At 38.5% G+C, this 288,358-nt stretch overlaps 3 protein-coding genes and 2 non-coding genes across 5 annotated transcripts; 4 read left to right on the top strand and 1 right to left on the bottom strand.

The window, feature by feature from the left end:
• Positions 1-7,534: 7,534 nt before the first annotated feature.
• TMEM252 (transmembrane protein 252) lies at positions 7,535-10,419 on the top strand. Its single transcript, XM_049770817.1, has 2 exons — positions 7,535-7,815; positions 10,206-10,419. Exons 1-2 carry the CDS (start codon positions 7,535-7,537, stop codon positions 10,417-10,419), a joined length of 495 nt encoding a protein of 164 aa, XP_049626774.1.
• A 7,627-nt stretch (positions 10,420-18,046) lies between these two features.
• PGM5 (phosphoglucomutase 5) lies at positions 18,047-241,480 on the bottom strand. The gene is made up of 11 exons (XM_049770951.1): positions 240,954-241,480; positions 220,017-220,179; positions 209,377-209,523; positions 205,299-205,424; positions 202,186-202,376; positions 200,376-200,530; positions 129,111-129,226; positions 93,928-94,063; positions 88,212-88,395; positions 63,699-63,833; positions 18,047-19,513 (listed from the first exon to the last, which is right to left on the bottom strand). Exons 1-11 carry the CDS (start codon positions 241,212-241,214, stop codon positions 19,424-19,426), a joined length of 1,704 nt encoding a protein of 567 aa, XP_049626908.1. The 5' UTR covers positions 241,215-241,480; the 3' UTR covers positions 18,047-19,423.
• LOC126005670 (U6 spliceosomal RNA) lies at positions 183,578-183,684 on the top strand. Its single transcript, XR_007494711.1, has one exon. It is a non-coding gene; the product is annotated as a U6 spliceosomal RNA (small nuclear RNA).
• LOC126005125 (small nucleolar RNA SNORA51) lies at positions 192,735-192,867 on the top strand. Its single transcript, XR_007494300.1, has one exon. It is a non-coding gene; the product is annotated as a small nucleolar RNA SNORA51 (small nucleolar RNA).
• Positions 241,481-263,295: 21,815 nt separating the features above from the next.
• LOC126004561 (teratocarcinoma-derived growth factor 1-like) lies at positions 263,296-263,800 on the top strand. Its single transcript, XM_049770993.1, is given in 2 exon segments — positions 263,296-263,526; positions 263,528-263,800. Coding segments are annotated over 2 exon segments (504 nt in total).
• The last annotated feature ends 24,558 nt before the right edge of the window (positions 263,801-288,358 follow it).

Here is a 288,358-nt window from a genome sequence, read left to right on the forward strand (position 1 = left end):
TTCAGAATGACATATGTTCTTAGAAAGATGTGACATGTTTTTTAATCGACCTTCTATTCAGTAGCTCATTTATATTTATTGTATTAAACACTTTACTTTGATAACCTTTTATTTTGTTCTAATTGACATGAGAATATATCCTTCTAAGAACTGTGACTATGTCAAGATAATAATTTAATTGAAATATTAAGTTCATTTGAGATAGCATCTCTGATATAGTTTTGTAGAAACTCCAGTATAAAGACACTTTCTTTCTGAGCTACTTAAATTTCCATGATCTCTGCCCAAGTGATGTTTCCAGTTCTGGTTTCTTTATTTGTCTCTCCTGCCACCTCTTCTATCCTGTCAGTGTGGACATCTTTACTCAATACAACAAACTTTAAGTATGTACTTTCCCTAGCTAGAATATTTTTCCTAAAATTTTTACTTTGTAATATTTTGAAGTCCTTTAAGTTTTTAAAGTTCATCATGTTTTGCTCTGCACTGGCTTTTAATAATCTTTATTTCCCCTGTGATTTGATCATTTCTACTATAGTGTTTCTACTATAGTTTCTACTATAGTGTGGAACTTACTCTCCTTTGCCTTATAGGAGAATGCTTGCATAGCTCACAGTAAGTCATCTAAGGTCAAAATATCTTTTCTGGTTCTTTGTTTTCTCTCCAAACTGCACACCTGGCAAAATAGAGGTAATACTAAATATTTCTAGCTATGAGACCCATCTGGGCCAACAGAAGTAAGGTCATGTTTAGGTTGCCCCCTAATGATACTGGAAGACATGTGACCAACTATCCCAATGAATTGTAAGCAGAGTAATGTCTGACATTTCTAGATGAAAGTTTTCTTGGTAGCACAAAACCCTTCATGACAATGCTCTCAGGTTGTTGTGATTTTTTGTTTGATTTTATTTGTTGGTGGTGGCAGTGGTGAGGTTGTTGTAATTTTAATGTGTACATTGTAGTTCTTCCCTCAACAAAGTTCAAAATGGTGGTAAAGTCAATTTACAGTAAAGCCAGGAGACCTATAATGATATGATATATAAAAAAAGAAATCAATATATGGTACTTAAATATCTGAAGCTGTTGTCATAGAGCAAAGCTTAATCACATACTGACAGCTATACACTTGAAAGTGGTAAGTGGTCAATAAATTTAGGGTTGGTCTGTAATAATAATGTTATCAACTTTAAATAAAGTAAAATTGCTGATCTTAAATAAAAGAGCAAGACAAAAAAACTGGAAATAGAACTTCCATATGATCCAGCTATACCATTCCTAGGGCTATACCCTAGGAACACAAAAACACAATACAAAAATACCTTCCTTACACCCATATTTATTGTAGTGCTATTTACAATAGCCAGACTCTGGAAACAACCCAGATGCCCTTTAACAGATGAATGGCTAAAGAAACTGTGGTACATATACACAATGGAATATTATGCAGCTGTCAGGAGAGGTGAAGTCATGAAATTTTCCTATACGTAGATGGACATAGAAACTATTATGCTGAGTGAAATAAGTCAGAGGGAGAGAGACACACAGAATAGTCTCACTTATCTATGGGTTTTAAGAAAAATAAAAGACATTTTTGTAAAAATGCCCAGAGATGAAGGCCAAAAGAACAACTCACGATATGAGGTTTACCACAAAGAGTGGTTAGTATAGTTAGAGAAATAACTACACGAATAACTACCATGATAATTTTTAACGAGTGAGAGAAGTAGATTGCCTGTCTTGAATACAGGATGGGAGTGGGGGGAGGAGGGAGATGGAAGGCATTAGTGGTGGGAATGTTGCACTGGTGAAGGGTGGTGTTCTTTTTATAACTGAAGCCGAACTCAATCATGTTTGCAATCACGGTTTATAAATAAAAGTATTATTAAAAAAATGAGAGAGCAAGAGAGCCTTTGTGATGTGGATGAGGAATAAGATACTGATGCAGTTAGGTGTGGGGTTGAGACTCACTCTGGATAACCTGACCAAAGAATCCTCCAGCTTCCAATGAACCTTATACTATTTACCTTGCAATATGGCTATGAAAATTAAAGATAGTAACTTCAGAGAACTTGTCATCTGGAGATCTACAATTATAATTATAGTTAGTTAGTTGCATTTCATCCCACAATGGTGGGATGTAAGCTGTAAGAAATGTGATAAACTATACATATGTAACTAAAATTATGGCATTCTTAGCTATTCTTTCTATATGTCCCCATCTTTCATGTTTCAAAAATAATTTGCAGCTTTGTTGCTCTTAAAAACTGTCATTGCAGTAAATGAGAAATTATTTATGTCTTGCTTTCTCATTCATAGAATGGAATATTTTTAATCAATTTTCCAATTTCCCTCTGTATTTAATTCTGGTGACTCATAAAAAGACTAAATACTGTAAAAATATGAATAAAATTTATTTATCTATTTTTAATATTTTAGATTTTGTAGACATACAGAATATTTTTGAGAATTATTTGCATTTTAGAATCTCAATAATATTTATAAAATATGAACAAATAATTTGAGTTTGGTGATAAATATTCTGTAAATTTCTGCCTTTTTGTTTTCATTTTCAACATTTGTTGAAGTATAGTAGATTATTCATCCTAAAATTTTTTTTTTTTTTTTTGGTTTTTGGATCACACCCGGCAGTGCTCAGGGGTTACTCCTGGCTCTGTGCTCAGGAATCTCTCCTGGCAGGCTCGGAGGACCATATGGGATGCTGGGATTTGACCCACTGACCTTCTGCATGAGAGGCAAATGCCTACCTCCATGCTATCTCTCCGGGCCCCATTCTAAGCTACTTAAAATAAAAATTTTCTAATAACTTGAATGTCATAAACCAAGGATAGGTTGCAGTTACTCTTGGCATTTCCATGACTTTATTATATTCCTAACTGTCCCTCAACACATCTAGAATCTTTCTTTTTTTTTTTTTTTTTTTTTGGTTTTTGGGCCACACCCTGTGAGGCTCAGGGGTTACTCCTGGCTATGCGCTCAGAAGTTGCTCCTGGCTTCTTGGGGGACCATATGGGACGCCGGGGGATCGAACCGCGGTCCGTCCTAGGCTAGCGCAGGCAAGGCAGGCACCTTACCTCCAGCGCCACCGCCCGGCCCAACATCTAGAATCTTTCACCCTTTATAGGCACTAAGTAGAACCGAGATAGTTCACATTATCTTTATACTTATAGATCTTCAGACACTGAAGATTTATCTATAAATCTATAAAGTGATCTATAAAGTTAAAAAATTATCTGTCCTCAAGAATCTTTTGTAGTGTTGAAGAAATTAAAAGATTCATGCTTATACTCCAGTATAATAAACTAAGTAGAAGGTTAAAAACAAAACATGATAGCATATAAATAATGGTTTCAAAAATATATGTCGTTGATAAAAAAAAAAAACCTCCCACAACATTGCATATAGTGTTATCCCAGGTTTGCAAATAAAATTCACTCATGTACTCATGTAATAAGAAAATATTTAAGATCAAAGTGGTAGGCTGAATACACCAACCTACTTTTCTTCTCTCCCTAAATTTGGCCTCTACCCCTGAGGATCCAAACAAAAAAAGTTACAAAGATGAGAAAATTGAAAGATTTACTAGAAAACAGAACAAAGAATTGGAAGGAAAGAAAAATAAAATCAAAAATAGAAGTGGGTGGGGTGGGGTGAAATATGTAAAAGATTTCTACTGCAAAGTTGTGAGCTATTTTACTCACTAAGAACCTGAGCAACTTCAAGCTCAGGGTTAACTATATACTGTGGGGAGGGGGCTTGTCTATTATTATTTTGTCAATTAAATAAAAACAATTGCTTTATGGACTGCTGAGTCTGCCATGATGCCCGCGTCTCACATGGTGATGTTTTGGCAGCAGTGGAATTTACTTTAATCATGAATTTATTTATTTTATTTTATTTTACTTTGGATTTTGGAGCCATACCTGGAAATGGCTAGGGTCTCTGTACTCAGAGACCACTCCTGGAGTGGTTTGCAGTACTATATAGGGTGCCAAGGATTGAACCTGAGCCAGTCTATGCAAGGCAAATGTCCTACACAATGTGCTATCACTCTGTTATTCAATCACTGCTTTAACCTATGCACTTGGGTAGGCTGTCAGAAGAGTGACTCTCTACATACAACCATAAAAGGTGAAAGAGGCGAAAAACATAAATAAATCATAAGATGCTTCTGATAGGAGAGATACTTTGATTACATATTATAAAGAGGAACCTCCTTTATGCCAGGATACAAGATAATCTATCTGCAAGAATTAATTCCACACATCATAGAAGATGGCTTTTGCAATCAGAACTTCTGCAATGGCTTCTACAATCATCAACTAGAATTATTACTGCAGCTATAAAGTAGAAAAACAGCAATGTAATAAAATTGAACTTTTGGGTTACTAGCATCACATTACTTAAAACCAAAGCTGATTGACAGATTTGAATGAAACACGCCTAAAATATATAATATTAATGAAGTAACATTATTATGTTTGTCATTAAAACTTAGAGCAAAAATTGAATAACCAATGGACACAAATGGAAATTGGGTCTAAGGACTCTTCTAAAAGATGGCGCAGAGATATTTCCCAAACCCACCTTCAACTGAAATTTGTAAAGGAGAGAACACAAGGAATAAATTGAAGATGCTTGAATGTGAAGGAGAGCTGAGGAGAAAGGCTCAAAAGCAAAGAAAATAAGGAGGCAGTGGCAGAGGAAATGGCCAGTGCTCAGTGAACCTGCATGTGTGAAAGGCTAATCTAGATATCACTCAGTAATCACCACCATAAAATCAGACATCACTGGCTCTGCTCATTTCCCACCTCCCACAAAGCCTCACTTCCTATAAACCAAAGTGACCTTCTAAAATCTGGCTCTTCTGCCTCAGCTCTTGGCCTCATGCCACCTATGCAACAGCTTCTACACATCATTAGCTTTCTTCCAAAGTCCCCTGTACTTATCCTGAGCCACATGCTTTTCCTGTTTTTAAGAGAAGAGTACTGGCCCATGTGTCCAGTAAACAAATTCTGGGGTTCAGAGGGCCATTACAACTCCAAGGTACTTGGAATTGCAGAGGAGTCTTTGAAAGAAGGTATAGGTTTCTTGCAGCTCACATGTGACTTGGAAGCAGAAGAACATTTGGAAGTCTACTTACTGCCTTTAGTGTTCAGAGCAGCAGTCACAAGTTTCTCATCCCAAATGGAATGAAGTGTAGAAAGTGTGATTTAAAATCACTTGAGTATCCACACGATGACCTATGTGAATATATGTGGACAACCAAATAATGCCTAATTAAGCTCTTTTGATGAACAGTGGGTATTTCATAATATATGAATAAATTGTTTTAAAAATAAGGTTTTATTTCCTAGATGTGGAAGGGTTGGGAGTTTGAATAGGAAAATTCTGATTGGGTTTCCTTTGGATCCCAGATTGCTTCTCTGTATAAAGTGGGTCTTTCTGTGCTCCTCTCAGAACACCTATATCCCATTAGTCCTGTGCTACTTATTTTACATAGCATTTTGTTTTGCTTTGGTTTGGGGCTGCTCAGGGATTGTTACTTCTGGGTCTGTACTCAGAAACTGCTTATGGTGGTGCTGGGGCCTATGGTATGCTAAGAATGGAATTTGAGTCAGCCTCATGCATGGCAAGCATCTTATCCACTGTACTATCTCTCAGGCCCTAATTTTACATGACACTTACATAAGGAGAAAATCCTAGGCTCAGAATATTTAAAGAGGTCATCTGAGGTGAGATGCTAAGAATCAGCATGAAATGGTGTGAGTAGTTGAGGAAGGGCAAAACAGCAATTGGAAAGAGGCAGTATTGCTGAGAATGTTTCTTCTTCACCATGATTGAAACAGAAGTTTCAGGCATCAAAAATGGTCCATTAAAACTAAGGATTGGTTGTTTCAGATAATTTGTCTTATTTGTGGTTGCACTATCATTTCTACTGTGGTAAGTCATCTTTTCTTAGGGTCACTAGCAGTGGATGTCATTTTAGAAAATTACAACACAAAAGGCAATGTGTGCTTGCTTCTACCACAAGGACTGAGCATAAAGCACACTGTTCTTCACAATTTTTGAAGGAACAAAAATTCAACCAGAAGAGCAATAGTAAAGACAGGAAAGAAAAACACAATAAAGCCTATGGATAAGGAAAGAGTCAAAGAATTAAGAAAAGAGCTGAATATAATAAAATCACCTGACATAGCGTGGTTGTGGCAGTCTCTACCCTGTCTCCTTGGTGTGCTTTCACTCTGAGGCCAGCCTGCCTGTCCCTGTTCACTTTAACCCTTAGCCAGCTCTGAGTATGAGAGTAAGAGACCAGTATTGACACCAAGTGAAGGTAGACAGACATACAGAAAGAGAGAGAGAGAAAGATTTGTTTTGAATGCAGGTACCTACACACTTGGGGTGCCCTTTTATCAAACACTTTTAGGAGAACCAGAAGGGTGGAATTTAGTTCAGCTATTTCTACTGTGACAAGAATGGGGAGTGGTTGAGCATAAATAATTTTTAAACAAACACTTATGTATCAAACAAAAGTGATTCTGAGATTTCAATGTTTAGGTCTCAGCAAGAATACAAAACAAGAATCAGAGCAGAAATCAGGAGATCTTGACATTAAAAACTCAAGACATCTTCCCAAATCTCCAAAGTTCAGCCTGCTAAAATCTTTCTTTTTAGAAATGTCCTTCTTTCTTACGAAGATCATCTTTCTTGGTCATAAGAGGTGGAATCAGGACATTCACCTTCAGCTTTTCTCGTGAATCTTATTTTTTTTTTAAATTTTATTTGGAGGGCAATAAAAGGGATTCATTGAAACAAGCAAGACAAAGATGTTAAGAATTTCAAAAAATTATCTTCATGGGGCCATAGTGAGTACTGTAGATAGTTCGTTTGCTTTGCATGTGGCCAAGCCAGGACCAAAACCCGGCATCCCATATGGTTCCTAAACACCCCCAAGAGTAATAAATGATGCAGTGAAAGATTTGTAATGCACTTTGGTCACAATAAAAATAAAAAAAGAGTAATTCCTGAGTACAGAGCCAAAAGTAAGCTCTGTGTGGCTCCCACGCAAAGAGTCAAACAGTTATCTTAGTTCAGAGAAAGAAAGAATAAAACTTTCTGTTATACCAGATATAAAAGTAGTTTATCCAGAATCATCATTTTTCTAGTAAAGTGAGGAAATACCCCATTAAGGGTATTAAGATATATTGTCTTTGAGATTTCTTCCCAAGTAACTGGAGTCAGCTGCATGTCTCATCCAGCTCAAAAGAACAAGACAGTCATGAAAAGTCACTGCATTCTGTAGCACGTAATGCTGTGTTTTTAGGCTAATCCTCCAAGGATGTTAGAGTTATATTCAATAGTTAATGAGTAGCTTCTAAGTACCTTCTTCATTTGGTTGTCCAAAGGCCAGTCAATCCCAGAATGTATAAAGCTGTGAGCTGGCTAATGAAAACATTCCCTCTAAGCAAGGGAAGCAAGGGAGAGCAGGGTCAGTGAGCTGGGTTCCAAAGGAGCAGGGATGTGGAACGCAACTGGTCAAGTTTTCTGTGCCCTGGCTACCCTGACAGGCTTTCTGATGATATGCTTGGGAGCCTACTCTATTTCCTCAGGTTCTATATTCAACTGTTGGGAAAACCTGGTTCTAATCTATTTATTTCTGCCTCTGGGATTTGTGATTCTTCTGAGTGGAATTTTCTGGAGCACCTATCGCCAGGTGAATGAGAGTAAAGGGATGTTCATCCAGGACCTCAGACAACACTTTCCTCAGAGGGCAGCCCTGCCTTTGGCCACAGTGGACAGGTATGTGTTAAGAAACCAGAGAACTGAAGATGGCTATGATGGGACTGAATTGTAGGAAAGTTGAATTACATCTAAATTTATTGTAGAAAGACTCATTTTCCTGGAACTGTATGTCTAGAAGATCCATGGGGAATTACTCTGGCATTAGCCATCAGAAAGAATAGTGCTATGAACCCAGTTTGTAATACTGGGGATTTACTATAGCCAAGAAGTGTAAATATTAGTAGACGAATAGATAAATAAAATATGGTATAAACACAGAGTTAAATATTATTTGGCCTTGAAAACGAAGAGAATTCTGAGACATACTATAACATGGACAAATTTAAGACAATATTTTAAGTGAAATAGACCAGACTGAATAAATTAAAATAACTAAATTATTACAATTATGTGGTATTACTAAAGTAGTCATTCAAAGAAAGTAAAACAGTATTTATTAGGAGCTAAGCAGAAGAGTGGTTGAGGAATACATGTTTAATAAGCACAGAGCTATAGTTTGGGATAATAGAAAACTTCTGGAAATGAATAATCATTGCAAGATGAATTGTTGTAAGATAAATGCCATTTAGCTATGCACTAAAAATGGCCAAAGTGACAAAATTTATATGTATCATTGTAATAAAAATGTAGGTAACCTCCTGGACAATATCATATAACCAGAAACCTCCTTTGATGAGCATAGAATTTAAGAATAAAATCACCAGGTACCATCCTACAAGACAAGATAAATTTGCTTGGTGTCTTCACCTACCTAAAATACTTTAGCTACTCCATGTATATTAAATAAAGTAATTTATCTATGATGATGATTTTGATAGTCTTATGCTAAATAATAAGGTACAAATTCACTTCCAGTGTTTATTATATTAAAACAACAAGGACTTTGGCCTTGATTAAAAATCACTCTAGTGAGTGTAGAAGACCCTTCTAGATGACGATCTGGGGGGACAAAAATATAAATATAACATAATTAGTTGCCCCTAAAGTATGAATTCATGATAGAGTAACTTATTACTTTTAGAATGTGACATAAATTGGCAAACATGAGTATAATATTCCATTGCACTGAAATATTTTAAAGTGGATTAAAGACAGCACGATCTCCCTATTTTGCTATCTCCTCCTACTACATTAACTAGAAATTTGGCTCACTCTTAGAGAGTGAGCTAAGCTTTCTCTTAAGAATAACTACCAAGTTAGCCAATGGTAACTTTCATTTATCACAAGTATTCATGTATCAAATGGGTGCTCAGGTTAAGGTCTGAAAGCAAATAAATCTGCAATGGTGGAATGTAGGGTAGTAGAAATATGAAATGGTTGGGGGTTTGGGTTGTGAAAGGCTATGGAACTGTGAGGCAGGTGACTATCATCCTGGAGTCATTCAAATCACACCAGAGAACAGCTCAACCTTCTAATCTGTGCCATGAAAGGCAACTTTGGCTATTCTGAGTGAAGGCTGAGATTAAATCTGTACAGTAGACAGACAGCTCCTCCAGTTATTTTGGCTTCAGGCCTGGTGACATTTAGAATAGGGCTGTGGTTACAAAAGGCAGTCCCGGCTCTGTTATGGTTACATACCACAAACAATCCCCGTAGGTCCTGGGAGAATTTGCTCTATAAATATATAACTGTACCAAGCTCACCCTCTCTCTTCCTCATTTCCACCCCACCCTCAATCCCATTCATGTTAGAGAAGCCAGGAAGATTTAGCAATTAGCAACACTGGGCAAGATTATCAGTGAGAACCTGGCTCTGGGGTGAAGCTTCTCTAGCTATTGGCCTGTTAGTATGTAATAGGCTGCATGTAAAATAGTTTAAGAAGCATGATTGCAGGTATGTTTCTTTGGAAACAGGTTGCTGAGACTTGAGAGTGGGAAACAAAGAGGCATCTGATGTCCTTCAGGAATCTACATGTAGCTCATTTCCATTTTTTATTGTGTTATTGTGTTGGCTTTAAGACTCAGAGCAGTAGTGAAATTGAGTCAATTATGTGTGTGAATGGGAATAAGGGTGAGAATGGACAGAATAACTGGGTGGAGAGAACTTCCAAAGCAGAGGCCCCCATGGCCCTGAGCCCTGATAAGAACTCCACACTAAAAGTTCCTATGAGTAAGAAAAGGCATGGCTTGGAATAACTCCCTGGGAACAATGGGGCTTAAAAAGGCATACTTTCCATGGCCCATAAAATAGATTCTGTTGGGGGAGCAGCACTCGAAAAACACAAAATGGAAAATAACTGAGGATGCCAAGGGAAGAAGTACATCTGTTTCAAAATCAATGTTTCTTAACAGCTTAGTTTCACACAGTGGCATCTGAGAGAGTCAGACATATGTCTCTTCAGCATTAACAGTTGAAATAACACATGTTTGTGGCATTTTGTCCCTCAGGCCAGACTTTTATCCTCCTGCTTATGAAGAGAACCTTGGTGCTGAAAAGCAGCCTTGCCAGGCATGGGGAGCAGCCACCGGAGTGCCACCACCTTTCTACACTGAAGTGGATCTTAAACATCCTGAAATCGCCCGTGTGGGCCCCAACAGCCCACCATCCTATGAAGAGTCTGTAGCAGACAGGATGGATGCCATCAGGTCCAGCCAGCAATGATGAGACAGGAAACTCCAGCACCTTCCTGGGAGGCCGCTGCTGAAAAACACAATTGAGGGACCATGGAGGAAATGCTGTGTCAGTGGCCCAGCACAAGAACTTAGGGTGGGCAGGGAGCTGTGTGACTTTGATTCGATGAATGTGCAATCTTGCAAGGGCCAGTGCAAGCTCTAAATGGCGGAGTTAACACGTGGCAAAGGATTCATTCTAATGCTAATCTAGGTGCAGCTTTGCATAGAGAGCATGGGGAGTGCTCTGTGCCCCCAGATGCTTTCTGCTCGCCCTCCTGGCACTTTCCAAGATTTGGTGGGTGTAAAAGGCTCTCAAGATATACTTTCATGCATTTTCAGACTTGGGACATTTATTTTAAAACCCGGCAGCTTCATCTCTATCATGTTTTCTTGTGTTTGTACAATGGAGGCTGTCAGGTGAGAATATGGTAGGAGGAGAAGTCTGGTACTCTTGAACTTGTGCAAGAGCCTTCAATTTTCTGGGACTCAATTTATGACTCTGTGAAGTGAAGGTTTTGCTTTGTTCTGTTTGGGGGACACACCCAGCAATGTTCAGGGGTTACTCCTGGCTCTGTACTCAGGAATTATTCCTGAAAGCACTCAGGGCTTCTTATGGAATGCCGGGGTTGAAACCTGTGTCGAATGCATGCAAGGCAAGAACCTTACCCACTGTACTATTTCTTTGGCCCCTGAAGTGAGGGGTTTGTGCTGCAATTAATCTCTAACCGCCAAATGTTCTTTATGTGCTTGAACTTGCTATGAACATTTTTTGGGGGGAGGGAGGCACATGCTAAAATGCTCAAGAATTAGTCCTGATTGCACACAGGAATCATTCCTGGCAGTCTACAAAGACTGTATGGGAACACCAGGGACCAAATGTGGGTTGGCCACATGCAAGAAAAGTAGCCTACTCACTGTACTATTTGCTCCAGCCGCATGTGCTATAAACTTTTTATACTTTGTGGGATTGTTTTGTTATTTATTTTGTGGAGAAAGGACCACACTTGATAGTGCTTAGGAGATACTCCCAAAAATATGCTCCTGCCCCTGGAATCGTATTTGCCAAACGTGCTCAGCTGGTTGAATTAACTCTTCAGATCTATGCTTCTTTTACCTTCATTCACTCCTGCAGAGTTAGGCCAGCCTCATTTTACAAATGCAGAAACAGTCTCAATAAGAAATGTTTCCAGTAACACACAGGGACGTAAAGAAAAGCCTGCACAGGGACATTGAGAGGAATATTTATTTTAACCTTTTGTACAAACCTTTCTTTTTTTATACCTACCAGAGGAAAGAATGAATTTCTCTGCCCCATCAGAAGTGGATCCTAATTGAAAGTGAAGTCCCAGTATGAAAACAATGTAGTGCCCTTGGAGAATTGCAGGCATTGCTTTAGGAGTGGGACTGTAGGTCAGTATATGAGCATGTGTCTTGCATGTGTGAGGCCTTGTTTATGCTCCCAGGTAATTGTACCCTATCTAGGCTTAATGGGCCTCTTTTATTTTATTTCAATTAATTAATTTTAGGGGGTTCACACCTGGTGAAATTCAGTGGTTACTTCTGACTCTACACTCAAGAATCACTTCTGGTGGTACTTGGACACCAACTGGGATGTCAAGGATTGAAACCAGGTTGGTTGTATGAGAGGAAAGCACCCTAACTGCTATACTATCTATTGGCTCCAATGAGCCTCTTTTTAAAAATGTAGATAAGTAAAACACATTTATACTTGGGAAATTAGTCTTGAACTCCACTATGAAGTTTCCTTTTTACCTTCTCATTACACATAGGTGAATGATGGTTCTTATTGGTAAAGGCTATGGCACAGAAGAGATTTTAGAGAAGGTTGGGAGGGTTAAAGGATTTTCTAGGAGGAAGCAATTTGTGGAGATAAGATGGAACCTCCATGGTCTTTTTTTTTGTCCATAATTGCTGAGTGTATAGATTGAGCACATCCCATAAATACTCAGGAAACTTCATAGAAGAAAACATTGTTCCCTCACCTAGAGCATGAACTTGGAAATCAGTGACTTGATTCCTTGACATAGGGGACATAAATGAATGTGAAGGCCACTCATGCTTGCCCAATAAGAAAATAATCATTTATTAGAAATGCAGTTTATTATTCCTTTCTTGTCATCATCTGTTGATTCCACTGAGACCATTATCTTGACCAGCCCCATGAAGTGCATTCATTGACCTAAATGAACAAGCGCCATCACTGGGATTTCATCCAAGTTTGCATTTGTAACATAACTTTCCAACTACTAGTGATTATGTAAAACAAAGGTTAATATTTGTTTACATAAGAAAATGGTTTTAATTACTTGAAATAAATTTTGTACTTAAGCTTTTCTTTAGTTTTCATCATTTTTTAAATGTTTAAAAGTCAGTGGAAAAACTTGGGTCCAAGCTATATTATCCATATGGGCCTATCAAAGCTATCCAGATGAATTTATCTTTTTGTGCAAATACAAATATTATTGAATACAAATTATTGATCAAGAAAACAAGTGAGTTGATTTTTGAAAGAAAAATATTAAAAGTAACCAAATATGTGAACTATGAAGCAATATTAAGAACACTGATATTGTCCTAAATAAATCCTACTTTTGACAGAACCAGCAAAACCACAAGGCAAGTCTTGTGTTAATAATCACTCATTAAAAAAAAAAAAAGCAGTAGATTCACTCAAGAGACATTGTATCCATGTTTCTCTTCAATTTATGATCAAATTAGTGGTGGTGGATTAAGAAACTTATGTCCCTAAATGGCAGGAAAGGTGTTCCAATTCTGAGAAAAAAGAAAAGAAAAAACCTCCACTGCATTCTTCCCCCCACCCTCAAATATAAAGGTTTCTGCTGGGGAAGAAACTTGTCTCCAGAGACCCTTTTATGTCTGTATGACTGATAAATAAATGGACACAAAGATATTAAAATGTTAACTACATGTGTACAAAGGTCCAAGCTAGGATAATGAAACCTCACATCTGGTGGTTCCTGTGAAGTTATATATTCTCTAAGAAAGTACCACTAAATTTAAAAAGGTAAAACCAGAACAGAGTATATTGCAATTTAAATAAAAGAAGCTTAGTAAAGTTTATTCTCCTAAATACAAAAAAAAAAAAAAAAAAGACCTTGCCAGTCCTAATTTGGCATGATAAGGCTATTTCTATCTCCTAGACTACACTAAAGATTAATTTTCTGATTTCACGGTAGCATATTTAAGTAAAACAAAACCCCAAACCATCGTTAAGTTCCCTGTCTCTTAATTGCTTTTCTTTTTCTAATGGTGTAGCATATCTGGCAGTACTCAGGGGTTAATCCTGGGTCTGCACTCAAAAATTACTTCTGTGGTCACAGGTAAACCATTGAGAGGCTGAGGATCAAACCTGGGTCAGCCGCATGCAGGGTAAACACCCTTCCTGCTGTACATCTCTTGGCCCTATCTCTTAACTTCTTTTGATTCAAAGTATTCAGTCTTTCACTTAGGTCTATCCTGAGGCAGCCTGACTTTAGTCGTAATTAGAGGCTTGTGAGTCAATAAGATGAGAAACCAAGACTCAAGGCTATGGCTCACCAGTACTTTAATCATATAGCATCTGAGTAGCGACCCTGAATACCTAACTTCATCCCCAGATGATGAATATGGTAAATTATAGACTAAAGTATTCTGTATATTTGTATATCTGAGGTGCAGTGTGTATTTTTGGCACCCCCTCTTACAGTCTCAAATGTCTGATGAACATTCTAGCCTTCAAGATCACAATTGAACATATGGTCTTAGGTGAGGGAACTCTCCAATTTACTTGTGTTACAGGGCACCTATTAGCTGGTAAAATGCACACGAAAACAGTAAAGACAACTCATGCAAGATTTCAATACTTCTATAACACTTCATGCCCACCTCGTGGATTCAGATATCAAGTGAGCTATTTTAGTGACAAGGACTACAACTAGTTGGAGTGAAGCAAATTCTTTGCTAAACTGTTGCTTCAAACAATCTCTTCTGCTTGTAACAGTTGAAGGGTAGCAGCTGATTTATTGGCAATGACATCATTTTCTCTCATTTAATGAAATCAAATTTAGTTTTGCATTGAAAATATATAGTTTCAGGGCCCGGAGAGATAGCACAGCAGCGTTTGCCTTGCAAGCAGCCGATCCAGGACCAAAGGTGGTTGGTTCGAATCCCGGTGTCCCATATGGTCCCCCGTGCCTGACAGGAGATATTTCTGAGCAGACATCCAGAAGTAACCCCTGAGCACAGCCAGGTGTGGCCCAAAAACAAAAACAAAACAAAACAAAACGAAAAAGAAAATATATAGTTTCAGATGCACATTATTGAAAACGGACAAGTGAAGATGATTGTGAAATGAAAATGGAATATGCTTTTCATTCAGCAGTGATGTCATTTCCAAAAGTGCATAATGTTTACCAGCTTTCTCCTCTCCTAAGTAAAAATTCTTAAAAGCAGGTGCATGAAACACTTATGTCCATGTTCAGAAAACTCAATGCCTGAGTCAACAATAGCTTTTTGTAACCACCTGTTCTTGCAGGTGATTTTCCAGTCCCCCCACACCTGCCTTGGCTGGTGAGTTGCACCCAAAGTAAATCTCATGCTTTATATTGGCCCACATCTGGCCCTTCAGAAGGCATCCACCGTCATATTTGCAATTTCCTGGGCAGTGATGGCTCAGCCTTTGGGTCCTATCCTGAGTCTGCACATAGCTCCCTACTCATTTTCAAGATCAGCAAATAAACTTCAGAATTTTCTAAATGAAGCAAAATAACATTGTGTTCCAGAACAGTAGCAGGATTCTGGCATCCTCGTTCCCCACCTGCTCAATACCTTAAACACACATACATTTCCAAATACCCCTGAGAGGAGGGTTTGGGTAAGTTGAATGAATGTATTATACTGAATGTGTTATACTGTCATTGCTCTGGAACTACCAGAACTAGTGATTGATTCCCTCAAGACCAGAAAATTCTAACACTTCTAACATTACCACCTTCTGTATATAAGATTGTTATCTCCTAGAGTCTCACTAAGTTTTTTAGAGCTCTTGAGTCATTTATTTTTTCTCTCTATTTCTGTGTGTGTGTGTGTGTGTGTGTGTGTGTGCGCGCGCGCATGCACGCGCGACAGAAGTGATTGTTTTTTGTTTGGGAAGGGACATCCAGAGATGTTCAGGGGTTACTACTGGCTCTGCTGTCAGGAATTAGTCCTGCTGAGCTCAGGAGTATGGGATGTTGGGGATCCAAGCCAGGTCAACTGCATGCAATACCCAACCACTGTACTATCACTTTGGCCCAGAGAGTCATTTACTCTTAAGAAATTACTCAGGGCACGAGCTTTACCTTTGGTATGGAAATAATATGCCATGTATTTGAGTAACTCCACATTTCATCTCTATTGCGATTGAGGAAGGAAGGATAGGAATGCACAGTTGGGCAAGAGAATCTCAAAGTTCACATAAGCAGAAGTAACACCTTACTAATAATTATTTCAGTTGTTTCCAGAGAGAGACTGTATTTTTTAGGGACACTGTAGGGGAAATCTCTGCAAAAATAGGTGTCTGTGCAACTCTTTCTTTCCAGAGCTTGTGACCAAGCATTTGATCTGCTTGATACATTACAAATATGTGTCTGCTTCAGCACTATTTATCCAATGGACTCCAAACAGGCTTCCTCTCCAACTATCCTAATCCTCAATTTCTTTTTTTTTTTGTTGTTTGTTTGCTTGTTTGTTTGGTTGTTTTGGTTCATACCCGGCAGTGCTCAGGGGTTATTGCTGGCTCTACATTCAGAAATCGCCCCTGGCAGGCACAGGGGACCATATGGGAAGCCGGGATTTGAACCACCATCCTTCTGCATGAAAGGCAAACGCCTTACCTCCTTGCTATCTCTCCGGCACCCTAATCCTTAATTTCTACTCCTTGCTTTTGAAACATTCACTCCTTATGGAATTAGATAAGCAGTGACAAGTTCCCATGACCTCTATTCTTTGGAGAAATGCTTTAAAATTCTAGAGCAGAGGTCCCCAAACTTATACTTGTTATTGTTTCTGATTTTTTGGGGGGGACCATAACTGGTAATGCTCAGGAGTTATATGCCTGGCTTTCCACTAAAGAATTACTCCTGGTGATGCTAAGAATCAAATATGGGTCAGCTGTGTGTAAGGCAAGTGCTATGCTATCCCTCCAGTCCCACTTTTTTTTTTCTTTTGCCTTTTTTCCAGGGGAAAAATAAATCACTGAGAGCTACTCTGGAAGTGTACTTTCATTAAATAAACTTAACACCCTCTCAGTGAACCCAGATTTTTACTTCCTTTCCCACTTTAAGGTCCTAGGACATCCCAAAGTGATAGCACACACTTTGGGGGATATTAGCCTATAGTCTCTTCTGAGTCAGCTCTGTGTGTTCCCACAGGACATTGTTTGTACTTCTGCTGTAACATTCATGTCCTCCTGATGCTTTGTGGATATTTGATATAACCCTTTGATCTCAAATAAGATCAAATACAAGGCAAGGAATAATGTTTTTGATACCTCCTTGCTGACCCCAATACTTGACTCTATTGAGGTTACTTGCTCAACCAGTATTCACTGGATGACTAAATGAATGAATATATATTTGGGTTCTCAGACACAGAAGACTCTATTAAAATAAAGAAACAGAATTTTTAGATGAAGATTAAATTACATTTGAATTTCAAAAATCAGACGTTATGCAAAGTTCAGTAACTTGAGAAAAACTTACATATTTCTTCACTACAACTCAGTCTAATACTCAACTGTGCTGAGTAACTCAGAAGTAAGTAGCCAATGGCTGGCTGGCCTCCTCTCTCTGAAAAGATGATGGCAAGCAAAGATAGGAGGAAAGCTTCATAACCAGTTGCTTAGAATGTCAGCTCAAAGGCACCCTCCTATTATTTTGAAAGGAAGATCCTTATGACAAAATCTAGATACTATTTTAGTTTCTGCTGACTCTCAAAGGCCATTTTGGCAATTTGTCTGGTTTCTGTCCCCTTTCTTAAATCAATTCCCTAAGTTCTACTAATGAAAACCTGCCATTTGGAGGGATATGAAAGATAAATTGATCAAGAATAGGTGAACATGCTTGGGATCTCTCAAACACCAAAACAAATAAAGAAGCCAAACCTCTGAAAGCCTCTGAAGGTCTCCGCCCATTTTCAAAGTATTTGACTTCTTTTTTTTAATTTATTTTTTATTTTTTCTTATTTTGTACCCCAATCTATTACTTTTCTTTCCTTCAAACAAAACCACATAACAAGATTTATCTAGCTCCACCTCTTAAATAGAGGGGGAAACAAGGGAGGGTACCAGGACCAAACAGATATATGATCACTAATAGTAAGCTAGATAAAGAGGGGACCACCTACTTTAGCAGCCCGGGGGGTGATGGTGGGGGATATGGGTTGCAGAAAGGGAACTGGGATGGGGGGGGGAGGACAAATTTGGTAATGGGTATTCCCCTGATTCAATGTTAATATGTACCTAAAATACTTCTGTGAAAGATATGTAAGCCATTATGATCACAATAAAAATTAAAAAAAAAAAAAAAAAGAAGCCAAACCTCATAAGCCTTCCAGGGTGAAAGAAGGAATACCTTTTTTATTTGCTACAAATGGTTCTAGCACATGTCTCGCAGAAGCATAAAGAAAACGGAAACAAATCTCCTACTTGACTGTTTTCCTGCTGACACTAAACTTGACTACAGCACCAAGGCATTGCCTAAGAGTCATAGTGCACCAAGTCATCTGCACAAAGCACATGTAAGTGAGAGTGCCGTTCCCAAGGAAGCAAAACATGCAAACAGGTCCCGTGCACTCTGTGTCCCAGAGGAGTCCACACTGAGGCTGCTAGAGCTGCAGTATTTTTTTCTAGGGCAACAAACACGTTATGAGACTCCACTTTTCAATAGGAATCTTCACCCTGCCCTCCCAGCTCAGGCCCCTTATCATTCCACCAGAAAGGGTTTCTCCTGGCTTCTACTTTATCCCCTATTTTTATTGTGGCAACCTCTTCCTTGACAGCCATTATAGGTAAGATCTGAACTGTGTTCAAACAAGTGCATTAACACAGGCCCTTAGTAGGAGGAAAGAGAGCAGAGGGAGACTGCCAGAAAAAGAACAGAAATAGTGACATTCTATTTCTGACTACCTATTGATATGTTAAGGAAGGACCCAGACCAGGTTGAGGAAGCATTTATTTGGGGTGCCCTGACTACCACCTGCTTTCCACCAGCACAATGAAGGGCTAAACCTAAAGGAATGCAGTTAGCTTAGCAGGGAACATAACCTTATTTACAGAAAAAGGGGGAAAAAAAACATCCTTTTATGTGTTTTGTTGAGTATTTGTGATTTGTAGAAAACTTTAGAAGATGTGAAGAAAGTGGCATTGGATTTGGGAAATGGGAAGGGGGATGGTGGGCTATCTGATGGTTGACAGGTCTGAAGTGGGTTTCTAGGCATTCTAGAAAGTTCCCTCATGGAAAGTTTTTACTTTTCTTCTTGGTCCCAGAAGGAAAATCTAAACCTTCCATGCTGAGGACTGCCCAGAATCATCTGTGGCTTAAGGAACACTGAATTCTGGCACTGCTTTCTCCTCAGAACTTCTTCTCACCTGGTACCAATAATTTACAGATGCCCAGCCTAGTGTCTTAGCCCATTTAATCCTTGTTATAGGGTGGGGGAGTGCTTTTGTGTGTGATATAATGGAGTCAATGAATGATAGTGCAGCTTTAACATACAACTGAAGACCCTACTGCATTGGGAGGAACTGACCAAAACCCCAGCCAAGCCAATTCTTTTTTTCTCCCCATTCCCACCCTCTGTTCCTCCACCAGTAAGTAATCTTTTATTTATGTTTTTCCCAGAGGCATGAGAGGCACAAACAGGTAGCAAGAAGGCGTGGGTGAAGTGTCTCCTGCAGATAGTTCTTTTCTCCCTGGAGATGAACTTCTCTTTGCTCAAGTGATGACTGTGGGACCCCTCCGGCCGGTTCTCTCGTGAATCTGGGATATTTTCAGCGCAATGGCTATGAGAGGGCTCAGCACAGCCTGGAAAAGGAGGGAAAAGCTGTGAACAGTGGTGTCAGCCCTGAAAGCCATTTGATGAATTTCTAAGGCAAGCATCTGGATTCCATTTCATTCTGAGACCTCCAAACAAAATCCTGGATGGTTCCTCCTCCACAAAGTACTAGAAAAGAGAATTTCCCATATCTTATTTTGTTCCATAAAGACAATGATCTAACACAAGAAGCTTGAGGTGCCAGGATTTACAATACTGTTAATCATGAGAACATGGGAGCATTTTGTGAAAAAAGCCTTGTGAATTATGGGCATACCCTGCTACTCTTCTCCACAGGCTCATTGCCTTGACCCTCCATTTGCACAATTCTCAATCTTCCCCACTGTCAGACTATCTCTGTAGCCCTGGGGCTCTAGTATGCGATGTGGAATCAGCTATGGCTGGCTCATTCGCTGCTTGGCTTTTATTTTGGGGAAAGTGTGGGGGGACATGGCGTTGCAGAGGATCCTCTCCCTTCCACGAGCTTTCAGAAAGTGGCTGAGACACAAGCAGTGGCCCCGGACACCCGGGTCCTCTCCCAGCTACTCACCACAGCTGGCATTGCAGAGTTGGACCTCGAATGGGCCCAACATGAGGTGACCAGGCCACCCTGGATCTCCCTGTTTCCTCCCACTTTCTAGGCCATGTACTCTGTACTCCGGGCCCTGTCCTCCCCATTGGACATGGGCATGGCCTCCACTCCCCACCTCTTGGGGCCCCTGCAAGAAGGGAAAGGAGAAAGCAGGGTGGTTCACTGCCCTCAAAACACAGTGCTGGCAGCTGGCATCCTTCTCAGTCCCCTCCATAACACTTGTCTAGTCATGTGGATATACTTACGGATGTTTTCTTTTTTTATTTCAAAGGTTCTGGTAACCTGTGCTCTTGTTTTTATTTATTTATTTTTTTTTGGTTTGTTTCCTATTTCCCTGTGGCTGTTATTATTTTTCTTCTTCCTTTTCTTTATCCATGTCTCTTCCCATTATTTACAGATAAACTTCACTTATTAACTCCTTAATCTGATCTGTGGAGAATCTACAGTTTAAACACATCAATAAAATACTTTAACTCCCCCTCTCCAAAAAAAAAATACCATGTGGACTTGAGGGGAAATTCTCCTCAGGTCTGAGGAACCAATAATCTTGCTGCTCTATAGAAAATGATCCATTGCCTGCAGTGTTAATTTCTATATTTTTCCCATCATAAGTTGACTGTCTTCCCATCAAGTGATTCAAGAGGCACCACTGTGTTCTCTTGAAAGACAGAGATGTGGTTAGAAATGTGAAAAACATTGTCTGATGAATGTAGAAATGTAAAAACACAAGCAAATGACATGATGTGGAAAAGAATCATGACCTGCTCTTTAGCCACTTCTCATTGCATAGAAGAAAGGCTTTGTTTTTATAAAATATGGAGTCAAAAATCCTCTAAGGGGATTTTAGATGATCCAGATGATAATTTAATTTAACTAAAATATTTTTGTTGAAACCCCGGATTTACAATACTGTTAATCATACTTTTCATGTATACAACATTCCAACACCACACCCATCTCAAGAGCCCACTTCTTTCATCAGTAACCCATCAGTTACTCCCCCCACACACACACATTCTTTATGTAAACTCAATTCTATAGGCAAAATCTTCAGTTCTGATAAATGGCATCATGCACTGCTCTCCCAGTCCTATGACATACAGTGATAACGGGACCACTTGCATGGCAGCTAGACAAATATACAAGCAGATGCCCAGCATAGAGAAGATACCAGAAGCTGAGTTTCTTCCACAATTTTTGAAAATTTTGCTTAATGAATTATTGTGTTTATGGTTAGAGTTTTTCTCCAAAAAACCAGTTAACTATTTCCTTTGAGTCTTGTGATATTCAAATCATCAACATCTCTCCTATTATTGTTAGTTAGGATAAGTTCAATTTGTTCAGGGTTTTGTTCATTACCTGATTTTATATAAACTTGGGTCACATGCAGCAACTACATAGAATAATAAGAAAGGAAAGAAAGTGAAAAGAGAAATTCTCTTTCTCTCCTTAATAGGCTTGAACAGGATAACACCTAATGCAAGAAGGGATGAGAGTGAGGTTAGCTCAGTGCAAAATTTAAGAGGGTGCCCCCCCCCAAGAAAAGCCAACAATTCAGTAATCAAGATTAATATGATTCAATTCCCTCTTTGAATTGGTGACAGTGAGACCAGGTCAACTTTTCCAATATGGAAGAACGACTGGAGCAGCTGTTTGAATGCCACGGAGTGGATACATTGCCAAGCTAAGCACTTCCTGTTTCTACTTTTGACTGTAAAATCATTGCATCAAAACCTATAAGAAGAACTGGAAAGTAGAAAGGGGCTGTATTCTTAATTGATTAAAGTCTTTGCTGAATGACAGAGCATCTAGGGTATTTTGGGAGTAACTGATGGTGTTAACCTGGACAATCTAGATGTATCAGGCATTTTAGGGGCTTGAGTTAGACAAATCCTCAAGGGAGGAATCTCTGACAAAGAGCTTCTGGTGCCTTCTCTACTCTGGGCATCTGCTTGTCTATTTGTCTAACTGACATGCATGTGGTCCTGCTATCACTTGCCTACTAGCAGATCGGTGGGAGGAAGTCAAGGGAGGTGTGGGAGAAGACTAATAAAGAGAAGTGGACATTGGTGATGTGATTGGTTTTGAAACATTGTATGCCAGAAAAACAATCATGAATAGCATTGTAACTTCATGGTGACTAAATAAAAAAAACAACAAAAACTGCTTTTAGTTCATGTGTCATCTGTAGAGTCTACCGTGAGATACTCAGATTTTCTTAGCTGGTCTGTTAAGATGTGAATTGTTGGTCCTTAAGAGTTCCTGATTCTGGGGCCCGGAGATAGCCCAGCGGCGTTTGCCTTGCAAGCAGCCGATCCAGGACCAAAGGTGGTTGGTTCGAATCCCGGTGTCCCATATGGTCCCCCGTGCCTGCCAGGAGCTATGCCCGGAGTAGTCCCTGAGCACCGCCGGGTGTGGCCCAAAAACCAAAAAAAAAAAAAAAAAAAAAAAAAAAGTTCCTGATTCTGAGGTCTGAGGCAATGGGCCTAAGGAATGTGCCTTTCTAAAAAAGTGGTTCTTATGTTGCTGGTTCAGGGATTTCACTTTGAGAACCATAGTTCTTAGGTATGCCTGTTATTATACTTGTCAAAAGGGGAGGAGGAAGGGAAGGAAAGGATAATGCCTACCATAGAAGCAGGCAGGGGAAAAATGAGGGCAGAGGGTGGGGATAGAGCAGGAGGGTAATATGGTACACCCAGGGCTGTAAATGTGCACTAGCGAAATATGCACTGGGTGTTGGACATTGTATGGCTGAAAATCATAAACAACTTTGTGACTGTCTATCTCAAGTTATTCTATTAAAATGTTTAGTTAAAATATTTCTTATTCTAGTGTGAGCTCCTTTTGATTCCACACTTGGAAGTTTCCTGAGATCCACGAGGTAGAGGGTAGAAAGTAGTCTGAGGCTAGTGCCCATTGGGCACAGTTGACAAGCAGTAGGGAGAGACCCATGCCCTCTAATTGTCTTGTGTCAAACATAACCAAACCAATCTACAGGAAGTTGCAACTTAAATTTTAGAGAGTTGTTCCCAGGGTCACTTCTTTTGTTCTTTTCTCCATTTCTTAACACACACACACACACACACACACACACACACACACACACACACACACATCTGAAAATAACTAAGCAGTTCAGATCACTACAATTTCTGCCTCTCTCCTCAAATGTTCCTGTATCTTCTTTTTTGGATGCATCCATAACAGTCATCAGCCATCAATGGTTTCCTTCATATAGAACAAACTTGTCCACTTTTTAGAAAAAAAACTGAATTTTCTTGCTCTTATTACCAAATTGCTAGCCAGACTGAAGGCTGAGGTGATTAAAATAAAAAACACCCAATAACATTGTTAGCATTACAGCAAAGATTCTCCTCCTAGCAGTTTACCTTCTACCTCTCCACTCTGTTCCTTGCCCACACATGAGTCATGGTCTGGGTTATCATCTGTCATCTTGAAATACTTGGATTGGGGGTTGTGGCCATACCTGGTGAGACTCAGGACTTACTCTGTGCTGAGACCACTCCTCGTGATGTTCCGGGGTTCAAACTTGGGTCAGCCTCGAGCAAAGCAAGTGTCTGACCCGACTGTACTACCTCCCCAGTGCCTGCCATTTTAAATGATGACATATTTTCTATGGCTAGAACAATTCTGTGTTTCATCTTGGCATTCTGATTATGACTCTTGGAAAACCAATCTTGCTCCTTAGATGTGAATTCAAAACATAAATAGAATCTCCCAAATTCACTCATCAAATCACTACCCAAGGATTAGATAAGAAGTCCCTGGATGCTGCTGTAAACTGGTCTTGAAGAAGCTGTACCAGGAAGTGTAGATGCCAAGCAGAGTGTGCTGCATCCACTACCTGCTGCGCTGCAACCTGCTGCCATGACCTAAGACGGGGAAACCTGTTCTGCAAGTTTCTGTGCTATTTACTCTAGAAGGAATAGTGTAAGTGATAGCTCCACATAGGGAATCTAAAGACAAAACTATTTTGGTTAAAACCTGGCTGCAAAGGCCACACATGGAGTGGAAGAAACTATTCAATATACCCATCTGATAAAGGGTTAATATAATACCTAAGATATCAAGGTACTGACAGGACTTTAACAAGGAAAAAAATCTAACCCCATCAAAAAATGGGAAAAAGAAATGAGCAGACATTTCCTTAAAGAACGGCAGCAGTGATTTCTAAGCACTGGAGCCAAGAGTTACCCCTGAGCTGTGCCGGGTGTGGCCCCTCAATACAAAAACAAAAACAAAAACAAACCAGTGGTGGAATAGGGGTAGTAATTGTACACCAAAAGAATTAACAATGAATTCTATTATGAAAGTGTGACCTCATTAAGAATAATATATCTTTACAAAATCCAAATCAAGGGGTTGGGAAAATTAATATGCTAAAGTATGTTCTTTGCATGTGAAAGCCTGGACTCCTAACACTGTATTTCTCCTTGAGCATTGAACAAATGTCTGAGCACTACCAGGTATGGTCCCAACCCTAAACAATATTAATATTAATAACTCATTAACTACGAAAATAATATTAAAATAAATAGGGGTTAAAGAAATAGTTCAGCAGGCTAAGTGCAGGGCCTGGAGACACTGTACAGTAGGTAGGGTTCTTGCCTTGCATGTACCCGACCTGGGTTCTATCCCCAGCATCCTATGTGGTCCTCTGATTATTAACAGGAGTAATTCCTGAGCACAATGCCAGGACTAAACCTTGAGCATGGTCATGTGTGACCCACAAACAAAAAAATAAAGTAGGCTGAGTACATGCTGTGCACGCAGGAGACCTGGGTTAAATTCTTGGTACTACATGGTTCCCCAAAAACCTCTACAAGTGATCCCCAGCATGAAGTGGACATAGTTTCTTAGCACCACTATGTGTTGCACAAAAACAAAAATTAAATAAAATAAAATTGGGATGCTAATAAATGTCCCCTTCTTACATGGTAGTTGTAAACATGAAATGAAAAAACACCAGAACAACACTTAGCCAGCCACATAGTAAACAACGCAAGGTAGATGTTAAAAGTATTATTAAGTCACCTATTTAATTTTAAATCATATGTTAAATGCTTGATTATTTATGAGCATCAAAGCAACCCTCAGAGAGAGAAAAAAAGTTGGTTGACTCTTTTCCCTACGGAATAGTAATTAGAACCTAAATCTGAAGCATATAGTGTCTGCACTGCTTCCATTATCACTAAGCCACATTTCAGAGTGGTTCTTGAAAATTAGGTCTAATGAGCAGAAGAAGGGATCTTTTTCACATCATCACATGGCAGGGGATCCTAGTTCTCAATGCATTCCGCAGCTGAAAACAATATTCAAAACAGGCTAGCACAGTTGTTACCAGGCAGACAGATGTAGAAACAGCACGGACCTCAGTAGTGTTTGCAGGCCTGCGTTAGTGGTCCTGTCACCAAACACTGCCAGGAGGCTTTACCCTCATAAACATGCAGCTTGCATATGTGAACATCAAATACATTCCCACTCTTGTCTAATTAGATTGGAAGCCAGGAAATTATGTTTTCTGGCTAGTTTTAAGTCACCAGCAACAAAATCATCTCTGAATGACTACATTGATGTATTGACTTGTTAAAGTCTTGAGAAAAGGAAACCCCCCTCTGTTTTTCTAAAATTTATGACTGTGATTCTACTTTCGAGATTTTTAACAGCTGACACCGAGTGCCCATTCTCTCTGATCACATTATTCTAACTAGATTTCTGTGTGATGTTACTCTTTAATAGTCTATGAGATATGTGTCTCCATTTTACAAATGAGAAAATTAAAGCTCACAAGCATCACAAACATTGCTCTAAGTCACACAGTGAGGTAGAACTGAACTTGGAACCCAATCAGTGCTGAGATTTTAAACTGCAAAGCTCTGCTGTATCATTTACTGAATCATTAACTGTATCATTTACTGCTGTACCATTTTCTTCCCTGATGAAGGAAGAAAACATTTTCTAAAAGCTCAAAATATTGTCCTCCTTGTTTTTCTGTAGAGGCTTTCTCAGCTCCAGATTCACATTTTGCAAATGATCTTTTAAAAAGTTATGAACTAGCATTCGCAGGGAAGGATGCACAAATTATATGTACTCAAAACATACATAAAACTGATGCATGTGTTCTCACAGACCTAGCCTATTTGAAATTTTAAACTGTGTCTTGTAATTATCAGAAATGAATTCCTCATGGGCCAGAGAAATAGCACAGCGGAGAGGGTGTTTGCCTTACAGTGGCCAACCTGGACTCGATTTCTAGCATCCCATATGGTCCCTCGAACTCACGAGTTTTGATTCTTTTGAGTACTGCTGGATGTGGGAGAGAAGGGAAGGAAAGGAAAGGGAAATGGAGAGGAGGGGAAGAGGGGGAAGGGAGGGGTGAAAGAAAAAGAGAGAAGGAAGGAAGAAAAGAAGAAAGCAAAAAGAAGGAAGGAAAGAAAGGAACAAAGGAAAGAAGGAAGAAAGAAATGAACGAAGAAAAGAACGAAGGAAGGGAGGGAGGAAGAGAGGGAGGGGAAGGAAGGAAGGGAGTAATCACATGTAGCTTATGTTTAAGACTTCTCTTTAGGGACCCAAGAGAGCACAGCAGTAGGGCATTTGCCTTGCACGCTGCTGACCAGACTGGACTCGGTTCTATTCCCAGCATCCCATATGATTTCCCGAGCCTGCCAGGAGCGATTTCTGACTGCAGAGCCAGGAGTAAACACTGAGCACTGCTGGGTATGGCCCACAAACAAACAAAAAAGTAAAAGTCCTCTTTAGCAATGCTCGATATAATACTGGAGGATTTCTTTGATTCCTATTTGCTGAATTTTTATCATATGTCAGTGAAGCATTTTTATCAAATGCTTTCTTATACCCCACTTTATAATTTCTTTTTCAATTTTTAGTGTGTTACCTTGATTCACAATATTTTTAGTGTTGGGGCTACACTCAGCAGCCCTCAGGGGTTACTCCTGGCTCTACGCTCAGAAATAGCTCCTGGCAGGCTCGGGGAACCATATGGGATGCCGGGATTCAAACCACCTTCCTTCTGCATGCGAGGCAATCGCACTACCTCCATGCTATCTTTCCGGCCCCAACAATTTTTTTTTTAATTATAGTTTTATGCAGCAATGTTTGACCACATCCTCCACTGGAGTTTCTGTTTTCACCAATGACCCATGAACCCCTATCATCTACCTCTACAACCACAACCCCCCTTGGTAGGATGTTAAATTGTAAATGTACCATGTCATGCAAGAATTTTTTATGTTGATGTTATTTGCTAGAACTAAATTTTAAAATCTACATGTTCCAATGATTACTATGAGGGATATTAACAGTATCACCGCCAATTTACCTATTTTTCTTGTACATTTTTATTTTGTTTTAGGGACCATTCTGAGTGGTCATGCAGTGTTGGGACTTAAACTTGGGTGCTCACACATCCACAGGTGCTTGGCATGTGTTTTGTGACTTGAGGCAAATCTCGAATTTTATTTTATAGTTTTGAAAACGTTTTGCTTTATAAACTTTAAATTGTTAGCTCTTTCTCAGTGAAGTAAGCCTTTGACTAGTCTGAAGAATTCCTCCAGTTTCACTCTTTGCATTTAGTTGACACACCTACAGCTAGGTTTGGGGTTACTATTTGTATATATTTTTCTAATTTTTAACTTTAATTTAAAAGTACTTTTATAAGTATCTTGTGTATACTTATGCATAAGTATTTTATAAGTAGCGTATGAGTTATATTTATTCTTTACAAATCTAGCATTTGTCTTTTTACTAGAACACTTACTTCATATACAATAAAAGTATTAATGACTGACTATATTTGTGCTTAAATCCTTTCTCTTTAATGCTTTGTCTTTGGTGATTTGTTTTTGAACTGCTCTGAGATTGATTTTTGAAGTTATTCTATGCTTTTCTCTCTAAGATGGGAAGCAATAACCCCGTCTTCTATTTTTGTTATGCTTCCTAGGAATTCTGACGCATATTTTTACTCATCAAAGTCTAACTATACCTTGACTTCTCTCTAAGTAATGCAAGAGTTAGAGCATATCTTGGTTTTGGCTAAATTTGGCTATTCTTATAGCCATAACCAAGTCATAACTTTGCTAATAATATTACAGTTTCATTGTTATTCTTTGTAACATTTATATCACACTATTTTTAGCATAACTTACATCATTATTAATATTTCATACCAATATTCATTTATCCTAGCTTCTATTTTTTTTTCTTTTTACTCTTTTAATTCCTTGTCTTACCTGAGTTTTCAGGGAGAATTATTTTTCTTTCTTCTAACTAATAAGTTATTAAAAAGGCAATAACTTGAGATTTACTTTTGTGTGGGTCTTCTGATAGATTAATTACGCAGTTCTCCTTGTATAGAAGTATCTTTATTTTATTTTCATTTTTAGGGAGTTTCTATATTGTTATTTTATTTAAGTCTTTTGGTTTTAATATTGCTATTGAAAACAAAGCTGTCAGTTAAATGATTTTTTTTCTTTGTCTTTATTTTTTTGAAGTTTCAGGCTGAGTTTATTTTTATTTGTCCTGCTTATGCTTTCTGGCTCATAGATTGGCTTTGCTCATTGGTTGGGAAATTCTCAGCCAATACCATTTAAAAATCTGACCTAAATATCAGTCTCTACTTTTGAGTTTCCAATCAAATTATTTTAGGATTGCTTTAGCTGCACATTTTTACTCTCTCTTTTTTGGGAGGCACACATTGACAGTGCTTAGGGCTTATTCCTTGCTTTACTTCAAGATCACTCCTCATGGTACTGAGGGGATCTTAGAGGGTATTAGAGCTCAAATTCAAGTAGGCCTACCTACTATCACTCTAGGTCTACCTTTTCTTGTTGTTGTTGATTACAGCACATATTTTTAAGTGTTTATTGCTTGATGGACATTTTGTTAAACAACTTTCTTGTATATATAACACAAAACGTAGATGGCTGAAAACTACTCTTTCCTTCTTTGACAAGGGAGCTAGTAATTGAAATTCATAGAATTGTAACAGTTTCCAGTCTATGCTCTATCTTGAGAAGATTACAATCTTGAGAAAGAGTTGTTGCAGAACCTCAGTTTTTGATGAGTTCTTTTTGTTTGTTTTGTTTTTATTTTGGTCATGCGAGGCTGTGCTCAGGAAGTATTCCTGGTAGTACTTGGGGACCATACAGGATGTCAGGAATCGAACCTAGTTCAGAAGCATACAGGGCAAGCACCCTACCCATCATACTATCTTTCTGGCTTCATATGGTGAATTGTAAAATGGAACCATTTTCCTTCAGATTCATGAACATGCCACAGACATGTGCTTCTTATCTGCTCCATAGGGTGTCCTGTGGAGGACAGAGAAACCTAAACTCTGTCAAGTTCACTCAAATTAAATGTTCTTAGCATTTGTCTTGAGTAGGTAAATCTTGCAGGACAGAAAAAGCTGGCACATTTCCCTAAGCTCCAAATTTCTATTCTTGTTACTATCTTTTTAGATCATTGATGTTTTAAAAATATTTCTTAGCTCTTTTCAGAGGTAGGGTGAAAAGAATAGCTTATCCTTAAAGAAATTATAAATCAGGTTTGAGGCCACCCCCCCTCCTCCGCCGGACTGGGAAAGGCACACACCTGCGACCATTAGGGCAGGTTTAAGACCTTCCCCCACCCCGCAGGATCAGGAAGCACTGCACCTGAAGTTTGAGGCCACTCCCCCCCTATGCCAGACGGGAAAGGCGTGCACCTGTGCCTGGGACCTTTTGGGTAGGTTTGAGAGCATTCCCCCCAGCCTGCCGCACCGGGAAGTGCTGAACCTGTGCCTGGGTCCTTTGAGGCAGGTTTGAGACCAGCCCCACCATCTGTACACACCAGATAGTCTAACTTACACCACATAGGTCCAGTCAGCTCAGACCTAACACTCAATTTCCTCAGATAATCCACAGCCCATAAAGCAGGGTAGCAAAACACTGAAGCAACTTGTAATATACCTATCATACTTAGACAAGCCACCTGGCTAAGGAAAAAAAACTCTAAATCAAATATACCTTCTAGCACCTTTAATACAACAGTACAGCAGACCATTATTATTAAATATTAAATATTATTATTAAATAACCAGAAAAATAAGCATTCAAAACCACCAGATGCAAAGAAATATGGGCAAACTAAGGAATACACTAGCAACTGGGGAAATGGAGAGAAATCTTATCAAGTTTCCAAGTCCACCCAAACACATGAGCCCAATAGATAAGAACCTAAAAGCATCAATGAATGCCCTAGCAATGGAAACCAAGGAATAACTAGCCTGCGAGATTAAGAAATCTATAGATAAACAGTTCAGCCAACTCAAAAAAGAACTTTTACAAAAGATGAAAGAATCCATACAATTGGAACTAAGGGAAATAAAAAAACATGTTAGCCAGCCATAATAGCAGAATTACACAGTTAGGAGAACGCATAGAGGAACTTGAGAAAAAACTACAAAAAAACAATGACAAAGAAGTTAATAAGAAAGCAAGAAACAAAACATTGGAAGAAAAAGTTAGATACCTAATGAACAAAGATAAAAGATATAACCTAAACTTTTTTGGAATACCAGAAGGGGAGGAAAAAGGGGAAGGAGAAGAACAAGTAGTGCAGGAATTAATAGCACAGAATTTTCCCACCCTCTGGAAAGGGACATCTTCGCAAATCCAGGAGGCAAAAATAGTTCCTAATAAAATAGATCCTAACATACCAACACCAAGACATATAGTAAGACAACTGGCAAAAAACCAGAAAGGTGAATTCTTTAAAGCAATAAGGGAGAGAAAAACCCTCAAATACAAAGAAAGGAACATAAGAATCAAACCAGACCTCCCTTTTGAAACAATCCAAGCAAGAAGACAGTGGAGTGACATATTTAAACTACTGAATGAAAGAAACTTCCAACCTAGAGTACACTACCCGGCAAAACTCTCATTCATATGAGAAAGAGAACTAAAAACATTCTTAGACAAAAAAGAACTCACACTATTCACGCTAACCAAACCATCTATAAATGAACTACTCAAAGATGTACTACACAATCCAAACCCCTGATTGTAACAACCACTTTACTCAATACAATAGCACAACAGCCCTCTCTGGTGGTAATCTCCTTAAATGTCAACAAGCTAAATTCCCCCACTAAAAGAACCAAAGTAGAGGGGTGAATCAGAAAACAAAAAACCAGATATATGCTGCCTCCAAGAAACACACCCAAGAGAACAGAATAGGCACAGGCTTAGAATTAAAGGATGGAAATCAATTATACAAGCTAATGGAAAACAAACAAACAAAAAGCCAAGACAGCCATTCTTATATCAGGCTAAATTGCATTCAATTTCAAGAAAGTGCTCAGAGACCAAGAGGGTCACTACTTACTGATCAGGGGAACATTAGACCAAGTACTAGCTCTGATCAATATCTATGCACCGACTATAGAGCCAGCAAAATATGTAAGGCATTTGCTCACAAATCTAAAGAAACATATGGAAAGAAATGTCATAGTAGTAGGATATTTCAATACTCCACTATCACCACTAGACAGATCCACCAAGCAGAAAACTAGCAAAGACATAAGAGCTCTAAATGAGAAATTAGAGGAAATAAAACTAACGGACCTATACAGGGCTCTCCACTCTAAGAGAACAGAATATACATTCTTCTTAAGTGCACATGGAACCTTCTCTAGAATAGACCATGCCTTAGGATACAAATCTAACTTGCACAAAGTCACAAACATAAGGATTATTAGAAGCACCCCATCATATCATTATGTAACAGACATCAAGATTGATTTAAAAGGAAACTGTGGAGAAAAATCCAACACCTGAAGATTAAACAATATGCTACTTAACAATCAAAGAGGATCAAAGAGGAAATTAAGGAAGAAATAAAAAGATTCCTTGAGATGAATGATAATGAAGAGACAACTTGTCAAAATCTGTGAGACACAACAAAAGCAGTAATTAGGGGGAAACTCATAGCAATACAAGCCTATGTCAGGCAAGAGGAAAATGGGAAAACAAACAGTTTACAAGGACATCTTAAGGAGCTGAAAAACATTGAGTCTCTTGAGATATTCTTGTGGGGGGTGGAGTCCAGGGCAATTTGTTCATCACACATTCGTGTCTTGTTGGGTTTGTGAAATTATTTGTAGCCATGAGGGAAGTGTCCTTGGGCTGGGGTCCTTCTGGGGCTGAATCGGTAGCATGCAACAGTCCATGATTAGGAGGGTAAGAAGGGCCATAAAGCATGAATCAGCAGGTGTGTTAGTTGTAATTTTTTGCTGAGGCATGTGATGTGGGGCTGGGAGGGTGTCCTTTTGGTTTGGGAGCTTTGTGGTGGTTTATTGGATCAGGAGATTGGTCTTGGTACCTATTGGGTTAATAACTGAGGGTAAAGAGGGTTAAATAAGGAAGGATAATGGATCAAGATTGGGGATGAGAGGATAGAAAGATTTTTGAAGGGAGGAGGAGGAATAATATATAAGAGGGGCTATATACATTTTATGCATGGCTTGTTTACATTTTGGGTTTGGCAATCAATGAGGAGTCCACTGTCTACAAATTCATACCAACATAAAGACAGATATTAGTGTTCTCTTCTTAGGTTGTTGTTGGAGGCCTGACCCTCAGAGGCTGGGTGAGCTCTTAAAGTATGATTGAGTTAAGAAAAGATAAATAATTGGTTATGCTATGGCTTAGGAGAGAAAGGAAGGAAAAGAGTAGGTAAGAGAGAAGAGAAAAAAATAAGTGAAAACAGTGAAAGTAAGTTAAAGAGGATTTGGCCATTGCATCGGTATTGGAGGGTTTTCCCCTTTTAAGGCTCTTCTTCACTGACAGGGGTGGTCTTTCCTAAATGACAGTTACAGGATTATATAGTGGCTGGAGCTTTTTAGGCCAAGCATGTATTTCGCATCTAGAGTACTAAACAATGTGGTGGTGAGGACTATAGGATGTGGTTACCCTATGTACTATCATGCTCTACATCTTAAGTATAGAGGTATCTTTCCTAAGGAGCACCTGACAGTGAGAGCTTTTTTTTTTAACATAGATTGAATTGATAAAGAAGAATAAAGGATGGGGGGAAGTAAAGGAAAGAATGAGAGAAAAATGAAAAAAAAAAAGAGTAGTAGAGATTTGCCACAACATGTTTGATGAGTGGGACTTGTAGCATAAGTCTGTGGTGCACCATTGACTGTTCGAGTGTTCTTAATGATCTATGCTTTGGGTCCTAATAGAAGACATAACAAAATGAAGTGAGTAAACTCGAGTATTTTATCAAGACATTGACATATGGGCACTGTATATGTTATCCAGTATTACTGAATGCCTAGGTTTAAAATTAGGGTGTCCACCCTTTGTTTCCGAGGTCCCCTGTGAATAAAGAAGCTGAAGGATTATTTTATATTTGATAAAATTAAGGCATTAAAGCATATTGTTAGTAATCACTGCAGTGGGAGTCCAGGTTTCTGCACCTGGTTCTGTGGATAAATACATTGGGACATTATTATAGACCTTTGTGGTTAGAGGTTGATTGCATACCTGTTCACTCAAAACTGCTGTTTCCATTGTTGCTAGTTCCTTTAGGTTATAATGGGTAATCACGTGTTTGTGTTGCCCTCAATCCACTTTATTTGAACATTTCTCCTCATTATACACTGACACCTATAGTGTTTGAAGTTTTTACCCTTTCTACTCTTATATTTGTTCATGGATTACGATATGTAGCTGTGGTATATAATCTAAATACCTCAAAGAAGTGCTATCATTCTGTATTTATCCTTCTTCTGGCTTACTTCATTTAACATGATATTTTCAAGATGCATACATGTTGCTTCAAAGTCCACAATTATATCATTTTTAACCGCTATGTAGTATTCCATTGTGTACAAATACCACATCTTTATGATCTATTCATCTGTTGTTGGGCATCGAGGTTGGTTCCAATTTTTGGCTATTGTGCTGAGTGCTGTGATAAATAGTGGATTGTATACATACTTTGGGATGAATATTCTTCCTGGAGGAATATCCTGGAGGCAGATACCCAGGAGTGCAGTTGCTGGATTATATGGCAGCTCAATTCTGAGTTTACTAAGCACCTTCTACACTGATTTCCATAGGGATCAGAGCAGGCAGCATTCCCACTAGTAGTGGATAAAAGTTCCTTTCTTACCAAATCCCCACCCACAGAGATTGGTCCCATTATTTTTGATGTGTGCCATCCTCACTGGTGTTAGGTGGTACCTCATTGTTGTCTTGATTTGGATTTCCCAGAGAAACTCCAAATGCTGTCCAGTTTTAACATGACATCCTGACATGAGGAAACGACAACTACTTGAGTTAAGAGAGAGCTGCCCTATCTCATCACCTAACAGTATGATATAACCAGAAGTTATGTCATCCTTTGCCCTAAGCAAAAACCAAAATTGCTCTCTACAGAATACTGACTTTGACAAACATGGTCTGAACAGAACCTATCGAGGGACCAATGAGGAAGTTCCTAGCCTATGCCTCGGCCTAGAATTTGTACTAAAACCAAGATCTCTAATTCCAGAGGTCTGACTTTGTCAACTGCAACTGAGCAGAAACTCTGGAACCATGCTGAAGAACTTTACCCTAGGCTCTGTACTAGGATCTGAACAAAAACCAAGACTACTAATTACAGAAGACTGATTACAACAACAGCAATGAAACAAGATTCCTAGAACCACAAAGAAAAACTCTCTCCTAGCCTTCACCCTATAACCTACGCAAACAACAAGATCTCCAGCTACAGAGACAGAATGCCATCACCCACATCTGAGTGGAAAGTTTCTCGGCAGGATAAAAAGACCTTGGGGTATGTAAATGAATGAGTATGGAGCCTCTAGTTGTCCCATGGCAGTATGCTTCAAGGGCGGAGAAACCCTGTATCTCTTAGGCCAAGGGAATTCCTATTCTAATTTCCCCAATATTTACTGTGCCTATGCAAAATAGTAAACAAAAAAAGCAAAAAATATAAAAAAGAAGAAGCACAACACTTTTTAAGAAATTGCTAGTCTGTTTCTTATTCTTTTTTTTTTTTAGCTGATGGTTTTGGTTTTTGGTTTATTCTTTTTTAAATTTTTTGTACTTTTGTTGTTACTCCCTTATTGTTTGTTTGTTTGTTTGTTTTTGACCTTTTTCTTCTTTTTACCCCTTCCTTCTTCTAAGTGGATATTTATAACACCTACAGACTTCTCCTAGTTTTTCTCTTTTTTGTTTGCCTTTCCCCCCATCCCCTCTGATGGCACCAAAACCAGACAGTCAGATGTTCATTTGGTGGAAATAAAAAATGATCAGACTTGAATACTAATCCAAAGTCAATGACAACAAAATCGATATCCAATCTACAACAATATGTACAAGTGGGGAACAGTTCCACTAGCATTATGGGGGGGGGTAAAGGACAGAGATGTGAGATGCATGCTGGGAACAGGGGTGAAGGGAATGCCCCTCCATTGGTGGTGGGAATGCCCCTCATTCATTGTCACTATGTGCCTTAAACTTTACTGTGAATGATTTGTAATTCACTTTTACCACAATAAAAATAAAAATGAAACTATAAATCATACATTCAAAGATTTTTGGTAATTATTTTCCTGTTAGTACTTAAATCAAATTTTATATAAAAATCCAGTAAGTTTACAAATTTGGGCTCCTATATGTCCAAAAACAATATCTGGGGAGAGCTGAATATTATGCTTTGCCATTTTTTTCTAAAACTTACTTCAATTTAGGATTTGTTGCTGGTCTTTATAGCATCTGAATTTGTCACCACTGAACAAACAATTATGAAAAGAAACAGTGTGATGATTGTCATATTAATAAGCCTACATTTTTCTTGATTGGTTATGCATGCATAAATCAATTAAATTTCATCTTTTTTTTCAATCAGAGATTCTTGCATGAGAAGCTTTAAGAGTTTCAAGAGATCTTGAAAGCCCACCTCACTCTCATCCCTAAGATTCTATTCTCAGAATGAAATCAGCTGGCCCAAGATAAGACAGAGAGCTATAATCCAGAAACTGTCTCCTCTTCACCTCCTAATTTATGGCTCCAGGAGTACAGGAGACCAATACTAAGGTGCTGAGAATCAGGCCCACAGTGGCATGATTGTTGGCTGTGTGGAGTCCTAAAAGCACAGCTATTTACTTTTTCCATACTGAGGAACTTGCAGGCCTGAACAGAAGATCTTTACTGAACAGGTGATAGAGGCCAAGACCCACCCATGAAGACAATTCTAGAGACAATCCTGTTTCTGTAGCTAGCAATTTCTCCACTTTTCACAGTTGCTATCACACAGTCTTCTTGATGAAACTGGTTCCAGGAAGTACTGTGGCATTCTCCTGCTTCTAGAGGTATAGTCCTTTAAGAAGAGACATATTAAGAAGCAGGAGGTGTGAGAGACTGGTCTTCCCACTCACTCTGGACTCTAAAGACCCAACTGTGAAGATTATTGTGGATAGTGGTTTGCTAGGCTTATGATGTTCCCTCTAGTTATTTTAATAACATTTTTATAGCTAGGTGGGCACCCTCACATGTTTTTATGGCACAAAGCAAATAAATTACATTAGTAAGAACCACAAAGACTCTAAGACCGGAGCCTAGATATTGGCACAAACTTATACTACTTAGACACTGCAGGTTATTAAGTTTTCACAAACCCGTTTCTCCAGCACAAAACAAGGATGGACAAGTAAATACCACCTTGGATATTAGTGAACTCTAGATCTAACATTAACATTTTAAAAACACATAGATCCTTCTATGTAGTGTCAGTACAGTCAGGCACAGGATACATGCCAGTGCATTTTTTTTTATTTTTTAAATAGTTTTTATAAAATGGAGATACTAGATTAATAACTACAGGCATCTTGTACAAAATTCAAGTAATTACAAATATAAGTTACATAATAAAATTCTTGGATACTATAATTTACCTGTGAGATACTTTTCAATATTTTAATGAACAGATCACACATTATGAAACTGTGGACATGAGGCTGGGAAATCTATGCCTGCCCAGTGGTTCCCAACTGTGAGAAACTGTGAGTGCTGCCTGTGTGTGTTTGTCTACTGTTCTGTCTCCTGAACCTCTTGGGAGTGGGCTGAAAATGGCCCAGAAAATTTGCTCTCCCAGAGGCTCATTCATGGGCCAGAACACCAAGGAACTGCTTCCAAACGTGAAAACTGGCTATAAGCAATACTTCGTAGAAGGCAAGTCCCTTGTTTGTAACTTCAGGCTGGGAAAATCTATGCCTGCCCAGTGGTTCCCGACAGAGAGAAACTGTGAGTGCTGCCTGTGTGTGTTTGTCTACTATCCTGTCTCCTGAACCTCTTGGGAGTGGCCCGAAAATGGTCCAGAAAATTTGCTCTCCCAGAGGCTCCAGAAGAGCACTTAGCTGTGCTTCGCTATGTGGCCGTGTGCTCTTTCTAATGAAAGAACGCCACTGCAACAAGGAAAAAAAAAAATCACACTAGGAACTGTGCTGGATCACTGAAGCCCATCATTTCTCTCTGGAGAAATGAGATGCGTGCTCAAGCCCAAGATTTGATCCTGTGTGAGGCTTCATCCATGGAGGGCTCCCCTTCCTTGAAGGCGAGTGACCCACCCAAAAGGGCGGAGCCAGAGGAGTGTGGCCGCACATCATTTAACCAATGAATACACCACAACATGTAGAAAAACCCACAATACAAGTGTGCCAATGGGGAAACAACACAGGCCAGTATCAAACATAGAGAATGAAGATGTCAATTCTGATGACCAGAAAACAGCCAACCAACTAATCAATCTCTCAGATAAGGAGTTTAGACAAGAAATATGGAAGATGCTCAAAGAAACCATGGATTGAGTTGAACATAACACTAAGAAGAACCAAAAAAATATGAAGACAAAAATCACAAAACTCCAAACTGAAATAACAGGCAAAATAACAGGCCTGAAAAACTCAGTAAACGAATTGAATGACAAAATGTATAAGCTCTCCAACAGGGTAACAGAAGCTGAGAATAGAATTGGTGCTGTGGAAGATGAGATAAATAACAACTCCATACAGCGGGAGAGATTGGAAAAAAAAAACTTAAAGCAAATGAACAGACAATGGAAAAATTATGTTCAATCTTTGGTGTCCCATATGCTTCCCCGAGCCAGGAGCTATTTCTTTTTTTAATATATTTTTTATTTAAGTAACATGATCATAATTGGGTTACAGTCACAAACAGAACACCCCCCTTCACCCGTGTAACATTCCCCCCTCACCCCTTCCCATCACCTGCCTGTATTTGAGACAGGCATTCTACTATAGTTATTTGTTTTTAAGTTCAATAAATTGTTTTTTTTTTTTTTTCCTTAAAGGATAAGAGTAAAGAAATATAGTAAAGGCATGATAGTGGCAATCGCTGTTATTGGCATAGGCCCAGAAAAATATGGGGAAAATGGAAAAAAATCCTTGGCCTGATTACAAGAAGGTCTCACCCCAGAAGTTTATTGGCATAAGACCAACTCTGGGTTCCAGGCATGACAGTCTGTCCAACCTGAGTCATTCTCCATGGTCCCAGTGAAACTTTTTCACACTTTAGCTATTGTTGGTATCAGATTCTTATATTTAAAGATTCTGGATTCTATGCATTTCTTTAATCAATGTCAGGCTGAGGTGGAGCATCCTGTAGTTTCAGCATACCATTAGATGCAGAGTGATCTGTCCTGCAAGCAGGCTGTTGCTGAGTCATCTGGTTGTTGAGAGCACTCTTTGGAGTAAGTCAATGCCAGAGCAGTGGTAGGTCTTCCCTGGTAGAGGTCTGGATCCTGGTAATGTTATAGACAATTGTGGTTGTTTCCATAGATGGTATCCATTGTTCAGGTGTGTATGGGGGATGCCCATTCTTCTGAGGCCTAAGCCAAATCATATGCCAATGTTCAGGGTATAAGGCCTAATTGCATTACCAAATTTGTGTTCCCATCTCTATTAGATAAGAACTTGTTTGCATATGTATTATTTTCCCATTTTAATGTGCCTATGCAAAAGAGAAACAATGCCACAGATATTGTTGGTGCATCTGGGGGCCACCAAATAAAGTCCAACATTTCTCGTAACTTGGTTCAAACATGAATTCTACACAGAGATACTTTTCTACCAGTATTTCTTATAAAACAGATCTCAAATGGGGAAAGCAAGCAATCAAATAACAAAACCAGTTGGCAAAATTGTCACTATATGAGGATATTCAAAAGGAGTTATAAATGTTAAGGGAATACATCTGAGATAGACAAAGGAGATACACGTGTCCCTTTTATGTTTTAGAAATAGTCAAGAGGGAGGGTGTTATTTCTGAGACACCACTTTGGTCTGTGAATTGGCCAAGCGAAGAGTGCATGGAACCATGCCATCCTCGTGTTGCCTGCTGAAGCTTCCAACTCCCCGAGGAGCCTTTGCTTCCTAATTGCTGGAAGCTGGAAGTTCACCAGTCCCCTCCCCTCCCCTCCCCGCCCTTGCAGGAACGAGGAAGGAGAGAGAAGGCTGTGGGGGGCAGTCAAGACTGTATCTTCCTACGCTTGGCCAAAGCCTACCGCATAGAGCCGTGTTGTCCCCGTGTTGCCTGCTGAAGCTTCCATCTCCCAGAGAGGTGTTTGCTTCCTAATTACTGGAAGCCAGAAGTTCACCAGTCCCCTCCCCACTCTGAAGGAATGGGGAAGACTGGAGTCTTCTGTAAACTGCACTTTGCTGAAACCCACTTATTGGGACCCTGAGCAGGCAGCCAGGGATAACCCTGTGGACCGAGAGGAAGGAGACAGAAGGCTGTGGGGTGCAACTGAGACTGCATCTTTCCCTAAGGTTGGCCAAAAAGCCAACCGCATGGACCCATGTTGTCCCTGTGTTGGCTGTTGAAGACTCAGACTCCCTCCAAAAATTACTGTGAAAGATATGCAATACATCTTGGCCAAAACAAAAATCATTAGTACAAAAAATGGTTAAATGTCGGGTAATAGGAGGTGGGAGTGAGGGGGTAAAGAAATAAAATGAGCTCCTGGACGCCTTCAGATTATGACAGAAAGATTAGACACAATGATATCCAAATATAGCACCCCCGAGCGGTTTAGTAAGGAATGAACAGGTTTAGTAAGGAAACTTGCCTGGAACTTCCTGAAGCCAGAACCTCTTGTGCTGCTATTCCCCATGCTGGCAGAAACTCCCGGCTCCCAGGAAGGAAAGAGATCCTTCAAGAGCTAGAAGGCCGGATGGTCAAACTCCCCACCTGAACCCTCCCTCCAGAGCCAGGTGGGAAATGGGGAAAGCCTAGGGTAACCTACAAGCTCCTCCAAGGGACCCACCTCGCTGACTTGCCCAGGCATGTGGCCCAGGGGAATCCCTGGAGTTCCAGAGGAAAGAGGTAGAGTGGTGCTGGGGTGACCCATGTCCTGCACCCCTAGTAGGCCTGGTTAGAAAGGCCTTTGGCGGGACCGGGTAGGTGGCCCTGGAGATAAGGTGTCTGCCTTGCAAGCGCTAGCCAAGGAAGGACCGCGGTTCGATCCCCCGGCATCCCATATGGTCCCCCCAAGCCAGGGGCGATTTCTGAGCACATAGCCAGGAGTAACCCCTGAGCGTCAAATGGGTGTGGCCCAAAAACCAAAAAAAAAAAAAAAAAAAAAAAAAAAGAAAGGCCTTTAGCATGTTTTTTTTAATTATTTAAAGAAAATGTATTACATTGTTGACATAACTGATCATAATACATTTATTCATGCTAGTGCATATTGAAGGAGTATTTGCTTGTTATGCTTGAATCAGGAAGCTGACTTGCCATAAGAGTTGAGTAGAAAAGAGGACCATTAGTCTAATTCTGTTTTTTTTGGGAGGGGGCACACCCAATAATGCTCAGGGGTTACTCCTGGCTATTCGCTCAGAAATTGACCCTGGCATGGGGGACAATATGATGCCGGGGGATCGAACCGCGGTCCATCCTAGGCTAGTGCTTGCAAGGCAGATGCCTTACCTCTAGTACCACTGCTCTGGCTCCCAGTAGTCTAATTCTAACAGCTTGACCTTTTATAGTGCAATATTCCATCTGCCTTCTGCTTTTTTGTATATAAAAAATGATCCCTTAATCTATTCCAATAGAAGGTCAGATTGAAAACTTAAAGACATCAAAAATGTTCTCCAATATTTGGAGAGACACCTAAAACTATGCCAATCAGAAGTGAGAGTTCTCTGCCTCAGTAAGATGTCCTTGGCCCCAGGAAAATGGGCAAATTACCTCTTGTTTTTTTTTTTTTTTTTTTTTTTTTTTATCCCTGTATAAGCAGTGGGTCTCATCGCTTCGCCAGAGGAGAGAACCAGCAATCATGATGCAGTTGGACAATACAATGCTTAAATGAGGGAACAAACGTCATAGTACTTGGAACACATTCCTTTGTGGGTGCATCAGTTTCTAAAGCAGTTAGCAGGAATGCCATGCTGAGGCAAAAGTAGAAACAAAGCCAAAAGAAAGAGAACTGTTAAATCTTATAGTTCCTCAGCAGAACAGCAGGTGAATCATTAATCCCTGGTACTAAAATAATAAAAATAAGTCCTCAAGAGAGCTCCTTCTCTGCAATATAGGCTGTGAGTAGAATTTATGGAAGGTTAATATACATTTTATGAGTTCAATGACATAGTTTTTCTTTTACACTCATCAAAAATGATATTTTTCATGAACTTTGACTTTAAAATGAAGCTGCCATATTATCCTTAAGTATTTCAAATAATCAGCCTTTTTGTAGTTATTGAAGTGGTGTTTAATGATCTACCTACTATTTTAGCAGGGACTTGTGTTTTGGTAAATTAAAATTAGAAATTTCTCTACATTCCCCACAGCTTATTTGGAATCTCTCTGTTCAACTTGTATGAAGAAAACGGTCTAACACTGAATAGTTAATAGTCAGGTGGGGTTTTATGGAGATGCAAAAGAAAACTGACTTTCTGGTCTCTTTTCTTGCTAACTTCATTCTGGGAACAGATACTAGTCTTCCAAGGACTTGAGCCAATTGCCTAAGTTATTTATTTTATGCATTTCTAATAGTTTTTGGAACCTGGGAGGTAATAGCCAAGATACCCAGATCAATCATTTTAAGTGGCTTGGCCTTGGAGAGATTTATCTGACCTGAGGGAAAACCAATTCTGTTTAGTGGTGTGGGAATAGGATCCTAAGGATCTTTTTGAGAAAATTTCTCAAAGTTGAATGCATACACAGATCAAATGGAGAGTGAAGATACCACAATAATTGAGTAGATGGGATAGGGCCTCAGATTTGTGATAATGCTAATACTGCTGACCCAAGGACTTCCCTTTGGGTAGCAAGAATTTAAAGTACTGTTATAGGCATTGCAGTTGCTACACCCAACCACAACTTCATTGCCTATGTTATGCAGCCTTGGTCAACCCACTATGTTCATTGCTGTAATTGTTTGTGGTGAGACTTTAGGATCAGCTCCTGTGTGGACAAAATTCCAAAAATGATAGTGATTCAATTAAAAAGTGAAAAAAAAAAGTCCAAAACCAGCAGAAAATAGTGCTCTAAGCTTTGGGGAGAAAGGATTTGTTATAAAGCTTCCTGATTTCATGGAATTATCCCAGGATTTATGTGATGGGTGGTGAGCTCACATGCCATAATGGCATCAGCAGCAAGTCCATCTATGGAGAAAAATCAGAGAATGAGAATTTCATCCTCAAGCATAGAAGTCCTGGAATCTTCTCTATGGCAAATGCTGGAACCAACGCAAATGTTTCCCACTTTTTCATCTGCACTGTCAAGACTGATTGGTTGGGTGGAAACATGTGGTTTTGGCAAAGTGAAAAATGACACAAATATTAAAGCCATAGACTAATTTAGTCTATGTATGGCAAGATCAGCAAGAAATTTACAATTCATGACTTGGACAAGTTAATAAATATTGCTTATATTTTAACCACCAAACCATCCTTTTGTAGCTCAAGAGAGGACCCTTTTACCCCTATGTACTTAAAATCTTCTATGAACCATGTGCTCTCCTTACAGCTCTTTGGATTCCATATTTTCCAATTCCTCATCCAAGTCTAGTTAGATTATCGAGTTATTTGTAATTATGAAAGAAAAAAGCAAATAGAAAAAAATGTTAAGATCAGTGACAGAAATGATCTACATAGATTACTTCAAAATTTGAGCAATATTTATATGAAACATATTATGCATATATAAGTTGGAGTCAGCAGCTTTATTCATCAACCTAAAAATGGCCACAGTGAGGAAGAGCATATAAAATGGATAGTCAGAAATTATAGTATATTGTGGGCCATAGTGATAGTACCACACTAGAGGGTTTGCCTTGCAAGTGGCTGACCCAGGCTCAATCCCTGGAATCCCATATGGTTTCATGAGCCTGCTAGGAGTGATTTCTGAGCACAGAGCCAGGAGTAGCCCCTAGGCATTTCCAGGTGTAACCCCCGCCCCCCCCAAAAGAAAAAGAAAATGATAGTATACCATCATATGGACCTATATTACATCCAACTTTCCTACCTGTAATTCCTAAGGATATAACTAAAAGCAAAGAACAAAAAGCACCAATACGTGTTGCTTCTTAATGGATATGAACTCTTTGGGGGACCTGGGTTACAGGATAACTGATAATGCATCTGAAATGCAATGGTACCTTGCTAGCAACTCTTCAGACACCACACTCAGATGCAAAGCCAAATGTCAAGGCACTTATGGCTTTGGGTCACCTTTACTTCCCTTACTTTCTAAGTACTCACTAGGATTCTCTCATACTTCTATTTTTGCATTCCATTTGTCTGAGTTCTTAAGATTATTCCATTTTCTTTAGGCAATAGTTATGTGTTGATCATCTGAAAATCATTTAAATATTAAAGCAATTGCTTTTAAATAGAAAAAAGAAGGAGCCTTCCTACAAGAAATAAAATATCTGAAAGGGGAAGTCCATTTTATCAGTGCAAACATACTCTAAGACATTTTCCTTTTATGTTGTGCTGAAATTAAAAATACAACAAAGACCAGAGAGTTCAGTTTTATAAGACAAATCTGAAGATTCCCAAAGGTATTTAACAATTTTCTGTCTAAAACTTTCACATTTATCCCTCTGTATAAATATAGATATTACCTTTCAAAGTTATCTTGTCTCATCAAACTTATTTTCATCCTTGCTTTTCTGAACATAGAAATTATTCATAATGTTAAGATATTTTAGGGACTAATATTGAAATGCCAGGAGTCCCATTAGAGTGAATTTATTTTTCAAACGGAGGGACATCTGTCATTTGTCCTTAGTATGACTTTTATAAGCCAGAAACAAACAGGCTCATTTTGTGTTATGGTGAGAGAACACTTTTACAGATGATTCTCATTGGACAGGTATCTCCTAAACTCTAAAGTTAATTATTTATTATGGGAAACTTCTTTTTTTTTGTTTTTGTTTTTTTGGGCCACACCTGGCGATGTTCAGGGGTTATTCCTGGCTGTCTGCTCAGAAATAGCTCCTGGCAGGCACAGGGGACCATATGGGACACCGGGATTCGAACCAACCACCATTGGTCCTGGATCGGCTGTTTGCAAGGCAAATGCTGCTGCGCTATCTCTCCGGGCCCTATGGGAGACTTCTAAACTGAATTTCTGACCCAGGTTTTAGGAAGATCAGAAGTTTGTATTTCTAGCAAGCTGCTAGTCTACTAACAACCCTGAAGAGAAGTTAGATAAACTGTGACAATCTAGTAGGAAGACCTTGAATTCTGGAAAATCATAGAAAAAGCACCACTTACATGTGAGGGTCATTGTCTGCTAGATCAGTAATATTTAACCACTGCTATATGGCTCAGAGATGGTTTAAAGATATAGAAATGTTGAAAACCCCAAGCCTTGCTTATAACTGTTGGTGTAAGAATTGGTTGTAGATTTATTTAATAATTTTATTTCAAAAACTTTAACATTTATCCCTCTATCTAAATACAGGTATAATTTCACCTTTCAAAAATTATCTTTCTTAGTCAAACTCTTTTTGATCCTTGCTTTGTTGGCCATATAAATTATGTAAAATGATAAAAAGCCTATAAGTTAAGTGTGAACAGACTATGTCCTTAGGCCAAATCTGGTTGGCCACCTGGTTATTCTAAAGCCTGTAAGTGGTCCTCAAACTATGGCCCGCGGGCCACATATTGTATTTGTATCTGTTTTGTTTCTTCATTGCAAAATAAGATATATGCAGTGTGCATAAGAATTCGTTCATAAGTTTTGTTTTTACTATAGTCAGACCCTCCAATGGTCTGAGGGACAGTGAACTGGCCCCCTGTTTAAAAAGTTTGAGGACCCCTGCGTGTAAACTAAGAACAGTTTTCAACTTTTTCTATAGCTGAGAAAAATATCAGCTGAATATTATACAACACGTGAAAGTGATATGAAGTGAACTTTTTTATAAATAAGTTTATTAATGTGTTCTGTGGCTGCTGCTTTTGTTACAGTTGTAATTGAAAAGTTACAATACAGGTAATATGACTAGGATTGTAGTCCTCAAAATTCCTTTCTGAAGTCCTAACTTCTAGAAGCCAACTGCAAGGTTATTTGCAAAGGGTTTTCACAAGAGATAACTAAAAGAGTTATAAAAACTGGGGCCGGAGAGATAGCATGGAGATAAGGCATTTGCCTTGCATGCAGAAGGACAGTGATTCGAATCCCGGCATACCATGTGGTCCCCCGAGCCTGCCAGAAGCGATTTCTGAGCATAGAGCCAGGAGTAACCTCTGAGCATTGCCGGGTGTGACCCCAAAAAACCAAAACCAAAAACAAACAAACAAAAAAGAGTTATAAAATCTAATGAGTTTTATTGGCCCATGTCCCACAGATTGAGTTGTCTATAGATAATTTGATGGGAAAAGATATTTAAGGTAATTTTAATTATTTATAATTATAATACATAAAATTTTCTAATTATTCCGGGAACATTGCTCCTCAAATGATCAAAAACCAGGTTCCCATGGTTATGAATAAAAATGATGACATCAGGGCCAGAGAGCCAGAAAAAAGGAACATCAAGCCAACAATACTGGCCAGTACTGCTAGCCGTGAATTCTGTGAACCACTGGGTGGGCCATGGGAATGAATGAATGACTGGTATAAGCAATATAATGTCTATTAACATTTATTGAGAACTTTATATACTGAGTATTGTCTAAAATGCTTTATATAAATTCTCTCTTAGTCATCATAAAAACATAACCAAAAGAGGGGATGGAGTGATGGCACAGCGGTAGGGCATTTGCCTTGCAAGTGGCTAACCTAGGACGAACCATGGTTCGACCCCCCAGCATCCTATATGGTCCCCCAAGCCAGGAACAATTTCTGAGCTCATAGCCAGGAGTAATTCCTGAGCATCACCAGGTGTGGCCTAATAATAATAATAATAATAATAATAATAATAATAATAATAATAAAGACCAAAGGAGTACATTTAACTTCATTTTACTATTAAAGTAACTGAAGAAGAAAATTAAATTACCAAGACCACAGAATTGTAAGATGACAAAAGTTGGGCTCAAGTCCAAGGATGCACAAAAACCTTACTTTTGATCAGTGGGTGATTCTGCTTTGACAGAATGTAAAAGGGCAAAATAATGATGTACCCCCTACTCAATTTTATTTACTGGAAAAGTAACAGTATATAATAAAAAAGTAACAGTATATAATATATGTAAATATATATAAAATATAACAGTTTTATATTTTTCTCTCTGTGGTAAAGATATTATTTTTATTTATGTTGTTGCAGTACTTTGAGATCCTAAAGTAAAAGGAATCATACCCAGATCTCATATATGCAAGCCATGTGCTTACCATGTAAGCCACATCTTTGGCTCTCAACTCTTGTTGACACTAGGAAGATGTCCCCTAGCATTTTCTAGAGTTAGCAAATATCTTGGAAGCAAAGCATTCAAATAAGACCAATGAATACACAGTCAGACCTACCTTATTAGGTTTTCACTGGAATTTTACTCTTGGGTTGGTATTTCTCTGCCCTAATACTGAAAAGCTAGGTTGCCAAGCCTTCTAAACCTAATTCCAATGAACCAATCCTATTGCCTTAACTGGCCTGTTCCTTCATACAGAAATCACAAAAGAGAGCTCCTGCTCACATTTCCTAGATCTTCTGCCTTCTCACCAACACTGACACTACCATCACTGGTCCTATATGGATTGATATGTTTCCTGACCTTGAAACCTCTTGAGTAGCAGCTATCTTTCTAACGAAAAGCATCTACTAACCAATCAACCTGCACATACTTAATAATGAGACCTTTGAAAACAAACAGCCTCACATCCACATTTATTATCATTAACTTTGGATCATTCAGGCTCAACCTACCAAACAATGCTTCACATACTCACAAATGCTCAGAAATCAAACACACATACTCCCACAAAACAACTGCTCTCCTCCATGGCCCTGTCTATTCTAGAACTGAAAGTCTATTCTCTTAGAGCTGTAACACCTTCCAGAACACTCCATGGACAGCAACACAAAGAGTGGATAACTTCTCAGTTGCATCTTGAACCACGAATTTCTCATTTTAAGATTTGGGTGAGAAACTTAAAGTTGTCCAAGAGCAGATAGGAGAGTTAAAGCAGTTACATTACTCCCTCCAGCTGCTAGGATCTTGTTTTCCTCACAACAAAGACAGTGGTAGAGAGCCAAGACAGGGCTGCCTCCTCATAATGCTATTGAGTGTGTGTGCTAGATAGAACCTTAGTCTGAAGGTCATGGCTTAATCTCCAGGTTGATCATCAGTTCTCAATTGCCAAGGTTCATTCTTATATATGAGCAAAGCAAATGATTTACCATCCACCAAAGAAAAGTACTTCTTCAAAAAAGGTCTGATTTGCTGCCAGTCCATGAGCCGTAGACAGCTTTCTGCTGAGACTTGTGGAAATTTGGTTGCTGTATATCTGAACTGGAACAAAGAGTATGCTGGGAAAATGAGCTTGTGTTGGCCACAACCTTTCAAATTCATTCAGTAAGACTGATCATTTAGTGAAAGAATTTAAGACCAGTGACCCTTTGTACTTGTTTGACCAATGCAAATTCATTCATGCTCAGGATTAGTAAGCAAGATCCATCCAGTAAGACTGTAATTTGTGAATATAAAAAACATCAAGTTAATCAATAGCTGGATAAGCATTTACTCTGAACAGGGCAAAGAAGAGGCAGGAACCAAAATGAATAGCATCATAAGGTAAAATATGTTTATTTTCATCTTACTTGTATAGCTATTTGGGGGTGGGTTCCACACCTGGTGATGCTCAGGAGTTACCACTGGCTATGTGCTCAGAAATCGCTTCTGGTTAGAGGGACCATATGGGATGCTAGAGACCAAATCAGCTCTGTCCTGGATCGGCCACGTGCAAGGCAAATGCCCTACCGCAGTGCTATCACTTCGGCCCCTGGATAGCTATTTTTATTTTTATAGCTCTTTTCTGGGATATGCTTGGTTTTGCTCAAGGATCACTCCTTGAAAGAATTAGAGGATCATATGTGATGCCAGGGATCAAACTCAGGTCAGTTGTGTACAAGGAAAACTATACTAGTGCTTTTGTTCCCTTTTCTTTTCTTTTCTTTTCTTTCTTTTCTTTTCTTTTCTTTTCTTTTCTTTTTTTCTTTTTTGTGGTTTTTGGGTCACACCCGGCAGCACTCAGGGGTTATTCCTGGCTCCAGGCTCAGAAATTGCTCCGGGCAGGCACAAGGGACCATATGGGACACCAGGATTTGAACCGATGACCTCCTGCATGAAAGGCAAACGCCTTACCTCCATGCTATCTCTTCGGCCCCCTTTTGTTTTCTTTTGAGGTACATTTTGGAGAAGTAGAGAGGGAAATAGTCCTTAAAATTTGTTTAGGGTTCAGGGCCTATAAACTTTAATCTAAAATTACTCAGCGCCGGGATCAAGGTATGGATTTTAGTGCTCCTGCTTTGTAAGGACTGTAATCACTGGGTTTATGGAATAAATAGACATATTTTTTATAAGATTTGTAACTGAGGTTTCTTTTTCTACATACCATAAAAAGGGGTGTCTAAGCAGGACTCTGTGAAAATGATACAAACTGTGTATGCTGCAACTTTTCAGGAAGATGCCCCAATATTTATACCTCCAGTGTCAGGGAGCAGGATGAGCTCTCCCAGACAGCACGCACTCATCCCTTGAAGGAAATTTTAATGCTACCGAGGCCAAAGGAAATATTCCTTGTCATCAAAACTCTCAACAGTAATGAACAGTTCAGGCTCCTGGGAGAACTATACCAAATTGCCAGCCAATGGAAGTGATTCACATATCCTTAGATTCCCATCTCACTGTTTCCAGTTCCAGGGAAAACAATAACAGTTATAAAAAACGAATACAGACATCAATACGTAAGTGAAGGAAAGAAGGGAATGTTTCCCCTGTTGTTTACTCCCTTAGGAGGTAATTCAATCAAATGAGTAGAAATAGAGAAAACCTATACATGACATTGCTTTTTTCTCAAGCTTACTTCAAGTCCCAGGGATTTATACATATGTAAATATAGCTATACTATTTTCCTTTCTATGCCACTAGAGGGAAATCTTATCCATCTGACCAGACTTGTTGCTTTGCCAACACACACACACACACACACACACACACACACACACACACACACACACACACACACACACTACAAAAATCTAAGAGATAAGTTTGAAACTTTATGGAGAAACTTGTCTCAGCCTTACGCCCCTACTCCTTAGAAATTATCTGATTATGTGTGGTCATAGAGACTCCTAGAGAAGCACAAACTAGTCACTAATTGGGCAGGAGACTTCACAATTGAGAAATTGTTCTAACAGCCAATCTGAAACCCTTCCAGTTCAGCTTGAGTTTATTTTCTCAAATTACGTATTCATTAGTTATGGAGAACAGCTGGTCAGCTGTCTCTGCATCATCCTATTCTTTAAATTTCAGAAAACCTCTGGGTCACGCCTCTCTTCCATGAAAAATGAAGCTGGTCTTTAACTTGGTCAGAAAGTTGACATTCTCTCCAATTTACCATGTGCTTCTCTCCTAAATTTTCTCTCCAACACCCCACCCTTCCCACAATTTCCAAATGACACCAATACTTAAATTAAACTCTAAGGAGAAAAATAAAATAAAGTATTTCCTCATGGTTTTCCTTGTATTATATTGCTTTTTTCTTGCATATAATTGTTATTAATATGCTCCATACACATTTTTAAATAAGAACATGTTTTCCATAAATACTTAGTAAGAGTCCAAAATCATGATGCACTTTATGTTTTATGTATTTATGTATATGGTATATACATGCATATATAAACACATCTATACATATATTCATAAATAAAACTTTTGTCACAAAAGTCAAATGCCATTTAAGCCCCACTTATGAATTTCATTACTCCCAACTCTTCTAAATTTCATATTTCTTCCCAGCTTTACTCTCCAACTTTGTAACTACTAAATTTAGATCCATATTGACTGCAATTTATAAAGAGAATAAAATTAAAATAAAACTTATTCACTGAAAATTTAAATATTGGGGTTCTCCTACACAATGCTTGGAGAATCCCTGAGGTTATTTTCATTGATACTCAGCTAATTAGACGTGATGATTCAATTCTGAGGGGCTTCTGGATAGTACATTGGGGATGAGATATGAGGTGCTAGGGATCAAACTCTGGGCATCATACAAGCACATGGTCTAGTCTTCATGGCCCTGATAATTAAGGAAGAGGGGCTAGAAAGATAATAAAGGAGTTAAGGCACATGCTTTGCATGTGTCCAACCTCAGTTTAATTCTCAGCACATCGTTCTTTGAACATGGTGGTACACAGCTCTGGAGACCCCCAAACACAGTCAGATGCTAGATAATCCCCTGTACCATAGGCCTGAGCAGCAAATTATTCCCAGGTCTTTGTTTCAAAGCTCCAGATTAGTTGATTAAGAATTGTTGAGTGGGGTCCTCAGGTCTCCTGAGTGTTGCTTGGGAACACTCCTAAATTAAGAGAGAGAAATCTGTTTCCAAAACACTCATTTTATCCACATTCACAAAAATGGTATAATAAAAAGCATATTTGATTTTTGTGTTTCATTTCTGGCATAAAGCTATCCAAATCCTTTGAACGTCCTGAGTGATAACTTCTTATTAATCAGAACAAGCTCCTTTCAATCTTTTTTGAATTCGTGTTAATTAGGTGAATACTAGAAGGTCCCTACATTACTTCAGGATAAGGTTGTACGCAGAGGAACCAAGAGGGTTGGAAGTCTTGTCTTCCCTGCCACACCTCAAAGAAAAAATAAAGAAAAGGAACTGAAGTTGAGTTTCATCACTTAATTGCTGAAGATTTGATCAACCATGTCTACACAAAAGCCTCACTGAAAATTAAGACTGACTGGAGAGACAATACAGGAGTAAGACTCTTGCTTTGCAAGACTAGCTGTGGCTCAATCTCCAGCACTGCATAGAGTCTGGATTATGAGAAGTGAATCCTGAACACAGAGCTGAAAGTAAACCTTGCATACAGTTGCATATAGTCCCAAAGTCAAAACAAAACGAGAAAAAGAAAAAAAGAAAAAAGAAGAAAGAAAGAAAAGAAAAAATGATACTGTCACATTTTAGATGTCTTAAAATTGCTAGCTGATATTTTTCAAACCCTCAGTGACAGCAGAAAATCTCAGGGTAATCAGGAAAGGCCCTACTGCTGCCCTGGTATCAACTTACTCCACAGTGGGTTCATATGACACCCTGACGACTTGGTAACAGCAACAACCTGCTTTCAGGGCAGGGTTCTCTTCATTGCCACCTAGCGGTGAGATGAAAACAGAAGATACTCCATGTTACTCTGACTTCGACATAGGATCTGTACAGAAACCAGGATCTTTAACCATAGATACATGGCAGTAACACCTGTGATTGTGAAGAGCTTTTACTAGGACTGCAGAGAAAGACTTTGGGGTAAGACAACTTAGTATGCCTGGAGTAGTTGTTCTTATGCCATGATACTTCAAGGGTAAGGTCTCCCATTTTTTTAGGCCACAGGTGTTTCCCATATTTTGCTGTGACTATGCAAACAACAACAACTGCCACACACATACTTTTTATTGTATTTTTAAATCTCTTATCTTAAAAAAAAAGAGCTTACTAAACCTGCTATTGTATTAATGACTGTTGTGTACGTAAAACATTTTAATGGGATTATTATGTTACTGACCCTATCCTGATCGGTGATTGTGCCCTACTCTAGGGTGTGACCTGGCATTCTGCTCCCACCATTGGGTGGTACCTGATTCCACCATTGGGGGTACCTGATTCTGGGGCATAAAAACAAGGGTCTGTGGAAGGCGAGGGGCTTTTTGTCCTGGACCTATTCTTAGGCCTTTTGGCTTTGGCCTCTTCACGGAATAAAGAGCTGTTTTCTTCGGAAGCCTGACTGCCTGTTGGCCTTCTTCCCACCGCATTCACCTCAGAACCACCGACTGAACAGGGTAACAGACGTGTGGTCCGAGCTGGAGGAGAAAGGCCTCATCCTCCATCCCTTTATCAGTCAGCCTCTTCAGGGGCTGATTTGCAACAAATGACTTTATTGGAGATACAATAATTTTCACAAATATACTTGTACTGAACTAGTTTTTTTCTTCTCTTTCATTTTTCTTTTAGTTTTTCTTTCTATTTTTCAATAATTTTGCTTTTCTTTTTCTTGAAACAAATGTATTATGATCATTTATGTCAACTATGTGATACATTTTCTTTAAATAAAAAATTTCCAAAAAATGCAATGTACATGAAAAAATTGCATTGTTTAACTTATGATATGTACTACAAACTTTCAATATATAGGGAAAGAATAAAGCACAAAAGTTTTGGTTCTATAAAATCAATGAATTGAGACAGAAGTTGCTTGGCTCATGTGGAAGCAGTGAGACAGTGTCAAATGAAGAAAATAATAATAAATAATAATAATAATGATAATAATAACAAACTGGCTGTTGAATATAGGACAATGGAACAGAGAAATATTCCAATGGGTAAGGGCTCCAGTGAGCAAGGAGCTTGCCTAACATGCAGCCAATCCAGTTCAATTCTCCACACTACATATGGTCCCCAAATACGAGGAATGATCCTTATAGAGCTAGGAAACACTGAGCACAGAGGTGTAACCCAAAAACCAGAAGATAAAAAAAATAAAGATGAACAATAAATCCCAGGTTCCTGTTGGAATCAATTGGGAAAAAAAAAAAAAACCACTATAGTACTATTTAGTGACATAAAGATGACACTGAGATGCAGTTTCCCGCTGCCTGAGACTGGATTTCATCAGCGTTCCTGCTGGTGACCCTGCCTGCTTCAGAGGTGGGTCGGAATGTACACACACTGATTCCTGTTGGTTTATGCTGGGTGTCAGAAGGGCACAGAAGCCATCTTGGGCCATCGTGTTTCCAGCCGCCTGAGACTGGATTTCATCAGGGTTCCTGCCTGCGATCCTCCCTGCTACAGAGAGTTCTTGACTGGCTCCACCCTCCTGCTATGCTTGGATGACCCTGAGGACTTGAAGAAAAATCTTTTCTTTGCTTGTCTGTCTTTCCTGAATACTTGAAGCTCTCCTTAGAGGCCTAGGAAGTGCGCCCCCCAAAAAACTGTCATCTAGAGGCCGCAGAAGAGCACGGCCACTCCGCTTCACTTCAAAACCACGTACTCTTTTTAACCAATGAACTCCACCACAACACGCAGAAAAAATCACACTACAAGTGTGACAATGGGGAAACCTCGCAGGCAAACACCTTGCACAGACAATGAAGACGATAGCTCGGACGACCCCAAAAATTCCAACCATCTGATTAACCTCTCAGATAAGGAGTTTAGAATAGAAATATGGAAGATGTTCATAGAACTCAAAAAAAGCATAGATCGATCTGAACAGAACACAAAGACAGAAATCAGAAACTCCAAACTGAAATAACAGATCTGAAAAACACCGTAGCTGAACTGAAAAACTCAGTGGATAACCTCGCCAGCAGGGTAACTGCAGCTGAGGACAGAATCAATGTGCTGGAAGATGAGATGCAAAAAAACTCAACACAACAGAAGAAATTGGAAAAGAACCTTAAGACAAACGATCAGGCAATGGAAAAAGTACTCAAGGAATGCGAACAGATGAAAACAGAAATCTTTGATAAACTCAACAGAAACAACATAAGAATCATTGAATTCCAGAGGCCCAGGTAGGAGATCCCCAGGAAGTATCAACTGTCAAAGGCATCATCAAAGAGATACTCCCAGAGTTAAAGACTACATGCAATCAAATCCTGCATGCCTGAAGGGTACCAGCTAAAAGAGACCCGAAGAAAAAGACCCCAAGACACATCCTCCTTACAATGACAAATCCCACAGATAGAGATAGAATACTGAAAGCAGCAAGATCAAAAAAGGAAATTACATTCAAAGGAGTATCCTTAAGACTTACAGCAGACATGTCACAAGAAACTCTCAAGGCCAGAAGACAGTGGTGGGTTATTGTGACAAGACTGAATGAAATGAATGCCTCACCAAGAATACTGCACCCAGCCCGACTCACGTTCAGGTTTGAAGGAAGGATACATAGTTTCATGGATAAACAACAGCTCAGAAACTTCACAGATGAAAAACCAGCCTTAAAGGAAAAACTGAAAGGTCTACTTTAAGACAAGAGAGGCCAACAAACAAAGATGACACTGAAAGAAACATACTTTGGTGGTGGGGAGATTGGCAGGAGTTTACTTTTGCATATGCCACTTGGGTGTATATATATATATATATATATATATATATATATATATATATATATATATATATGACATTTGTTAAAAATTAACAGCAACTGAACAGAGAAGTCAAGAGTAATGCTCTTGAACTTTTCTCTACCTGCTGATTGCCACCTATTCTGCAACTAGGCGTGGGACAGTAGTTATTATCAAGGTGGCAGGCCTGAGGTTTTCAACCTTTCTACACCTGCAGACCAGCACTTGAAGCCACGGGCAGTGGTTTAAGATCATTGATCTAGAGGACAGTGGGCCTTGCATGCAAAGGCACTAAAACAAGTGGAACTTTTCCCATGATTTTCAAGAAAGGTCTTTCTGTTAGAGTTTCACAATTTATCTAAATGCTCTTCAGGGTGGACCAACAGCATACTATCATCTGGGAGCTTGCTAGAAATGTGAACTACTGGGCTCTCCTGACACCTAAGTCAGAAATTTAATTTAAAAACCCTCCTGTAAATATTATAAACCTTAGAGTTTGATAGACACTTCTCTAATGAGAATCATCTGTGGGCATATTCTTCCAACATAGCATAAAATGAGCCTGACTGTATCTGGTTTATAAAATCATGCTATGGACAAACAGCAGATGTCCCTCAATTTTAAAGATAAGTTCACTGTATTAGGACTGCTGACATTTAGATATTAGTCCCTAATGTATTCTATGTATAGTTTATGAGCAATACATACATAAATTGTCCTAATTGGAATAATGGTTGGGGCCGCAGGACAATATAGTGAGCAGCTGCTGCATGGCCATTGGCTGTGGCTTTTGAGACCAGCCCCATTCAGAAGTGTCTGCGGAAGCTACATTATCAGAGGTGATCAGGTACCGACCAAGGAGGGTGAAGCCTGATTGCCACAGAAAACCAATGCAAGCGACTGCTGCCTGACAACTGGCTGAGGCTTTAGGGACCAATCCTGCCCAGAAGTATCTGTGTAAGCCACGTGATCAGAGGTGAGCTGGCACCACCAAAGAAGGGTAGAGTCAGAGGAGCCCAGCCACTCTATTTCACTCTGCAGATGCACACATTTCCTAGTCAATGAACTCTAGCACAACACACCTAAAATATCACACTATAGGTGTAATAGTTGGGAAACAATGCAGACAAAAACCCTTGCATAGAGAAAGAAGATGGCAGCTCTGATGACCCAAAGAATGCCAACCAACTATTTAGCCTCTCAGATAAGGAGTTTTGAGAAGAAATATGAAGGATGCTCATAGAACTCATAGAAAGCATAGATCGAGCTGAATAGACCACAAATAAGAATCAAAAAGATATAAAAATAGAAATCAGAAAACTCCAAACTGAAATAACAACTGAAAAACATGGTAAGTAAAATGTAAACATCACTGGAGAGCCCCTCCAACAGTGTTACAGCAGCTAAGGATCGAATCAGTGAGTTGGAAGATGAGGTGCATAAAAACTTCATACAACAAAATAGAATGGAAAAGAGCCTTAAAACAAATGATCAGACAATGGAAAAAATCCTCAAAGAATGTGAACATATGAAAATAGAAGTCTTTGATAAACTCAACAGAAACAACATAAAAATCATTGGATTCTCAGAGACACAGGAAGAAAATCCCCAGGAAAAAAATCAATAGTCAAGAACATCATTACAGAGAAACCCCATAGCTAAAAACTGCATGCAACCAAATCCTGCACAACTGAAAATTACCAGTTAAAAAAGACCGGAAGAAAAGCACCCCAAGACACTTCCTAGTCACAAAGACAAATTCCACAGATAGGGATAGAATACTGAAATCAGCAAGATAAAAAAGGAAAACTGCATTCAAAGGATCATCCGTAAGATTTACAGCAGACTTGTCACAAGAATCAGTCAAGACCAGAAGGCACTGGTGAGATATAGTGATAAAACTTAATGACATTAATGTTTTGCCATCATTCAGACTCACTTTCAAGTTTGAAAGAAGTATGCATAAATTCACAGATAAACAACAAATCAGAAACTGTACAGACAGAAAACCAGCCCTAAAAGAAAAACGGAGGACCGGAGAGAGAGCATGGAGGTAAAGCGTTTGCCTTGCATGCAGAAGGTCGGTGGTTCAAAAATGTCTTTTATTTTTCTTAAAACCCTTAGATGAATGAGACCCTTCTGTGTCTTTCTCTCTTCTTCTGACTTATTGAACTCAGCATAATAGTTTCCATGTTCATCCATCTATAGAAAAATTTCATGACTTCATTTTTCCTGATGGCTGAATAATATTCTATTGTATCCATGTACCACAGTTTATTTGGCCTCTTATCTGTAATCAGGCATCTGGGTTGTTTCCAGATTCCGGCTATTGTAAAAGCACTGCAATGAATATAGGTGTGCAGAAGGCTTTTTTTTTTTCAGAATGCATTTTTGTATTGTGTTTTTGTATCCCTAGGTTATATCCCTAGGAGTCATATGGCTGGATTATATAGATCAATTTCCAGGGTTTTTTTTTTGAGAAATTACCATATTATTTTTCATAAAGAATGGACTAGATGTCATTTCACCAGCAGTGAATGACACGGTTTCTTTCTCTCTGCATCCCCGCCAGCACTGATTGTTCTTACTCTTTGTGATGTGTGCCAGTCTCTGTGGTGTGACATAGTACCTCACTGTTGTTTTGATTTGCATCTCCCTCATGATTAATGATGTGGAGCATTTTTTTTCATATATCGTTTGGCCATTTGTATTTGAGGAATTGTCTGTTCATTTCTTCTGCCCATTATTTAATGGGGTTGACTGTTAAGTTCTGACAGTACATTGTATATCTTAGATATTAGCTACTTATCTGATTAATATTGAGTGAATATTTTCTACCATTCTGTGGGTGGCCTTTGTATCCTCATCACTATTTCCTTTGAGGTGCAGAAGCTTCTGAGCTTAATATATTAATATATTAATCAGTTTATCTCCACTTCCACTTGTTTGGAGAGTAATGTTTCCTTCTTGAAGATGCCTTAGTTTCAATGTTATGAAGTGTTTTACCTATGTATTCATCTATATACTTTATCCATTTGGAGATAAGAGATGAGGATTGGAAGGACCAGTCCACAATATGAAAATATAAAACTTAGCACAAAGAGTGGTGAGAAATAACTACAATGACAACTATCATGACAATGGTAGTGAGAAAAATAGAATGACTGTCTTGAATACAGACAGAGCCTGGGAGAGGAGGTTTAAAATGGGGGCACTGGTGGTGGGAAGAGGTGTCTCCTTTTTTTTCTTTTTTGTTTTTGTTTTTTGGGCCAGACCCGATGACGCTCAATGACGCTCAGGGGTTCTCCTGGCTCTGTACTCCGAAATCGCTTTTGGCGTGGGGAACCATCTGGGATGCTGGGGGATCCAAATACGGTCCGTCCTAGGTCAGCCGCGTGCAAGGCAAACAGCCAACCACTGCGCCACCGCTTTGGCCTTGGTGTCTCCTTTTTTTATAACTGAAACTCAACTACAAACATATTTGTAACCATGGTGCTTAAATAAAGATAGTAATTTTAAAAAATGTAATAATGGTTGGGAGAAATTGGCTTTTTGAGAGCTGGGGTGAAATGGGTTGTGGCTATATACTGCAATTAAAATACCAATGTTGATTAGCCATGAAATGATTATGCCTGTGATTATCACACCCTTAACAAAGCTTCTCCTTACTTTTTCATTTGATTCTTTTATTGTTCATCATCTACTCCACCCTCTGACTTAAAAACACACGAAAAGATTGGAATGAAAAACTCATTGGTAAGACTACTCATATATTTGGGGGAAAAATGGATACAGTGGAACTTGTTTTGTTTACATATAAAATTTTTAAATGGGATGTGGGTTCATCTCTTTTTCCAAATTCACTGTCTGAGTTTTGATTTCAGTGAATTAATTAATTTTACTAATTGTCAAAAAATGAGTGTGATTTTGTATTTAGAAAACTAGGTTATTTCCAGGAATAGGCTTGGAAATTTTCCTTCCTGAATTTACAAGGTCATGAAGTGAGAACACATCTGCTTCCTATCCTCATTGCCAAACTCTAGGTTCCTATGAATGTGCTTTTTTTTACATAGAGGGCTGGAGCAATAGTACACGGGGTAGGGTGCTTGCCTTGCATGTGGCTGCCCTGGCACCCTCACATCACATATGGTCCCTGAACTACTGCTAAAAGTAATCTCTTAATGCAGAGTTAGAAATAAGTCCTAGCACAGCCAGTTGTGACTATAAAACATAAAAAACTCTATGTATATAAAATATTTTTATGGAAGCCAGTGAGACAGCACAGCAGTTAAAGTGCTTGCATTACATGTGGTTGAACTAGGTTTCATTTCCAGAATTTTAGATGATTTTTTGAGTTCCACCATGAATGATCCCTGAGCACAGAGCCAAGAGTAAGCTCTGAGCACAGCTGTGTGTGGCCAAAAAAAAAATGTTTATGTAGATAAGAAGTTATATTACAGGCTGAAGAGACATACTAATGAGGTTGATTTAGGGGCTGGAGTGGTGGCGCTAGAGGTAAGGTGTCTGCTTTGTAAATGCTATCCTAGGATGGACCACGTTTCAATCCCCCAGCGTCCCGTATGGTCCCCCAAGCCAGGAACAATTTCTGAGCACATAGCCAGGAGTAACTCCTGAGTGTCAAACAGGTGTGGTCCCCAAAATAAAAAAAATAAAAAATGAGAGTAATTTCATTGCCTTTCATGTTGGCAACCTGTATTCAATCCCTAGTGCCCCATCTGGCCCCCTGAGCCTTACCAGTAATGATCTAGGAGCTCAGAACTAGGAGTAATCTCTTAGTATCAGTGAACTTATATGAAATAACTTTAAAGCAAATAGCATAATAACCCAAATAAATATATACATATATGTACCTATACAAAGGAAGAGAACTCAAATGGAAAAACTACAAGTAGAAGGAGAGACTCACGTTCATTGTGACCCTTACTGGCATCATTAGGCCAGTTACTAATACTTCCAGAGCAACTACAGTTCAAATATTTAAAATATGTCCTCTTCACAGGTGTTTAAAATATCTGAAAAAATGGGGCCAGAGAGATAGCATGGAAGTAAGGTGTTTGCCTTGCATGCAGAAGGTCGGTGGTTCAAATCCAGTCCCCCGAGCCTGCCAGGAGCGATTTCTGAGTATAGAGCCAGGAGTAACCCCTGAGCACTTCTGGGTATGACCCCCCAAAAAATTCTGAAAAAAATTATTCATGTGCATATGCACAGAATCCAGGATCTTTACAGAAACCTGACACCAACAACAGATTGTGTGAAAAAATGTTTACTGGGACCACAGAGAATGACTCTTGGGTTCGACAACCTAGTACGCCTGGAGCCCAAAGTTGGTCTTATGCCAGAAAACTTCAGGGGTAAGGTCTCCTTGTATTTAGGCCAAGGCTTTTTCCTTTCTATTTCCCCCTTATTTTGCTGGGCCTATGCAAACAGCAATTGCCACTCTAACACCATTTTTACTGTATCTCTTTAACTTTTATCCTTAAAAAAATAAAAGAAGAGCTTACTAAACCTTCTACTAGGGCTTTAATGAGTTCATTAATGATTTAATAATTTTCAAAAATATACTTGCTACTGAATTTTGTCTTCTTTCCTTTCTCTTCCATCTCTTTAGTTTTTCTTTCTATTTTTTTAAATAACTTTGCCTTTGTTCTTCCTGAAACAAATGTATTATGATCAGTTGTGTCAACTATGTGATGTATTTTCTTTAAATAAATTTAAAAAATTACAATAAGCAAGTAAAAACAATTATCCATGTACAAAGTAAAATAGCTAGATACTAAGACAGTTAAAGGGAACCTTTGTTCCTCTTACTAGATAATTTGAATATAGAAGGATATTGGATTAGTATAGATAAAACATTTAAACACCTGTTTGGCTAGAATAGGGTTCTCTTAGGAGTCTGCTGATTAGAGAGGTGCTCTTATGAGTATTGGAGTGAATGGGGGGAATGGAATATGTTCTCGTCTTCCTGTCTGCCTATCAGCAAATACAGCAGAAGATGTTCTCTTTGAGGAAGAAAAAGCAACAAAAGTTGGACCCTGGGTCAGTAGTGATAATTACATCTTGAAGAGAATGCCATATCATTGCTCTCTGTTATGTGTTAGCCAAAAGTCTTCATTCTAGACTGCTTAAGGGCAGAAGCAAGTAGTTTCAGAAAGTAAAGCCATGGGAAGGCCCTGGATAGTCAAAGTTAAATACTTAGGTGGGATCCAGCAATTTGGAACAGAGAAACCTACTGTTATGCCACTCAGGAGACTAGACATCTTTTAAAATCTTATTTAAAATTACATATTGACATACTGTTTGTGCAATAGGGCTTTAAGAGAGTGAGTCAATGATGGATGATATTTTAATATCCTCTTTCTTCATATAAAACATGTAGGTAAACCATCTGCAAAAGCTCTGAGGTTCACTTAACCAAGTCTGAGAAAACCCTGCCTTTCTTTAGAGAGAATGAATATTAGGCATTAGAAAAGTAGTATCAATATATCATTCCCTCACCATTCAAAATGGCAAAACATTTTTAAATCCACAGGATGGAAAATATATAGCATTGAGGACTAAAATAGCATTACTTATGTTTTTATTACCTACAGATTAGAGTATATACTTCACATATAACTCTCTAATAGCAGGACTCTGATGAACTTTAACTTCAAAAGAAACCTTAAACAAAAATGGCACTTGGCTTTGATGATTCACCTTGAGGGCATAAGATAGGATTGTTTATGTGTAGGTCAAAGGGCTGGACTTCTGCAGTGAGTGTGAAAGGCAAATACAAATAAGCTAATATCATAACTGCTTAACTCATGCAGACAGAAGGAAAACTTATGAAAAAATAACCTCAAATTGGTGAGTCAGATTTGGCAAAATCAGGAATATCATTCCTTTCCCTGAGTGTAGCTCTGAACTTTGACACTTTTGCTTTTATTTCACCTCTCAAATATGAGATGTTAAAGAATTTTCTGTACAGAGAGTAGGCTTTCTCTCTCTTCATGTCTCATCCATTCATGAAAGGCTCTGGTCCTGAGATAGTTGGGTCAATGACTTTATGCTCTGCCTCTTTTCAGACTTAGTAACTCTGAGAACAGTTCTTGGTCTTTTAGGCCTCTACTTCCCCATCTGGTATTGTTTTACTGAAAATAGATATATTGGTTCCAAAATCAGGTATAATAATTTAAAGTGTCATTTTTAGCAGATTCTTTTACTCTCCCAAGTAATATATTAGCAGGAGATAAACCATACTAAATTACTCATGACAGTATTTTATTCTTATATATGTATATATACACACAAATATGTGCACCTCTAGCAAATTATAACTAAAAATTCTGAAGGCAGTAAGTTTTGCTTACTGCCTTTGTTTCAGTGCCATATTGTTTCAATGCTCAAAATCATTATTATGTTAGAGATTAAACCCAGGGCCCTCCCCACACATATAAACCATGTCTCCAGTTGAATCAATCTCTCCAGGATTTTCTTTGCTTTTCTCCAAAAGTAGAAACATTTTAGGTGTAACCAATGTAGTCATCAAGAAAAATGCTTCAGAATTTCAATTAAAGTAAAGGTCAAAGGAAGGTCAACAGTGTATTTGGAAGTAGCCTACGTTAGAGTGAGTTCTAACTCTTATGGAGCCTTAACCAAATTGGGAGTGACAATGCTTATGCTTGTGTGATTTATTCATTTTCTGAGTGACACTGTATTTGTGGCATTTATTAATTTTCTGAATTACTAATCAGCTCAAATGTTGACAACAAGAAATAACTAGCTTTGCCAGTATTGTCCTCAACTTTAAATTCAGGATAGCCTGAATTTAGGATAATTCAGGAGAGTCCCTCTTCTCTAAAAGGACTTTTAGAGAGGATCTCAGAGAGGATGCAATGTTAATATTGCATCTTTTTTTTTAAGTTCCTAGGCCATACTTGGTGTGCTCAGGGTTTATTCCTAGCTTTGAACTCAGAGATCATTCTAGGTGAGCTTGAAGGACCATATGGGATACTTTCGATCAAACTTGACTAGGCTGCATCCAAGACAAAACCCCTACCCTTTGTACTATTCCTCTTATTCCTAATAATGCATCTTATGGTCATAGTTTAGCCCAGAGTTTCCCCATAATCCAAAGATACATAATTTACATGAAGATAGTCAAGGCTCTGGGGAATTTGATCAATTAAACTCAACTCAAAAATTCTTTATCTTGAGGCCTGAGCAGTGGCACTAGAGGTAAGGCATCTGCCTTGCAAGAGCTAGCCTAGGACAGACTTCGGTTTGATCCCCTGCCATCCCATATGGTCCCCCCAAGTGAGGAGCAATTTCTGAGCACATAGCCAGGAGTAACCCTTGAGCGTCAATGGGTGTGGCCCCCAAAACAAAAACAAAAACAAGACAAAAATTCTTTATCTAAAATAAGATGCCTCTTCTGGATGCATCTTATATCGAATAAAGAGATTATTATCAATTAAGAAAAACATTAGTCAGAAGAGGCAAATTGCTTGGAAAATTCTTAACAATATGTATCATAGAATTTCTTCTGCTTCAAATATTACACTGAATGAATTAAAAACATTTTGGACCCCTTCAGATTGAGGTATCAATATTAAGCTTATTTTTCAGGACTACGACCCCTACTCAAAGTTTGTAAGGGTCCCTTAAATTCTCCAGCAGATATAAAACACACAGCGCAAATCTTCTCCAATACCTGTGGCTCGTGGTCATGGCCGCTGGGATCCCTCTCGTAACTTTCTGCGTACAGTCTGATGGTGGCCCGAACACCACTGGAAGAGCTGAGCCGAAAGATGAGCCGAGATGCATCTGAGAAAATGATCCTCAGGCCCTAAGACCAAGAACATCCAAAATGAGTTCATGAATATAAATTTGTAATAAATAAAGTTGAAATGATTAATACCTATCTTGGAGATCAGCATATTTTTATAATAAAAGGACATCTGGGATCATGGTGTCTTATATTCAGGGTTTGATACTCTCTAAAGCTGTACACCAAGGTTAAGTTGAAGGTTATTTAAGGTTTCCATTTGTCTCTTGATTCTATTTCTACTGTATCATGGTCAAAGCTGAGAGTGGTTTAGGAGCAAAGCAATGAATACAAGTTCAAGTTCCTGAGGAGAATGTTTGTTCTTTATAAAGTTGTTGAGGGCTGGAGAGATAGCACAGTGGTAGGGCATTTGCCTTGAATGCAAGGTGGTTCAAATCTCAGTAACCCATATGGTACACCTACCCTGCCAGGAGCAATTTTTTTTTTTTTTTTTTTGGTTTTTGGGCCACACCCAGTAACGCTCAGGGGTTACTCCTGGCTATGTGCTCAGAAGTTGCTCCTGGCTTGGGGGACCATATGGGACGCTGGGGAGATCGAACCGTGGTCTGTCCAAGGCTAGCGCAGGCAAGGCAGGCACCTTACCTTTAGCGCCACCGCCCGGCCCTGCCAGGAGCAATTTCTGAGCGCAGAGCCATGAGTAACCTCTGAGCACCACCAAGTGTGAGCACCCCCTCCCCAAACAAAACAAAAAGAACAGTTGTTGAATTTACTAGGGATATGCATTTTTGTCTACTGCACCAAGATAAATTATTCATGCTAAGATTACTCCCTTAACCTCAAGAGGGAAGCTTTAAATTCATGTGTTTTGTTGTGCTGGTGGTAATGATAATGGTTCTGGCAGTAGTGATGGGAGGTAACATCGCTATTTGGGATTCACTTGGAGCCAGTGATCAAATCCAAGGCTTCACATATGTCAGCCATATGCTCTACCACTTGAGTCAAATCCCAACCCTAAGCTTTTTACTTTATCTTTCCATGTAAGATCTTAACTGCAGAGTGTAGTGGGAAAGAACTGTGCTGACAGTATTATTTTAGTCTGGCTCAGAACATCTTCACTCTCTCAATATTACTTTTCAATAATGGCCTGGGTACTTTTAAAATAACTATATATCAAATTGTGACTTTTGTGGAAAGAATGTTTTCCTAAGAAAACTGATAAAGTTACTGTTATCAAAAAGTAAATTTCCAGCAATCAGAGGAAATAGAAAGGAACAAAATAATATGTGTGGCTAACTGTTATTTTTTTAAAAGAAAGAGGTCTTTGAAAATTTTGATATCAGACATTATTTTCATCAAAAATGTACCATTGGCATGTCTCTAGTATTGAATACTTCTTATTAATAATAAACTGATATAAAAATGTATCCTATCTGTCATACAAACCTGATGGTCAATTCTTTATCCCTAACCCTAACTATTAATATTGGCTCAGAAGTGCTAAGATTTTAACAGTGATTTTTCTACTATGACATTTTATAGGTATATATTGTCCATATCATTAATCAAAAAGTCTCAGTCTCTCTTGTAGTGATTCAATATGTACCATAATTTCTGTGTAAAAAGAGGCTGTTTCCCTAACTGATAATCTGCCATGATATGATACTAGCTTTGCAAATAAGAAGTTATTATCCAAGATTCCCTTAGTGAACAAACATTTCAGAGACACCTTTCTAGGATCAGGCTTTGTATCAAACTCAGAGTATATGAAGATAATGGCATGGTATTTGCTTTTCATAAGCCTGGATGAGTTATTGTAATTATATTGTAGTAACTTAAAATACTTCTCTTAACCAGCTTCTAATGCTGGAGAAGTCAGTAGTTGTGAAACTCCAAATGAAGCAATTCCTTACCATCTAGAAAGTATCAAAAGCCAAATTCAAACTAGTAATTAAGCTTTAAATAATCCATAAATGCATTAAAAGGCATGTTTTGACAAATTCATTTGAGGTAGTAATTTTTAAGCCTACATTTTTACTGTCACTATGTATGAAAATAAGAAAAAGTAGTTTCATTATTTAGCATACTGGTTATTCATAAAGCCCTTATAGCAATTCCAAGGTTAGAAACTTAAACTACTTTTTATAGACTCCAAATCACTTTTCTGATAATCTCCCAGACTCACTCTTTTTAGATAGTTTCCATTCATTGTACACTCCCAGATTGTTTTTGTTGCCAATGGAAATTATTTAATAATCCAGGTCAAAACAACTAGCAAGATCTGTTATCTGCTCATAACTAAATCTTCTTTAATAAAACCATTTTGTATTTTTCCCTTGATGTTAGCTATTTATTTAGCTTTACTCATAGAATACTGATTAGAATCTACCTGTGATAGCCTAAAATAGATTATGTAGTTGAAAATATGGCAAAAGAATGAATAACAAACATCAATCTACTGCAAATAATTAAATATCTTCTCTCGCAAAAGAACCCAAGATATTTTAATAAAAAAATCCATGTGACTTTGTGAGACCACCATATAAGGAACAGCACTATTCTCTTTAACCACACAGAACAACACAATTTTTAGAGTCAGCTACTTTTTTGCTATAGAGACCCTAATTTCATGTCACTCTATGAATAGTTTTACTGGATTGCACTGTGGTACTGTGTATTCCTCCAATGAACTTGATGCTGTCTCAGCCTGAATATGAGACATGTTCTCTTGAGTGTTCATCATCACCTACTAGCAGTTAAAATACAAGGTCAAGATCACCTCTAGGAAAGACTTATGGAATGTATAAATGTTCCTTAATCCTAACAAAGAAAAAGATGTTACATTTTGCTTTCTACCTGCCTTTTGAAAATTAAGCCAACTGACAATATATATAGATTTTTGGCTAAATCTGACTTGCCACCTTATTTTCATAAATAAAGTTTTATTGGCATACACTCATGTCTATTCACTTCTGTATTCACATTCTTCTCTTGTACTACAACTGCATTGTTGAATTGCTATGGTATAGATTCACTCATAAGGTCTGAAAAAACTACAATCTGGTCCTCAATAGAAAATGCTTTTTGATCTCTAGTAGAAACCATCTTATGATCCCTAATTTAGAATATCTTCCTTTCAGCTCTATCTCAAAAAATTGAATATAGGAACATTTCTTTATAGAGATTCCCAAAGACAAACTATGCTTATGATGATTAAAATGATTAAATGGATGATTAAATCATCCATTTCTCAAGTATCCCAGGTCCTAGTTTTAAATTTACCTGAACACATCTTTGGCCAAAATAAATTTACTTCTAAATTAGTGAGAGAAGAATAATTACATTAAACTGCATTTTGGTTTATATGATCTTTTTTATTGCAGAATATAAATTTCTCTCATAAAATTTAATTTTGCAGTCATATAAAGATTTCACTGGAGACTGGATAAACTCTACATAAGGCATTTCCTATAGAGCCATGCATTAAGAAAGACTTTTTTTCTTTGAGGAACAGTTATTTTTCTTCATCCTGACAATAAGAATGGTATAACTAATATTATTTCCCCTTTTCAATGTGGCTGTGAGAACACTTAATGCCAAATTTGAAATTCAGCCCAAATGGATCCTTATGACTTGCATAACTATGTTTTTTTTCTTCTTCTGCTTTTGATTCTGTAGTCTTATTTATATTTCCCTAGTCTTGATTTCTGTTTCATATTTATACTCTAACAGCTTCATTGTGAGTATTTTTGCTGCCACAATCTGATTGAAGAAACAAGGCCCAATGCAAGTGAATAAAATACCTAACAGTCTAAACCAAAGAGTGCAAAAATAGTTGAATTCTTTTTTTAGACCTTTATTTGTCTGCCGGATAAGACCTTAAATTTCCTGTTCACCATTTATCCACATAGTATGGATGAACATTGAACAGATATTTATGAAAGTTAACAGAGTACCACTGTATACATAACAATCGGAGTAAATACAACTAGAAAACCTCCTCCTACATTTAGCAAGGAATCAGAACAAATAAAAATACACTCATATTTTCATTGGTGAACAAGGTATAACTTATCTTGAAAGAAGTAGTAAAGGATGAAATTATGTCTGTAAATCACTTGTACATCATAATAGCAGTCCCCTATAGTATTTATTCATCTTTTACTTTAAGAAAGTGTTAATCTTGACTTAAAATGATGGGTTTGATTCATGATAAGATCGTGTCTCAAGCTGGATGATCTTGGGATGAATTGTTTTTCATTAATTGCAAACTTTAGGGTCTGAAACGATAGCACAGTGGTAGGGCACTTGCCTTGCATGCAACCAACACAGGATGGACCCAGGTTTGATTCCCAGCATCCCATTGGTCCCGCAAGGCTGCCATGAGTGATTTCTGAGTGCAGAATCTGGAGTAACTACTGAGTGCCACCAGGTGTGACCCAAAAAGCAAAAAAGGCAAATGAATCATCTGAGATTAAAAAAAAGAGTAATACCTAGTTGTCGTCTAGTTCTTATATGTAGATGAGACTTGAATGAGATTTAAAAAAGAGTAATACCTAGTTGTTGTCTAGTTCTTATATGTAGATGAGACTTGAATGAACTTTAGAAAAATTCTAGGTGATTTCAATTTCTAGCTAAACATAGAAACAACAAGTAACCTTTTTCTCAGAATCACATGCCTCTTGTATCAAGTGACTGGATGTGCAGTCTTAAGAAAGACCCATTTATGACTTCGGTTTCATGAATGCACTACCATTGGACTGGAATCTTAGACAGAGCATGATAAAAGAAGCTAGGGAAGCATCATTTTGCTGCTGAGTCATACAAACTTTCCTTAAGAGCTTTGTACCTCCACTGAGCCATATAATATTAATTGGCAAAGGCACAGTCTCCCAAGAAATTCTGAAGCAATATTGAAGGACTCCTTGCTATCATCATAGTTGGAACAGTAGCACTAAAATCATCTAACTGATAAAGGATAGGATAGTCACCAACTCAAAAGGAAAAAATATTCCTTCCTTCCTAGAAGATAGTGTTCATTTTTGGGACAAAAGTATCAAAAGAGCAGATCGATTTCTACTCAGTGTTGCTTTCCTTTGTTGTTTTTTGTTTGTTTGTTTTGTTTTCTATTTTGAGGCCATACTCCAAATCACTCCTGGCTGGGCTCTGTTGATAAGAATCGCATATCTTAGTGATAAATTAGGGTTTGTTCCCATGAAGAAGGACAGTTAAAAGCTTATGTGTTAAAAGATGCCCAACAGATATATTTATACAAACACAAATTTCCAATCTGCTTTCAGTTATCACTTTAGCATTCATTTTTAACAGACTTTTTCTCTCTTTGGATTGTACTTTGTGAAGAGTCAGTTTGAAAATGATACTGAATAACAACTAAAGCCTTGCTTTAAGCCTATGGTCTTAAGTAAGTAATTTATACTCTCTAGCTTCAGTTTTTAAAAAGTAAATGGAAAATAATTTATCCTGGCTTATTAAATTGTTGTGAGCATCAAATAAGAAATTATATATGATAAGGTTTTGAAAATTACAAATTACATAATGAAATATTATTAATCTTTGTTAATGAAAGGTATGATGCCTCTTATTACTCAGACCTCAGATGTGGCAAGAGTGCTTTACAAAATTAAAAGCAGTGAGAGAGAAAGGAACTTAACATACAAATGAAAGTCCCCAAGATTCACAGCAAATCTATTTAGGGAGACTCTGAGCCAGAAGAAAATGAAGGGGTGAAGCATAAAAACTCAATAAAATGAACACATCACTAATAATAGGTCTACCTAGCTAGATTATCATTCAGATGTAAAAGAACAATACAGTTTCATGGATAGGTGACAGTTTAAGGAATTCATAGCCATGAAACTTTTATAAGAATCATTAAAGATGTTTCTGTACAAGTCAAGACAAATTTCTTAGTACTTTGCCACTGAATAAGGAATTCACTCCTGGTGCCTATGGTTATCCTCTAGATTAAGAAACGTTTTGGCCTATAAGGAATTTTATACATTTATTAATTAATTAACATTTCATTTATATTGAATGTTCTATGTTTAGGTAATTTTTATATCCAAAGATATTTTATTATAGTCTTTTATTATTAATGCAGATAGTTAAGCATTAACTATATTATACTTTATACCTTAGAGCCAATGCTCCCTTATTAGAATAAAATACACTTTGGTATTTTAAAGACTTATTAAGATTTTCCCTTTAATATTCTCACTATTATTAAATTAATTATTTGTAAGATTTATCTATTTCAAGTAATTTTAATGTATTAGCATAGCATTATTCATGCAATTAATTTTTAAATTATATATGCCTATAAAAAGATATATGACCTTTGAAAAAGAAAGTTCTTCTCAACTTATCATTGATTTACTATTTTGTGGAGTTTGGGATATAAAGAAATAGAGTTAGGTTCACAAAAAATGATAAAAGTTTTCAGAACTAGATATTTTGTCTACAGAACTGATCTCATATGAAAGATGGCATGAGAGGGCTTTTTGGGACATTGGCAAAGGAAAATAGGTACTTCAGTGTTGAAATAATGTGTGCATGAAAAGTATAATTAATAGCATTGTAAATTCTAGCATCTCAATAAAAATGGTAAAAAAAAATCATCCAAATGGCCATGATGATAGCTGCCATGGCATGTATTTTTAGTATATGTGCTACCGAAGTGAGCATTGCATGTATTTTTAAATACAAAAACTGAGATTAATTTTATTTTAAGAATTTTGCCATACCCTCTAAAAATCTTGGTAAACTCATTTATTTATTTCAGATTACCACAAAACTGGCTATTTTGGCAACGAAATATGTCTCCCAAGTTGGTCAATTTAGACAGTTGATGTCCTGAAGGAAATAATTTTAAATCATTCAGACCACTTCCTTTTTTTTTATGTAGATGAAAGGGGATCTGTGAAAATCTCAGTGGCAGAATGCTTGCCACCCAGGCATGGGTCCAGGAATTCAGACTGGAGCCTTGGTACATGCTGAGTGAGATCCTAGTAGCACTCTTTTTGTGACCCCTGGCACTACAACAAAGTGTAGCATTTCCAGAGTGAGGAAAACCAAGTGAATACAAGCACTGCCACTACAGTGTGCAATGCCCAGGGAACACCACAACCAAATATGCAATCCCTGGTACATGTAATAAAAAAAGAGAAAAATATATTATTATTATTATTATATTATTATTATTATTTCTTATTTGGCTTTTGATCTATACCTGATGGTATTCAGGGGTTACTCTTGGCTTTCTGCTCAGAAATTACTCCTGACAGGCTCTAGGTTACCGTATGGGATGCCAAGGATTGAACCCTGATCTTCTGTGTGCAAGGCAAATCCCTTATCTCCTGTACTATCACTCAGGCCCAGGAAAACATATTTTTAAGTAAATGAAAGATTGGATATCTAAAGCAATGACAATAACAAAACTTGACAAAGGTAATACAATGTGCTATATTAGAGGATCTAAGACTTCCATCTAGATCTCTGACTCCAGAATAAAAATTTTGGAGTCAACTCTTTAAAACTGATAGTCATAGATAGCTTCTCATGTAAAATTTCTAAGCAATATCTCATGTTATGTCTGATTCCAAAACTGGCATAAATCCTTCTATCGAGTAGGTATCTGACAAATGTTTGATAAATGAATGTAGGGATTTATTATTTTTTGTAAGTTCTTGTGTAAATCAATTCAGGGAAATCTCCAAGTTACTAAATGCATGCAGAGCTCCCAGATGTTAGTTTGGAGACCACAGGACATGTTGCAGCCAGGCGGGAAAGGAGGAACTTTACATTACCAACAGTTATTTGGCAACATCTGTCCTAGTCAAATATTACTTGGGATGAATTCCAGGGAAAAACAGCATATGGGTCTGAAATCTGGTAAAATGTCCCATGTACATTTGGCCACACCACACATGATCATCTTGGAGAGAGGCAAGCCTTGGAAGGGAGAGAATGTAGACCTAATTCAGATGTTATCTCTCACAGGAAATCCCAGTGATTTATCTGGAAAGCTTCAAGGTGAAAATATTGTGGTGTAACATCTGAACCATATTTTGTAAGAGAGCTTGTAGTTATAAAGCAGATTTGGACAGACATAGCTCTCCAAGAAAAAAAAAGATCGTCTAGAACTAGTCACTTTTCTTTGTTTAATTCAGAGTTGGCTGAAGTTATGTGTTCAAAGTGAGGGACAGGGCAGCCATCTCATTCATACCTTGCCCTGATATAAATTACAAACAGATGCCTGCAGGGACCAGCACAATATTATAGCAGATAGGACAATTGTCTTGCACACAGCACCCTATATGATACCATGAGCTTGCCAGGTGTGATCCCTGGACACAGACCCAGAGGTAAGCCCTGAGCACTGCTGAGTGTGGTCCCCAAACAAAAAGCAAAACAAACAGGTGAGTTCACCCTAGTTGGAATGCAAAGAAAGATACTGCTCTGACTGGCCTAGACTTCAGTCTCTTCTTTCAATCAGGAGGGCCCTCTATAGTGACTGCAGAGCTCTTCCCAGATGCCCACACCTAGAAGCAATTCTCACATTCTGAAGGATCAATAATTACAAAGACCTGTTTGAGTGAAAGCAATGTCTAATGGCCCCTGAAGAATCCTTTTCAAGCACCCATCTAATAAACACCACATGGATAAGAAGAGGGCTGCTTGGAGAAGGAAGAGTTAAAGTTATTTCTCATCCAGATTACAGCTACCAAATTTGGAACCAAGAAATGGGGTCACACACATATCATGTCATTGGCCCCATGTGATTAGCCAAAATGGCTGCTGATCTCTATTTTCCTTGATTCTGGGATAATTCTGATTCAGAAACACTTTACCCAGACAATAGGGGTATCTTCTTCCCTGAGTTCCTATAAAATTTCGCAACTTTTTCTTCAATATTTATGTTTCCTCCTAGCCATACAGAGATATTAATATTACAAGGAATAATTGTAATGTTCCAGAGGGCTAGTTCTTACCATATATCTTAGCAGAATTATACTACCAGCATTTCAAAATATACTCCTAAAACAATCAACTATATCAAAGTAATGTAATTCACTAACATAAATTAAGATTAATCAAGGGACCGGAGAGATAGCATGGAGGTAAGGTGTTTGCCTTTCATGCAGAAAGATGGTGGTTCGAATCCTGGCATCCCATACGGTCCCCAGTGCCTGCCAGGGGCGATTTCTGAGCATAGAGCCAGGAGTAACCCCTGAGCACTGCCGGGTGTGACCCAAAAACCAAAAAAAAAAAAAAAAGATTAATCAAATATAGGGAATAAGCACTTAATAACTAATTAGAAAGAGTATCTGCTCTACTTTTACTCAACAATAAAACACTATAAAATAATAAATATGTATTTCTCCTTAGAAGAAAAAAATAACCCAAAGTATAGCAAGTAAGTATTATAAGGGGGAAATGCTTAATTTTCCATGCATATACCAATAACCACAATTGTCACTAATCAATGCTACTGTGAAAACTGAACTTATGAACCATAACTGGGGCCTGAGTGGTGGCATTTGCCTTGCACATGCTAACCTAGGACTGACCGCGGTTTGATCCCCAGGCGTCCCATATGTTTCCCCAAGCCAGCAGCGATTTCTGAGCACATAGCAAGTAATAACCACTGAGCATCACCAGGTGTGGCCCGAAAAGAAAAAAAAAACAAACATAACCATAACTATTGTGACAGCCCACTGAAAATATATTGCATCTCACTGAGAAATTCTAGTTCTTTATTTGATAAAAGAAATATTTAATCTGATATGATGTTTTTTTCCTGAATCAGCTCCTAATTATTCTTCAGGGAGTGTTTAAATATTACCTTTTAGAAGGTCAATGTTCAGAAACTTAATGTAAGTTAAGATTACTCTGCAATGTCCCCAAATAAGTACATTTTCTCTAATACCATTCAATTAACTCTATAGTAATTGCAAGTTAATATAAGTTTGTATTTTTTGCTATTCTTTACTCTATGCTATTGAATCCTTAATGCCCAGAAAGCTCACTGAAAGAATGAGTATTGAGTAAATATCATTAAATAAATGACAATATGAACAAATCAAATTTTGATTTTCTTTATTATATTGTAATACTGTAAGAAATTATTATTATTATTATTATTATTATTATTATTATTGGTTTTGGGCCACACCCGTGGTGCTCAGGAGTTACTCCTCACTGTCTGCTCAGAAATAGCTCCTGGCAGGCACGGGGGACCATATGGGACACCGGGATTTGAACCAACCACCTTAGGTCCTAGATTGGCTGCTTGCAAGGCAAACGCCACTGTGCTATCTCTCCGGGCCCAGGAAATTATTTTTAACATAATCTGTAACAAAAAAGTATGTTAGACCCATTTTGAATTACATATATGTGTTGTTAAATCCCCATACCTAAACAACTCTGACAGGATATGGTTATTTGCAGATATTATAATATTTAAATTTAATAGATGGATTAATCAGTATGACTGAAGTTATTTCCTCAACTCTACTTTCAAGTGTATAAACCACATTGCAATAAGAGTCATGTTTCAGAGACAATACTATGTTGCTAACATGACTGTCTCTCTCAACTAGAAGATGATCAAAGTTATGTTGACGGTTGACCAGTTAACTGAACAAAGAATCTCTAATTCCTGATTTTTTTCTCCAAGTAATACTGTTGGGTTGCTCCCACAGAAAGATCATTAGAGCAAAGGTTTTAGTATATGCTGACTCTGGGTTGTTATCACTGTGATATAGGCTGAGCTAAAATAAATTTCAAGATTCCCAATACACCTTGTTAATTCTCAGTACTGAAAAGTGAAAATAATAGATATCATTCTGCATTTTAAAATAACAACTCTAAAGGAAAATTCACTTTAAAATTTGTCTTTAAAATATGTTTTATTCTCTGAACTAATTTCAAAGGGTTCTTATTTTTGCAGGTTTAAGACATTAAATGTTTCTGCATACCCTCAGACGCAATTTTCAGGGAGGGACTACAGAGCATGAAAACCGGCTAAGCTTTGCAAAAGCCGGCTCCCTGTGCGTGACACCAGGCGGGAAAATCCGCGAAAGTACACCAGCCCAGTGGGGCCCAACTGTGAAAAACTGTGAGTGTACCTGTCTATGTCTGTTTACTGTCCTCTTACGTGAAACTCTTGCGAGTGGGGCAAAAAGAGGCTCCAGAAACCTCGCTCGCCCAGACGCCATTTTCAGGGAGGGACTACAGAGCATGAAAACCGGCAAAGCTTTGCAAAAGCTGGCTCCCTGTGTGTGACACCAGGCGGGGAAAATCCGCGAAAGTACACCGGCCCAGTGGGGCCCAACTGTGAAAAACTGTGAGTGTGACCTGTCTATGTCTGTCTACTGTCCTCTTGCGTGAAACTCTTGCGAGTGGGGCAAAAAGAGACTCCAGAAACCTCGCTCGCCCAGACGCCATTTTCAGGGAGGGACTACAAAGCATGAAAACCAGCTAAGCTTTGCAAAAGCCGGCTCCCTGTGTGTGACACCAGGCGGGGAAAATCCGCAAAAGTACACCGGCCCAGTGGGGCCCAAATGTGAAAAACTGTGAGTGTGACCTGTCTATGCTCCGCTTCGCTACGCGGCCGTGCACTCTTTATATGGAAAGAACTCCATTGCAACAAGAAGGAAAAATCACACTAAGAACGGCGCTATATCACAGAAGCAAATATTTCTCTCCGGACTGTCATCTCTGTTGCATGCTCGGGCCTAAGATTTGACCCAGTGTGAGGCTTTATCCATGGAGGACTCCCCTCCCTTAGAGGCAAGTCAGCCCATCCAGAAAGGGAGGAGCCAGAGGAGTGTGCTGCCTGCATCATATAGACAATGAATACCACCACAACACGTAGAAAAACCCACAATACAAGTGTGACAATGGGGAAACAACGCAGGCCAGCATCAGACATAGAGAATAAAGATGACAATTCTGAGGACCAAATAATGACCAACCAACTAATCAACCTCTCAGATAAGGACTTTAGACTAGCAATATGGAAGATGCTCAACAATCTCCAAGAAACCATGGATCGAGTTGAACAGAACACTAATAAGAAAAAGAAAATATGAAGACAGAAATCACAAAACTCCAAACTGAAATAACATGTCAACTAACAGGACTGAAAAAGTCAGTAAACGAAGTGAATGACAAAATGGATAAGCTCTTGGATAGGGTATCAGAAGCTGAGAATAGACTTGGTGCTGTGAAAGATGAGATACATAACAATTCCATACAGCAGGAGAGATTGGAAAAAAAAAACTTAAAGCAAATGAGCAGACAATGGAAAAATTAGTCAAAGAATGGGAACAGATGAAAATAGAAGTCTATGATAAGATCAACAGAAACAACTTAAGAATCATTAGAGTCCCAGAGACCCAGGAAGAAAATTTCCAGGAAGAATCAACGGTCAAGAACATCATTAAAGAGAAATTTCCAGAGCTAAAGAATATATGTGATCAAATCCTGCATGCCCGAAGAGTACCAACCAAAAGAGACCCCAGAAAAACCACCCCAAGACACATCCTAGTCACAATGACAAATCCCACAGATAGAGACAGAATTCTGAAAACAGCAAGATCAAAAGGGGAAATCACGTTCAAGCAAGCTTCCCTGAGATTTACAGCAGACCTGTCACCAGAAACACTCAATGCCAGAAAGCAGTGGTGGGATATTGTGACAAGACTGAATGAAATGAATGCTTCACCCAGAATACTATACCCAGCAAAACTCACTTTCCGGTTTGACGGAAGAATACATGGCTTCACAGACAAAAAACAGCTCAGAAACTTCACAGACACAAAACCAGTCTTAAGAGAAAAACTGAAAGACCTAATCTAAGACAAGACTACCCAAAAGACACACCAAATTTTGAAATAAAGATGGCGATAAATCCCAGGACAATTCTTTCTCTCAACGTCAATGGACTAAATGCACCAGTTAAGAGACACAGAGTGGCTAAATGGATCAAAAAACTCAATCCAACCTTCTGCTGCCTACAAGAAACGCACCTGAATAGTCAGAACAAACATAGACTCAAAATAAAAGGCTGGAGAAAAATTATCCAAGAAAACACCCATAAAAAAGCTGGAGTGGCCATACTAATATCAGATAATGCAAACTTTATACTCAGGAAGGTTGTAAGGGACAAAGATGGACATTTTATATTAATCAAGGGGTACGTAGAGCAGGAAGAATTCACTTTCCTAAACATATATGCACCGAATGAGGGGCCAGCAAAATATTTAATACAACTGTTGACAAATCTGAAAAATAATATCAACAACAACACAATAATTGTGGGGGACCTTAACACGGCTTTGTCAACACTGGACAGGTCAACCAGACTGAAACCCAACAAGAATATACTAGACCTGAGGAGAGAAATGGAAGAAAGAGGCCTAGTGGATATATATAGGACACTCCATCCCCAGAAACCTGGATACACATTCTTCTCCAATGTACATGGGACATTCTCCAGGATAGACTACATGCTGGCACATAAAACATACCTCCATAAGATCAAGAGGATAGAAATTTTGCAGACTACCTTTGCTGACCACAAGGCTCTGAAATTATTTGTGAACTCCAAAGGGACTCAGAAGAAACACTTTAACACCTGGAAGTTAAACAGCCTCATGCTCAGTAACCAGTTGGTCCGAGATGAAATCAAGGAAAAAATCAAAAGGTTCCTGGAAACAAATGACAATAAAGACACAAACTATCAGAACTTATGGGACACAGCAAAAGCAGTACTGAGAGGAAAATTTAGAGCTTTGCAAGCACACATCAGGAAGGAAGAAGGAGCTTACCTGAGTAGCTTAATGACACAGCTAATAGAACTAGAAAATGCTCAACAAAAGGACCCAAGGATAGGAAGACAGAAGGAAATAACAAAGCTGAGAGCAGAAATCAATGAAGTGGAAACTCAAAAAACAATCCGAAAGATCAACGAAAGCAGAAGTTGGTTCTTTGAAAAAATAAACAAGATTGATAGACCACTGGCAAACCTAACAAAGAAAGAGAGAGAGAGAAACTTGATAACTCGTATCAGAAATGAAAAAGGAGAGATTACTACTGATATGACAGAGATTCAAAGGGTAATCAGAAACTACTTTGAAAAACTCTACACCACTAAAAATGAGAACCTGGAAGAAATGGATAAATTCTTGGACTCTTATAATCTTCCACGGTTGAAGGAAGAGGATGTAGCATATCTAAACACCCCCATCACCATTGATGAAATTAAAACAGTAATCAAATGTCTGCCGAAAAACAAAAGCCCAGGTCCAGATGGATTCACTAATGAATTCTATCAAACTTTCCAAGAGGAACTACTGCCAATCTTGGCAAGACTCTTTCATGAAATTGAACAAACAGAAAAACTTCCAAATAGCTTTTATGAAGCCAACATCACCTTGATACCTAAACCAGAGAGAGACGCTACTAAAAAAGGAAATTACAGACCAATATCACTGATGAATGCAGATGCAAAGATCCTCAACAAAATCCTGGCAAATAGGATTCAATGCCTCGTTAAAAAGATCATCCACTACGATCAAGTAGGTTTCATCCCAGGAATGCAAGGCTGGTTTAACATCTGTAAATCTATCAACATAATACACAACATCAATAACAAGAAAAATAAAAACCACATGATCATATCAATAGATGCAGAGAAAGCATTTGATAAGGTCCAACACCCATTCTTGATCAAAACTCTCAGCAAGATGGGAATGGAGGGAACCTTTCTCAATATAGTGAAGGCCATCTACCACAAGCCAGTGGCAAATATTATCCTCAATGGAGAAAAACTGAAAGCCTTCCCTCTAAATTCTGGCACAAGACAAGGCTGTCCTCTCTCACCACTCCTATTCAACATAGCACTGGAAGTACTTGCTATAGCGATTAGGCAAGAAAAAGATATCAAGGGAATCCAGATAGGAAAGGAAGAAGTCAAGCTCTCACTGTTTGCAGATGACATGATACTCTACTTAGAAAACCCTAAAGACTCTATCAAAAAGCTTCTAGAAACAATAGACTCATATAGCAAGGTGGCAGGCTACAAAATTAACACACAAAAATCAATGGCCTTTCTATACACCAATAGTAATAAGGATGAAATGGGCATTAAGAAAACAACCCCATTCACAATAGTGCCACACAAACTCAAATATCTTGGAATCAACTTGACTAAATATGTGAAGGACCTATACAAAGAAAACTATAAAACTCTGCTCCAAGAAATAAGAGAGGACACACGGAAATGGAAACGCATACCCTGCTCATGGATTGGCAGGATTAACATCATCAAAATGGCAATACTCCCCAAGGCATTATACAGATTTAATGCCATCCCTCTAAAGATACCCATGACATTCTTCAAAGAAGTGGATCAGACACTTTTGAAATTCATTTGGAACAATAAACACCCTCGAATAGCTAAAGCAATCATTGGGAAAAAGAATATGGGAGGAATTACTTTCCCCAACTTTAAACTGTACTACAAAGCAATAGTTATCAAAACAGCATGGTATTGGAATAAGGACAGGTCCTCAGATCAGTGGAATAGGTTTGAATACTCAGAAAATGTTCCCCAGACATACAACCACCTAATTTTTGATAATGGAGCAGGAAATCCTGAATGGAGCAGGGAAAGCCTCTTCAACAAGTGATGTTGGCACAATTGGATAGCCACTTGCAAAAAATTGAACTTAGACCCCCAGCTAACATCATGTACGAAGGTAAAATCCAAATGGATTAAAGACCTCGATATCAGCCCCAAAACCATAAGCTATATAGAACAGCACATAGGCAAAACACTCCAGGACATTACAGGCATCTTCAAGGAGGAAACTGCACTCTCCAAGCAAGTGAAAGCAGAGATTAACAGATGGGAATATATTAAACTGAGAAGCTTCTGCACCTCAAAGGAAATAGTGCCAGGATACAAGAGCCACCCACTGAGTGGGAGAAACTATTCACCCAATACCCATCAGATAAGGGGCTAATCTCCAAAATATACAAGGCACTGACAGAACTCTACAAGAAAAAAACATCTAACCCCATCAAAAAATGGGGAGAAGAAATGAACAGACACTTTGACAAAGAAGAAATACACATGGCCAAAAGACACATGGAAAAATGTTCCACATCACTAATCATCAGGGAGATGCAAATCAAAACAACGATGAGATACCACCTCACACCCCAGAGAATGGCACAGATCACAAAGAATGAGAATCAACAGTGTTGGCGGGGATGTGGAGAGAAAGGAACTCTTATCCACTGCTGGTGGGAATGCCGTCTAGTTCAACCTTTATGGAAAGCGATATGGAGATTCCTCCAAAAACTGGAAATCGAGCTCCCATACGATCCAGCTATACCACTCCTAGGAATATACCCTAGGAACACCAAAATACAATACAAAACCCCTTCCTTACACCTATATTCATTGCAGCACTATTTACCATAGCAAGACTCTGGAAACAACCAAGATGCCCTTCAACAGACGAATGGCTAAAGAAACTGTGGTACATATACACAATGGAATATTATGCAGCTGTCAGGAGAGATGAAGTCATGAAATTTTCCTATACATGGATGTACACGGAATCTATTATGCTGAGTGAAATAAGTCAGAGAGAGAGAGAGAAAAACGCAGAATGGTCTCACTCATCTATGGGTTTTAAGAAAATTGAAAGACACCCTTGTAATAATAATTTTCAGACACAAAAGAGAAAAGAGCTGGAAGTTCCAGCTCACCTCAGGAAGCTCACCACAAAGAGTGATGAGTTTAGTTAGGGAAATAACTACATTTTGAACTGTCCTAATAATGAGAATGTATGAGGAAAATGGAGAGCCTGTCTAGAGTACAGGCGGGGGTTGGGTGGGGCGAAGGGAGACTTGGGACATTGGTGATGGGAATGTTGCACTGGTGATGGGTGGTGTTCTTTACATGACTGAAACCCAAACACAATCATGTATGTAATTAAGGTGTTTAAATAAATTAAAAAAATGTTTCTGCATACCCTACATTAACTCAAAGAGGTATTAATAAGCTCGAAGTTAGCCTGATATAATCAAATTAAATTTAATTTTTCACTTTAGCTAACTGGTATTTATTTCTTTACATCATGCATTTTAAGTATTAGCCAAAGTGCTATTTGTAAATTACTTCATCACTGGTAGAATTTTACAATTCCTAATATAGTTAAAAAATATTTGTGTTGGCTAAAATATAAAGACTTGATTACTTGAAATTTTCCTCTAATGTGTCAAAGAATCTGTTTCAAAAGTAGTTTCAAAAGATAAGCCATAGTATGGATTGGTGCCTACTTTGACTTCAATACAACATTATTCAGTAAATATAGCATTACTCATTGTTGATTCCATTTATCAGAGATTTCTCCATTCACAACAACAGATCAGATTTTTCCTTCTATCAGAGGAGGGAACACTGAATAAAGGTTTCAGATTTAGGATTCAGGAAGGGATAGAAAGGAGGATGATTAAAGAGTCAATCTATATTCATTGCAGTGCTATTTACAATAACCAGACTCTGGAAACAACCAAGATACCCTTCAACAGATGAATGGCTAAAGAAGCTGTTGTACTTATACACAATGGAATATTATGTAGCTATTAGGAAGATGAAGTCATGAAATTTTCATATACATGGATGTACATGAAATCTATTATGCTGAGTGAAATAAGTCAGAGGGAGAGAGATAGACACAGAATAGTCTCACTCATCTATGGGTTTTAGAAAAATTAAAGACATTACTGTAATAAGGCCCAGAGACAATAGTGTTAAGGGCTGGAAGGGCCATAGGATCTGCTCACAATTTGAAGCTCACCACAGAGAGTGGTGAATGCTGTTAAAAAAATAACTACACTAACAACTAGCATGACAACGGTAAAGAATGAGAGAAGTAGAATGCCTGTTTCGAATACAGGCAGGGGATGGGAAGGAGGGAGTGGGGCATTGGGTGTGGGAATTTTGCACTGATGAAGGAAGGTGTTCTTTTTGTGACTGAAACCCAACTATAAGCATGCATGTAATCATGGTGCTTAAATATGATTGAACCTGAGCTTGCCATATGATCCCCTGAGCTTGCCAGGAGCAATTTCTGAGAGTAGAACTAGGAACAATCCCTGAGTGCTACTGGGTGTGGTCCAATCCCCCCCAAAATGTCTTATTACAACAAGACTTATCAAGTTGTTAATAATACAGTCATTCCAGGCATTAAAATTTTCACACACCAAATCCACCACCAGTGTGATTTCCCTTCACCAGTGTTCCCAATCACCCACCCACCTACAACCATAACCTGCTTCCATGCAGAGACAAATAAATTTACTTCATATTGTTTGTCAAAACTTAGATAAACAAGGATACATTTGAAATAATTGCTCTATCTCTCCATGATATTACTAAAGTCAGTGTCTAAGGATTTACTGGGTTGTAGCTGGTACTAGTTGAGCCTTATGTGTTACTATTTAGATTCACTGAGCTTTGTAGATTACTGTGTAACTTTATCATCAGATTTCCTATATCACTAAGCTGACACTACTATACAATTTTGAGGAGTCCGTGTGTCCTAGAATTTATATATCTGAAACTAATTTGTTCTTATGGGGCTAAAAATGCTGGACTTTTTTGAAATTGGATTGTACCAAGCCCTACACTACACCCACTCAACTGTCACCAAAAATACAGCAGCCTTTGTCCATACCTGACAGCTTCCTGACCAAAAAAAAAAAAAAAAAAAAAAAAAAAATAGCCCAGTTCCTTTAGTAAGCTCCAAAAGAAAATAATGGCAGTTAAACTTCCCAGGTCTGGTCTGGGCTGATACTTTGGGGGCCTTCTTAGAGGGAAGGGGGCAGATTCTCCTTCTGTGTAAACCACAGCAGCCCAGCATCACACTTACATCCTCTGCCAGAAATGGCCTACCTCTGTGACTTAACCTTATCAAACTGACAAACCACAAAAATTATATTTCTTATTCAAAGTCACTCTTTGGTCCTATTTAACGGAAGATACATAGCCACTTTTTCTTGGTACCCATGGTCACAAAAATATTAGATACTTGGAGGCAGCCATACTTAATTTCATGAGACCCACCAGATAATAGTGAGGTATTATAGAATTCAGGAGTTCCTCTCTTACTCATTGATTGACCCCTCCACAGGATCTCCTAAACAGGAGAGGTTGCTGAAAATGTCAAACTTGGTGAGCGGAAACATGTCTTATCAACAGAACAGAATTTCAATTTCACTTTGGATAGAGAAGCATTTTATCTCTAGAGGTAAATGTGAAACAGTCTCCTCTCATCCCCTTCACAGTCTCTTTCTTACCTCTCATCTCAAATCAAGGACAAAAGAGAAAACATGAAATTAAAGTCTCCTTTTTGAAGTCAAGTGTGTAAATTGAGAGCAGGGACTTGGGGAAGCAGAAATGTGATTCTGAATCAAGTCCTAGAAAAATCAGAAACTGCAGAGTTTTTCCCATTTCATCCTTCAAAATTAGATGTTGTATGTTACCATGCTTTTACTTATCAAATATGACTTGTGAAGTACCAAGTCTTTATTTCCCAAGGATGTTATTATAGATTATCTCATATTTCAGTTAGCCAGGTATTTGTGTTTATCATGGGATAATTAAGGCTCTGCATGCATTATCCCAACTGCAGTATGCTATAACCATATTTACTCTGCTTCTTTTCATAGATGAGAAAAAAGAGACCCAAAGAGGATGGAGAACATTACTTAAAAGTCACCTAGTAATGAGGGAGAACAGAGATTCAAAATCAAGTCTTTCAGATTTCAAATCATCCCTTATCCACCCTTTTCTCAAACTGATAATATTCAGCAAAGTTGAGGATTCTGGCATTGGTTTTTGTTTTTTTTGGGCCATACCTGGCAGCATTCAAGGGTTACTCTTGGCTTTGCACTCAGAAATTACTCCTGGCAGGCTCGGGGGACGATATGGGATGCCAGGAATCAAACCCGGGTCTGTCCTGGGTCGGCCATGTGCGAGGCAAATGCCCTACCACTGTGCTATGGCCCCAGCCTCAGAAAGGAATTCTTATCTCTTCACTGGCACATGCTAAATAAGGCACCTTTTCATTATTCCATTGGGTAATAATCTTCTAAGTAATTTAATAATAATTCATAATAGAATAGATTATTTTTAAATTATAATTTTGCATAATCAAGGGGAAAATAATAAATGCTGATTAAAATGCATAGAAGTTAGAATCCTTATATACTGCTGAGTAGAAATATAAAATAATCTAATTGCTTTCTTTATCAAGAGGACAAATCATGTTAATTAAAATGCCAGAAGTTCGAGTCCTTATATATATATACTACTGAGTAAAAGTATAAAATAATGCAATTGCTTACTTTATTCTTTTGGGTTTTCAGACCATACACTATGGTGCTTAGAGCTTACTCCGAGCTCTATATTTCTTGTGGTATTTGGGGTACCAATTGCAGTGCTGCATATAAGTATGGAAACAGGGTCAGTCACTGTATATAGTCACTGTATAATCTCTCTGTCCTTGTGAAGTTTCTTTTAAAGACTACATGACAACTTCTTTTATTTGTTTTTATGTTGTTTCTTTATTCCCACCACGAATACCCCTCATCTCCCTCCTCCCATGCCCCTGCCTATATTCGAAACAGGCATTCTACTTCTCTCATTCATTAACATGTGACAACTTCTTTAAAGGTTAAGTAAGAGTTACTATTTTAACTAGAAATCACAGTCTTTGACAATTAAATTTAAAACTCTATGTCTGAGCAAAAACTTCTTGTATGTTGACATTTACAGCAGTGTAGCAAAAACACAAATGTCCATCAACTGATTAATAGATAAGCAAAATGTGGTAGTTTCACACAATGTAATACTACTCAGCAGTAAAATGGAATGAAGTACCAATAGTGAAGTACCTAAAAATACATGCCCCAAAATGGCATGCCTTATAAAAGAAATAAGTCATAAAATGAACACGTTTTATGATTCCATTTGTAAATGTCCAAAATATGAAAATTCATAGAGATAGAAAGTAGATCAAGGCAAGAAATGGTGACAATGAAAGAATTAAAGTTTTGTTATATTTATCAAAAACAATATATATTATATTACTATATCATATATCATATTATTTTATATATAAGCTATATATATATGAAGATATATATATTCCAAAATTAAGTCTGGTGATGATTACATAACTACAATTATCCTAAAAACATTGAATAGTGTGATTTAAATGAATGACTTATAAATATGTGACTTACATCTCAATAAGGTTATTACATATTTATATTAGAATAAGCCACAAAACTCATTATACACTCAAGGCATATCTATTGAATGAATGTATCAAAATACTGTTTAGGAAATAATAGTTCTTAATTTATATTGAAATAAATCTCTGTGGACTGCATAGTACTTATGTATAACAATGTTAAATGATGCAGATTCAATTGTTTCTGGATTTAAATTCTAAAAATTACAGATACCCCAAAAGTGTTGAATAATAGGTCACAGAGGTAAGAGTTTGGAAATAGTTCAACTATGCAGGAATCCTTTATCCCAACAACAGCAACTCTGGTGAGAGATCATTGGTGAATTACTGACAATCAGGATGCCACTGAGTATTAACTGCTCTCTGTTCACCCTTATAGAGCAAAACCAGAGAAATTCTTGTGTGACTCCAGGGTCACCAGCTAATGGAGATGTTATTTAGGTTCTGGCATAAAGGAAGATAAACTCCTTTGTTACTAGAAAACCACCCTAGACAAATTTGTGATAGCCTCTATCTATGTATGGCCAATTTCAATATCAGATAAAGAATAGAGGAAAGAATGGAACCAACAAATTCCAGAGTAAAACCAGAAATCAGGGAACACACAAATAATAAAACAGGTAGGACATTTACCTTATACACAAGCAATTGAGTTTGATCCCCCCAACAATGCATATGATACTCCAAGCCCCACCACAAGTGATCTCTGAACACAAAGATAGGAGTAAGCTCTAAGCCAGGTGTGGTCTCAAAATAAAAAATTAGGGGCTGGATAGCAGAGTGGTAGGGTGTTTGCCTTGCACACAGATGACCTGGGACAAACCCAGTTTGGATCTTTGGCATCCCATATGGTCCCATGAGCCTGCCAGGAGTGATTTCTGAGCGCAGATCTTAGAGTAACCCCTGAGCGCTGCTGGGTGTGACCCACCCCCCAAAAAAATTCCAGCAAAACATAAATCAATATTTAGGGAGAGAAGGGACATGGAACAAAAAGAAATATTAACTTGAGATCCTGCTAGAGAATAACTTGATTGTTATGGGTTAAAAAAAGGAAAAATAAAAGTTTCAAGTGTTGAGTGCATTGAAGAAACAGAGCAGAGTGTAAGCAGATTTAGCACCATAACAAATAAAGTCAATAAATAAATTCAAGAATTTAGCATTGTCTTCTTCATATGAGAAGTAAAAAAAATCCCAAGGGTACTTTATAACACATACATTTTATAACATTTTAATTCTGAGACTTTGATTTACAAAAGTTTCTTTGGAGGGCCCTGAGCTAAAGTGGAAGTTAAAAATATGGAACAAGGGGCCGGAGAGATAGAAGGGAGGTAAGGCGTTTGCCTTTCATGCAGAAGGACTGTGGTTCAAATCCTGGCATCCCATAAGGTCCCCTGTGCCTGCCAGGGGCGACTTCTGAGTATACAGCCAGGAGTAACCCCTGAGCACTGGTGGGTGTGACCCAAAAACCAAAAAAAAAAAAAAAAAAAAAAAATGGAACAAGGGGCCCGGCAAGGTGGCGCTAGAGATAACGTGTCTGCCCTGCAAGCGCAGCCAAGGAAGGACCTCGGTGGCAGCCCATATGGTCCCCCCCAAGCCAGGGGCAATTTCTGAGCGCTTTAGCCAGGAGTAACCCCTGAGCATCAAACGGGTGTGGCCCCCAAAAATATGGAACAAACTATTAAAAAAACTATTAAAAATTTATTTGAGACAAAAAGGATTCCAAAAAAACATGAACTGAAAGAAAGCACTGATTCACATTTCAAGGGATACTTGAATTTAAACCTTGAATAAAACAAAACGCAAACTATGTGGTGAGACACTCCTTGTACAAAGGATATATAAAACTTCTACATGTTTATTTTCATCCATTTATAAAATAATTCTAAGAGATACATATTTTACAAGTGAGAAAAAAACCATAGTTCCTAGAAATTCAGCAAATTCTCCAGCTGTGTCGTTGCCACACAACAGGAACATGGTAGGGGTAAGATTTAATGTAACTACATTTTCTCCACCTTCACAATTTTCCTCACTATTATGTACCTTTTAAATTAAAACTATAATCACTTTGACATTTGTATACAACCTTTTGAAATAAAAGAATAACATTTTTGAAGGAGAAGAAATATCACCATCAACCATAAACAGAAAAGACCAAGAGAGTAACATTAGGGCAGTAGACTTTAAAACATCTGACTGTGTCTCAATGAGAAATGTAATTATGAAATGTTGGCAAAGCAGAAACAATGGTAACTACAATGACATCTACTCCCTTCAGACCTACAGTTTCTGATTTATTTTGATTTGTCAGTAATTAAAAAGTATGTCCAGTAAGATAAGATTTTTGAATATTTTAGGATGAAACCTCTCTTAACATTACTGGGTATCTTATACTATGAATATTAATACATAGAAGTATAGTTTGAGGAGCCCTGATCCCCTGAGACTGCCAGGAATTATTTCTGAGCACAGAGCCAAGAGTAACCCCTGAGTGCCACCAGATATGACCCAAAACCAAAATACAAAACAAAACAAGAACAAAATCCCCAGAAATATAATTTGTGGTTCATTAATACTTGCCATAACTAATGAAGAAAACCAAGATAAAATATGTAATAATAACAATAAGTCTTCCTTTGGAATGAATAAAATTTTCAGACTGTTTCGTTTTAATGAAGGGAGAAACCCATCTAGCTAAGTTCCTCTTTCTCATTTAAATAGGTAATAAAGGTGAAATATTCCTGTGTTTAGGGTTCCCAGGAAAAGGTCCCTTGCTCTTGTAAATTCTCTGAATCCTCAGCAAATAGTAGCCATCACCTAAAGAGCCTACAGGCTACAATCATTTGAACAAAATATTAGGCATCTTGTTGGCTCCTCCAATACCAAAACAGAGTGAAGTTCCAATCTACTTTCTGTCTCAAACGATGAGGTAGGGAACCTCCACTAAAGACTTGTCTCTCTTCTATCTGTAAAAGATGGTTCCAAGTAGTTCATCCCTAGAGATCTCTCTAGCCTGAGATATTTAGAAACCCTGGATCTTTCTGATAACTTGTCTTACTGGTTTCCTCACAAGTACCTGTTTTCTGGTCACTGTGCCATCCACAGGATCCACGTATTCAAAGCTGTCTGTCTTTGCCACACTGTAGACATTGTTTCCCACAGCAAACTGTTGGCCAGTGAAGGACTTGTCTGTCACAAGGGCCTCCAGATCTCTCATGATGTAATAGGTTGTCTTGGGTTCTAGACCCTCATAATCAAACCTGGTTTGGGAAGGAAGAAAATAGAATGAATACAAACCTCTTCAGAGAATCAGAGATTGTGCAGACCCCATATATATATACACACATATATACATATATATATGTATACACACACATACACACACACATATATATATACACATACACGTATGTATTGGTCAGAGAATTTCACAGAAGAGTATCCTGACCAGTCTGTCAACTTTCCCTGTTGCTTCCAAGGTAATCCTCACATAACAGCTGAAAAGACCTTGTAAAAAATTGAACCATATCTGTACTTTCTTTAAATCTTTCCAAAACATTTCTATTACATTGAGAACAAGACTCAAAATCCCCTAAACAATCTATAATATGCTGTGGAATTTTACCCTGACAACTCCTTGACTTTATCCTACTTTGGTCAACAATCACACTGCTTCAGCCACACTAGCTGAGATGCACCTTTGGGAGACTGCCTCTTCCCTATTTCTGGGTTTTTGCCCAGGCTCTTTGTTTCTTCTGTCTGGAGTTTTTGTTCCAGCTACTCAAATAACGAGTGATTCTTTTTCTTTCTTTCTTTTTTTTTTTTTATAAAGTGGCTGTCTGTAAGGTCTCTTTCCCTCTATCTCCCTTGATCTCACATATTTTTCTTTGACTCATATGCCAAACTGTATTGAACTTGTTTGTATATGTGTTTATTGATTTGACTATCTTGCCCATGAAAACTTTGTTTATGATAAGTAGTGAAACAAAAAAATAGGAGTATTAAAAAAAGGAAATAAAGAGGAATTAATGTAGGCAAAAAGAAGATGGGCCAGAAAGTCAATACAAATCAAGCCATCATATGCTCTTTCCTTGCAAGTAGTCAACCCAGTTCAATTCTCAGCACCACTGAGTACTTCTAAAAGTGATTCCTGAGCCCAGGGCCAAAAAAAAAAAAAAAGACCTGGGGAATGACCAGATGTTCCTACTCCTGCCTCCAACAAAGAACAAAAAGCTCTGGGACAGAGAAATAGTAAGGTACTTGTCTTGCATGCAGCAGAACCACATAGTCCCTAGGTACTAATCATAGAGCAGGAAGGAAGGAAGGAAGGAAGGAAGGAAGGAAGGAAGGAAGGAAGGAAGGAAGGAAGGAAGGAAGGAAGGAAGGAAGGAAGGAAGGAAGGAAGGAAGGAAGGAAGGAAGGAAGGAAGGAAGGAAGGAAGGAAGGAAGGAAGGAAGGAAGGAAGGAAGGAAGGAAGGAAGGAAGGGAAAGGAAAGGAAAGGAGGGAGGGAGGAAGGAAGGAAAAGAGGGAGGGAGGGAGACAAGATAAGAAGCTCAGTGTATTAAAACTGTTCTGGCAATTTGAAAGAAATATCACAATTATTCACTTTTAAAAATATCTCCTTGGCTTACTCTTCAACCCCATGTTCTCCTTTGAACACATATCTCACTTGTCTTTGTTTTTGTGCTGCTGTGTTCTTTTGAACACATTTCTCTTCTTTCCTCTCATATCATTCTGAGAAAATTTTAATAAAAATAAACTACTTTATTTCATCAAAAGATTTTTTTCTGTCCACAATAGGGTTCAATGGGGCTGGGGGGTTATTAAGGGTGGAATTCAGGGAAGAAATTGTACATATAAAACCTTAAAATAATACCTATTCCATTGGGTGTAAAATATGAAAATTCATACCAAGTAATTGGCACAGCAATAGATAATAGTACTCAATATTTTAAATTATTTTATTCTTAGTCATAGCCAGGAAGAAACTGTTGGATATTTGATGAGGTTGAAGAGTCTGACTGAAACCTAACAATATACCCAGGAAAGTCATTTTAAGGGGAAGCTTTAAGAAGGGCAGCAGAATTCATGTGGTTATAGTGGGATTTCAATTTGTCACTGTGGCATAAAGGAAGTGAATCCAGAGCTGAGTAAAAGAAGAAAGATCTCCAAAATTGTTACTTTTCTCTCACCCTTAACATTTTAAGATTTAAACAAACATAAAGGTCTTATTTAAAATGAAGAAAATGGAATGATAACAGTGGGTTCCTTGTCTCTATATCTCTTTTTATTTTCTCAATCTACAGAAGGTAAGGTATTTCTCCTCCATCTCAAACAAAATAAGAAAGAACTCTATCATCGTGCTCCTTCTCAGCAACATAGTAAATACCTTTAAAGAAAATTTTGATAGAAGGTGAAGATCTAACCCAAAGGATAAGCTAAGAGGGTTTATTCAAAAATAGAAAAAAATGGGGGCTGGAGAGATAGCATGAAGGTAGGGCATTTGCCTTGCATGCAGAAGGATGGTGGTTCAAATCCCAGCATCCCTTATGGTCCCCCGAGCCTGCTAGGAGCGATTTTTGAGCATAGAGCCAGGAGTAACCCCTGAGTGCTGCTGGGTGTGACCCCCCCACAAAAAAACAAAGCTCCCCCAAAAAAGAAATAGAAATCATGTCATTAAAAGAGATTAAAAATTGATTAATAAACCCACTAATATGACATTCGTGATGTCTATCACTGAAGTAATGTGACAAGTCTGCTCAATTCTTTTTATACAAGTAAAACTATTATTACTAGTACTACTTCTACCACCAGCAGCATTGCTTCTATTACTGCTGCTGCTGCTGTGTCTACTACTACTATTATCACCACCACTACTACTATCACCACCACCACCACTACTACTACTACTACTACTACCAGTATCACCTCTATTATTGCTGCTGTGCCTACTACTACTATCACCACCACCACTATTACCACTACCACCATCACCACCACCACCACCACTACCAACACTGCTGTTGCTGCTGCTACTACTCCCTGACTGCTTCAAAGAAGCTCCTTCAAGCATCTCTACTACTATTAATATACTTTCTTTTTTGTTGTTGTTGTTTTTTTTGTTTGTTTGTTTGTTTTGGTTTTTGGGTCACACCCAGCAGCACTCAGGGGTTACTCCTGGCTCTACACACAGAAGTCGCTCCTGGAAGGCTCAGGGACCATATGGGATACCGGGATTTGAACCACCATCCATCTGCATGCAAGGCAAATGCCCTACCGCTGTGCTATCTCTCCGGCCCCATAATATACTTTCATGAGTAGAAACTCTTTTTTCTTAATTTTTTTGAGACCACTGTTAATTACAAGTCTTTCATAGTTGTATTCAGGTGTTTAGTGACAGTAAATTTGGGCCATTCTTATCACCAGTGTTGACCTCTCTTCACCAGAGTTCCCAGCATGCATCCCATACTTCCACCTTTAGCCCCCTGGTCTACCAGTGTAATAGGTCCATTTTGTGTTTAGCTTGTTATAATTTGGATCGCTTGATTCTATTGTCATTGATTTTGGCTTGGGTATTTAGATCTGATCTTTTCTTTTTATTATTATTTTTCACTGAATGTTCCTGAGTCAAATTGGCCCCTGGGCCCTATCTCCCCAGACAGACCAAAATGATTCAAGTTCTATGGTTACATGAAAAAGGCAGGAGTCCTTATCTAGATATAAGTAAAATTAAAAGAAGAAAAGAAAAAAATAGGTGGGGAGAGGGATGGTTGTGTTTATTTTTATTTATTTATTTATTTTTGCATAGGCATAGCAAGCATTGGAGAAATTAGAAAGAGGAACGTTGGGGCATTGGTGTTGGGGATGTCCCTTTGGTGAATGGTGGTGTTCTTTATATGACTGAAACCCAACTACAATCATGCTTGTATTCAAATTGTATTAAGACATTAGTAAAGAAAGAAAAAAATCTAAAAAAGAAAGAGGAACTTTCAGTGGAGCAAATCCTCAAAGGTTTACTGATACCAGAAAAATTCTCAGGATTCTCAGAAGATACCATTTGAAGGCTGGTATTATCTCCTCTGTACTAAGAAAAATTTAGCCTAGAAATAACTTTACTTTGAGGCACTGGTCAGCCTGCATTTGCGCAATGCTAAAGGGAATGTTTACCATTCATTCTACCTATCCTCTCCTCCCTTTTACTTTATCTCTGTGATCGTTTTGGCAAAAAATCTGAAACATAATTCAGTATCACATAGGAATTCAAATCTCTGTTGAATGTTATTCTCTAATATGGTATTTGTTATGAAAGAACTAATTGTCATGTAAGCTTTCAGCCACAAAAATGATCTATATTGTAAGTGCACTTATCATAACACTATGTCTTAAAAACACTGGCAGAAAGCTAGATAATCATTCCACAAATTATAAGGAAGACATCCCAAACTCAAACTGATCTTACTAAGCCAAAGGTTGGCAATTATAATATATTTTATCAGATTGAATATTTTGGAACAGTTTTCTGCAATAAAATTTGCTGATAAAGTAATCCTTTGGTTTGCAAAAACAAAAATTAGGCTTTTTTAAAATCACATATAACAAAACCTGTAAAGAAAACAAGATCCCATCTGCATTGAGAACTCTTAGTTCCTATACTCTCAGTAGCCTATAGCCTTCTAAACTAAGCAGGAATAAAAATATTATGGCACTGCTATATTCCTCAGAGCACAGTATTCACTTTGATTATAGTCGTACTAGAAACCTTCCTATTCTCTTATATTTATCAAAGTAAACTAGAAAACTATCTCTTAAAAGAAAAACAATAGGCATATAAAAGAAGACCAAAGTTTTCTATTCTTCAAGATTTTGAGACAGAACTAAATATTCAAACTACTTAATTCTTCATTATCAAAGTAAATGTGCCACCATCTCTTCAGACACAGAGAAACTCTTTGAGACTATCCAAAAACTTTGTCACCCATCTCAAATCCTCTACAGTTACTGTCCTTTCCTTCCCTTGCTCTTTCTGTGCCAATGCTTGGTAAAAGTCCATACACCTGGCAGACCTAAGTGCAATTCCTAATTAATGGCCACACAAGCTTAAGTCTCTACCCCCTTACTTTTTTAACAACAAAATACTGAGACCTTTAACTTTCTACCTACTGACTTTTACCTTTGTTTCTTCTCAGAGCAATATCTTGTTTACTAGTTTCCCCCCCCTAATGGAGTCATAACAAAATTAATTTTAGCAAAATCAACTTCACATCCATTTTATTTTTTAGAAACCCTAGAATATTTTCAAAAATTATTTTTTTGTTTTCTTTGTTGGCTATATCTGATAATGTTGCAAGGTTACTCGTGGCTGGCTCAGTACTTGTGGGTCCCTTGGCTCCTTTAAAGAACATCAGTGTGAGTTTTTTTTAACATTGTTTAGACCACTAGGAAGGAAGGAATACAGGATAGGGAGAGGATGACACAGTCTATCACAACTTTTTTCCTTCTCATTGATAAATACAGGTTGAGAAACAATAGGAAAGCTCCTGGTTTGCTAAAAGGTGCTAAAAGAATATTAAGGTTCTTTGTTCAGAATAAAGAACTCATCCCTCTTAGAATGAGTCATAGTTAAACAATTGTCTTCCCAATTGATACCACCTCTAACTACCTATAGGAGGTGATCTGATACCAGTCTCTCTATCAGATTTTCCTGAATATGACTCTAGACCATTCTAACCACCAGGTTTATGTCTCTAAAAATAGCTCCCCAGGATCCATACAAAGACCCTTATCCACTCACCTGCAATAGTAGTGGCGGCCAAATTTGGCCCAGTGATCTCGGACAATTTCTTCCACACTCTGCTTCCGGGCAGCTATAATAGATAGCCAGACCAAGACAGCCCAGAGGCCATCTTTTTCACGAAGGTGATCAGAGCCTAACAAAAAAACAATACCTGGGAATTAATTCCTGCAGGAAATGTAAAAGAGAAATAAATTACAAAGATCAGCTAGCAAGTGAACATTATATTTAAGTGGTTAGAGATATCTTTTTTCTTTTCCCCCATAGGGATATGCTTATTCAAAAATATACATTCCATGTTTACTTATACTTTCAAAATATGTTTCTGAAATTCAAATAAAATAATATTAAAAATAAAAGTCTTAGAAACTATTGGAAGGAACAAAAAGCAAAGTTGACATAAGATTTGCCAATAGTACCATTCATTCATTTAATCATTTTGATTATCACTTAAATCACTTAATCCTTAGGTATGTCAAGCATCAAGTATTAGTTCTCAGTATTAGAAACACAGGGATGCAGACTCCATCCCAGGAACAACATAATGACCAAGACCACCAACTACAGAAGGTGGATTAAAACGACACTGAAGAAGCAGAACTGCTAGAACCACAAAGAAAGATTTCATAAGCTCCATTCCCTGAGCTGCACAGTCACCAAGATCTCTAGATACAAAGGTCTGATTTTACCATACAAGATGAAGCAGAAGTCTTCCATACACCATGAAGGCACACCGAGGGGAGAGTAAATGATCATGCAAGGAGTTTATAGTTAATCCCATAACAGTATACTTCAGGGGTGGAGAAACCCTGTATCTCCTAGGCCAAAGAAATTCCCTCTACAATATCCCCAATAGTTACTGTGCCTATGAAGGGGGAAATAGAAAAGAAAAAAAAGCACAAAACAATAATTTTTCTACATATTTATTTATCGATTGATCGATTTTTTTGACGTCTTTATTTTGGTGTAGAGATTGAAGTTGATGTCTCCAATATTATTTTATTTTATTTTATATCATTTTATATTATCTTTCTCTTTCTTTTTGCACTCCAGCATGATTTGATTTCAGAACCGAGACTATTGTGTGGTGCTTGTCTTTATTGCTGTAGTGCTCACTGGAAATTTAATTTGATATTTCTTTCTGTATTGTGGTGGTGTTTCAATTGCCTTTTTCACATCCTCTCTCAAACAGAGGTTGAAATCCTCTGGAAGGACTCTGCCTATTTTCAGCATATTTGACTTCTTTTTTTTCTCTTATTTTGTACCCCAATCTATTGCTTTTCTTTCCTTCAAACAAAGCCACGTAACTCGATTTATCTAGCTCTGCTTCTTAAATAGAGGGGGAGACGGGGGAGGGTACCAGGACCAAACAGATATATGATCACTAATAGTGAGTAGGACAAAGAGGGGACCACCTACTCTAGCAGTCCGGGGGGTGATGGTGGGGTATATGGGCTGCAGAAGGGGAACTGGGATGGGGGGAGGACAAATTTGGTGATGGGTATTCCCCTGATTCAATGTTGATATGTACCTAAAATACTACTGTGAAAGATATGTAAGCCATTATGATCAAAATAAAAATTAAAAAAGAAACACAGGGATGAATAAAAGAGCTCTTTTAGGTTGTAGTCATACCTAGTGGTGTCAGGGCTTATTCCAGACTCATTGCTCATAGAACCTTACCTGGCAGGGCTCAGGGGATTGTATAGGGTTCCAGGGATTGAATTTAGGCGAGCCTTGTACAAGGCAAGCACCTTACCATTCACTGTACTAACTCTCCAATTACTTAAAATAGCTCTTTAGTTGTGAAGTTTGATTCAATTAGTTCACTGTAGGCAACAACAACAACAACAACAACAAAAACAAAGAGAATTCTAGGAAGCATCAAATGAGGACAGAACTATAAATAAAATGGACTGTGAGATGTTGCCACAATATGTGACCATAGCTAATATTGTTTAACTTAGCTCATATAATTATAATTCCATGGTTAAAAAGTGCCCCCTTCAAAATATATACATATCCCAAATATTTATTTTTATTGAAACAACTGTGATCTGCAAAGTCTTTTATAGTAGAATTTCAGATATACAATGAGTCAAGGCCCTTCCCACCACCAGTGTCAAACTCCTTCCACCACTGGATCCAGAGTGCATCCTATCCCACCACTCTCTGAGCCCCAGTCTTTCTTTTATTTTCTATTAATTTGGGGATGGGTGGGCCACACCCAATCATGCTCAGGAGTTTCTCCTGGCTCTGTGTTCAGAAATCACTCCTGGCAGGCTTGGGGGCCCATATAGGATGCTGGGCTTGAACCCAGTCCATCCCGGATTGACTGCATGCAAGACAAATGCCCTACCACTGTGCTATTTTTCTGGCCCTCTTTCCTTTTAGTTTTATATAAAAATGCAGGAATATGTGTTAAATAGAGTAATTTGTGTCCCAAGGTTCTATGAGAAAGGTGGGAGCCCCAATTTAAAATATCAGAGATTAAAAATACAATAAAAAGGTGTGTGTGGCTATTGTTGTTGTTTTTTGCATAAGCACAGAAAACTTCTACACAAAGATGATACTAAATCCCATGACAATTATCTCCCTCCACATCAATGGACTAAATGCACCAGTTAAGAGACACAGAGTGGCAAAATGGATCATAAAGCCAAATCCAACATTTTGCCACCTACAAGAAACACATCTGAATAGTCAGAACAAACATAGACTCAAAACCAAAGGTTAGAGGACAATCATCCAAGCACACAACTCCATTAAAAAAGCTAGAGTGTCCATATTAATATCAGATGACACAAACATTAGACTCAGAAAATATAAGGGAGAAGATGGATATATCATAATAATCAAGGAGTATGTACAACAGGAAGAAATCACACCCCTGAACATATACACACCCAATAAAGCACAAGCAAAATATTTAATACAATTGTTGATAAAACTGAAAGAAGATATCAATAGCAACATAATAATAGTGGGAGACCTCACACTACCCTGTCACCCCTTGATAGGTCAATTCTCTCCTGAAAGAGTTCTTCTTTGAGTCAGTTGAATTGTTAATCTATAGATTTCTTAATTTTGCAGGATAGTGACTCCTTGATTTCATTGCTAAACCATTAAGTGTTGGTTTTAGATGCTCATCTATAAGGTTCAGGCATTTGGGTTAACTTGGAGATTTGCCAGAATTTTTCTCCATATCCTGCAGAGTAGATATCTTCTTTAGCTTCCCCATTAATCTTTGTTTGCATTTAGTGGCTTGGAGTGTTGGAGTATCAGGGTGTTTATGTAAGTGATCTAGTGAATTGTTTGTATGAAATGTGACTCAAGGTATATTTTCTTAGAGGTTATTTTTCTAAACTAGCTAGGTTGTCTAAGTATAATAAAAATATTGCATACTAGTTTATTGATTTGTTCAGCTGGTCTTTGAGCTGTATATTTTTAAGAGAAAGAAGTACTAGATCAAATCTGCCAGGAAGTCTATGCTATTAATTGAAATGACTTCATTCAAATGCACCTAGTGTCCATGCAGTTTGGAAAAAGGAGGACTGATGGGAAGGAGGGAGATTTCAGTAATGGCACTGAACCCAGAAGGAGGCTAAAGAAAGGCTGGAAAGGAAGCCCCGTTTATGCTTGCTGGAGGGGATTAGGATGAGAATGTCCTTGTTCCCTCCCTTACATATTCCAAATCTGTGAGTGTGACCATATATGGGCAAAGTCTTTGTAAACATAACTAAATCAAGTATATGTCATAAAATCATCCTGACTTGTCCAAGTGAACCCTGACTCCATTAGCAAACATTCATTTAAGAGGAGAAGACAGAGAAGAGAAAATATATAGAGAGAAATGTGTGCTAAGCAAAGACAAAGGCATAGATTGAAGTTATGTTATCACAGAGCTTCTAGAAACTCTGAAGAAGCCAGAAAGAGTTCTGAGATGCAGAAAGAGTTCTCTTCAGAGGCTCCAGGCAGGAAGTATATCCACTCCTTGAGTTTCAACCTTTGGCTTCCAGAATTCTAGGAGAATAGAGCCCTGAGTTTGGGGTAGCAGTGTCAAGAAATGACTCAAATTGTCAGGGTCATTTCTGTGAGATAATGCTTTTGGAGCCAACACCTGAGGAGCCAGTCATACCAAGATCAGAGGACAAAGTGTTCCAAGCTACAGGAGGCAACCAAAAATTCTTTGAGGCAGGGCATGACCAGGAATCTTAATCTTCCAAATATTTAAGTAGGAAGTTCATATTGTGCTATTCACATACATAAATAGAGCAGTCTAAACAAGTAATTTCTTGTATGAAAAACTAACAGAAAAGAATGTGTTCCAAACCCACTGAAACATCTCTCTATTTAAGTGCTCTCTTTCTCTCTCTGTCTCTCTCTCTGTCTCTCTCTCTCTCTCTCTCTCACACACACACACACACACTCCTATAAGCTTTCTTTTAAAGTGACTAAAACCCTGAATAAAAAGCATGTGCTGTATTTATATGAAGAGCATAAACAAATAAGTAAAAAAACATAACAAAAGACCTAAGTATAGCATGATGTTTACCAGAAAAGAATGAAGAATGAGAGTTGATAAATCAGTTCAAAGGAGACAATGTGTAGTGATGGATGGAAACTATTAATAGCAATAATAATAATAATAATAGCAGCAATAATATAGCAATAATAAATCAGTATTTATATAAAGCAAATAACAATACTATATATCTGACACCTATGTGATGCTTAGGTCAATGCTTCTTTTTGTTTTGTTTTGTTTGGGGACTACACCAGGTGACACTCAGGGGTTACTCCTGGCTATTCACTCAGAAATCGCTCCTGGCTCAGGGGACAATATGGGACACCAAGAATGGAACCCGGGCTCATCCTGGGTCAGCCACTTGCAAGGCAAATGCCTATCACTGTGCTACTGCTCAGACCCCTAAGTCAATGCTCTTTTTTAAGAAAAATAAACAATATTATTTAAAAGAGAAATGTATAATGGTATAAGAAATAAAAAATGATCAGACTTAAACACCAAATCCAAAGCCAACTACAACAGAATCGATACACAATCTACAAGCTAGACACAGAAAGGACCACTTATACTAGCAGCCCAAGGGGCAAAGGAGGGGCAATATGGGATGCATTCTAGGAACAGGGGTGGAGAGAAGACAACATTGGTGATGGGAATGTCCCTAATTCAGTGTCACTATGTAGCTAAAATACTACTGTGAAGATTTGTAATCCACTTTGGTCAAAATAAAAATTATTAATAAAAAAGATTAAAAAAGAAACATGGGTAGTGCATATGTGCTCTTTGGGCCCATGCACACGGTACCTGCATGCACATGTCAACTATATCTCTCCTCTTGAGATGTACTTTCCGAATTTTATCTGGGTTATGTATTGGTTCTATCCACTTTTTGGAGAAATTCATTTTCTCTCTTGAGCATGGTACTCTATTTCTCATTCTCTCCCTTCCCTTCCTCAACATCTTTGAATAAAGCCTATTGTAACTTCAAAAAAACAAAACATGGGCAATTAAAAAGGCAGAATAACTTGGAATTTTGGTTTTAAAAAATGCCATTTCCCAGGTATGTGGTACGTTATTGAAAAATTGTTAACTTTAATTAGCCTTAATTTAGCATTTGTATGGGACATCCCATAGCCAATTTTGTAGGATTGTCTTCTTATTTAAATTAAGTTCAGAATCAAACTGTTCACATTCGAATTCTGTATCTACCACCTTTCCTTTGCTTCACTATCCTCATTTGCAAACTAAGGATGTTAATGTTCCCCATGGGACTGCTATCAGAATTAACCAATTAAATATATCTAGCTATTTAGAACAGTGAATAGGATGTTACCAGTTGCTCTTTACGATACTTGTTAATTTATATAAACATGGTCAACATCAAGTTCTTGACTACTGGTAACATACACTTTGAGCTGTTGTTCATTAATCATTAAACTCTTAAAAGGTTTAATAAAAGGGTTCATTAAACCTTTAAAATATAAATCTTAGTGTCTTAAGAGGCTGACAACAGAAGAAGACCATCCTTAGAACAGAATAATGAGAATGGAAAGGAATACTCTATTTCAGTATTGTGGAGTACATTCAAAAAATCCTTTAAAAGGAGAACTAATGACACAGACTTTTTAAACCTTACAGATGATTGGATAAAGAAACAATGGTACATGTACACAATGGAATACTACTTGGCTATAAGAAAAAGAAAAGCATGAAATTTGCCCCTAAATGAGGCAACGTAGAGATACAGAGAGTATCATGTTGAGTAAAGTTATTCAGAAGGAGAGGACAGATACAGAAAAGTCTTCATCATATTTGAGCCAGAAAAATAGTAAGATAAAAGAAAATGACTGAAGACAGCAAAACTGGAGAATTGATCTTCAAAGGAAGCTTATCAGAAAGGGTGTGGAGGTTATCTGATGAGGGGGGACAGTGAGACAATAGTGGAAGGAAGTAGACATTCTGATGTTGGAGGGTATGGTGCTGGAATTGTTAAACTAAACAATTAAGAATTTTATTGTGATCTGCCTGTCTTCTGTGCTGTGCTGCATTTTCGGCCTGATTTCATCCTGTGTGTGGCTTATCTGCAGATGGCTCGCCTTTCCTGGAGCCTTCCCTGGAGGTGAGTTTACAAGCCCAGAAAGGGAGAAGCTGCTGAACTCTGCTGGAACTCAGATGCCAGCACCCCTATCTGCCTGTCTTCTGTGCTGTGCTGCATTTTCGGCCTGATTTCATCCTGTGTGTGGCTCATCTGCAGGTGGCTCACCTTTCCTGGAGCCTTCCCTGGAGGTGAGTCTACATGCCCAGAAAGGGAGGAGCCAGAGGAGCACGGCCCCTCTGCTTCCCTTTGCAGCTGTGCACATCATTTAGCCAATGAATACAACCAAAACACGTAGAAAAACCCACAATACAGTGTGACAATGGGGAAACAACGCAGGCCAGTGCCAGACATAGAGAATGAAGATGGCAACTCTGATGACTTGAACATGACCAACCAACTAGTCAGTCTCTCAGATAAGGAGTTTAGAGTCGCAATATGGAAGATATTCAAAGAACTCAAAGAAAGTATAGAAGAGAACACTAATAAGAATCAAAAGAATATGAAGATAGAAATCAGAAAACTCCAAACTAAAATTTCAGGTCAAATAACAGTTCTGAAAAACTCAGTAGATGAATTGAAGAAAATCATAGTTGAGCTTTCCCACGGGTTAACAGTAGCTGAGGATAAAATTAGTACACTGGAAGATTAGATGAATAACAATTCCATACAGCAGAAGAAATTGGAAAAAAGCCTTAAAGCAAATGATCAAACAATGGAAAAATTACTCAAAGAATGGAAACAGATGAAAATAGAAGTCTATGATAAGATCAACAGAAACAACTTAAGAATCATTGGAGTCCCACAGATCCAGGAAGAAAATCTCCATGAAGAATCAACGGTCAAGAACATCATTAAAGAGAAACTACCAGAGCTAAAGAATACATGCGATCAAATCCTGCATGACGAAGAGTACCAACTAAAAGAGACCCCAGAAAAAACACCCCAAGACACATTCTAGTCACAACGATGAATCCCACAGATAGAGACAGAATTCTGAAAGCAGCAAGATCGAAAAGAGAAAAAACATTCAAGGGAACATCCTTGAGATTTACTGCAGAACTGTCACCGGAAACACTCAAGGCCAGAAGGCAGTGGTGGGACATAGTGACAAAACTCAATGAAATAAATGCTTCGCTTAGAATACTGTACCCAGCAAAACTCACTTTCAGGTTTGAAGGAACAATACATGGTTTCACAGACAAATAACAGCTAAGAAACTTCACAGACTCAAAACCATTCTTAAAAGGAAAACTGAATGGCCTACTTTAAGACAAGACTGACCAACAGACACACCAAACTTTGATATAAAGATGGCACTAACTCCCAGGACAATTCTTTCTCTCAATGTCAATAAACTAAATGCACCAGATAAGAGACACAGAGTGGCTAAATGGATCAAAAAACTCAATCCAACTTTCTGCTGCCTACAAGAAACACACCTGAATAGTCAGACAAACATAGACTCAAAATAAAAGGCTGGAGGAAAATCATCCAAACAAACAACACCCATAAAAAAAGCTGGAGTGGCCATACTAATATCAGATGATGCAAACTTTATACTTAGGAAAGTTGTAAGGGACAAAGATGGACATTTTGTATTAATCAAGTGATACGTACAGCAGGAAGAAATCACTCTCTTAAACATATATGCACCGAATGAGGGGCCAGCAAAATATTTAACACAATTGTTGACAAATCTGAAAATATCAATAACAACACAATAATTGTGGGAGACATCAACACGGCATTGTCAACACTTGACAGGTCAACCAGACTGAAACCAAACAAGAATATACTAGACTGAACAGAGAAATGGAAGAAAGAGGCCTAGTAGATATATACAGGACACTCCACCCCCAGAAGCCTGGATACACATTCTTCTCTAATGTACATGGGACATTCTCCAGGATAGACTATATGCTAGCACATAAAACATACCTCCATAATATCAAGAGGATAGAAATTTTGCAGACTACCTTCGCTGACCACAAGGCTCTGAAATTATTTCTGAATTCCAAAGGGACTCAGAAAAAAAAAAACTTTAATACCTGGAAGTTAAACAGCCTCATACTGAATAACCAGTGGGTCTGAGATGAAATCAAAAAGTAAATCAAAACCTTCCTGAAAACAAATGACAATGGAAACACAAACTATCAGAACCTATGGGACACAGCAAAAGTGGTACTGAGAGAAAAATTTATAGCTTAGCAAGCACACAACAGGAAAGAAGAAGGGGCATACCTGATCAGCTTAATGATGCAGCTCATAAAATTAGAAAGTGCTCAATAAAAAGACCCAAAAATAGGGAGGCAGAAGGAAATAACAAAGCTGAGAGCAGAAATCAATGAAGTGGAAACCTGAAAAACAATCCGAAAGATCAACGAAAGCAGAAGTTGGTTCTTTGAAAAAATAAACAAGATTGATAGACCACTGGCAAAACTAACAAAGAAAGAGAGAGAGAAACTTGATAACTCATATTAGAAATGAAAAAGGAGAGATCACTACTGATATGGTAGAGATTCAAAGGGTAATCAGAAACTACTTTGAGAAACTCTATGCCACTAAAAATGAAAACCTGAAAGAAATGGATAAATTCTTGGACTCCAATAATCTTCCACGGTTGAAGGAAGAGGATGTAGCATATCTAAACACACCCATCACTATTGAGGAAATTAAGACAATAATCAAATGTCTGCCCAAAAACAAAAGCCCAGGCCCAGATGAATTTACTAATAAATTCTTTCAAACCTTTCAAGAGAAACTACTACCAATCCTGGCCAGATTCTTTCATGTAATTGAAAAAACAGGAACACTTCCAAATAGCTTTTATGAAGCTAACATCACTTTGATACCTAAACCAGACAGAGATGCTACCAAAAAAGAAAATTACAGACCAATGTCGCTGATGAACACAGATGCAAAGATCCTCAACAAAATTCTGGCAAATAGGATTCAATGCCTCAGTAAGAAGATCATCCACTATGATCAAGTAGATTTCATCCCAGGAATGCAAGGATGGTTTAACATCCATAAATCTACCAACATAATACACAACGCCAACAAAAAAAATAAAAATCACATGATCATATCAATAGACGCAGAGAAAGCATTTGATAAGGTCCAACACCCATTCTTGATCAAAACTCTTAGCAAGATGGGAATGGAAGGAACCTTTCTCAATATAGTTAAGGCCATCTACCACAAGCCAGAGGCAAATGTTGTCCTAAATGGAGAAAAACTGAAAGCCTTTCCTCTAAATTCTGGCACAAGACAAGGCTGTCCTCTCTCACCACTCCTATTCAACATAGCACTGGAAGTACTTGCTATAGTGATTAGGCAAGAAAAAGATATCAAGGGAATCTAGATAGGAAAGGAAGAAGTCAAGCTCTCACTGTTTGCAGATGACATGATACTCTACTTAGAAAACTCTAAATTCTCTATGAAAAAGCTTCTAGAAACAATAAACTCATAGAGCAAGGTGGCGGACTACAAAATTAACACAAAAAAAGTCAATGGCCTTTCTATACACCAATAGTAATAAGGAAGAAATGGTCATTAAGAAAACAATCCCATTCACAATAGTGCCACACAAACTCAAATATCTTGGAATCAACTTGACTAAAAATGTGAAGGACGTATACAAAGTGGATACATAGTGGATATACAAAGAAAACTATAAAACTCTGCTCCAAGAAATAAGAGAGGACACGTGGAAATGGAAGAATGGAAGCACATACCCTGCTCATGGATTGGCAGGATTAGCATCATTAAAATGGCAATACTCCCCAAAGCATTGTACAGATTTAATGTGATCCCTCTAAAGATACCCATGACATTCTTCAAAGAAGTGGATCAGACACTTTTGAAATTCATTTGGAACAATAGACACCCTAGAATAGCTAAAGCAATCATTGGGAAAAATAATATGGGAGGAATTACTTTCCCCAACTTTAAACTGTACTACAAAGCAATAGTTATCAAAACAGCATGGTATTGGAATAAGGACAGGCCCTCAGATCAGTGGAATAGGCTTGAATACTCAGAGAATGTTCCCCAGACATACAATCACCTAATTTTTGATAAAGGAGCAAGAAATCATAAATGGAGCAAAGAAAGCCTCTTCAACAAGTGGTGTTGGCACAACTGGCTAGCCACTTGCAAAAAATTGAACTTAGACCCCCAGCTAACATCATGTACTAAGATTAAAACCAAATGGATGAAATACCTCGATATCAAACCTGAAACCATAAGATATATAGAAGAACATGTAGGTAAAACACTCCAGGACATTGAGACTAAAGGCATCTTCAAGGAGGAAACTGCACTCTCCAATCAAGTGAAAACAGAGATTAACAGATGGGAATATATTAAACTGAAGAAGCTTCTGTACCTCGAAAGAAATAGCGCCCAGGATACAAGAGCCACCCACTGAGTGGGAAAAACTATTCACCCAATACCCACAGATTAGGGGCTAATCTCCAATATATACAAGGCACTGACAGAACTTTACAAGAAAAAAACATCTAATCCCACCAAAAAATGGGGAGAAGAAATGGACAGACACTTTCATTTCATTTTCATTTCACTTACAAATTTAAATTATGTTCTTTAAAAAGGTAAAGCATAGAAAATTGTAAAGACAGTGAGATTTTTTTTTAAAAAAAGAATCAGTTTTCAGTTCTTCCTACACACTGATTGTGGTCTGCAATGACCCTTTCTCATCTTACATTTTTCACTGTGAAGTAATTTCATAGTATTATGAAACAGAAGTATACAAGACACTGGGTTAGCTCCTTGACCAAATTCAAATGAAATAAAATAAACCATTAGGTACTGTTAAAGCTTTGAAATAAGAAGTCATAATTTAGTGGTAAAGTTCTATAAGCATTTGTTTTAAACTCACCTCAACCATTTGTAGCCAATTCATAAATTCATAGAAAATTGGAATTTTTTTCTTGGATATACTTACCTGCAAGTCAAGCATTTGCCAAGATTCATAAGGAGCAAATGATTGAGTACCTTTTTTTTTTGAATTGAGAATAAAGATGCTACTGATGCTGCAATTACATAGATGTTTTTACTGGATTCTTAGAGTGTTTTTGGAAGGTTTGGAGAGATAAAGCTCTTTTTTTTTTAAGAACTCTTTAAGGCAGTGTATGTAATATCATATCAGGGACAGCTAAATTAAACATGAAAAGCAAAGAAAGACAAAGGTATAAAATGTGTTTCTCAAACCCACCATAAACAGTAAAAATGGAAAGAAGATTTTATATTATAAATGACAGGAATAAGAGACTTCATATTAAAACAGTTTTAGTAAGTCAATATTAAAAAAGGAAATTCTAATAAAAAATATGTAAAACAACATAAGCAATTTTCAAAAGAAAATCACTAATAGTAAACACTTGAATAAATATTCATTAACACTGTAGTCAAACTCCATAAAATGGAATATTATTTAAAGATTGTCAAATTTAAAAACTTGGTTAAGGAATACCTCATATGGATGAATATGTTCTTACTGGGGCTTAGGGCTGCTTTATTTGGTCTATTTCTTAATCTTTACTCAAAAAATGGTATGCATAAAAGTAGCTATGAGAAGACAAAATGCTAAAAATGCTTCTAATTAAAGAATAAGATTCTGAGATAAGATTCATATAAAAGCAATTTATGGAAGAGAAAAGGATGGACTTTGGGACAGAAATGGTGGGATAATGACACTTTGGTGTGCCTAAACTTGCAGTGGTCCTCAAACTATGGCCCACGGGCCACACATTGTATTTGTATCTGTTTTGTTTCTTCATTGCAAAATAAGATATATGCAGTGTGCATAAGAATTCATTTATAAGTTTTGTTTTTACTATAGTTAGACCCTCCAATGGTCTGAGGGACAGTGAACTGGCCCCCTGTTTAAAAAGTTTGAGGACCCCTGGAACATTTATATTACTGTAAACCATGAAAGCTTAATGTTCATAAAGGTTTTGTGGAGACAAAGTATCTATGGTAGCTCAACAAATGATGTTTATTCAATTTTAACAAGTGGGCAAAATCAATTTGTAAAGCATAATATTTCATGTTTTTTTTTTAAAAAAGGAGTTTTGCATCTGTATATGTGAAAGAAACAGGAAGGTAGGTACCAACCTATGAAGAAGGACTATCTCTGAAGTGTTGCATCTCAGGCTTTTATTTCTTTTCCTTTACTTTATTTTCATCATGAAAATATAAAGTCATTCATTACTTCAGAGCATTAAGTTCTGAAAAAATCCACTAGGCTATTTTATCCTTATACAAAAGCCTAATTTGTCTAATTGGACAAACCTAGATGGAACAGTCTATAGCACAGCAAGGACATATAGTATAGTTGATTGGGTCCTCTGCCATATCTTAGGTCTGTCATTCAACAAAAAAAATCATTAAGTGATTCATTATTGAATTACTTTCAAAATGAAAAACAATAACTTATTGGTGCGTAAAAGTTCACTTCTAAAAACAATAAATTCCATTTATCAATGACTAGTTGTAGTAGTAAATGGATATATCACTTATGAACAAGTAACAAACTTTCTAGACTAAGAAACTATTTTTAGAACAAATATTGAAGATGAATTCTTTGTGTGACTCACAAGTGTTGGATTATGCTTCAGTATCTGATGGCAAGTGAAGCTGGGGGATGGCACTACTGAAGATGTCTATGTTAGCATAGGAAAACATTGGCAGGGAAACCATCCCCCGTCACAGGTAGCCTCAACAGTAGGTCACAACAGTAGGTCAAAGAGAGATTCATATCAACAGCTTCAGAGCATTTTCATTGTTAGAATAGTTTACCCTACAACCTATGATTCATTTCCTTTATTCCCAGGTAAACCCTGGAAATTTAGTCTGTTACTAGCAAATCAAGCCATCATAGCTAAAACTTAGATCAGGAAAGTCTAAATTTTTAATTAGGAAAACAGAAATTATTTTGTACATGTTGCTGATTATAGGCTAGACTAGAGATCAGCAATTCTAAATCCAGGCTGTTCCTTAACATACTTAAAGAACTTATAAAAATTGTCAGTACTCAGCATCTTCCCTGAAATCAGTAAAATCAGAACTTTGGCAGTGAGACCCAGACTTTAGTATAATAACAATAATAATTACATAATTACTAAGTTCTATTGGTGATTCACATGGGCAGTAAGGATTGAAATTTGATTTCCTGCCAGAAGTTTTATGATTTTAAGACTTAGATTCAAGTTCTTTGTACACCGTGAGTTGATTGGGTAGTGTCTGAGATTCAGGTCCAGTTCTATTCAATTACATGTGGCTATCTAGTTTTCTCAACACCAATCTGATTTAAGAGATTATCAATTCTCCATTTCTGGATGCATTTGATATCAGTTTATTATTATATTTAAACTATTATTTTATATAATGAATTATTATAAAATATATATTAAATTATTATTAATTATAACTTCTTTATGAGATTTCCATTAATCTTAATTATTTGGATTTTTTGTTTGTTTATGGGCCACACTCTGTAATGTTCAGGGGTTACTCCTGGCTATGTGGGAAGTCATGGGATTAAACCGTAGTCTGTCCTGCGTTAGCCTATACAAGGCAGATGCCCTACCGCTTGTGCCACTGCTCCAAACCCTTAAGTATCTGTTTTAACTTCAATACTATCCCCTCTAATTACTAGCTAGTTATTTGGTTTGAACTAGAAGCAAGCAGAGAGGTAATAGCCTCATATAAATGACAGTGACTGAAAGACATCAGACACCTTCAGAGGTCACATGATTATAATTCTAATTAAAGAGAATATTTAGAGAAGATCAATCCCATGATAGTAAATGGATCATCATACCAGAGGCCAAGGAGAGGAAAGAATGTTCAGAAACTGCTTGATGACAAGGGATTCTACTTTGGAATGATAAAAATGCAAGACCAGAAATAGCACAGCGGGTAGGTTGTTTGCCTTGCATACAGCTCGGCATCCCAGATGGTCCCTGCCAGAGTAATTTCTAAACACACAGTCAGGAGTAAACCCTGAGTGCCTCCAGGTGTGGCCAGAAAACCAAAAAACAAAACAAATAATTGAAAATGCATTGGAACTACATAGAGATGTTGGGCATACAACAATGTGAGTATATTAAGTGCCACTGAATTATTTACTTTAAAATTATTTGGGGCCGAGATGTAGATCCAATATGAATCACTTATTTTGCATGTATAAATCACTGGCCTTGATCCAGTACATCATATAATAAAATTAAATAACATTAAATTATTTAACACACTGCAAAACAAAATTAAATAAGATAAAAAGTACCTAAGTTTGGGACATGTTTCTTAGAAGCATTGAATTTATTTTTATTTATTTATTTACTTAAATTTTGGTAGTGCTCAGGGGTATTCATTTTTCTGCACACAGAAATTAGTCCTGGTAGGCTCTGGTGACCATATGGAACACCAGGGATCAAATCTAGTTTATCTGTCTGCAAGGTAAACAAGCCCTACCCACTGTACTATCTCTCTGGACCTAGGACTTCTAAAATTTGCCTCTTCCTCTTTTTTAATTTTCTTTCAAATTTGACACTAACAGAAAAGGATCACATATTGTTTAGTAGATGCTAGAGGTCTTGCATAGGTAGGTGGTTCTCATCTTCAGCATCATGGCTTCTTCTTGATCTTTCTATCTAGAAAACTTGTGATTACTTTTCTAACTTTGGGTATCCAACTCAACTTGCCTTGACTGGAGTGTTCTCAGTTTGAGCCCTAAATGTCCTATATGCAAAAAAATCTCTTAGTCTGAAATACCAGAAGTGTTGATCACTTGATAAGCAAGATAACTAACTAAAAAAGGATCCAGGTGGTTTTACAAACAGGTGTTTGGCACATAAATTACTCAATACACAAATATATATATACATAATATACATACTTATATATATCATATATGTATATGTATATATATATACATATATATATATATACACACACTTGGTCTTGAAGATAGATTACAAAGCCAAGTAAATTCTATTCTCCAGAAGCAACAGTAAGGAACCTGGCACCAGGCTCACTATTTCACATATTCTATGTCATTTCTATAAATCTATAGAACTATTTTATAGATAAGAGGTTATGCCATTGGTATAAAGTTATCCAAGGACTAGGTGTAGAAAAGAGACTCATATCTGAAAAGTATAATGCCATAAAGGTAAGCACACTAGAACAGTCCAAAAAAATGAAAGTGGCCTGTAGGCATTGCTGCCCACCTTACTGAGAATTTTAACTGCCTTACTGAAGATTTGGATGATTAACTTGCACTATGTCCTTTTCACAGATAAAAGTAGTTGGTGACACCACCGGGAGAATAAATGATCCTGAGCAAAGTCTAGAGCTGATCCCATGACAGTATACTCCAAGGACGGAGAAACCCCATATTTCTTAGGCCAAGTGAATTCCTTTTCGAATGACCCCAATATTTACTGTGCCAGGGCAGGAGGGGAAAAAACAAAAATACAAAAAGCACAAAACCTTGGTTATTTTATATATATACATATATATATTTTTTACCTTCGTTTATTATTGTTATTATTATTTTTATTTACCTATCTATTTTGGTCGATTTCTCTGTTTGGGTGTGATTATTGAAATCGTTGTCCCCAAATATACTTATTTTTTTTTCTCTTCTTTTCTCTTTTTTCGTTATGTGCTATGCCATGTTTCTTATTTCAAGACCATGGCGTGTTTTTGGTTTGTTTGTTTTTGTTTCTTTTTTTTTTTTCGTCTATTTTTTGTGGTGCTTATCGATATAGCTGGAGTCCTCACTGGATAATTGACACTTTTTTTTTTTTTTTGGTACTGGTGGATTGTTTCACCTTCTTTTTCTCCTTCATCTCCCAAATCGATGATGAGAGCCTCTAGAAGGATTCCACCCATTTTCGGAGTATTAGACTCTTACCCCAGTTTATATATCTTCTCTTTTTCCGGCAAAACCATGCAACTTGAACTAGCTAGTCCTGCCTACAGTTAGAGGGGGAGATAAAGGAGGCATCAAGACCAAACAGGTGCAAGACTACTAGGTAGTGGGTTGGATACAGAGGGGACCACATATTCTAGCTGCCCTGGGGGTGAGGGAAGAGGAAATGGGAGGTAGGACAAAAACGGAGGTGTAGGGAGGACAATTTGGTGATGGGAATCCCCCCTGATTTTATGTAAATATGTACCTAAAATGTTACTGTCAACAATATGTAAGACACTATGATCAAAATAAAAATTATATTAAAAAAAAAGAAACAAAATCATCTTGGAAAACTAAAAAAAAAAAAAAGTTGTAAAGTTTTCCTATACTTCTCTCCTGTTTTTCCTCTCCTTTACTTTTCCTATTTCTTTCTTTTACAAATGAAGTTCATTAATTTGCAATAAAAATCTTCAATACCTTTTATAAATTACTCAGGCAAGAATTTGTCACTGAGGTGCTGGAGTGATAGGGCAGTGGTAGGGTGTTTGCCTTGCACACAGCTGACCCAGGACAGACCTGAGTTTGATCCCCAGCATCCCACATAGTCCCCCAAGCCAGCAGCGATTTCTGAGCGCCTAGTGTTACTGAGTGTCACTGGGTGTGTCTCAAAAACAAACAAACAAACAAAAATAATTTGTCACTGGAACTTTAGTAGTGGAGCAGGAAACTAAACTTAAAATCTTATAATATTGGGGCCGGAGTGGTGGCGCAAGCAGTAAGGCACCTTACCTTGTATGTGCTAGCCTAGAACAGACCGCAATTCGATCCCCCGGTGTTCCATATGGTCCCCCAAGCCAGGAGCAATGTCTGAGTTCATAGCCAGGAGTATCCCCTGAGCGTCAATGGGGGTGGCCCAAAAACCAAAAAATTGTTTTCCATAATATTGATTAAACTACTAAAAAGTGGATAAAAGATTTTTTTACAGTCTAAAAAGTTTCTTTAAGTATCTTTATAAACAACGGATAACAAACATAAATGAAACTATAAGATACAAAGATAGAAACATAGGAGATATACCCCAAGATTTCAACACCAGAAATGTATTTACAGTCTCTGCTCCAATGGCAAGGAAATCAATAGTTAACAAGTAGAGCTACAAAAATTTTAAAAGGTTTGATTCCTGGCACCCCATGTGTTCCGAGTTCCACCAAGTGATTTCTGAGCACAGAGTCTGGAATAAGTCTTGAGCTTAAGTGGGTGTGACTCACAAACAAACAAAAGACAAATTTCAAGACTTGAGAAAATTATGATAGTTACTAGAGAAAAAAGATGAGGATGGTGGCAAAAAAAATAAAGGCATCTCTTTTGGTGTTGGCATGCCACTGGAACTTTGGTAAAAGAAGAAGTAAGAATTATAAATAAAAATATGTCTGAAGTTAAACCCTTGACAGTCTAGAATATTATAAGCCAAAACTTTTTATATTTAAATAAATATATAGTATTAAATTACTATATAAATAAGAAACAAGTAAAGGAACAATTCTAAATCTGTACAATAGCATCACTGGCTCCAATCTTGAGTCTGGATAGACATAATGATCTTGAAAATGTTATGAGCCATAGGACTAGTAAGGAAAATAAAAAATGATGTTTATTCACAAAGCAATCGGAGAGTGAGTCAACAAAATAAATGACAAGGAAAAGAGCAGAGATTGTTTATGCAAAAGGCCACAAGAATTTAGTACATATAAAAGATCATGAAAATTGGAATATAGCCCATAAATACACATGGCAATTAACAAGCAATTGTCAGCAACCACATGCATAGGAAGTAAACAAGTTAATAAAACAAATCACAACTATTCAGTATATGTTGCTTTACACAGATTTTTGGAAGGAGTATTCCCAGAGCTTTGTTAGCTATTATTTATTCTGATTAATTACTTATGCAGATAGTCATATGATATTGGCAACTTCACTTTATGTTTGATACAATTTTAATTTTACTGAATTTATTATGTTATTCTTATTCATATCCAATTGGCCTCATTTTGTTTGAATTTTTATGTGTGAGTCCTATAAACTTTGAGAAACTCTAATGCTCAGAACTACAAAATACATCCATTCAAGAATGATTAAAATATGATTACTAATAGTGCAGAGAAAAAAAGCCAAATAAATTATTTGTTTCTTAGTTCCTTCTTTCCTTCAATCCACCTTATCTCATCAAGGGGATTTCTTTAGTCTTTCCTTTCTTCCTTCATCCCTTCCAAATTTTTACTAGTCCTTTGATCATTCTGTCCTTCCATACAGCTACACTTTCAGTTCTGCATGTACCAAAGAAATAAGGATGAATAAGATAGATATATCCCCTAATTTCTATACAGCATGCAGAAGAGTCTAAAAAAAATCTCAAAATATATAAAGATTCTTGAAATTTTATGTCACTTAGAATGTACATATAATTCTGAACATCTCATATTTTCTGCTAGAGACTAGACTGATGTAAAAATAACTAGCCTCAAAAGCAACAGACTGTACCCTATAAAGTTCATTGAGGAAAATTTGGTGTGACAATAATAGACAAGGTATGTTGGTTCCAGAAAATCTGAATTTAATCCCAAATTTTAAAAAGAGACAAATGTGGGATCAGTGAGAAGGCGGTTGCCTTGCATGTGGCTGGCCCAGGTTTGATCTATAGCACCCCATATGGTTCCCTGAACCCACCAGAAATGATCCCAGAGTTGAGTCAGGACTAAGCCCAGAGTACTTCTGAATTTGGTCCCCACACCAAAAAGAAGATAGAGAAACTTGCTTATAAGTGGTTCCACAATGCCCCAACTACCTATTAAGTGTTCATTTATTGAGAAAATTTATCAAAGAACTCTTTCTAGAAAGTAATGAATGGTGCAGTCTTGACTGACTTTATTTGGTAATTTTGTATGGCTATTAACAAAAATTTGCATGACTTAAAATTTTAAATGTATATATTTAAGTATAAATTCACGTTTAAATATATACTTTGTGGATTGGGGGAGGATTCCGAACTACTCACTGGGAATCTGCAGTAGTCTCACAAAAGATCATCAGACAGTTGGGCCAGCAATTCAATACAGGAACTTGAAGATGGATGCTGCTTGAACTCTGTACATACTCAGCTACCCTAACAGTGCAAGGGGCCTCCAGAGGTAAAGTCAGGTTATTGAAGGATAAGATATCAAGACCAGGTCTGGTCTAAGTGAGACATGTGTCCTAACTACATATGCCCTAACTTATGGCTGCATGCAAATATATACAAAGATATCACACATATAATAAAAATAGTAAAATTCAAGAAATGTATTTATCTTGGAACTCTTTTAGACATTCACAAAAAGAACATTACTTTAATGTTACCCATGAAGAGACAAGTTCTTGATTGCGACAATTCACACACTCCCAAAATGATATGGCTTTTTAGAAAACAGATTATAATGATGAACTCCATCTTAGTTCTAGTATTATAATACATTGCCTCCCCTTTTGTATATGGGAACAAGTCCAGAGCCATTCAAATTTGGAACTTTAGAAAAGAAACCAGAATGCCATTTAGATGAACAGTTCTCTATTTAAATCTAACATTTATTAAACATTCTCCTTTCTCCCTGTAAATCAGTTTTAAATCTCCTTCCCAGAAAGTAGATCTAACACAAAAGATGATTTTGCTTCTTCATTGGCCTTAATTCTTTGACAGAAAAGTAACCAGAGGTTCCCCATGATCTAGGACTTAAACTTTCCAGAGAAGAATAGTTCTAACTTTGATTGTTCAGTTTGTTACCTTAAAAGTTCTGGGAGCTCAACAAGGGAAATTCCACTCAGGTTATATCTTGCTCATCTTGGCCAAAGATCATGGAATTCTTGAGTCAAAGGAATATTCATAGTATCAAGCTTTCTTGGCACCAAATTTTGCATTCCTAATTGGTACATAGATCCATGCTAAAGAACACTGGAAAAGACTTCACTTGAAAAACTTCAACCAATATATTTTATTTTCTTTATGAATTTATTATTATTATTATTATTATTATTATTATTATCATCATCATCATGGTTTGGGGCCCACAGATGGAGTGTAGGGGTTTGAATCTAGGTCAGCTCTGTGCAAGGCAAATGCCCTACTAGCTTGTTATTGCTCCAACCCAAGAAGTCTGGATAAATTTTAAAATTATCTCCCTAATTTCAACTCTAAACCTTTTAATCACTTTGCTTTCTCCTCCCCTCATTGGTCTATTTGACTGAAAACTCCATTTTAAGGAGTTCCTATGATCAGTTGAATTCTGTATATTGGAATTGAAGATTTAAGGAGTCACTCGAACCTAATATAAGGTGAAGGTCTTAAATAATTGTGTCTCTCATTCCTGGGTCGCTAGAAGTTCTCGATTAAACCTGGAGAGGGCTCTCAAGTGCATCCTTGTTATTATTCATGATGAAAAACAAAGTACTAGTTTTCACTAGTGATATTTCTGATTCCTAACTACACATCAGAATCACTTGAGAAGAATTACTTAATACAGATTACTAGGTCTTACTTTGTCAAAATATCCAAGTAGGGAGGCCTACCATGTTTGTAGTATGTTTCCCTGGTAATACTAATACAGTTGCTCACTATTTCTTCAATAAACAGCATTAAGCAAACTCAGAATGAGAACAGAATAAAACCACTTTTTTTTTCCTTCCAAGACTGAGGGGTCCATTTCCTCATACATCCTAATAATCATCTACTGTTAAATGCTTGAAAAACAAAATTAGTCATTGCTTTTATTGGAACTACCAATCTGCACAGTGAAATGTGCAGGCGACCAATCACTGTGCTCAACTATACTTAAGAGACCTTTTACTAAGTTTTGCGGCTATGGGCAGGTCACTTAACTATATATTGGGCCCAGGAGCTCCATCCATCAAACCAGGCTAATGTCACCTAAACCTGCAAGGTGGTGATGGTGGGATTCATTTAAGGATTTTACACTAAAATCTAGCTTACTCTCTTTGAAAAGGGAAAGATTAATGAAAAGAGCAGTGAGAAATTAAAATTCCTTTCCAATTATAGTCTCCATTTTGCAATTTGCTTAAGTCACTGAAAGTAAAGCTTATTGCAAAGTGTTTGCAAGTAGAACTCTCTCTCCTGAGCTGGCCCTGGTTTTCTATTTCCACTGGAATCAAGTACCAACATGGAAGAAAGACAGGCAACAAACTTCAAAAGTTGGCCAAACTTCACTCATATTTCCAGTGCTTTTCTTGATATTCCTTCTCCTACCCTATTTGTCAGAGATTGGTTAGCTATGACCCAAATTTGGATTTAGACCTAATTTTCTAAGAAAAGTTTTATTTAAACCTGCCATACTCATTAGATTATGTCTTGGCTATGGTTGCTTTTGTGTAAAGATGGGTTGAGTAATTGTAAAGGAAATCATAAGTAGACACTTAATATATAAAGCCTAAATTATTTACTACCTCTCTTTAAAATTGTCTGCTAACCTCTGCTGTACATAAATCTTTCTTAGATATTTTGGGCCTTGGCTTACAATAATTATAATTCAGAATGAAACCTACTGTGCATGTTTAAAAGCATACATTTGTCTTAATTACATTAACCTTTACTAGATGTAAAACATTCAGATAGTTTCTCACACATTATTCTGTTGTAAATTGTTTGTGACATACTAATCTCATGATTTCAAGTGAGTCTTAATCTATATTTGGAAAGGCACTGCTCTAGATCAGGGATTCTTAAAATTTTTTCCACCCATATACCCTTTTTTGTCCAAAAGATACAACCCAGGAGGGCACTGCCAAAAACACCTTGCATTTGTTATGCAATTAGTTTTAAATTAACTTTTGGTTCTTGAACATTCAGAAACCCTGTACAATTGCCACTTTTTTGTGGTTGCTGTTGTTTTTGCAAATACAACATTCAGTTGTGCCACCTCTATGAGTTCACAACTCAAGTTAAAGAAGGCAGACTCTAGGGATACTGCACTGACCATTTACACATCTCCTGCCCTCCAAATATTTTTTGCTGTCTTTGCTTTAATCCCTCCATCTGACAAATTGAGACCCTTTCAAACAAATGTGTCTGATATTTCTATTCCATAACAACTAGGTTGTCAATCCTCATTTCTATCAGGAAGTCATTTTTGAATCTCAAGTCCCAACACATGTTCTCCTTTTCTCAGCTACCCCAGGGTGTTTCTAGTCCTTTATTGTGAAAGTTTAAAATTCAAACCTTTGTTTCTCCTCCTCCCCTTACTCCTCCTCCACATCCTCCTCTTTGTCCTTACTCCTCCTCCACATCCTCCTCTTTGTTCTCTTCCTCCTCCTTTTTTTTAGGGGTGTGTGTGTGTGTGTGTGTGTGTGTGTGTGTGTGTGTGTGTGTGTGTGTGTGTGTGTGTGTGTGTGTATGTGTGTGTGTGTGTTTCTGGGATTTTTAAATTTGTTTTGAGTCACACCTATTGGTGCTCAGGGGTTATTCCTGACTAATGATTGAATGCAGGTTGGACGCAGACAAGACAAGTGCCATATATGCTGTATTATTGCTCCAATCCCATGAAGTTCCAGCTTTTGAAAAATAGTCATGAGTAACTGCCTAATTATATGTATTACAGAACTAAAGGATTCTTAGGAGTGTATTCTTAAAACCAAATCAAACATTTGCATTCTGACTGAAAAACTACATTAACAGAAGGAAGGAGGATGGTAAAGAAGCCCAGAGGGGTATTTGAGTGGTTCTATGGTATGGCACCACACATTTGAGAAATGTGAACTTGTACTTCCCAAACATACACAACAGTGCTGTAAACCAATGTTACCTTAATTTAAAGATTTCAGATATGTACACAAGTTTCACATTGCATCTTTAGGTGATTTTGAAAGAGTGATAACCTTGTTTACCAGTCTAGTTTACATTCTAGTTTCTAAATTTGCACTTAATTAATAACCAATTGACAGAATTATACACAATATGTAAGCCATGCCATTTTTTTTAAAGGAGCAGTTGAGAGGGAGAGAGAATCCTGTCTCCATTCTTGTTTCTAAACTTTATTTCATGATAACTAATGGGCAGAATCATATACAATAACATACCTTGGAGTTTGTATATATTTGTTTTTAGTTACAGCCATTGTATTATATCCATAGAATGCTAGAGAGAAAGAAAACTTTCTATTTGTTAGCTCCTCAGCAGAGAGAGGGTTTGATAATTTCCTGTCTAAAACACAGCTGCTCTGCAAACAGCTTCAGTCCAACCTCAGAATGAAAAGTAGTATTTGAGGGAATGTAGTATGGTCTCTTTTATCTCCAAGGAAGCAAGGTACTGGCTGTCCATGCCTACTTTGATTAATAGTAATGCTGCTAGGCTCTAAGTGAGTTCTCCAGACTGAAATTGCTTCCCGAGCCTCAGTATATCACAGAACTCTAGCATTATAAGTGTTTAGAGTGATTTTACTGTAATATGTTTAAGTATAGCCAAATAGGAATTAGTCTCAGTAATCCAATTTTGCTTTTTATCAGTAAAGTAATCATTATAGTTCATTTAAAAATAAAAGTCACAAAATAGAAGAGAGGTGAAAAAGCAGATTAATATATAACTAGACTATGAAAGAGACTGATAAATTCAGCAGCTATTTCTTTTTTTATTGTTTGTTTGTTTTTTGTTTTTGGAGGTCACACCTGGTAGCGCTCAGGGGTCGCTCCTGGCAGGCTCGGGGGACCATATGAAATGCTGGGATTCAAACCAATGACCTTCTGCATGAAAGGCAAACGCCTTACCTCCATGCTATCTCTCCGGCCCCCCAGCAGCTATTTCTAATAAGATTCAAATGAAAGTAGAAAAAATATCAGAGAAAAACTGATAAAAATGTAATGAAATAAAGAGAAACCATCAAAATAGATGGCAAAATATTACATTTATTTCTCTGAAAATCATGAACTATTAGTTTTTGCTTATTATTATGTTGAATGAAGGAGTTAATTCATTTTGTAGTTAATTCAACTGATAGGAAGATAAAACACCAACTGATTTTATGGTCATAGACTACATGATTATATACCTAAAATAGCCCAAGATAATGTAACAATATTAAGAAAATAAAATATTATGATTAATAGCAGAATGTGCAAAGCAGTTTAGTCCAGATATGCATAGTTTCTTATTTTTATATAAACACTAAATTACAAAGGAATAAATATTATAATATTAAAGCTATTAAAAGTTTTATAGACATATGACTCATTTTTCATAAAAAATTTTAGAAAAAAATGACAAAAGGGTGATAAATTATTATATAAAAAGACTTAATGACATATCAGCTAGTAAGATCTCTAGAATTATATTTAGAGTTGATAATCAGAGAATTTATTAATAAATGACTTGGAGGTTTCACATATCAATTTGTTGTTAGGATAAGTACATATGTAGGAGAATACCATTCCCATCCCAGCAATAAGAAAAGACCAGGACTTCTACCAAAGCATAACTCATCATAGATCTGAAATCAAAGGCAATAAACACAATAAAGTGAATCCCAAAGTGAACCACTCAAGAAGAAGCATAAAAATCTTAGTGTTTCTAGCATCTCAATTTTGTCTCAGTATAGGAAAGATACTTCCATACAAGTGAAGAATGAGGTCATATGAGGGTTTTAAACACTTACTATAAAGTCCAAATATAGTTCAACCCTATCAGTATAGAATTTCTTGGAAACCAAGATATATGGGTACACTTCTTTGGTCTCAGATTTCCATTGGATTCTTACAATAAGGAGTAGGAATGGAGGTGGAGGGAGTGGGCGGGCTGGAATGATAGTATAGTGGTAGCATGCTTTCATTGCATATGGACAACTTGGGTTCTGTCCCTAGCACCCACTATTTTCTGAGCACAGAGCTAGGAGTAAGCCCTGAGTGCCACCAGAGGTGTCCTCTGACCACATCCCCCCAAAAATTAGGATGAAGAAGGAAACATTATTGTGGTTCTGCTTTAGGAAATGAAGGGCTGCTGTTGAGAAAAAACGATAAAGTTCTCCTTCATAGCAAAAGTAGCGCCTCCTTTGCTTACTTTCATAGAAAAAAAATCCCTTAGGTGTGTGAGCTGCATACTTTTCTATTACAAACTTTCTCGAACAAATATCCAATGTTATTGGAAGATGGATAAAAGTAAAAATCACTCTTCCCCTAGATAAAATATTAAAAACTATCTATGGACCCAGAAACATATACTAATCAAAAGTCTGCTTTCATTGGAGAATTATCAGAAGCATGGGAAAAGAGCTCTATTTTGTGTTCCAAACAGTGATGCTGAAAGTTGAGAATAAATCAGAAACACTAAAAAAGCATTTTAGCAACCCATCCTCACTTTTGGCACAAAGAAAAGCTATACTATTTCTGGAGAAATTTTAAACTTTTATTACACTTAAAGTGATAACAAAAGCAATAAAATACAAAACAGTTCAACTCCTGACTAAATAAATGTAAATTCACATGATGATGAACAATAACTTGATAAAATAGGAATGTTCATTTTATATGCATAAATACTGGTTACCCAAATCTCAGTTATTATTACATACTATACATCAATTTATTTAATATTTATTTATTTAATTATATATATATTTAATTTTATAAAAATGATATGTAACAAAATGATGAAAAAACAAATCATTGCTTCATCCAGAAATAAAACAATCAACCAAACCAGAGTATAGATAAATTAGATATTAGACAACCAGAAAGAAGGTTGAAAAGACTATGCTTTATCAGCTTTTTTCTATAACAGAAAACATAAACAGTATATATAAATAGATCATTTTATCCTAGATTTGGTTATTAAAAAGATACAAAGTAAAACTAGAAATAAAAAACAAAAAATAAAAAAACATGATTACAAAGATGAAGAACTTCACTAAGCTCAGCAGCAGATTAAACACCATTAAGGAATACACACTAGACATATTATAAACTACTGGAAATAAGAGATACAAAAATGTATTGATGATAGTTACAGGTTCCATTTGAGAGAAATAGGAATAAGAATCACAGTTCAGGGTCCAGAGCAATAGTAAGGTGATAGTATTTGATTTGCATGTAGAACCCAAGTGTGATCCCTGGCAACCCAAGCACTGCCAGGAATGATTCTTGGGCACAGAGCCAGGAATTACCCCTGAGCACTACTGGTGTGTCCCCACCACCACCAAAAAAAGAATTATTGTTTAACTTCTCTAATAACATTAGACTAGCTTAGCTAGTAGACATTTGAAGAAGTTCTCATCACTACTAATTTATAAAGAATTGAAATAAAAATGACAATAAAAAATCAACTCACATAGTGAGAATGACATATATCAGAAACATCAGAAAGAATTCGTGTTAGAGAAAATGTCAGGACAAAGGAACACTTGGAGCTGGACCTATAGTACAGCAGGCAGGGGTGCTTTCCTTTCCTCTGGTTGACCCAGGTTTCAATCCTCATCCTCTCATGTACCCCCTTGGAAATGCCAGGAGTAATCTTTGAACAAAGAATCAGGTATAATACCTACAAGGGGAGTGTCATTTAAAACTTGTGAAAAAAAGAAACTATCATTCATATGACCAGTGATTTCACTTCCTGACATCTACCCCAAGAACATACAAATAATTAATTTGGAAATATATAACCACATATATTTCATTATAGTACCTGGTACAATAGACAGGTTATGAAAATAATCCAAATAGCCAATCACAAATGAATGGATAAAGAAATTGTAATGTATACAATACAAAAATAAAAGCCCTCTGCACTCCTGTATTCATTGTAGCACTGTTTACAATAGCCAGAATCTGGAAGCAACTCAGGTGCCCAACAACAGGTGAGTGACTAAAGAAACTGTGGTACATCTACACATGGAACACTATGCAGCCATTAGAAAAAAATAAAGTCATGGAGTTTGTTTACACGTGGATGGACATAAAAATTATTATGTTGAGTGAAATGAGTCAGAGGGAGATATTTGGGGCCTGGCGGTGGCGCTAGAGGTAAGGTGCCTGCCTTGCCTGTGCTAGCCTTGGATGGACCGCGGTTCGATCCCCCGGTGTCCCATATGGTCCCCCAAGCCAGGAGTGACTTCTGAGCGCATAGCCAGGAGTAACCCCTGAGCATCACCGGGTGTGGCCCAAAATCCAAAAAAAAAAAAAAAAAAAAAAAGAAAAGAAAATAAGACAGTTTGGTAACACTATCCAGAGACAATAGAGATGAGGATCAGGAGGACCAGTCCATGGTAGGAAGCTTACCATGAAAAGTAGAGAGGCATTTAGAGTAGAGAAGATTCTACTAAGACCATGATAGTTGGAAAGGATTGAACTGCACAAGAACTGGGTGCTGAAAGGGAAAAATAGTGAGATCCACAGCAACCCTTCATTAACAATAGTGCAAATCACAGTTTCAAAGAGAGAGGGAGGGAGGGAGAGAGAGAGAGAGAGAGAGAGAGAGAGAGAGAGAGAGAGAGAGAGAGAGAAGTGAAATGATTGCCCCCCATGTGGGAGGAGGGTGGGTTGGAGGGAAAGTGGGGACATTTGTGGTGGAAAATGTGCACTGTACTGCAAACCAAAGATTCTAAAGGAAAAAAATGGAAAAGAGAGAAAGAGAGAGAGAAAGAAAATATCTACAGCATAAAAACCGGCTAACCTTTGCAAAAGCTGGCTCCCTGTGTGTGACACCAGGCAGGGAAAATCCGCGAAAGTACACCGGCCCAGTGGGGCTCAGCTGTGAAAGACTGTGAGTGTGACCTGTCTATGTCTGTCTACTGTCCTCTTGCGTGAAACTCTTGCGAGTGGGGCAAAAAGAGCCTCCAGAAACCTCGCTCGCCCAGACGCCATTTTCAGGGAGGGACTTCAGAGCATAAAAACCGGCTAACCTTTGCAAAAGCTGGCTCCCTGTGTGTGACACCAGGCGGGGAAAATCCGCGAAAGTACACCGGCCCAGTGGGGCTCAGCTGTGAAAGACTGTGAGTGTGACCTGTCTATGTCTCTCTACTGTCCTCTTGCATGAAACTCTTGCGAGTGGGGCAAAAAGAGGCTCAGAGGAGCATGGCCGCTCCGCTTCGCTACGTGGCCGTGCACTCTTTCTAAGGAAAGAACTCCATTGCAACAAGAAGGAAAAATCACACTAAGAACGGCGCTATATCACAGAAGCAAACATTTCTCTCTGGACTGTCTTCTCTGTTGCATGCTTGGGCCTAAGATTTGACCCAGTGAGAGGCTTCATCCACGGAGGACTCCCCTCCCTTAGAGGCAAGTCAGCCCATCCAGAAAGGGAGGAGCCAGAGGAGTGTGCTGCCTACATCATATAGACAATGAATACCACCACAACACGTAGAAAAACCCACAATACAAGTGTGACAATGGGGAAACAACGCAGGCCAGCATCAGACATAGAGAATGAAGATGACAATTCTGAGGACCAGATAATGACTGAACAACTAATCAACCTCTCAGATAAGGACTTTAGACTAGCAATATGGAAGGTGCTCAACAGACTCCAAGAAACCATGGATCGAGTTGAACAGAACACTAATAAGAACCAAGAAAATATGAAGGCAGAAATGACAAAACTCCAAACTGAAATAACATGTCAACTAACAGGACTGAAAAAGTCAGTAAACGAAGTGAATGACAAAATGGATAAGCTCTGGGACAGGGTATCAGAAGCTGAGAATAGACTTGGTGCTGTGGAAGATGAGATACATAACAATTCCATACAGCAGGAGAGATTGGACAAAAAACTTAAAGCAAATGAGCAGACAATGGAAAAATTAGTCAAAGAATAGGAACAGACGAAAATAGAAGTCTATGATAAGATCAACAGAAACAACTTAAGAATCATTGGAGTCCCAGAGACCCAGGAAGAAAATTTCCAGGAAGAATCAATGGTCAAGAACATCATTAAAGAGAAACTTCCAGAGCTAAAGAATATATGTGATCAAATCCTGCATGCCCGAAGAGTACCAACCAAAAGAGACCCCAGAAAAACCACCCCAAGACACATCCTAGTCACAATGACAAATCCCACAGATAGAGACAGAATTCTGAAAACAGCAAGATCAAAAGGGGAAATCATGTTCAAGCAAGCTTCCCTGAGATTTACAGCAGACCTGTCACCAGAAACGCTCAATGCCAGAAAGCAGTGGTGGGATATTGTGACAAGACTGAATGAAATGTATGCTTCACCCAGAATACTATACCCAGCAAAACTCACTTTCCGGTTTGATGGAAGAATACATGGTTTCACAGACAAAAAACAGCTCAGAAATTTCACAGACACAAAACCAGTCTTAAGAGAAAAACTGAAAGACCTAATCTAAGACAAGACTACCCAAAAGGCACACCAAATTTTGAAATAAAGATGGCGTTAAATGCCAGGACAATTCTTTCTCTCAATGTCAATGGACTAAATGCACCAGTTAAGAGACACAGAGTGGCTAAATGGATCAAAAAACTCAATCCAACCTTCTGCTGCCTACAAGAAACGCACCTGAATAGTCAGAACAAACATAGACTCAAAATAAAAGGCTGGAGAAAAGTTATCCAAGCAAACAACACCCATAAAAAAGCTGGAGTGGCCATACTAATATCAGATAATGCAAACTTTATACTCAGGAAGGTTGTAAGGGACAAAGACGGACATTTTATATTAATCAAGGGGTACGTAGAGCAGGAAGAATTCACTCTCCTAAACATATATGCACCGAATGAGGGGCCAGCAAAATATTTAATACAACTGTTGACAAATCTGAAAAATAATATCAACAACAACACAATAATTGTGGGGGACCTTAACACGGCTTTGTCAACACTGGACAGGTCAACCAGACTGAAACCCAACAAGAATATACTAGACCTGAGGAGAGAAATGGAAGAAAGAGGCCTAGTGGATATATATAGGACACTCCATCCCCAGAAACCTGGATACACATTCTTCTCCAATGTACATGGGACATTCTCCAGGATAGACTACATGCTGGCACATAAAACATACCTCCATAAGATCAAGAGGATAGAAATTTTGCAGACTACCTTCGCTGACCACAAGGCTCTGAAATTATTTGTGAATTCCAAAGGGACTCAGAAGAAACACTTTAACACCTGGAAGTTAAACAGCCTCATGCTCAATAACCAGTGGGTCCGAGATGAAATCAAGGAGGAAATAAAAAGGTTCCTGGAAACAAATGACAATCAAGACACAAACTCTCAGAACTTATGGGACACAGCAAAAGCAGTACTGAGAGGAAAATTTATAGCTTTGCAAGCACACATCAGGAAGGAAGAAGGAGCTTACCTGAGTAGCTTAATGACACAGCTAATAGAACTAGAAAATGCTCAACAAAAGGACCCAAGAATAGGAAGACAGAAGGAAATAACAAAGCTGAGAGCAGAAATCAACGAAGTGGAAACTCAAAAAACAATCCGAAAGATCAACGAAAGCAGAAGTTGGTTCTTTGAAAAAATAAACAAGATTGATAGACCACTGGCAAACCTAACAAAGAAAGAGAGAGAGAGAAACTTGATAACTCGTATCAGGAATGAAAAAGGAGAGATCACTACTGATATGACAGAGATTCAAAGGGTAATCAGAAACTACTTTGAAAAACTCTACACCACTAAAAATGAGAACCTGGAAGAAATGGATAAATTCTTGGACTCTTATAATCTTCCACGGTTGAAGGAAGAGGATGTAGCATATCTAAACACCCCCATCACCATTGATGAAATTAAAACAGTAATCAAATGTCTGCCGAAAAACAAAAGCCCAGGTCCAGATGGATTCACTAATGAATTCTATCAAACTTTCCAAGAGGAACTACTGCCAATCTTGGCAAGACTCTTTCATGAAATTGAACAAACAGAAACACTTCCAAATAGCTTTTATGAAGCCAACATCACCTTGATACCTAAACCAGACAGAGACGCTACCAAAAAAGAAAATTACAGACCAATATCACTGATGAATGCAGATGCAAAGATCCTCAACAAAATCCTGGCAAATAGGATTCAATGCCTCGTTAAGAAGATCATCCACTACGATCAAGTAGGTTTCATCCCAGGAATGCAAGGCTGGTTTAACATCCGTAAATCTATCAACATAATACACAACATCAATAACAAGAAAAATAAAAACCACATGATCATATCAATAGATGCAGAGAAAGCATTTGATAAGGTCCAACACCCATTCTTGATCAAAACTCTCAGCAAGATGGGAATGGAGGGAACCTTTCTCAATATAGTGAAGGCCATCTACCACAAGCCAGTGGCAAATATTATCCTCAATGGAGAAAAACTGAAAGCCTTCCCTCTAAATTCTGGCACAAGACAAGGCTGTCCTCTCTCACCACTCCTATTCAACATAGCACTGGAAGTACTTGCTATAGCGATTAGGCAAGAAAAGGATATCAAGGGAATCCAGATAGGAAAGGAAGAAGTCAAGCTCTCACTGTTTGCAGATGACATGATACTCTACTTAGAAAACCCTAAAGACTCTATCAAAAAGCTTCTAGAAACAATAGACTCATATAGCAAGGTGGCAGGCTACAAAATTAACACACAAAAATCAATGGCCTTTCTATATACCAATAGTAATAAGGATGAAATGGACATTAAGAAAACAACCCTATTCACAATAGTACCACACAAACTCAAATATCTTGGAATCAACTTGACTAAATATGTGAAGGACCTATACAAAGAAAACTATAAAACTCTGCTCCAAGAAATAAGAGAGGACACACGGAAATGGAAACACATACCCTGCTCATGGATTGGCAGGATTAACATCATCAAAATGGCAATACTCCCCAAGGCATTATACAGATTTAATGCCATCCCTCTAAAGATACCCATGACATTCTTCAAAGAAGTGGATCAGACACTTTTGAAATTCATTTGGAACAATAAACACCCTCGAATAGCTAAAGCAATCATTGGGAAAAAGAATATGGGAGGAATTACTTTTCCCAACTTTAAACTGTACTACAAAGCAACAGTTATCAAAACAGCATGGTATTGGAATAAGGATAGGTCCTCAGATCAGTGGAATAGGCTTGAATACTCAGAAAATGTTCCCCAGAGATACAACCATCTAATTTTTGATAAAGGAGCAGGAAATCCTAAATGGAGCAGGGAAAGCCTCTTCAACAAGTGGTGTTGGCACAATTGGATAGCCACTTGCAAAAAATTAAACTTAGACCCCCAGCTAACATCATGTACAAAGGTAAAATCCAAATGGATTAAAGACCTCAATATCAGCCCCAAAACCATAAGATATATAGAACAGCACATAGGCAAAACACTCCAGGACATTACAGGCATCTTCAAGGAGGAAACTGCACTCTCCAAGCAAGTGAAAGCAGAGATTAACAGATGGGAATATATTAAGCTGAGAAGCTTCTGCACCTCAAAGGAAATAGTGCCCAGGATACAAGAGCCACCCACTGAGTGGGAGAAACTATTCACCCAATACCCATCAGATAAGGGGCTAATCTCCAAAATATACAAGGCACTGACAGAACTTTACAAGAAAAAAACATCTAACCCCATCAAAAAATGGGGAGAAGAAATGAACAGACACTTTGACAAAGAAGAAATACGCATGGCCAAAAGACACATGAAAAAATGTTCCACATCACTAATCATCAGGGAGATGAAATCAAAACAACGATGAGATACCACCTCACACCCCAGAGAATGGCACACATCACAAAGAATGAGAATAAACAGTGTTGGCGGGGATGTGGAGAGAAAGGAACTCTTATCCACTGCTGGTGGGAATGCTGTCTAGTTCAACCTTTATGGAAAGCGATATGGAGATTCCTCCAAAAACTGGAAATCGAGCTCCCATACGATCCAGCTATACCACTCCTAGGAATATACCCTAGGAACACCAAAATACAATACAAAACCCCTTCCTTACACCTATATTCATTGCAGCTCTATTTACCATAGCAAGACTCTGGAAACAACCAAGATGCCCTTCAACAGACGAATGGCTAAAGAAACTGTGGTACATATACACAATGGAATATTATGCAGCTGTCAGGAGAGATGAAGTCATGAAATTTTCCTATACATGGATGTACATGGAATCTATTATGCTGAGTGAAATAAGTCAGAGAGAGAGAGAAAAACGCAGAATGGTCTCACTCATCTATGGGTTTTAAGAAAAATGAAAGACACCCTTGTAATAATAATTTTCAGACACAAAAGAGAAAAGAGCTGGAAGTTCCAGCTCACCTCAGGAAGCTCACCACAAAGAGTGATGAGTTTAGTTAGAGAAATAACTACATTTTGAACTGTCCTAATATTGAGAATGTATGAGGGAAATGTAGAGCCTGTTTAGGGTACAGGCGGGGGTTGGGTGGGGAGGAGGGAGATTTGGGACTTGGGTGATGGGAATGTTGCACTGGTGATGGGTGGTGTTCCTTTTATGACTGAAACCCAAACACAATCATGTATGTAATCAAGGTGTTTAAATAAAAAAAAATTAAAAAAAAAAAAAGAAAGAAAATATCTATGCTACAGAGATTGGAAGGGGAGAGGGCATTTGGGAGGGTGAGGAGGAACCTGGGGACATTGGTGGTGGGAAATATGTACTGGTAAAGATTATTGTACATTGTATGACTAACTCAATCATGAATAACTTTATCTGTGAGTATTATGAACAATCTTGTAATCACAGTGTTTAAATAAAACTTAAAAGCAAAAAATAAAAATATAAAAAATGGTGGTGTAGGGGCCAGAGAGATAGCATGGAGGTATGGCATTTGCCTTGCCTGCAGAAGGATGGTGATTCAAATCCCGGCATCCCATAGGGTCCTCCAAGCCTGCCAGGAGCGATTTCTGAGCGCAGAGCCAGGAGTAAACCCTGAGTGCTGCTGGGTGTGACCCAAAAACCAAAAAAAAAAAAAATGGTGGTATATAAACAATGGAATATCATGCAGCAATAAAAATAAAACCATGCCATTTGCTACAAATTACTGGTAGATGAAACAGGAAGATAGTATGGTAAGTCAGAGGAAGAAGGAGTTATACCAAATAATCTCACACGTGTGGATGATGATTAAAACTAGAGTGCTAAACACTTAGGAACTGAAGGTGATATTCTTTTTATTCATAATTTTAAATTTAAATAATAGAACTTAAATAAAATGATTTCACATGAGTAGTGGGGTAGAGGACAAAGATATTATAGGGTTTTAGGTACATGCTTGCCATGTAGCTCAATTCCCAGCCTCACAGGGACCCTCAAGCATTGATAGGTGTGACCTTGGTAGTAACCTGCTAATCTAGTCAGCATCATATGGCCGAAGTAACACCTCATCCATAGATCATTACATTGAACTGCAGGACCACTGACTGAAAATTTCCAGAAGTTCTTGAGTCTTCTATGCACTACATGATATCCCCTCCGACCAAAAAAGAAGTGGGTAAAAGAGGTAAGAGTCACAGCACACATTCCACTAAGCATCTATAACCATTTTTTCTCTTTTTTAGTTCATAGGTCTTAAAATGCTGCATTCACATTCTCTAGTAATATCAACCCAACTTACCAGTGCCAAAGCTCTCTTCTCCACACAGAGAGCATCGTCCTGAGTCCATTAAATTTGAGAAGAATCTCCATCCAGCTGGGGTTTCATATACAGGGACTTTCATGGATTTGGCCACTCTGAAAAGTAAAATTTGAGGAAACTGTCAATTTATAGTTGATGTCTTTGCTTTCTCAGCACAGAGAAAATAATTAAACTTTACTATAAATTCCATAATTAGACTTTAGAACATCCAGAACATTTGACAATTTCCAATATTATTCAAAGCATAGGTTTAAAAAATCATAACTAGTACAGAGAAATAGTACAATAGTTAGGGTGCATGCCTTATTCACAACTGATCGGGTATCTCCTATGGTCTCTCTAACCTTGAGGAGAGCCAGAAGTAAGCCCAGAGCACTTCTAGGTGGCCTGACACCAAAACATTATCACAAATAATCTATACCAATTGCTCTCAAGCTTGCTTTTTCAGTAATGTAAAAAATAGGTTAAAGTATAGAAAATTTTTTATATATTTACATTATAAATTTTATATTCACATTTTCTATCTATAAATTTTATGTATGCTTATATTAAGTATACTTGGAGAATATAAGAATCTAAATTAATATGGCTGCTTAATATGAACACTTTGGAATATTGTTTGACCAGTGTCTTAAACATAAATGTCACATATTCTATGAATCAATAATTCAACTCTTAGAAATTATTAATGACAAGTCAGTTAATATAGTGGCAAACTGCTAAATTTTACCATGCACATGAATACACACAAACTTTAGGATGTTTATAATTGAAATACTCATTCTTCCAACTGGTAGGAATATTAATCTTCAACAACTCAATAGATATAGCTCTCATTGTCTGCCAAAGAAAAGTTATTCAAAATCATACTATCTTCCCCATGTCTATTCACATCTATGAAAGATGAATATAGATAAACGTTCTTTGTTTCTATTTGGCTAATTCTCTAGGATCATTTAACTCTAGTGCCACACCCCACCACACATTTTTCCCCACTCCCATCCCCCACCTCACCACACACACAGTAGGTGTGGAATAGGCCTTTGTTGTGGCTGCATTGTAATTCAATTTCTCTAGCACAATTCTCACTCATAACTCAATAGCATAGACACTGGAAGAAAAGTGTCAATTTACAGCAAAAAGGAATAAATTTTTTCAAGATTTAATAGACTTAAGGGCAAAGCTAAGTTTAGATACAAATTTGCTTAATATTTTCGCTAGTCCACTCCGCTACACAGTGCTGTCTCTTGATCTCTCTAAACATTTTGGTCATTAAAGAGGTCTCAAAACAAACTGGGAAGTAAGCTGATGCTACATATAGATAATAGTAGGAAGAATTTCATCTTATTCTCATGCAAATAACTAAAAGAAAACTTTGGCTGGCTATCAGAAAAGTTTGCATCTTTGAATGTTCTAAGAGCAGAAAGCGGTCCTGAAGAGGAGCCAGTAAGAGTGTTGTGGGGAAGAAAAGGAAAAACAATGTGCACAGAACAAAGTCACAGTATAATGACTTTTCTTTGGTTTGGTCTGTGGTCTTTTAGAGGAAAAACTATCCAGAAAATTCTGATGTAGAAACATGAACAACCCCCATTTCATAACCTGTATATCATTAATGGATTTAAAATATTGAAAACTAAAAAATTATCAAAAACTTTATTATCTTTCAACATTGTTCTGAAAAGGGGCACCTTTTAGATGGGCTGGTTCTACATCAGGATTTCAGCTTTTTTTTTTATTCAGTGAACTAAGGAAGATGTACAAACATGTTCACATTCTAATTGGAATCATGACCAAGTTCCCCTCCAAATCACAGAGCAAAGTTAAATTTTGAGAACCATTAATTTTATGGGCAGAAGCTCAAGGAAGAAGAAATAAATGACACAGAAGCTTTCCTGGTATAGTAGATGGGAAAACCTAGATCAAAAATAATTTAGCAAGTCCGAATAGTTATGATTATCAAGTAGAATGCACAAGGGGCAAAGGTGAGGGTAAGAGAGAGGGTGAGAGGGTGTGTATTATTATCAAGCTAAAGCACTCTTGGTTCAAAGTCAAATGGGCAGATCTGAGAGGAAGGGAAAGGATTTCCCCAGCTCCCACCCTTTCCAATTAATCACTGCCAAGAAGTCATCAAGCTGAAAACAGGTTAGATTTTAAAGTACCAGATACTGTGTGTATGACAATGAGCCATAATGGCAGAAATGCAAGCTAAGATAACACTAGGGTAATTAAGTTTTGGTATCCTGAGCATGAGCTGATTATATTTTAGGGTCAGAAAGGAATTTCTTACTCCTCCAACTCCTGAACTTGGGATCCAGCCCAAACATATCAGTCAGTTGATAACTTTAGCTAGAATGGTTTTTGGTAGAAAGCCCTGGACTTCTCTGAGATTTGTTGGTACAAAGTCTCAAAATCAAACTGCTCATTCTGAGGACCTGCACCCTCTCTTTGATTGCTGCTTCCATGCACTGGAGATAAACATAAGAACTCATTTTCTAGAAAAGACCAGACTATGAAGGAAAAAATTTTAATCTATTCTACTAGTTTCCTGAAAGTGAAAATGGGCCCTGATAGCAAAAGTGTTTCTTTTGTTTTGTTTTGTTTTGTTTTTTGTTTTTTTGCTTTTTTAATTCTGGATTATTTAGGGGCTGGAATGAAAGTATGGCAAGTAGGGAACTTGTAAGTTGGGTCAATCTCTGGCATCTCAAACACCACCAAGAATGAGTGCAGAGCCAAGAATAAGCTCTGAGTACTGTTAGGTGTGACCTAAAAACAAAAACAAAGCCATAAAATTGTGGATTCTTATATATAACCTCCTCCAAGTGGATTTTAAAAATGTCTAAAAATGTAGTATTTGGTTGCATACAGCTGCAATGTATCTTTTCATCTGCTTCTCCCTTACTGTTCTCTACATGTTCCTAACAAACTAGATTATCACTCTTAGTTTCCAAATAGGCATTTGTAGTTTGGCTCTTATTGCCTAGCTTAGTATTTTCCTCCATGATTTTCATTTCACCTGAATCGATCCTCTTTCTATATCTCTGTTAAAATCTCTGTTAAAAAATACTTCAATATGCTTCAAGACACCTTTAAAAAATAATTTCTTTATTTAAGCACTGTGATTACAAAATGTTAGTAGTTAGGTTTCAGTCATAGAATGTATACCACCCTACACCTACAACAGTGCAACTTTCCCACCACCAATGTCTCCCATTTCCCTCCCCACCTCTACCCCTACCTATCTCTGGGACAGGCATTCTGCGTGCCTCTCTCTCTCTCTCTCTCTCTCTCTCTCTCTCTCTCTCTCTCTCTCTCTCTCTCTCTCTCTCTCTCTCCCTCTCTCTCTCTCCCTCTCTCTCTCTCCCTCTCTCTCTCTCCCTCTCTCTCTCTCACTATCATGATAGTTCTCAATGCTAGCTGTTATGAAATCTGTAGCAGTTATCAATAGGTGATCAATAACTCTGTCTCTTCTTCAGGACACATAACTCAACCACAGTACGTAACTCCTTTCCATTTATCTATGACCACACTTCAGAATTTACATGAATGAAATCTGAGTGTAAATGATGTTTGCCTTTTCCAGACCTTGACCATAACACTTCTCATCCTCCATGTTCTTTTTTCCTCTATGATTTTGATATGGACAAGCCCAGAAATCAGTGGAGGACTGAAGTGATAGTACAAATGGAAGGGCATTTGCTTTGCATGTGCCAGCCTGGGTTTGGATCCCTGGCATCACATATGGTTGCCTGAGACCACAAGGAGTATTTTCTGAGTACTGCCAGGTATGACCAAAAACCAAAACATAAAAGAAGGAAGAAAGGAAGGAAGAGAGGGAGGGAGGAAAAAGGAAGGAAGGGAGGGGGAGGGAGGAGAAGAAAGGAAAGGAGGAAAGAGGAGGGGAGGAAAAGAGAAATGGTGGGGGAGAAAGAACAAAGGAAACAAAGAAATAAAATGACGTTTTGAAGGTGGAAGACACAAAGATAATATGGTCCAGATCTCTGAATCCTTTGGAGCTGAGACTATTAGAACACCTGCCTTTAAGTTTTGATGATTGAGAAATTTTCTTTACTGTGTTCAAGACATTATACATTTCGTAGCAAGGACTCTGTTATTATAATAAATTTTATTCTTTCCCCCATTGTAACAATTAATGCAAAACATCTCTTCTTCCTGACACAGATTTCCATTTTTTGGCATGTATATTTATGGTCACATTGTCGTTGTATACATTTTCCCTCTATACACAGATACCGTCACACCAATGTGTTAGAAAGTCCTTAAAGGCTTATCTTTACAGCACATTAATGCCTAGGATAATGTAGTGCCTTGTCAAACTTGCACTCAGTAAACACCATCTGATTTCAGCTGACTAATATCCATTAAGGAGTATTGTTGGATAGCAGGGGATGAGATAATTTTATTTTATGATCTCTTCTTATACATCCTAACATATAAATAAATATTTCTGCATGATTTATTGAATTTAGTCATTAGGACCTAAGGGAATTTCTCCAAATTTTAATCAGTGGAATTACCAGGATAGGACAAGGCATTTCTTGAAAATAAAAGTCCTTTCAGAATTTGGTCAGTAACTCAATGAACATCAAGGTTTGATGTCCATTGTTTTTAATTTTCCATTCTGCTGATTCCTAGATATCATATGGTCAAATAGGATGACAATTACAAAAGGAAACTAAAAGTGCCCTAAAGGTTTACTACAAGTAGAGGGGCTGGCAAATCTATGCTTAGCCTCCCAAATCAAGCATAGAGTATTCCTATCTAATAGGCTTTCAAATATCTGTTGTAATAATTACACAACACTATCACTGTGTAAAGGAAGATAATAGTCTACTGGAATATCAATGGTTATTGCTGATCCTATTTTTTCAATCATCTTTTTTTTCTCTTGCAAAGAATAATAACATAAGAAACTTTGATTATATCAAATGGAAGAAACACACCCAGATACTCTTGGAATACTAATCAAGAAGTGACAAGAGCTTTTATGTATATTGTCTCCTTTTATATATATATTGACTCTTACTAAAAATCTGGGTCTATAAGGGTAGGACTATTTGCCTGCATTGTTCACTGATATCTTGTGACTCTTAACAAATATTTAACAATATTTGATCCTCCAGATATATTTAGTGAATACTTAAAGAAATAGTTTATATATTTCAAGTATTTTTAATTTTGTTTTATTAAGTTATTTTAATAGGGAAAAAGTGACAATAGTTAGAAAAGTAGGTCCCTCTTTGCTTTATCTTTAAATGTACATTTCCCTGAGAGCTTAGAAGGACTCAAAGTGTTTCTGCATGCTCAACTCACTGACATTTTGAGAGATGGTAAACTGGATAGACCAGAAAAAAATTTTATATTATACAGATCCACAAAGGCCTATATGCATTTTACATTTTAAAAAAACCTCTTCTAAATACATTTTAAAGCAATCTTTAAAAGTGAGGGTAATGGGGCAGGAGAGATAGCACAGTAGGCACACCTGCCTTGCACATGGCTACCCTGGGTTCAAACCTCAACATCCATATGGTCACCTTCAAGAATTTTCTTGAAAGATTTCTGAGTGCAAAGCCAGGAGTAACCCCTGAATATTGCTGGGTGTGATCCCATAACAAAAACAATAAATAGATATAAAATAAAGAGGGTGAAGTTGTAAAGAGACAGTTTACAAAAATGATATATGGAAGACTTGATAGGCATATAAACAGTCTACATCATTAGGCATCAGGGAGCAATAAATTAAGGTAGTAATACGTAGGTCCTGAGAGATAATATGGGGTTAATTTATTTGAATTGTATGTGTCTGGCACTAAATCAATCCCTGACACCCCACAAGACCTTGAGCACCACCTATGTGTCTCTTGAGGCATCAGAGTACTGTCAGAATGGCTAGGGAACACTATAGGGGAGGGACAGCAGCACTTTCTCAGATCCTAGCATTGAACTGCCCTTCCTGAATTGCCAGATCTGTTCCCTAGGCCTCCTAAGCTCTACTTGTTTGAGCTGGTGCCCCTTGTAATGGCAGCAGCAGCAGTGACTAAGCTCCACCCTGCTTCTGGTCATTAGCTGAGGGGGAGTTCTTCGGTCCTGGATGCACTGGAGGAGTGAAGTTGACCCTTTCTGGCCTACAGGGTCAGCACAGCTGGTCTTGAGAAAAAGTGTACAGTAAAGAGGGGGTGCAGACATGTGAGCTTCTTCTCTGCTGGTCCTTCCCTCAGTAAACATGGGAGGGCTTATCTCCCAGGGAGCTGGAGATAAGAAGACTTTTTTTTTTTTTTTTTTTTTTTTGGTTTTTGGGCCACACCCGTTTGACGCTCAGGGGTTACTCCTGGCTATGTGCTCAGAAATCGCCCCTGGCTTGGGGGTACCATATGGGATGCCGGGGGATCGAACCGCGGCCTGTCCTACGCTAGCGCTTGCAAGGCAGACACCTTACCTCTAGCGCCACCTTCCCGGCCCCAAGAAGACATTTTTCACCATTCTTATTCGCTGAAATACTGAAATGAGAACTAAGGAAATCAGTACTTCTACTATGGGGATCTGCATGTGACCATGCAGAACCCCAGGCTCTAAAATGAGTATCTGGTGAGATTCAGATCTGGAAGCAAACGTTGATGCAGCAAATAATCCACATAATGAAAAGGGATAAGAACAGGTTCAGGAATCCAGCACTCAAGCAAGGAATATAACCACACAAGCTTTCTGCTTCTAAGAAGCTTCAGCAGCTTAGTGGAGGAAACCCGAAGAATGAGCTGATGTTTTTTGAAACTAAATGCTCACTTCGTGCTGCAAGTTTCTTATGTTTACAAAGAGCACTTTATGGCACTGACATTTTATTTAGTCCATGTTGGCAAACACTGATTAAATGAGCTCAGAGGATCATATGGAAGTTGTGCCTGGCCATGATCTGGTTGCCATCAGCAAAAATCCTAGTGTCCAGGTAAGTCAATTCTCTTCCCCTGATAAGTTGAGCCAGAGATTCACCTCTGGGCAGTTGGGGTAGAAAAAAGAAAGGAGAAGCGGCTGTTTCCAATCAGGGTGACCCCTAGAGGGCCAGCTTCAGCTGAGACAGACTCTGTGAGGGCCTGGTTGTCTCTAGGGAACAGTAGGACTAAAATAGGTTGGCAAGAATACTGTGAATACTATGTTCCTGAAGTTAATGGAGAAACAGTTTCTTTGGGGACATAAAAGTCACTCAACTGCCAATTTCCCCTGTCACAGAGACTGAAATACAAAAATGAACATGGAACTGTTGTGGGTTTTTTTTTTTCATATGGTGGTTATGGCTGAATTAAAGAGGGAACTTGGGAGACACTTGAACACAAAGAAGAAAGGGTTAAGTCAAGATAAGAGGACATGATTGTTCCTGAGAATTGAGAAGTGAAAATGGCTGCTTCTAGTGGAAGAACAATGAAAACTCTTCCAGTCAAGCTCCCATATCCTCCATGAAGAAGTAGTAGAGGTGAATGGAGCAGAAGCACCAGATTCTACCTGTGTTCTCTTAAAACCTCAATCATTGCCAACTCTGAAAAAGCATAACAAGGAAGATGGCTTTCAATGAAAAAGACTACTTCTGGTCATTAACTGAAACACTTTCGATACAAAGATTTAAATCTGAAGTGTGCCTCAGATGAAGATCGGTCACAGGGAATAAGAGAGATTGTTAAGAGAGAGGTCATCTGGACTCAGTAACTGTATAGCAATCTCACTACACATAAGCATCTTAGAAGCTGATGATTTTCAGTTCCTGTAGCACTTTCCTAGTATAGTATGAAGTAGCTGACTCCACCTATACCAGTCACCCAGATGAACAATGCCTGGGAACGGCATTGTCCCAAAGTTCTTCACAGTCTTTATATTATATATACATATACATATGTACATATATGCATATGTATATATACATATATGTATATACATACAAATATTAATATATAAATATACATATACATTTATACATATATGTATATAAATATAAAAATATACATATTTGGGTTTGGCGCCATGTCCCGTGGAACTCAGGGGTTACTCCTGGCTCTGGGCTGAGAAATCACACCTGGTAGACTCTGAGGGACCAAATGGGATGCCAGGATTGATCCTAGTTTGGCTGGGTGCAAGGCAAATGCCCTACCCATTGTGCTATTGCTCTGGCTCCACTTCACAGTCTTTAAACTGCTGAAGTCATAGCTTTGAGTACTACCATTTTTTCTTTTATTTTGTTTATTTTAGGGACACTTTCAGTTACACTCGGGAGTTTCTACTGGTTCTGACTCAGGAATTACTCCTGGCAGTGCTTTGAAACCCTATGGGATGCCAGGAATCAAACCTGTGTCAACAGAATACAAGGCAAGTGTCCTACACACTGTACTATCTCTCTAGTCACACTACATTTTTCACCCAACTCTATTTGGAGGACTTACTCCATGAGTGAGCATATAGAAGAGGGAAGGGCTCACACTACCTCATACCAAACACATTAAAATGCATCCACATCTCACCTAAAAATTGACTTTTTCCTTCAAAGCAATCTCGAAAGGATGTTTATAATTCTGATTGTGAAACAATGAGACTATAAGTCATTCTATTAATTAACATTTGGCAAAAATTTATCATCAAACATGCATGCTCAGGAATCCTTTTCAAAAATGAGAAAATATAGACTACAAATAAATTTATGATATCACAGTGATTTATTGGATAAAAAATTGAACTATTAAATAACAATATGCTGCACTTTAGAAACACTAAACTGGCAGATTTCTCTATATATGATCACATAGTACTAAAATTCTATATCCTGTTTATATTCCTCTATCCTCTGGCTTATTTCAATAAGCATAATATACTTTAAGTTTAGGTGTGTTGTTGCAAACAACAGGATTTCATTTTTCTTTTGTAGGGAAGAGACTAAGCAGATTAACTAAATCAAATGTAAACAAACTCTTTGGCTCTTAGTAGTTACCAGAAGGAAAAGGGTGGGGATAAATTTTGAGGAAAGGAGTAAATGTTTCATAAAGGATAATTGTGCAGTGAGCTCTCTCCAAACAAGTGAAAGCAGAGATTAACACATGGGAATATATTAAGCTGAGAAGCTTCTGTACCTCAAAGGAAACAGTGCCCAGGATACAAGAGCCACCCACTGAGTGGGATAAACAATTCACCCAATACCCATCAGATAAGGGGCTAATATCCAAAATATATAAGGCACTGACAGAACTTTACAAGAAAAAAACATCAAATCCCATCAAAAAATGGAGAGAGGAAATGGACAGATAATTTGACAAAAAAGAAATATAAATGGCCAAAAGACACATGAAAAAATGCTCTACATCACTAATCATCAGGGAGCTGCATATCAAAAGAAATATGTGGTACCATCTAACACCACAGAGATTGGCACACATTACAGAGAATGAGAACAAGCAGTTCTCATCTGGTGGGGGTGTGGAGAGAAAGGAACTCTTATCCACTGCTGGTGGGAATGCCATCTAGTCCAACCTTTATGGAAAGCGATATGGAGATTCCTCCAAAAACTGGAAATTGAGCTCCCAAACGATCTAGCTGTACCACTCCTAGGGTTATACCCTAGGAACACAAAAATACAATACAAAAATCCCTTCCTTACATCTACATTCATTGCAGCACTATTTACAATAGCCAGACTCTAGAAACAACCAAGATGTCCTTCGACAGATGAATGGCTAAAGAAACTGTGGTACATATACACAATGAAATATTATGCAGCCGTCAGGAGAAATGAAGTCATGTAATTTTCCTATACATGGATGTACATGGAATCTATTACGCTGAGAGAAATAAGTCAGAGGGAGAGAGTAGATGCAGAATAATCTCACTTATCTATGGGTTTTAAGAAAAATGAAAGACATTCTTGCAATGATTTTCAGAGACAGAAGAGGAGGGCAGGAAGTTCCAGCTCACTAATGAAGCTCATCACAAAGAGTGATGAGTACAGCTAGAGAAATAACTACGTTGAGAACTATCCTAACAATGTGAATGAATGAGGGAAGTAGAAAGCCTGTCTAGAGTACAGCAGGGGTGGGATGGGGAGGAGGGAGACTTGGGACATTGGTGATGGAAATGTTGCACTGTGAAGGGGCTGTTCTTTACATGACTAAAACCCAACCACAATCATGTTTGTAATCAAGGTGTTTAAATAAAGATATTAATTCTAAAAAAATTGTGCAGTGAACTTAATATATGTTAAACAGATGTTGATTTTCAGTGATATTCATTTGAAATGTTATAAAACAATGGTATCTTCCATTCAAATGAGTGTATATAAACCAGGGAGAAAGCACAGGTTTAAGGGATTTGCCTTGCAGACAGACAACCTAAGTTCTATGCCTGGCATTGCATGTGATTTCCAAGCATCACTAGGAGAGACCCTTGAGCATAGAACCATTAATCAATTCTGAGCACGAATGGATATAAATCCAAACCCAAAATAGTAGATAAATAAAAAATATAAAATAATGTCTAGAAATAACAAGCATTAAAGCACTTGTAGACTTGTAAGGTACACCTTTCCTCAACTTCCTGTTTCCCTAACCTCTTCTTTTGAAATATTAATTCCACCTGAATGATCAGACCCACCACTCCTGGGATGAGGCAGGCTGTTTATAATAAAGAATAAAAGAGTCTGCCTTGGGGAGGTGAGAAAGAAGCAGAAAGAGGCAGAGAGAAGACGCAGCAAAAAGCATAGTGGAGAAACAGCAGAGAGCTTGTGAGAGAAAGACATGAATTAGGCAGAGAGACTCATGGCAGAGAAAGGCCATGGAATAAAAGTGAGCTGACTCCGATAAAACTTTAACTGACTACTTGTGAGCTATTTTTCCACTACTACCTTTCATCAGACCTGTTGGCCTAAGGCAGGGGTGGCGAACAAGTTTGATACAAAGAGCCAAAATTTTAAACTGTGAGAGTCAGAGAGCCACACTATACAGTGACCTGCCAAAACAAACACTCCCACAAAAGCATCTAATTTTAACAATAATATATTAAACACATATTGCATTTTGCCATTTTGAGTGAGGGTCAAAATCCTGCAGTGATGGTGAGGGTGTGCTGCGTCCTCCACACTAAGAACTAACGTTAGGCAAGATGTGACACAACATGTGACACACGGTCCCCCACCCGCTGGCCCCTTGTTGTTGATGGGAGACAGGACTACATGCTCGGAGATCTCTCCTCAGAGGTACCTCCTCAGAAGCAGCACAACAAAATCCAAACTTGGCAAAGAGCCATAGTATACAAGATAATGATAAGAGGCAAAGAGCCACATTCATTTTGGCCGGGAGCTGCAAGCGGCTTGAGAGCCATGAGTTTTGGCCAGGGGTTAGAAACACAGTGCCTGGGGCAGCCTCACCCAACACATGAACTTTATATTTTAAGTTTTAGTTCTACATAGACTGATCACCACAAAGTCCTTTTTTTTTTTTTTAAGAAAAACTACTCTACTTAATTGTTTTAAGAGAAAGTAAAATTATATAATGAAACATATCACTCCAAAGAAATGTAAGTGTGCTGTTAATTATGTTGTTCATTTTGAGCCTACTAATTGCTTTCAGGTCTCCAGTCTTTAATCTAAAAATATCAAGCACTCTGGGCAAGTTGTAAAGAGTGTCAATAAGTGATAATATGATCCTGATGTATGTAGTCATGTGTCAATGTATGTTATATTCAGCATATGCATGTGTCTCTGTGTTGGGATCAAAGGCAGCTAAGGTAACTCTGTCAGAGCTTTAATTTATTGTATAATAAATTTTCAAAAAGAATGGTTTATCTCTTATAAGCCCATTACTTTTAGTAGAACTATATATCTTTTCTAAAGGACTTACAATTTTAATTCTGAACATTTCATATTGGAATTCTCTTCACTAGCTCTCCTTTTCTCTGCCAACATTAAATGCAGCTGACTAAGCCCATTTGTAGAATCAGAAACATGCATTCCCAGAACATTAACCTGGATCTAGGGTATTGACTGAGTTCTCTAAAAATATCAAAGCAACCTTCCAAGTATCAGAAAAAGAAATGATCAATCATTCATAACAGACCTTCTAGCTGAATGACATGACAGTTGAGAATTTTCCACTATTAAAACAAACATGGGTCTTCAATCTATATAAAAGTGCTTTTCATATGATAGAAACATTCCTTAATATAATATCTTCAGTGTTCTCAGATAGTGTACTTAAATAACTGCCCAGGCACACAAGCCCATAAGCCTGAGAAAGTTTTCCTCTTTTTTTTTTTTTTTTGGTCACGCTGGTACTTAAATATTCAGGTTTTCAGAAGAGGCAAATGCTTCCCAGAGCTACGAAAGCAATTCAATGAATTAGAGTTTAGGAAAAACATACACAAAGCCTCATGTTCTATGCCTGGCACCTCACAGCCCTTGAAGCTCTTCCAATTTTGTCCTGGTGGACCCCAGTTCTGCTGACCCTGAGCATTACCACATCACTGGGCCTATTCTCTAAACTTCAGATCCACATTGCTAAGATCCTGACCCCTGCTTCCTAATTCTTAAACACTTCTGAGACAGTTCTCCCCAAATTAAGTACACAATTCCTCTGCTAGGCAATTTTGACTTAGTAGTATTCTAGGTTAGGGTCTATGCATATAACAGGTAGTTCTTATTTTTAGAAGACTCTTATTTCTAGGAAGGCTTATAAAATACTGAGTTAAGAAAACTATATGCAAACAATGACAATAACTTTATCTGCTCAACATCATCATCTGAATGATTAACTGATAGAGGCTGGAGTTATGAATTAAAATGTTAAAAACTGAGTTTTGAAGAACAACTTCTATGGTATTTAAGGAGTTCTCAAAGAATCTGATTGGAAATTGGAATTCAACTGACACCAAGAGATGACTATGTTGTGTGAGACTATAGGCTAATGAAGAATTTTAGAAGGCTTAAGTCTAGCTCTTTCCTTACTTCTGCATTTCTCACAAATTCTTAGACACACCAAGCCCCCCTTTCCTGTATCATTCTGATTTTGAATTCTAACAAGCCTGGATTCTAAATTTAGCTCTTACAGCTCTGAACATTGTGAGTTTCCTAGGTCAGTCATTCACTAACTCATTATCTTAAATTTTTGCACTTCAGATGTTGGAATAATAATAAAATCTGCAACTGGGAGATGTTGGTTTGACTTCTCTGTTCACTTTTCATGGATTTTTTTTTTTTTTTAGCTTTTAAGCCACACCCAGAGGTGCTCCGGGGTTACTCCTGGTTCTGTACTCAGAAATCGCCCTTGGCAGGCTGGGTGGGGGAGGGGGATCATATGTGATGTCCCGGTGGAAGCCTGAAGAGGAGGGTTTGGGCCACCCCTCGTGGTGCTTAAGGCCTCTTCCTGGATCTGTGATGGTGGTTACCATGGTCTATATCTGGTGCTCCAGAGCAATATCTGGCTTTGTGCTCAGGAGTGTCACTAGATGGCACTTGGGGAACAATGTATAACACCAGAAATCAAACTAGGATTTTCGTGTATGTGAAAACCTTATCTCCTGCAACTCTCTCCAGTTTTTCTTTTCTCTCTTTTTTTTTTGGGGGGGGGGCCCTACACCCGGCAGCACTCAGGGATTACTCCTGGTTCTATGCTCAGAAATCACTCCTGGCAGGCTGAGGGGGCGGGGGAGGAAACCTTATGGATACCGGGATTTGAACCACCGTCCTTCTGCATGCAAGGCAAATGCTCTTCCTCCATGCTATCTTTCCGGCTGCACTCTCTCCAATGTTTCTTCAAGAAATCTTAAGAAGGTTGCAAGTTCCTGGCCATCGCCTCATAAATACTTATAATAGAGAGAGAGGGAGCAAAACAATTGTCAGGACTAGTCTGCTAAAAAGTTCTCACTGAAATCCAATTGTGAGATGAGCATTTAGTGAAAAGCAAGGCGTAGATAGCAGTCGGCAGTGAATGTGGATCCCTGTGAAAGTTTTCCCTGGAGCTTGGTGACAGCAACCCCGAGTGATTTATGTGTCCAAGGGACACAGAACTTGCAGACACCAACTCTGCAGTGGCAAAGAAAATGGATGGCTTGCCTGAGCCGTCTGCCCCGCACACACCATGTTCCCATAAAAGGCCTCAAGAGTATATACACTTCTAACAAAAGGCAGAACTAAGTAGCAGCGGGACTTCTCTTCCCCTTATATGGTCAAGGACTGCGATGATGCCCTCTCTCCTATTTTATGAGGCACAAGAGGAAAGAATGTCAATCAGAAGATGTAGGGATGTTTTCCTAAAGTGAAGATAGAAAGCTCATCTCACTGGCAAATAACTTATAAGTCCCAAGTGGAACAGAATGCAATCTTGCCGAGGCTTTTCTTTTTAAAACTCTGAAGAATAAACACTTTTATTGCTCTCTCAAATATCAACATCTGAAGAAGCCAAAGAACATTTAGAACTTCCCACCCCCAACTGAAGAATCAGAGTAAAATAAAATTAGAACTTGCAGACTTTGAGGTGGGAGTGACAGTGCAGCAGTTCTTGCTGCCTTGCACATGGCCAACTCAAGTTTAATCCCTGGCACCACATAGGTCCCCCAAGTCCCTCCAGGAATGTTCTCTGAGCATAAATCCAGGAGTAGGCCCAATGCACTGCTGGGTTTGGCCCTCCAAAACAGATCATTTGCAGGGGCTGGAGCACAGTGGGTAGGGTATTTGCCTTGTATCTGGCCAACCCAGGTTTGGTCCCTGGCATGCTATATGATCCTCCGAGTCAGCCAGGAGTGATTTCTTAGTGCAGAGCCAGGAGTAACCCCTAAGTGCTGCCAGGTATGATCTAAAAACAAACAAAACAAAACAAACAAACAACTTGTAGAATTTTATGTTAAAATTTATCCACCTCAAGATCAGGTGGGTACAGAGAATAGGGCATTTGTCTTGCATGTCACCTACCCAGGTTAAATCTCTGGCATCTCAAATGGTCCCCTGAGCACAACCAGGAATGATTCCTGAGTGCATGGCCAGGTGTGACTCCGAAAACAAAACAACAAAAAAATGTACCTACCTCCCACCTGGTTCTTTCTTTTAACTATTAAACACTCATACATCACACACATACATATATATATATATATATATATATATATATATATATATATATATATATATATATATACACACACACATATATATATACCAAACCATATACACAATCTACAAACCATACCCATATATTTACAGCATATATACAACCAATCAAGCATTTGCAAAGAAGGAATAATTTCATTTAAAACACAACATAGAAGGCCGGAATGAGGATAAAGTGGAATGAGAGTATAGGTGCTTGCCTTGCATTTTACCAACCTGGGTTCAATCTTTGACACCACATGTGGTTCTCCAAACTACCAGGAATAAGTTCTGGGCAATGTCAGGTGTGGACCCCAAAACAAAAATAACAAATATTTTAAAAACACAATTCAGAAATAAAACAAATCAGCTTGAGTTCTTAATATAAAGGGGGTTAGCTATATCATATAATCAAGTACCCCTCATTTTCTGTCCTAACATTAGAACTAATAAAGAGCAGAGAGTTTATCAAAGGAGAATTGGGAAGAGTTTGTCCATTATAAATCCTATGACCCTATGATAATGTTTTCCTAGAAAAACATTTTAATTATATGTTTAGTTAATACACAAATAGGTTTCTTTAATATAACCAAGTATACATTATGCCACTGTTTAAACTATAATCACCCTTGCTATAAGCTACTTTCACTTGGTCAGGACTGTGAACCTATTTATAGTCAAAGATTGTCTAAATAACAAAATTCTTCTGATCTGCCTCAAAACATTCCTCAAGAAACCTTTGGGTATTTTCTATAGGTGTCAATTTTATATTACACAATTAATCCTAGAGAGTTAGGCATTATATGTACCAAAATATATGCCTCACCATTTACAGACTGCATGTGGTGCATCTTGAGTATTAAAAATCACTGAAAATTTTTCAGATAGGTTTTAGAAAAGATTTTAAAAAGTTTTCAGATGCAAGACAACATTAAGGGAAAATAATGAATCATGTTGTCTTGCATGTAACTCCCAATGAATTGTGCTTAATTTAAAAGTGTAGATATGAGGCTTGCAAGTCTTTTTTTTTTTTTTTTAGCAAAGGAAGAAGGTTGGGCCTGTTGATTCTATGAACTTATTTCTGACTCTACTCAGTGATCATCTTTGCAGTGCTCATGGGACCATTTGAAGTATTAGGGATTAAATCTGGGTAGCCATATACAACACAACTTCTGTACTATCTCCCCAGCCCCTTCTTTTTCTTTTAAAATTTTATTTGAATCACTTTTATTTCCAATACAAGGTTTGTTGATAAGATACAACATTCCAAAAAAAAATACAACATTCCAACACCACACTCTTCACCACTCTGGCTTCCCTTCACCGTTACCTAAGTGCCTCCCTTTACCTCCAACTCTATTTCCCCACCAGTGGAAGTTCAATGTTGTAAACCATTTCACATGTTCTGCTGTTTTTGTACATTTCTTACTCCCTTCCTATATTTTATAGAGACCATTCTGTATCCCTCTCCTTATGACTAACTTTATTCAACATATTACTGTCCAAATCTATCCCACACAGCAGTAAATTACATAATTTTGTCTTTTCTTATAGTCATTATATTTATTATATCTATTACATATAATTAAACTTCTTTTTTAGTTTTGAGTCAGAAGTGCTCAGGGGTTACTCCTAGCTCTGCACTCAGAAATCACTCCTGGCAGGCTTGGGAGACTATATTGAGATGCCCGGGATTAAACTGGGGTCAGCTACATACAAGGCAAATGCCCTACCCTATTTGTATAGCTCTGGCTCTGTCATTAAACTTCTTAAAGGCAAAATTGTATTAAACCATATCTTGCTGATTCCAAAAGCATCTCCTTACTGAAAAACATTCCATGTAAGAGCTTTGTATGATTTGCTCAACAGAAATGTTCTCTGTGCCCCAAATTTCTATCCCAGCCTTAATTACTACTACATTTAAGATAGAATGAGACACAAAAAGAGTACAGGGGTCCTGAGCGTTTGTGTTCCCCATGTTCTATACAGTGGCAAAGGGTATCCTAATTGCCCCAGAATCCAATAGTTCACACAATTGTGGGGAGGGTTTTAGATAGGAATTTGTAGGTGTATATCTGTTGCCCAGCTTTAAATATTTTCAAGGGTCTACAATTCCAAATGAGAGAGTTCCTTTACAGGGATTGGGCACCAAATAGCATGTGTGTAAGTCTATAAACTTGACCACTTGTATCAGATTTACTGTGAAATGCAGATCCTTGGGCCCCATTAGGAATGAACAAATATCATTGGGATAAGGATTTGCAGTACACTTTATAACAATGCCATCTCCACTCACCCAATTTCCATGAGTATATTGTGCACTTTAGCATCTAAAAAAGCACACTCTAAGCATTGAAAATAATTCTGTTGAATTTAAGTCTAACACTTAGCTAAGGCATACATGCAATCATAGCCCAAAGTAGATTTTTTAAGACTTCTAGCCAAAGGAGATCTTAGGAAACAGAAAATACCATCTCTTCTTTCTTTAAATAAGTGAAGCAAAAGAACAGGCACAGTAATTGACTTACCCTGAAGTCTTGCTGCGAGGTTTCGCATTCTAGTCTATTTCCTCATATATTGTTTTTCCTATCATAAGAACCACTACTTTCCTAGCCCCCAACCACTACACTGACACCTATGGACACATACTACAGTGCTCCTTGTGTTTAAGCTGTAGACCACCTCACCACAGTGAACCACAAACTTTATTTTGTCTAATATGCAACAGTTTCTCAAGATATAAAATGACTTTGTTTTATTTTTTATTCAAGATGATCCCCTCATCCTTAGCAAAAAGAGGGCATGTGATTCAAAGGAGGTGGAGACTAAAAGGAAAATAGGGGAAATAGTGATTGAAAGGAAAATGGGAAATTGTTGAAATTTCTCACTTGGTCTAGGTGCTGATTCTCTGAAAAGATTGCCCATACATAATCTTTCCCATTCAGCTTTTTCTTTGATTTTGAGAGATGTCCTTTATTCCATTGCATTCTGAACCCTACATCCTTCCCCAAAAATCATAAATGAATGAGCATTTGATTTGATTTTATAGAAGGGAAAGCCAGGGGTTAACTATCTCCTTTGGGGATGATTCCAACTCTGTACTTGGATGAGAGGAAATGAAGTTAAATTAAAAATCCAGTCTCCACCAGCATTTAACACTTTACTCATTCCAAATGGCCTAGTATTACTGCTACTGGTCCCCAAATCCCCTATCCTAATTAAATGGTGTAAGATTTTATCTGTGTAGCTTAAATAGAAATGGTCATGAAGCCACAATTACCACGCGATTCAAATGACTTATCTAAGGAGTGAATGTCTCAAGATACAGTGCCAAGAAGTTACTGGGTTCAGCAACTCTGGAGAAGTTAGGTCCTCCTCTTTTGAGGTCTGAATTTTATCTTTAATATCCTCACTCTAGAACATAAGTCTTCCTGATAGACTAGACATCTGCATGCAATTTCCACATAATAGGAAATAACTCAATTATTTTAAATCTACCAATATCAGTAAGTGTTCTTCCAGTCAAATCTCCCCTGAGGTATTTTGATTACAAAGCTTTGCAAATATTTTTGATTATTTTTGTTTGTCTTGGCTACAAGGTAAATAAATCCTTAGACTCTACTGCTCTTACTTTAAAATTACTGTCTTTCTCCTGCTGTTTAAGATTTCTGTTTACTGTGATTCACCCAAACAATCTCTAACTTTCTGCAGTGGAGTTCCAGAAATCAGATCATGATTCTTGGGTAGTTGCTCTAGAATAGCCATGTATAACCCTTAGCATTAAGAGAAGCTTTTAAAATATATATTATTTTATATTAATTTACAGTAAAATGGATTTTGGGGTATTTTTTAAAAATTACTTTGACATATATATATTTAATATTACTGTTACTAGCAACATAACCATAGGCCAAAACGTTTCTATCACCTTTAAGAAACCTCATAAAGTCATACCTATCCTCCATCCTAGCCTTAAACACACTGCTTTTTTTTATTTATTTATTTTTTAGGTCCTACACCCTAATCAGCTGGTTACACTGACCTTTTTATTTTGAACATTTGAGTATAAAATAAATGGACTCAATGTGTATGATATTGGGGACCAGGTACCTTTCATTCTTGAGACTCATTTGTGCATCAGAGTTCCACTGTATTGCTAAATAACTGTCCATTGTATTAAGATATTATAGTTACTCTTGACTCCTATTAAAGGACTTTTGAATAATTCTGACTGGGAATATTATGAGTGATGGTGCTATAAATATTTGTGCCCAATTTTTGTGTGAGCACAAGATTTTAGTTCTCAAGGATGAAGACAAAGGAGTAAATTTATAGTGTCATATGTCAGTCATCTATTCAAATTATATTAAGAAACTGGAAGAGTGAGATCGTACAGTAATTAAGGTGTATCCTTTGCATCATCTGACCTCGTAAGCATTAGTGTGTGCAGTTTAGAATGTACATCATCTGAGCACCACCAGTGGAGGCCTGCAGAACATGGGCAGTATGGCAGTGTTGGGTCCTGATTTTAACCTGCAACCCGGTTGGTCAAGTATTTAGAGTGGCCCCAGAATCCTTAAGCACTGCTTGGGAGGCCCCTCATATGTAAAAGGAAAAAAATTAACAAACTTTTCTATCTCCCATTCCACATTCTCACAGGGAAACTCTGGACTTGTGTCTTTGATAGCAATTTGTATCAGATGTGATTCTTATAGTCATCTTTATCGTTATGGTAGTAGTATTCTAAAATAGTTTGTTTTTTTATTTCCTAAAACTAGTGATGTTGAATATCTTTACATGTATTTATTTGGCATTCTCTGTCTCTTTGGATCATATCCTTTGCCCATTTCTTTTTACAGGACTGAAGGTTTCCACTCTTCCAAAGTGTTAAAATTATACTTTCAACTATTAATTGCTTCAGCACTTTGGTAACAAACCTACAGATTAACTTTTTTTAGGTCTATTTCTCTATTCTCCATTATTTCCCATTGATCTATATTACTTACCTACACTATAAATTTAAAGAAATATTCTAGTTTAAATGGGTATAACACTGTAAATGTTTTATTTTCTCATTTGATCAGTGGTTTCTCTGCTCTAAAAGGCTAATAGACTAGATTATTTTATCATTATAAAAATAGATCCATAGTATGAGAATAAACCTACTGATTTTTAAAACTATATTGTGAGATTTATTTTGCTAAGGATTTTATACTGTTGTTTATTAAGGATATTGGTCTGCATTTTCCTTTGTTTAGAAGGGGAGTATCTTTGGTTTATAGTATTGAGTTAATGTTATAAGTTAGTCTCATAAAATTTGGAAGTATTTTTTCTCTTTAAATTTTGATAGAGATTGTTTAAAATGCTTTTAAATATTTTTTTCAATTCTCCAAAACATTGGTATTTGGAAAAAGGCTTTTGTTTAATTTCTGAAAGGAATTGGACATTTATCTAAGGTACTAAATTTCTTCAGAGTCATTTGTAATGTTTACTTATTTTACTGTCTCAAGGAACTACAGTAATATTTTTATTCATGATATTCAGAATCTGTATCTTCTCGCCTTATATTTATTGAAATTACTATATCGTCAATTTATTCTATTTTATAGGACTATCTCTCTCTCTCTCTGTATGTGTGTGTGTGTGTGTGTGTGTGTGTGTGTGTGTGTGTGTGTGTGTGGTTTTAAGGTCAGATCAGGCAGTGCTCAGGGGTTACTTCTGGCTCTGCATTTAAAAATAGTTCCTGGCAGGCTTAGGAGACCATATGGGATGCTGGGAATCAAACCAGAGTCTGTCCTGTATTGGCCATGTGCAAGGAAAACACCCATCTGCTATGCTATCGCTTTAGCACCTAGGACCATATATTTATTTCATTTTTGAGGGAGCCATACTGGTGATACTCAGGGCTTATTTATGACTCTGTATTCAGGCATCACTACTGAAAGTGTTCAAAGTCCATAAAGTATGCTGGGATCAAACTCAGGTCAGACACATGCAAGACATGCACTATGCCTATGCCTTTTGTACTATGACTCTGGACCCTGATTTCTAAACCATTTTATAATTTTCAAGAGTTTATTTCTTCTTTTTAAAATTAGTTTCTTTCTCCTTTTAGGTTTTATTTGCCCTTTTCTTGTTTTTAAGATCTTTATTTAAAATCTGTCATCCTTTTTGATAGTATTTCATGATATACCTGCCTTTAACATCATTTTATCTGTATGCAAACAGACCTTGATTTTGTATTTTGATTTTGCCCAAAATTATAACCCCTTCCAGGCCAACATTCTAATTTCACCTGGAGAGGCAGACCAGCCCACTTCTGGGAGGTATCTATGGAAGATAACAAGGAGGTTGCTTCCGGGTTGTAAAGAGGATTCCAGAAGAGAAGCTTGGGGAGAATGAACTGATGAGGTGGAGATGACAGAAACAGGATTGAATGGCAGGGCAGTTGAAGAAAGCCTGCTTAAAAGGTTTGTTTAGAAGCCATGAATGTTGGCTAAGGCCTTATTATTAATAAAGCTGATGTCTCCTGAAATCTGACTGCTGTGGATCATTTCTTTGCTGCTACCCTGAACCCGCAGACCCGCTGGATGGAAGGGGTTGCCAGTACCTGGCCCAGGATGGCAGAGAAAAGCCTCCACTCCACCCTCACCACCATCCACAACCATCCAGGACTCAATAATTAATATGTAATTCATATTCACAAAATTATTTTCAAGTTTTTCTCAAAACTTTATTTTAAATCTACTTAGTATTTATAAGCATTTGTTTAATATCCAAGTGCTAAAAATTTTCCCTGCTGTATCATTTTTGTTTTTGCTTGGTCTTGTTTTTGGAATACACCCTGTAGTCTTAGGTGTTACTCCTAGCTCTGTGTTCAGAAATTACTACCGGCAGGTTCAGGGGACCAGATGGGATGCTGGGGATTAAACCTGAATTGGGAGTATGCAAAGCAAACATCCCACCCTTTGTGCTGTCACTCTGGCCCTTTAGTATTAATTTTAAATCTAATTACTTTATAGCCAGTAATCACACTTTGTATTGTTACTATTCCTTTGTATTTGTTATTTTGCCCTTTTTCATGACCCAAGATATTTTATGCATTTGAAATGAACACATACTATGCTAAGGATTAGAGAGTTTTATAAATGTCAATTAGATTCTCTAATAAACACCTGTTCAGTCCAGATGTTAGAATTAGAATCTAAGATTTAGAATTAACTGTAACCTAAATGTTGATGTCAGAATATGGTGTACTTTTGCTTAGAAATAATATTAGAAATATCATTGCTTTGGCTTCTGTACTTTGTTTGCTTAAGGAAGTTATCTCCTGTAAACCTGACTTTGAGTTTTGCTGTGAGCCTAAGTGCAGTCATGACAAGCTGTAGGTTTAAGGTAGAAAGATTAGGCCCAGAAGAACAGCTACTTCCTGGAACCAGATTCGAGGGGGTAAATGCCAGAAATACATCTATATAAGGCTAAACAGCAGCTGACAGAGAGCCAGATGACAACTGCACCCTGGGTCTGCAGTAACAGACAGATAGCCAGATGACACCACACCCTGGATTTGGCCTAGGTACCCCTTTAAATTTGATATGTGAGCCATTCTCAGGGTCATCATTTCTTAGAATATGTAGGACCCCAGCATGCTGCAATAAACTCCCTTGGATTTACATTACTGCCTGTCTCCCTAGTGGTCTTTTGGGTGATGGCTCCAGAGTTCTGGACCTAACACCTCCACATCCCAACTGATTTTCTATCGGTTTTATCTTTTTTTTTTTCTTTTACAAAAGATTACAGAAAGTTTTCATGATAATCATGGATTTATCTTTTTTCTCTTCCTGTCCTTTCTTTTATTTTTCTTCATGTAACTTTGAAACACTATTAGGAACATCTAGTGTTGTTATACCATTTTAGCCAATTAATCCAACATCATTTCATTTTTCAAAGACTTGGCAGTTTAGATGAATTATCGAAGTGTGTTTATATAGCTCAAGGTCAGATCATTGCATGCTAAGCTCAGGGGTGAGCCCTAGTAGTTCCCACGTAGCTTTGAGTATCCTTTTCCCTGCCTTCTCCCTCTCTTTGATCTCCCTGATTCTTTCCAGCTTCCCTGGGCTCCTTTTGGAACTCTAAACAGAAAGTTGAGGATTTATTTACTTCATTCTGCCATACACTTTACATGCCTGTCCTGTTTTTGAAGGGAGAATGAGTCAAGCTATGAAAACAGAGAAGACAAAAAGGTAAATAAGATGGATCTCTCTCCCTCCAAGTTTGGGTTTGCTGCTGACCATGTAATGACTAATGTCACTGCTACCCCAAGTTTGTTTGCAAGTGATTACAGAGAAGAAAGAAACAAAAGAAGTATTTCCCCACAATCTCTTTCACTCTATCTCACTCTTTCTCAGAGATTCCTTGCACCAGAACAATAGGACATTTTCTTAAGTTCTTTCCATCCATGCTGTAGGATGAAAGTTCAAAATGATGGATATTGGACATGCATAAAAGATAAATTTATCACCATCTGGGGCAGGGACCCAGTCATGCAAAACTGTGATTTTTAAAAAAAAATAAAACTACACTTCTATATGAAATCTCCCAAATATATCTATTTATTTACTCTGATAAAGATATTCATGAAAAAAATTGTACAGTAAGAAAATCAAGAATGATCTCATCTATTTTGGTTGTTTGCTGAAAAATAACAAAAATTGTGTAAGAGATGAAAACCACATAATACTCTTTTTTCGGGCCACACCCTTTTGATGCTCAGGGGTTACTCCTGGCTAAGCACTCAGAAATTGCCCCTGGCTTGGGGGGACCATATGGGATGCCGGGAGATTGAACCGTGGTCCTTTCCTTGGCTAGCGCTTGCAAGGCAGACACCTTACCTCTAGCGCCACCTTGCCGGCCCCTCACAATACTTTTAATAGTAGTTCCATACACACCACTTTGGATTTTTGGATTTTTTGGGGGGTCACACCTGGCAGCACTCTAGGGTTACTTCTGGCTCTGTGTTCAGAAATAGCTCCTGGAAGACACGGGGGACCATAAAGGATGCCAGGATTTGAACTGCCATCAGTCCTGGGTCAGTCACATGCAAGGCAAACACCCTATTGCTATACTATCTCTCTGGTCCCATCGAGCAAAATTTTAAATCAAATAACATGGCCAAAATAAACCACACAAGAATAATAAAATAAACCAAGCATTCATCAGTTACCTTCACTGCAAAATGCAAGAAAGATTCAGGCACTGCAAACTACTCACATATGAGCCTGATCTCTCCATTTTTCATACAATGCTATTTTTATTAATTTTTATTTAAGCACCATGGTTACAAACATATTCATAGTTGAGTTTCAGTCATAAATTGTACACTCCTTTTCACCAGTGCAATTTTCCTGCCACCAATGTCTCCCATTCCCTCCTCCCTCACCCTCTGCCTATCTTCAGGACAGGCATTCTATTTCTCTCTCACTATAATTGTTGTTAGTGAAGTTTTTTCTCTAATTGTGCTCACCACTCTTTGTGGTAAGCTTCATATCATGGTTGGTCTTTCCGGCTTTCATCTTTATTATCTCTGGGTATTATTACCATACTATCTTTATTTTTCTTAAATCTCATATATGAGACTAATTCTGTATGTGTCTCTCTCCCTCTGACTTACTTCACTCACCATAATAGTCTCTATGTCCATCCATGTATAGGCTAATTTCATGACTTAATTTTTCCTAACGGCTACATAGTATTCCATTGTGTACATGTATCAGGGTTTTGTAGCCACTCAACTGTTTATGGGCACTTGGATTATTTCCAGATTCTGACTATTGTAAATAGCACTGTAATAAACATAGGAGTGCAGAGGGCATTTTTATATTGTGTTTTTGTGTTCCCTGGATATACCGCTAGGAGTGGTATTGCTGGATCATATCGAAGCTCAATTTCCAGTGTTTTGAGGAAATCCATATTGGAATAGACTTGAGTATTCAGAGAATGACCCCCAGTCATACAACCAATTAATCTTTGATAAAGGGGCAAAAAACGCAAAATGGACCAAGAAAAGCCTCTTCAACAAGTATGTTGGGAAATCTGGTCAGCCATGTGCAAAAAAGTGAACTCAAACATCTAACACCATGCACAAAGGTCAAATAAAAACGCATTAAAGACCTTGATATCAGACCTCAAACTATAAGGTACATAGAAAACATAACATTGAGACTAAAGGCATCTTCAGGGAGAAAGCATCACTGTCCAAACAAGTGGAAGCAGAAATTAACAAATGGGTTTACATTAAACTGAGAGGCTTCTGCACTTCAAAGGTAATGAGAGAAACTCATTACCTCTCTCTCACAGAATGAAACTACCCAATACTCATCAGATGAGGGCTAATATCTAAGAAATACAAGGTACTGACAGAACCTAACCAGAAAAAAAAATCCATCCCCATCAAAAATTGGGGAGAAGAAATGAACAAACATTTCCCACGTGAAAAGATGTTCCACATCACTAATCATCAGGGTGATGCAAATCCAAACAGCAATGAGGTATCATCTCATGCCACAGATAATGGCATGCATTGTAAAGAACAAGAACAATCAGTGCTGGTTTGGATGTGGAGAGAAAAGGACACTGATTCACTGTTGATGGGAATGTCATCTAGTCAAGTCCAGCCTTTCTGGAAAACAGTGCTATTTAAATCCAAATCTCATTGTTTTCAGCACTCCCCTACCAAACAGCTACCTCCTTTCGCTATCCTTAGAGGGAAATTCCGAAATCCCGCTAAGAATTCTCTGGAATCTCACAACAGAATTCTGGAAAAATATAACCTCCTTGGATTCTTAATAGTGCTTTCATCCCTGTATCTGTTATAATTCTGGAAAGTGCTTGTAAATAGATTACCTGTTGTTTCATGGTATTCAGGGATTACTCCTCATTCCGCATTCAGGAATCATTTCTGCTTGGCTCCCATGTATTGAACTAGGAACCACACTTGGTTCAACTGCATACAAGACAAGCACACTATCCATTAAATTATTGATCCAACCCATTTTGTTTCTCTTTCAAAGCTTAACCTAAGCTGAGTTAAGCAAGAGATTTAATGGCTGTATTAAATCTTGTGTTCTTTTAAAAAAAATGCTGTTGACACATGGATACATTGTTCATTATTAAAATAAATTATAATTTGAGTTACTATCAATAATGAAAAACTTATTACTTGAGTGTTCTTAGCCTTATCTGAACTCTTGAAACCTCTGTTTCTCAATAGAATTTGTCTCTGCATGCTTATGCTCTCTATTTCCATGCTCTAACTCACTTTTATCTAACCAACTTAATTGGTTACATGTGGGATCTAAGAAACCAAACAGAAATAGAGAAAAGAGTGACAACTGCCAGTGGCTGGGATTAGATGGAATGGAGTGAAAAAAATAGGGAGTTGCTGATCTCAGAATATTGTCACTTATAAGACTAGTTATGAGCATTGAATATACAGCATTTATGAGTTAACTAGAATTAATAACAAATCATATTTTTCAAAGTTGCTGAGAGTAAATCTTAAAAGTTTTACTACAGATGAGGGAGAGATAAGATAAGGGTTAAAACTTGGGTTGGAAAAATAAATAAATAAATAAATAAATAAAACTTGGGTTGGGTTTTGCAGGAGGCCAATCCCAGTTTAAACCTTAGCACCACATGATTCCCTCATGATCACCCAGTACAGGCTTGGGCCTAACATCGAACCTATGACCTGGTTGGATGAGAAATCTGCATAGGAGCAACCTCTCTGCATGTCTCCAAAAAGGAGTTTCACTAAGAAAAGTGAAATTATTGAGTAGTGAAAGTGAAAATTTTTCAGGTGGTGAATATGTTAACTTTATTGTGATAATTATATCTCAACACCAAATCACTAAATTTGCCTGTAAAATTTACATAATGCTAAAAGTCAATTATATCACTATAAAGCAGATGGGGAAAAAGAGACAGGGTTTAAATTTTTCACTAAAAATTATTTATTTTAACAGAAAACTATAATATTTGTTACATGCATTTATGGAAGTATTGATTATTCCAAAGTTAAAAAAATAACCTAATTTCCAAGAAGTAAATACTCTTCTGACTAGAAAATAATTCTGTTTCTTTTTCTGGTTGTCTTTGTTTTTGACCATGAAGTTAACAAGAAATAATAAAACCTTTGTACATAAACTGAATGAGAAAGAAAAAAAGGTATTTCTCTTAAATAAGAAGGTTAAACTAGAAAGTTGTTTTTATGCCTGGAATCAATGCCTGCAAATCTCCAAATTGGATATAATATCCAGGTAAACTTGATTCCAATAAAATTGATAAATGAATTGACCTAGATTAAAGCAACTAAATTAGGAAATAATGTTAAAAGGACATGAGAAAAGTACAAAGTTTTACATGAAACTTTCCTAGTTTTTCTATTATTTAATTTTTATTTTAATGAGATACTCAAATAGATTACAAGCAACGAGAATATGTAAAACAAAATAAATGCTGTGGAAAGAAAAAACATGAAATATATCCATTTGTATATTCACTTCATGAATATTTTTTTCATGGTTGTGCATGATATAGGAAATTGGTTAGGTTTTAAGGTATCACTACAGGAAGAAGAATTGGGAGATCAAATAAAACAAAAGCAGACATTCTAGACTAGGCTGGAAAATCAGCCTGTAGAATTATGAGCTATCCTGTGGTTAAATGTCAGAACTGTAGAGAACAAGACTGTGGATGTGGCTTTGTGAGAAAGCACCTGCCTTGCATCTAGGACACTGGGTCTCATGCGCAGAAAAATAGAAAGAAGAAAAAAACATTCTGTAGAGAAAGCAAAAGCAAACTATATGTTTGCAAAAGTGTTTTTTTTAAGCTATTTGAATGATATATACTTATTTTTCAGGCTCTTTCTAAATTTCAAACAATAATCAACAAGAATTTTTTTAAATTTGTTTTGCCTTTCAAATAGAGCCAAAAGATTAAAAGGATAAAGCAAACAATAACCAGCCTCAGGTACCAAAATAAACACTTATCCTCCACCCAGCAGTAAAATCATTGCATTCTTCCCTGGGTAACAGAATATTCTGAGATTTGACTCCATGCAGGGTTTTTAATTCAAAGGATGAGTATGGGAGATCTGTTAAAGAAGAAAATCTTAAATTGAAACAATGGAGATTATTTCCGAGAAAGATTTCCAAACCGTGTGAGCTGTTAAATTCTGAGTCTGAGGCTGAGAAAAACTGACAAGCTCTTCTCCAGATACTGGGACAGAGAGAGTAAGTGTTCTTTATTCCAAAATGGTGTAATTCATAAGAGGTAGAAAAAAATTACAAGTAGAAAAATTATCACCACCTACTAGATTATTTTGTTCCAAAATATGCTTGTTACTGTTAAATTCCAAAACACTTATAAACACCATTGTGAAGGCAGTGAGTTTTGTACTTTATAGGACATAGAGCAACAAACACTACTGGATGGAGTGTATTACTGGAGTTTCAGATTTAATTCTTTTATATAAATTGTATTAACCTTATGCTTTGACTTACTAGTATTCAGTATTATTTTGTTATTTTAATATCTGACTGCATTTTTTTTGTTGTTGCCTAATTGGTTAGTTAATTGGTAAGTTGATTATTTTCAAAATTTGTAGACATTTATTGCTCCAGAATAGGAAAATAAAGACTAAGTTAATTTCCCTCAGTGGAAATACATTTTTCTTTAGTTAAAATTCTATCCTATAGCAGCAGAAAAGGAATTAATATTTTCCTGGGATCCTTAAGGTACTAGTGGTTACTAACGTTTAATAGAAGTTTATTATAGCTTGGGAACTTAGCATTTCAAAAATGTTCAGCCTTTTTTAACTATGGCCTTCTTCCAAGCTTGTTTTATCCCTCTGGTTCCCCTGTCCTACTAGTTGGACCCCTAGTTTCATATTATGGCCCCCTCATTTATCCTGTTTTTTACTTGTGGTTCATTGGAATATCTTGGAAACTTAGAGGGAGACATATGCACCCCCACACCTATTGAGAAAAGCTGCTTTAGAGCATTAGTTCATATAATACAAAATATGTCAACTTAAACAAGACTAGTATGATCCTTGTTAAACCCCCCTTATTACTAGAGCAAACACTAAAGTCTTCCTTCCATTTAGTTTAGATCACAGGAAGAACATAGAGCAAAATTATTCGCTTTTCATTTTGTAGATGGGGAAGCAAAGAGCAGAAGCTTAGAAGATTTTCTTTAGGTTATCCAAATGGCAATAGAGGCTTTACCTGGAAATAAAGGCTTTTGAATCCTACAGTGCATCACTGATACTACTTTCCCAGTAAAAGAGCACTAATTCTATGAACAAATCCTGAATTGTGAGAACATGCTCCAAAATACAAAGATATAAAAAAATTACATACATTTCATTAAACTGCAGAATGTAGAGGACAGAGATTGCAATGGCCATGCAAACTGGGTTTCTTACAGCTGCTTTGAATTAACATTAAGAGTCAACATGAAGAAATAAGCACTGAGCAGTTTCCTCCAAGAAGCACTCTTGGAAACCCTGACTTCGTGCAAAATCACAAACTCCAGATATATATTTCCATACTCTTGACAGCTTGCAGCTGAAACACAAGACATGATCTTGGCTCAAGGAAAACAGGAATTAGCATGCTTTCCTGCCAGCCAGCCAAATAGGCAAGGGAAAAAATATAGACATGGGCATTTTTGAAATAAGAGCTGAAGGAAAAATGTCTCAAAAAATTGGCTCATCAATATAAATTTGGGATAACGAAACCATGAATAGGTGGCCAATAGTAAATCAAACCTTACCAAACCACTAATTCTTTGAGTGGGTATGAAATTGCAACCAATATCCCATGTAACACAATTGTTAGATTCATCTTCCAGTTGTCATTTAGAACTTACAGATCATTTGTATTCTACAGAAAAATTCCTAATACAAGAGCTAATCACTAATGAAATGGCAACCTTGAACATAAAACATATGTCTAGTCAGGTTAAAACAATTAGTAAATATTACTAAATTGGCTTTTAGTTTGTTTTTGTTTTGGGGCCACACCCAGCAGTTCTCAGTGGTTACTCCTGCCTCTGTGCTCAGGAATTACTCCTGGTGGGTTCAGGGATAATACAAGATGTCAAAGATCAGACCCTTATAACTTAGTTTAAGGCATGCTTCTCAAATAGTGAGGCGTGTCCCCCTGATGGGGGGCACAAGGCTCAGTAAAGGGGGGCCCATTTGACCTTGGCAAACACTGTCATAACAAGCTAAGCCCCATGTTTATGTCTCTGTATGTCTCTGGAGCTGAGAGTTGCTGTGTCCTGCTTCAAACCCCGCTTCGAAAAGCTATGCACTGCAAAACATGCTCATTGTAGCCATTAATCCAAACATCGCCTCTGATTAAAAATTCAGCTCAAATTATTTTATATATTTTTGTTTTGCAGGTTAAAGTTTTTTAAGTAAAGATACTATTTACAGTCAAACAGGGAGGGGGCGCAAAAATGTTTTCTTCTTTCTCGGGGAAGAAGACAGAAATAATTGAGAAGCACTGGTTTAAGGCAAGTGGTTTACTCGCTGTACTGTTGTTTTAGTACCCTTCCAATTGGCTTTAATTTGTTAACTGGACAGAAGATCAGAGCAAATCATAACTATCCAAAAGTGCACACATTTTAAGTCAGATGAGAGCACATTGGGAAGCCTTTAGAAGGAAATTATGAAATAAATTCTTTAGTATTTTCAATCATAAAGTGAACTCCAAGCCATTGTTTAGCAGAGCAATGTTCAACATGAAACAGGCTAGAATCCAAAATTTTTATCAGAGTGCGCTGAGAGTATCCATCCCCCAAATCATTACTAGAACTCTGGAGTCAAGTGGGCCTCTCACAATTTCTCCCCTTCAAGTTCAAGCTAATTCAACATTACAAGAGTCTTCAGAGCAAACCCAAGGTTGGTTTTCAGCAAGCCTGCCTTCAGAAAATGACATAGACTCCTCAAGAATTAATTGCAAAACAACCTGAAGTCTGAGGCCAAAGAAAACTTTTCAGAACTCTTTGTTTAATTTCTGCTTCCCTTACCCAAGTTTTCCAGGAATATGCAGGTGAGAAACATGCCATGTTTTAAAATGGATTTGTTCATACACAAAAGCTCAAAACTTCTGCAGTTGGCCACAGACACCCACCTCATAGCAGTCATGTCTATAGCAGGTGGCTTTACAATGCTCCCTAAGACCAAATGGGGATTTTCTGCTTCAGAGGGAATTTGGCAACTCTCCCTTGGCCCCTGCTGTGTCAAAGAACTCTTTTCACATCCTGGCTCTGACAATACAGCCTGGATTTCTTTGACACTGGATATGGCTATTAAACAATAAAGCAGACACTCCCTACAGACACACACACACACACACACACACACACACACACACACACACACACACACATCCCTCTCCCAGTATCTCAACTTCTGAAACTAGATTTTTGTAATAGAATGGCAAATATTATTAGTGAGTAAGATGATTAAAATATTTGACCAGAGCAAAGGCCTTCCATGAAATCACATTATATGGGTCCACTGCACTCTTCAATTCCTTCTAAAGGTATTCAGAAGTTGAAGAGTCAAGTGTTCCTCTCCCACTGGTGACTGTTTGTAGGGATGATGAGGATACCTGTGTTGAGTCTACCTCTCTATCTCTGGCTAATAGCACCCTTACCTGATATATGTAGTAACACTTTGATGATTGGCTGTTTTGGCAAGTCAGATGACTATGACTATAAGGAGCCTCTCCTGATTTTCCATCTGCTCAGCCTATTTCCATTGAATTACCATTCAGATCTCATGACAGGCCAGGCAAACCCAGATGTAAAGATATTTAAGAATGCTCAACTGAACCCTAAAATCAGGAGGTGGAGTGCAGAGGGTGGTTATAGTCAAGGATGTTTTGATAGAACCTAAAAATGAAAATATGGTCACCAAATGTAATCTCTGAATCTTGTTGGCTACATTCAAGAGGGCATTTAAGCACTAAGTAACATTCTATGAAGTTTACCAAAGGGAGAGTTATTTAGATGAAGGGAAACACTCAAAAGACAGGATAAGTTTTAAAAAAAAAAAAAAAAGCTCATTCACTCTGACTCTGTAATCTCTCTTCTGGAACTAGTCCCAGAGAAATTGGTCTCCCTCAAAAGCACAAATGCACAAAGATGTTTTTCAATGCATTATTATAATAGAGAACAACTGTAACCCATTTAAATATCCATCAGTAGAAAAAAAGCTAGTAAATTATAGCACAGCCATAAAGTCGATGTAAAAAGTAAAAAGTAGGACACAAATTTGTATGAGGTAAAATGATTGGAACCATATATACATGAACAAAGAACAGAAAGGAACTAAAATTAATTGCATGTACATCTGATGAACTTGAAGTTTACAAGTTTCTTTTACATGTTCTCATTAGATTTTAAAACAACCCTAGGGAATAAATAGTATGGTTATGACTCTACATTTGATCTTAATGCGTAAAGATTGAAGAGTAAGGTGATTAAGTGACTTTTCCAAAGTCTGAGCAGATAATTTAAACACAAAAATAATTATCTAAGTTCAAATTCCTTTTTCCCATTATATGACTTTGCTTCTAGAGAATGAAAATTGTTATTAGGCTAGTACACGTTAAACTTCATTTTTAATGCATTTCTATACATAATTTTAATGCTTTCAGACAGAAATTTAATTAATAGAGATGGTTATCATAGAGGGGACATTATAAACTAATAAGCAACAATAATAAGTTTAGTAGAGAACAGAAATCATTTTCTTCTAACAATAAAATTCAAGAAAGTATGTATCCTAGTTTTTTCATACAAAGTAATTTTTATCCTAGAGGTATAAAGTGATGTAGGCCATCTTTCTTGTCTCTTTCTGATCTTGAGATTACTGATAATTAAAGTCAAAGCTTTGCTTTCATGTGTTAATAATACAAATTGGTAAGGAGCTATCATACTGTTTAACTAAAAAACACAATTGCTTCAAGATGGTTCTTTCTTACGTGCAAAGTAGAAAATCATTTACTTGGAATGTCCGGCACTAACTTACTATGGATCAAAGATATTTCTGGAATTCTGGTATCTTGACTTCACATAAGACAATGCTTAGGACAGGATTTTATACAACCCCAACATCAGAGAATATGCTCTTGACTTTTCTATTCTCATTGTTTATGAAAAATGATACAATATTAAATTTACATTTGTGAAAATCTACAAGGTAAATAATGGAATGTCTGTTTATCTATGATACTAACAATATCTTTTTAGAATTTACATAGTTTAACCCTCAATCTTTTCCCACTTAAAAAGTAGACAGATTGTTAGGAATTAACAGATTTTATCACAAACACTTTTATCATAAGCCCTCTCTGTACTCCTTTTATAACAGTCCAATTCTTTCGATGTTCTACAATACCACCAAGGGGAGCTATCTCTCTTGCTTTTTTGTTTTTTATTTCCTGATTACTATAAAAATAGTGATAACCCCAATGCGGATTTAACTAAGAAAAAGCAGGAGCCCCATTCTAAAAGATTAACAAAAGGGTGGCAATTTTTGCATAGGTGCAGCATAAGTTGGGGAAAACAGAAAGAAAAAAACCTTTGGCCTAAAAACAGGGTATTCCCTACCATGAAGCATCCTTGTGTAGGTTTTATGCCCACAGGCTCTAGCTACACTAAGTTTTTTAACCTTAAAGTCTTTCTTCATGGTACCAAAAAAAGTTTTCTTCCATTATGGTTGTCAGGCTTCAGTAATTATAGATCTTGGTTTTTGCATGAATCCTATGTAAAAGTCAGACTGTCATAGAGCATCTTCGGCTTCACCTCACTGTAGGCAGTGAGTCAGGCAAACCCAACCTGAAAGCAAGTTGTTGCTGCTTCTAAGTTGCCTGAGTGTCATCTGAACCCACCCTGAAGCAAGTCAGATCTAGGGCCTTTCCTAGTAGAAGTTCTATTCTGGGTGCTGGTGCAGAAAACTGTGCCAGTTCCAAAGATGAAATCCAAGGTTCAGGAGTGAGCTTTTTTCTTTTTTGTGTTGTTGTTTAGTAGTTGTTTATTGTGGCTGTTGGGTATTTAGTTGTTGCTTTTTCTTGCTCAATTTTTTCTCTTTTCCCCCCTTTTTCTCCTTTTAAATTGATATTAATAGCTCCTAGATGGATTTCTCCCAGCTTTTTGTCTATTTTTTTTCCAACAGAACCACAGAACTTGAATCATTTTGTTCTGCTTCATAAATTAAGTGTGGGGGGGGGAGGGAGAAGGAGAAAGTGGATGGTGTCAGGAGCAAACAATCACATGAACATTGAGTGGAAATTAAGTGGGGGGAGAAAGTGGATGGTACCAGGAGCAAACAATCACATGAACATTGAGTGGAAATAATGATCAGACCTAAATACGAAACCCAAAGTTAAGGACAATAGAATCAAGATCTACAACAAGTTATATATAAAGAGAACTGGTTACACTAGCAGTCCAGAGGGTAAAGGGGGGAAGTACTGGATGCATGCTGAGAACAGGGATGAAGGAAGGTCAACACTGGTGGTGATAAATTGCCTAAATTCACTGTTACTATGTACCTTAAATATAACTGTAAAAGACGTATAATTCACATGTGTCTCATAAAAACTATAAAAAATTTCTTTTTTAAATTATCTTTATTTAATCACCGTAATTACAAAATATGATTGTAGTTGTATGATTACAGTCATGTAAAGAACACCCCCCTTCACCAGTGCAAGATTCCCACCACCAATTTCCCAGATCTCCCTCTTTCCCACCCCACCCACACCTGTACTCAAGACGGGCTTTCTATTTTCATCATTCATTCACATTGTTATGATAGTTTTCAGTGTAGTTATTTCTCTAACTGCACTCATTACTCTATGTGGTGAGCTCCATGTCATGAGCTGTACCTACATGGGAAGATGGGGGAAAATAAGCGTTGGGATTGAGGCAGTAAAAGATTAGAAATGAGCTTTGTAGGGCAGTATCAAGGTCACAATACAAGATGGATATTATGCATATATAAACTATATGCATACAATACTATCAATAGGAGACCAAGGAGAAAAAATTTCCAGTGACTGTCCCAACATAAACCAGTGCTAGAACAGCCTGCCCTCTTCCCAAAGCACATTCCTATTAGTGTAGGGAGAGGTAGGGGGAAAGCCTGATGACCCCTATAGAGTCCACCTGGACCATCGTCCAGGGAAGGCCTGGAGTCAGGGGAAAAAGACAGGGATGGCTGGGGGCCTGCCAAGCCTCCTAGCACTCCCCAGGCTAGAGAGAAGGTCTCTGGTATGGGGACTCTCCAAACCCTATACCTGGCAAGAGCTGGCCTCCAGAATCAAAGGGGAAACCAGAAGCCAGATGTCTGCCCGCCCTCCTCCCCATGCACCTCCCCCCCCCTGGAGTACAGAGGGAGGGGGGAAGGCTGAGGACCACTAAGAGTCCACCTGAACCCACTTCTGGCCATCTGAGCTGGCACTCAGGGAAGGCCTGGAGTCAGGGGAAAAAGACAGGGACGGCTGGGGACCTGCCAAGCCTCCCAGTACTCCCCAGGCTAGGGAGGTCTCTGGTATGGGGACTCCCCAAACCCCCATACCTGGGAAGAGCTGGCCTCCAGAATCAAAGGGGAAACCAGAAGCCAGATATCTGCCCGCCCTCCTCCCAATGCACCGCCCCCCTGGAGTATGGAGGGAGGGGGGAATCCTTAGGACCCCTAAGAGTCCACCTGAACCCACTTCTGGCCAAAAAAAAAATTCTTGACATGTTACTTTAACTGCCTTTTGGAATTAGTACAATTCATTCAATTAAAATCTTCCCTGACTCCAACATAATTGATAATATTGAGTTATTTTTTATGTTTTAAGTTTAATTTTATAGAACAACAGATTTAGATAACACATGTATAGAACTCAGCATTAATCATATATAGATACATTATCAAATGCAAAATAAATTACATTTCTCAGAATGGTTTCTATACTGAAATCTCATATTTTTTCTAGTTTATTTCTATTTATTTTCTATTTTATTTTTATTTATTTATATATATTGTATGGCAATAATGTTCTTATCTCATTTTAAAGATCCTATCTGAAACCTAGCTAACACAGACAGTATAAAACATCTTGTTGGTTATTATAAGTTTTAAATAAGAGTTATAAAAACTAAAAACTTTTTGTTAATCAAAATTTTAAAATTATGCATCAGAATATCAGATCTCAAACTTTACTTAAAAGCTTATTCTAACAAGCTCTCAAACAGATTCAGTGTATATTCAAATTCTAGTTATACTTTTCATTTTATTAATATTGGGGTTTTGGTGACTTATCCAGTAGTTCTATGCTCCATTAACTCTAAGAAAATCTTAGAGGGCCCCATGGTGCCAAAGACCAAACAAACCAAGGTTTGTTTGCATGCAAGGCAAGGCAAGTGTCTTAACCCCTCTAATGCTTTTCTGGCACAAGCACACTATTTTAAAGTAGGGGAACAAAATTTACATATGTATCAGTTTATTAGACATTCATTTAAGTTTTTTGTTATAGTATATATAAATATTTATTTTAATGTTACACACATCTAAAATCTATATGATGCTATAACACAATATTACTGAAGGGGTTATTTAAATTCTATACCTTCTTTCTGCTTCACAAGTTGCTGGAACTCAAGGCTTAATGTAATATCCTTCTATAGAATAAATGTATCATTCAAAGTTCATGCAAGAATGCAGAATCATAGAATTGACTATTGAAATAATTAATTGAATAAATCAAACAAATAACTAAAGTATTTAGAATTATTATTTATGCGGGAATAATATAAATAAGAGTTTTTCAGGAGACAAACAACAAAGTAAATCACCCAGAAAGCAGCAATAATCAGTCACAACTTTCAGTCCTGTAGGCACAAGAAGAGCCTCTTTACTCAAGCCCTCCCATAGGAACTAGCACCTCACCTCAAAAGGAGAGGATACTGGCCCATGAGTAGGTACCAAAAAACCTGTAGCTCCCTGAAATAGAAGTAAAGTAGGGATGCCAGAAATGGGTGCAAGAGTGGAAGTGAGCAGAATATGTCTACTCTCAGAATTGTGATACCTTGTGACACTGTGTGCCCTGACAAGGACATAGATATCAACATATTTACACACATATATTGATCATATATTGATCTATCTATTGATCACACACTTTTTATCTATTTTCCCTAACTTCCCCATCCAAAGAAGAAATCATTAATGTTCAAAGTATGAATCTCAGGGTAGTATTTAAATATAAATAACATATATGAACATAATACCTTATACTCCACTATCTTATAGCACATTCAAAGTCAAGTATGCATTTCCACTTCAGTTTCCACAACTACCAGTGAAGCCATTCCTGTAATTAATACCCTGTAATTAATATTCTGAAACATCAAAGTGTTTATTTGCATCAAAATCTAAAATCTTAAACTTTTTAGGCTCTAGGACCAAAAGTATCCAGTCTTATGATGAGTGCCAACAGTCAGAGGTCAGATCTAAGTTACCACATCTGGACATAGACTAATAAGTAAGTGAGGCTATTAATCAGAGGCAATAGTCAGCCTCTCCTAATTAACTTGAGGCATAAAGGTACTCATTTCAATAAAAATGCATCATAGCAATAGTTTGCATAGTTATGACAGCTGACAAAGTATCTCCCCTGTTCTCCATTTGGTTTAATAATATCCCCCCGATATATTATGAAATAAACCTATACCTAACTTGCATACTTCGTAGTTAATAAGTTCATGGTCATTGGGCTTGATCTGCTGGAGAGAATGAATTGTCTTCATATGTAATATAAACCTTACATCCTGCAGCACAAATTCAAAGGAGTCCATTTCATTGATGTATATTTAAGATCATATAGTCTTGGTCTGCTAAATGATAGGTTTCCAAGATATTCATTTCATCCCATTTCTGGGATTTTTTTTACTCAGCTCTTCATCCACACTCCGGCCCGGCTGCTCTACTAAGCCCACAACAGAGGACATCTCGGTGGAGCTCTTGCTCTTCAAGATTCCCTTGATGGGCTGGTGCTAGGCTGTCCAGGATACCATTGTCCAACTCTGATGGTTGGCTCGGCGTCGCTGTTAGGTGCCAGCTCTGGGGAGGATAAAGTTGGGAGCGAGCAGACACTAGCCAGACAACCACGGAGCCTGCTCGGGGGAAAGCAGGGTACACCTGCTGTAGGAGAGGGCCAAGAGACAAGGACCCTGACACTAGAGCCGACACTCTGGGCCACTGGCTCCTCACCTGTGCCCCCCACCTCCCAGAGAAACCAGCCTAGTAGCTTTTCACTATTTTCATCTATAAAAACATATAATCAAGGGCTGAAGAGATAGTATAACATGCGTGGCTCTTGAGCCAAGGTCAATCTTTCTTTCCCACTCCATATGGTCGCCCAGCCCTGCTCAAAATAATCTCTGAGCACAGAGCCAGGAGTAGGCTCTGAGCACTGATGGGTGTGGCCCCAGAACCTAAAACAAAACAATAGACAGGAATAAAACATGATTGCTATTTACTGAAACATGACAATATGTTTATTAAAAATTATCAAACACCTTAGAGTATCAAATCTTAGAAAAGTAATAAAACAAATTATCTTAGTCTCCTGATCATCTTCTTTCCAGATCAGACAATATCATTGTGCCTGTATTTCTTTCCTAACTAAAACCTAATAATCACTCTATAATCAAAACTCGTTATTCATTGTATTAATCAAACTGAGTTCATCAGATTTGTTTCATCTCAGTTTTTCTGTAAAAATCTTAAAGCAGGAGTCGGAGCGATGGCACAGCAGTAGGGCGTTTGCCTTGTGCTCAACCAACACAAGAAGGACCCCAGTTCGATTTCCGGCATCCCATATAGTTTCCCAAGCTGCCAGGATCAATTTTTGAGTGCAGAGCTAGGAGTAACCCTTGAGCATCACCAGATGTGACCCAAAAACCAAAAAGAGAAAAAAATCTTAAAGCAGAGGTTTGGAGGGATAATTTAAAGGCCTGGAGCACATGCTTTGCAAGCAGGAGACCTGGACATGGTCCCCTCATTTCACCACGAGAGACTCTGGAGCACTAAGCCTAAATTAGGTATTAAGCATTGCAAAGTGTGCCCCCAAAAAAGCAACAACAAATTGTAGAGATCTATTTTGACATTTGCAATGGGACAAGTAAAGTGACGTTCCAGGTAAGACCATGAAAGAAATAATGACTTTTGTTCAGCAGTACCTGATCCATATCATCTCCTCTTTTAACATCTGATGCTAAAGCTCACATAAGCTTTCTCCTCATAGTCTCACATCCCCATTGAAGCCAGTATCTCAGAATCTCCTTCCTCCCTAGAACTCAGACCCAGGAGTTCAAGCAGGGCAACCTGGCAGGAAGTGTCCTGAGGGGAGGAAGAGGGGGAGTTGATAGGGCAGCCAGCTGATAACACCAACTCCCCAGAGCTCAGACAGGATTATGACAGGTGCCACCAAAGGCACAGGGGCCCTCTGGGAGCCATGAGTCATTTCTGCTCAGGCAAGCAGACCAGTGGGAAAAAAATAAAAGCTGCCAGAATTAGCCATTGCAGGCCTGCTTCCTGTCTTTCTTGAACACAAAGTGTCCTTTCTCCTATGAAACTTTATTCTGTTCAGGACAAGCTATCTGTGACAGGGCCCACTTTTCAGAGTGCTTCTCTCTCACACACCTACCTTTGCCACCACAGGATGTCAACTGAAAGGGCAGCAAGCTCAAAATAACAGCAACTGTCTGGAGGGCTCAGCTCTGGGTTCAGAGCACCAGATGCCTTTGTATAAGTCTGAGATAAAAGAGAAGTGTCAGAAAAGCCCCTGGGAAGCACCTGGGGCTCCTTTCTCTAAGTTTAACCTGACATCAATCACAAAGCTCTCTGGTTGATTTGCCTGGTGGAATTGGGACACTGGAGTCTGGTAGATAGCTCCAGTCTCTAGAGTTGAAAGAAATTTGAGATTTGCCATGGTTAGAATCAGTGAATAAAACATGGGGTCCTTCAGGTCATGAGAAGAAGCGTGTAATGCAGGATTGTGAGAGAGGTGGGGCCGTCAAGAAGAGAGAGGCTCTCAGTGATCTCCAAGAACATCTCTGACTTTTGTCAGGACAGAAAAAGAACAAAAAAGAGACCATCAAAATTGAAGAACCATATCCCCTGCTCCAAGAGAATTCTGGTCACTGGATGTCTCAAGGGACATGTCAGCCAGGCAGGAAACACAGGAAGTGTGCTCCTCACACAGAAAGTGATTGAAAAGGACCCCAAGAAGATAGTAGCAGGGAGACATGTGGTTCAACTAAGGCAGAATGAAGAGGTTTAACTGGCTTCCCTGGAACTATGGCTATGCCATCACATCTGAAGAATGTGGGTGGCAACAGAGAAGACAGATTTTTCACAACAGCCAGAAGACAGAGATGTTAGCAGCCACCATTGGGAAACTGATCTAGCTTTTCTTTTCTTTGCATTTTTCTTTTTTTAATTTTTCTTTCTTTGGGGTGGGATTGGGCCACACCTGGTGGTGTTGAGGGGTTGCTCCTGGCTCTGTGCTCAGAAATTGCTTCTGGCAGGCTTAGGGGACCATATGGGAGGCTGGAAATTGAATCTGGGTCCGTCCCAGGTCAGCCACATGCAAGTCAAACGCCCTACCACTATGCTATCACTCCAGCCCCTGATCTAGTTTTTGCTATTCCCTCTTCCAGCTTGGTTTGGTGAACAATGTACTTTCAATATTCAAGCCACCTCTAAATACAACTTAGTGGTTTAAAATTCCTGGAACTAGAACAATAGTACAGAGAGCAATTCATTTGTCTTGCACTCATCTGATTCTGGTTCGATCCCAGACACCATATGTGCTCCCCTGAGCACCTAGGAGTGATCCCTGACCACTGTTGGATAACTTTTTCAAACTCAGCAGATTTCATACATAAAAATCTCCCCTAGTCATCAAAACTAGAAACAACATTTTTTGAGATGTCATACTTCAAAGAACTGTTAAGCCAACAAATGTGTTTCAGGGGCCAGAGCAGTAGCGCAGAGCGGTAAGGCATCTGCTTTGTCGGTGCTAGACTAGAATGGACCACAGTTCGATCCCCCAGCATCCCATTGCTCCCTCAAACCAGGAGCAATTTCTGAGGGCATAGCCAGAAGTAACCCCTGAGCGTCACCGAGTGTGGCCAAAAAAAAAACCAAAAAAATAAAAACAAAACAAAATGTGTCTCAAATCTATAGATGTTGGATCACCCCTGACATCTTAAAATTTTATATTAGTATCAGACCAGCAGTATCACAGGAAATCTTATTGGAAAATTACATAGAAATCTATCAAGCTTAGTGAGTCTAAACAGTGACACAAATAACTCAACTAGCACCAAACACAACCCAATAAACCCTTGGACACTAATTTTATTAACACCATGGAGAGATTTAACAATTCTTTTAAATTGACCCTTGTTGATCTAAGGCAGGGGTCCTCAAACTTTTTAAACAGGGGGGCATTTCACTCTCCATCAGACCAGTGGAAGGCCAGACTACAGTTAAAAAAAAAAAACTACGAACAAATTCCTATGCACACTGCATAATCTTATTTTAAAATTAAAAATAAAATGGGAACAAATACAATATTTAAAATGAAGAACAAGTAAAATTAAATCAACAAACTTATCAGTATTTCAATGGGAATGATGGGTCTACTTTTGGTGGGGAGTGTGGTGCCATCACACATGTGCAATGTGGGCCTGCTAAGCAGGAACGGCAGTGGCAAAAATACTTGGAGAGCCAGATAAATGTCCTCAGTGGGCAGCATGTGGTCACAGATCATAGTTTGAGGACCCCTGATTTAAGTTTTGATAATTCCATTTGCCCTTGTGTTGAAACAAACAATATCAATTAAATTTGTTTGCCTGCCTGGGGCAGATTAGGAACTTGGGTGGGCAATTAGGAATACTGGTAAAGGAAAGGTCAATCCACTGAGAGTGGGATTGGTGTTTAAATGTCTGAAACAACTGTATCATTCCCCCCAACAACTGTATTATTAACAACTTGGTAGATTCTGGTGTTATAATTAAAAAATCATAAACAATCGGATCCGTATATCCAGGGAAAATAGTTGACACTTTAAAATATAATTAAATGAGAACAACAACAAAAAAGACCTTAAATCTTAATTTGGATTTCCCAGGAATGAATCCGAATCCTTCTTTCAGGATTCAAGGATCAGGTGTACATAATTGTTCCAGGGAGAGATAAAGGAGAGAACATGGTAAGGGAAAGGATAAAGGTAAGGCAAGTTATAAAATCAATTACAGTAGAGGATGACAAAAAGTTAATTTGCATAGACAGTCTGGGTGCCTGTGAAAATATATGTTTATGGTTCCAATAAGCATTTAGGGAGCTGAGATCAATCCTCATAAGGCACTTGAGCAAGAATTCCAAAGAGCCACCTGTGACTCTCCGTGGCCTCCTTGGACTCAATACACTTCATTATCCTTCTCTTATTATTTCAACTTTTGCTTATCTGTTTTTGTGAATACAGGAAGTCACTGACTAATAAATAACCAGATAGTAAGACGATTTATATAAGGAATTCCCCATATACTATGGCTTTCCATAAGCAAGGGCAATCAGATCTGGTAGCAATTTCATTCATTTTAAATTTAGACAGCATTAATTCATAAATACAACATACAGACCGACACCTAAATTGTTAAGTACTATGTTCTAAACATTTATTTCACCTTCCTCTCCCTATCTAGTTTTATCTTAAATTTTCCCACCTTACAAAGATATGAGGTGAAGCCTTTGGAGATAACTTATGCCTTGAAGGTAGAAGAACCCCCATAAAAGGAACTAGTGTTTTCATAAATCATAGGAAGTCCCCTTATCCTTTCCACTGTACAGTAATAAAATGACAAATCTGTGACCTGGGGAAGTGTCTCCACCCAAATACAAATACTGCAGCCAGTACCAGATGTAGTACTTGTAGCTTCCAGAGGAGTGAGGAAATAAATTTCTATAGTTTAAAAACTTCCCAATATGTGGTAGTTTTTAATAGTAGTCCAAATGAACTCAGACATTAAAAACATTTTAAATAAAAAAGACATATTACAATAACTAAAAGCAAAACCAGATTACTCTATATCAATCACCAAGGAGGAAACAACAAATGCCAATCATGTGAAAGTGAAAGAATTTGATGATAAAATGAATCTGAATTGTGAGTGAACCAAGTTGTTTCTGTCCTTAACAACAGTTCCTCCCAACCACAGGTCAAGGCCACATTTTCATCTGTGCACATTCCTGTGGCTTGGGGAGTTATTCCAGGTTTCAGGCTCTGTTCTGAATCTTTCTCCTTGTGTTCTAAGTTCTCCCCTAGCAGTGGTTAGGTAGGCTTGCTTATTCAGAACTTTGGCTACTCTTCCAACTATGATAAGAACTTATCATAGTCCTTGTTAAACTTACCTCCATTAAGTATTGTCTCAAAAGCTCCAAAAATATAGTTGATTAGATTGTTCATTTGCCTTTATAATTATGCTTTATACTCTTCCACTGCTTGTTGTCCACTGCTTGCCATGTGCTTTCTATTCTCCCTGCCACCAGACCAGAGGCTATTTAACTTACAACAACCCTCTGAGTACCTCTGGTCTTCTTATCTGTATCCTCCCATCATAAGAAAAGTTGATTCCTCAAATTTCTTCATGCTATCAATGAATTTTGTTATGATTATTTTTCTGTAATTATTTTTTTTCACCTAGAAATCTCCCACTGGTAGTTGATGCTCTCTGTGACTAAGGATATAACTTAGCATTTCCCTATAGATCTTCCCTCCCATACTGAACTGTGTGGATACCAATGTGACCAGGGCAGAGGATGGTGGTAAGGAGAAAGGAAATGAACTTACACTGAGTGAGGACAACATCTGGAACATGGTACATGTAAGTAATTAGGTACAAAACAAAGGAAGTGAGGAGAAAGTAATTAGTTGAAAATCTTTTCATTGTCTTTCACTCAGACTTAATGCCAGAGTCAATGAAATAAACTTGAAACATCCTGATATATCTCATTTGGCATTATGAGATCTCTGGTGAGATAACACTTATTTCTAATTTTTTTTTGTCTGCTCATTCTACCTTCCTTGCATTAAATGAGTATGAAGGACCTTTGTGGGCTGATTAAGGGGGTTAAGGTCACACTTGGTGGTGCTCAAACCAGGATTTGCGGTCCTATGTCTATGCTTGGGATCACTCTTAGCAGTGCTCAAAGGACCATGCTAAGAAGATTAATTCAGGGTCAACTGTGTGCAAGACTAGGGCTTCAACTCTGTATTCTCTCTCCATCCCCTAAAGGACCTTAATTTTTTATCTGAATGTGACAGTGTTTTCTTTTTCTTTACTTTTCACAATGCCTAAGTAATTATGAGCACTGAATTTCAAAAACATTGAGGTATTATGAATGCAATGTTATACACTTATACCTCACATTTTGTTAGCACTATAATTTAACTGATTTCTATCACAGATGCACTTATAAATACTTTAAATTCCTTAAATTTTCCAGAAGAAAATCTTAGAGCATCAATTACTTAATTTTTTAAAATCATAAAAAATTAGGCGGTCTTCTTACAAACAAGTTCCATAATGTTAAAGTAAGAGGTATTTTTCACCAATTTCAGCAGTAATATTGGTGGTGGGGAAATGTGCACTGGTGAAGGGTTAGGTTGAACATTGTATGACTAAAATTCAATCATAAGCAACTTTGTAATTGTGCATCTCATGATGATTCAGTTAAAAATAAAAATATTTAAAGTCAATAACTAAATTCAAAATAATAATAACAATAATAGTAAATAACCAGAAAAAGTGGATGATGTTTCTAAGGTTTTGAGAATTAAGGTCTGCATGCTGTTATGCTGATATTTTAATACACTTGAGGAAAACCACCGGAAGTCATTTCTTCCCATGAGAGAGAGTGTTATTGATAGATCTGAAGTGGAAAAAATGTTCACTCTTAATTGAAAGCCAGAATGGGTATTGCAGAAGGAAAATCAAGGGGAAAAAATTGAGAAAAAGAAACAGAGTAGGCAGGTTTAGTAGGAAAATGATTCCCTTGAAATAGAGAAATAGCCCCAGGATACTCTCAAAACATGCTGCTGTTTCAAAGTTCACATTTTGACAAATGGGACCACACTGTCCAAACAACCTGATCTCAGCCTAATCCTGGCTTGAAAAATGGAACCCACACAGTAACAACACATTTCCTACCACATTGATTGTGTTGATGTTGGAACAGATTTAAACAGATGTTTCCTGTGAAACTGTGAATCTTTCCCCCATAGAATTCATCAGCATCCTCAATCTCTTCAAGCTACAAATAAGACCAGGGTCCCCAAACAACTGAATTCCTCCCTGAACTCCTATTTGATTTGTTATTATAGTTATCCCTAAACCACTCAAAGCCCCCTAGAATTATATGTTCTCATAAATAAAACATGACACACCACAATATCAAAAATTCTGTGAAAAAAAATGGTTTCTGAAACCAGTGAGAAGAAATATTGTCTTTGAGATAATCAAGTGACACTACTGGCTTAAAAATTCTTACCATTTTAGAGGGAGATAGAACCCATGAAAAGATCGTGATATTTCCATAGAAATGGGTGCAATCAACAAAGGGTGATTTCACCAGCTAAGGAAAACCCAGGCATTTATGAAGAAAATCTGGCCACCTCTTCAACAGTGTACAGTTTCTATCTTAGGAAGTAGAGAACGTTGAATAAACAATGTAGGAAATAATAGCATATGATATCTATCTGGTCAGAATAGAAAAATCTTTGATAAATGTGTGACTATGCTGAGAAGTAATGTGCCAAGCTATATGTCAGGTTCACCTCCAGTTGCCAGAATACTGAGTTAAAAAGGCATCTGCTTCAAGAAGCAATTCTGAACACATTAATAACTAGATGAGGAATATGTTAGATAGGAAAAATAAGATAAACCTATATAAAACATAATTTCACTGAGGGTTTATTCTTTAAGATTACATATTACATATCTTTTGGTTTGCGTGACAACCTTTGTGGGATTAAACACTAGCGTTTTAATTTGACAGGTGAAAAACAATAACAGAGAATAACAATAACAGAGAAGTCAAGTAACTTTTACACAGCTCAGTCATGGTATTGCTCAAACTGGAAATCAGATCTTCATGAAAGCAACATTTTATTTGTTTGATCACCACACTGGAGCACTTCTTTTTCAGTGACTGACTTTTCCTAACCTGACTGATACAGGTTTCCCATAACTGAGAAACTATCATTGTCAAAGAATTTCACTTGGATTCAAAAATAAGATCAAGAATAAAAGGCCTCTGTTCTCAAGGAGTTTTATTAAGGACTTTCCATGAACAATACTTATTACCTAAGAGAGCAAAGTGCCATTACCACAACTCCTGAGGTTCTTGTGAGCTGTCTCAGGAAGACTTTTATAATATTCTTTGCTATGTCCATATTTCTCATAGTATCTATTGTCCTCTCTAAATTGCCTTTTTGTTGTTTAGTAAGCATTAGTCAATACAAAAACATCTGACCCAGAGAAAAGTACTCAGTAAATGTCTACTGGATGAATATGTGAACAAATTCATAAGCAATTGGTGTTAAAGACCGACATTTTCAGGGAAATGCCAACATTTTCTTGAATGTTCTTAAGTAATAAGTACTTTAAATGCATTAATAATACAGACAGTTGCTAACCCATAGATATTTAGTCCTGGTTTCCTCATTAACAAAAACTTCATTTTCTTATTGAAGTGAAGGTGAACTTACTAAATAGCAAGATAAATATTGTGCCAGACATGTTTTCAAACTTTTTTTTATCTTTAAAAAGACATGTAAATTAGAGAAGTTCCCTTTCTTTTATGAGACCATGTCATATGCAAAGGAAATAGCTAAAAAATGTTCACTCAAAACCAAAATCACATCCTGACAATGACAGGATATGAATCATTAAAGACATGGTTGAGCCAATAAATTAGCCTCTTTTAAACACATTTTAATAAGTGAGATACTCTTCCTTACTAATTATGTCACTTGGATCCACCTTTCATTACTTGCAATTTAAAAGTCACCTGACTTCCTTTCTCAAAACCTGGCTTTCCAATCTTTGTTATCTTTGTTATCATATCAGAATTCTGTGTTAGATGCTTGTTTCACACCAGCAGGTTCCTTCTGAGTATTTACTTCTTCACAAAATGGGGACATGATTCTCTAGGCTGATACACATTTTATCTTTTCTGTGGTAAATAATTCTCTTCTTATAACTGTTATTACTATTGTCATTTCTTTCATAATCCCAATTTATGTAATTAAAATAAAATTAAATAAATGTATTAAATTACATAAATAAATAAAAATTAAATTAAATTAAAGATTTTAGCATGTCAAAATTAGAGGAAACATTATCTACAAAGACATTAGTATTCTACATGGAATATTTAAAACATTATCTATCCCTATGACAGAGATAGTCAGTTGTCTCTGTAAACATTCTCCCTTCTTTTTGGCCATTCATAATAAAGACTCAATTTCCCAGTAGCCTGTCCAGCACAATCAAGCCATATAATTTCAGTCTGATCTTGCAAGGCATAAGCAAAACTGACCATCTACTGCTGGCTTACATGAATCTTCTTCCAAGCTATTTCATCAAATTTTATACTATTTGTTTTTGGTTCTTTGGTCCAGTAGTTTCCTAAAATACAGACATGATTGCTGGACATCTTACTATCTAGAAACACAAACAAAAGTGAGCTCTACCCAAGAGAGGTAAGCAATGAGCTGAAAGGAATGTGAGTCTTGGTGCACGCAGTGGAGAAGAAAGTCAGCATTGACAAACTCTGTTTTGGAAAGTGATGAAGATTGGTTGTAACAATTAAAATACCTACACACATCCTCTCACATCTCCTTTTCTGGTTTTTAGTCCTTCCACATCTCTGTGGGTTTTCTTTCTGATTTGTCCTGTCCTGGCTCAAGGTCATTATCAGCTAGCACTACCCACCCGCTTCTTGGTCTCTGACCTATACCAGGAGATGGACCTCAATAGAAGTTTCCTCCATAAACCTAAATCAGTCCTCACTTTCAAATTCCTCACAATCCTGGCTCCCACTTTCTCTGATAAGAGTCCTGTAAAGAAATCCCATTTGTGGAGGCATATCCAACCCTTCTCTCACCTCCCAAGTTTCTCCCTAGTGTATCAAAGGAATTTGGAGATAAAGGGACTACGAAAAAGCTTATAAATTCTTTTAAAAGTCATTATAAAAGCAGGAAGTGAACATTATAACATTAAATTGGGATTGAGATGATAACTGTTGGGAAAGGAAGTAGAGTGTATTACATTAGTACAAAGAAAGTCACTTTCAGGAATTTCTCCTCTGACCTCTTATCCTTGCACACAAGTATATCAGAGAGCACTCTGCTGGGTCATGGTGTTTCTTTTATTTTACACTTTTATCTTTTGGCTGAACTACTGAACATATTATGAGATGTTCAAGTGCTAACATTATGAACTCAAACCACATTGCATACTGATGAATATATAGAGATATATAATATGGTTACATATAGGTGTGTGCGCATATAATTCAAAGCAAAAGAAAAATTTGTGCCACACCTAGCAGTGCTCAGGGTTTACTCCTGGCTTTGCACTCAGAAGATTGGGTTACCATTTGGGATGTTGGATATTGAAACTGGGTCAACCACATGCAAGACAAATGCCGTACCTGCTGTGTTATTGCTCTGGCCCCAAAAGTCAAAATTTAATCAATGAAATTAGTGATAGGAAAACTGAGGTGGTTTTGGTCATCATACAAAAAGTTTTGTTGTAAAAAAAAAAAAAAAGCCTTATGCTGTGTCAGGAAATAAAAAAAAAAAAAGTTTCCTAAAGAGATGTTTTAGTGTTCAATATATATTCTAGGGAATATTTCATAGCGATTAAACACTGAAGTAACTTTAAACAACTTTAAGCCTAATAATAAGAAGATAAACTAAAGATTATGGATCAAAATGATAAGGAGATAAAGCACTTGTCTTTCGTGCAGTTGACTCTGGTTTGTTGCTCAGAGCCATATATGGACCCCTAAGCACCACTATGGGTGACCCCTAATCACAGAGCCAAGTGTAAACCTTGATTATTGTCAGGTGTGTACCCACACTGAAAAAGGAACAAGTTAAAGATCAAAAGATAGTGAGGGACTGGAGTGATAGGTTCTAGGAGGTATAGCACTTGACTTGCATAAGGCCTTCTTGGGATAAATCCCTGGCACTACAGATAGCTCCTTGAATTCTACTAGAAATGATTCCTAAACACAGAGCCAGGAGTAAACCCTGAGCACCAATGGGTATGACCTAAAGCTAAACCCTCCCCCCCATAAAAAAAAAAGTATTATAAGACTGATCCTTGATCTCTAAAAAAAAAGGTTTAGCATTTGTATGTTTAAAAGCAAAGGTAAATTAGCAAGCATTGCTTACAATCATTACTTATATATGTGGTGCTTGAGCACAGCTGGGTATGGTACTCCACCCACAAAAGATAAATACTTGAGGTTCCTTCAGCTGTCTTCTAGAATGCTATTTGTTGTACTATGAAATGTGAGATAACTATAGCAAGGAGTACCTCACTATTGTCTACACCAAGGATAAAAGATACAAGTGCAGAGATCCATGGTTAAGGTTTAGACCCAGCTTCTCAGTATGGAAGAACTAATGAGCAGTTCTTAAAATTGACTGGCCATTCTTGTGTTTGTACTCATTAAAAGTTTATTACTATGATAATATCTATTTTTTTCGTTGAGTTCTGACTGTAAACTAGCACTGCTTAGCCATCTCCTTACATTACTTCATTTTGTTTTTTCAGTGAAAAGGGTTTAGGGATCGCTCTCTTTAAATAGAGATGACTCTGATTAGGAAACAAGCCCAAATTCACAGAGCCACAACTCAGAGGAGGCAGAACTCAAACCTAGGACATCTGTACTCTGAAGCAAAGGTCAGAGAGTACTACATCTCACTTCAAGTATCAGTTCATTTGTGAACACTGGTAGGCAGAGATGTTCATACACCTTAACCTATGTGTTCTCTGTCTCTGTTAGTTTCTTTCTCATCTCTCTGCCACACACGTTATCTCCCCTCGCTCACATAGTAGCAAAAAAATCAGTCTGTAGGATATGTTATCATGATTTGAAAACATTCTTCAAACATTCACATTAAGAATGGAGTCAATGAAAAAACAAATTAAAAAAAAAAAAACTGGAGTCAGTCACCACCAATCTCTTCCCACAAGATGTTCACTCAGCTTGCTGTCCATCCAGACACCCAACCTGTCTGCTTTCCTATCTCAGAGGCATCATTTGAGGGAGGAACCTTCTGGTCCCAATATCAACCAGGACACTCCAGGCTGTCAGTGCCACTGCCAATCTCTACCCCCAATCTGTTCCCTCAGCCCACCACCTGTTCTGATATTGGGTCTGTCTGCCCTCCTCTTCCAAAACTGTGGATGAAAAACAATTACAGAACTACTGGAAAATAAACAAACAAAAAGCTGGGACAGTCATATTTAGAACAAATTGCATTCAACCTGAAGAAAGTACTTAGAGACAAAGATGGAAATGACTTACTGATCAGGGGAAATATAAACCAAAAAGTTTTAACTTTGATAAACATTGATGCACAAAATATAAAGTCAAAAACAAAGTATTAGAGCTTTTGCTCATAAACCTAGGAAAGCATGGATGGAAACAAGATAGTAGTGGAAAATTTCAACATGCCACTATCAACGCTAAATAGATTCAGTAGGCAGAACATTAACAAGGCCATAAGAGCCCTAAATGAGAAACTAGAAAAGCTGGCTCTATTGAGGTCTATACAGGACATTTCATTCTCAAACACCTGAATATACATTCTTCTCTAGTGCAGATGAAACATCTAGGATATACCACATTTTAGGACACAAGTCTAACTTACAAAAATTCACAAATGTAAGAATTTTTAAGTTAATATATTTATTTAATTACTATAATTACAAACATGTTTGTAGTTGGGTTTCAGTCATATAAAGTATTCCCCCATTTACCACCACCATTGCCCCCATCTGCCTCCTCCACCACCCCCCTGCCTGTCTTCAAGATAGGCATTCTATTTCTCTCACTAACTACCATTATCATGATGTTGTTGGTGCAATTATTTTTCTAATTGCACTCATCAATCTTTGTGGTAAGCTTCATCATATCATGGGCTGGTCCTCTCAAACTTCACCTCTATTGTCTCTGTTATTATTACTATACTGTGTTTTATTTTTCTTAAATCCCATAGATGAGTGAGACTATTCTGTGTCTATCTTTTTCCTTCTGACTCATTTCACTCAGCATAGTTTCCATGGCCATCAATGTATAGGAAAATTTCATGACTTCATTTTTCTTTTTTTATTTTATTATATAATTTTTATTTTGATCATATTGGCTTACATATCTTCCACAGTAGTATTTTAGGTACATATTAACATTGAATCAGGGGAAATTTTCATTACCAAATTTGTCCTTCCTCCACTCCCGTTCCCATCCTGCATCCCATTTCCCCACCCTCACCCCTGGGCTGCTAGAGTAAGTGGTCCCCTCTGTGTCTAGCTTACTACATAGTAATCATATATCTGTTTGGTCCTGGTACCCTTCCTTATTTCCCCCTCTATTTGAGAGGCAGAAGTAGATAGTTCAAGTTATGTGGCTTTGTTTGAAGAAGAGAAAAGCAATCAAGTGGGGGTAGAAATCAAATAAGCCAAAAATGTGTGTAGTCCTTCTCAAGGCTCTCAACCTCAGTTTGAGAGAGGACAGGAATAAAAGGAATTGAAATACCACAACAATACAAAAAGAAATATCAAATAAATATCCAATGAGCACTACAGCACTGAAGGCAAGCACCACATAATTGTTTCGGTCCTGAAATAGAACCATGCCAGAGCTCAAAAAGAAAGAGAAAGATAAAATAACATGAAATAAAATTGGAGACATCAACTTCAATATCTACACCAAAACAAAGAAGTTCCCAAAAATAAAAATAATAAAAAAATAAAAAAATAAATAAATATATTAAAAAAGATTATTTTGTGCCTTTTTTTTCTTTCTGCATAGGCATAGTAAATATTGGGGGCATTAGAGAGAGAATTCCCTTGGCCTAGGAGATATAGGGTTTCTCCACCCTTGAAGTATAGTGTCATGGGATTGACTGTAGACTTCTTGTCTGTTCATTTACTCTCCCCTTGTTGCTTTTGTGGTGTATGGAAGACTTCTGCTTGGTCATGGGCGATAAAATCAGACCTCTGTAACTAGAAATCTTGATAGCTGCACAGGTCAAGGAATGGAGCTTATGATGAAGTCTTTCTTTGTGGTTCTAGGAGTTCTGTTCTTCCGTGTCATGACTTCATTTTTTCTGACAGTTGCATAGTATTTCTTTTTGTTAGTTTATTTGTTTTTGTTTTTGAAGGGCCACACCTGGCTGTGCTCAGGGGTTACTCTTGGCTCTGTATTCAGAAATCGCTCCTGGCAGGCTCAGGGGACCATATGGGATGCTAGGAATTGAACCCTTGTCGGTCCCAGGTAGGCTGCATGCAAGGCAAAAGCCATACCACTGTGCTATTGTTCTGGCCCTGCTGCATGTATTCCATTTTGTAGATGTGCCACAGTTTTTTTAGTCACTCATCTGTTGTCAAACATCTGGGTTATTTCCAGATTTGGGCTATTGTAAATAGAGCTGCAATGAACATAGGCATGCAGAGGGCATTTTTGTACTGTGTCTTTGTTTTCCTAGGGTATATCCCTAGGAGTGGTATAGCTGAATCATAGGGGAACTCAATTTCCAGTTTTTTTGAGGAATCCGTGTTGTTTTCCAGAAAGGTTGGACTAGACAGCATTCCCACCTGATGATTAGTGATGTGGAACAATTTTTCATGTGCCTTTGGCCTTTTGTATTTCTTCTTTGAGAAAATGTCTGTTCATTTCTCCCCATTTTTTGATGGGGTTATATGTTGTTAAGTTCTATTAGTACTTTGTATATCTTAGATGTGAATCCCTTATCTGACTGGGTATTGGGTGAATAGATTCTCCAATTCCATCAGTGGCCGTTGTATCCTAGCCACTGTTTCCTTTGAGGTGCAGAAGCTCCTCGGTTTAATGTAATCACATTTCTTTATCTCTGTTTCCACTTGTTTGGACAGTGGTGTTTCCTCCTTGAAGATGCCTTTATTCTCAATGTCATGGAGTGTTTGACCTACATGTTCTTTTTACCTTATGGTTCCAGGTCTGATATCAAGGTCTTTAATCCATTTGGATTTGACCTTTGTGCATGGGATTAGATGGAGGTTCAAGTTTGCAAACACAGACCTCTATCTAACAAACAAAAGAATTATATCAAGCATACTATCAAACCACAATGCTCAGAGATCAAAATTGATTGTAAAAAGAAAATGTGGAGAAAAGTCTAACAAGTGGAGACTTAACAACATGTTGCTCAACAACAGCTGGTTCAAAAAGGAAATCAAGGAAGAAATAGAGATTCCTTGAGACTAATAAAGAAACAAATTACCAAAATCTATGGGACACAAAGAAATCAGTAATTATGGGGAAATTCATTGAGATGTAGACCTACATAAGGAAAAAAAGAAATAAAAAACTAAAATCAACAACCCTTAAATCAACGACATCTTAAATATCTGAAAAACCAACAACAAAGGAACCCAAACAAAAGCAGAAGAAAAGAAATAATAAAAATCAGAGCAGAAATCAACAATATAGAAACAACTAAAACAATACAAAAAATTGATAAAATCAGGAGCTGGTTTTGTTAAAAAATAAGCAAGACAAACAAATTATTGACATTATTTTATTAAGTCTTAATATATAATTAAGTCTTAATTATATATAATTAAGTTTTAATTATTAAAACTCACAAGGAAAAAAAAGAAAATGCTCAAATAAATTGGATCAGAAATAAAAGGGGAGAAATTACAACAAAACCCCCAGAAATACAGACATCATGAGAGCTAATTATGAACAACTGTACTCTGTTAAGCTAGAGAAATTAGAAGAAATATACAGATTTCTGTAAACATATAATCTCCTAATACTGAATGAGGAAGTAGAAAGCCTAATAAACAAGCAATCACAAGAAAGAAAATTGAAACAGTAATTAAGAATATCTCTGTGTTCGCTTCGGCAGCACATATACTAAAATTGGAACGATACAGAGAAGATTAGCATGGCCCCTGCGCAAGGATGACACGCAAATTCATGAAGCATTCCATATTAAAAAAAAAAAAAGAATATCTCCAAGAATAAAAGTCCAGGACCAGATGAGGTTACAGGTGAGTTTTATCAAACATTTAGGAAAGAGTTACTACCACTGATCCTTAGACTCTTCCAAAATATTAAAGAGAAGGAATCCTACCTAATACCTTGTCAAATGACTTATCTGCATCATATGATTTTTATTCTTCCTTTTACTGAAGTGATTTTTTGATGTTGATTGATTTACATCAAATTACAAGCATCCTTGTATCCCCAGGGTAAAACCCACTTGGTCATGTGATATAGTTTTTTTGATGTGTTGTTAGATTCAGTTTGCTAAGTTGGTTTTTTTTTTTAACCCTTCCCCAGTTTTATAAGATTTTATTAAGGATTTTTCCATCAGTGTTCATCAGTGAGATTTTCTGTAGTTTTGTTGTTTAGTAGGGTAGGAAGGAAGGAAGGAAGGAAGGAAGGAGGGAGGGAGGAGGGAGGGAGGAGGGAGGGAGAGAGGGAGGAAGGAAGGAAGGAAGGAAGGAAGGAAGGAAGGAAGGAAGGAAGGAAGGAAGGAAGGAAGGAAGGAAGGAAGGAAGGAAGGAAGGAAGGAAGGAAGGAAGGAAGGAAGGAAGGAAGAGAGGGAGAGAGGAAGGAAGGGAGGGAAGGAAGAGAAAGGAAAGGAGGGAGGGATATATTTTCTTTCTAGATTTGTTCCTAACTAGAGTTTCTAGAGTTTTCCTTTCTAGAAAAGCTTTGTCTCTCACCCTCTTCCACAAAATGGGATTCTTAGTGTTATCTGAACATTCTAAGGACATCTACATCCCTAAAAAAGAGCTCGGAGAGCCCAAGGTAGTGTGGCTTCAAGTGAGAGTAACACCTTCTGAAACAAAACAATATAGGTCAAAAAACAGTGCCATCAGAGCTATAGATCAAGGTTCACTTGAGGTCAACACAAGTTCAGTTATGTGAACCAAAATGTTTCCTTCTTGATTTCCTTACAGCTAGTTTTTTCTCTTTTGCAGCACAAAACTCCTAAAAGACCAACTATTTCCTAGATAGAAATTTACATTCTTAAATACAGGCACCAAATCACCCAGGAGTTTTCCTGGGTTATACAGGTGCAAAAGGGAGACTAAAATAATCTGGAATCTCAAAAATCAAACATAAACTTCATGTAGAAACCTAATCAGAGACGTAATGCAGGATGCTTTAGTCTGGATCTCATCCTTACTTACCTACCTACATGGGCACATAGCCAGGAGATTGAAGAAATTTGTTTTCATATTTTTATAAATATCTTATACTTAACTTCTCATTTATTATTTACAATAGGAATCCACTGCTTTAACTGATATCTTTATGTTTCTAATAAACAATGTTGTTCTGTGATCAAAACAGAAGTTGTTCTATTCTTGTAGAAGAAATAAAAACTAAATAAAATATTTTACACAATCTGTAACAGAGAAAAGTTGTAACCTGAGAAATGTCTTTTAGGGCATTCCCTGTGTTTGATAACTACTTCACATGAATCCAGGTGCAAGGGCACAAAATTTCAACCTCACCTGAATTCTAGTCAACATATTCCTGGAAACCAGGAAATGTTTCTTCCAGAGTTTTACTAATCATTAGTGATACTCAAGGTCAAAATTATAAAAAATATTTGGGTAGACATACGTATGCCTACCAGATATAATTTATACAACAGAGGTTTGAGAATACACAAACACACAAATGACTATCAATTAAATCTTCTGGTACCATCCTGTATGTGCCTTGTTTGATGCGTGAATTGAGTCATTACTTAACTTTTCAACTTTATATTTTTTCATGAATAAAATGTCAATAATGGTGAGTAACAAAATTCTTTGAAAGACTTGGATGGAAATTGAATAAGATACTGTAACAGAGTTCACTGTGGAGATGAATGCATTCATGCATTCACCCTCTTATTTTCTGAAGGGCAAGCAAAATACTGCAGGGCATCTTAAGTTTCCCTATGAATTGTCTTTGGATCCTTACTTCTGAGAAATTATTCCTTCCTACTGAGAAATTAACTGAAATATATGCTGCTTAGCAATCATGTTAGCAGTGTTCAACTGACCCAGATTTAATACAATGAGATTGAGGTTCTAAATCCATTTAAAACCTTTGGGGGGGGGGAGTTTTTACATTCATTCTAAAGGACATAGACATGCCATCATTCACTGTAATACTTAGCAATAGATAGCAAAATTATGAATTTAACTGAGGTGTCCAAAGACAGATGAATGGTGAAAGAGAGGTTAGGTATATACACAATTGAAAACTATGCACCTGTAAGGAAGGACAAAATTATGTAATTTGATATAATTTGATGGAACTGGAGGATATCATGTTAAGTGACTGAAGTCAGAAGAAGGATAAATATGAGTTGATCTCATAGATTTGTGGTATATAGAATAACAGGACATGAAAATACAAGGTATCCAGTGGGGGATACCTAGATTACCCTTAGCCCTACACTACATAAGTGAGGATAGGGAAGGAAAGAAATTGAGGGAACAAGTAAGAAGAGATGGATGGGAGGAAATAAGAGCAAGGGCCTCAGGCATATGGATAGTATAGAGATGTGACATTGTTAGAATCTAAGATTTAGAATTAACTGTAACATAAATGTTAAAATTAGAATACATTGTGCCTTTATAAATAACATTGCTTTGGCTTCTGTACTCTGCTTGCTTAAGGAAGTTAACTGCTGTAAACTTGGCTTTGCTGAGCCAAAGTGCAGCCATGACAGCCTGCAGTTTTAAGGTAGAAAGACTAGGCCCAGAAGAACATCCAGTTCCTAAAACCAGACTCTGGGGGTAAATACCAGGAAATACATCTATATAAGGCTAAACAGTAGCTGACAGATAGCCAGATAACAACAGCACCATGGATCTGGAGATGCCTGATCATCCCTCACTGAGCTGTCAGCTCTCCATAACCAATTGTCAGAAGCTACATTTGAACTACAACCAATCCTAGCTAAACCTTGTACTAAGGATCAATAATTTTAAAATATCAATATCCAGAGGTGGAGATCCCCTAGACTGAGCCTCATATCCCTTTTAAATTTGACATGTGAGCCATTCTTGAGGCTCTCATTTCTTAGATGTTGGACCCCAGCATGCTGGAATAAACACCCTTGCATTTACATTACTGCCTGTCTCCCTGGTGATCTTTTTGGTAGAAGATCCTGAGTTCCAGACTTAACAGTATATCAATATATCTAAACCACAGCACCAACAACACTGTAAGCAGGAAGTCCAAACTACAATAGCAAAAATTTTAAATATGACTGTAGAGGAGGCAGGCGTGGAGGCAGAGGGAACTTGGACTTGGAGACATTGGTGTAGTTAACAGTATTAGTATTAGAACATTCTCTACTGTACTTGAAAGTCTACTATGAGAAACTTGGTAAATAACTACCTTAAGTAATAATAAATTAAATAATAATGATGATGATAATAATAAATTCTAGGATCAATTTTTTTCAGCTTTAGTGAGCATTACAAAATCCAATTCAAGGTTGGTTCTTTTACTCCAGAAGGATCCTCAGACCAAAGACAATCTCTCACTTTTCTCTTTTTATTTAGAACCATTTTTCAAATGCCAACCTTCCCTCACAGCGTGGCAAAGCATATGTCCAGAATTACACTGGGCTTGCACAATTTGACTAATGTTCTTGAAATCTTAGTTGTTCCAGCTCTAAACAAGACTGCAATTCATATATTAGTATTCAGGCTGACCACAAAGAAGGAAGCAGGTGACAGTAATTCCAAAGATCACATAGCTACCTGCACCTAACTAACATATTAGGACATTGTGGAAAATGCAAGCCTCATGGCTGATGGGAACTGTTATTCATAAGGGATGATTCTCTATACCAATCAAAAAGCCATTTACTTTTATCAGAGATCTTTGAAATGCCCACTTACGATGCTAATAAAAATTATGCCTGGTAATGTTAAAGAAACTTTTTTCAGTAGTAGTCAAATTATCCAGTGGTGAGAATTACTTTACAAAGACCAACCAATGAGAAGTAAATCAATGGAAGGGCTAAGACTGGGACCTTACTATTCTTAATGAATGTACCATTCCTAAAATAGAGCCAAAGGGTGGTAAATAATTCTTGAGATGTAGCAGGCCAGAATGTTAAATTCTAAAACTGGTTTATTTTTTGTTTATATGGGAAGGTGATGAAGGCTACATGCTTTCAAATTCAGATCATTAAAGGCTTATACAAATTTTTTTTCTAACAAACTTGGTCATTAGATATCAAGTCTGAAAAAACACTGAAATGTTTTTACTCAAATAGTGACTTGAGTCACTATTAGTAGGTTTTGTTTTATCAATGTCAGTAGATGAAAACAAAAAGAACAAAAGAAAGTAGATCAAGCATCAAAGAAAGTAGACTATTACTGAGAATCTATCTATGCCTTTCCAGGTTCAGGGACATTTAGTACTGAACATGAGATTAAACAGCACAGGTAGGCCCACTTAATATAAGATATTTTTTCTTTTAGATAGATATAGTTGACCCCCCTCTCTATAGATTATTACTCTAAAATTCAACCAATGGCAGTGTCCTAGCAGTTAGTTGAATGGACAGTTGAAGACTCCAGACAGATGACCAACTATTGTGTTGGAAGAAGGCTGAAAAGGAAATTGCCAAAATTTGGTAAGGATTTTGACTCTACTACACATTCCTGCAAGTACATTTTTAAAAAAACCAGAGGGGCAGAAAAAGAAGAGGAAAAATACCACATTAGAACAATATACTAAAGATTAAAAAAGCAATAATAGAAAAGACATATAAGCCAAGGAGTTTAAGAAGTGAATATGTGAAAACACAAAAGTTATAAAAACAGAGAAAGATGAATGCTGGGCTGGAGCGATAGCACAGCGGTAGGGCTTTTGCCTTGCACACAGCTGACCTAGGATAGACCTTTGTTTGATCCCCCAGCATCCCATATGGTCCCCCGAACCAGGAGCTATTTCTGAGCACAGAGCCAAGAGTAACACCTGAGCATCACAGGCCTGGCCCAAAACCAATAAAATAAAATAAAATAAAATAAAAAAGAAAGAAAAGAATGAAAAAAAAGCAATAATAGAAAGAAACAGTCCAAATCTCTTCAGCATATAAAGATGTTGAAACTCATTTATAACATGAAAAAAGAAAATAATAATGGTAATTTTTTATGAGCTGGAAGGAGGCAAACTAAGAATTATTAATACATAGCCAGTATTCTTCGTAACATCTATTTGATTATCTTCTAGTCTTCTCTCCTTTTGGGGGGATCTCAGGCACAGAGAGATGAGTTCATCATGTTTATCTCTGGACAATCTCTCATTATTTTTCCAATATAAATTGCTCATCTCTTCCCTGATCATTATGTAAGAGACTGAGATCCACAGGTTTCTCAACTCAGTCAGGTTTGGTCAACAAGAAACAGAAAAAAATGATCAATAAAAGATTACAAAGTGGAAAAATACAGAAATATGGATACTCAAACTTCATACCTCTGTCTAGCAGCCTGTTCACAATCTCAGTGTTTAGCAAGCAATGATTATACCCTGATGTCTCTTCTTCACTCTTCAGTCCTGGGGCTATTATATTTTCTGCTGTTAGGAATCCTGGAGTACCTCTTCTATTCTTCACTTCATGCTTCCTTAATTAACTTCACCTATATTTCTGTGGACTGGTTATTAGTTGCTATTATTAAGTTCTCTTTAATAAACACCATTCCTGCCTTGATCTTAACTGAATCAGTTGTGAAGAGTCCTACAAAAATAACTAACAAAGAATTTTATTGAAACATTTTAATATAGGACACCTGAACATATTTATCCACTTATACAAAATCATTTCCATGATTCTGTAGCAGAAGCAATGTACAGAAGACACAGTAATTGCATATTGTCTCCCACTACTTTCTCTCCCATTGCTGTTGTCCATCATAACTGATCTTAGCACAGATCTAAAAGCTGTAATAGCATAGATCAGTAAATACTTGCATACTTACAGGATTAACACTGTCTGGATTCCAATGACCAGCTGAATATGTTTAAGATAAAGCTACAGGACATAATTCAAATTAGGGACTGGCAAGAAATATTTGTTGACTACAATTCTGAAAAATAAGTATTTTCACATGCATTATAAGCCATTTCTCTTCCAAGTATCATAGCTAGATCCAACCTCATGTTTTTGATCTCTGGTCCTATCCATAGTTTCTTCAGCGTTTTTAACCAACCACCTCTCTAAATAAAATGCTTTATATCCATCAATTATTATTTGCCAAGTTAATTTCCCTAGAGATCTATTGTAGCTTTTATATATGTAATTCTTTTACTGGTGTATTTCTCCTTTATTAGACTATACATTGTACAAGAGTATTGGAGCCTTACCTAAATTACAGAAAACAAAAACTATTTCTTTTTTTTTTAATTTTTATTGTGATCATAATGGCTTACATATCTTTCACAGTAGTATTTTAGGTACATATTAACATTGAATCAGGGGAATACCCATCACCAAATTTGTCCTCCCCCCATCCCAGTTTCCTTTCTGCAACCCATATACCCCACCATCACCCCCTGGGCTGCTAGAGTAGATGCTCCCCTCTTTGTCTAGCTTACTATTAGTGGTCACATATCTGTTTGGTCTGGTACCCTCTCTTGTTTCCCTGGGTCCCAGGGGTCGTACCCCTCTATTTAAGAGGCGGAGCTAGATAAATCTTGTTATGTGGTTTTGTTTGAAGGAAAGAAAAGCAATATAATGTGGGTACAAAATAAGAAAAAAAACAAAAACAGAAAACAAAAACAAAAACAATAAAAAGAAGTAAAATATGCTGAAAATGGGCGGAGACCCTCTAGAGGCTTTCAACGTCAGTTTGAGAGAGGACATGAGAAAGGTAATTGAGACACCACAACAATACAGAAAGAAATATCAAATTAAATATCTAGTGAGCACTACAGGAATAAAGACAAGCACCACACAATAGTCTTGGTTCTGAAATCAAATCATGCTGGAGTGCAAAAAGAGAAAGATAAGATAAAATAAAATGAAATGAAATAAAATAGAATTGGAGGTATCAACTTCAATATCTACACCAAAATAAAGACGTCAAAAATCGATCAATAAATAAATAAATGTGTGGAAAGATGATTATTTTGCGTTTTTTTTTCTTTTTTTCCCTGCATAGGCACATTAAGTATTGGGGCTATTATAGAGGGAATTCCCTTGGCCTAGGAGTTACAGGGTTCTCCACCCCTGAAGAATACTGTCATGGGATTAACGGTAGACTCCTTGTATGATCATTTACTCTCCCCTTGGTGCTTTCGTGGTGTATGGAATACTTCTGCTTCATCTAGAGATCTTGGTGACTGTGCAGCTCAAGGAATGGAGCTTATGATGGAGTCTTTCTTTGTGGTTCTAGCCATTCTGCTTCTTCAGTGTCATTTTAATCCATCTTCTGTAGTTGGTGGTCTTGGTCATTAAGTTGTTCCTAGGATGGAGCCTGGGATAAAGTCTTTCGTTCTGTTTCTGGAAGACCCGTTCAGTTGTGGTTGTCTCAGTCAGACCTCTGGAGTTGGAGATCTTGTTTGTTGAATAGATTGTAGACCAAAAGCTAGGCTAGAGCTTTTCATTGCTATTGTTGTTGTTGTTGTTGGTCCCCGGATGTCTACTGTCGAGTCCTGGTTGTAACAACCAGTCATCTGTTTATAGCAATCTTGGCTTTTGCTCAGGTCAAAGGGTGACATGCAAAAACTATTTCTTGAGTAAAAAAACAAAACAAAACAGTGATATATGGTCCAGAGTGATAGCACAGCATATAGGGCATTTGCCTTGCACATGGCCAACCTGGGTTTAATCTCCAACATCCCATCTGGTCCCCTTAACACCACCACCATGAGTGATTCCTGAGTACAGAGCCAGGAGTAATCCTTGAGTACCACCAGTATTGGCAATTAAAAAAAAAAAACTAAAACAATTAGTGAAAAGCCAAGAGTAGCAAAGGGTTGACAGTGGGTAAGGCACTTGTCTTGAATGTACTCTACCTGGGTTCATGCTCTGTTAGTTCAGAGATGGTCCCCTGATTACTACTAGGAGTGATCCCTGACTAGAGACAGAAGTAAGCCCTTAGCCTCACAGTATTTGGAACAAAAAGATAAGGTAAGATAAGAAAAAGAGTACCACAAAAGGTAAATAATAAGTAGAAGAATGTGAATTTCTTTACTACCATATTTATAGAGAGTGGATCATGCATGATTTCCCTTGCAGACAAAATATACTTTTCAGATCTGGCATCATGCAATGTACTCAAAGATGCTCGCCTTTTCTGAGACTGTAAATATCTCTAATGGGAAGAACTAAAGTCTGCATGTGTTTGCCTTGTTCGGCACAGCATTTGAAATAGCCCCAATGCAGATGGGAGCTTCATAAATATTATTGAAGGATGATGACGCAGAGGATTACTTAATACCTCCACGTGGAGTGGAGACAGATTTTGGGCCACAAATATATTTTTAATGTGCTGTATTTTTCAAATCACTTGAACCAAAATGATTTCAGTAAGAGACTCATCTGAAATCACAAATCAGACATATTCAGACTAACACAGTCTCAAAAGAATGCCATTTTGGGGGGCTGGAGATAGCACAGCAGTAGGGTGTTTTCCTTGCATGAAGCCGATCCAGGATAGATGGTGGTTCAAATCCCAGCATCCCATATGGTCCCCTGTGCCTGCCAGGAGCAATTTCTGAGTGCAGAGACAATAGTAACCCCTGTGTGTCAATGGGTGTGGCCCAAACACCCCTCCTAAAAAAAGTAAATGCCATTTTCAAGACTAAAACTCTACTATCCTTCTTCCCCACCCCACACAGGCCTGTACTCTAGACAGGCTTTCTACTTCCCTCATTCAGTCACATTTTGTTATATTGGTCATGGGAATGTTGCACTGGTGAAGGATATTTTTGTATGTATGTATATATATATATATGTATATATATCTATGTATATATATATATACAAAAAAAAAGAAAAAAAAGATGAGGCCTTCCAATTCTTCCCACAGGCTGTGTTCTTTACACTGACTGTATAGAAAGAGGAGGTACAGTAAATGCACCCCATATACACCTCAACCCAGACCCTTTGCCTGGTCTGTATTGTGAATTGGGGGACAAAAATAAAATAAAATAAAACTGTACTATCCTATGATAAATGGAATCCTTGTTTAAGTAACACTATAAAAGTAGAAATTAAAGACACTGAAAACCTTTCCTTGGGGAACAACAATTATCTGTGAATAATGACAGTTTGTCTTCTAAATAATTAATCAGTTTCAGGAGTACATCCGGCCTGATTCTGGAATCCAAAAATTTCAGGCAAGTACATCACTGAATGTGTCTCAGACTCTCCATTGTTATTCCTTTGGGAACTGGCTTTTATGAACATATTCCCCTGATTTCATTATTTAAAAAACTTAAGTGGGAAACTATTATCAAGATAAGATTTTGAAACTACATTTATTTCACTTAAGAAGAAAGAAGCTTTTATGGTGTCCATCAGGAGAATCCACATGGGAGCTCCACAACAGATCAGATGCCCAAAACAAATCACCACGTCAGAGCCCCACAGAATTCTGAATCCCAACCAGCAAGCATGAATAATCCTTTTAAATGGATGCTTACATATCAGAACAGGTCCTTTGTGAAATTTCTAAGTAAGGCCTCTGGTTTCTGACCGAAACAGAGATTTATTAGGAAAGAAGCATAAAGTGAAATCAAGAACTACTGGGAAATTTCCATAAGAAAGGAGGACAAATGGTTTTTGTTGACAGAATGAAGCCAGTCTTTCCTGGGCAAGTTTAGAAAGTTTCTACCCAAATAAGAAATTTAGGAAGTAGTCTCAACAACATTTCTCAGCAAAAATCTATCTGAATAACAGGGCAATTGCAAAAAAAATCTAGTTCATATCCTAGGTCACTTTCTTATAAGCTGTAGAAGACCTTGTGCAAGTCTTTTAACATCTCTGATAAGAAGTTTAAATAATGCCTGCCCAGTTAACTTACTAAATTATTCCAAAAATCAAGTAAAATCAAATCTATGAGAGTCCTTTTACAAATTACAAGTTTTATAATGGTGAAAGACATGATATTCTGATATTCTTCTCACAACTGAATAACATTTATATCTATAGTTAAGATAGATTTATGACATTTAAGATCTTAATTTCATAGTAAGGTTATATTAAGAAGTGGCCTCATATTTGCCTTGTTTATCACACTTTAATTAATTTCTTTTTTTTGGTTTTGGGGCAACAAAAAGTGGTTACTTCTGGCTCAGCACTCAGAAATCACTCCTGGCAGGTTTGGGACCATATGAGATGCTAGAGATTGAATCCAGGTTGGTAGCATGCAAGGCAAATGCCCTACCCACAATCCTATTGCTGTGGTCTCCTAATTGCTTTTTTCTTAAAATGAATAACGTAAGGAAAGTCAAATGGAGAAATTGGAATTAGACACCCTACTCTTTGCTACTAGGCAAATCTTTGATTTGTTTTATTTGGGTCACACCAGGTCTACACAGGGCTTTCTACTTGCTCTGTGCTCAGGGATCACTCGTTACAGTGCTCATATCACCACATGGGAAGTCAGAAATTAGCCAAAATTGGGGCTGGCGAGGTGGCGCTAGAGGTAAGGTGTCTGCCTTGCAAGCACTAGCCAAGGAAGGACTGCGGTTCGATCCCCTGGTGTCCCATATGGTTCCCTCAAACCAGGGGCAATTTCTGAGCACTTAGCCAGGAGTAACCCCTGAGCATCAAATGGGTGTGGCCCAAAAAAATAAAAAAAAAAGAGAAAAAAAAAAACCAACAAGAAATTAGCCAAAATCAGGGACATGCAAGGTAAGCATCCTACCCATAGTACTATCTCTCCAGCCCCATGGGGAGAAACGTTTTTGTTTTTTTTTTTTTGAGAGAAACTTTTAAACTGAGTTTGCTTCATCATCAACAGCTTAATAACAACACCTGAAGGAGACTAGTAGATCACAGGAGAATACCAAAGGTATGTGATTCCTCCCTTCTATTGGAAGAACACAGGTCAAGTTTCAAAATGCCATTATATTGCTAATTTCTAGCAAAAGAATTAGAAAATTAAATTTTTCAGTTTCATTTCTTTTGTTTTGGGCCACACACGGCGACATTCAGGGTTTACACCTGGCTCTGCACTCAAAAATCGCTCCTGGCAGGCTGGAGGACCGTATGAGATACTGGGAATCAAACTGGGGTATATGCCAGGACAGCCACGTGCAAGTCAAACACCCTACTGCAGTGCTATTGCTCTGTCCCCTTCCTTTTCTAAAGGCACCAAATATATAAATCAAAATATATAAATATTTTGAATATATTTGAATATTCTATATATTTTTGAGTATACAAATCTTTTTTTTTTTTTTTTGTGGTTTTTTGGGTCACACTTGGCAGCGCTCAGGGTTATTTCTGGCTCCAGGCTCAGAAATTGCGTCCTGGCAGGCCGGGGGGACCATATGGGAATGCCGGGATTTGAACCGATGACCTCCTGCATGAAAGGCAAACGCCTTACCTCCATGCTATCTCTCCGGCCCCGTATACAAATCTTTTAAATATATAAAATACTAAGAAATAATTGTTAATTGAGAGATCCTGTTACAGTATAATCATAAATAAATATAATAATATAATATATTATATATAAATATATAATAAATATAATATAAATATAATCATAAAGAAAAAAATAAAGCAAACAAATTAAAGACAACCAAAAATTTGACTAATTTGAGAAACTCTATGACACAAAACAAGAGACCCTAGAAGAAATGGATACATTGTTGAACTCTTATAATCTTTCTTATAATCTTTGAATCAGAATGATCTAGCCTATCTAAGCAAACCCATAACTACTGAGGAAATTAAAATGGTAATCAAAAGTCTTCCCAAAAATAAAAAGACCAGGCCCAGATGGATTCACTAATGAATTCTTTCAAACTTTTTAAGAGGAACAACTACCAATTCTTTTTGGTCTCTTTCAGGAAATTGAAGAAACAGAAACACTCTCAAATAGTTTTATGAAGCTACCATCTCCCTCATACCAAAATCTGGCAGAGATGCTTCAAGAAAGAAAACTACAGACCAATAATCCTGATGAACAGAGATTCAAAGATCCTGAACCAAATACTAGCAAATAGAATCCAACGCCTTGGGCCCGGAAAGATAGCACAGCGGCGTTTGCCTTGCAAGCAAGAGATTCCAACACCAAAGGTGGTTGGTTCGAATTCCGGTGTCCCATTATGGTCCCCCGTGCCTGCCAGAGCCTATTTCTGAGAAGACAGCCAGGAGTAACCCCTGAGCAACGCCGGGTGTGGCCCAAAAACCAAAAAAAAAAAAAAAAAAAGAATCCAACCCCTCATCAAGAAGGTCATATACCATGACCAAGTAGGTTTCATTCCAGGAATGCAAGGATGGTTTAACATACGTAAATCAATCAGCATAATACACCATATCAACAAAAGAAAAAATCAAAATCATATAATTATATCAATAGATTACAATGAAAGCATTGATAAGGTTCCCAATACTCATTCATGATAAAACCTCTCAACAAGATGGGAACAGAAGAACTTTTCTCAATATAGTCAATGTAAGTTAACTTTTCTGAATAGCTACTACCAGCCAATGGCAAATAAAATTCTCAATGGAGATAAACTACAAGTCTTATCTCTGATATCTGTAACAAATCAAGGTTGCCCCTCTCACCACTCCTATTAACATTGTACTGAAAGTATTTGCCATAGCAATTAGGCAAGAAAAAGATATCAAGAACATCTAGATAGGAAAGGAAGAAGTCAAGATCTCTTTGTTTGCAAATAGCATGCTACTTTATTTAGCAAACTCTACAGTTTTCTATTGAAAGCTTTTAGAAAGAATATATTCAAATAGAAAAGTGGCAGGCTACAAAAATCAATGGCCTTCTAATACACGAATAATGGATAGAGAAGAAATGGACATTAAAAAAGTCAATCCTAGTCACATTAGTGTCACATAAACTCAAATACCTTAAGAGTCAACTTAACTAAAAAGGTGAAGGACATATACAAAGAAAACTAAAAACCCTGTTATTTAAGAAATAAAAGAGGACACAAGGAAATGGAGACACATACCCTGCTCATGGATTGGGAGGATTAACATCATTAAAATGGCTATTCTCCCCCAAAGCATTGCACAGATTTAATGCAATTCCTCTAAGTATACCCGTGACATTCTTCAAAGATGTAGATAAACCACACTCCTGAAATTTGTTTATTTGGAATACTAAACCACTCATGAATAGATAAAGCAACCCCTAAGGAAAAAGAAGATGGGAGGCATCACTTTCCCCAACTTTAAATTTGTACTACAAGCAGAGTCATTAAAATAGCCATGGTATTGAAATAAAGACAGACCCTCAGATCAGTAAAAACAGACTTGAGTATTCAGATATGTTCCCAGACAATCAATTATCTTTGATAAAGGTGCAAGAAACACAAAATGGAGCAAAGAAACCCCTCTTCAACAAATGGGGCTGGAGTGGAGGTGCAAGCAGTAAGGCATCTATCTGCCCTGGCCCCTGAGCATCACTGGCCCAAAACAAAACAAACAAACAAAAAACAAGTGGTGTTGGGAAACTGGGTCAGCCACGCTAACACCATGAACAAAGGTCAAATCCCAAATGGATTAAAGACCTTGATATCAGACCCAGAACTATAAAGGTATATACAGACACTCCTCGCTTAATGACCCCTGAAGAAGTGGGTGTGGGCGCTGGAGGTCCCTGATCCCCACTTAGGCTGCCCCTTCATCCTCTCCAGATATTGTTCACACAACAGCATGACAAATTTCTCATCAATAAAATTTAAGGCAAAAAAAATAACACATTTGTAATTCATACTATTTGAAAAGTATTTATAAGATAGAAAGAGCTTATATAAATCAATATCAAAAGATAATCCAATTTCTTTAGTAAACAAATGCATTTTGAACATATAAAAATGTTTTAGAAAGAAGCATATGAAAATTATCTCAACATCACTAGCCAATAAAGTTATGCTTAATGAATTCAAAACTTACTGAAATAATTTATGTACAGAAATAAAGTTATTCAATAAAATGACTAAAATAGTAAAGGCAGATATCTAATACTGGTGAAGATATAAAACAACTATAACTTGCAAATAAGAGTATAAAACTAAATATTGAGTAATTAAACATTACCTCAATTAAAACTTGAATAATTTATTATAAATTATAAGAATTAAAATTTATGAGATTAGTTTATAGAATAAAACATCCATCTACTCAGTCCACAAACATTCTATTCCTAGATATTTACCCAAAAGGAATGAAAATGTCTCCACAATAAGAATGCACATGGCAGGGCTGGAGTGATAATATAGCAAGTAAGGAGCTTGCTTTGCATGTGACTGATCTGGGTTCAATTTATCCCTGGTCCTACATATGGTCTCAGAGTCCAGACAGGAAATCTCTGAACAGAGAGTCAGGTATGTTAAAAAAATGTGCACATAGCAGCAAAATTCAGATAGCTAATGACTGAATGTAACCAAATTTTTATCAACAAAATATTGAAAAAATGTGACATATTTATATATTTCTTTACTATATAGCAACAAAATATGATGTAGTACAAGTAGTCAGTAGGCCACCATAGCTACCAACACATGCAATTGATATAGATAAATTTAAAACTCTTTATTAATAAAACGACATATACATACTATATAGATTCTACTTATGTGAAGACACAAAAGCAAGTCAAAACATATATGGCAATAGAAACTAGATAAACTGTTGTCTACAGAGAATTGTAAGGAAGCTTCAAAAGGAGAACTTTTGGGAGTTCTGGAAATATTCTACTATCTTAATTGATTAAAGTATACACAGATGCATACATCTTTCAACACTCATTGAAGTCCAGAGAAATAATACAGAGGTTAAGACACCTTGGTTAAGACAAAGTTAAGATACTTCGCATCTCATTGACCCTGGTTCAAATCCCTGGAACCTGATAGAATTCCCTGAACACAGCCAGAGGTCACTCCTGACAACAAAGTCAGCAATAGACCTTAAACACTGCTGGATACTTAAAGTTTATAGAAAATAATCCATTTCTCTGTATGATTGCCCCATAAATGATTAAATAATACCAGGATCAAATAACCACACAAAACCAGAAGATTCTTCAGAACAATTGGTCAATTCTCTTCAAATCACTGTCAGGGTAGGACCATATACAAAGGACAGAGCACTTACTTTGCATGTGGCCAACAGTTTGATCACCTTATGTGGTTCCCCAAGCTCCATGAGGAATGATATCTAAACACCAAGCCAGGAGTAATCCCTGAGCACCACTGATTGTGTGACTGCTTAAGGGAGTTAACCACCAGATGACAATAAAAAGTCTTAGAATGCCACACTGGGCAAACTACCCTTAACAGGACCTTTGAAGGTTACTCAAAGGGAATTTGTTCATTTTTAATTAAATAAAAATCTATTTACAAAGTTGGGTATTGTTATCAATGAAGAAAAAATAAGTTAGAGGACAGTAGATACTTTCAAATCCCTTTAATATTACCAAAAAGACAACTCTATTACATATATATATACATATATATACATAGTATGTATACATAGAAGAAATCTAATAGGAAAAATATTTTTCCTTAAATATAAGAAACTCAGGGAGAGGGATATGAGTATTTTCTTTATTCTAACTTCTTACCATTTACATGTACTGCTTCAAAATTTACACATGTTGCTTGAAAATATTAGAGTCTGAAATGGGTTCATGTATAAGACAAAATTTTAAAGATAGTAGCAATGGTGAACTAAAGAAATAGTACAATAGGTACTATCTGTTGTATTTGCCATGTTTACATGCAGACAATCTGAGTTCAATCTATCCTCCACACTCAATATGCCCTCCCAAAACCAACCAGAAGTTATCTCTGAGTACAGAGCTAAAACTAAGCCCTGAGTAGCACTTGATGTGGCCCAAAAACCAAGGGTAAAAATAGCAGTGAGTTGGACATTGAGGAAGAAACTTAAACTGTTTGATCACCAAATAAGTGAATCTCCCATCAGACACCAGTAAGCAAATATCATTTTATTCTCACAACAAACCTCTAATATGTCATCCTTGTTTCACAGCCCTAATAAGTGTGCATATAGTATTTAACATATTAACATCAAAACCCATGTTCTTTCTACCTCATTTACTGCACATAGTTTTGTTAGTAAACATTTGCAAAGTATTTCATTTACACCAGGCAATATTTCAAATGATCTACATGAATCACAGTTATACCTAAAATAATCCACATAAAGAATATACTATTATATTCCTCATTCTAAAGATTAGTAAACTGAAGCCCAGGGATAAAAAAATGTCTCCTAAGTCTCCATGACTAATCAGTGACTAAATCAAGAATCAAGTTCCTCTGATTCTTCATGCCCCTGCCTAGTTCCCTCTACCATATCTCCAAGTTCCCATGTTTCAACAAGTCCCTAGTATTGTAGCACAACATGAGTGACAGCTACAAATGGAGGGAACATGGACCTCAGAGATCTAGCATAAAGTTTCACCAGAAACTTCTTGCTTACCTGTCCAAGGCAGTGCTGGTAGGCATACTCCTTCCAAACCCGCGGACTCCCATCTGACGGAAATATGGAATGCAAGAGAGGTTGGCGGCAATAATGGCCAGGGAATCAGAAGGGCTCACGAAGAAGCCATTTTGGCCAAGGATCATATAACGGTCCTGTGGAGAGGAATGCGTGAAAATGGTCAGAGAGAGACATCTGCTACTCACAGTTCATTCCTATGATCATCTCCATTCACTTCACTGCATTCTATAGATAACCCACCTAAAAAAAATTCCGAGAAGCTATCAAGGGCACAAAAATCTTTCCCTTATGATTTGAATATTATAATCCCAAGACACTGGCAAAAGGAAAGTGTCCTACCAGTTGAATTGTGCGTAATTATCTCACAATATACTTAATTCTGACCTTCCCCCCAATTAAAATAGAAAGCAGGGGCTATTGCTGAAATACCTGGATCTTTAACATGGTGCCTTGAACAAAATAAAGATGAGCTTCATCAATCATGTTCCTCTCTTTTATTTGTTTGCTTTTTTATGTTTGGTTTTGGGGCTACACCTAGTTGTTCTCAGGGCTTAGATCTGGTTCTGCAGTTAAGAATCAATCCTGAAGGTGCTCAGAGACTATATTGAATGCCAAAGATAAAACTCTGGTCATCCTCATACAAGTCAAATGCCTTCCGTGCTCTATTATCACTACAGCCTGTTTTTGTTCTTGAATCACTCAGCTTTGTTCAGGGTTTACTCTTGGCTCTGTGACCAGGGGTCACTCCTGAATTATTTGTAACTTTCTTAAATGAGATAACATCTTTCTAGTAGGATAGTAAACTAGTAATAAATAAAATTTGTGATTATGTAATTGTAGTACTCAGCCACTAAACATTTATAAGTGGCTGTAGAGACAAAGCTGTTACATGCTATCCATAAAATGTTCATCAATTCTCGGGCCCGGGCGGTGGCGCTAAAGGTAAGGTGCCTGCCTTGCCTGCGCTAGCCTTGGACGGACCGCGGTTCGATCCCCCGGTGTCCCATATGGTCCCCCAAGCCAGGAGCAACTTCTGAGCACATAGCCAGGAGTAACCCCTGAGCGTTACCGGGTGTGGCCCAAAAACCAAAAAAAAAAAAAAAATGTTCATCAATTCTCTAGTTTTTAATGTTTGCCTCACCTTATGATAAGCGAGGTTCTAGGTATTTTTCCAAAAGGATTTTATTTTGCTGCATGACTGATTACCACAAGGCAATATTTTCATAACAGAAAAAAAATTGTCTGCTAACTTATTTCATTTTGCCTTAACAAATTAACCATCTTCACCAAACTTTTATTGTATTTAACCAGCTGCCTGTTTAGTTTTATTTCTCCATTGTATTTCTCTATTTCTCCATTCTCTATTTCACACTGTCAAATAATATTTATCCATTAAATATTTAATATTAAAATCAATATAGAATAAAAGAGTTGGAAAGCAAATGTTTGAGTAAAATTCACAAGAAAAATCAGTCCTTTTCACACTGCATTGGTATGAATGCTGTGTTAAAATAAATCTAAACTCATTAATAATTGTATTTAAGAATCTAGAATTTTTTCCTTTGCATTTTGTTATGCTTATATTTTTTATATTTTCATTTACTTTTGTCATTCATGTCTTTTATTTATTACATTTAATGATGTCCTTTTGACTTCCATCCTATAGCAGAAGTTCCTTGAAGACAATCAATAATGCAGGAAAGATATATGTAGATAACATGTTTACTGCAGAAAGATAGAAATGAGTCTTATAAATGTTGACCACCAGGCAGAAAAGATTCCTTCTTACCCCATCAGCATCAAATGCAGCTCCAAATCCATACTCTCCACCTTTCATAGCTTCCAGAAGGGTTGTTGCATATGTCAAGTTTGGGTCAGGACACTGCCCTCCAAAATCTTCCAAGGGAACACAATTGATTGCAGAATTAGCTGGGGCTCCCAGCTCATCACACAGGACTTTTCTCACATATGGTCCCATAACTAGAAAAAATACACAGTAATACTAAATATTTACAGAAAACTCAAAGGGTATTTCAGGCTGGTTAGAACAAGAGAATTATTTTAATAACAGGATAGGAGATGATAAATTCCATAAGTTGTTTCAGGACAACACATAATAATACTTTTTGAGTATTATTTGTTGGACATTTCCTATGTTCAGGTACTGTTTTAACACATAAAACATATTCCAATAATCAAATTTTATTAAATTATTTTTTGGGGGTTTTTTTTGGCCACACCCATTTGATGCTCAGGGGTTACTCCTGGCTCAGAAATTGCCCCTGGCTTGGGCAGACTATACGAGATGCCCGGGAATCGAACTGAGGTCCTTCCTTGGCTAGCACTTGCAAGGCAGACACCTTACCGTATTTTCCGGCATATAAGACAACTTTTGAAACAAAAAAAATGTCAACCGAAAATCGGGGGTCGTCTTATACGCCGAGTATATCCCGAAAAATGTTTCAATATGCCGCTAAACGAAAATTGTCTGAATATTGCCACAAAACGAATTTTCCAACTCGATCCTGCACCAATCACTGCAAGGCTACTCGGACCGCCTCTCTAACTCAGCCAATCCAAGCAGGCTTTTTATGCATGCAAATTAGACAATGTTCTGGACCCGAATCTACACTGTAAAAAGCCTGCTCAGATTGGCCAGAGTCAGAGAGGAAGTCTATTACAGTATAACCTTTGAACCTTTGCTTGTTGTGATTGGCTCGCTGTGGTACATACAGTTGCAAAACAGGAACATTCTGTCTGATAAAGCGAATATAGGCCTAAACCTATGTTTTAACTGCAAAATTAGGGGTCGTCTTATACGCCGGCAAATACGGTACCTCTAGAGCCACCTCACCAGCCCCTCATTAAATTATTCTATAAAGGGGCCGGAGAGGTGGCGCTAGACGTAAGGTGTCTGCCTTGTAAGCGATAGCCAAGGAAGGACCGCAGTTCTATCCTCCAATGTCCCATATGTTCCCCCCAAGCCAGGGGTGATTTCTGAGCTCTTAGCCAGGAGAAACCCCTGAGCATCAAATGGGTGTGGCCAAAAAAACAAAAACAAAAATAATTATTCTATAAAACTGTTCTACAATGTTGTCAGAAAGAAATTAATTGCTCTAAAACATAAGTTGTTGCTTTTTATGTATTAAAAGCTTTAGTTAAATATATGCAAAAGCACTAAAAGGCTCTGCTATTATTTTTTGTTCCTGCAATCATTTCAATTGTGCAAAGTGTGTAAACAACATAAGCATCTAAAACTAACCATATTTACAAAATAAATGTTAGGGAGCCATGTTTTTCAGTTCAACACACATGTATAAGAACTGGAGAGATAGTACAGTGAGTAATGCCCCTGCTTTGCACATAGATAAGCTGAGTTTGATCCCCAAATTATACACGATCCCCTAGGCACCATTGAGGAGTAATTTATGAGTGTAGGGCCAGGAGTTAGGCCCAAACACAACCAGATATATCCCAGTAAGCAATACAACATAACACAAAACAAAACAATAAACCCGCACATTTATGGAATACCTTCCAATAACATTTGTTCCTATGCTAGAAATGAAGGAGATTTTTACAAATCACTGTTCCTGCATTACTGATCTCAATCTTGTATAGAATAAATCACATCTATAGAATTATCAAAACAATTTTGTCCAATATATACTTATGAAATAATTAAACAAAAGTAAATTAAAGCCCTTGGAAGAACTTAGAGACATAATAAATATTTTTTCAAGGGAGGACATCTTTCAAATGTAAAGAACAATATAAATAAGGGATCAGAAAGTGGGATGGAATATAGCATATAATTGGAAGCATCATATATTCCTGTTGGCTGAAATATAAAGTTTTCTACCTATTTTTCATTAATATAGCACAGAGTTGATCTTGCTTGCCCAACACCCGTTTTTCCCTTATACCAGTAGAAACATTTTGGCTTTCCTTTGGAAAACAAATCCCTTTCCTATTTTATTTCATGGTGGTTCTGTTGTAAACTTTATCCAAGATGTGGGGGTAATTTAGATCAATCCAATCAGTATCCTCCATCCTAAATCAAAGTGACTAATTTCTAGATCTGGCCAAATAATACAAGCAGGACAATGAGAAGTAAGTTCTATTTGAAAAGAGAAGCTAATTTTTTTTAGAATGAGAGACACTAAGACAATGATGGAGGGAAATCAATGCTCTGCTGGGGAGAGTGATGTAATGCTTTATACATTAAATTCTATCATTGGTAGTATTGTAAATTTAAAAATCATGGTAGCTAAATGAAAATGTTTTTAAGGGAGGGAGAGAGGGAGAGAGAGACTGAGGCTAGAGAGATAGTACAAAGGCCAGAGAGATAGTTCAGTGGGTGGGGCTCTTGCCTTGCAGACTAGAGTTCAATCTCTGGCATCCCACATGGTCCTCGGATCCCACCAGAAAAGATACCAGAGTGAAGAGTCAGGACTAACCTCTGAGCACCACTGGATGTGATGAAACAAAAACAAAAATATAAAAAGAGAGAGAGAGAGAGAGAGAGAGGGAGGGAGGAAGAAACTTTGAGAGTATTTCAAATGTCTGAACATACACAGCTGTATGAGTATCAATAAGTCTAACTTTCAGCAGAATCTCCAAAGCCCAATGTAAGTCTTGGTTGCCTTAAATATTCTTGTCTCGGGGCCAGAGTAGTGGCACAGTGGTAGAGGGTTTGACTTGCAGGAGGCTGACCTAGGATGGACAGCGGTTCAATCCCCTAGCGTCGCATATGGTCCCCCAAGCCAGGAGCTATTTCTGAGCACATAGGCAGGAGTAAACCCTGAGCATCACCAGGTGTGGCCCAAAATCGAAACCAAACCAAAGGAAAATAAAACACAAAATTCTTGGCTACCAGTTGGTAGATGACCAGGTGCTTACCTCCATGCATTGCATCAATCCGTATCTTCAGTTGCCCGGGCCCAGTCAACAAACTCTTGATGGCATTAAAGTCAAAGATGTTCTTAAGGAGGTTGAGATAGATATCCACAGAATCCACTATCTCTACTGTAGATAAGAAGACAATTAGAAACATCAGTAATCATATCCATGAAGATAATCCATATTTCAGAGGCATCAAAAGAACCACTGTCCTAATGGCATGTAACTTCAATCACAATTCCCTCATAACTCCATTCATTACATGGGAAATAAAACATTCATTTGTAGAAAAAAATAAAAATTTAAGCACAATCAAGATGCCATAAACATATCAGGTGATCAATGCTTATAAATAATACCAAAGAATCTATTGTAAATGAAAAAAATCAACCACAAAAATAAAGCTACTAAGGTGAAATGATGTTTTATTAACCTACACCTATCTTTTTTTAAAACACATACACATTCGTGTTAAGAGGCATCTTAGTAGCATCTGGAGCAATAGTACAGAATGTAGGCATTTGTCTTGCATGCAGCTGACTAGGTTCAATCCCTGGCAACACATACAATCTCTCGCGTCCCACCAGAAGTGATCCCTGAACACAGAGCCAGGAGTAAGACCTGAAAACTATGGGTGTGATAGAAGAAAGAAAGAAAAGAAAAGAAAAGAAAGAAAGAAAGAAAGAAAAAGAAAGAAAGAAGAAGAAAGAGAAAGAAGAAAGAAAGAAGAGAAAGAAAGAAAGAAAGAAAGAAAGAAAAGAAAGAAAGAAAGAAAGAAAGAAAAGAAAGAGAAAGAGAAAAGAAAGAAAGAAAGAAAGAAAGAAAGAAAGAGAGAGAGAGAGAAAGAGAAGAGAGAAAGAAAGAAAAGAAAGAAAGAAAGAAAGAAAGAAAGAAAGAGAAAGAAAGAAAGAAAGAAAAAGAAAGAAAGAAAGAAAGAAAGAAAGAGAAAGAAAAGAAGAAAGAAAGAAAGAAAAAAAGAAAGAAAGAGAGAGAAGAAAGAAAGAAAGAAAGAGAGAGAGAAAGAAAGAGAGAGAGAAAGAGAGAGAGAAAAAAGAAAGAAGAAGAAAGAAAAGAAAGAAAAAGAAAGAAAAGAAAGAAAAAGAAAGAAGAGAGAAAGAAAGAAAGAAAGAAGAAAGAGAAAGAAGAAAGAAAGAAAGAAAGAAAGAAAGAAAGAGGAGAGAAGAAAGAAAGAAAGAAAGAGAGAGAGAGAAAGAGAGAAGAGAAGAAAAAAAGAAAGAAAGAAAGAAAGAAGAAAAAAGAAGAAAGAAAGAAAGAAAGAAAGAAGAAAGAAAGAAAGAAAGAAAGAAGAAAGAAAGAAAGAAAGAAAGAAGAAGAAAGAAAGAAAAGAAAGAAAGAAAGAAAGAAGAAAGAAAGAAAGAAAGAAAAGAAAGAAAAAGAAAGAAAGAAAGAAAGAAAGAAAGAAAGAAGGAAGGAAGGAAAGAAGGAAAGAAGGAGGAAGGAAAGAAGGGAGAAAGAAAGAGAGGAAGGAAGGAAAGAAGAGAGGAAGGAAGGAAAGAAGAGAGGAAGGAAGGAAGGAAGGATGGAAGGAAGGAAGGAAGGAAGGAAGGAAGGAAGGAAGGAAGGAAGGAAGGAAGGAAGGAAGGAAGGAAGGAAGGAAGGAAGGAAGGATCTTGGCGTACCACTTGTCTTCTGTGGAAACTGATCAAAAATAACTTAGCTGGTACGAAACAAAAATGAGTACTTTTAACAGTAAGTCCTAGTTACGAAATACTATTTTGTCCACCAGATCAGGTATCAAAATTGGCACAAAGAACCCATTCCTGAATTTAGGTGGTCTTATGTATGTGCAACTAGTACCAATGAAATAATTCAGGGTAAATGCCAGAAATCATCATTGAAAACAAATGTTCTGCCGTGTTTGGAACCAATTAATGAGCAAAACTTAAAAGTCTTTTCCATTTACTTGACAGATATATACATATAAATTCAGAATACACTCACTTTGCAAACTTAGCCATTCATATATAATCAATCATCAGCAATAGTCTTCATAGCAATAATGAATAACTGCCTCTAAGCCAGAATTTTAATTCAGAAGCCTGCTCTCTAAATATGTAAAGTTTAAAATTTATATACATTGTTTATCCACTTTTTCAAATAGACTGAATTTTAAAAAATATATTGGAATTGTGAAATACTTAACCCTCACTTAACATATTACTAATAAGCCTCTAAAAAAAAAAGGAAGGAGCTAAAGTTATAATTCCGTGAAAATAGAAAATTTACATCAAATAGTTCAGACATCTGACCAAATGCCAAGGGCTAATTTGTTTTCAATTAACTCAAGCTTTGCTCAACAGTTAAAATGGTAAGAGCACAGCATATAAATTATCTTTAACATTAATATCCACATTCTTAAAAGCTAAGAAATCCTTCTGCCTTCTTCTTCATATCTATTGCATTTTGTTGTTGTTGTTTTTGGGCCACACCCAGTGGAGCTCAGGGATTACTCCTGGCTCTGTGGTCAGAAATCACTCCTGGCAGGCTTGTGGGATCATACAGGATGCTGGGGATAGAACCCGGGTCCATCCTGTATCAGCAGCGTACAAGGCAAATGCCCTACCACTGTGCTATCACTTTGGCTGGCTCCTCTATTGCATTTTAGAAAACTTTTCAGACTATCACTGAGACAATATGGATCTAAATCTGAGCTTGCCAAAGGCATGGGTCTCTTAGACAATTAGACACGTTGTGGAGATACTAGAACTAAAAATGAATTTATTAAAAAACAAATGATATAAATCAAAAGTAACTTCTTCCTAATGGTAGACCCAATTTTTATCATTTTTATTTTCAGTTTTTACAAACTAGTAATCAAGAATATTTAAGATATTTTAAATATGATCTTTCATTTCAGTTGTCAAACATCTATGTATATGTACTTCCAACCAGTAATTAAAGCTGTGCCATGTTTCATAAGTATCAATTGGCTTTCAATTAATTTCTGATAAATAGCTAAGCAAACAATTGCCTCAAAATTTTTCAAGAGAAATATAGGATATGGTCTCAACACTGTCAACCCTGAACAGCCCAACTTTTCTCTATCCCTAAAATGCCATGTGGTCATAAACCATGTTCTTCATCTATTTTTAGCTACCTTAAATTTCATGTCTCATACACAATCTCTACTTGCTCTGTTCATTTTCTTTTTTACATTTTTTTTTGGTTTTTGGGGCCACACCCATTTGATGCTCAGGGGTTACTCCTGGCTAAGTGCTCAGAAATTGCCCCTGGCTTGGGGGGTCATATGGGACGCCAGGGGATCGAACCGCGGTCCTTCCTTGGCTAGCGCTTGCAAGGCAGACACCTTACCTCTAGCGCCACCTCGCCGGCCCCCTCTATTCGTTTTCTAAGTCACTAAGCAACTTCACAACCCTTAATAGTGTAGATCCCTAGTAACTTGTGACACTAGGATTTGAACTTACAACCCTGCAATTGCTGTGCAGGTTCTTTCAGCGCAGTCTTTCACATTCCAGGCCAAGGAATCACAAAATGTGGGACTGTCCCTATTTCTCATCACAAGAGACTATGGGGAGGTTGAACTCACATCACAAATTTTCAACCATTTTTATAAATCCATTTAGTCTACTGAATTACTTGCAAACTATTATGTGCTTAGTATAGGGCAAATGATGAATTTTCATACACTGAATCAAGTTCAACTACATGATTCATGTTTGAAAAAGAAACATCAAATTTCTAAGGGAAATTTGCAAGCCACTTTCTTGACTTAACAGAAATATTCATGCCAGCCTCTTTAACTTCATTGATTAGAAAAATATAGGCACATTATGACAATTTCACTGCTTATTTTTGGAATGCTGTCAGAATCAGTCCTGAAATTTGCCTGTGCTGAATATGTCATAAGATGGAGAAGGCAGTTTTAGAAAGTTAGCAGTTCTAACTTCTCTGCTGCTCTCATCTCTCCTCTGTTCCACATTTAGATGCCATGAAATTAACAAGAGTCACTTTGGACATACAATGTTCATAGGTTCCATAGAAACCAGAGCACCCCCATAGAGTAAGGGATTCTACTTCTTCAAATATAGCATATTACCTCTAAATGGTTTAAATTTGTTCTCTAGGTCAAATTCTTGCCTTCCTAGTCTAGATAGGTCTATTCGAAGATCTGGGCAGATGGCATATTCTTCAATTGTTTTGCTGATCTGATAGATTTTGTCTGAGACAGCATCTGGAGCAGGACCTAAAATTTGAAAATAAAGTGATATCAAAAGTCAATCTTCTTATAGGGTCTAATACTTCAATCAAACAACTGTTAGTTACCTCCTCCTCCACCACCAATCAGGAGAAAGATTCATTTATTCTCTAAACAATGGACAAGAATTTGCCTTGTTATTTTGTTTTGTTTTTGTTTTGTTTTTTTTTTTGGGCCATACCCGGTAATACTTAGGGATTACTTAGAAATCGCTCCTGGCTTGGGAGACCAGAAGGGACACTGGGGGATCAAACCATGGTCCGTCCTAGATTAGTGCATGCAAGGCAAACGCCCTACCACTTGAGCCACTGCTCCGGCTCCAGTCTTGGTATTTTTTTTATGCTGCATTCATGCACTATAGAGGAAATTTGATCAGTTTCACCAGCTAAATGTAGGCTAATAACCCATATGCTTGTTTGTTTTACCCACTTCTAAGCAATGATACATCATCTCTAAAAATAGTATCACACCTGTCAGGGAGTCCTGATTATGCAATCAGTTTTATTCAGGATATGAGACACTTACAGGATATATATTTGAAAGAAGTATGGGTTTAATAGAATAAATTGTTTTTCCTACACACATTTTCAAAAAAAACTCCCAAGTTATTTTTTTTTTTTTGTTTTTGTATGTTTTGTTGTGTTGGGGTTTGGGCCACACCCAACTGTGTTCAGTGATCACCGCTGTCATGGCTCAGGGGAGTGTATGTGATGCCAGGTATTGAGACTGGATTGCATGCAAGGCAAGTACTTTAGTCACTGTACTGTCTGTCTGACTCCATTCCCAAATTCTTCAAATGAAATTTATATAAAGGCATTTAATCTATTTCATCACAAAACCAGGTTGTTAACTGTAGCCAACTTAAGTAAATTAAAGACAGATTCAATACTAGTCCTCCCTTAGTGTTTCTTTTCTTTTTAATTTATACATCATAAATGCAAAACTGTTTAAAGTTTTGTCAAAAGTTTGAGCTTCAAATAAATAAGTAAATTTTTTTATTTTTTTATTTTTTTGGTTTTTGGGCCACACCCGGTGACGCTCAGGGGTTACTCCTGGCTATGCGCTCAGAAGTCGCTCCTGGCTTGGGGGGCCATATGGGACACCAGGGGATCAAACCGCGGTCCATCCAAGGCTAGTGCAGGCAAGGCAGGCACCTTACCTCTAGCGCCACCGCCCAGCCCCTAAATAAGTAAATTTAAAGGTCTACAATGTCCATGATTCAGAGAGATAGTTCAGCAGATAGGCTGCTAGCTTTGCACATAGCCATCCTGGGTTCACATCTCTGGCATTCCATATGGTTCGAATTTCTTGAACAAAAGTCAGGAGTAACCCTTTAGCACTACCAAGTATGACCCCAAAAGCAATTAGTTAATTAAAATGTAAATAATGGATATATGATTTCATGTTTGAATCTCACTCACCAACTATATCGCAACTTTGTTTAAAACAGAAAGATTTCTTGATATCTTTTATATCTAACCTTTATATCTACACTCACTGTTCAGAACACCATTAACAAATCACATATGACTACCGAACACCCCGAAGTGAGGCTACTCTTATTAATATAATACAACTATAAAACTCTTCAAATCACATTTTGAACTGTCCTAGAAAAATGTAACAGATCATATTCAAAAACTATAGTAGTGTGATAATTTTTTTGGCCATATTAACGAAAAATTTACTCTTCATTTAACCTATTTTTTACCATATTTATTCAGCTCCTAAACTTTTTGAAAATAAGTAATAAGTCATATATTTCTATCATGGTATGCTGAGAATATACCACCCTTACTATTGCCCCATAAATATTCATTTAACACACAAAAATATAGCACACAATACTTCAAATTGTATACATTAAAATTTTGCAGCTATTTAGTAAATCAATTACCTTTAATAAATCTGTTGATAGAAAGTAACAGCATAATCAATTCCAGTAGATATAAGGGCACCCATAGAATTTACCCTCAAATTCCTTTAAGTAGTGTGAAGATCACAGAGAAAAATATATCCCTCTTCTCTTTACCATCATTTATCCTTTCTACATTAAAAAATATTTATCTTGCTTAGTTTTATTTTGTTTTTTTTTGCTTGCCAGATTAGAGAATGCATGAATAGCCCCCTCTCAAAGTGCCACTTTGAGTTGTGCTTTATTTACTCCTAACGTTTTATGTGTGTTGGGAAGGAAACCTAGCAATGCTCAGAAGTTATTCCTGGCTCTGTGTGCAAAAAGCACTCCTGGTAGTGGTCAGGGGACAATATGGGGTGCTGGTAATTGAACTTGGGTCAGCTCGATGTAAGGCAAATGCCCTATCCACTGTACTATTGCTCCTGCACCTATGTCTAATATTTTTTTAAAAGATCTCACTCTGAACTTTAATGCCAATGAAAACTATTTTAAAAAGTAAAATAAGATCTAGCACACTAGAGAATATTCTATGATGTCATATAACTATCCATATTGATGGCCTCCAAGTTCATCAGCAATCTCTAAATTTCTGACATCCACTACTATAATGACTTTGGTCATTTTCATCAATAAAAAAATAAGAGTTTTTTTCCTACTTTTCTGTGTGAGACAGTTGAAAATGATCCCTGCAAACATTATCTCCTCAGAGCTCCTAAGCAAGGTAGGCCCTCTCCATCCTCAAAGGATGGAGCTGATTCCTGCCATGTACTTGGGTACTAAGGAGACGTTATAAAAGCCAGCTGCTTCCTCCCTGCTTGGTTTCCTGTTTTTCTGTGTGAGACAGTTGAGAAAGATCCTAGCAAACATAATCTCCTCAGGGCTTCTAAGCAAGATAGGCCCTCTTAGCCCATGAAGTGTGGAGCTGATTCCTGCCATGTATGAGGGCAGTGGTCAGCAACCAGCAGCTCGAGAGCCACACATGGCTCTTTACACTTTTAATTTGGCTCTTCTGTGTGCCAGGCGGCCACTCCAGGAGTCGAGACTCTGCTCCTAGCCTCTGTCAGTGCACACCCTGTGTGGCTCTCAAAATAAATTTCAATAGTGGTTTTGGCGAGATTTGGCTCAGTTGAAAAAAAGGTTGCCAACCACTGTACTAGGGCACTGAGGAGACATTATAAAAGCTGGCTGCTCCCTCCCTGCTTGGTTTCTTGCTTTCCTGTGTGAGACAGCCAAGAAAGTTCCCAGTGAATGTAATTTCCTCAGGGCTCCTAAGCAAGATAGGCCCTCTCCGCCCATGAGGGTAGAACTGATTCCTGCCATGTACTTGGGTACTAAGGAGACGTTATAAAAGTCGGCTGCTCCCTCCCTAATTGGTTTCCTGCTTTCCTGTGTGAGACAGTTTAGAAAGATCCCAGTGAACATATTCTCTTCAGGGCTCCCAAGCAAGATAGGCCCTCTCCACCCACGAAGGGTGGAACCAGAAGAGCATGGCCACTCTGCTTCACTTCGCAGCTTCTCGCAGCTTCTAGTCCATAGTAAAAATTCACAATACAAGCGTGTCAATGAGGAAACAACGCAGGCCAACACCATGCATAGGGAATGAAGATGGCAGCTCTGATGACATGAAAAGTGCCAACCTCCTTCTTAGCCTCTCAGATAAGGATTTCAGAAAAGAAATATAGAGGATGTTCATAGAACTCAAAGAAAGCATAGGTCGAGCTGAACAGACTACAAAGATAGAAATCAGGAAACTCCAAACTGAAATAAAAGGACTGAAAAACTCAGTAGATGAAATGAAAACTTCAATGGAAAGCCACTCTAACAGAGTAACAGCAGCTGAGGACAGAATCAGTGAACTAGAAGATGAAATGCAGAACTCCATACAACAGAAGAGATTGAAAAGGAACCTTAAAGCAAATGATCAGGCATTCTTATAAACTATTAAACCTCTTGATACTATGTCATATGTTTCATGATAGTTTTCCTCATCCTGGAACATTGCCATCATCTGCTTTCACTGCTACCATGCTAGAGTCCCATGAATTTCTAAAGGTAGCCACAAAATCATACTAATTGGCTCCCACTAATTATGAGAACTTAACTTCACATTGGTACTCAAAACTTCTTTATAATCCTTAACAAAATTTTAGTGTACCTATTACCAAACATCTCCATTTACCCAGTCCCTTTTCTATTCTTGCTCCATTATCTTGGTAGTAACTTTCTTCTTACACTTTTGAACAAAATTATTATTTCCCAAAATTTCCATTCTGCATCCCTTCAGTTGCTTCTAGCCATATCTTTTTTATCCATATGTTCTACCTCCTTCTTGGAACTAAATTCTAAATGAATTTTACAGTTACCAATTGTGACTAAGTTTTGTTAAATTTTATTCTTCAACTTTATCAGGCTGTAATGGGACTTAAGTAAATTTATACACACAATAAGTATTGTTCTCTAAACATTAAAAAATAAGTATTTCTTATTATGGATTCCATTCCTACTCTGGCATCCTTAAAAATTTCTTAAAATAGCATTATTCTCTAAATGTATTTTAAAATTAATATCAGTACATATGTATTCCATTTCCATGGATATATTTATTAATTCTATTGATATAGCCTTCTAAATAATTCCATCAGATGATTGTGTATGATACACACTGAAAGAAATGACATGCCTATAAATGTCAAATGAAGGCTATCATACTAAAACTTAGTTTACTTTGAATAGAAAAAAAACAACTGAATCTCTTTGTGCCATAGCAATGCTAGTTTTATTAGTTATTCCAATACATAAAAGCAAATAATTAAAAGTAAGAAAGACAGGGCCAGAATGATAGCACAGGGAGGGGAAGGTGTTTGCCTTGCATGCAGCCAATTGGGTTTGATTCCCAGCATCCCATATGGTCCCTCGAGCCTGCCAGGAATAATTTCTGAGTTCAGATTAAGGAGTAAACCTCAAGTATCCACCAAGTGTGCCCCCCAAGAAAGTAAGAAAAAAGTAAAAAATAAAATAATGGCTACCGATATTCCCCAGGTATCCTAGTCCAGGCTGATACCTTTTTGGCACTCTCAGGAAGGAGGTTAGGAAGAACAGATTCTCTTTTCTGCATGAACTACAGCAGCCCAACATGACCCCCTATGCCTTCTTACAGAAATGACTCAGCTCCATGACTTCTTTTTATCAAATTCCTAAGGAACCAAATTTGTTTTAGATATATAAATCCTGAGCAACATACAACCCCTCAATATTTTATATTTTATCATATTGTCAGCCCAATAGTATCACAGAAAATCTTGTGGGAAATTTACATATCAAGCTGAGTGGGAGATTGGGGGACCTGGTGAAGGGAAGGTTACACTGGTGCTGAATTGATGTTTGAATATATAATGCCTGAAAAATTGAGACTTCCCAACCTCCATAATTAGATGAATCTATTCCTTTTAATAAAACTCGTTAAATATGCTGATTGCCATTGAATGCCATTGCAGGTGGCTGCTATCTGATTATCAGCTGTGAATTTGGGGACCAAACACACCCAGAAACTTTCTGTAGAAGCTACATGATCAAAGGTGAGCTGGCACCGCCCAAGGAGGGTGGAGCAAGAAAAGCCCAGCTACCCTGCTTCACTCCGCAGTGGCACACATCTTCTAGTCAATTAACCCAGGCACAAAATGCAAAAAACATCACACTTCAGGAGTGACAATGGGCAACACAGGCCAAAGCAATACATAGAAAGGAAGATGGCAGCTCTAATGATCCAAAAAGTGCCAACCACCTCTTTAACCTCTCAGATAAGGAGTTTAGAGAAAAAAAAGTATGGAAAATGTTCAAGAACTCAAAGAAAGCATGGATCAAGCTGAACGAATGAGAAATATTAACAAAGATATGAAAATAGAAATCAGAAAACTCTAAACTGAAATAACAGGACTGAAATATGTAGTAGCCAAAATAAAAAGTTCACTGAAAAGCCTCTCCAACAGATTAACAGCAGCTAAGGACCAAATCAGTGAGCTGGAAGATGAAGTACCTAACAATTCCATCGAACAAAAGTCAATGGAAAAGAACCTTAAAACAAATGACCAGATAATAAAATAAAAAACTCAAAGAATGTGAACAGACGAAAATAGAAGTCTTTGATAAACTCAAGAGAAACAACATAAGAATCACTGGAGTCACAGAGACCCAAGAAGATAATCCCCAGGAAGAATCAATAATCAAGGACATCATTGCAGAGAAACTTCCAAAGCTAAAGACAGCAAGCAACCAAATCCTACAAGCCCAAAGAGTACCAGCTAAAAGAGACCTGAAGAAAAGCACCCAAGACACATACTAGTCGCAATGATGAATCCCACAGATAAGAATAGAATACTGAAAGTAGCAGATCAAAAAGGAAAATTACATTCAAAGGAGCATCCTTACAATTTACAGAAGACCTGTCACAAGAAACCCTCAAGGCTAGAAGGCAGTGGTGGGATATAATGATAAAACTCAATGAAATGAATGCTTTGCCTAAAATAATGCACCCTGACAGACTCACTTTCAGGTTTGAAGGAATTATACATAGCTTCATGGATAAACAACAACTCAGAAACTTTACAGACTCAAAACCAGTCTGAAAAGAAAAACTGAATGGTCTATTTTAGGACAAGAAGACAAAAAGACACAGTAAACTTCTACACAAAGACGACACTAAATTCTATGATAATTATCTCTCTCAATGTCAATGTGATAAATGCACCAGTTAAGAGTCATAGAGCTGGGGCCGGGCGGTGGCGCTGGAGGTAAGGTGCCTGCCTTGCCTGCGCTAGCCTAGGACGGACCGCGGTTCGATCCCCCGGTGTCCCATATGGTCCCCCAAGAAGCCAGGAGCAACTTCTGAGCTCATAGCCAGGAGTAACCCCTGAGCGGCACAGGGTGTGGCCCAAAAACCAAAAAAAAAAAAAAAAAAAAAAAGAGTCATAGAGTTAAGATGTTTAGAGATTCTGAAAATGCAAGCAATCTGAACAAGAAATTGGAAATGCGGAAATAGGTTTTGTCTAGTTGCATATATAATCTTTGCTCTTTTTAAGCTCTGTGAGCTCTAAAATATATTTTTGGGTTACTTCAGTGTGTTTGACAAGACAGCTTGATATTTCTATCAAACAAATGACTTTCATATTGCAACAATCTTTGTAAGAACCACTCAAATAAAATTCTCTTTAAAAGGCCACAAAAAAAAAAGAGTCATAGAGTGGCAAGTGGAACAGAAAGCTGAATCCAACTTTCTGCTGTCTAAAAGAAGCATATCTGAACAGTCAAAACAAACAGACTCAAAATAAAATATTGAAGGACAATCATCAAGTAAAAAACTCCTTGAAAAAAGTTGGAATGGCCATATTAAGATCAGATGACACAAACTATATTTTAATAAATATATTTATTTAAGCACCATGGTTACAAGCATGTTTGTAGTTGGGTTCTAGTTATATAAAATGTTATAAGGAACATATATGAGTATGTTGTAATAATTAAGGAATATATACAACAGGAAAAATATAACACTCCTAAACATATATGCAGCCAATGAGGATCAGCAAAATATCTCAAACTATTGTTGACGAATCTAAAAGAAGACATCAATAGCAACACAATAAGTGGGAGACTTCAACACAACCGTGTCACCCCTTGATAAGTCAATCAAGCTGAAACTCAACAAGAATATGCTAGCTCTAAAAGGATAACTTGAAGAAAGTGTACTAATATATATATATATATATATATATATATATATATATATATATATATATATATATTCCCAGAAAACTGAAAACACAATCTTCTTCAATGCAAATGGATCATTCTGCAGGATAGATGACATCCTGGCCCATAAAACATAACTCCATAAAAATCAAGAGGAAACAAATTGTATAAACAACTTTCTCACATCACAATTCACTGAAATTAGAAGTGAACTACAAAGGGACACAGAAAAAAACTTTAACACCTATTGAACAAGCAGGTGTTCAGAGATTAAATCAAAAAGGAAATTAAAACAGTCCTGGAAACAAAAACAAATGAAGTCACAAAATAAAAGAATTTGTGAGACACAGCAAAAACAGTACTAAACAGGAAAATGTATAGATTTGCAAGCACACATCAGGAACAAAGAAGGGGCCTGCATAAATAAATTAATGATACAGCTTATAAAATTAGAAAATAATCAACAAAAGGAACAAAATAAGTAGGCAGAAGTAAATAACAAAGCTTAGAGCAGAAATAAAGTGAAAATTCAAAAAAGAAACGGAAAAATCAACAAAAGCAAAAGGTGGTTTCTTAAAAAAAATTAACAATCTTGATAAAAATACTATCAAAACTGACAAAGAAATGGAGAAAGAGAAACTTATTAAACAGGATTAGAAATGAAAGAGGTAGATCACTACAGATAATACAGAGATTCCAGGGGTTAGCAGAGACTAAGAAACTATGCCACATAATATGAGAACCTAGAAAAATGAATAAATCCTTGGACTCTTAAAATCTTCCATGGTTGATTCAGGATGATCTATCTTATCTAAAAAGACCCATATTATTGATAAAATTAAAATGGTAATACAAAGTCTTCCCAAGACACTTTAAAAAAAAAACTTGATTTAAGAAATAAAAGAGGACATAAGGAAATGGAGACACATACCCTGCTCATAAATTGGGAGAATTCACATCATTAAAATGGCAATACTTTCCAAAGAATTGTACAGATTTAAGTATATCCATGACATTCTTTAAAGAAGTGGATCAAACACTCCTGAAATTCAATTGGAACAATAAACACCCAGGAATACATAAAGCAACCGTAAGTAAAAAAAAAAAAAGAAAGAAAGAAAGAAAAGAAAAGATGGAAGGCAACTTTCCCCAACTTTAAAGTGTACTACAAAGCAATAGTCATTAAAACAGCATGGTGTTGCTATAAAGAAAGACTTCAAGATCAGTAAAATAGACTTGAGTACTCAGTACTCAGAATGTTTCTCAGACATAAAACCAATTATCCTTTGATAAAGGGACGAGAAACATAAAATGGAGTAAGAAAAACCTCTTCAACTTCAACAAGTGGTGTAAGGAAAACTGGTCAGCCACATGTAAAAATGTGTACTCAGACCTCAATCTAACACCATGCAAAAAGGTCAAATCAAAATAGATTAAAGACCTTTATACCAGACACGTAACCATAGTTATATAGAAGAACACATAAGTAAAACACTCCATGATATTGAGACTAAAGGCATCTTGAAGGAAGAAGCAGCACTCTCCAAACTAGTGGAAGTAGATATAAACAGATAGAACTATATTAATCTGAGAAGTTTTTGTACCTCAAAAGAAATAGTAACTAGGATAAAAAGGCCATCCACAGAATGGGAGAAAATATTCACAATAACCATTAGATAAGGGATTAATATCTAAAATATACAATGTACTGGCAGAACTTAATAATAACAATCATTTAACATCAAAAAATAAGGAGAAAAAATGAACAGATAATTCCTTAAAGAATAAATAAAAATGGCCAAAAGACACAAGATAAAATGCTCCACATCACTAATCATTAGGGAGATGCAAATCAAAATACCAAATGAGGTACCATCTCATGCCACAGACAGTGGCTCCCATCACAAAGAATAAGAGCAATCAGTGCTGGCTGGGACGTGGGGAGAAAGGAACTCTCATTCACAGCTGGTGGGAATGCTGTCTAGTCCAGCCTTTATGAAAACAATGTGGAGATTCCTCAAAAACCTGAGCTCCCATATGATTCACCCATGCCACTCATAGGGATATACCCTGGAAACACAAAAACACTATACAAAAAGGCCTATAGATAGTGTTATATACAATAGCCAAAATCTGGATACAACCAGATGCCTGACAACAAATGAGTGGCAAAAGAAACTGTGGTACATACAATGCAATACTTTGCAGTCATCAAGAAAAATGAAGTTATGAAAATTTCCTATACATGGATGGACATGGAAACTGTTATGCTGAGTGAAATAAGTGAGAAGGAGAGAGAAAGACACAGAATAGTCTTACTCACTCATGGGATTTAAGAAAAATAAAAGAGATTATTGTATTACTACTCAGAGACAATAGAGATGAGAAATGGAAAGACAGGCCTGTGATATAAAGCTTTACCACAAAGAATGTGAATTTAGTTAGAGAAATAGCTACACTAACAACTATCATGACAATGGTAATGAGTAAGAGAAATAGAATACAGGCAAGAGGTGGAAAACAGGGTAACTGGGGGCATTGGTGGTGGGAATATTGTACTGGTAAACAGGGGTGTCCTTTTTTATAACTGAAACCCAAGTACAAACATGTGTAATCATGGTTTTAAATAAATATATTAATTTTAAAAAAACTTTTTAATTCTTTTTAATTATGCTTCTTCAAAAATCAGAACTAATAGAAGAACCTCATTAGACCTTACTAAAATGTTTCGTATCTGTGATATGAAATAAGTGATTGCTGACAAAGAAATGATAAGAGAAAAGAAATCATGATCTATGAGTTATTATTCTGAACTACATACCTCCATTGGCAACATTAAACTTCACTCCAAACTCTCCCCCTGGTCCTCCAGGGCAGTGGCTGGCTGTTAGGATGATTCCTCCTGCTGCTTTGATCTTTCTGATAATGCAGGAAACAGCTGGTGTGGACAAGATGCCATTCTGTCCAATAATTAGTCGTCCAATCTAAATCAGCCATGAAAAAATATCATCTCAATCTCGATGCATGGTATCAATGGCATTTCAACAGGCTCATACTATATATTTAATCAGTTTATCAAAGAAACTAGCTAGGTTATATATAGGTCAAGGGTCCTGGGGATAATGTGTAGAATTTGGTATTGTTTCTTCTGCCCAATATCTCCAGTATTATAAGGCATCTATATCTAGTGGTCAATTATTTACCTGTCATTTGGATCTGTCTCACCAGTTTGCAGCAGTTTGATATATCTGCTTTATATGACCAAGGGGTTAGTTTGAACTATACAACATCTCAGTTCCCAGCTCAAAAACTCTGGATAAGGGGCCAGAACGGTGGCACAACCATAAGGCTTCTTCCTTGCCTGCACTAGCCTAGGACAGACCGTGGTTCTATCCCCGGGCATTCCATATGGTCTCCCAAGCCAAGAGCGATTTCTGAGCGCATAGCCAGGAGTAACCCCTGAGCATCATCAGGTGTGGCCCCAAAAAGAAAAACAAACAACAAAGAAAAAAAAACAACCTCTGAATAAGAACATGCTAGTCACACAAACACACACACACACACACACACACACACACACACACACACACATACTTCTTGATATTACCTGGTCTTTCTGCCTCCGTATAACAGTTGGTATCCTAACTACAATCTTGTCATCAGTAGCTATATTTCAACTGTACTAGAAACTTCACCTTACTCAACAGGAATTCTAGTTGTGCTACCAAGTGACTCTGTGCCAGAATTATTGGGAAAAATACCCATTCATACTTGGTAGAGCTCTATAGGTGATCCATAGGTGGAATCAGACCATGAAATAAACTTGTTAAAAAGAAATTAACAGGGGGCCGGAGAGATAGCACAGTGGCATTTGCCTTGCAAGCAGCCGTCCCAGGACCAAAGGTGGTTGGTTCAAATCTCGGCGTCCCATATGGTCCCCCGTGCCTGCCAGGAGCTATTTCTAAGCAGATAGTCAGGAGTAACCCCTGAGCACAGCCGGCTGTGGCCCCCCCCCCCCAAAAAAAAAAAAAGAAAGAAAGAAAGAAAAAGAAAGAAATTAACAGGGGCCGGAGCAGTGGCGCAGGGATAAGGCCTTGCACGTGTCTGACCTAGGACAGACCACGGTTCAATCCCCTGGCGTCCCATATTGTCCCCTAAGCCAGGAGCAATTTCTGAGCGCATAGCCAGGAGTAACCCCTGAGCGTAACAGGGTGTGCTCCCCCAAAAGAAACTAATAACAACTGGAGAGATAGCACAGGGATTAATGTGTTTGTCTTGCACAAGGCCAATGGTAGTTCAATTCCTTGCACCATATATGGTTCCCTGAATCCACCAGGAGTGGCCCCTGAGAGTCCAGGCATTGCTAAGTGGAGAAGGGAAGGAACGCAGGCAGGCAGGCAGGAAGGTAGGAAGGAAGGAAGGAAGGAAGGAAGGAAGGAAGGAAGGAAGGAAGGAAGGAAGGAAGGAAGGAAGGAAGGAAGGAAGGAAGGAAGGAAGGAAGGAAGGAAGGAAGGAAGGGGAAGGGAGGAAGGAGGGAGGGAGAAAGGGTGAAAAGGAGGATGGGAGAAAGGGAGGAAGGGAGGCAGAAGAGAGGGAGGCAGAGAGGAAGGAAGGAAAAGGAGGAGGGAAGAATGGAAGGAAGAAGGGAAAGAGGGAGGGAAGGAGGGAGAAGGGAAAGAAGAGAAGGAGGGAAGAAGGGAAGGAGGAAAGGAAGGAGGGAGGAAGGGAGGAGGAGAAAGAAAGGAAGGAAAGCTCCTCATAGATGATATTTTATATGCTGTTTGAAAAATGATACCCAACAGTATCCGATACAATGGTTCTAAAATATAGCTACCAATGAGGAAGAATCACTTATGATCCCTATAAAATTCCCTGGACTCAGACGACACCCCAAACTAATTCTATTGAATTTGGGATGTAGGGCTCAGTCATTTGTCTTTAGGTCTTCATAAGTGAGTTTAATGTCCTCAATGACTTTAGCGCCAGTTTCACAAGCATGATCTACAAGCTTAATAGACAGCAGGGTATTAGGGCCCATTCAAAGCTGACTGAATATGAACCAGTATTCAATGGGCTAGAAAGATAGTACAGGGGTTAAAGAACATATCTTACATATTCATGTACAAAGTTTGATCCCCAGCACCATGTGGTCCTCTGGAACATCACAGGGTGCAGTGCTGGAAAGTTTGAGCATGGCTGGTGTTGTCCTGGAGCACCCATCTTTAGCATCACCAGAATTGTCCTGAAAATTCCAGTGTCACATCTTTGGGACCTAATCACTGGCAGCCAAGAATCACTGAAAATGGTCTCAGGAACTATTTGAGGAAATAGTTTAGAATATATTGAGGAAAAATTTACCTCCAAGAAATTCTTTTAAAGAACTGATATCTTAATGTGACCCTCTTTCCTACTTCTAAATATATGTTTCCTTGGCTAAAAGGAAAAGTAGTCTTCCTAAGAAAGCTTTTATAAGCTCAAAAGGCATAAATATTAAATTATTAACATTAAGTTCTATCTTAAAATTTACAACACTAGATCCAAAAACTATCCTATAAAGAAATGTCAAATAGACTAAAATAACAAACTTCTATTGGAAAAGCAGGAATTGTAAGATCAATACACAACAGTTTCTCCAAAAAGGAGCATGATAGTGTGTCTCTCACACTGTCTCTAGGATAGCTAATGAAAAACACACTGAACACTATTTTCTATTTTCACCCCGACTGGTAAAAGTAAAAAATCCTCTTTGTCTTTCTTATAGTTAATAGAAATATGTACTGAAGCAGGTCTTTCATAAAAGCAAAGTGACATGACATAAAGTTTTCAAAAGCAGGGATACCACTGTACATGGAATTCATTTGTACAGGAAATTCAAGAAATAAGGATGCAGCCAAGAAGCCATTCTAGTATCTAACTTCACAGAAGTTATCCTAGACACCAATGGAAGCAGTGTTGGAAGTTGATCATTGGCCAACTGTGACAATCAGAGAAGATCCAGAAAAGCATAAAAGCAAACACAAGAATTCAAAAAGTAAGGCACTATCCTCAGAGTATATCTTTTCAGAGGATCCCTATTATGAATGAGTAATAGTAAATTACAAGTTATATACATATAAGGAAGGAAATGAGTATGGTTCTGTGATAGAAAATAATTTATTTCAAGCTGGAGTGATAGCACAGCAGGTCAGGTCTTGCCTTGCACATGACTGACCTTGGTTTGATCCCCTGCATCCTATATGGTTCCCCATATAGGACTAATTCCAGAACACCACCAGGTAAGGCTCATAAACAAAAAAGAATGAGTTTTAATTTTAATAGTAGCAATAATAACACTAATAAAAGCTAAGGGAATTTGATTTGATTCTATTATGGAAACACAACATTGAAGATTTTAAGCAGTGGAAGTGTGATCTAATTATTATTACATTTTAGAAGATCATGGGCAGAACAGTACACAAAGATCTTCTTGTTTCTAGGGACAATCTAGAAAACAGCTCACTCTTGCTTCTCAGCCTAACATATACCCCGTTTTACAGCAGATGATAAACTAATGTGAGAATGGGAACAGAAAGAAGGTGTGGTCCTTTTGGCTAAGGCTGTTAAAAAAGCAAATATGTTTTCTTGTGCACCATTTTCACCTGCCACAGAAACAACACAGGGACTACAGGGTTACTAGATGTCAGTCACAAGATAGAAAATTTCTACATAGCCCCTCTCATATAGGGAAGTATTCACCCACCAAGAATATCCACATAGTTTGTCCCATGAGTGATAATTTCCTACTCCTTATATGCTATAAAAATTACCTATATTTCAGATTCATTTGATACAATTGTATGTGGTTGTTGTATTTAGCAAATGTACTCTATACCTAAGTAATAGAGCAGTAAAATATACATAGTTTTCAGTTAAATAAAAAAAAACACATAACACAAAAATAACCCTTGTGTCATTACAACAACATGAAATGATGTGTTCTTTGGGACTAGCACTTAGAGAGAAGAAAAAACATAAATATATATATATATGAATCATGTTTTATCTTATTAATAATACATGTTTTTAAAAAGGTAAAACTAATTAAACTATTTAAATAAAACTGGAAATACACTTGAATAAAATTTCAACCTGAAACATGGAGTTAAAATTGGAGGATTACAATCTACAACAAGCTAGACACAGAGGGGACCACTTATACTAGCAGCCCAACGGGCAAAAAAAAGGGGGATATGGGATGCATGCTGGGAACAGGGGTGGAGGGAGGACAACATTGGTGGTGGGAATGCCCCTGATTCAATGTCACTATATACCTAAAATATTACTGTGAAAGATTTGTAATCCACTTTGGTCAAAATAAAAATTATTTTTAAAAAAATTGGAGGATTAATAGAAAAGTAACTCTAGTCATCCAGGAAAAAATTTTTTTTGGCTTTTGAGCCACATGAGGTAATATGCAGGGGATACTTCCAGCATAATGCTCAGATGATCTCCCTGCAGTGCTCCACAAATGATGGGGTGGCCATCATATCTAAGTCTCCCATGTGATAACATGTAATCCAGTTCTTTGAATGATTCCTCTTGCCTGTTATCTAAAATTTTTAATTTTGTTGGCCTGATCATTCATCCATCAATAAAAAAAAAAGTAAGGTAGGACTGGACAGTGAATAAAAATCTAGTTCAGAAGCATTTGAGAGATGATAAGTACTAGAGAAAAGGTGGAAAAGCAAATGAGAGAAAATGTAGAAAATTACTAGAATACTTGTGTCATCTATGAATGCTCACCAAAAAGTGTGACCTCTGCAGAAGATTTTGATACCATGGAAGCACAATTATGTGTTCTGTGACTACCAGTCAATGTCATTTCCCAAACACACCTAATATTGCCCTGTAGGTTTAGGAGCAAAGTAAGCATGACAGAGGAGAGGGAGGTAACCCAGGGGCTCAGCAACTTGAACTTGCAATCACCAAAGGGGACTTGGCTCCAGCCACTTCTGACTGCCAATCAGCCAGCAGCCACGACTGACACTGAAGTCCCTATTAACGGGATCATTTTAGGGTGATCAACCAGTTACATGGGGCTAAATTTATGACAACTTGGCTACTTCTGTCATGGAAGCAATAGCATATTATTTTTACTTAAAATATACATGGATAAGAAGCACACACAGAAAGAGACTCTATGTGGATGGCTAGGGAGATCATATGAGACGCCAGGGATTGATCCAGGTCTGTCCTGGATCGGCAGAATGTAAGGCAAACTCCCTACTGCTGTGCTATCACTCTGGCCCCTTCCCTTTACTTTTAAGTCTTGTGTGTTTTCTCTCTCTTCCTTACTTTAATGCACCCTCTCTCAATCAATTCAAGGCAAAGGCCATCCATATTGACAGTATTTAAAACACAAAACATCAATTTTAAAAGTTTAAAAATAAATATTAAAATACATTAAAATATTTAAATTCAAAACCAGGAGGGTAATGGCTTTCAAGAGCTATTAATTGGCATAATAAATACATTAATACAATCTTTAAAAGTGTGTCTAAAGAAAACCATAAGACCAATTGCTTTATTTGTCTGAGTCTCAGCAGAAAATCAAGAAGGTCACAAAGTGGGAAATTGACTTACGAGATAATGTAAAGGAAAACTTCTGAAATTAAGTATGATACAAATTATGCCATTGCTTTCCCTAACACCTCTTTATTCTACCCAAACATTTAAAATTCATGTTAAAGCATCCAGTTAGTCTTTAAACTATCTATTATGTTTTCTGGGAAATAAACCCTTGATATATTACCCCCTACCAAGGCAGCAGACACTAGTGCATGGTGGCATTGCACAGGAAAGATGATATACTTGCATAGTTGGCTTTGTTTGTGTTAATATTCGAAGAGGTAACATCTGACTTTCACTCCTAAGTGAAACCTAGACCACAACTAGGGTGGTCCTAGCCATGGCCTCATGCTGCTCTTACCCCCCCTTCCCCCAAAAGCTGTAATCTACTGGCCTTACTCATCTGGTTTTGGATGGAGGAAGAAGAGCCCCACTTAGACCTGCAGCAGGATAGGAACCTGAGACATTTTCTTAGTTTCCCACTTGGAAATAAGACAAGGTGGCCCCACTTTCATAGTCTCACACACACACACACACACACACACACACACACACACACACACACACACACAGAAAAAAGGCACAGATATGACTCCCAGTTCATATACAACTTCAACATGCATCAGGGAGAGAACATAAGTAGGAGTGCCATGCAATTTGCCATTTCGAGGATATGGTTTCCTTGGTGTGGGAACCATGGCTTCCCAGTTCATGCTGACTTGACACCACCATTGTCTTCCAGCAGCTTTTTGTCCTTATCTCACCTGTATCATTGCTCCACCTCTGAAATGGCAGAGCATTTCAGTTTCCAGGAGACTTTTTCTGTTCCCCAAATATCACAGTCTAGTGTTTTAAAATAAAAAATGTATTTTATAAAGCTTTCCCATGACTATTCCATTTATTTCACCAAGCACTGTATAAAAACTTTTTTTTATGATGGTGATGACTTCATTCTTAATGCCTCCCCTCTTATTTTGTTTTTCAGAATTCTAACAATTACTCTTCATTTCCTTAGTTGGTCAAACCAAGGTTCCAGAGAGTAGAGATACATACTTTAAAACCTCAAACTAAAATCTCAGAGCAGATACATAATTTTTATCCAAATGTGTTTTCTCCAGTAACAAAACACTAATGAGAGCAGGATTGTTTGCATGTGTTGAATTATCTTAAATAAGCCATTCCCCTTTACAGTTTCCTTATAGCATAAAATAAGTTTTTTTTTGATAAAAGAAAGATAAAAAGGTCCCAAAGTAAGAAGAGAGAAAGTAAGCCTGATATCCTCAATATCCTGAACTTGCCATTTCATATCTTTGTAATTGCCAGTGAAACAGAAAAAGTGAAGGAAGCAATAAACAGAAACTTCCTTGATGGCTTGCAGAAAAGATGTTGGGCAGGACCACACAACCACCATTACATCCACTGAAAAATTACATAACAAACCAATATACACAAAAGTGAATGTCTCCTATCTTGTAGCTTAAACACACACACACACACACACACACACACACACACACACACACACACACACACGCTTCAAGCCAAGCTGCTAGAGAGCAGGGCTTTGGTCTTTCCATCCCAGATGTCTGAGAAGGGTGCCAGTCCTGAAGCATTGCTGCACGTTAGTAAGCAGATATAGCTAAGAGGACTTTCGTGAAATAAACATTGATGTGACTATAAGAATATCAAGGGAATTCTCCACTTGCACCTGAATAATCATGCAGTTCTATGCTTTCTGGCACAGAGGCCAGATTAGCAACCAAGCTCATCCTTGGTTTCCTGTCCTCTGTAGTCTTCACACACACACACACACACACACACACACACACACACACACACACACACACACACACTCAGAAGTTGGAGAGTAGAGAATCTGTTAGAACCCAATTGAAATGAATTTCACATTCAACTCTTCATATTTGAACAAGTGCAAAAATTCACACTTATTTACAAGTTTGAACCACATTCTTTTCCTCAGCAGTTCAATAATTCTCAAACTTTAATTGCATAGGTAAGGCAATCTCCTTATCTCCAGGCACAAAATTAAGGTAGTGACATTAGCATGTGTGTATTTTCTGATAATTAGGTAATTTTGTATTTAAAAATCACTGAAATTTGAGACCAAAGAGACAGTACAGAGATTAAGGTTCTTGCTTTGTATATAGCCAACTCAGATTTGAGCCCTAGCAACTTACATGATTTCCCAAACAACCCCAGGACTGACTCTTGTGTACAAAGCCAGAAAGTAGTCCAGAACGCTGCCATATCTACCTACACTCCACCCCACCCCCTAAAATGACTCAAAATAAAAATAAATAAAAACACTAAATCTTTGCCTTGAAGACTAGGTTGACTAAACCAAAATAGAGCCCTGCTTTTTGTCATTTTACCTTCATAGAAAGATCAGCCCAAGTTCAGAGTGATAGCACAGTAAGTATAACATTTTTGTGTCATATGGCTGACCTGAATCCTATGCCCAGCTTCCCAAATGAGCCCATAAGCACTGCCAGGAGTAATTCCTAAATGCAGAGCCAAGAATATCCCCTGAAAAATCACTGGATGTGTTTGAGTCTCAGCAGAAAATGCAAAAGGTCACAAATTGGGAACTTGACTTAAAATGAGATAATGTGAAAAGGAAAACTGCCTGAAATTAAATATGATACAAATTATGCCATTGCTTTCCCTAAGACCTCTTTATTCTACCTTAACATTTAAAATTCATGTTAAAGCATACAGTTAGTCTATTTTGTTTTTATATTTTGGTAGTCATTTTGTTTTCTGAGGGAAAAATCCTTGATATATTACCCCCTACCACAACAGTAGACACTAGTGTATTGTGACATTGCACAGGAAAGATGATATACTTGCATAGTTGGCTTTGTTTGTGTTAATATATGAAGAGGTAACATCTGACTTTCATTCCTAAGTGAAACCTAGACCACAAGTTGGGATGGTCCAAGCCATGGCCTCATGCTGCTCATCTCTTAACCCCAACCCAAAGGCTGTAATCTACTGTCCTTATTCATCTGGCTTTGGATGAAGGAAGGGGAACCCCACCTAAATCTGCAGCACGATAGGAACCTAACTGAGCCTCAGAGACATTTCCTTAGGCTCCCACTTGGAAATAAGACAAGGTGGCCCCACTTTCACAGTCTCACACATACTAAGAGGTTCAAATATGGCTCCCAGTTCAATTATGACTTTCTTGCCCTGTAATTATTGAATATATGTTTTTGCTAATTCAATGCTAAGTTGTAATATTTTTCTAATCATGATTTATAGGTACATATAAATATTACATGTTTTTAGGACATTCACACTAGCAGAATGCAGTTAGAAATTGTCTGGAAATTTAAAAACTACCACTGTTTACATTTCAGTGTGTCCACTTTGTGTCTGTCTCTAATTCTCTCATATTTAAATATTTTTACAACAGAAATGTTGGTGTTTCTGCCTTCAATAAATAACTCTATACTTCCCTGAAATCTATCTTGCAGTCACTGATGATCTTCCAAAACGTGATCTGTGTAACTGTAGTATTTCTATTATTTAATGATGCCAGTATTTTACTGTCCAGTATAAAACAATTTAGACCTAAAATATTACATGTGAATCAAAAACAATGCTTGAAAATTAAGTTCTCATTGTGAAATAAATAAAGCTGTATAGCATTTGTCAACATGAGAAATATTCGTAACATTCTTCATGACTACAATGTCTTCTTTTTCCCTCCAAATCTTCTCACTAAGAAGCTGCTAAAAATGGCAAGGTATGGTGAAGTGATCCAAGTTAATGCCCAGATCCTTGTTTTCACCTGGATCTCCTTTATAGACCCTCAGCTATGTATTTGACTAGTATCATAGTCTTTGGGCATGTACCAGGCTGGTCTATTCATCCCTGTTATTGCTGAGATCACTGCAGAGATCTGTCATTAAGATATATATTTGCCTAGAACAATAAGACTGAAGCTGCTTCTATTTCTTTTTATCAGTTCCTCCAGCTCCAACACAAGTTCTATTTCCTAGCCTACAAACATTGGTCACTGGAAACATTTAATTACTTCCTTTAATTACAGGTAGGCTTCAAGCAATTCTGAAATCTAGAAGTCATTCAATCCTCTTGAATATGAATTCAGTGAACAATATGGATTTGGGGGGATTGGGCTTCCTGTGCATATATGTACACATGTATGTATATATATGCTACTAGATAAACTGCCCAAATGCATAAAAGCATATCTTATTTAGCACCTTTATAGGATGATAAAATGTAAGTGCATATATACTATGTCCATATGTTTACATATGTGTGTATAGATTTAATTCATTGTTTGGGGCATCTCTATGATTTGGTTATATACATGGTGCAGAGATATTAAAGTCATATAGAGTTCATTGGGTTATATGTATATGCTATATGTATATATTGGGTTATAAACATAAGATGCAAAGAGATATTAAAGTCACGTAGAGTTCAACATAGTTATGTGCATATATTCTCCAAAATAAACATCACTCTCTCTTTATTGTTGGGTGTTTTTCTTTGAGTGAGAATCACAATTAACTAACATGCCTATAAAAGGACTTTTTGTATAAATTCTGCCAGACCAGCTGCCATCTGGTTAATAATCACTGCAGCCCATTTCCTAAGTGCTACTACCACTGTTACAACAGTCCAGTGAACTCAAGAACTCTAGCAAACATAGATTTAAAACTTAGCAAGATTAAACAGTTTACTGTTGTTTATGACCAAAAAGCCAGTTCTTCTTTATTATATGCTACATTAGTATATGTTGCTTTACATTTTGGAAATACTGTCAAAAAAATAGTATGCCTTCTACCAAACAATCAGAAGGGTTGTAGTAATGGAACCCTGAGAACCATCCAGATGAAATAGTTTAAAACATCATGACAAGCAGCTGCAATTTGTCAGCCCTCTTAGACTCAGATTAGCACAGAATCTTTTAGCCTCTGTCTCCTCTGTTCCTCTCAATCACCTCACACATGGGCCTATCCATTAGGTTTGGAAATCTTTATGAAATGAGCAGATTACTATCTGACTGTATGAGGGGTAGTGGAGCAAATGTGTGGCTGCCTGCTGTTAACAAAGCTGGAGCTTTGAGTCAGAAAGGGTCTCAGAAAGGTTTAATGGGGGGAAAGCATGATGTTGTTTCAGCTCATTCCTAGCAAGAGGTCATGTACTGACTGTGCCAACAGAGTTCTTCACATTGAATGAGAGTCTATTCCAGAGCAGCTGCTGCCACTTCAAGCACCCTGGCTGATCTTGCATGCACATGTGTTTGTATGTATGTATGTCACTAGCATTAGGAGAAGGAAGGGATGTGACTAACAATCACAACCAAACTTTAGCCAGCACCATAGAGAAATCTCAGGCATCTGAAGGAAAACATATCATTGCAACTGTGATGATTACTTCCTCCAGCACCTTCTGATCAGAAAAGTTACTGGTATTCAGGGAGCTGGTTTGTGGGACTGGAGCATATGCTTTGTTAATACCCAGATCTAATAGCCATTATGATACCTGATCACAGCTTGAGGTTGCCCTTTTACTCAAAAAAATACCTAATGAGACTCCAAGTACATATGTTCATGTCCTTAAGTCAGAGGAAATTGCTGTGACAATAAGTGTGCTCAGTGAATAATATGTTCTTTATCTCTGTCTCTGTTTCTGTCTATCTCTCTGTCAGTCTCTTTTCCCACCCCTTCACTTTTTCTAAATTCCTTTAAATAAAGCTATTTTTGCTTCACTTAAAAAAAGTGATAAAGAAAGGGGGAAGGAAAGAAACTGAGGGAGGAGTAAGAAAAGGCATATAGGAAATAACTGTGGGCAGGGGCTTTGACCTTATAAAAGGCAAGTGTCCTATCCACTGCACTATCTCTCTGACCTCTGAATAACTTAGTAAATCATGTAAAAAATTAAACAGGACTCTTGGGGGCTAGAGTAGTTATAGTGTTTGTTGCCAACCTAGGTTCAAACCATACCCATATGTTTTCCCCAAGCACACCAGGAGTGATCCCTGAGAAAGGCTTGTGCACTCCCAGGCATACCCCCCAAAAGAAGAACTCTAAATAGGAAAAATGGAAGAAAGAAAGTAAATAAACATTGTTTTGTTTGGGGGCCACCTCTGGCAATTCTTGCTCTGCACTCAAGGAACAATCCTGGTGGTACTCAGGGAACCATATGGAATGCCAGAGATCAAATCCAGGTCAGCTGTGTGCAAGACAAGTACTGTACCAGCTGTACTATTGCTCCAGCCCCTTAAATATTGTATTTGTACAAATGCCTAATAGTAGAGATTTAGAAGAAAAATTTCTATGACTATGCCAAGAAAAACATATTCTGTATGGATTAAATGTTCCTGAAAATTTACTCAACCACAAAAATAGAAAAAAATAAATAACCCTACATTAGTGTAACAACAGAAAATTAAAGATAAAAGATATTAAAGATTTTAAAATATTAAAAAGATATTTAAAAACTATGTGATGCATTTTCTTTAAAGTAAAAAATATTTTTAAAGATTTAGAAACTGTGGATTGTTAATAAGTACTGTATATATGTTAGATATCCACTTTTTCATAACTAATGAGAGTGAATTCAAAATAAATAACTTAAACTTTCCCTTGGCTATGCAAGTATAAACAATTAAGGTATATTAGCTAAATCTTGAGTGTTTGCAATTAATTTTCAAGGCGGTTGGCTAAAGAATATTGCAGCTCTTGATTTATACCTTCAAGTTGTTAATTTCAAATATAGATTCTTTTGCCTGCCTATTAATTCCAAAATACCCCTATTCAAATACTATTACATTATTGCTTTTTTTTTTTTTAAATATTTCTGTCTTCTAACATAGGAGAGGCCAGGATCCAAAACACACTGTCTAATATTGGTGGAATCAATAGCTACATTTAGATTCTTTGAAAATAGTTTCCAACTTCTTATGCTTCGGTCTATACAGACAATAGCAAATGTCCAGTAGTCATAAAGAGCTCAAGGAGAACAGATGTTTTACAGAAAAAAAACTGAGGGTATGTCTCACACATAATGTTGCTGGTGTGTATCTGTCTTTTCAATAAACATTTTGTTTTAACACAAGATTTAATAAAGAAGCTTAGTTAAAAACACCATCTGAGTCTCTGAATACATTAAACAAAGCTTAAAATAATCCACCCCAGCAACTGGGAGGGCTCAGCTGTTCTCAAAATCTCCCTCACTCCTTTACTCCACATATGCACAAAAAGAAAAGTGAGTGAGGTCTTGAGGCTAACGGTATCAATAATGAAGTAACTCAAAATGAAATGTGGTTGGACCAAGCAATTCTAAAATTTACTATTACTCCCATAGTAAAAAAAACTCAATTTAAAAATTTGATAAAGAATTTAAAGAAGAGTAAGAAAAGTTTTGGAAAATCTTTGGAGATTTCTAATGCATTGCAATCCTTCCTGTCTTAATGTCTGGGCTCATTCCAATTATATATTACATAGAAAATGCAGAGGAAACATAGTTCATCATTTTTTCACTCCAAAAGATAAGATCTGGATTTCCAAACACATTACAAGAAAGAGACTTTGTGTTGAATTACAACCTTCGTCCCTTGCTTTTCTCTTCTTCACTCCCTACTTCTCACTCATTAGTATATGCTACTCTGCTACCCTATGTTACTTGTTGTTGAGAGTCACACCAATATTTGTTCCCTAAGAGAGTTTTGGTAAATGCCAACATCAATATATCCTTATTCTTTGCAGAAGTTATTTTTTATGACCCAGGGTTGATGTATCCAAAGCCCCTGCCCTGTGTTAGCTCCTTTATGCCTTTTCTTACTCCTCCCTTAGTTTCTTTCCTTCCCCCTCTTTCTTACTTCCTTTAGCAAAAATATTAGCAAAATTACATTAACAAAACATATTCTCAGTAAGGTTCATCTGGATGCTAAAACCAAGTATTTTTATAACCCAAGTTTTCTTATACCATTGCACTTCAACTTCTAATTTTAAAAAATTTCACAAAATATTGAAAAGTTTTCAAAAGTCAGAAAGACAGCATAATGGGTAGAGTACTTGTGCACACAACAAACCTGCATAGAGCCACAAGTAAGCCCTGAGCATTGCTTGTGTATGACCCCAAAATAAACAAACACAAAAAAAGTATTTGCGTGTGTATATATGTCATTTTCATATTGAAAAATCTGGTTTTAGTTTGCCTAATACCAACTTTTAGTATTTTATAATCTACCTAGGTGTTTAACCTATAGCACAGCCAGAGTCATTCCAGAGTACAGTCTTATTATAGACCTCAGTATTGGTGGGACTCAAACCCTCCCATAGTACCACTTTAAAAAAAAGAAGAGAATCGGACATATTTTGATAAGAAGCATTGCTGGTTTTTGTTCAATATTAAAGTTAGTTTAGAACTTAAAAAATAATAGAACAAAAAAGAAGAAAGAGAGATACGCTCTTAGCAACAGGTGGGTCAACCCAGAGAGGTAAACACAAGCATTCCTTATTTCTCATTTATGTCTCATTTAGCCCTTGAACTCTTTAACAGCTTAGAATAAATTGATATGAAAAGGCTTAAACTACTAAAAAATACACAAAATATGGAAAAACAAGTAGAATTTTAAAAAATCAACATGCATTTTATAGGATTCTATGATTTAGATATTTATATATATATTTATATTCATAGGTATGATATAAACATTCATAGTTAGCTATGGCACTTTCTCTAACCTCAAAGGAGAGTTAAAATAACTCTGCAGAGGCCACAGAGAAAGCTTAGGAGATTTCAGTTCCTGGCACTGCTCAGGTCCCTTTCCCTATCACAAATGGTCTATCCCTAGAAACCCCCAAGCACCATAAGGGCACCCCTTACTGGCCTCCAGGACTACTGGATCTGAACTGGTCAAGCACAGTAGGTCAAGTATTATTGGGAGTGACCCCTAGGTCCCAGAGAACTGCTCACATAGTAATTCAAGAGTTCATAGTGGCAAAAAAGCAAAAGATAAACAAAATTCTTTTTTGCCATGTAAATGGCTGTTTCATCAAATCTTCATTCTCAAAATTGGTAGTTAAAATTTTTTTAAATATAAAGACATATTCTGTCTTTCCAACAGAAACTACAGTCAAGGTAATCAATAAATTTATTTGTAAAGAAAATGTTCACTTTATAGGAAAATGCCATCTAAAACATGTAGTTTGAAGTAGAGAATGAGAAAATCACCCTTTTGAAAAATAGCAAAGGTAAGAGTCATTCAGACTTTATAATTGGGTAAAGGTTGAAAAAGAGCTGTATGTTCACTAAGTACAAAGTTTACCCTATGGGCCATGGTCCTGGATATAGAAATCATAGTTTACGTATTAAGCCTCCAATTTGATTGCTGGCACTGAAAAATAGAAAAGTTCGTTTCAGAAGATACTTCTGGATGCTACAGAAGGGGAAAATAATGACTGATTAAAGCAATCACCACCATAACTCTGTAACGATTTCAACATCATGAGTGGTTGGACAACCAGAGACTCTGGTTCCTCACATGATATAACAAGAGCATACAGCATTGCTTATGACATATTCTAGTTAAAAAGAATAGAACCAGGGGCCAAAGTAATAGGACATGCCTTGCATGTGGCCAACTCGAGTTCAATCCCAATCATTTCATATGATCCCTGGGGCCTACCAGGATTAATTTCTGAGCACAGAGCCAGGAGTAATTCCTGAGCATAGCCAGTATGTGCACTCCCCCCCAAAAAAAAAAAAAGAAAACTAAAATCCAAACCTTTACATCCACTTTCAGTTCATAAAACAGAAAAAAAATGGGAGCAGATAAAAAAAATTCAGTGGCACAATAAAGAAGGTATCAGAACATTCCAGAAGGAGGGATGAGGCATTCTACAAGACAACTGACCTAGGCTCTTCAATGAAACTATTTCATTAAAAAAAAAATTGAAACAGTGGCCTAGAGTCAGCTCAAATGGTAGAGCACCTGCCTAGCATGTGTGAGGCCTTAACTTGGATCCCTGCCCAATACTATATGCTCCACTCACAGACTGACAGCACCACCTCACACTAAGTTGTCAGGCAGCACCACTGAACTGAGCTTCATCAGGTTCCATTGCATGACTTGGATTGATCTTATAAAATTTATTTAAGAAAAATAGTGAGGTAATTTGGAAGTTGAAAGAGACTTGAGACAAATAACCAAATGTAATATTTAATACTTTGATTATGAAAAATTAGTTCACATAAACCAGACATAAAAATATTTCAGAATAATTGAGAAAACCTGCATGTGGTTTGGGTATAAAAGCAAAGTAACAATCTTATATTTTGTTTAGAATAATGCAACCATTGGGCCAGAGAAATAGAATAGTAGGTAAGTGCTTGCTTTGCATAGTCAACCAACAGAGTTTGAGCTCTGGCACCCCATATATGGTCCCCAAACCCACCAGGAGTGATCAATAACTGCAGAGTTAGGAGTAAGAATTGAGCTGCACCATGTGTGGCCCCAAACTAAACAAACAAAATGCAACCATCAAGGATAAACTTCTTCTTATCTAGAGATCTAGACTGAAAAAGGCAGAGGAAAAATTTATCTCTTTAAATATTTCAAAATACCATTGCCAGAAATGAAGAACAAATATACAAAAATGCTAACAACCTATGGTGTGAGCCTAAGGATGATCTTAATCTATTCTCTTTTTTTACTTATAGCTTGAAAATTTCATAATTTTGCAGTAAAACTTTTGGATTCTAAATTACACAAAGAACCCATTTCAAACTTGATTTATCTTTTTTATTTATTTATTTATTTTTATTTATTATTTATATCTGTATCCTCCAGAGCCCAGTATTCTCCAGAGATTTTACAGAGAAGTGCAGTTGTTTTGTTTTATTTATTTTTTGTTTTTTTTTTTGGTTTGTTTTGTAACCATTTCCACAAGTGCTCAGGGTTTTCTAGTGACTCTATGTACAGGAATCATTCAGGCAAGAATGGTGGGTCCATATATTAGCTGAGTATCAAACTGGGTGTGATGCAAACAAGGAAAGCCCCTTACCTGTCCTACAGAAACATGATGAAGATTAAGATATGCTATATGGATCTTTATTCCTACAGTTGCTTTTTTAATTAAAAATGCTTTATGGGGTGGGGACCAAAGCAATAGCACAGTAGTAAGGTGTTTGCTTTGCATGTTGCCAAAACAAGATGAACCCCCGTTTCAAATCTGACATCCCATATGGTCCCCTGAGCCTGCCAAGAGTGACTTCTGGAGTGCAGAGCCAGGAGTAACCCCTGAGCACTGCTGGGTGTGACCCAAAATAAAAAAAAATGCTTTGTGAAACTAACTTCTTTAATAAAAAAAAAATCAAAATTTTTCAGAGGCGAAGATACAGTCCACCATTGAGATCCAATTCAAGTAAGAAAAAATAAATTGTTTTTCTACTAGATTATTCAGCCTGTTTATGAATATGCAAAAGGAAAATTTAAAAGGCTGAGGTATTTGAAATCAAAGTTCATCTTTCATCAATACCACACAGTTGGCCAAATCAGGAAGCAAAAACAATGGCTTTAAGGCCAGAGCAATAACACAGCAGCTAGGACACTAGTCTTGTATATGACTGATCCAGGCTTGATCCCTGAAATGCCATAAACCCCCATCTCCAACAAACCCCACTAGGAACGATTCCTGAACTCAGAGCCAGGAGTAAAACTTTAATGCTGCCAAGTGTGAACCCCCCCCCCAAAGTTGCAAAGGAGAATAAATATGCAATCACTGAAGACCAAGTTATCTGACCTTTTTAGACTGCCTTTCTCCTGAAACCAAGAAACCTTGTGATGGTTCACATTGTTTGGCAAAAGTCCCCAGGTAAAGAAATAAAGTGAAGTAAAGATAGGTTTTAAAAGGTCTTTGTGAAATTTTCTACAAGTCAACATTCCCTTAATAATTGACCTTGGGTAGTTCTTTCAGATTAAATTAGAAATTATGGGAGCCTGTAGTGATAGAATGAGCACTACCAGGAGTAATTCCTGAATACAGAGAAAGCAGCCAGGAGATATTGGTGGGTGTGACCCCCCAAGACAAAAAAAAATGATAAATGATGCTTCTATGTGGTTTTTAATTTGCAATTCTGCCCTTCAAAATAAATGACTAAGTTAACTTTTCTTCTAATTTAAGTCTATGTTAACAGTCTATATTCTAAAATAAATTCTACTATTAATAAAAATAAGTTTATCAGAAAAAAATAAAAATAAAGTTTATCAGAAAAGACCTATTCAAGCTAGAGAGGATAAAGAGATGTTCTGGCATCATATTGAGGAAATATGCAACATCATCATATGCCCATGCAAATCAACGACTGCCATTAATAATGGTAAGGGAATGTTTCTCTCACTCCCTAGAAACAATATGACTATGAAAGAGTGTAAAAGTTGCCACAGATATGCCAAGACTTCTTATTTTTCATCATTCCATGGGAATAGCTTCTCAATCAAGATTAAAAGACCGAGGCCGGAGAGATAGCACAGTGGTAGGGCGTTTGCCTTGCAAGCAGCCAACCCAGGATCAATGGTGATTCAAATCCCGGCATCCCATATGGTCCCCTGTGCCTGACAGGAGTGATTTCTGAGCACAGAGCCAGGAGTAACCCCTGAGTGCTGCCAGTTGTGATCCAAGAAACAAACAAACAAACAAAAAGAGTAAAAGATAATTTGTTAACTTCTCTCCAGATCCTGTGGTTTAAGCCAAAATTCATCAAGTGAGTGAGTAGCCATAGTACAAAAGTGTTGTACCTCCAGCAGCAGCATCCACTGGAGTTATAAATCACAATTCAGTACCCCAAACACCATTGGCCCCTTTCTCACAAATGCTTTTGGTTTTGTAATGCTCTTTTGACAGCTCTGAAAACTGAGCAGGCTCAATTACAGTAGACAAAGGCGAGCTATAGACAATCTTAAAGATTATTAACAATAAGAACTAAGACAATAAAAAGGAAAGAATTGGGAAGAAGAGAATTAAAATATCTAATACTGTTTATCTTCACTTGTTAAAGGGTTCCCATTTCTTTATAGGTCTGCAGAAATTTCACTTAAAGAAATGCTGCAGGGGTGGGGTGGCGTTCAATCTTTAAAACAAGACGGAAAACTACTTATTCCATTATGTTTCCCACTATTAATTCAGATTGAAATTAGTTCTGCTCCTGGTGAAGGGTGGTGTACATTCTATGACTGAAACCCAAGTCTGAAAATCTTTGTAAACACGGTGATTAAATTTAAAAATAATTAAAAAATAAAAAGAAATTGGGGCTGGAAAGATAGTGCTTTGGTAGGGCATTTGCCTTGCATGAGGCCAACCCAGGACGAACCTGGGTTCAATTCCCCAGCATCCCATATGGTCCCCCAAGCCAGAAGGGATTTCTGAGCACATAGCCAGGAGTAACCCCTGAGCGTCACCGAAACAAAAACAAAAAAAGAAAAAGAAAAAAGAAATTATCTCTGCCATTGTGGAAGTACTCAAAATACCATCAGATATAGGAGCATGGGGAAAGGGAGCTGAGGACATGCAACAATGTGCTTCCAGCATAGAAGGAAGAAAGGAGGCAGAAGGATCCAGGTCTGAAAATGTAGGTCACAAAAGAAGACTGCAGGAGCCAGATGTCAGGGAGAAAAAAAACAAGAGAAGAGGCAAGAACTGTTGTCAAATGCTCAAGGGTATCTTGGAGACTAGTTGGCAGTTTCTTTAAGAAAGACACTGCTGGGCCTGGGAGATAGTTCAAAGAGCAAGCGCACATGCTTTGCATGCTGGAGTACCACATTCAAGCACTGCTGGCAGATGACTGAGCACTGAGCCAGGAGTAGCCCTTGCGCACCACAGGGGGCGCTCCCCCCAAAGTTTAATGATAAAAAATAAAATAAAGACATGGCAAATCTTTTTTTTAGATCTTTTCTGTCTTTGTACTGTCCTCTAAATTTTAATGACAAAAATAAAATTGTAAATCTCTTTTCAGACCTTCTGTGTCTTATTTAAGCCCAAGTTAGGTGGCCTCAAACTAGTCCCCACCCCTTCCCTATCCTAATCAGTTTAATCATGAAACACTGCAGTATCACAACAAACCAATGATATAAAAACACTTTAGGTTCACACTTGCCCACTATGCCAGGAATCAACATGGGGTGGGGGGGTGCAGTTCAGAGACAACCAGCACCATGAAACATGCACCATTGTAAACGGGACAAACAAAAAGCAAATGTACTGACAGACTAGGCAAGAGTGTTTGGTGCGAAGTAAGTGAAAAGTGGTAAGAATTATTATGAAAGATGAAAAGTGCTGAAATAGCAGGTGCATGCTTGCTCTGGACAGAGTCAGAGAAGAGTTGAGGGCAGGTTTGGGATCTGCAGGGGAGGGAGAGAGAGAGAGAGACAGAGACAGACAGAGAGGGAGACAGAGAGGAAGATGGGGGGAAGAGAGTGGGAGGGAGACAGAGGGGGCAAGAGAAAGAAAAGAGAGAGGGAGGGAGGAAAGAAGGAAGGGGAGGGAGAAAGAGAGGAGGGAGAGAGAAAGAGGAGGAAGAGAAAAGAGGGGTAGAGAGAAAGAGAGGGAGGGAGAGAGGAGGGAGGGAGGGAAGGAGGGGAGGAAGGAGAGGGAGAATAGGAGGGAATGAGAGCGAGGAAAAAGGGGGGAGAGAGACAGAGACAGGGAGATGGGGGGAGAGAGAAGGAGGGAGACAGAGAAGGGGCGAGAGAGAAAACAGAGGGAGGAAAGGAGGGAGGGAAGGAGGGAGAAAGAAAGAGGGAGGGAGAGAGGGAGGGAGAGAGAAAGAAAGGGAGAGAGAGAAAGGGAGAGAAAGAGGAAAGGAGAGAGGGGAGGGAAAGAGAGGGAGGAAGAGAGGAGGGAAAGAGAAAGAGGAGAGGAAGGAGTGAGGAAGGAAAGGAAAGGAGGGAGGGAGAGAGGAAATAAGGAGAGAGAGAGAGAGAGAGAGACAGAGACAGAGAGACAGAGACAGAGAGAGAGACAGAGAGACAGAGACAGAGAGAGAGACAGAGAGAGAGAGAGAGAGAGAGAGAGAGAGAGAGAGAGAGAGAGAGAGGCGCTTGCGGGCAGGTGAGGGCAGAGGAGGAGGAGGAGGAGCGGGCACTCACCCCGTTGGCCGCGGCCATCTGCACCACGACCTCGGTGGCGGTGCGGCTGAAGTACCTGCCGTCACTGCCCACCACCATGGTGCAGCCCTGGCGGTCGCGCAGGTCGATGGACGACAGGACGCTCTGGATGAAGTTGGGCAGGTAGTTGCGCTGGCCCTCGAAGAGCGCCGTGGGCCGCCGCAGCCCCCCGCCCCCGGCGGGCCGCTGGTCCTCGTAGGGCGCCGTGGGCACCGTGAGCACCGGGATGGGGCTCCCCTCCATGGCGCCTCCCGGCCGACCTGACCGCGCGGCGGCTCCCGGGAGCCCGAGGGAATGTGCCGCCCGCCCGGAGGCCCCCCACCAGCCTGGCGGCGCGCCCGGACTCCACCTCGGGCCCGGGTCTCCTCCCTAGCCGGCCGGCGGCAGCCCGGAGCGTGGCCTCCACCTCCCGGGAAACTTCGCTCCCGCCCCGCTGGCCACGCCGGGGGTGCCCGCAGCTTCTTGCCCTCCCCTCCAGGGACTCACTTTTCGGAGTGGCCCCAACCCAGGACCCAACCCAGACCGGGCCACCAGGGCTTCTCTCCCGGGGCACACCCGCTGCTAGATAAACCAGGCTCGGGCGGTGAGTGGGAGAGTGTGGGAGCGCGAGCAGAATTGGGGTCTTCTGGAATACCAACTCCCTTTTTACTTCTCTCTCTGCCTCTCCCCACTCTCGCTTGCTCGCTCTGCTAGGGAGTGCTGCGTTCTCTTGCAGGAGGTTCTCTTTTTGAACAAGGAAGGGAGGGAGTCGGGAGGGGGGGCTGAAACCTTTGCCATCAGGGAACAGCCCCTGCCAAAAATAACCCTGGAAAGGCGAGCTGAGAATTATCATCTCCTGCCAGCGCTGAAATTGGAGTCCGGGCGCTGCGTGTGTGTGTGTGTGTGTGTGTGTGTGTGTGTGTGTGTGTGTGTGTGTGTGTGTGTGTGTGTCTGTGTGTCTGTGTGTGTGTGTCTGTGTGTCTGTGTGTGTGTGTGTCTGTGTGTCTGTGTGTGTCTGTGTGTGTGTGTGTGTCTGTGTGTCTGTGTGTCTGTGTGTGTCTGTGTGTATGTATCTGTGTGTCTCTGTGTGTGTGCAACACCACAACCATTTGTTGCCTGGAATCACATACTGTCAGGCCTTTTGAATCACATACTGCCAGGTGCTCTGGTCAAGGCCCAGCAGGAGCCCTGCACCAGACTCTCCACATTATTCCCCCAGCTCTCATCTGGCTGCACCCACTATCCATTGTCTCTTCTTGTTGCGATAGTTGCAACCAAAGTTGTACAGATACCTAGGTCATTTTTCTCCTTGTCCTTCTCCCTCTGCCAGTCCAATTCACACCTAGAAAAGGGCCTGTCCCGGTCATGTATTTGCCCACACTGCAAATAAACTGTTAGCAGGGCGAATTGCCCTTAAAAGGAGGATAAAGTCCTTTTTAATATTCTACCAGGAATTAATAGACCCTCTCATATTAAGGAAAGTCAGGGTTCCAGGATTGGTGCATGATAAGGAAATTTCATTCATATGCATCCTCGAAATGTTCCCCTTCTCTCTTCTTTCCATGAAGATTCTGCTCAAAATACAAAAGAAAGAAATATTTCATTTAAAAAATGGGAAGACTGAAGTAATAGTACAGTGGATACAAGTATAAATGCACTGGCCTTGCAAGAAGCTGACCCTTCATGAGAGGTTCCATTCCCCTCTCCCCAAATCCTTACAGTACCTGACCGACAAGAATGAGCCTTAAGCACTGCAGGCCGTGGCCCAAATCATTTTCATTTCTAATTCTGCACACTCTACCCTGTTCTTGGGGCTTCGTAATGTATTGAATAAAATCCTTGGGTTCAAATACCAGAACACTAGAGAGATGAAGGTCTGGAATTGGAAGGTGATTTGGAAAATAATTCACTCATATACGCATAGAGAGATAAAAGGATTTTCAGGGGTTCCCGACACACACACACACACACACACACACACACACACATACACACACACACACACACACACACACGTTTGCCCTTATCTAGAAAGCAGCCAGCTCCAAGTATGTCCAGAAAAGCAAGAGGGTGACTTCCATATGAGTATTTAATCTGAGGGAAAATGGCCACACCTATAGGGTGGGACCAGATGGTCTCAACACCAATCTAAGATGCTACATTCAAAGATGATTCCAACCAATGAGTAACAAGGTACATACTGAGTGAGGTAGAAACAGATCAATCTCACTAATCCCACAGTGGTACACATTAAAATATTAAAAGTTCCAAAAGATTTTACAGGAAAAAAATATCAATTAAGTATTTTAACAGAGAGCTTGCCAACCCAATCTCCCATAACCAGTCAGTTTAAGGAGAGAGGAAATTGGCTCTGTGACTGCAGCTGACATCAACCCTTCCTCTTCTATCTGTCTTCAGTAGATTCAGTAGTGACCAAATACATTTTTCTAATTTTCAGGAGCTGGACATGTCTTTATGTCCAGCTCAAAAATTCTCTGCAGCAAAGATTCTAAGAAAGGTATCACTATTTGCCTAGAGATGACTTTCAAGTCTTCTCTAAACTTATAGGAAACGGCATCACCTTAAGAATTCTTGGAATGAAACAGAACCAACTGATAAATTCTTTCTTTTCCTTGGGACTTCCTTGATCTCCTAAAGTTAACAGCTTACATTTTCATGTGGCAAAGACACTAGCTAACTCAGCTAAACCAACAATTACTCCACAAAAGGGAACATTGTTGGAGACAGGTAGACACGAGTAGTGGGATTGGCCTACAAACACTGTATGTCTGAAACCCAACTATGAAGAACTTTGTAAAGCAAAATGTTTTCAATAAAATAAATTTTAAAACAGAGAATTTGGGATTAAAAATGTAATATTATTCTATACTCTAGCCCTTTTCTTGAAAATTCACAAACTGCAATGACATTGGATGTCCACAAAAAAAAAAGAAACAAAACAAATTTATTATAGAATTTCTGACTTTTACTTGACTGTCAGGCTCTTTTCCAAAACACCTCTTATGGTAACCTCTTAAGGCTATTCAGCCAAGGAAAATGCACCTCTTAAGGATTATTCAGCCATAGCCACTACTACATAAACTCATCTGCCCAGCTTCACAGATTCATGACTAATTTCAGAAGAAATGCAAACCAAGCCTCTAAAATTCACTCATGTGTACACTGGTCATCTAGATGAAAACTCGGAAGCATCCTCAGGAGAGGTACAGGCAGAGTCCCAGCAGCCCCTCCCAGCTCCCACACCCCACAGACACAACCATAACAGCCCAACTTCACTGCTTCGCAGCTAATCTCTACAGAGATACCAACCTATGAAAATTCTAAGTATGGTCATTCTCAGGTATTCTTAGAGTGAGGATAGGCAGCCTCACTCCAACCTTCCCCCATTGTGATGCCCCAGCGGCCATACTCACAGCCTCTGCCATGTAAACTCAAGAGTACTATTCTACAGATCCTGGAAGTGCAGGATTGCATATGCAGCTCCACAGTACCTCCAAATTCCTCACTGACAGCCCACGAAAAGCATAGCAAGTTGATGGGAAAGCAGCATAGAAGCTGACTAAGCTCAATAAACAAAAACAATAACACAGAAGATTCACTAACAACAAATAGCTTAGTAAACCATCAGACAATGACTTAATGACCCCTTTATGAGATATAGCAATTTTCCTCATTCCATTAGCTACTTTGTTGTGAGTAACAATATAAAACACATTATTTTGTGTCTACTAAAGGGGCAGATTTGGGGTTATATGAGAAACTGAGGAAAATAGTGAAGGGAAAGTCATACTGGTGGTGGAATTGGGATTGGAACATTGACTGCCAGAAATAACTATTGTGAATAACTTGGTAAACTACAGTGTTTAAATAAAGTATAAAATAAATTAAAATTAAATAAAATGCTTTAAAAAGAAAAGAAGGAAGGTAATAAGGATATTCATAGCCCATGAATACCATATATGCAGGGAGTCACTTCTAGCTGAATTTTCCCATGATTCTTTTTTGCACTATTATTAATTCCTATCATGTATCTATTTAGAAAGTTGTCGTAATAAGCAAAAGGAAGCGATTAAAAATGTACATGCATTCAGTCATATTATTATTTAAAAATGACTGACATGATTTTATATGTAAATTTACCAGATTTTTTTCTGTTCTTCCACACTCTGCCACTCCTCTGAAGGGCAGAAAGACTGATGTATTTGGCCCTTGGCAGTTACATACTCCTACAGAGTTGGAGTCTCCATTGGGACACACAGGGAGTGTGTGCTAAAAGCACTCTGCTGACTCACTGACATTTAATGCAGAAGAAATGCCAAAAGTACAGGACAAGAGGCTGAAAAGTGAAGGAAAATTCTCAAGGGGCAATTCCCTAAGAGAGTTCTCATTCCTTTTTTTAAATTTGCCCAGAAAGCTTTTGGTGGTGAAGAAGGTCTGTTAGGCTTTTTTCCTAAAATATGGGTCTTCATGTAGCCTTCTGTGTCCAACAGATGAACTAAAATAGTAATTCTAACAGAACCTGATGACTGTCTACTTTTTTCACTCTAAGGCCACTGAATGAATGTCCAAGTGATGCAAAGGTGATTGTTACAGAAAATGTCTGTTCATGTCTGTGTGCTCATTTGTGTCCTCAGATCATAGTCATCAACTCCATTTGCCACTACCTTCAGTGACTTGAATAAGTGGCTTGTTCTCACAAAAGCTCAGTTTTTTCTTCTTTAAAATATGATTCCACCAACCTGAAAAGGCTAATAATGATATTTAAAAAGTGAATAATGGAAGAAAAGGAAGGAAGGAGGAGAGAAAGAAAGAAAGAAAGAAAGAAAGAAAGAAAGAAAGAAAGAAAGAAAGAAAGAAAGAAAGAAAGAAAGAAAGAAAGAAAGAAAGAAAGAAAGAAAGAAAGAAAGAAAGAAAGAAAGAAAGAAAGAAAGAAAGAAAGAAAGAAAGAAAGAAAGAAAGAAAGAAAGAAAGAAAGAAAGAAAGAAAAGAAAGAAAGAAAGAAGAAAGAAAGAAAGAAAGAAAGAAAGAAAGAAAGAAAGAAAGAAAGAAAGAAAGAAAGAAAGAAAGAAAGAAAGAAAGAAGGAAGGAAGGAAGGAAGGAAGGAAGGAAGGAAGGAAGGAAGGAAGGAAGGAAGGAAGGAAGGAAGGAAGGAAGGAAGGAAGGAAGGAAGAAGAAAAATGCTCACTGCACAATGTTGGCATATACAATAAGTGCTTAGTGTTTATTGTAATTCTCAGTTGCTTATTGTAATTTTCTTTCTATTGTAGTTATAATCATAAAAACAATATTCTATTATTATAATTATGGGCAAGATAGTATTACCATAATAATTATCAAAATAATTTTTATTCTCATAATGATTATTATTCTCTTCTGCCAGACAGATCAGATTTCAAGGTAGAAATTGACTCTGGGGGCCTGGAGAGATAGCACAGCTGCGTTTGCCGTGCAAGCAGCCAATCCAGGACCAAAGGTGGTTGGTTCGAATCCTGGTGTCCCATATGGTCCCCCATGCCTGCCAGGAGCTATTTCTAAGCAGACATCCAGGAGTAACCCCTGAACACCGCCGGGTGTGACCCAAAAACCAAAAAAGAAAAAAGAAATTGACTCTGTCTAGTTAACCTTGTTATCCCATTATTCAACATGCTATCACATGAAAATAGAAAGCCAGTGTTACTAGCATTGAAAAAAAAGTATTTCTTTTGAACTTTGAATATTTTATCAAGTGAATTAATATTTATTAAGGAGCCATAATCTGAACACAAGAAAAATATAATTTCTATTTCTTCTAGAGTTTGTGGAGATAGCCACGGATGCTAAGTCATACTGCAGTATTGTTTATAATACTTCTGAAACCACTGCAGTAGGATATGAGGAAGTAAGTGTTAAGTGTGCTTTTCTGACTTCTGCAAGCTCAGGCTCAAGTGTTAAAAAAACATCTAGAATTAACTGATTACTAACTTGTAAGACTAGAGGGGATTTTTGAAGCAAAGGTTTCCATTTTAATTCAATTTACCTAAAAAGAATAAGCTTCTATCTGCCACAGATGAAGATTCAATTTGCAGGAATCCTCCATAATATCAGAAATACCATCTGAACATTAACCAATTGTTTCAAAACCTTGGAAATAGTCATACAAAAATTATTTCTTTATAAAACATTAAAACATATCCTTTTCTGAAAGAATCCCATTTATATTTTTAAAGCATTGTGATTTACAAATTTATTTATAGTTGAGTTTTAGACATACAATTTTTCAGCACCAGTCCCATCATCAGTGGGATTAATCAACCTCCCTCCACCAATGTCCCCAGAGTCCGATCCAATGCCATCACCACCACCACGACTAGCACCACTCCACCCCAGCCTGGCATCAAAAAAGGCATGTTTTTAACTTCAGTTGTTAAAGTTTAGGTCTCATAATTTCATTGTTGTTAACTATGTGGCTTGTATATTTAGTTCTGACCTTTCATGGTTTTTTTTTTTTTTATTGAAACAATTGTGATCAACAGAATTCTTCATAGTTAAATTTGAGATATATAATGAGTCAGGGACCTTCCCACCACCAGTGTCAACCTCACTCCACCAATGGCTCCAGAGTCCATCCGATACCACCAATATTTGCCAGCCTGGCCTGCCAGTATAACAGGCCCTCTTTAAGTTTAGAGTGTGAGAGTTTAGGTCCCTTGATTCTATTATCATTAACTTTGACTTGAGTATTTAGTTCTGTCTTGTTTTTTTTCCCGCCAATGCATCCGAGACCACTTGGCCCCTGGCCTCCAGCCTTTCTTTGATTCTTTCTTCTTAGTTTTCAGAAAAATATGGGAATATATGTTAAAATAAAGTAATCCATGTGCCAAGGTTCTATGCAAAAGGTGGTAGCTCCAAATTAAAAGATAGGAGATTTAAAAATTTAATTTAAAAAAAGGGTGTGTAATGAAAATACCGTGTTGTTTTCAATATGATGGTATTTCAATAATTTTATATAGGTAGTTCATTTTCTCATGTGAGGACCTTTAAGAAACCCCAGTATCTACGTTTTTAAAAAAATTTATTTTATTGAAACTATTGTGATCTACAAAGTCCTTCATAGTTGAATTTCAGATATACAGAGAGTCAGGGCCATTCTCAACTCCAGTGTTGACCTCCCTCCACCGATGAACCCAGAGTGCATCCTGTACCACCTCCCTTTGTCCCCCTGGCCTGCCAGTATAACAGGCCCATTTAACTTTAGATTGTTAAAGTTTAGACCTCTTGATTCTATTGTTGTTGAGTTTGGCTTGATGATTTAATTCTGCCCTTATTTTTTCTCCACCAATATATCTGAGACCATTTGGCCCCTGGCCCCCAGCCTTTCTTTTTTTCATTCTTCATATTTTTATAGAAAAATGCAAAAGTATGTGGTAAAATAAAATAATTTGTGTCCCAAGGTTCTTTGAAATGGATGGGAGCCCCTATTTAAAAGATAAGAAAAATTAAAAAAAGAAAAAAAAAAGGGTGTGTGTGGCAGGTTTTTATTTATTTATTTATTTATTTTGCTGTTGTTACTTTGTTCTGTTTTGTTTTTATAGGCACAGCAAAATATGGAGGAAATAGAAAGGAAAAACCTTTGCTCTAAAAACAGGGAGATCTTACCCATAAAGCATCCTGGCATAAGAACAACTACAGACTCCAGGTATAATGTTTTCTAACCCCAAATTCTTTCTCTGTGATCCCAGTAAAAGTTCTTTGCAATCATGGTTGTTGTGGTCAGGTTTCTGTAGTTAGAGATCCTGGTTTTTGTACAGATCCTTTGTCAAAGTCAGGATGACATATAGAGCATCTTCTGGTTTCATCTCACCAATAGGTGGCAATGCAGGGAGCACTGCCTGAAAGCAAGTTGTTGCTGTTACCCAGTACTCAAGTTGTCATATGAACCCAGTCTGAGCAAGTCGATGCCAAGACAGCATTAGGACCATCCCTGATAGAAGAATGGTTCCTGGTGCTGGTATAGAAAACCATGCTGGTTTCATAGATGGGATCCAAGGTTCAGGGGTAAATGGCAAATGTCTAATCTTCTAGAGCCTAAACCAAGTCACTATGACAAGTGTTCAGGGTGTTAGGCCCCACTACAATATAAAATTTATGTATTCCTATTCCTATTAGATAAGAACTTGTTTCCACACATAAGATTTCACCATTTTAATATGCCCATGCAAAAAGTAATAATGCCACATGGTGGTACTACTGGTGCATATGGGGGTAAAATTAGCAAGCCAAAGGATCCCAATATCCTGATTCTAACATGAACTCAGAGTCAAGAGGAATTCACCATATATACTTGAGTATAAGCTGAGTTTTTCTGGCATAAAATTTGTGCCAAAAACCCTGATAGGCTTATACTTGGGTAATACAGGTTGATTCAGTGTGCACCTGCACAAAATCAAATACACAGTCTCCAGTTGCCTGTCATCTGCTGGAGGGGGTGGTGCTTCAGCTCAGTCCACAAGTTGCGGCTGAGCTGAAGAGGTAGGCGGCTGAACTGAACTGGATGCCACTGAACTATTTAACCCACAATATTCAATGACACATTTAATTAAGAAAAAAACTCATTTAAGGCAGTGAAGTCATGTAAATAAATGTTTATAAATCCTGAATCCTTATAATCAGGGGTTTGGAGTATAACGATTCAGAAATTTTAACCATTTATTTACAATGCTCTACTGTCTTAAATGGTTTATTCACTTTATTAAAGTTGCCATTGATGGGGCCCGAGTGGTGGCGCAGCAGTAGGGCACTTGCCTTGCATGCATCTAACCTAGGATCAACCAAGGGTCGATCTCCTGGTGTCCCATATAGCGCCCAAGCCAGGAGTGATTTCTGAGTGCATAGACAAGAGTAAACCCTGAGAGTGACTGGGTGTGGCCCAAAAACAAAAACAAAAACAAAAATAAAAACAAAAAGGTTGCCATTGAATACTATGGGCAAATGTGGTATGTTAAAGGCATATAGTATATCAAACAATTGTGTATTGTAAATGAAATCATGTATTTATTTATTTACTTATTGATTGATTTTTCAATTATTGTAATTGTTTTGGATATATTTTTGAAATTTACCAGTGGCTGCTACATTTTCCACCTTGGCTTATACTCGAGTCACTAAAATTTCCCAGTTTTTTAGGGTAAAATTAGGGAGGATTAGCTTATACTCGGGTCAGCTTATACTCGAGTATATACAGTATCTACTATAATTTCCTACTAAATACATTTTTTTAAAAAAAGGAAATGGGGGAAAATGCCTCTACATAAGAGGACAGACAATAAGAACTATATCTAGGGCCAGACAATAGCACAGCGGTAAGGCATTTTCCCTGCATAGGGCCAACCCTGGATGAACCCCAATTTGATTCCTGGCATCCTATATGGTCTACTAAGCCTGCCAGGACTGATTTCTGAGCACAGAGCACTGCTGGTGTGGCCCCCCCAAAAAAGAACTATATCTATTAAGGAAATACATTTAAAGAAATATTCGAAGGAAATATATATGTTCTTTTAAGTCTTTTGAAATAGTCAGGGTTGCGGGTTGTGTAAAATCTGGAGCACAGATTCAGCCTGCAACATGGCCTTGTGGAGTCTGAAAAATAGTTCCCAGGAGTCACATATCAGGAAATGTCCTTGAGCTGGAGGCTTCTCAGAAACTGAATCTGGTAGCAAAGCAAAAGTCCATAGTGAAGGGAGGTGGAAGCAAAGGGACTGCCAAGTGCAAATCAGCAGCAGTGGCGGTGGCAACTTCTTCTCAGGCTAGGAATCTGTCTTTTCACATTGGGAGCTAGTTATCAGCTGGCTGTGGTGAGTAGTTCTGTCCTTTCTTAACACCTCCAATACACCTAAGTTCCCTTGGTCCTTCTCTCCCATTACTTCACATCTATTTTTCTCTTTTCTACTTAATTTCTTTTCTTCTTCTTTATACTCCAAAACCAAGATATTCTAGACAATTCCCATTTAAAACATTGCATTCCTTCATGCAGTTATTCTAAATACCACAAATAAGTGATATCATTTTGTATTTATTCTTTTTTGGCTTACTTCATTTAACATATCTTTCAGTTCCATCCATGTTCCAATGAATTGCATGATTGCATCATTCTTTACAGCTAAATAGTATTCCATGTGTGTATACCATATCTTCACCATCCATTCATTTGTTGTGGGACATCTAGGTTGATTCCAACTCTTAGTTATTGTACTGAGTGCTGTGATTAATATGGATGTTCATATGTCCTTTTAAATGAATAATTGTCTATGCAGGTGCAATTGCTGGGTCATAAGGCAGCTTGATTCTGAGTTTACTAACAGCAGTCCATACTGTTTTCCATAGGGGTTGGACCAAAAAATATTCCCCCAGCAGTGGATTAGAGTTCCATTTTCACCACATCCCTGCCAACACAGATTGTTTCAAGTATTTTTTTATATGTGCCATCCTACTGGAGTAAGATGATATCACATTGTTGTCCTGACTTGGATTTCCCTAATGACAAGTGATGGTGACCAATTTTTGCATGTGCTTGTTGACCATCTGTTGGTCTTCCTTAGAGAAGTTACTCTTTATTTCCTATCCCCATATTTAATTTTTGGGAACTTAGGGGTAACTTTTATGAGTACTTTGTTTAGCCTAGATATTAACTTTTTATCTGATATGATGAGTGCAAATATTTTCTCCCACTCAGACAGCTGTCTTTTAGTTTTAGCCCATGTTTTGTTTTGTTTTGTTTTTGTCATACAGAAACCTTTTAATTTGATTAATTCACGTTTATTCCAATTTGATTCTATAGCCTTTGCTACAGAAGACTCCTTTGAGGTCTAGGTCTTGGAGTGCTCTGTCTATGTTTTCCACAATGTAATGTACGTTATAGGTTTCAGTCTGATCTCAAGGGCCTTGATCCACTTTGAGTCGATTTATATAATTTTAATAGCTGAGTTTTATTTTTAAATTAGACTTCAGAAATTAATTTAGATCTGCTTTTTATTTAATTTACTTTACTTGTATACTTATTTCTTTGGGGTTCACACCCAACAATAATCGTGGCTTATTCCTGGCTCTGTTCATGGATTACTCTTGGCAAGGTTCAGAGGACCATACGTGGTATTGGGGCTGGAACCTGGGTCTACAGCATGCAAGCCATGTTCCTTTCATTCTGTATTCTCTCCATCCCCCAAAAGAAAAAGAAAATGTTTTTTCCATGCTATACTATAATTATATTCCACTGGTCACATGCAACTTTAGTGTAAATAAAAACTTCTTTGGTGATTTCATGTTTGGGTTTTAAGAAGACACTGAATATATGGATAATACCCAAAAATATTTAAACATGTGTATGTATAGTCATTTTTTAAGTATAGTCATATTTAAGTACTTTTGCCTCTATATTATCAAGCTAAGTGTCAAAAGTATGCTGTACACACGTCAGTATCCTTGCCTTGTAAATAGATTTGTTAACTCTGAAGCTGGGGTAAATTTGCTTGCCTAAGCCTGATATTTTGGATGGTCGGGGCCCACCTGCTTCAAGGTGATAAACAGATATCATCTTTAGATCTCTATAACCCAGTCCAGGCCTGGCTCAGTCCTCAATCATCACTTATCAGTAACCTTTCCCAACAGTTTTCTGGACCTGAGCAATTTTGTACATCATCTTAACCTAATTTTTGGGTTCATTCCCTCAGATGCATCTATATAGAAAAGAAGTTGAAAATGAGCATAGGTAAATAGAGAAATCAAGTAGCAGTTTTGTTCTAAGCCAGGGTTTTTTGCCATTTTGTTTAAAGCAAAGTGGTGTCAGAGGTTAGGATTTCATTGGATCTCAACTATAAAGGGAAAATTCAACATGATTTCGACATTTTATTTCATGTCAATGCTTCTCCTGAAGCCATCAAGTAGTCACTTTCATTTCTTGGAAAATTTATTTTTCCAGCTTTCAGCAGGAGTTGAAATTAATCAGAAGGTTCTTACCCCAAAGCATTTCTCTTTGTGAATCTGAAAGGTCCCCCAACAAACCTGATTTAACCAGAGGCATCATTCATGAGATTAGCACAGAGATCCTAGATATCATGCTATCATTAACCCTCCCAACAGGGATCAAAGTCATAATATAGAAAGTTTTTTGACTTGAACTTGGCTGATCTGGAGTTGATCTTCAGCCCTACGTACAGTAATCTAAGCACTACCAGGAGTAATCCTTAAGCACAAAGCCAGGAATAGGCCTGGAATACTGCCAAGTATGGCCCCCAAAACAACTCCAATAATATAATAATCATCTATCCAGCATAAAATATTATCATGTTCAAAATATAAACTTCAGATAGTTATCATTAAAGTTAAAGAATGAGAAAATTGAAGTCTGAGAACACTTTAAATTCTCAAATTCATATTATTTTGTAATTTCCATAGTACTTAGCTTACTTAGCTTCAAGAAACAGAAAGTGGCCTTTTAAAAAAGGAAGTGAATTATTTTTCTATGATAAGAGATCTAAAAAGTTTTAGTGACTTTCTCTTAATGTAACACATGCATGGTTTATATTATCAGCTTAAAACATTATAACAATATAACAAAAGCCAGTAGTGCACATACATTGTCTTTACCAACTTAAATCACACATAGACTAAAAAGAAAATACTAAAAGAAAAAAAAACAACTTAAGAAGATGTATAGTGAGTAGGGTCTTGCATGTGGCTGACCCATTTAATCCCTAGCAACTCATATGACAGAAGGAATCCCTGAACACAGAGACAGGTGAAAGCTCTGAGAACAGCTGGTATAAACCAAAAACCAAGAAAAAGAAAAAAAGAAAGAAATGAGCCCAACCAAAACAGGAGAGCTAAATAAAAATCGTTCGAAGACTGTAAGATAAAATTACACATATTTCATTGTTATAATGTTTACATAATTTTTTGCTTTGTTTTGGGACCATACCCAGTGATGTTCAGGGCTTTACTCCTGGCTATGTGCTCAGAAATCACTCCTGACTTGGGGGACCATAAAGGATGCCAGGGATTGAACCCAGGTTCATTCTGGGTCAGCTGCTTGCAAGGTTTGCCCACCTGAATCCCATATTGTTCCCTGGGCACCACCAGGAGTGATTCCTGAATGCAAAGCCAGGAGAAACCCCTAAGCATCATTTGGATGTGCCCTCCCCTCAAAAAAAAAAGGACTCAACTGTCTTATCTTCTACTTCAACCCTCATTTGGTCCCCAGTGTTGCTTGGGGGGCTCCATCTAAAGCCTTCTGCATGCCCCACATGTACAGTACCAACTTACCCATCTTCATGGTCCTCCAAATTTCTTAATATCCTAAGGAAAGGAGAATATATGTACGTATTGTATATAGATTATATTATGTATACATATTGCTCCATTTGAGTTACACAAAGCTGTTTTTTAAAAAAATGACATTTTATTACTTCTATTTCAAATTATGAGATTGAGGTATGGAGAAATTAAGAGACATGTCCAAAGTCACACAGCTAGTAAATAGCAAAATTCAAATTGTAATCTCCTAATTTTCCATGTGTTACTCATAATTGTAAACAAGAGAAAGAGAAACTAACCTCTGAAATTAAGAGCATGTGTAAAGTGCCAGAGAGATAATACAATGGGTTGAGAGTTCCTTTTGCACGCTGTTGAACTAGGTTTGATCATATCAAACCTTTGGCATATCATATGGCATATGATATGGTTTGGCATATCTTATGGTTTCCAGGCTTACCCATGAGCATCTCTGGGTTTGTTCCCAAAACAAACAAAAATGTTTATGAGACCTCAAAGCAGCAGGCCTATGAATTACAGTCTCGTTGAGGAGGAGGAGGAAAAGGAGGAGGAAGAGAAAGAGGAGGAAGTAGAAGAGGATGAGGAAGAGGAGGAGGAATGGGAGGAGGAGCAAGAGGAAGTGGAAGAGGAAAAAGAACAGGAGGAGGAGCAGGTGGAAGAGGAGAAGGAGAAAAAGGAGAGGAACAGCAGGAGGAGGAGGAAGAGGAAAGGAGGAACAGGAGGAGGAAGAGTAGGAGGAACAAGAAGAGGAGGAAGAGGAGGAGGAGGAGAAAGAGGAGGAGGAGCAAGAGGAGGAGGAAAAGGAGGAAGAGGAATAAGACCCAGAAACAGAAAATAGCTACTGAAGAAGGGTTGTTCCTAGTAAAACTGCTGCTTTATTAAAACACCTCCCCACAAGGAATATCATGCTTCTGTTCATTGCATATTCTATTTGTGCACCCTCATTCTGTGTGCACCTCACAGATAGAGAACCAAAACCTGCCTAGAGAGTGACATTCTGCCAGACCCTGATATTACTAGACATGGTCAACTGTTTTTCATTCTCCGTAAAAGCCCCCAGGGCTTTTGAGTAAGACTCTAACTCATCCCACCAAACTGCCTGAATTAAACATCTAATTCATTTTGCTGAGAGTGTTTCAGAAGGAAACCAGCTATTCCAACCATCTCCTGCCAGCATACCCCAAACTGAATCACTTCATTCTGTAAAAATGTGGTTCAAACAGACTATCCAGGAAGTGTCAGTCTTCTTTCTGGTACCCACACCCTGGACTAATGGCATACAAAAAAAAAAAAAAATTATTGATTGCAGCAGCCACTAAGCTCACGCCTGCAGGAAAAAAAACAAGTCCAATGTCTCATACTGGTGAGAAGTAAGTTCTACCCTACAAAATACAAAACAAGTTACATTTTTCTAATGTGACACATTTCCTCCAAGCTGCTTAGAGACATGCCATGGACACTGGCAAACCTCCTATTCCCCCCGCCCCCACTCCCCGAGCCAGCATGATGATACTTGATATGTCTGTGCCTTGCGCCCTGGTATAAGGGAGAATAAAAGGGGCTTTATTGGGACAGTGACTTAGAGAAGGTATAAAAGGAAAGTAAATCTGTTTGCTAAACATAAAAATAAAACAAACAGGCAGTTGTACACACAGATGTGCATGCATAAAGAGACAAACTTTTACATATGTGATTAGACTTTGATGGTCTATCCTGGCTAATTAACAAGGCAAATATTCACATTCATCATTTTGGATAGTTGCCCCACCAACTTTTTAAACATCTTTTCTATATAAATAATATGAATTCCATTCTGGATTTCGTCTCCTTCCCCTCTTCCTCTCTCTGTACTTGTTATTTATACTAATTTCCAGTGTTGCGGGACAGCCTCCACTGAGGTTTTACACTTGCACATTGTGTCCATGCTGTTCTACTTAATTTTTTTAATTAAGGACAATTGCAGAAAAACAAGCTAAAGACACAGTGGCCATCACATGTCTCAGGAGGAAGAGAGTAACATGTAAAAAGAAAGAAAGCTTATTTAATTTTTTAAGAGAAACAATCTTTTGATCTTTTGAATCATCCTTTGAATGTGTTTTCAGTACTAGTGGAAAGTGCTTACAAGTAAAATGGCTCAACAGCCCCACTTACAGGAAGTGTCACAAAGTACAACCCAAGAATTGGCTAGTTCAGTAGTGAGCAACCTTTTTTTTCAAGTGAGCTAAATCTCGCCAAAACCAAGATTAAAATTTATTTTGAGAGCCACATTTTTAAAACCGAAAATACATAGGATGGTACACCGTATTTTAGTTTCAATAAGTTTTTATTTAGAATATTCTGCATGCAAGTATCCACATAGGTCGGGAGGATACAAATAGCACAACTAATAAAACAAAAACTTTAGAACGATATTATTTATCGATTAACGTTAAATTCCATAAAATTTGCCTTACAATGTAGAGAAAATTACATCCTGACAATGACTGACAAAGTCACAAACACTAATGTGAACATTGGCCTTGGTTCTGATCAGAGCTGTGTGGAACCAGCTAGGAGCAGAGTCCTGACTCCTGGCGTGGCCACCTGGCATACAGAAGAGCTGCATTAAAAAGGTTAAAGAGCCCATGTGGCTCTTGAGCGGTGGCTTGCCGACCACTGGGCTAGTTAAAGGAGCCCCAAGGCAGATTAGGGGCAATAAAAAGATTGGGCACTCTTAGTCTCTGCAGAAAGACTTGCCAAGAAGCCAATGCAATTAGACTGTCATGGAACACACACTCCAACCAAATAAATTTTTTTTGGGGGGGGGGAACACACCCAGCGGCGCTCAGGGGTTACTCCTGGTTCTCTGCTCAGAAATCGTTCCTGGCAGGCATGGGGACCATATGGGATGCCAGGATTCGAACCACCATTGGTCCTTAGTTGGCCATTTGCAAGGCAAAGGTCCAACCGCTTAGTTATCTCTTCGGCCCCTCCAACCAAATTTTGAGGAAGAGTGCTAATAGCCAACTCTGCGGAAATTTAAGGAATGATTCCCGGTCAAGGCAATTAACTTTCTGGGAAGGGTCCTGGTGCTTAGAAAGATAAAGGAATCCTGCATCATATCTGATGTTTACAATTTTTCTATTTCTTCCTTTGTAATCGACTCCTCCCAAACACAAACAAATCCACATTTTATGAATTGCTGCTTCTAAATTCTAAGGCACTTGCTTTTAGAGTCTCCAGAACTAAAAGAATTATAGACCCAAGATACTTTATCTTTAGGAATCCTGAACAAAGTCACTCCCTTGTTTCTTTCCACATGCAACAACAAAGCGATCAGACTTCTGTCCTCCATTGGGTTTCTTCTTAGATAACATAAAATAAATATCAGAACACTGTCTCCAGATGGTTAAAATTGACAACAGTGGCTTCCTCCGGAACTCCAGGGCTTTTCCTGGCCACATGGCTGGCCAAGCCAGCTAGGTGGGTCCCTTGGAGGAGCTTGTGGGTTTTCCTAGGCTTTCCCCATTTCCCTCCCGGCTCCAAATGGAGGGTCTGGAGTGGGAGCTCTGACCTTCCGGCCCTCTAGCTCGGGAAGGACCTCCTTCCTTCCTGGGAGCTGGGAGGTTCTGCCAGCATGGCGTTTGGCAGCCCTCCGCCATGCCAAGACCTCTTTAACCAGGCCTAGGAAGAGGTGCGGGACATGGGTCACCCCAGCACCCCTCTAACTCCTTCCTCCGGAACTCCAGGGGCTTTTCCTGGCCACATGGCTGGGCAAGCCAGCGAGGTGGGAATAGCAGCACAATAGAATCTGACTTTATGACTTACCAGGGAAGTTTCCTTATTAAACCTGTACATTGGGAAACTATAACAAATATTTGGATATCATTGTGTTTCATTTGCTTCTTATAATCTGAAAGACATCCAGGAGCTCGTTTTATTTCTTTACTCCCCCACTCTCATCTCTTGTTACCCCACATTTAAACATTTTTCTGTACTAATGATTTTTGTTTTGGCCAAGGTGGATTACATATCTTTCACAGTGATTTTTTGGGTGGAGTCTGAAGCTTCAGCAGGCAACAGGTCACGGCAAGGTTCCATGCTGTAGGCTTTTTGGCCAAGATAAGTGAAGTTGCAGTCTCGGCTGCCTTCCACAGCCTTCTCTCTCCTTCCTCCCTGTCCCCAGAGTTATTCTTGGACACCTGCTCAGGGTCCCAGCAAGTGGGTTCCGGGTGAGGTGCAATTTAAAAGAGACCCCAGGGGGCTGGGAGGGGACTGGTGAACTTTCAACTTCCAGCAATTAGGAAACAAAGACCTCTTGGGGAGTCAGAAGCTTCAGCAGGCACCAAGAGAAGGACATGGCTCCATTTGATCTTCCTTGTCCAAATCACCGACCAAAGTGGTGTCTCAGAAACACCCTCCTCCCTTTTGACTATTTCTAAAACATAAAAGGGACACGTGTATCTTCTTTGTATATATCAGATGTATTCCCTTAACATCTATAACTCTTTTCGAACATCCTAATATAGTGACAATTTTGCCCACTAGACTTGTTATTTGATTGTTTGATTTTTCCCCCTTTGAGATCTGTTTTATATAAGAGTATCTCTATAGATTTCAAGTTTGAACCAAGTTACAGGGAATGTTGGACTTTATTTGTCGGCCCCCAGATGCACCAACAATATCTTGTGGTATTGCTTCTCTTTTGCATAGGCACATTAAAATGGGAAAATAATACATATGCAAACAAGTTCTTATCTAATAGAAATCTGAACACAAATTTGGTAATGTAATTAGGCCTTTTACCCTGAACATTGGCATAATGATTTGGCTTAGGCCTCAGAAAAATGGGCATCGCCCACACACACCTGAACAATGGATACCATCTATGGAAACAACCACAATTGTCTATAACATTAACAAGATCCAAGCCTCTACCAGAGAAGACCTACAACTGCTTTGGCATTGACTTACTACAAAAAGTGCTCCCAACACCCAGATTACTCAGCAACAGTCTGCATGCAGGGCAGATCCCTCTGCATTTAATGGTATGCTGAAATTAGAGGATGCTCCACATCAGCCTGACATCGATGAAAGAAATGCACAGAATCCAGAGTCTTTAAATATAAGAATCTGATACCAACAATAGCTAAAGTGTGAAAAAGTTTCACCGGGACCACGGAGAGTGACTCGGGTTTGATGGACTGGTATGCCTGGAACCTAGAGTCGGTTTTATGCCAATAAACTTCTGGGGTGAGGCCTTTTTTTGTTTGTTTGTTTGTTTGTTTTTGTTTTTGGGCCACACCCGGTAACGCTCAGGGGTTACTCTTGGCTATGTGCTCAGAAGTTGCTCCTGGCTTGGGGGACCATATGGAACACCGGGGGATTGAACCGCGGTCCATCCAAGGCTAGCGCAGGCAAGGCAGGCACCTTACCTTTAGCGCCACTGCCCGGCCCATATGAGGCCTTTTTGTAATCAAGCCAAGGATTTTTTTCCATTTTCTTCATTTTTCTGGACCTATGCAAACAACGGCGATAGCCACTATCACACCTTTACTATATTATTTTACTCTTATTCTTTAAGGAAAAAAAATACAACTTACTGAACTTAAAAATAAATAACTGTAGTAGAATGCCTGTCTCGAATACAGGCAGGGGATGGGAAGGGGGAGGGGGTAATGTTACACTGGTGAAGGGGGGTGTTCTGGTTATGACTGTAACCCAACTATGATCATGTTACTTAACTAAAAAATATATTTAAAAAAACTGAGAACAGTGGCCTTAGGATGTCTTTTCTAGGCCAGAGAGTTAATACAGGGGTTAGAGTGCTGCCTTAATTGTTTTTGTTTGAGGGCCATATCTATCAGTGCTCAGGATTTACTCATAGCTCAAGTGTCACCCCAAGAGGTGATTGGGAACTATGTGGTGCTGGGGATTGTACTACATTCAGCAAAATGCAAGGCAATTGTACTATCTGTACTATCTGTACCACTGTACTATCTTTCTGGCACCTACAGTGCTAGACTTACATGAGATTGTCCTCAGTTTAATTCCTGGCAGCACATCTGGTGCACTACTGAGAGTGATCCCTAAGCACAGAGCCAAGTGTAAGCCCCAAGGAATGCTCCAAAATACAAGCAAGAGGAGCCAGAGAGATAGAATGGAGGTAGGGTATTTGCCTTGCATGCAGAAGGACGGTGGTTTGAATTTCGGCATCCCATATGGTCCCCCGAACCTGCCAGGAGCGATTTCTGAGCATAGAACCAGGAGTAACCCCTGAGCGCTGCCTAGTGTGACCCAAAAAACAAAAGAAAACAAAAAAGAAAATACAAGCAAGCAAGCAAACAAACAAACAAAAGTCTATCTTATCCCCTTAATTTCTAGCAAACCCATGTATAGAGGTAAAAACTATGAAGGCTGAATCTCCATGCCAGGTGTAAAATAAAGAATAAGAAAAATGTTTAAATTATCATGTTAATTAGTAATTACTTAGTTAATTGATTAGTTCGTTAATTAATTAGTTAACTGCCATGTTTAAACCATAAAACATAAATTCATTTTCCTTTTGCCTGTAGACACAATTCAGGCCACATTTCAACTGCCTTAACCTTCCTAAATCAAAGATAAAATAATTATTATTGGGAAGGCCAAATAAAATTTTGTTTTCCTCATTTTTAACCTTAACTGTCCCTTTTCCTTAAAGTGCTAAAATTATATAAGATTATAAATGCTGGCAGAGCTAACACATTCTTATAAAGTGCAATTTTTACAACAAAATACTTTGGGGGACACTGGGAGAGGATGTGTATTTGTATATGTGTGTATGAAAAATTGAACCCAAGTCCTCATCTGAGAAGCATCTGCTTTCCCATCAAGCTATATCACAAGCCCCTATCTGTTCTTCTTAAAATTGTTTGTTTGTTTTTAGGTAACACCTGGCTGTGCTCATATATAATGTCATATATTAAACCCGAATCACCAAACACCCTCCCCACTGTACTATCTATCTAGCCCCTCTATCTACACTTTTAGCCCCCTTCCTTCCCCATGTCCTTCCACATATATTCTTTGGTGGATGGGAGCTCGCAAGTGACTCTCAAGGAATCAAGGGACCAGTTTCAGAGATTTTCTCTAGTAATTCAATGCAAAGCCCTAGGAGGACATCTGCTAGGACATGTAAAGCCACGTCTAGCAAAGCTCTGGGTCCTGTGTATTCTTATAAGACACACTTTCTCAAATTTAAATAATGTACACCAAAATGTTATGCCTTAAGAGACTATAATAATTGCATAATCCAGTCACTGGATGGATAAAGACATGGAAGTTCCATGGGATTAAAGTATTTGGCCCCAAAATTTAAAGAAAAAAAGAGAGGGCCAGAGAGATAGCACAGCGTTAGGGCATTTTCCTTGCACGCAGCCAATCCACAATGGGTGCTAGTTTGAATAGCGGCATCCCATATGGTCCCCTGTGCCTTCCAGGAGTGATTTCTGAGTGCAGAGCCAGGAGTAACCCTTGAGTGCTGCCAGGTGTGACTCCAAAACAAGCAAACAAAAAACCCACACACAAACAAAAATCAAAATTTGAAAAAAAGAAATAAAGAGAAAGGAAGAAAGGAAAAGGGAAGGAAGGAAATGAAAAAAGAAAAGAAAGGAAAGAAGAAAGAAAGAAAGAAAGAAAGAAAGAAAGAAAGAAAGAAAGAAAGAAAGAAAGAAAGAAAGAAAGAAAGAAAGAAAGAAAGAAAGAAAGAAAGAAAGAAAGAGAGAGAAGAGAGGAGAAAGAAAGAGAGAGAGAAAGAAAGAAAGAAAGAAAGAAAGAAAGAAAGAAAGAAAGAAAGAAAGAAAGGAAAGAAAGAAATAAGAAAGAAGAAAGAAGGAAGAATGAAAGAAAAGAAGAAAGAGAGAAGAGAAGAAAGAAAGAGAAGAGAGAGAGAGAAAGAAAGAAAGAGAAAGAAAGAAAGAAAGAAAGAAAGAAAGAAAAGAGAAAGAAAGAAAGAAAGAAAGAAAGAAAGAAGAAAGAAAGAAAGAAAAAAGAAAGAAAAGAAAGAAGAAAGAAGAGAAAGAAGAAAAAAAGAAAAAGAAAGAAGAAAAGGAGAAAGAGGAGGGGAAGGAGAGGAGGAAAGGAGAAGAAAAGGGAAAATAAGAAAAGAAAAAGGAGGAGGATAGGAGAGAGAGAGAAGAGAAGGAGGAAAGGAGAAAAAGAGAGAAGGAATAGATGATGAAGAGAAAGTGGAGGGAAGAAAAGGAGGTAAGAGGAGGAGGAAGAGAAGGAGGAAAGTGTAGCATATGAAAAAGTTTTCATAAGATGATTCTTGCATTGGAGATGGGTGTTACATATTATATGATTGAAACTTAATAATGAAAAATTTTGTAATTATGTATCTTAAGGTGATTTGATTTAAGAATTTATTTATTAAAAGAAATCTCTTTTTTAGGCTTGGTGAGCTCCATCCAGAGAATATGTGATAAAGCCTTCTGTGTCGCCCTGCAAGATATCTTCGCCGTTATCTTGGCTGGGTATTTGTGAATCCAAGAACAGTCCCCAGAATGAGAAATTACTTCCCATCCCCTTGTCCCCTTTCGGGGGAAGACCTTGGTAATATTTATCCGCAGCAAGTAATAATCCACACAGACAAGAACGATAGGGTTTAAAAGATCGGGCAAGGAGAGCCAGAGAATCCTCCTGCAGCCAGCAGCTTTTCACAGAAGGACCCCTCACTCCTGTCCCTCAAGCTATTTATTGCCAACTCCACAGCGCCCCACCTGGAAGGGTTAGGTGGGGCAAAAGTCACAGAACAATCCTAAGGAAACACTTTTATATACAATTCCAAGAATCATCTTATGGAAACTTTTTCATATGCTACAATTCCCCCTTTTTTGTAAAGAAACAATAAACAATAATAATGTACAGAAATAAATAATATATATTTTTTTAATTGTAAAAAGAATAACTAAGCAATTGTAAAAAACTGGCCTAAGGCTGTCTTCTGGCTCGCTTCAAGTTCCAAGGACAATGTTACAAAGGAGCTAAGGACTACAGGAAGATGCAGCATTTCTCATCTAGTGTGATTTTGATCGTGGCCCTTTCCAAAGCCTTGGGATTAGTTGCTGGTCTAGCCATCAGAAGCGACAGTCCTGGGATCCGGAAGGAGCCTGCATTTCATCCTCAGTCTTTCCAGTTTGTGTCTTTCTCAGGAATTCTGGACAGTAAGGAACTCAACAAAACCTGCTGTCTGAACGGGGGAACTTGCATGCTGGGGTCCTTCTGTGCCTGCCCCCCCGTCCTTCTATGGACGCAACTGTGAGCATGATATGCGTAAAGAGAACTGTGGTTCTCTGCGCCATGGCAGTTGGCTGCCCAGGAAATGTTCCATGTGTAAATGCTGGCATGGCCAGCTTCGCTGCTTTTCACAGGCATTTCTGCCTGGGTGTGATGGCCAAGTGATGGACGACCACCTCACAACCTCCAGGATACCGGGATTAGCTCCATCTATGTACACCATGTTTACACTGGCTAGCATCTGCCTTGCTCTACAAAGCTACCATTAGTGCATATTTACACGCCATTTTTGTCAGGCACATTTTATGGCCAATGATGCCTGATATTTATTTTTATTACCTCAGACATTTTCATTATAGTTCCTGAAGTTTCCTACATACCAGGTATTTTCCTCTGCCCTCCCCATAAAATTTTTTTGTTTGTTCGTTTTGTTTTTGGATCACACCCAGTGACTCTCAGGGGTTACTCCTGGCTCTGAGCTCAGAAGTCGCTCCTTAGCAGGCTCAGGGGACCATGTAGGATGCCAGGAGTCGAACCGTGGTCTGCCCTGTGTTGGCTGCATGCAAGGCAAATGCATTACCATTATGCTATTGCTCTAGCCCGAAAATGTGTTTTGTTGTCTTTCATAGTTAATATTTTCAATTGCAAAATGTTTTACTGTGTATTTTAATGTACTTAGCCTGTTTTTAAAATGTATGTTATGCATGTATGCTGAAGTACTTGTGTATAGAAAAGGTATAGGAACAATAAAGTTCCCCCAATATAGTTTAAAAGTATAGGAACATGAAAGTTCCAAAATAGTGCTTGGTAAAAAAGCATTAATAGAATTTTAGGTTACAGGTGTAAAGTATATTTTGCAAAAATATGTTTTTGAAAAGGGCTGGTATATTAATTTTCACTCTATTACGTTGGTGCATAAAAATATTGAGAAAAGGAGGAAATGTGGGTGTACCTATTTAAGACCCTAGACCCACCCATTTCTGGGAGGGGTCTTGGGAACCGGATAATAGGTGTAACTTTACCTGCGAGCCCCTCCCATTCCTGGGAGGGGTCTGGGAAATGATAGATAAGGCTTGGACCAAGGGAATTCGGGCCTTTTGGCCTTTTGGCTTTTTGGCGCTTTTGGCTCTTTGCCCTTTCTGCGCTGCTGTGCGCTCTGGCTTCTGGGTTTTTGTGTTCTGGTCTTTGACCAGCATGGAGCCCAAAGGGAAGATGGCTAACAGGAAATAAGATGCAGGGCTAGCAAAATATTGCGGTGCTTGAAAGGTTATGAATAGGCCACACACATGTGGTGGCTAGGGCTTGAATAAAGTTGCTTCCTGACGCCTGTGAGTGAGTCTTGATTACGCCGATTACCTGGGCCTGGAATCCGCCAGCTGAATGGGGATGAAGCCACGTGGCTGGGGCCTAAGCACAAAGGCCTCCATCCATCGCCATCCAGCCCCATCGTTATTTATTTAATTCAACATCGCCCTAAACAGAGACCACTTAATAAGAAAAGAGCTTGGCTAGGGAGCCCATCCTCCCCCAAGACCCAGTGAGCAAACCTGTCCATGAGAAAGTGAGAATTAAGACTTTCAGTTCCTTCTGATTTCATCTGTGTGTGAATGAATTCCCATGTTAGGACAACTCTTCTACCTGTTTCTTAACAAAACTGTATGCTTTCTTTTTTCATATTTTAAGGAGAAGCATTAAAACTGAAAAGTACAGAATTACTTATGTATGACCTCTTCTATATTTTTGTAGAAATTTATGATTTATTTCTCTCATTGTTTCTATTTCTCCCTTGCCCAAGATAATACAGTGGAAAATGAAACTCGAGAATAATTCTTGAGTTGGAGCAAGAGCACAGCAAATAGAGCATCAGTCTTGCATGTAGCCAACCCAGATTTGATTTCCAGCATCCTGAGTATAGAGCACCACCCACTTATTCGCCACCCAAAACAAAACTTAACCAAACAAAAACAATTGTCACCAGAGTGCCTAAAAGGGGAAAAAATAATGGGGAAGTGTTGTCATCTGTAAAAATATAGACAACTTTTTGTTAATTAAAATTAATAAATATTAAAATCACCTTTTCTGAGTTAATTAGCACAAGTACCCTTAATTAATATTAAGTACATTTAATAAAATTGGCAGAGAAAGCAGCAGAGATCTAGGAGCTTGGCTGGCTCAGTAAGATCCAAGAGGCTGCTCAATCCCCCTGGTCTAAATGTACTTTCTCCCATGATTCTGGTTTCTTGTGGGATGCCCTTGCTGCCAACCTGTCCATTTTAGCCCGAACATGAACACAGTAATTCCATGAACTGCAGTAACTTCTGGGATTAGCAACCCCCATAGAATCATGTCCCTGTGTAGGCTCATAGACAGAGACATCCAAACAGTGAGTGAGGTAAGAAGTTTCCAGGATACTGAGTGAATAATGAAATTTGGTAAAGAACTGGGTAAATAATGAAACTGGGTAAATAACAATCATGAAGAGGTGGTACATATATACAATTGTATATGCAATTGAATATAGCTATAAGGAATGATGTAATCATGCAATTTGCAACAACATGGATGTAACTGGAAGACATTATAATGTTAAATGAAGTAAGCCATAAGAAGAAGAATAAATACTCTAGGTTTCCAGAGTGTATCTCAAACACCACCCCTTGCTCCCTGTCTGTATAACAGGCAAATAAATAATAATAAATCAATTTATAATGAACAATACTTTATAATAAATAAACAAGAATGTGTAATAAATTTATAAATAAATAAAGTTTATGTGGTTAGAGTTTGGGTCTCTTGATTCCATTGTTGTTGACTTTGTCTTGAATATTTAGTTCTGTGCTTTTTTCTTTCTCCACCAATGCACCACATTTTAATAGTTCTTGTTATCTAGATGGCCCATATAAGAACAAGCTCAAGCATTCTAGAACTTTCCTGGCACAAAAGCAAGCATATTAAAATGCAAAGGCTTAATTCTGAAATATTTAAGATGTTTCTTGAGTGCTCCTATAATTCCATCACATTTTTCTAAATGTTAAAAAGTTAGCAGAGAGTTTCCAGGTTGCATGTGTCCTCATAAAGTAATGTTCCCATCAATATGAGGTCTAAATATAAGTTAAAACTATCCCCTAGATAGAGTCCCTGGAAATTCTCCAGATCTAGCATGAGGTATTCAGAATGCAATTATAACTGTGTAAAAAGCGCCTCCTGGAATTCTGCGACAAGCAGATGCCAAGATTCCCACATTTTTGCTAAAACCCTCATTTTCAAACTATTCTAAATTCCTGGAAAACCATATTACAACTAGAATATAAAGCTTTCCTGAAAGTTCTTTGCATTTACATCAGATTGACTATACAAGAATAAAAATACAAACTGAAATTTTTCATTTTCAGAAAGAGAACAGCGATTAAAGCACTTGCTTTGCATAGGGATTGGTTCAGTCCCTGGGAATACATCGTCTGTTCTCACTCAGGCCTCAGGACAACACATTGAATCCAAAACACAGGATAGAAGATGGGAGTCCACTGTTGGAGTAAGCAGCCTTTATCCTAAACTGTTATGGTATATCAGGCTCCACCCTCAACCTATGGCTTCCCTTTTATATATCAAAAACAAAAAACAAAAAACAAAAAACAAAAAAAAAAACACAACCATCTTAGCAGGAAGAACTTCTAGATAGGCTCTTCACCCAAATTATTCTCCATCTATGGGGGTGGTCCTATCTTCCCAATAAATTCTGCAGTCCAAGAGGACTTCTCTCTCTATTTAAGTGGTGGAAAGTTCCCTGGATCTGTATTTCATCTCTCTCCAGCCTGGTTTGGGTGATTTCCGGTGGCGTTCCTGCTCCAGACCCAGCTTCCCTTTCCCTCGGATTGTGGCTTGAGGAATTATCCACATTGGAGCTCAAAAAGGGACTAATCATCAGGGAGATGCAAATCAAAACAACAGTGAGGTACCATCACACCACAGAGACTTGTACACATCACAAAGAACAAGAGCAATCAGTGTTGGTGGAGATATGGGGAGAAAGAAACTCTCTTTCACTGCTGGTGGGAATTTATCTAGTCCACTCCTTATAGAAAACAATATGGAGACTCCTCAAAAAACTGGAATTTGAGCTCCCATATGATCCAGCTATACTACTCCTAGGGATATAACCTAGGAACACAAAAAACACAATACAAAAATGCCTTCCTCACACCTATATTTATTGTAGAGCTATTTACAACAGATGAGTGGCTAAAGAAACTGTGGTAAGTTTACACAATGGGATACTAAGCAGCTTTCATGAAAAATGTCTTCAAATCCTGGGGGCTAAGGCTCAGGCCGCTTTCCTAAGCCTGTGCCTGGCTCCCTTTCTCCAGGGGCCCCTTCAAAACTGACATTGTCCAGAATGTCTGGCCTGGGCCCGATCACACCATAGACTCCAGCCACTGTTCCCCGAGGACAGACCCGCGCATTTCAGACCGTCATCAGGGAATGAATTGCCCAGACCTAGGCTGGTGGCTCTCCTTGTCCCCGCAGCCCCTTCCCTAGAGATCAAGGCAAAGTCCCTCATAGCCCCTGGGCCTGGTACAGGCCAGCCAGAGCCTTTGGGTTCCTGGTTAAGGCAGAGCCTCCACACCCTTAGCCTCTGCACCACCATGTGATCAGAGTAAACAGAGTTGGCAGAGGCAGGTCCACAGCAGATGGGAGTCCTGGCTGAGGGGCTGGGCTGTGCACACATCGGGCTTTGGTCCTGGAATGGCCTACCCCTTCCTTGAAGCCTCAAGTTGATATTTTCAAAAACCACTGGGAGGTAAACAGAAACCTGCCCAGGAAAAAGGGCAACACTCAAGAGTTTAAAAAACTGCAACAAGTGAGGCCAGAGCATAACACAGCGGTAGGGCGTTTGCCTTGCCTGCAGCCAACCAAGGACAGACAGTGGTTCAAATCCCATATGGTTTTCCGTGCCTGCCAGGGGCGATTTATGAGCGCTGAGCCAGGAGTAACCCTTGAGCACTGCCACGTGTGATCCAAAAACAAAACAAACAAACAAAACTGCAACAAAATAGATTTCTAACTGCAAAGTACAGGGACCAGGGGAGACAACCCTGGTGTTATTATCACGGCTCCAGCTAAGGAGCAGTGTCAAAGCTTAAGCATTTGGGTTACCATCACACATCCACTGCTGCCTAAGTTTGAGGAGGCTTTTCCTAGCCATGGCCTCTCTGATTGGAACAAGGGGGTCAGGGGCTTCCAGCTAGCACAGCCCAGATCACAGAAGGCAGACAAGGATCAGGTGTCTCCTCGGGTGAGTCAGCCTGAGGCTAGGACCCCAGAATCATCATGCCATGATCAGTCACTGAACCCTTGAAAGCAGCCTTCATCCCTCTGCCAACATCCACTGACCCCCTTCACTAGTGCAGCCTTTCCCCTGCCCCTTCCCCTGGTCAGACCTGGAAGAGGAAGCTGAGCACCAGCACTCATGGCCCCATCACTGCTGAGCCCTTGCCTGGCCCCTCCACTGCCTGCCTCTGAGAACTGGGTGTGTCTTGGACAGTGGCCCTCTAAGCCTCTTCCAGCACTGGTGTTCTGTGACCAGATGTCTGTGGAATGGCCCCTTCCTTTTCTTTTCCTCTGAGGAAGCTTCTGCTGCCCAACACAGCCTGGCCAGGCACTCTAGGGGACCTTTGGAGCAGGCAGCTCACCCAGCTCCTCTCCTTTCTCAGAAGATGTCCAACCTCAAGCTAAGAGCCAGCCTCAACTCCTACCCCTTGCAGTGGGTGTCGGGCAGTAGCGTTGGGTCTGCAGGAGGGGGGCGGGATGGTGGGCACATGGTCCACAGCACTGTCCTCCCCACCATAGGGACTATGGCCATGAACTCAGTAGCCAAGGACCTCCCCCAAAACAAACCCTTTTGTTGCATAGCCACCTCCAGTGGCTTCACTTTAGGTAACAGTGTCAGGATAATGTGGTGACTGAGAGGTCTTGTCACCTTGGTGGTAGCTGTGTCTAAGACCAATCCCATGGCTGCCTCAGCAGTCTGTGGTTTACTCCCAATGCTGCTCTGGGGTACTGGTTCTCAGTACCTGGTGGAGGACACAGAGACCCCATTGCAGATAGCATCAGGTTCCACCTGAGCTGCTTGTCCTGAGGGGCGGGCCTGGGCCTGGGATGAGCCCCCTGAGATTGAGGGAAGCCAATGTTGAACTTCCTCAGCCACAGTCCTTTGTGTCCATTGGACAGAGCCTCCAGCTGAGGGGCAGAGGTCAGTGTAGTCCAAGGGTTCCATCTCTGTAGCTGAGGGGGACAGGTGTGAGCCCTTTCTTCCCAGGTCAGTCCTCCCAAGTTTAGGTTCTCGGGAGATGTGGGCAGGGCATCCACACTCTCAGGGAACTGAGTGCCTGGTGACTAGATTTAGAGCAAATCCTGGTGAGATACTAGCAAAAAACAGCATCCACAGGCACTGTCTGAAGGGGCTTCAACACCCAGCCCCTCTCAGGCACAATGTGCCTGTGTAAGAGGAAGGCCCGTCAGAGCTACAGGCAGCCCACGAGCACCAGCAAGGCCATGAAGAGGGACAGGATAGTACTGGTGTGTGGCTTGGAGTGACTTGCTGAATTCTGCACCATCATGCTTGTGCCTAAGAGGGCCCAGGGGCAGTCAGAGGCTGGCAGCACTTCAGCCTTTTACCTGTATGAGGCACCTCCTTCCCCAAGGAGACACGGATCCCAGGAGAGGGCTCTCACTGCAGCAACAGCACTGCACTTCTTAGGGACTCCCACCCACCTCATTAGAGGTCCAGGCTCTAAAGAGTAGGTGGGCAAAGAGAATAGGGCATGGTGGTTTGGAGGTGGCAAGCATGCTTCTCGCCTGCCCTGCCCTCCCTCTGGGGTTGTTTGGGAAGGAATAAGTCCTGGACATTTACCTCTGTGGCCTGTGGGGGGAAGCCACACCTCTATTCCTCATAATATGGACTTTGGCTGGAACCCTGTCCTCTCCAGGCCCTGTGGTCCTGATCTATACAAAGGTGTGGCCAATCTCCTCAGGGACTGCAATTTCAATCCAGTTCTTGCTGGTGAGGTTGTTTAAGCCTTGGGAGCAAGTCATTCTGGTACAGCATATGGTGTGTAGATTGGGGGAAACAATGGAGGTTGCTTCCACACTCTTTCCTCTGCTCCTGTTCCAGGCCCTGCCGATGACCACTAGAATCAACCTCCTGAGAAAGTGGGCAAACAAGCTGAGCTGCCTCTAACAACTCCTTAGACAGGAAACCCCTGTTATGTGTCCCTGCCCCATGAGCTCTGCCTCTCAGCAGGACATTCTCTCCCTGGTGACACTGTCCTGTTCCCTCAATAGCCTGTGTCAAGCCACCCCCGGTCACTCTGTTCCACATCTAAGTCCAGTGCATGTCTCTCTGCTGGGCACTACCTGTGCCCAGCCCACCCTTTCTGACCTTAGAGCCACAGACTTATTGTTCTGTGGGACCCTCAAATCCCACTTGATACTGAGACTGGAAATTGAGAAAGTCCAGGATGTTGCCTGGAGGCCTTCTTGGAGATTCCAGAGAAGAAGGTGGCAGGGACTTGCAAATGCTTCCTCATCACCTAGTTCCTTATCTTTTGAGGTTTAGGGTGACACTCAGTGTGCATATGGCCCGCTCCTTAAACAGTTTTAGGGAATTGCTTGAGGAACCCCCATGAAATCCCTGAGATTGACCCAGGTCTCCCCAAGCCATCTGAATTAAGACTTGAACAACCCATAGAGCCACCTACCAGCCCTCAGTCCCTGGCTCCCCGGTTGTTTGTCCACCACAGACACACCCAGAATATTCTATCCTGCTTGTAAGCTCATGAAAACCCAAAAGTTAGGGAAAAGAGAGTGGTACCCAGCCTCATGAATTCCACATCCTTGGAAAAAAGCTTCACCCCAGAGGGGCAAGAAAGTTTTCAGTCTTTCCAGTCAAGAAAAGAATGAACAGATTCCCTGCATGTGAGAGCCCCAGGTTCCGTCCCTGACACCACATGGTCCCCATGCACCATCAAGCTCCCCTACATCTCATCAGGGTGACAGATTCAAAGGATTTTATGGTCTGGGTGCTATCAGAGGGACTGGCAGGCCTGTTTTAGGCCAGTCCTGTTGTAGGCCTGCATGGTCATATGGTACTTGGTGCTGGGGTTTAGGCCACTGATCTGGGCACTGGTATCCATCCCTCCTGTTCTCACATGGTCAGCAGCTGCCTGCTAGTATCCATCTTTCCAGTACCACATCTGGAGGGGCAAGGGGGCTTCAGGGTTGAGGTAAGGGCAGGACCTCATGGCTCCCTTGATCTGTTCCCTGGGCCCCAAAGCCCATCTCTATGGCCCTCTCTGCTCCCTGTGGCTCCTCTCTGGGAGGAGAATCAGACACAGGCCAGGAGCTCTATGTGAGCAGAAGTGAATCAGGGGTGAGTTGGCCTGGGGCCCTCAGCCTCCTCATTGAGAGGGCTAGACAGGAGTGGCAAGGGGCTATAGGGGACAGGAAAAGACACACCCTAGCGATGGAACCCAACCTCATCAGAGTGACCAAATCTGGAATCCAGCTACAAGGGCTGAGGAAACTTTTGTGAGTAGGAGGTCCAGAGTCAGTCCTGGAACCACAGAGACCCCTGAGAACCTTCAGCAGTGACCTGGGAGCAGCCCTAATAGAAGATGATACCCAGCTATTAACCCAAAACAAAGTCTGTCCCCCATCTTCTTCTTTCCCCTAAACCTTATCCTTTGATATATAAAAGCCTATTTGGAGCTTACTCCACCCTGCTCCACCTGGCAGTCTGGGTATTGGTTTAAAAAAGAAGGAGGCAGTGCTAAATTTTGGCTCAGGCAGAGACAACTAGATGAAAAGACATTGACTCCATGATTCTTTCCTGACTGGCTTGGTTTATTAATCCTCCATAGCTACCTTACCTTCGTTAGACACATCCATCTGTGGGTAGTAAAAGAATATGTGAGGACACTTGGCACTGTCAAGTATCAAGTATGACCCAACCCTCACTGCTCCAGAAAAGCCCAGAAAATTTCTTGGGCTCTGCTAAAGGATCTGCAAAGCAGCCAGTGTAGTTCTGGAGGCCAGAAACTAAGGCAACCCATCTGCACAGTCTTGTCAGATGGAGACTTTGGTTTCTTCCCCAACAGTCATATTCTGGAGGCCTGTCCTATTTTATCCTGCTCAGATCCAGAGCTGAGACTGACAGCACCCCAGGGCTGCTGTCTCCCTGGGACACTTACCGTAGTTCCTGCTTCGAGCCTCCCTGGGACACTGGGGTCTTGCTCCTCCGCTTTATTTGCCTGCTCTACCCCAGCTCCCTTCAGTTCTGCACCTGCTGTGCACACTCCTAGTGGTAGAACTTCCAGGTCTGGTCTGCTGCACACATCGGGGATTGGTCCTAGAATGGCCTACCCCTTCCTAGAAGCCTCAAGCTACCCCCTCCCAAAACCCAGAGCATCTTTCTCTTCCCACCAGCTCAGTCCTGGGACTAGGTGTGATGTGGCAGTAACGTTGCCCAAGCCAAAGCATGAATAAGCCCTTCAGAAAAATTAGATGGTTGGGGTCATAACACACCTCTGCCTTAAAGACCCGGGACTTATCCTATCGCAGCCCCAATCACCCTGGAGAGTCCCGTTGATGCCCTGCTGCAAAGGCTCTCATGTCACGTTCACCTCCGAGGAGGAGAACCCCTTGGCCCAGACATTGATTGGGGCCAACCCTATGCTCTGAGAACCAAGAAACATGGTTCTGGAATCCCAGAGTTCAAGAGCCAGCACTCAGGACTTCCTCTCCCGGAGAGCCCCTCTGTCCCTTATGCCTGATGGGGCACCAGGTGATAACGTTAACCAGTCAGAGAGAGCCAGGTGGTTTCTGTGATTGTGAGGAAGTGGGGGCAAGGAGGTGTGGGAGGGATAGAGGGAACACCTTGTAAGCCCACAGACCAGTCACAGCCAGGCCCACCTTACTGGGCTGAGTACACGAGTGCAGTGAGGCTCTCGACTTGGCCTGCCTGTGGAGGTTGTAGCTGTGAATCTTGACTTCGAAGGGCATGAGGGAGAGCCGATGCTCTCATTGCTAAACGCAAAGTGCTGGACACTGGCACCAGGCACCTGGTACTCTGCCAGCGGGCATTTCTCTGCCTATGGAAGGATAGCAGGTTGCCGATTCTGTCTCCATGTTGGTACTCCTGTGCCATGGGCTGTGGGGCAAGAGTGTTGTATGAGCTAGACTGTTAAGGTTTCTGTCCTCTGCCCATGCAGTCTGCCTGGTGTAGTCCAGGCCCTGTGGACTCCCAGGGCACTGGGGTCAGGCGGCAAAGGTCTTGATGGGGCAGGAGTCGGGCTGAGCCCTCTCACGTGCTGCCCGGTCAAACAAGGGGTTAGAAAAAAGTCAGGGGTCAGGATGTGCCCTGCCTCCCCAGAACTGGGTCTCCTGTTTGGCTCTGTCCCTGCAACTCACCCTCCAGTTGATTATCAGCTCACCTGGGGCTCCACCACTTCTGCTGAGTCCTGAGGGGCCAATAAAGGTGGCTGTGAGGACCAAGAAAACAGACAAGGCTCCTCAAGGAACAGAGAGGGTCACAGTCTGCACCTGCATCTGCAGAGAAGGCAGGACAATCATCCCTTGTACATACAGCCCGTGGCTCTCCTCTATCCCTCCAAGGTGCATTAGGAGTTTAGAGTCGAGCTGACCTGAGCACAAATTCTGATCTGCAACTTACTAGCTGTATTTCCTGGCAAGTGACTCAACCTCTCTGATCTCTGATGAGCACCCTAATGTGTGTCTCCAAGTCTGTATAGAGAATGGCATGAAGCAAGAGAGAGGCCAAGCATAAAATAAGTCATAGACACTCTATAAATGATCTTTAACTTCTGGCTGATTTAAATGAACTAGTGAGGTCAATTCTAATCACTCTTACTGAAGAGGACACCATTCAGGACTGAAATTAGTGCAGAGTATTTTTTTGGAGTGGTATCCTACTTTATATGGTTCTTTTTATGGCAGATTTAATTTCCTGATTATCTCTGTATATAAAAAGGCTACACTAAAACACACACATAGACTGCTGAGTTAAAGTATAAACAGCCAGGCCACAGGCCCAGTCTATGTGTTCTCTCTGGACTCAATAATGGGTCAGCTATGTAGAAGAAAGCAGAGAAAAAGCAAAGTGCTTCATGAAAGCAGGTTAAGAGTTATGCCCTGGGGCACAGTATCCTAAACTGGTGACTGAGAGTTCAGGATCGGGATTGGCACAAAGGGGCAGCAGGGACCACATCTGCCTAACAAACTTGACTCATGGCCATGCCCCCCAAAAGGAATAAGCCCACACCCAGGGGCATGATTTCTCAAGTCACCACCTGAGGCTTCCAGAACAGAACCAGCCTGGCTTAAACTAGTGACCCCCAAGTTAATGGCCCTACCTTTACAAAGCTCCTGCAGAGACCTCTATGGCAGGGAGGAAGACTCTTACAGTCTCATAGGAAAGACACTATGAAATGAACTATGGTAAAAACAGCACAAAACCACCCCCCGGATAAGCAGTTGGCTGAGATGTGAACATGATGACCCAATCAGTACTAACCTCCTATATAATCTCTCTGAAATAAACTCAGAGTAAAAATGTTTACAATGTTCAATGAGTTCAAGCAATAAGGGAAAGTGCTACCAATAAAATATAAAAGAATGTGAGAAAAATGAGAAAAATATTAACAGACATGTCAGAACTAAAAAAAACTTGATGAAATAAAAATTTCACTGGAAGATTTGACTGAAGAGTAACAGCTGCTAAAGACCAAATCAATGAGCATGAAGATAAAGTGCAGAAAACCTCCAGATAAATAACAAAGATGGAAAAAGCCTCAAAATAAATGAACAAATGACATGACAACTTTGGGATGAATTCAAGAGGAACAGCATAAGAAAATCTGGGTCCCAGCATTGCCCTCTATTTTGGCAGAATCTAAAAGGCAACATCTGTTACAGACTGTTTGGTCCAGACATCAAAATTTTATGGGGTCCCTGCTCAAAGAAAGTGGGTGCATAAAGTTGACGAAGTAGGGTCAGAAATTTAGACACTCAGAAGTGAGGTTCCATCTTGTCTCTTTATTCTTGCCTTCTCCCTTTCTGGGATAGAGAGGAACATTTATACAAGATTACTTGGCAAGGTATAATTGCAGACATAACTATTTTTCCAAGTTAAAAAAAAGCACAGAGCAAATTGTTCAGGGCAAAATATATGTTGTTATATATGTGTATATATACATATATGTGTATGTATATATATATTTGGTATTTGGGCCTCACCCAGTGGTGCTCAGGGGTTACTTCTGGCTATCTGCTCAGAAAGAGCTCCTGGCAGGCACGGGGAACCATATGGGACGCTGGGATTCGAACTGACCTAGGGCAGTTTCGAACACCTGAGCTGCTTTTGCTATCTGAAGTTTTAGCCAGCAAGGTCAGTTTTTTAAAGTTCTTTTTAATTCTTTTGGCCTTGTTCTAGTTCATGTATTCTGAAATGGGGCCTGAAATGTCAACCTTTGATATGACTGCACTTAGGCTAACAGCAAAACTAGATTTGAGAGTGGTTAATATTCTGTAAGACTAAATAAAGAATACTTGAATCTGCACAGATGTCTTAACAAATTTAAAGATATTTGAGTAGTCTTTAAGAGAGGCTCAAGAAAAGTCCTTAGGATATTAGTTGAAGTTATGTCTCAAATAATTTTTAGGCTACATCGATTTTTTTCTAAGTGCCTCCTGGATAGATAGATGACCAAGTTCTTTCAGTGCCCTAAAGCCTTGCTTTTTGTGAGTACAGGCTGCTTTTTCAAATGCTCCCCCTTGCGGGTACTGGCTGCTTTTGTGAAAAGGCCCTCCCTTAAAGGCACAGGCAGCTAGGGCTTCTCAAACCTGGTGCCCTCCTTAGGTCTCTGGGTCAGAGTTTACACAGGGGTCAATAGAGCAAACACTGAAGTCAGGTGTCTTGATGGAGGCAGAGGGAGAAGTGGCCTGGATTATCCCTCTGTGTCCTCTGGGGGTACCTGTCACATTCCAAGCACTCAGAGCCTTTTCAGGGACAATGGGAATTCAGAGGCTCTGCCTTGGAGAGTGGCTGGTATAGTGCATTCCTGCACCCGCCCCGTTTTGTTTCTGCCCAGTGAGTCCTGACCATCCTCCAAGGTCCAGAGCACCTTCTCAGGCTCTGTGAGGCCTCTGCAGTTGGCGCCCTTGGCTGTCCTGGCTCTCCAAATGCCAAACACCCCTCCACATGGCCTGCCTCCAGGTCCAGCTGGGCAGCTCACACTTTACTGGTGGGGACAGGCTCCCACTTCCCCTCGGGAAGCGTGTACTTGGCAATGGGGCAATGGTTGTCGAAGCCACGGCTCCAGCTGAGCTGCACAGTGGTGCCTCCGATGTTCCTCACTGCCAGCCCCCCGTGGGGGCCCTGGAGGACCTGCAGGAGCCCAAGGTGGAACTGGGCTGCTTCAAAGGGGGGGTCAGAGGCTGCAGTACTAAACTGGGACAGCAGAGGGCAGAGCAAACACAGTCAAGAGGAAGTTAGGACGAAGGACAGTGATGGATGTGTCTGAGCCTTAGTGTTTGGGGGAGCAGGGGAAGGAGGCCAGAGGCCATAGGTAAGCTAGTCGATTTCCCTGGGGTTCAGATTGCCAGCAGGAGGCTTCCAACGCTTCCAGCCTCAGAACAGTTCTCCTGTCTCGGGCTGTGTTCCGGACTGAATTTTTGAACCTTTGGCTTGGGAAGACTATTCTGTGCTGTAGGCTATGGGTGTGGGTGGGTGAGGCCAGTACAGGCAGGTGCACCTTGGATCAGGAAGATGGCCTCATTGGACACACTGTCCGCCACGTCTGGGCTGTGTCTTTATACTTCCTGCCATGGTGCAGCTCCGCGTTCAGGAACTGAGATATCCTCCAGTTTCCCTCTGTGGATCAGAGGAGGGGGTCTAGCTGAGGGCAGCCCTGGGACTGCTCTCTGACCTGCCCTGGCCCCTAAGTGCCCCTGAATCTTCTGAATTCAACTACCCATCTAGTCACGCCCCACCCAGTGGCATGAAGCCCTACACTGCCTGGTGGAGACAAGTCAGGGGACAAGCGTGAGGGTTCCTGGACTCCCGGCCCCGGACAGCGCTGCAGGACATGCAGTGCCCCTGAAGAAGGGCAGTCACCAAGGAAAAGCAGTGGCAGTGGTGGGCCTCAGCGAGGGGATGGCCTGGGGTCCCAGACTTGGGACAGGACAGCAGAACATGTGGACCAGTCCAGGAAGGATTGAGGAGGGGCTGCTGGGCCTCGGGCTTACTGCACTGGCCTGCTGGGAGCGGGCCCCAGGTTATCAACATCGAAAATGAAGCCATCCAGGGCGAAGGGGAAGGTGAGGTCTATGGTTGGGTCAGGAGAGGCATGGTACTGCATGGTCAGGTTATCTCCCATGTTGATGTTGGCACTGCAAGGGCCAGAGTGATCTTGGTGGAATCTGTGGTGATGCCTGTGGTGACTGGAAGGAGGGGACACACATGTGTTCAAGCTGGTCCATAGAGTAGGCAGGAGCCGAGGGCCACAGGGATGGGAAAAGATGCCAGGCCTTGCGCCCTAACTTGTCAGCAGAAGTGTGTGTGTGTGTGTGTGTGTGTGTGTGTGTGAGAGAGAGAGAGAGAGAGAGAGAGAGAGAGAGAGAGAGAGAAAGAGAGAGAGAGAAAACTAGAGGGAGATAGAGACTCATGGGTGTTGACTGTGGATAGTGGCAGCACCCCAGGGTGCCCTCCAGACCAGACAAGGAGGAGCATGGGAGCAAGAACGGTGCCCAGCAGACCTTCCAAGCCTCACCTTGATCAACCAGGATTTTGAGCTGTTGGCTTTGCCCATGAAGTTCTCCACTAAGCAGATCCTTAATCGGACCAATGAATGATCCTGATCACCAACATGCTCCACAGGGTGACAGTCACTCTGCCCAGGACAGAGGGAATATGCCACTGGAGTCATGGGAAGGGCACATTGGAGGAGGGAGTGGAAGAAGAGGCAAGCAGAGGGAGGGAAGAAAGAGAGGGGGGAATGGTAGAGGGATAAAGATCAATAGGGAGAAGAGTTCTCTGGGGGGAGTGGAAACCGGAGAATTCCTGGGAGGATGGGGAGGGACAGTGTTGCAGAGAGTGGGAGGAAGTGAAGGTGTCCTCTTGGGAGGAGATGGGGTGTTCCTGGGGTAAGGGACCTACCTGGGAAGGAGGGGGATAATAGGGCTCTTGGGTAGGAAGGGGAGTTGTTGAGTAGAGGGAGGAGTGTTCCTGCAGAGGAGGCAAAGTGTTTTAGGGATGAGGCTAGTTTTACTGGGGACTAGGGGCTGAAGGAGTCTTCCTGCAAAGGAGGAGGAATCTTCCTAAGGATGAGGGGGAGTGTTCCTGAGAAGGGGTGTCATCCTGGGCAGAAGTCTCACCTGCTGATGTGGCCAAGAACCTCAATGCCTTTGCTCCAGAGCATATGGACTTCTGAGCTGCCTGGTGCTGGCAGGGGCTGGTGACCTCTCCACCCCGAGTTGCAGGGATCAAGTGCCTTATGGGATTCAGCCTGAAACTAGGGGCCTATGCTGGAAGGAAAGGGGGTACCTCAGTCTCGCACAAAACCTTCAGTAGCCACTACCCTGTGAAGATACCACTTGATTGTGTCCCTTGGAGCTCTGTGGTTGGCTGGTGGCAACCCCTGAATCCTGCCAGATGCAGCCCCTGTGGTGCCACCAGCAGCTTTCCAGACAACAGAGGCTCCTTGGCTGCAGGCTCCTCTTTCCAGCGTCTCTTTCCCACTCTAACCAAGAGTGCTAAAATTATTATTTTACCTTATTTCCTGGCCCTACCTGTTGATGCTCAGTTCACTTGCCATGGGCTCAGGGGACCAGTAGGAGGTGCTGGGGTTGCACTTGGTTCTCCAGTAACACAGCAGTAGCCAGAGTACTCTGGAAATCATGACCAGAGCTGTGAGTGCACAGGAGGCCCCATGGTCCTCCCTGCCCAAGCCCTCAGTCCTCTGCCCTACCACCTGCCCTTGTAGGGTACCTGGTGATTTCTGGCTTAGACCCTTGGGCATTTGTTTGGAATCCCCAAGACCTACCCTGCCAGGGCCCAAATCAGATACACCTCAGTTTGAGGAGTCATAGAGATTCCCTGACAGTTGGTCCTGTGGGTGCAGCTGTGGGTCCCTTAGAGAATAGGAAACGGCCTCTTCGTGAGCCAAGACACACGATGAAATTGGGTGCCGGGTCACTACTATGTGATGGGCAACCCATGAAGCTTTCACCTTCCTTCTTATTTTACCCTCACCACCAGCTGGGCGAGAGATAATACAGGGGTTAAGGTCCTAGGCTTACCTCAATTCCATCCTGAGCATCACATATGGTCGCCCAAGCACTGTCAGGAGTGACTTGAGCACAAAGCCAGGAGTTATGACTGAACACCTCGGGTGAGGACCCCAAGGTCCCCTCCACAACCAAGAAAGAGACACAGAGATCAGTAACTAGTTACTGGCCCTATGACCATGGGTCATAGGTCTGTGTTAGAGTCTATTTGTTTGGATTTCCGGGACTTTTGCTGCCTCTTCCCAGAGAAGCCAATGGAGCCACTGCTGTCCTAGAAGTAGCTGCAGAACCTGCCTGGACCCTCAGCGCCCTAGGTCCTTCCTCAAGCGCTGCAGTTCTGCTCAGAAGCTGTGCATAAACTCAGAGGACTGTCAATGTGTGAGAGTGCCTGTGCAAATGAGCATGTGCTTAGACGTGTGTGAGTATGTTTGTGCACTTGCCTACTGGGGTAAGTGGATACATGGCTGAGTTCACGGTTCATGTGTGCGTGCATATGTGAGCATACAGGGCAGAGCCCTCCAGTTCTCCTTGCACAGAGCCTGCCCCAGGCCTCTTACCCTGAAGGCCGCTCTGTGCTCCCTTAGACGGTGCTGTGTTTATTCTCCGCAAGGCACTGGACATGCGGAGTCCGGCAGCTTCAGCTTGGAGAACCGCGGGTCGCAGCCTGCAGTTCCACCCGCGTCTGTGCACAAGAGCCAGCAAGGCAGGGCAGAGACCCTAGCTGAGAGCCGCTGGAGGGAAGTGAGAGCTGTGGGAAGGAACTCTGCGGGGTGCTGGCCGGCCCAGTCCTACTCCTGGAAGGTCTGAAACCCCAGGACTCAGGGGACGCCTGGCTTCCTGCAGGGAAGGAGGGAAGCAGGCAGAAGCAGCGGGAAAGCAGAGTGCCTCTGCACAGTTTCCCCCCGACCCAGACCCGGGCCCGCTGGGCGGGGCCCCAGTTGTCCGGCCCTGGGCCAGGGCTACCTGGGCGAGCGCCCGATTGGCCCGCTGGAGCTGCCACTCTTGGGTTGGCAGAGGGGCGAGCGACCGGCAGGCTGCCAGTGCACCTACAGCAAAGCGACGCGGAAGAGGCCAGGGGGGTCTCGCGCCTGGGAGCCCAGTGGATCCCCGTTTACGCAGCCGCTCACTATAGTTTTTAGTGAGTTCAATGGGAACTTAAAATTTTATTTGAAGGCTCTTTCTGCTTTTGGTTCCTGGAAATTTTCTTTCTTTTTTAGGTTTTTGGGCCACACTCCTGGTTCTGTATTCCGAAATGAATCTTGGTAGGCTCCAGGGATCATATGTAATGCTGGGGATAGAGGGGATAGGATCTGGGTAAGCTAAGTACAAGGCAAATAAATGCCTTACCTGCTATGCTGTTGCTCCAACTCTGGGTTAGTTTGTTTGTTTGTTTGTTTTCAGTGCCAGTCAATTAGGATTAAACCTTGGGCTTCTGACATATTCTTTACATTCTGGCCAGGAACCTGACCTTATGACTCTCTAATATTGTCACATTTTTTTTTTTTTTTTTTTTTTTTTTTTTGGTTTACACCCGGCAGCGCTCAGGGATTACTCCTGACTCTGCACTCAGAAGTCGCTCCTGGCAGGCACGGGGGACCATATGGGATGCCGCCATTCCTTCTGATCTGCTGCATGCAAGGTAAACGCCCTACTGCTGTGCTATCTCTCCAGACCCTCTAACACTGTCACTTCTGTAGGATATTAATGCAGTCGAGTAGCAGAAAGGCCTTTGATTGTTATTACTATTGCAGTTCTTGGAGGTGATGGGCAGCTGATTAAAGAACCCCACATCGATTTTGTACATAAATATTCTGGAATCTAAAGTGATTGCTAGTCTTTTGGATCAGATTCTCTTTTGTACCAGAAACTGTCCTTGTAAATTCCTCATCCTAAGCTCCAAAGAGCAGACGGAAAAGATCAATTCCCCTCCTTCACTCCTCTCAGCCCTGAATACTGCCCTCATAATCTATGGTTATGCTACTAAAATAATTTTAGTGGTTTTTTTAATCAGAATAAACACACAGGTGACCTCGGTATGTCCTGTAAGAGAAAGTATTTTGTTGATGCTTTCTAATATTTTTATCATTTCAGAAGCCTAAATTAATGGCTTTTAAACTGGAACATATGATGCTGACTCAATACACAGCCATGTCTGAGAGATGAAATCCACAAAACATTTGACATCTCAAAGAAAAATAGTGAGCTACTTTCTAAAAAAAAAAAAAAAAAAAAAAATGATCAATTTTAGGGCTGGGGAGGAGGTTCAGAGAGCTGGAGCACAGACTTTGCATGAGCTTTGATCCCTGGGTTTGATCCCTGTCTCCATGTTCCCCCAGCACCCCTAAGAATGGCACAATCTTCAAGCACTGTAGACTTTAACTCCCCAAAGCAAAAATAAAAACGAATCAACAAAAAGAATTAAAAACATTCGGGGCCACACCCAGCAGTACTCAGGGTTTACTCCTGGCTCTGTTTTTTGGTGGGGCTCGAAGGACCATATGGGGTGCTGGGGACTGAATTCTAGTAGGCTGCATGCAGAGCAAACATGCTATATTGTTGTTCCAGGGCCTCCATAACTTTCTTTGAGATATGAATCTTACCTCCTCTTCTGGAGCTAAGACTTACTAAAATTTCAGAGAAGGGTTGGAGCAATATAGGACAGGGGGACAGGAGGGTGTTTGCCTTGCACATGACTGATCCAGATCTGATCCCTGGCATCCCAGGTGGTATCCCTAGCCCAGCAGGAGTGATTCCTGAGTGCAGAGTCAAGTAGCTCTGAGCACCACTAGGTGTGGACCCAATAAAAACTAAAGTTCTAGAGAAAATAGACACTCAAAAACCATCTTTTTTTGGGGGGGGGGATCACACCCAGCAGTGCTCAGGGGATACTTCTGGTTCCATGCTCAGAAATTGCTCCTGGCAGGCACGGGGGACCATATGGGACAACGGGATTCGAACTGATGACCTTCTGCATGAAAGGCAAACGCCTTACCTCCATGTTATCTCTCCGGCCCCACCACCTTTCTTTGAAGAAACCTTTTCCTAGACCTTTAAATTAGACAGAAGACACAAGCTTGTCACCAGCTTGTCACGATACTAAGTCTCACCCTCAAATCACTGGTCTTGGGGCAAAGGAGTAGCACAGCAGGTAGGGCATTTGCAGGTTTTATTGCCAACCTCCCATATGATCCCCAGAGACCCAACGGGAGTGATCCCTGAGTGCAGAGCCAGGATTTAGCCCTCAGTACTACCAGGTGTGACCTAAAACAAAATAAAAACAAATAAAAAAGGGTGTCTAGACAGATATCTAGGAGGGAAGTCACTTGCGTTGCAAGCAAGTGACTCTGGTTCGATCCCCAGTAGTTCATTCTGGAACATAGAGATAGGAAGGACCAACCACGAACAGTTTCTGTGTAGCCCAACTCCTATGCTCCATACCAGGGGGAATAAAAGAAGAACATATACCTGAAGACTGAGGGTGGCCATTGGGAGAACTTCTGCCTCACATGTGTGAGGCCCACAGTTAACTCCCTGGCATCATTCTACATACCAAATACAGTTAAAGCAGCAGTACCATTTGTAATGCCAAGTGCCACAATAGTATGTCTACTCCAGAAAATATTTGAGTACCACAACCACATGCATGATCTCAGCAAGCCCTGGGTTGAAAGTGGATGCTAGTGTGTGCAACCGTAATAATGAGCAGTGCAAGCAAGTGAGCTGATACTACATGTGCAACCCGAGAGAGCCATGCATGTACCACTCAGGGCATCCCAGCAACAATCCCTGTCACATGAGGAAGGGGAGAGAGAGAAGGCAAATGAATACTTGGATTAGTAACTCCAGTAGCACTCAGGGGTTAATCCTGACTCTGTGCTCAGGAATCATTATTGGCAGGCTCGGATGGAACCCAGGTCAGCTGCGTGCAAGGCAAGCACCCACCCTGCTGTCCTATTGCTCAGGCTCCAAATTTCTTTAGATTTTTTAAGCATATCATTGATTTGATTTGTAATCTAAATTTATATGTCACAACACTGTAACTTATAAATACATAATTATTTTGGAGTTCACAGATATAAATATAGTATAAAATGTAGTATTAAATCTGCTGTTTTAATGGCCCAATAAGAGCAATTTTAAAGTTTGGTTCTAAGAAAATTTGCTACCTTTACTACCTTCAAAGCAATTCCTGAAACAAATATTCGTGCAAAATAAAGTCCTTTTATTGAAAAACAAAAAAAAAAATAAAAAAAAACTTTCCCTTATATCTTCATATCTTCTATTTTTAACTCTTCAGTAATTACTGAAAGACAGAAGAGAACTGTCAGTTTCATGGGCGAGCTGAGACTGTACTCAGCCCACCCCATGACTATGTAAGTGAATGTTCTTTGGGTATATTTGGTTAAAAGTAAGCAAACAACTTCTGCTCAGCTATCGATTTCAGAGGAGGAAGGCCAACAGGAACCGAAAAGGAAGGGAGAAAAAGAGATCTGACTTTGTAAGCAAAGGCAATTTGAAAGATGCAGAGAGAACCACATAGCACTAAGCTACATGTCATAATTTAATTATGACATAACTAATATATTACAAATTATATTGTATAATCATATATAAGTATATAAAATAATATATAAGTATATAATAATTATAGACATAATTAGTATATTACTAATCCCACTAACTTCAAAAAATAATTCTCATAATCTCAAAGTCTTCTCAGTGAACTCTGTCTCCGTAGATAAAATATTCTACCCCTTATTAGAAAAAAGGTAGTATGGTAATAATATCTAGAGACCATAGAGATGAGGGCCTGGAGGACCAGTCCATGGTCAGAATCTTCTCAAATATAGTTGAGGGGTGCCATTAGTGCAGAGAATGGACAACTGTGACAATGGTATTTGGAAATAATTATGCTGGACAAGAATTTGGTACTGAAAGAAGTCAAAATGACAGATATGATACCCATTAGTAATAATATTACAAACAACTGTATGTAAAAGGGGGCAGCGTAAGAAAAAATGTGTGTGTGTATGCGCGCGCGCGTGTGTGTGTTTTGTCCATGTGTGTGAGAGACAGGCAAAGAGGGAGAAGAAAAATGCCTGCTCCATAGGTATCAGGAGGAGGGCAGAGGAAAACCTGGGGCACTGGTGGTGGGAAATGGGCAATTGGTTACACATTGCATGATTGAAACCCAATCCTGAATATTTTGGATCTGCGAAAACAAATTAACTGTACTATGAACAATCTTTTAAGCACATCATTCTCCAAAAAAATATGAGGGGAAAAAAGAAGAGAGACTTTGTGACAAAATTGTCAATGTAGTGCTGAAATCTCTTATGAATAAGGACTAGATTAACAGCCAGATTCAAAAATTTCATAAATATTTGACACAAAACATTTATTCTGTGTCTCTACCACACAGTTGATAAGTGAAAAAAATCTAGAGGATGAAATCCGGGGATCTGTTCCTCATGCATTGGCTTTGAAACTTTACAAAATTCATCACCGAGGTCTGGTGGTACAGCATAGGGAGCAGGGACCTTGCTTTGCACATGGCCAACCCAGGTTCAATCACTGGCATCCCATATGGACTCTGAGCACTGCAAAGAGTATAACAAGAAGAGTAATGCTGTTTATCTTAAGCATTACTGGGTGTGGCTCCAAAAGTCAAAACAAACAAAAGTCATCAGTCTTCTCTATCCTTCCATATCCCATCTGTCAATTTGTCATTTAACTGTTGTTGTTTTTTTAAAGCACAATCATGTAAGAATTTGGGCAAATCAGACATAAAATTGACTGTCATAAAAATTTCACAGAGAAAACAAGATTTTAAAGTAAGTATTGAACTTGCAAAGAAATATATATATATATATATATATATATACTTATATATACAAAGAATAGCAAAGGAGATAAGATAATATTGATATAAAATATTCAAAAATCCAGTGTCATTCTGGGGTACAAATGAATGAAAAGAAAGCCCATCGATATGGTATCACTGGTATACATGCACACTCTCTTTAAATGATACCTCTAACCCCAACAGAACCCAAAATAAGAATGACTCTCCTGTATAAAGATCTTAAAATTTTGAGTGAATCACTTCAAGTACATACCATTGTTTGAAATTTTTCTTTTGCCATCCTAAAGAAAGGAAACAGTATGACAGTCAGACTCCCCCCATGTTTACTAGGCCTTCAGAGGTTTCTGTGTCAATAGGAAGCCAGATGGAAAAATAGGGTTGACCAAAGGTTGCAAGAAATAAGAGGTAAATCAATAATAGTCTGAGGATCTTTTCCACTGACACACATCCCTAGAGTCCAGTGGGGCTGGACATGTTTCTTACTTATTTGAGCTACAGCTGTCAAAGTGCAGAACAGCCTCTATCACACTGTCTAAGTATTTTGGGTCTCAGTAAAAGAGGACTTATTCACTTATCAGAGAAGTTTATTTAATTGACAAACTGGAATTTACCAAGTTATAAGGGTGAAGAAGAGACAGATCGTCAACTCTTCCACCTAAAACATTGTATTTCTTGTCTACACAGTGTCTCTTAAAACTCTTAAACAAGTCTTAAAAACTGTTAATGCTCTGAGAATCTTAAAATTTTATTCTAAAAGAAATAAAACAATCTATTTTTAACATAACAATTTAAAAGGTAAACTTACCACCACTAGCGTGGCCCAGGTGGTCTTCAAAGTATCTGAAAAGTAAGGTAAAGAAAGAGCTCTCCCATTGTAATTAAAGGCAACTTGAAAGACACAGGGAAAACCACATGGCACTAAGCTACATTTTCAAAATGTAATGAATTAATGCATTACTAATTCCAGTTACATTTAATTTTCATCATCTCAGTCTTTCTCAGTGCTCTCTGTCTCTGTAGATAGAATATTCTACCACTTATAAGAAAAAAAAAGATAGCATGGTAATAATATCCAGAGGCAACATAGATGAAGGCCAGACAACCAGTCCATGGTAGGAACCTTCCCACAAATAGCTGAAGAGTGCCGGTAGAGCAGAGAAGGGACCATTATGACGACGAAACTTGTAAATGATTATTATGGACAAGAATTGGGTGCTGAAAGCAGATACCTCTAATCGCTACAGATCTCAACGTAAGAATGCACCCTCTCCACAAGTTTATTAAGTGAGTGAATTCACAGTACATACCAGTATGTTTCGTAAGGTCCTCCTGTTTTATTTTGGTGTACATGCAAAAAAAAAAATGAAAGTAAAAGTTAAGAGAAAAAAATTCCAAGAACCATACCCTAAAGTCAATCAACACACTGCTAAGCATACCTGAATTGTTTCCGGTGTTGTTTCGGTTGTTTTATTTGACTCACTGTCTTCTTCATTGAAATTTGGTGATAAAACCAAAGGAAAAGAGCATATGTTAGTCCACTGGTGCAGTTTAACTTTAAGAAAATAAGACTCTTGTATAGGGACTTGCGTATAGATGTGATTAGTGAAAATCAAGTGAAAGCTTTCCATGCTGATCTTTTTTTAATACAAAAGCAAAGGGGATCAAAAATCAATGGCCTTTTTATACACCAATAATAACAGGGAAGAAATGGACAGTAAGGAAACAACCCCATTCACCTTAGAGTCACACAAACTCAAATACCTTGGAGTCAATTTGACTCAAGATGTGAAGGACCTATACAAAGAAAACTATAAAACCCTGCTACAGGAAATAAGAGAAGACAAACAAAAATGGAAATTCATACCCTACTCTTGGTTTGGCAGGATTAACATCATTAAAATGGCATACTTCCCAAATCATTGTACAGATTTAATGTAATCCCTCTAAAGACACCCATAACATTATTCAAAGTAGTGAATCAAACACTTTTGAAAATTCATTTGGAACAATAAACACCCATTAATAGCTAAAGCAATACTTAAGAAAAGGAATTTGAGAGGTATAATTTCCCCAACTTTAAACTGTATTACAAAGCAATAGTTATCAAAACATGGAATAAAGACAGATCCTCAGATCAGTGGAATAGGCTTCAGCACTCGAAAAATGTTCCCCAGACATGCTGTCGCCTTACTTTTGATAAAGGAGCAAGAAATCCTAAATGGAACAGAGATGGCCTCCTCAATAAGTGGTGTTGACACAACTGATTAGCCACATGTAAAAAAAAAAAAAAGCGAACTTAGACCTCCATGTAATACCATGTACGAAGGTAAAATCCAAGTGGATTAAAGACCTAGATATAAGACCTGAAACCATAAAGTATATAGAACAACATGTAGGTGAAATGCTCCATGACATTGAGACTAAAGGCATCTTCAGGAGGAAACTGCACATTCCAAAAAAGTGGAAGCAGAAATAAACAGATGGGACTATATTAAGCTGAGACACTTCTGCACCTCAAAGGAAATAGAGCCCAGAATACAAGAGCCACATACTGAGTACCCATCAGAAAAGGGGCTAATATTAAAAATATAGAAGGCAC

This window comes from Suncus etruscus, chromosome 3 (genome assembly GCF_024139225.1).
Source record: "Suncus etruscus isolate mSunEtr1 chromosome 3, mSunEtr1.pri.cur, whole genome shotgun sequence".
Taxonomy (NCBI): domain Eukaryota; kingdom Metazoa; phylum Chordata; class Mammalia; order Eulipotyphla; family Soricidae; genus Suncus; species Suncus etruscus.

Excerpts from the sequence above, each read along its gene's own strand:
- PGM5 (XM_049770951.1), bottom strand. The coding sequence starts at position 241,214 with ATGGAGGGGAGCCCCATCCCGGTGCTCACGGTGCCCACGGCGCCCTAC. Across the intron at positions 202,377-205,298 it reads GATTGATGCAATGCATGGAG|TTATGGGACCATATGTGAGA; the intron begins GTAAGCACCTGG and ends TATTTTTTCTAG. Across the intron at positions 88,396-93,927 it reads GGCCGCCACTACTATTGCAG|GTTTGATTATGAGGGTCTAG; the intron begins GTGAGTGGATAA and ends TTCCCAAACCAG.
- TMEM252 (XM_049770817.1), top strand. The coding sequence starts at position 7,535 with ATGTGGAACGCAACTGGTCAAGTTTTCTGTGCCCTGGCTACCCTGACA. Across the intron at positions 7,816-10,205 it reads CCTTTGGCCACAGTGGACAG|GCCAGACTTTTATCCTCCTG; the intron begins GTATGTGTTAAG and ends TTTGTCCCTCAG.